This window comes from Aedes aegypti, chromosome 3 (genome assembly GCF_002204515.2).
Source record: "Aedes aegypti strain LVP_AGWG chromosome 3, AaegL5.0 Primary Assembly, whole genome shotgun sequence".
In the NCBI taxonomy this organism is placed as follows: Eukaryota; Metazoa; Arthropoda; class Insecta; order Diptera; family Culicidae; genus Aedes; species Aedes aegypti.
The window spans coordinates 137,591,881-137,835,673 of NC_035109.1; the positions used below are offsets into that span (position 1 = coordinate 137,591,881).

Consider the following 243,793-nt stretch of genomic DNA (forward strand, 5'->3'; position numbering starts at 1 on the left):
ACCTCCCTATTTTGAAATAATTTGATAACCTAATTGTGTGTAACTACCGAGATTGTCGGTAGCTCTCATCCTAGTGATGTTCACATTCGAAAACTCAATAGAACTGCGAAACCACGATGAAGTGGCTCTTGATTACTGGCTTGGGTTGTTGGCTTAGATTTGTTCGTACAGTTTGGTAGCTTTAAGAAAACCTATTAAAGTTGACACGGTGGCCGCATCATTTCCTAGGGCGCTGCGAATACTTCCTGAAATTCCGAATGATCTTCGGGCTGATTCATATTGTGGGCATGCACATATAAAGTGCTCGACAGAGTTCTGAACGCCACAAATAGAGCATATCCGTTTGAAAGGACCACGTCCCGCCATGTTATGCGAAACCCGTGTATGCCCGGTTCTCAAACGGGAGATGACTCGTTGATCGTGGAGAAACGGACAATCGGTCCAATTTTCGGTTGAGATTTTGATTTTCCGTATGTGTGGAGCGTAGGACTGAGCCCATTCAGCACCCCATACGGTCTTGAAGGTTTTCGAAATCCATCTTTTAACGTCATCGAAGGGAACCGTTTCATCGAAACGCGGAGAAGAATGGCCAGTACCGGCAAGGTTATCGGCAGCTACATTTCCGGGTATCCCACAATGTCCGGGGATCCATGCGTAGGTTGTGTTCGGCAAAGCATTTTCCAGGGTCCCCTGAATCCATGGATGTGTAGGCCTTTCGGATTGCAAGGCAGCAACAACGCTTGCTGAATCTGTAAGGATTACTACTGGCCGGTCGGATGGTATGGTGGCTGCTGTGAAAATAGCAGCGGCTTCCGCGGAGAAAACGGAGCATATAGGAGGTAGACTGAGGCTTAGTGAAATTTCGGGGGCCGAGACTCCCAGGCCGACGCCGAGATTGGAGAGTGACCCATCGGTGTAGCGTTTTTCGTGTCTAGGATACTTGGTATGTAGCCAGTCGAGGACGGTAGCCCTAAGGATCGATGAATTATCTCCTGCGCGAAACTGATTTGCGATCGTGTTGTCAATGTTTGGTTTCGATGAGTGCCAACAAATGTCTCCGTACCAATGAGCCTTGGCCACTGGGGGGAGCTCCACGTTGGCGGCCGTCCGAAGGATTCTGCACCCTTCAGATAAGATAAAGATCCTGTCGTCTCCAGATGTTTTTTCGGTAATAGCAGCAGCTTTTCTGCAGACAGTCGTGTAAATGAAAAAGCGGAAGGGGAGAAGACCTGCTTCAACGCAGCTTGAGTCCGCCGGAGTTGATGGGAGTAATCCTGATATTATACGTATGTACCCGTGGTATACAGGAGCGAGAGTGGTAATGAGTCGGTCTAACGCTATGCAAGTGAGTTCTAACCCGTATGTTAGCCTGCTATCAATTATGGCTTGCGCAACCCGGAAGCGTACCGCCCGATTGTTGGTTCTGTGGGGTCGTGAGATCGTCCGGATTATATTGAGGCGGGTTTGACAACTCTGCTTCACTGAGTCAAAGTGATGCCGGAAGGTGAGCCCATGGTCAACAGTGACTCCAAGCACCTTGACGGTTTTTTTGTTAGGAATAACTGCCCCGTTAACCACTATTGGGACGGGGTTTCGGTGGTTAGATGGGCACACGTGACATCTAACGCTTTTCGATGCAGACAGCTCGAAGCCAACTGCAGAAGCCCACTTGTATACCGCGTTGACAGCTGCTTGGGTTTTGATTCTGACACGAACTGGTGTTTTCCCGCAAACGACAAGCAGAATATCGTCAGCGTATACAAATACGTATATGCCACCGGGAAGGTAACTAAATACTCCGTTCATTGCCACCAGAAATAAGGTGACGACTATCACAGAGCCCTGTGGAACGCCGGTCTCTTCCCGATATGATTCTGATAGGAAGTCGCCAACAAGGACTCGGAAAGAACGCTTTTGCAGAAAATTCTGAACGAAACGCATGATGTGCCCCGATAAATTCCATTGGGCTAGTTGACGGAGCACTAATGGACCCCATGTCCGGTTGAACGCCTTCGATAGATCCAGGGAAATGATCTCGGTGTGCAAGCCGCTGGAGTAAGCCGTTTGTAGGACATCGCCGAGTTGGGAAAAATAGGTTGAAGTCCCGTGCCCTGCTCTAAAAGCATGTTGTCTATGATCCAAGAGGTCGTGAGATTCCAGGAACTGTTTCAGTCGACGGTTAACCATCCGCTCCATCACCTTTGACATACAGCACGTAAGTGCAACTGGTCGGAATTTTGATGGGCCACGGGAGTCACTGTTGGTTTTCGGTATGGGGACAATCAAGCTTTCGCTCCATTCTGACGGAAAAGTGTCCGTGAGCCATATTTTGTTGATGAGATCTAGGAGTTGTTGTTTGCCGGAGGGAGGGAGATTTTTAATGAGAGGATAACCGATCCCATCTGGGCCAGCAGATTTGCCGGTGCTACATTTGATTGCGAAAATTAGCTCACTGAGAGTGAATGGATTGTTGATTGGCGCGTTATCATCATCATCAGGAACGGAAAAATCGGCCACAGAACTGAGACTTGGTTGAATACGGCGCTTAAAGAAATCGCTGTAGCTATCGATGGCTGCTAGCTTTGCAAAATATACACCTAAAGCCGTTGCTACTGCTGGAGGATCCGCTACATCGGAGCCTTCAATTTGAAGTGTTAGTGGTGTTGATTTACGCTTGCCACTGAGAGCATTTATTTTGCTCCAGAGGTCAAAGGAAGTTTGTGTTGGATTCATGCTGTCCAAGAAATTTTCCCAGCTGGCACGCTTGGCATCTGCAATTATCCTTTTACATTCCAGATGTCGCTGCCGATATAGGATCAGTGCATTCTCCTTGTTGGGGTGGCCAATGGGAATACGTTTAACCGCCCGTAGGGCTTTCCTCCGAGATTTAACTGCTTTCCTGGTGTCATCCGTCCACCAGTGTAGAGCCTTCCTGCCCGGACGATTACTTGTGCGAGGTATGGATGATTCTGCTGCATTGTGGATCACTTTGGCCAGATCGGTCAAATTGGTGGGTGCATGATTCCGGGAAAGATCGCAAAAACTTTGAGTGTACTCGTTCCAGTTAGCCTTCTCGTAGATCCATCTAGGACGACGGGCCAAAGCCGGCGAAGAGGCGCTGGTGCTCATACGAATGGGATAGTGATCACTGCCGTACATATCGGAGACAATACCCCACTGTAAGCGGTTGACGAAGGAGCGACTTACAGCGGCCACGTCGATGGCTGAGGAGGTATGTCCGTTGAAAAAGGTATTTGCACCGTTGTTAAGGACAATGAGGTCATGTTCCTCGAAAATATTTTGTAAGGAAATTCCTCTGGTGTCGGAACGCTGCCCACCCCAAATACGGTGATGAGCGTTCATGTCGCCAACAAGAAGGGTAGGTCCGGGTGTCGCATCGAGGATTCGATCAATCCGTTCACGGAGGTTAGGAAGGGTTCCGCAAGGGAGATAGATGTTCAAAACGGAAATCCTGATAGGCCCGATGAGGCGTATTCCGACAGCGGGTAGGTCCGAGTCGAGCCTGAGGATCTCAAAAGGGATGGACGTCAATACACCCAGAGCGACTGAGTGTCTCAAGTTGTTACCACGGTACATAGTCCAACGATATTGGCCACGAAGCGAGCGGTTGAGTTGCTCGACCGATACCCTGTTCACTTCCTGCAGAGCTAGGCACCACGGTGGAGAATCATGGACTAGAAGTTCGAGGTTTGCGAGGTTATTGTAGAAACCAATCATGTTCCATTGAAGCAGAAAGGTTATCGGTTTTGGTAGAGTTGGCGTGGGAAAAGAAGTCCGGGAAATGGATGAGCTTCCGCTGAGGTTTGGAGACGTTTGCCGTAGAAAGGATCTGTCGCCCAAGTTGAGGTGCTGAGAAAGAGCTGCCGCTGAAACATCGGTAGCCAAAGTTGTGACCGCTGTGCTTAAATCAGGGGTACCCCGGATTGAATGTTGAGGTAAGGATAAATTGGTGTCCAAGCTGGGAATTCCGGAAAGCCTGGTGGTCAAACCGAAGGAGGTGATGGAGGATGCCGTGCTGGCACCAGTAGGGCTGGTAACGGAGAGGGACTTGCCACCGGGATTGGAGTACCCGGAGAGCCCAGACGGAGTATCTAACGGCTGGGACTGATTGTCTAAAATTAATGTTCCGGAAAGTCCTGACGATGGCATTGAAGGAGCAGTCGGTGATAGTGATGTTTCGTCGCAATTTGGGTAGCGTTGCTTGTGATGTCTAACAGAGAGTGCAGGTACTGCAGAGTTAGGCGTGCTGAGAGTACCGGAAAAACCATTGACAGAGTGGGACTTACCACCCGGGTTGGAGTGCCCGGGGTGCCCAGGCTGCTTCACGAAGAAGCCGACAGGGATGCTGGAGGGTAATAAGGCTTCAGAGCTGCTGGTCTTGGATGCTTTGGTATTCGTTTGGAGTACGAGGACTTGACTTCCCACGTTGTCCATTGGGGTAGAGGGTAGAGCCCGACGCGTCCCGATTACTTGCAAACCTTCACCTCCCACGTCGTCCAGGGAAATAGGCTCAGAGGCTTGATTTCCCTCTTCCAGGTCTTCTCCCAACGCCAAAGGTTGTCCGCCAGTTCCGGAGTGGGAGACGACCGCACTGACGGGGCTCTGGCTGCCGGGAGTTTTAGCTGGGCAACGAACAGAAGGAAACAGGAGCTCTTCGTCCATTTCTCCTTCAAGACGTCGGAGTCGACCCAACGATTCCGGTTGGGGTAGAGCGTCCGGTACGTTGGCGCCCCGACTGTCAAGAGAGGTGAGAGGACTGATACGTTGGGCATGATGCCGGAGTCGGTCCGGCGATGCTGGTTGGTGTAAGACTTCCAGTTCGCCGGCGCCCCGACAGTCAGAAGCCATGAAATCGATGTTGGGCTGTAGACTGCTATTTACGGTATCAGGAAGGAAGGCACTTCTGGGGGTGTCAGGTTTGGGGGGTTGGGGTGGCGGTGAGAAGATAGAGAAAAGGTTGATGGACTTACCGCTTCTTAGGAATGGTCCCAAGACCTTCGGAAGCCTTCTTTTTCGTCTTTTTTTGTTGTTGGAACAACGATTCCGTTCGGGAGACGGCACTGATTGGACGTTTCACTGAAGGTGTGACTGGTTCGCTGTTTATCTCACTTCCACTCGGAAGAGAGGTTCTGCTGCGTGACGGTTTTGGTGTTTGGGGTGAAACTATGGTTTTCATTGGATGAGGTGAATAAAATTCAACATTAACGCTGCGGTCAGAGGAGGCTGTGTCGGAATCTGAGAGTACATTTTGGCCGGTATGGCCAGAGTATGTATTGATGAGCCCTTCGAGTGCGATTTCGATACATACAGTGAGTGAAATGTTTCACATCGAAAACCAGTATAGAATGGAATGATAGAAAGGTACACATATACACACACTTCGATAGAGAACGAACGTCGAGAGTATGTGGGAGAACGTAGACCCACAACTGCCACTACTCCAAGCCACACGAATCGGAAGAAGACGAAGGCTGACCGCGAGTTGATCGAAAAGGTCTGTGTTAAGGTTCGGAGCCGGTGTGATAGCAACGAACAGATGATTCTGTTGGATATTGTTAGCACGATCGGATGTGCTTTTCGAAGAGTGGTGAATTGTGCAGTAAATAATTTAAAATGTGGGTAGTGCGATTTGAAGGATTGGCGGAAGGTTACGACAGCACATAAGGCAGGGCTGGGAAAAAATCTGAAATTCACTCTACAGTAGCCAAACAAAGCCAATCGCAGTCAGCGAAGCCAGTGAAACTCATGCCTATCGCTGCTGTAGGCAAAGAGCCTTGAAAATTGCAAAACACCCGTTGCTAGGGGCAACCCAGAACTACCGTAGAAAAATGTTCTACAGTCGACTCTCCACATCTCGATGTTCTACATCTCGATATCTCTCCGTATGTCGATGATTTCATAAGTCCCTTCAGTCTGCATACATTTTCAGTCTCCATACCTCGATATCCTCCTTATCTCGATATCTCCATATCTCGATATGTTTCTGTTGATTTTTCGTTCTCAATTTTCACTCCGTATGTCAATATGACCAATATCGAAGGTTACTAGACCAAAGTTTTGGGATTCAAAACAAATTAGGAGCGCAAACTGACGTTTGTTTGTGTATTATTTTCTTGGCAACGGAGTGTTTTTCAATCTAGTATTCTTTAAAAATTTGTTCTTCGTCTCGATCTCTCCCTATCTCGATGGTCCCTTCGATATCGAGATGTGGAGAGGTGACTGTATTTCCCGCTGCATTTCCCGCATTTACCGTTTTGATTCATATTACGGACACTTAAGGCCTCAGTGAAGTATGACCCAGCTTAGACCGTACAAAATAAATCATTCTGTTTGATTTTTTAGCGTTATCGAGCGTCGGAAGCCCTTAACTTTCGTATGGTGGGTAAAGAATATGCGTCCGCAACTTGAATAATTTTAAATAAATCAAAACGTGCGGCCTTTTCACGATTCTTATTCCGGACGCTCCCTCACTTTTGCCTCATATTCCGGACGCTTTGATTTGAATTACGGACAGCTCATGATAATCATTAATTGAACAGTCAAATCATCAATTGAAATCGTTCAACCACTTAAGAGACGTCTAAGGTATTTGGGCATTATAAATTTGCAATGATATCTATGGAAAACACCTAATAAAACGAGCATCGAAAATGAGAACTTTTGGACGTCGAAAATTGAAACATTTCGTGTGAAATGTTTCCCATACAAACGAGAGTGTCCGGAATTTGAAGCTGTCCGTAATATGAATCAAAACGGTAGAGCCTTCAATGACACTAACGATTTAGAAAAATCATGCACCCAACATAGGCTACTTGATGACATTCACGTTTTTGAACTACTATACTGGGAAAGCCACGTGATTTTCGCGAAATTCAAGCCTACTACTATTACCATTCCCAGCACTGACATAAGGTAATATAGCAAAATCTAGAATTCCGTGCAAAGTGTACTGCCATACATGCAAACTTGGTTACCTTTAAGACTATGTTAGATGCTCTAAAATCGAAGCTCACATCTGTTACCAACGTGGCAACGACGGCCGATTGCTGGACAAAATTCAGACGAAGCTACCTTGGGATGACAGTGCACTGGATCGATGAATCAACGATGCAAAGAAACTCAGCCGCTATAGCTCTCAGAAGGATTTTCGGAAGGCACACTGCCGAAGCCCTAGTGGAGGCCATCGAGACTTCAACATAACCGGGAAAGTAAGACGATGTACCACAGACAGCGCTGCAAATCTGAAGACAGCTTCCAAGGACTTTGCGAAGAACCCAATGAACGGTAATGTTTTGCTTGTAGATTTCTGCTCTATTATAGACTGTGACTGAACTAAGCTTGCATCACCGTTATGAACTTTTGAGCTTTTTTCTGAATTGACTGCAGATCTCAACTTATCATTTATGAATTCCATTTTAACGTATTTTGTCAGACGAATTCGATGAAGATGGACCATAATATGAAGAAGATGGAAGCTTGCATGAAGACTTGTCAGTTCTAGATGTTGGCAATTTACTGTCAGACCTGGAGGTGTTCGAAAATGATGCAGCGCTTCCACCTCATCAAAGATGTGCAAGTCACATTTTGAATTTGGTGACTGCTCACGATGGTTCCAAAATGATAAGTGAGAAAAACAGCACCATTTCGAGAATGGAGACAAATGTAGAAAAGAAATTCTAAACCTGGTGGCGTCTGCAGAATAAATCGTCGGCTGTTGCGGAAACTATCAAGTCCGGGTATGGCGTTTACCTCGATACACCCTTTAAAACAAGATGGAATTCTGAACATAATGCTAGACAACAGGTAATATAATTAAACTAATAAAATTGAATCATTCTCAATTTTTCGAGTTTTTATCATGTTCAGTTATATATGAAAAAATTCTTTTTGTATTCCAGATATGCAAGCTATACGACGCTAATGCAGACACATTTGCGGCAGTAATTGAGCGAGCAGAGCTTCCAAGGCTGCTTCCAACCGAGTTGACATATTTACGGGAATACGTGTGGGTATCTCACCCAGTTGCATATGCTTTGAATATTCTTCGAAAAGAAAAGTATGTTCTTTATTTGCTACCCACCGTGTATAGCCTGATCCGTCAGCTAGAATCCCGTAGGAGAATTAATGACAAACCACATAAGTACTGTCTTCCATTACTGAAAGAATTTATTCGTTCAATCAATTCCGAGCGAAGGTTTGGATGCATGATGACCGATCAAGACCTAATTGTAGCCACATCATTGATCCCCTGTTTTAAATTAGACTGGGAAGGATTGAATCAACATTCAGAGAAAGATGAATTACCCGTTTCAAATGTCCCTTAAAACGGCGATTTTTGGCACACTATAGATGTGACTAACTCCGAATCTGAAGATCCGGATGAAGAATCATTGTTTTCCGTTGTTTTTGAACCACACAACTAGTTCCAGAAACTCTACAATTTCGCCTACTGCAGAATCGGTCGAAGAAAAACTTGTACGCTTCCTCGCTTCATCAGAACAAAATATTGAAGATTGTTATGGGGATCAGAATGAAAAACCATACAGACGATTGAAACAGCTGTTCCTGTATTACAACACAGCTCTTCCCTAATGCGCCAGTGTGTAATAGTAGTTTACGGAACAAGATGCAGAATGATGATTTTTACGGCACGAGTCGTAAATTTTTTTTTCCCTTCATGTGCATGATTTTACGCTGAAATTTACAAGGATTTTTCTTTCTGTGTACAAACTAAATTTGGCATTCCTTGTTTAGGGGTTCGTTTTCTAGAAAATCCTATCGAAATTATAAATTTTTGAATTTTGCCCAGACAATCAGAAGTCGCATGAAAGTTCACGTATGAACTTGTTATTTCATACAAATTACATAAATCCCGTAAAACACGGTGGATAAACCCGTAAGTAAGTCGAATCAATCCGTAGCAGCTGTCAAATCCACGTTTTTTATCATAAATTAAGTCGCATAAGCTGTGACTAGTTCGGTTGTAAATTTATATACTAGCATTGAATGCTATTATTCATTACATGATATATGGACGTATATCGTCTCCACTTTTGTACGCGACATCTCATAAGTGAAATTTTGCACATTGTAAGCTTCCAGGTGATTTCGTTATGCGTACATTTTGGCTGGGTAGTTACACGTGGTCCTATCAGTTATCGTCATACCAGCTATTTCAAAACTTTTGTCAAATTTGACTGACAAAAATCGGGTGTTATGGATAAAATCACTAATTGCCAAAAACGGAAAATTTCAAATAAGGCTGACACAAATATTTATTTTCTTTTATGTCAAATACCATTCAACTACTTAAAAAAGTCGAAAACTATGAAAGGAAGAAAAAAAAAATATAATTTTGACTCCCATAAGGTATTTTAAGTTTTTGAGTCACCAAGCCCGGTAAAACGACGATCGAAAATGGTGCAAATAAAAATTCTATTTTATCATAACTCTCTTCCAAATGATAAAAAAAAATCGATGAATTAGCTTTTTTGCGTTCAATTTTATTATTTTATTATTCTTAATCATTTTTAACACGTTGTGGAGGGGCCTTTTTTAGCCGAGTGGTTAGAGTCCGCGGCTACAAAGCAAAGCCATGCTGAAGGTGTCTGGGTTCAATTCCCGGTCGGTCCAGGATCTTTTTGTAATGGAAATTTCCTTGACTTCCCTGGGCATAGAGTATAATCGTACCTGCCACACGATATACGAATGCGAATATGGCAACTGCTATGCGAAAATGGCAACTGCGGATACGTTTCATTACGGAACAATTTGATTTAATGGGTTTCCTAATCTTAATGAACAAATAGTGTGGTATTGTTAGCGTAGCTGACAGATCAATGAACAATACGTTGACAAATGACATCAAGTCAATTTTTACAAAAATGCATAGGACTGATTTGCGGTTCACGGTCAAATTACTACACCAGTAAACCTGATAATTTGACAAACTTCAAATATTTAACTTAGAATGGCGTTGTATACATAAATTCATTTAGGGGGGCGATTCTGAAACATATTGGTGTGAAGGGGGCGAAATTCAAAAAAGTTTAGGAAACACTGTTCTATAGTAAAAAGTTTGGATTTTTATGATTTAACAAACCTCTCAGCTGTTTCTGAAACCACAGCAAAACGTGAACTTTTATTTGGTTTTCCACATTCATGTAATGTTGATAAAATACAATTCGAATACGTGAAAAGCATCTTCAAATTATACGTGTTGGATAAAATAATACACATACAGCCATTCCATGAAACCCTATTTAGGAAATGGTCACCCTAATAAAAAATCCAAAAACACGTGTATCCTAATTTCGGATAAGGAATGAACATTTCAAGGGACGAAAAAAATCATGCTCACTATACTCAATTCACCGACATTTACGCCACCATCAAAATAACCGCACTACCACCAAGATGATTGTACGCATGAAGATGGCACAAAAGTAGATTGGCAAAACAAATAACGATGCCCGTATGTCGTTGGTGTTTTTGATAATCAGAAGCAGAAGAGTGTCAGTTTTAGAAAATTGAGTATCAATGAGATTCATATTAACTAAAAAATATGCTGCTATACGGATAATGAACGATCCGATGCATGTATTGGATTATAATGACGCGTCTTTAGTGTGCCTCGTGCAAAAATTACAATTTCCCGAAGCGGAATGTAAAAAAGTCAAGCTAAGGGATCGTTCAAATATTACGTAACGCAACAGGGGGAGGGAGGGGGTCTAGCATAGTGTTACGGTCCATACAAAAAATTAAAATTTTCCATACAAAAGCTGTTACGTGGGGGGAGGGAGGGGGTCTAAAATTGGTAAATTTTGCGTTACGTAATATTTGAATGAACCCTAATTAGAATGAATATCATTTTTTGTTTCCGATTATCACAAAGCGGTTAAGTAGCAGCAGGTTAAAAGGAAAATGAAAATCTTGGGCAAGCGCTTTGCCAATCTTTGTTGTGTTGTCAAGGTGAGGATAAAAACAAATAAAAATCAACGAAGATTCCACCCAGCAAGTATCAATGCACAGTGGTCCAGGAATCAGTTTTACGCGGAAAGATGCATTTTGAGCTTTAGAATGAAACATTAGACAAAAACGGTCTTCTACAAAGTTGTTTGTATTAGTTAAGCCCTTTGTTTGGTGTTATTGAAAATTAGGGTGGACCACACTTTCATAGAAATTGTGTAACTAACTTTCTTATTTGTAGAAATTCTATTATACATGCTTCAGCAGAGTTATAGACCATTCAATTTCAAGCAACTTTGCCAAAAAAAGTTTTTTGTATCTCTTAAATTGACCGATTTAGAGCTTTTTTCCTGCAGTGACATAGGGTGGTCCGAACAAAACTGGTTTTCTGGCTCTAGAGTTTTCAATTCAAATTTCTCATCAAAGTAGTCTATAGAACACTTTTAGAGCTTTGAAAAATGCGTAATTTGGTGAGTGAAGAAACTCGCTATCTTCTTCCGTTTAGGAGTTATTGTTGTTTTTCTCTCGAAAACATGCCTACTTTGATTGTGAATATCTCTGATTGGGGCAAACATAAAAAATATCTTTTTACGGCATTCAAAAGACAAAATAAAATTGTATATTATATCAAAAAATTACAGATGTGTTATTTTTGTAACTTTAATAAAATGCCTTGAAAAACAAAGGATTTTAAGCAGAAAAACTTGAATAACTTTTGAACTAAAATAGATATCATCAATATTTTTGCATGAAAATTTGCGTTTTGTTAAGTTCTAAAAGTCGTTCATAGACGGCTTTGACGAGAAATCTGAAATAAGAAAGATAGGGCTTTAAAACTATTTTGAAGATTTTCATTGTATGTATTTCTTTATTATTTTGCATTTTGAGCATGAAAATGAAATTTTAGACAAAAAAGATCTTCTACAAAATTGTTTCTCAAAATGTAAGCTTTCATACTGTGTCATTTGAAACTAGGGTGGTCCACAATATCACATATATCATATAATCAACTTTTTTATTTGCAAAAATACTGGTATATGCTCTTAGGCAAAGCGGTAGAACTTGAAATTTTGATCAACTTCGCCAAAAAAAGTTTTTCTGTAGCTCAAAATTTGACCAATCTAGAGCATTTTTTCCTAATCATCGCAGGGTGGTCCAACAAAAATAAGTTTTTCGACTCTTGTTTTTTTTAATATTAATTTCTCGTCAAAGTCGTCTATGAACGACTTTTAGAACTTAACAAAACGCAAATTTTCATGCAAAAAGATTGCTGATATCTATTTTAGTTCAAAAGTTATTAAAGTTTTTGTGCTAAAAAATATTTGACTTTCAAGTCGTTTTATTAAAGTTACAAAAATAACACATCTGTAATTTTTTGATATAATATTCAATTTTATTTTGTCTTTCGAACGCTGTCAAAAGATATTTTTTATGTTTGCCCCAATCAGAGATATTCACAATCAAAGTAGGCATGTTTTTGAGAGAAAAACAACAATAACTCCTAAACGAAAGGAGATAGCGAGTTTCTTCACTCACCAAATTACGCATTTTTCAAAGTTCTAAAAGTGTTTCATAGACTACTTTGATGAGAAATTTGAATTGAAAACTCTAGAGCCAGAAAACCAGTTTTGTTCGGACCACCCTATGTCACCGTAGGAAAAAAGCTCTAAATCGGTCAATTTAAGAGATACAAAAAAACTTTTTTTGGCAAAGTTGCTTGAAATTGAATGGTCTACAACTTTGCTGAAGCATGTATAATATAATTTCTACAAACAAGAAAGTTAGTCACACAATTTCTATGAAAGTGTGGTCCACCCTAATTTTCAATAACACCAAACAAAGGGCTTAACTAATACAAACAACTTTGTAGAAGACCGTTTTTGTCTAATGTTTCATTCTAAAGCTCAAAATGCATCTTTCCGCGTAAAACTGATTCCTGGACCATAGTGCAATGTAGGCGAGGGTAGATTGAGTATGGATCTATGCACGAGTTCACTATTTGACGTTTGAGCGGTGCCGTGTTATTTACGTGACCATGGCAACGAGTAAATTCGGCACCGCTTAAACGTCAAATTAGTGAACTCGTGCATTGATCCATTTTCGTCCCTGGAATGAAATAGCAAATTTTCATGGATTTCCTTGACCCACTAGATCGGTTTTTCATGGAATGGCTGCACTATTTTAAGATATTTCAGAAACATAAAACTACTCGTAGTTGGAATGAAAAGTAGATAATTGATAAGGCGTTGATTTGAGTATATCGCCTTGATTTTGATACAAATTTTCCACCTGATAGTATTGGAGACAACAGTGTATTCCAAAAGATGAAACACCTCGCTTTTTTATTGGCGAAATATTACACAGTTGTGGTATAGAGGTATAGATGAAGATATAATATATTGACTTAGATATCGACATAAATCTTATGAACAGTACATTTTTTACAAGTAAGGAAAACCTAAGTGCTGATGAAAGGATTTGTACAACAAAGTATATCAAAAATGATAATAACCACTTATCAGCTGTTGTGTTGTTATTATGATTGCAGCATGATTCAAAAGAAGAGTCTATTTAAAAAATAAGGCAATTCTGTCTGCTGATAATGTTGGCATCTATTATGTCAATATGCACTTACAGATCATAATCCGAAAAAAGCATATGACTTAAATAATACAAAATTTCCAATTAAAACATAATCAAGTGAAAGCCAAATGTAAATGCAATTACATCAGAATGTGTCGATAGAATAGCATTTTATTTAAAGAAGGGTAAATTTCTTATGCAATCGCCAATACGCCAAACTTGATTATAACAATGTTGAACATCATAAACAATATATAAAAGTGAACATTTATCTTATGAAAGTCCTAAAATTAACGAGCATTAATTGAGCATTAAGAAAAAGGAATGAGTCAAACAAGAGCTGTTCACAATCCCACTATTTGTTAGCCTATGATTTGTTCAAATATACCGGAGTAAAATGACCGAAGACCAAATTTGCGACGGTTCGGACCTAGTATTTAATTCACAGTGATTTATATGCAGTTCTATCGACACGTTATCAACGGCCGCCCCTTCAAAGGTATCAGCATCGCATTTGTTGACGTCGATTGCAGCAATCTCTCTGCTATCGCACAAATGGCTTGTGATTGGTATAGGTACAGGTTGTTACATACTCCCGCTCTCATATTTTATCACTTTTGGATACAAGCAATATTAGCAAGTTGTGGTCCGAATCGCCCGACGTCGGCTTAGTACCATGGGCGTAACCAAGGGGGGATGATACTTTGCTGTTAAACCTTCTGGATGGCGAAATAATAGGTTTTAAAACTATCCATGATGAAAAGAACAATGATTACAATAATACAGCAGGTCAGCCTATTTGTTTGATCTTTTTCAAATGTTTTTAACAGCATCCATAATAGCATGATAATAATAAATCTTCGAGCTGTTTAGTGGAATATTTATAAATACACTATAACCTCAATTTACGAACTAGATCGGGGGTGCTTAAATTGAGGTGGTGCGTAAATTGAATTAGTGCGTAAAACGAGGGAGCTTAGTTCGTAAAACGAGGTTTTGCCGTTTGGAGTCTACTTGTATGAAATTAGTTTATATTATTAAGAAAAAAATATGCTCTTTTAGCACCCTTTAACATACTATTGATACATTGGGTTCTAAATCAGGCTAGAATGCAAGTGCAAGTTAAGGTCTTCCAAGAACTCTTTGGAGTTTGGGCATATGATTCTACATGAGTTAACGGAGTTGATCTATCATTTCTATTTAGAAGAATGTCTCACAATACTGGACCCTAGAAGATTGTTAAATTTTTAAGAAGCGTTTGTATTGTCAGATCCAAGTTTTGGTAATTAAGTGAGTACAACAGTTGTTCTAGTTCATCCAAAAACTTCCTGGAATATATACCTGCAATGTACTGGCATATTTAGTGATCATTTTATGTTTTTTTTTATATGGCACAGGCCCTTATCTATTCATAGTAGTAAAATGAGTATTTTTATAATTTGTGCGGATGTTCTAGGTCCTCCAAGGACTCCATTGAATATAAGTCTTGGGATCTACGACCGTAATAAGAGATTAGAGGTTAGTTTTCAAATACTCCACAGGCCCCTAACCATTCTTGTGAGTAAACAGTGTATTGTATTAATTTGTGTGGATGTCCTAGCTCCTCCAAGATCTATATCGAATATAGGTCTGAGGTTCTACAAGCGTAACCAATTATCAATAGATGCTTTTTTGATATGGCACAGGCCCTTATCTATATGTAGCTGTAAAATGAGTATTGTTATAATTTGTACCGATATCCTAGGTCCTCCAAAGACTTCATTGAATATAGGCCATTGAATCTACAAACGTGATCAATGATCTATAGGTAGTTTTTTTTTTTAATTTGGCACAGTCTCTTAACCATTCATTGAGGTCAACGGAATATTTTATTGATTTATACGGATGTTTTTGGTGCTCCAAGGACTCCATTCAATAAAAGCCTTTGGATCTACGGCAATAATAAGTGTTTAGAAGATATTTTTCAAATACTCCAAAGGCCCCTTGCCATTCCTGTGGATAAACGGTATATTGTATGAATTTGTGTGGATGTCCTTGGTCCTCTAAGATCTCTATCGAATATGGGCATTAGGATATACAAGCGTAACCAATCATCAATTGATAGTTCTCCAATATTGCAAAGGCCTCTTACTAACAAACGAAGTGTTGTATTGAGTTGTGTCGATGTTTTTGTACTTCCAAGGATTCCACGATATATAGGCCTGAGTATCTACAAACTTAAGTAGTTGTACATTGATGATACTTATTTGTAGCATAAAATCTAAACTCTTAAAGCTAAGTAGCCCGTCATTCGTTTTGGTATCCATGTTGATTTTGCAGATTGCAAATTCAAAGCGGTAAAACTCAGTCATCTTAAGTAATATTGATTCATAAAAGTATCACTACTTGCGCTCTGGGAGGGAGAAACCAATACAAAATTTCTGTACGTCATAGTGAGCCAAGATTCCGCTGTCACGAACTGTCACTGTGAGCCCAGGTCTCAAACATTGGACTAACATGGAAAAAGCGCGTAACTGATTAAAACACATTTTCGTATTTCTTCAAAAGTGATGAAAATCGAATAAAAATCAATTCATGCACATAATGCAAGTAATGTCACGTGAGCACCATTTAATCTGATTGAACATAAAGCATTGAAAAACGCATCGTTCTACTTTTTCCAATGAAAATGAATATTTAGTGCATAGAAAACTGTGGCCCTTTTTTCATGTTTGTCAGGAAAGATCGAAGGTGCACAACAAAAGGAAACTACCGATTTTCTCGAAGCCTGCCTTGATTGTTGTTGGCATACTGGAGTTATCTTGCAGTTCAAAATAACGTTGTCTTATATTTCGTGTGTAGTATCGGTGCCTCCCTCCCAGCTTGCGCTTACATACAGAAAGAATGCTGATACACTTTCAGCAATGTCAGTGCAAAACCAAGTGATTTTCTTTAATTCGCAATCAATCGATGCTCAGTACAAATTTCAATGACGGCCTACTTCGCCGTAATATAAGCAATTGAATCAATGTACTGATCTGTACTGATGTTCATGAATTTACTTCGTTAAACAAGTGACGTCAATTGAATTTGCGTAAACACAGACTTCGTTGATTGAGGTTTTGGTGAATTTAATTTAAAAATGGTGTCAGACATCGATTTTCGTCAACAATATCCTACAAACGTAGGTCGCCATCTTGGATTCCAAAATGGCGTCGGACATCAATTTTCGTCATCCCCTCATCGTGCCCGTTCCGAAAATACCCATATTGCATGGGTTTCCAACGATTTACCCATACGAGAGGTCGCCATCTTGGATTCCAAAATTCAGTGTCGTGTACTCAACTCGAGTTTAGTACACGAGGAAGTTAAGTTAATTGAATTTACGTAAAAAAGATTTCGTAAATTGAGGTTTTAATGTACTGGTTATGTGGAAATGTGTGTTTGAGTTATTTCGAAGATTTATTCCAAGAGTTACTCCAAACATTTAACTGATTTTTTCGAAAACATTTCGATTTTTTTCAGGGAACTTTTTTTAAGGGAACGTCCACAAATGACGTAGCATTTTAGGGGGAGGGGGAAGTCTACGATTTTGTGACGAACCATGTATTAGGCATGGGAAATTCGTAGTCGATGGGGAAGGGGGGTGTCAAAGGCCAAAAGGTTCTAAGTCATTTATGGAAGCTGCCAAAGAATTCTTTCAGAAAATTTCCCATAAACTCCTTAAATAGCTTTTATGTAAAAATTGGTCGGTGTTCAGACAGATCGGACTAGATGAAATATTTGGCCAAACAACTCTTCAAATCTGGAAAGAATCATGCCAAAAAATAACACAAAATGAGATTTTTGAATTGAATACCGCTAGCGTCTCACCATAGTAGCATGTCCGGAAGATCTTGAAACTATTGCGAACCATGCTACATATCCAAAGCCCTGATAAAGGTGGATGGTTGTGATGGCTATGATCGTTGTCATCATGTAAAGAACAAATGGACAATGCGGTATCGTGTCAGCACCGATGAGGCAGCCACTCTAGCACGATGTAGTTAACGCAATCCTCATTGGGTGATCTATCGAAGGCTCTCCACCACACAAAAGTAAAGCAAATGGATTGATTTTACGACAACAGAACCGGTATCGAATAGAAGACAACGATTGGCTCGTGAACTGCGGAATATCGGTGTGAACGTGGCAACTATTCAGGGAATACGCTGGCCTAAAACAGGAGAATGTGAATGCCAAGCGGTGGATCCCATTGACAACACTTAAATTTAAATACTGCATCTACTACAGCGATCATCTACAGGCGACAGAGCAGAACGTGGAATTGGCCATAGTGATTGGGAAGCAGATGAAGTGAGTTATTTGGTGGAAACCGGTGAGCAACTGAATCTGGATGTTTAGAAGGAAGGGTAAGTTGTTTAACTACAGCCTGATCAGCATATATGCGCCAACGAACGATAGGCCCGATGACATGACTGATAAGTTCTATGAGTGCCTAGATAATGCCTACGGAGACCACGTGCTGGTTGATAGGCGACATTTACCAGATTCATTGATGTCAGGACCTTTCGAGGCCATAATAACGACTTGGATCAGAGTCACGCGTTCCAGAACTAACAGTTGAGAAGGATCAACATTTCTGGAGATGTCAACAGCCTGTGGGGAACTGTCCACGAAGCTGTGACAAGTGGTTGGCACTGATCAACGACGAAGATGAAACGACTGGTTCGATGAAGAAGCCGTATGCTTGTGGCTGGTATCTGACAGAACAGAAAGCGGTACAGGGCAGCAAGAGCCGAAGAAAAGCGAATCCACCGCAATAAGGAAAGGCAACACGATAAAAGTGTGGCAGCTGAAGTTCAAGATAGCATGAACCGGAACGATATGTGGAGATTTTAATGGCTCAATGGCGCGGTATAATACCGTACCAATGCCCGCCATGTGCAATGATCGAGAAGGAAATTTTCTGACCGATAAGACGGCGGTGGCTGCCAGGTAGAAGGAACACTTTCAGCAATTTTTGAACGGTGAAAATGGAAATATAGCGAGAAACAGGCTGAACACTGATGACGACGGCCAAACTGTGGACACAACGACCATGGAAGAGGTTAACAAGGCTATCCGCGGGCTGAAGAACTGTAAGGCTGCTGGGAAGGACGAGATCCCGGTCAAGCTTCTCCAACACGGAAGTAAGCAGCTTTACTAGTTCTGAAGGTATGGAAGGACGAAGAAATGCTCACCGGTTGGTTGGATGACCGCATACGCCCAATCTACAACAAAGAGCCCTGACTGGAGTGTGCCAATTACAGAGGAATTACCCTGCTGAATTCGGCGTACAAAACACAGTCGCGCATACTGTTTAACAGACTGAAATTGCCCGAGGAATTCGTGAGGGCCGCTCGACATCGGACCAGATGTTTACCTTGCGAATGATCCTAGATATATTCCTGGAGTATAACTTGCAGACTCATCATCTGTTCATTGATTTCAAGGCGGCGTACGATTCAGTGAAAAGAAATGAGCTGTGGCAGATAATGTTTGAACATGGTTTTCCGGCGAAACTAATCAGGCTGATACGTGCTACGTTGGATGGTTCAAAATCAAGTGTTCAGATTGCAGACGAGGTGTCTACCTCGTTAGATGGATTGATGCAGGAAGAAGTACTTTCGAAATTGCTGTTCAACATTGCACTGGAGGGTGCTATTAGGAGATCTGGCGTGCACTATCAATATACGGTCGCACATGCTGCTTGGCTTTGCGGACGATATAGAGCTTGTTGGAATCGATCGCAGGTCAGTAGAAGAGGCCTTCGTGCCTCTGAATAGGGAGATAGCGAGGATTTGAAGATGATACCGCAGATTCTACTGATCCTTAGTAGCGTCTGTTGGTTCCCTGTGTAATGCAGCCCACAGACGCTCAGACGGTTTGACCAACATTGACTCCGCCCCCAAGTTGGTCAAACCGACTTATGTTGATACAACCGTTTGACCGACTGTCAAAGTAGGTTGCAGCAACACGATATTTCTTCGCATGTTTTTAGACTTGTCAATATGTGATTATAATTTTTTCGAATGTTGTGGCTGTGAGGGAGAATCTTTTCGCGATTTTCTGGCAATAATCGCAGTAAAGAAGAAAGGAATAATCAACATTTAAGTACCGTCAAACGGGGCTACTTTTGATTCCGGGGGCTACTTTGGACACTCACGTTTTAGATTTATTTGCAGCATAAATATTAATCTGAGCCATTTTGTGTCTTCAGCACTTTTATTAACCATTATATGCTCTACAATCAGGCATAATTTATTTTTGGAACAACACTAACAATAACAGGATAAACAAGAAAAAATATCAAAGAATTCCGAACACATATTCACAAGGCACAAAACACTTGGTATGTAAACATTGTTCGAATTTTTCACATATCGTGGAAAGTTGTTGGGAACGTCACAAAACTATCAAATCGTCATGTTCTATAGAAATTTGTGATTATTTTGTGTTGAAAATATTTGTTTTACACTAATAATTGATCAAAGGTCTTAATTTCACGACTTTTATTTTATTTTAAAGTGTTGATTCGTATATTTTACAACACAAAAAAGTAACCCAATAATTCAGATAAGTTAATAGTCATAAAACACATATTTTAATACGTATAAATAGTAAACTCATGACATATTCCTTAAGAAAAAAAAAACAAATCGGTCATATTTTATATAAGTCCGCAACACAAAGCAATTCCACCCTACATCTGCTAAACATAAACTACTCTTACGCTACCTCAAAACTATTGAAAACCAACATACGTTTAACAAAAGTGAAATTTAAATTGTTTACGAAGGATTATCCTTGTACTTCATGCATTTCACTTCAAATAAAAATTACTTTAAGTTACAGGAATTAGAGAGATCCTTCTACATAACATTCATATATCATTAAAAAACAGAACGAATGGTAATTATTGTTAATCAGACCTTAAAAATCGTCGTAGTACTTGGTAGTTACAGCATTCGTTTATATTCACTTAAACAATCAAGCACTCGTAGCTGACAGTTTCATTTAACAGTAAGTAAACTTGAAATTTCATACTGGAAATCAAAAACTATGAATAGCATGTTCTACTGGAAAGTGTTATACTGGTACGTGTATTTTTTCGTGCTTTATAATGTTCTTAGTTATGTTTATCAACGAAAAATGCCTAAGAACATCATGATAGACGATAATCTATGGAACCAGTTGAAATTTTATGCGAAAATAACCATTTTATTGTCAAATCGTATTGCTTTTTGAAAGTGTCCAAAGTAGCCCCTTTTTTGTTTTGAAGGACACATATTTTTCACTATTCAAGCATTTTTTTTAGTTCTTGCTTTATTTGCTTTATATTTTGCACATTTGTTACATACATATACAACTTAAATATATGCAAAAATTATCGAAATCTATCCATAATGCTTAGAGCTAAAAATCCTTAAAGTTGAGGTTTGTGAAAATAATGTCAAAAGAAGCCCCGTTTAACGGTACCGGAAGAAATAAATATTTAAAAGGAATTCCAGTTATAATTCGTACGAAATATTCCAGCAAAATTTAGAAATCATGACGGGTCTCTTTCGGGAAGTATTCTGAGCAGCAGCAGTTGATATGGGAATGGCCGAGGGATTTTTTTTTTTCAACATTCTATCCAGAATCTTTAAGTCGTTTCCTCTAGTTATTCTGCTTTGAAAAATGCTCCAAAGATTCATTTAAGAATTCCTCCAGCGAAAGTTCAAGCATTTCTATACAGATACCACCCACAATTTATTCAAGGATTCATCAAGTTCCTCCAGGGATTCCACCATCAATTCCTCCATGAATTCTATCAGAAAGCCTTCAAAGATTTCAAGGGAAATACTGCGAAAAAATCATCAAAACTTGATCAGCAGGAATTCCTTTAGAGATTCCACTTGAAATTTTTTGAGAGGATCCCCCAGGATATCTTTCGGTATTCCTCTAGAGAGAATCTTCAATAAATTCTTTTTAAACTCCACCAGTGTTTCCTCCAAAGATTTTTCCTTGTATTTTTGAAGGGACCCTACGAGACATTCGTCCTGGGATTTCTGCAGGAATTACTTCAATAATCTAATATAAATTTCTCCGAAGATTCCTAATGGAAATTATCCATCAATTCCATTCAGTATTTCTTGAAGGATTTTTTCCAAGGAATCTACCAGGAATTACCTTAGAGAATCCTTCAGAAACTCCTTCAGGGATTGCTTTAAAAGTTCTTCCAGAAATATACTAAGGAATCTCTCCAGGAAACTCTCTAGTAATTAATCTATAGTTCTTTGGTGATACCTCCAAGAATTTATAGAAATATATCTCCATGGATTTTTTTTCAGAAATGAAAAAAAAATCTTTTAGAACTACTTTAAGGATTCATCCTGAGGCATTTAGGGAAATGTGTTGTTTGAAACTCTGAGTAAATATCAGTTAACTCCCTGGAGGAATTCAAGATAATCCTGAAGCACAATCCTAAAAACACCTTTGAAGTATTTTATTATTGATTTACTGGTGAAACTCTGGTAGATTTTTCTGGTGGTAATTCTAGCGAAACTCTGGTGATATTCCCAGTGTTAACGCTAGAAGAACTCCTTGTGAAATTCCTTAAAAAAATTCTCTCGCGAAAAATTACTAGTGGAATCTTTATGAGAAATTGTGATCAAATCGCATAGGAGTCAAGTCTAGTACACGACACTGAAGACGGCCTTACAGTTGAGGTCGAAATACGCGTATCTGTCAAAGGATACAAACTCTAGTGGAATTAAATGGTATCGTACTAAATTCGGTTTTTTCATCTACTTATAGGAAATAAGTTATTGGATAATTGGAGTTCATCTTGGTGGCATCCACGAAGGAACCTCCCAAAGAAATTCCTGAAGGAATTCCTGTTTTGAATCTCAGGAGGAATTCCTGATTCCAGTGGCTCGGATGATATATTGGTAGATTATCAAATTACAGGTAAAACTATTATAATAAATTTCTGGTAATATCGCTGGAGGGTTCCTGAAAACCCCCACGAATCCCTGGAGTTATTTCACGAGAAGTTCCTTGAAAAATCCGGAGAAATTCCTTGAGGATTTCCGGGATTGATTCCTTAAGGAAATCCGGGAGGAGCCCCATGATGAATTCCGCGAAGAATCCTTTGAGAAATTCCGGAAGGAATCTCTTGAGTAATACCGGTAATGGAATACTTATAAGAAATTTCTGATAAAATCCCTGGAGGAAATCCTGATAATCTTCGAAAATTGTTGGAGATTTTGCTGAAGGAATTATTCCATTCTTATTTTCTAGAAGTTCGGGTAGTATCTCCTAATAAATTTCGAAAAGAATTCATAATAAATTAACCCAGAATAACCCTAGAGGGATTCCTGAAGAAACCTGTAGAAGAATTCCTGATAGAATCCCTGACAGAAATCCTTGGGAACTCCTATTGAAAGACTCAGGGGAACTCCTGATACTTCCTATAGAAACTCTTGATAGAATCCCAGAAGTAATCCCAGGTGGAATGTCTAAAAAAATGCTTATGAAACCCCTGAAGGAACTCTTCTTGGATTCCCCAGAAGAACTCCTGATGTAATTTCCAGAAGTGATCCTGATGTTATCCCTAGAAGAAACTTCTGATGTAATCCCTCGAGGAACTCCTGATGGAATCTCTAAGGGAACTCCTGTTAAAATTTCCTGAAGGAATATCTGACGGAATCCGGAGGAATTCCTGATGGAACCCTTGTACGAGTTCCTAAAGATATTCTTGCAGGAACTCCAGATGAAATCATTGGAGGAACTCCTGATGAAATCCCTTGAAGAATTCCCTATGGAATCACTATAGGAACTCCCGATGAAATCCCTGGAGGAATTCTTGATAAAATTCCTGATGAAACTCCTGATAGAATGCTTAGAGACATTCCTCATGATATCCCTAAAAAATCCTGATTGAATTCTTAGGTGACCTCCTGATATAAGCTCAGGAGGAAGTCCTAATAGAATCTTGGAAGAAATGCCAGCTGAAATCTCTGAAGGAACTCTTGGTGGAATTTCTGGAGAAACTTCTGATGAAATCCTCAGAAGAACTCTAATGGTAGCCCTAAAGGTACTTCTAATAGATTCCCTATTGGAATTCCTGATAGAATCCCTGGAGGAACTGGAATGGAATCCTTGGAGGAATATAAAGATATTGTTGGAGGATATATAGAGGAACTCCTGATAGAATCTATTGAGGAATTTCGGGTGAAATCTCAGAAGAAACTTTTTATGGCATCCCTGGAGGAACTCCTGATGAAATCCTTGGAGGAAAATCTAAATATATTGTTGAAGGAGTTCCTGATGGAATCAATGGAGGAATTTCTGAAGAAATTCATAGAATAACTAGTGATGGAATCTCTAGAGAAACCCCTGATAGAATCTCTGGAAGGAATTCCAGGCGGAAACTCTGAAGGAACTGCTGATGGAATCGCTGGAGAAACTTCTAATGGAATTGCTAGAGGTATTTCTGATGGAATCTCTGAAGAAGTTCAAGTTACTATCGCTGAAGGAATTCCTTATGGATCCCTGGAAGAATTTTTGATGGAACTCCTGTAAGAATCCTTAGAAGAATTCCTTATGATATCCCTAGAAGGAGTTCTGATAAAATTCCTCAAGGAATTCCTGATAAAATCTCTGGAGGAATTCCTGACTGAATCTTTGGAGGCAATCCAGGTGGAATCTCTGAAAGAACTCTGGAGGAACTCCTGATGCAATCCCCAGAAGAACTCTAATGGATGCTCTAAGGTATTCCAGATAGTATCCCTATAGGAACTCCTGATGGAATCCTTGGAAGAACTCCTATCTATAGATATTCTTGAAGGAACTCCTAATCATTGAAGGGACTCCTGATAAAATCCCTGGAAGAATTCATGATAAGTTTCCGGTTAGAACTCCTGATAGAATCCCTAGAGTAACTCCTGATATTTGTAGAAGAAACATTGATGGGATTCCTCGAGGAACATCTGATTTAATCTCTTTAAGAATTCCAGGTGAAATTTCAGAAGGAACTCTTGATGGAATCCCTGGAGGATTAAAACGCATTTTGACTTTCCATTACTGATGAAATCTCCAGAAGCCCTAAAGGTACTCCCGATAGAATCACTACAGGAGCTCCTGATTAAATCCCTGGGGGAACTCCTGAAACAATTTGTAGAGATATTCTTGAAGGAACTCTGGATGGAATCATTGGAGGAATTTCTGTTCAAATCCCGAGGAGAACTCCTGATGGAATCCCTAGAGCAACGACGGACGAGTCCATAGAGGAATTCCAGGTGGAATCTTTGAAATATCTCCTGATAGAATCGCAGGAGAAACTTCTGATGAAATCTCTAGTTGAGTTCCATGAAATCTCTAGTTGAGTTCCATCCCTGAAAAAACACCTGATTGAATCTCTGGAGGAATTTCAGATGGATTCCCTGAAGAATTCCTGATGGAATCCCTAGACGAACATCTGATGAAACCCCCAGAAGAATTCTTGCTGGAATTCCTAGAGGAACTTCCGATGGAATCCTGAGAAAAACTTCCGATGGAATCCCTAGAGCTAGTCCTGATAATAACCCTGAAGGAACTGCTGAATGAAACCTTCGTGAAATTTATGACTGAATCTTTAGAAGTTCTCCTGATGGAATGTCTGGATGAAATCGTGTTTAATTCCCTAGAATAACTCCTGATTCTAGAGGCGTTCCTTAGTCATGTGTTCAGAGTTCGCGGCTACAAAGCAAAACCTTGCTGAAGGTTTCTGGTTTAAATTACCGGTCCAGGATCTTTTCGTAATTCAAATTTCCTTGACTTCCCTGGGCATAGAGTATCATCGTACCTGCCACCTGAATGCGAAAATGACAACTTTGGCAAAGAAAGCTCTCAGTTAAAAACTGTGGAAATGCATATTGAACTCTAAGCTGAAAAGCAGGCTCTGTCCCAGTGAGGACGTAACGCCAAGAAGAAGAAGAACTCCTGATTCTCAGAGGAATCACTGATGGAATCCCTGTAGGAACTCCTGATAGAATCCCATGAGGAACTCCAGGTGAACTTTCGGAAGGAATTTATAAAGGAATTCTTACATGAATTTGTTGTTAAATCACTGGTCAAAATGTTGATTAAATTTCTGGAAGAACACCTTGTGGAATCATGAGGCAGTTTTGGAAGAATTCCTAAAGATGTTACAGAGAAATTCCTGGTAAAATTCCTGATGGAATCCTTGTAGTTCAAATCCAGATACAAATCATGGTTTGATTTTTTGAATCACCGGTGAAACTGCCGATGGATTCATTGAATATTTTTCTGGAGAAATTGGTTGAGGAATAATTAAAGAATCCTTGGTGAATTTGCTAAAGATAATGTTTAGAGATAGTTGAAAACGATAATGAAATATATAGAAACAACTCAAGAGCGTGCATTTGATAGAAAAAGTTGAAGTTTAGCGTGACATAATTTGTGTACCATCCCTTTTGAAGTTTCGATGATGACGATGATTACGATGACGGAGCGTTGATCGTTAACATAATTATAGTATAATTACATTCTCTTCGACATCTACATCATAAAACTGGATAAAAATAAGTATGAAATAAATTTCACGTGAGCTGGTTTTCGCTTCAAATCGGTTCCAAACGCAAGATTATCAATAGGGTGATTTTTTTGCAAAAAAATAAAATATTTAAATCACTAGTAAGGCAAACAATTACCTTTAAACTCTAATATGTTGCTTATCTTGACAGATAGGCCTATTTCATCTGCGACTTACTTCCTCAGTATCGAGTGCTGTCAAGATAAGCAAAATATTAGAGTTTAAAGGTATTTGCTCGCATTACTAGTGATTTAGGTATTTAAAGTTAAAGGTTAAGGTTAAAGTTCAATTAGTAGTTTTAAACATACTCTAATAATGCCTCCCCTAAATTTAATAAAAAAAAGTGTAATGGGGCGATATTCAAAACAGAAAAGGCAATAGATGGCTCTTTTTCAGTGGTTGTAAAAACGAAATCCTGAAGCAAAGAAAGCACAATGGAACATGAGCTAAACACAAAAAGTTATGTATTCACATTAGGCATGATATCTAATCACTACTTTTTCGATCCAATTTCCTAATTGATTGTAATTCACGTTTTTCATTATATTCCATGCGTTTTGACTGTTCTCGACTACCAGTCTTCCATGCGCTTTTTTGGAAGTTTGGGAAATTTGAGAATCCAGCGTAGTGCGATCAGTGAGTGGAATACAAACATCAGTGTCGCCGCTCGGCGGCCAGAAAGAGAAACTGAATGTTCGAAAGGTTGTTTTCTGATACATGATACTCAAGAGGCAAAAAAAGTACATTAAGGTGATTATAGAACGAAGCTACACCTCCAATTTTTAAGAGCACAAGACTTGAGAACCAAACAGCGCTGTGCGTTGAAAATTTATCCCATTGATCACCACCAGCAAGCAAGTACTTTGATTGATTTTCAAAGCGAACTGTTGTCAGATACTCCAGTCTTGTGCACTTGAAAATTCGAAGTTTGGCTTCCTTTTACAATCACCTTAAGCAATAATCAGTTCGATCTTACCGATTATTAATGCAACTTTCATAAAAATCCAACCAATCAGTCAGTTTTACATTCAAGCTTTTAAGCAAAAATAGCTGGATACGTAATGTACTGAAGCAAATATGGAAGACAATAGTCATTCACGCTCACCAACATTCAATTATCAATCGATTTATTTCATTTTACAAAAATATAGTCACAATAAATCGAAATTTTTTTTTCTTGAAAATTGGTAAATAGAAATACATATATTAAGACAAGCAATGATAAAATCGACACACACAATTTAAGCGAATTTTTATTATTACTTGTATTTACAATTAGCAGAATTTTAAATGCTACCAAAATTTTCGAACGGGTTAAATTACTAACTCATCAACTTGATTTTACTATTTTGCACGGTAATATCTAATCGACTCATGTAGAAAATATAGTTAGCTCTAAAATGTTCATCCCGTTAAACTCAATATTGTTTTCTATTATCTAATGTAGTAAAATATGTTCCGTTATTAGCAGGATGTTAACTTCATAGCTGAGAAGAATTTGGAATTTTCAAAATAAGCATAATTTTGAATTGATATAATTATTCCGATTCTGCTGAGCTGATTGACTTTTTACAATCAAAGCAATCTGTTTGAGTATTCTTCAAGTAACACTGTTTAACTTCTTTCGGCTTGGGCCCGAGATGAACTAGCCTAAAATTCTCGAAATAATGAAAAAAAAAAAAAAATCAAGCGGAACAAAATATGCTTTTCGAATGTACTCTTGTGCAACTCAAACTGTTAAGGAGATGCTGGTTTGTATTGTTTTCAACAAGAGCAAGCAATGTTGCTTCAACGTTTAGTGCAGCGGCTAACTATCTCACCTTGTCTCCTCAGTCAGCCATAGTTTTTAACTGTTCTCAGAAAACATGAAAAAAATTCTACTTACAGATGTATTCGTTTTTTTTCCTATTCCAGACTGAAAATTCACTCCACAATCACTTTCCAAACACTGACTTTCACCCGCGGTGTCGGAAGACCAAACGATACAAACACATTTTCCTGTGGAAACTCCCGCTTGCTAACAAATCCAGGCTCTCGAGGAACACGAAAATAAGTTTTAAATTCTGGCAGGATCGCCAAATGTAGAGTTCAGAATCGTTGTTTGCAAGATGGAGCCCCACGAAGAACCTTTCATTCCATTCTGACGTTACTATAGGAGTGAGGCGTCGAAGTTGTGCCATGCCTACTAGATCGTTTGATGTCCGATCCGATGCTACATTCTCGGAGTTCTTTCAACAGGTTTTTGATTATCAGTCATCATAACAGGGTTGGAAGACAAGATCTATGACAATGTTCATTCAGACACACACTTTTGTCGCTGGCGCCAATTGTTGGCGTTTAAGAACGAAATAATTAGTCGTTACCCTATTTTGATATGTAAAAAATAGTTGAACTGAGCAAATTTTACTGAAATATCGGACTACAGAATGAAAATAAAAATATTTCATTACTAACGCGAATGTGTTGGTGAGCTAATTTTCGAGAATCCAGTACTTGTGTATTGAAGTACGTTGCCGTTGAATAACTTTGCTGAAGACTGCAAGACTTGCAAACCAGAAGGATTTCGAGATTTTGGGGGATGATTCAATATTCAACATTATACCCATGCAACCAAAAGTTCGAATTAAAGGGCATGTTTTGACTTAAGCAGGTCTCTTTTTAAGTAATTAATCGAACTACAGCTCACACAAAGTTCATTTGATTAGAAATGAAAAACAAAAAGAATAAAGTTTACCATAAATAGGGATAAAGTTCGATACGAAGTTGTTCTGAGCTTTCTAGTTGCTGATAAGTTCAGGAGTGTTTTTTTTTTCGAGAATGTAGTTCTCACTGAGCTCTCAGTGATATACCCAGGTAACATTGATAGCTGAATAACAGTTTATTCAGCTGAAAAGAGGCTGTAAAAATAATATTTTAGCTGAAAAAGCTGTTGTTTAGCCACCAATGTTACTTACAATGTTACGTAGTTTAATTGGAAATTAAAATCTATTAAGAGTGAACTTTTGAGTTCACTGCTTAAGAAAAAAACCGAACTGCTGAAAAACTTATTCATACAGACTCAAGTCAAAAAAGTATACAAACTTACTTTATCGATCCTACGTGTTTTGCAGGCAAAATTCTACACGTTTCGCTCTAAACCAACTCGATTTTTCACTTTTAGAACGTTTAATTTCCGGATTTTCAACTTTCGCAACCTAACCACTACTTTCGCCATCCCGCTGTATGGAGAGACAAAGTGACTTAACCACGAATCAAAACAAAACACTACTTGAGTCGATTTTACACTGGTAGAAAAACGTCACAAGTTATTGAATAAAACGGCTTATAATTTTGTCATAAAATTCTTGTGTGAAATAATAGGAAGTCCATAGTTTTTGAACGCGAGCTCATTGTATGCAAAATTTAAACAATGTACACGTCGAAAGAATGTTCAAAAGGTGATTTATTTTAAAACAGTTTTAGAAGACAGGTTGTGATTCTTCTGAATTAATTTTCTCCAAACCGTATGGAAGTTACTTACGTCGATTTGAAAAAGTAATCGAGAACTATTGGTTGCTTGGGTACTATTGCAAAAATATGAACTTGGTTTCCTATTGTAGACTTGATCCAGATATGATCAATTTCCCTACACTTATTAGAAAAAAAATAGTTCAGAATCATGATCGACACTAATTGCAATTAAAACTGATTTTTTGATACTTCACTTGATATTTTGTCCGATAATAATTTGTCTCGATCATCTCCAAAAACGTTGAACCGTTAACATTTCTTTGAATTTGATAGCACTCTCCTTTTTTTTTTTAATTTTGGCAGTAAAGTTTAACTAACTATTTTCATCTTGTAAGCAGACATTATCAACCTTTAATTGGTCATACACAGTTTGAAGCTTTCCAATTTCGGTGGATTGGACCTGAGACGAGACTCGCGAAGACGTTCTTCTTTTTCTGTGATTGCTGAGTATTTTTCTTATTTCACTTTGTGTTTATACCAATTATGCGCAAGCAGTTCAAATCCTCACATGAACCTCTCAGCAAAAAATGATTGAGTTTGCATCACATCGAATCATAAATAGCCGTTTGAGTGAAATTTCATGCCAGCAAACGTAGCAGACATTAGAAATAATTAACCTTCTGCTTAGATTTATAAGCAACTTTGGAAAAAACTGCTCCGCTGACAGAGGTTTTCAATAGCAATTTACTTTGTACACAATACTTTTCACTTTTTCAGCCATAAAAACGGTGGGCTGCATTTGACGTTTCGTGAGAGGGGAATCTGGGCTGCATATGACGTTGATATTTTTCCTCTTCGCGAGTCTCTCTCAGGATTGGACCACCCCCACTCCCTGATGGAAATCCTGGTTACGCCCATGCTAAGTACAACGCTGGTAGAGAGTGGCTCCAAACACACTGCATGCATGTTATGAACGATGACGACGACGACCATGCTCTTCGATGATTCGGTCTGTTGGTTGGGTGGTTTCTGAGAGTTGGCTAGCGAAGAAATAATTGCGAGCACAGCAGTTCGCCACCAAGCTTCGAGCGACAAAGAAGAGCTCTACTAGAAACTCCGCGCGAAACAAACAAAGAGTCGGGTATACATGCAAATAGTCTAGAATCGCAGCTCGGTTATAGTTACTTGTGCAATTAGATTGGACTGAGACCGTGTGACTACAGTTAGGGAAAATTTTATGTGATTTATTGGGGGAAAAGTGCCCATTTCGCGAGTGACATCGAGAAGGTCATCTACGGCGAATTTTTCCAATCGTCCTTCGATTTTCATGCAAATTCTAACCTCTCACGTACGCACGATTGCTGCTGTAAAGACACGGTGCGGTGGTGTCCTTCTTTGACACTTGAAAGGAAAATCCTAGCACCTTTTTGCCTGGGGGGTTGAAAGAGAGAGAGAGTAGTGAAAAGCGCATGATTATGTGTGTGTCATACTGGGCGAGTATGCGTGAAAGTGCAACAGTGTAGAGGTTCGTGCGTGAACGTGTGGACGTGAGTTCGTGAACTTTTCACTGACAGTTTCCAAGGCAGCGAAGCGTGTATCGTAAATACGGAGAACATCTGCGTGAGTGGGACAATTTCCATGTTTTCGGGCGAAAACTGCTTTCCCAAATAGACCGTAGTGAGAAGGCGTAAATTGCGGTAGATTTCAGTTAATTAATTAATCAATTAAAGCGTTTGGTGCCGTGCGATAGAAGATATCCACAAACGTCTCTGCAGCCTTAGGAAACAGCACAAGTGGCTATAATTGTTGTACTCTTCGAAGTGAATGTTGCCTCGCAATAGATAACGCAAGCAAACGAAGCAGTCAGTCACCAGCCGTTGCTGCTGTTATGTGTGTCTAGAAATTCTGGTTTAGTTTGCTCGAGTATTCGACATTTGCACATGTATTGCGGCTATCAGGCGGAAGAATAACAAATTCAATAAGTGTGCTCCATTAGCAGCTGAGGGAACAAAAAGAACCATTCGTGACAATGTTAATTTTGTTTGCGAAGAAATGTCAACGTCAAGATTACTATCTAAAATTCCATTGTTGAAAAAAGGAGAATAGCAATACCAAAATGTGAAGTAAAACTCAAATTCGTGATTATACACGATGATCTTATTTTTTTATCGGTCTTCAAAACGTGAGGAGAACTCAACTCAACTAAGAAACAACAATTTTGAAAATAAAATGTCTCAATTGGACCTTGGCTCTAAGACCTTTTGGAAAATATCTAAACCTCAGAAGCCGATTCCGGCATTATAAGAGAGAAACGAATGATCATTAACTAATTGCGAAAACGCTCAAAACTTACTATGCAGTTTGAAAGCGTGCACAATTTTAGTTTAGGGCTCACAAGTCTAATTGAAAATTATATCAATAATTATAAAGCATTCTTAATCAAGAGAACCTTTTCGAAATTCCTGGGAGAATGATTTGGAATGAGTGAGAACCGTTATTAAAAAAATATATATGGAAGCCCCTGGCGATGATGGAATTTGTCTAAATCCTCATCATGAAACATTCAGAGAGTAGCTCATCATATTTGGTTGAAATATTCAACAAATGTTTTCAGTTGGCAAATTTTGCTGCCAAATAGAAAAATGACAAGATTATATTAATTTAAAACCGGACAAATGTCCTGCAGACGTTTCTAGCAATCGTCCGGTCAGTTTGCTTTCCTGCATCAGTAAACTTTTTGAAAAGGTCATTTTGAACAGAATAATGGTCAGCAACGAAGAAAATTCAAATTTTGCCAATGAACAGTTCGGATTCAACCAAAGAACATTCGACCACTCGTAAAAAAAAATAATTCGTTACAGCAAATCTGAAGTTTATTGAATTGGTCTTGCTTTCCAAAACATAGAAAAAGCATTCGACAGTGTTTGGCATGAAGGCTTGATTGTAGAATAAAAAAAAAGCTTTTATTTTCCAACATACATTGTTTGAATAATCCAAAGGGTTGTGCTACTTTTCCCCGAATATCGGTTCCCCGAATGTCATTTTCCCGAACGCCAGTTTCCCGAATATCCCGTTTCCTCGAATAGCCCACTTCCTCGAAACGTATTTGGCACTCATATATGACATAACTGAATACATTCCAGGGGGTGAATGTACTAGTCATCTGATATGTGATTGTCTGACATTTCCCCGAAAACCATTGACCTGAATCCAACTTCCTCGAATGACGTTTCCCCGAATGAACTATTTCCCCTAAAACTATTTTCCCGAATGTACCATTTCCCCGAAAAAATCGTAATGAAATTGATATACTGAAAGCTGCCAAAAAGTATTGAACGAGCTAGCTGATGTAAGATTAGATAAAAATTGATTAATTTGTTGTTAAATTCATGTGTTTAATGTAACACATGTTCAAAATAATGTGCCACGTGCATTTGACTCAAAGTCACTTAGATTTTTTTGTGATAGCCTGATGAAAAAAGCGAGCACATCGTAGGCAGTTTCGTTGGAAGCGGTATCTTTTGAGTATAGAAATTTGGCTTATGGACATTTGGCCTAATGAACATTTGGCTTAGTATTGCCTTCTTAGAATAATAGGCTGTTCTTTATATTTAACTGTTCCAATATTTAGTAACACTAAGCTAATAAAATTTCAATTTGAATTTTCCCTTCTTTTAATAATAGTCTGTTCTTTCGCATTGTTTCGCAATATTACGCAAAGGTGCCTTATTCGGCCAAACGTTCTCATGCCGCCATATGTCCACTAGGCTAAAGGTGATTTCATTATACTTAGTGACAGTAGCTACAGTGAGTCCATTGATCCTTAGAATCTATTGTATCCTGCAATACATAATTAAACCTCGAGTGTTCCTTCTAGAGACTTTCAAAAGACAACAAGCTTCTTTATTGATTTTCCGACATTCAATATCAGTTTTTCATGTCTTGGATAGAAACAATTTTGCAGAATGTCAATTTTTTCCGAAAAGTTCCTAAATGGGTCATCTAATCGAGAACGTCAAATACAGTGATCATGTTAGTAATGAATGCTAGGAATGCTAATAATCACTAATTAAATAGAAAATGCGTATTTGAAAAAAAATCCTAATTAAGAGTAGATCGAAACTATTGAAAATGTTGAAGTATTTATATCTTTAGTAATCGATTTTACAATTACATTTGAAGTAATAGCTATTATATGCTAGAACCAGAACAAATCTGATTAAAGTTTCAGAATTCTGTAAATTTTTATTTATATATTTAACTATAAAAGAAGGTCAAATTTCTGATGAAATTGGTAACAGCTGCAATCAGAACGCAGCTAAACTTCAAAGAACTGTTTACCATTTTTGATAAGAAGGCGAGACTAGGTTTAAAATTATCAACTATTTTGTTACCGTTGATTATTAGACCAGTAATATAAAGAAGAACAACCTATGTTCTAAAGAAGGAATATTTATAAAATTGAAAATAAGCTTTTTTTACGTTATCAATCGTAGTTCAAAAAATAAAATAGCCATCTGCTTATGTAAGTGTGTTCGTTTTTTTCATCAGGCTATCACAAAAAAAAATCTAAGTTTTCATGCAGGGAAGATCTCTTTTGGGTCACGTCTTTGAATCCTGCAAACTGTTTTCAACCAGTTAAATTTTATTTCATAATTCTGCCGTTTCCCGTTCAGCCAGATGTCATTGAGATAAATGATGTTCGGACAAACGACATTAAACATCCAGATATATTCATCTCTCGAATATTCTTTCAAAACCTAATTTCTAAATTTTATGCATTTTTATTACGGTTTTTAGCGTATTCAAATTTTTAAAACCGAACTACATTTTTTAACATATTGTTGAAAGCAAACCTGCGAGTAAAAACTGTCATCGATTTCCAATCCGAATATCCCATCATTTTCGATTCAAAACATGCGTAAGAAAATCTTTTGTTTGAAGCGATTATCAAACTTGCTGAATATAGTCTATTTCACCAATTAAGGGTATCTGGGGTAATATTCACCAACGAGTTTATGGGTTGATGAAAACAATTTTCCCAATCACTTTGCAAATAGCCGAAGAGACCACCTTGGGTCGTTTTGCCTCAAGGGTACATATTACCCCAGATTCCCTCATTACAAAAAAAAAATTAAAAATGTCTTTGGAAAAAGACTTCGGGGAAACAGTTCATTCAGGGAAATGGTTTTCGGGAGAAAATCCTTCGGGAGATAATCCTTCGGGAAAAAATCATTCGGGAAATGGTTTTCGAGGAAATGCCGGACAATCCTGATATGCACCCTTCTTACGAGTTTAATAGTCGAGAATGACTAAATAGCTCCTTCTTATGGTTGCTTACCATTCTTTCTAATTCACCATCCTGCCACTGATAAAGCACCTATTTGAACTGCAACTCTTTTCGGGGAAATGGGTCATTCTGGGAAATGGTATTCGGGAAAATGGCATTCGGGGAGCCGGGGCATTCGGGGAACTGGCGTTCGAGAACCGAGATTCAGGGAAAAGTAGCACAATCAATCTAAAGATATATGTCATATCATACACTGCAGGTTAAAATAATATTATACAATAAGTAGATGAAAAAACGAATTTAGTACTAAGTGTGTAATTCTATTGTTAGAAAATGACAGAAATAAAATAAAAAAGTTTTAATTGTTTAAAAAAAAAATAAGTCAATAACGAGAATCGAACCGAGACATGACCAAACCACCACAATGGACCTGACGCCCCTACCGTTGAGGCTATTTTTACACTTAAAGAAAGGGGTGATGGAAGCTCAACTGGTTATACGTCTTCTCAGCTCATCTGAATGGACTTGGTGTTTTTCAAATTGCTTCTGCGTCTAAGCAGAAAAACATGACGTCACAGTTAATGGCGTATAGTAACGACAAACTTACTCGTTCATGTTGAATGTTCTTCATGCAATAAAACAAAAATTATGTACTGATATCATAACAACCTATGATATAATTCTGTTATAATGATGAATGTAGCTAAAATTCTGTTCCAGTTATTTATTTATTTATTTTAACATTAAATTTTGAAAGAGGGAAAAATCACTTTGAGTGATTTCTTTTTGAAATCTTTCTCAAAGAGGCACAAAACCTCTTTATCTTTTCAAGAAACGTTAAAAATCAAACTCAAAACTAGAGGCTCACACGGCAACAGACCATAACAGAGCCATAATCGTGGAATATGATCATCAATCCGATATTAAGTGAAGAGTATCATCAAAAGTCGGCGAGGGAGAGGGTCCATCAGAATCGAATCATTCTTGACATCTGAAAACAAATGTATAAAAACAACAACAAGTATCAAACAAAATATGAGATCTCTTTTAGAAACTCAAATAAAATTTTCAATACGGGATAGCATTTAGTACCAAGTATGTCACGAACAGAGATGGGAATAGGATGATTCAAATTTACTATGTTGTTGATTAATTTTTTCCTCGATAAAATGAATTTGCGACATTGAAATACAATATTTATTTATTTATTGTCGCCGTCTCGAATTGTTACATTCCACAGACTGTTTCTTAAGCTAAAAAACCTTAAGCCTATTCTTAAAGACATACTTAGACACATTAAAATCAAACAACGCACTCACACAATTGAACAAACGAAAACATAGAATGACACCATCGCCCTTTGTCGCTAGAGTTCCAACAAATTTGCCAATCCAAAAGAGATTTTACATTCAGTTTTGGATAATATTCAAATGGTAATATGTGACGATTGTAGGTTATTCCAATTCTGTTCCAGTTATATCAAGATTGTAACAAGATTTGTTATTACTTTTTGTAACATGATGTGTTATAACATGAATTTTAACACGTTCTGATATGATCTTGTTATGAAACATTGGTAAAATAATAAGAACAATAATCATATCTAAATTTCATCAACGGGAGATATTTATAACTCAATATAATATATTTGTGATATAATTTTGATATGATCTGCTATTTGGGTACTCAAGATTACGTAAGATAATGCGACAAGTAGATTTTTCAATACCACATCCGAGTTGTTTTACTATATTTTTCCTCCAATTGAAAGCTAAAATCCTGTCTCACACTTTGCAATACAACCTTGGATGGTTAAATACTGTACATAACGAACATAATCATGATACAAATTTGCGCAACTCAAGTATCATTTGAAATGGGCCGAAACATTTTACTCTAAAGCTTACAATGAGCGGTCAGAGATAGCAAAAAAATATTGTAACCCAATTTAAGTTTGCAACGAAAAAATAAATTTCAGGAACCTATTTAAAATTAAAAAATTGGCATAGATTTCTTGTAGGTCGAAAATTAATGCTTTTCCCAAATCGAAGACAAATCCAAAGAGTTTCATACTGGCTAAGATATAGTGATTTGGTTGATATGGCATGAGTAAATTTTACGATGCATATTGTTACAAAATGGATGAATCAATTTAAAATTCTGGGCAGTTCGGGACTACCGCAAAACATTATTTCCCGGAAATCTCTGGCGGATTTTCCAGCAACTTTTATAGAGTTTCTTCCGAGAGTGCCCTCAGGTATACTTCGAACAATTCCTTTAATGAGGTTTCTCCAGATAGCTAAAATAATCTCCAAGAGGATGTCTGAAAAAAACCCTCATGGAAACTCCTGTAGGAATCTTATACGAAAATATAGAAGAACAGTTGAAATTGATGTTTGAATGTTTTTTAAGGAATGGTTTTTAAGAAATTCTATAGAGGCGAATCTGAAGAATATGCTAAACCAAGAATTTGTTGAGAAATGGTTGCACGAGAGTCCCTTTATCATCCTCTGCTAAAGTTCTAAAGTTGTTTTTCATGTCAGTAAAATAAAACGCTAACCTCCAATGGTAAATAAGCGAGAAAAATTGGTTTTATCATCGCTCTATCTTTGGGGCTCTCGCTCACTGCCGTTAATTATAATTATCAAGCTTGTTACAACTTGCGAAACATTGTCGATTTGTGTAATCGTAACAAAAATGACATTTTTACGTGTGTCAAGCAGTGTTGATAGACTCACACTCAAAATGTCAATCAATACGTTCTCCCGTAAGAGAAAACTCAATAGAAATCTGCTTCGCAAATCTCACGCTTGAGATTTTGATGCAAAATCAACTCAATCAACTCAAACCGTAAAAGATGATTCAGTCGCAAAATCTTTCAAAAACTCGTGAAACCCGAATGTTGTTGTTTACGTTAGAAAGGACTATTATTATTTTTCCAGACTAACAAGAAATTATTGCCGTGTGTGAGTAAATTTTGTAAATACGAGAAAATGAGTCAAAAAGGTGAGCCAACTCATCCATGATTTTTTGACTGCTGAGTTGCTTTATTGACAACTCACGTATGAAAAATCTCAAGCGTGAGTTGTGAGAAATTGAGTTTTTCACAACACTGGTCTCAAGAATCAAATTATGTGTCTCTAGTAGATTTGGAGTTGCTGAATCTGATGCCGTTCTCACAAATGTTCCAACACGTCACAATTTTTAGCTACAGGTCGCGAAAGTTGTATTAAAGACTGGTTTCATTGATGTTTACATAAAATTTAAACAATGATTTATCAAAAAATATTATGATCTAATCTACCAATAGAACTTTAATTTTCACTTCAGATATAATTTGATTGAAATTGCACGATTAAATTGAGGTTAAATCGCGTTTTTCAACATGCTTGCAGTCTTCATACTACATTCTTCGTTTCTCTTATATGGCAAAATACAATACTTTTCTAAACCAACAAAAAATAACGTTTGAGCATCGGAACTATTAAAAACTTTGTTGACAAGTATTGTTTTACACATGCAGAATGAGTTCTGAGGCAAGTTAGGGAAATAAAGTGCCCTACAACGTGGAAAACTTGCATGCAAGTTGGCTAAAATAGTAAAATTTAGTATTTTCAACAACCAATATCTTAAAAACTAGACGTGCTATGATATTTCTGTAAATGGCAATGGATTCAGCAACCCTAAATTAAGTAAATAGCGGTATTTTTGTGCTTGAGACAAAATCGTGTTCCGCAGTGTTATGGACCGATACAGATGTGATCATTTTCTTCGCTTGCTTCATGCTTCAAAATCGAATTACAGCGAATTATGCAATGCCTTGACTCACGTCAAGTTCTGTTGTTGGTATCGTTATGCACTTTGATGGCACGGTCGCCATATAAAGATCCCATATAAAAAAAATCGAATATTATGATGCGTATAAAATTACTTTCGAGCGGGTTTTTCGTAGAAAAGTCACGCATGCTAGTAAATGGTGCCCCGTGAAATAATATAACTTTAGTTTTCTCCCATATTGAGCTGGGCCAGTCTAATGGTGAACAATGGATACAAAGATGTTTGATAAATACTATCCCCAGTCATAATACTCAACCATACATCGGTATTAGATTTTTCTTTGCAGTCATTTTTAGTGTAGCTTCAGGAAGAATATCGTACGCGTTATAATTTGGAAGCTTCCAACGCACAGTGTGTTTAGGTGTATTCTTCGCTCGCTTAGAATTCGAACCCGACCCGACCGAGAAGAAGAAAGGTCATCCGTTTACAAAGCAGAATCAGTTACGCCTTCCACGGAAAGGATTGAATAAGGCAAAGAAAACAAAAAAATACAGTGAACACGGTACTTTCGAGTTTGAAAGTGAGGAACAACAGCGACTACATCAATAACCAATAAGCCCCAGGGTCAGGATGTGCGGATTCGGAGTTTTCTAGCATTGCTCAACTGTGATATAAATTAGGTAAGTGGCTAACCTAGGAAGTAACCTGTTGATATTTTTTGAAAAGGTTGACTGACAAAATGTCAAATGGTTTATCATTAAGAGGACGAATCGTTGAAAGGGCGAAACGTCCAAAGGAGCATTATTCCAAAAAATGTGAAAAAATGCAGTGGTGCTACAAAAATAATTAAATCATATTTATATTTTTGTTCCAAATGCATTTGACTCTTTTTTTATACTGTCTATATCAAAAGATATTTTTCCTATATACAAATGCAAATTGGTTAAGTTGAAGAGCATTGGATTCACAGTAACGAATCGATCTGTAGCTGCATGATTTCGATGCTACAACACAATCGAAACCATTGTCCAGATATTTCCAGATACAATTCATTTTATTTACCCGTTACTGGTCGAACCATTTGTAGGCAAAGCATACTACCACTTGTATTGTAAAAGCAGCAAAACGTACAAGTGATAAATAAACCCAACTGCAACCGTTGTTTGGATGCAGAAACGGAAAACACACAAAACCAACCAGCTACATGTTTGAAATGCACCGGTTAAGTGAAGGTCGAATGTTTAATAAATATATTGGCCGAACCATCCGTACAGTGGCCGCACTCCAGGCAAATGTTGGCCAAATGGGCAAATCTAATTCAAATAGTACAAAAATTCTAACTCGTTGATAAAACATCATCTGACAGTTCACACGATGTAAAACATTGAAGTATAAACTAATTAACTCATTACGCGTGGTAATGATGGATAAATTATTAGTGAAATTATAAAAAAAATCCACGTGCTCAGGTGGGATTCGAGCCCACGATTCTTGTATGCTAGACGCGTGCTTTACCAACTGAGCTACCGAATCACGTGGTGACCCAATAACTCCGAAGGTTACAAGTTTCGGATCGTGATTTGAATTTGAAACCTTCTAAGTTATTTGGTCACTTAGTGGATCGATAGCTCAGTTGGCAAAGCACTCGTCTAGCATAGAAGAGTCGTGGGCTCGAATCCCACATGAGCACGTGGTTTTTTTTTCATAATTTATCCATTTTTACCACGCGTAATGAGTTAGTTAATTTCAAAACTATGCGGATTGGATTACCGAAAAGATAAATAGATGTGTCAATACATCGAAGTATACACTTATCGATTTATAATAATAATAATTTTGTGACTTTGCTATTTAATGTCTCAAAAAAGATCAGTGAAACATTTTTTTGACCAGTGTCCAGCTTTGGGCCACTGTGCATATGAACCATTTGTATGAGCTTTATTGTTTAAAACCAACCTAGTCAAGAAGATGTTGTTTTGGTGGTGTTTCAAACGATAGTTGAGCTCACACCAGCACAGACTGCCTGAATAGTGAATGTAAACGACAAAACGGAAATCATTGAACCAAGAGTGATCGGATTGCTGGTGTAGCTAGTTTGAATTTTAATACATCGAACAGCTGCTAGCCCAGTATACTAGCTTAAACAGCCGCTATGGTGGTCACGTGCGACTGAGCGCGTAATTAGTCTAGTTTGTGCCGATTGTTTTGTTTATTGATGGAAAGTTAAGAGTTTGTTTGGAACGCTGGGAGAAGTGCCTCCTCTTAGTTTGTCATATATCTAAATATATTAATAAATGGCAGCCAAACTAACAAGCGTTTTAAAAATGAAACACTTCGTGGTTAAGGTAAAGATGAATCGAAGCCAAACTTCAAATTTTCAAGAGCACGGATCTGAAGAACCAAACATCCGTTTAAGCTGAAAACTTAATCGATTGGTCTGTGGTATCGTGCGCGTTATAATTTGGAAATAGTTTGGAAATTATTTACAGGTGTTGAATTCGGCAATAGTTATAGAAATGTACAACTCGTGCTGTAAAACTCAGAATCCTGCAACGTGTTACGTGAGCTACTATTAAGTATGGACTAAGTCTACATTTGGCAGAAATATGTTTTTTTTTCTGACTAGAAAATATCTTTGGCGTTTGACCCATTAATTGATTACGACATTATTGAGTTTTTCTTTTGGGTATTTGGACCAACATAGGAGCGCTCCCGAGTCCAACACAGTGGGGTTGCCATGTCCCACAGTGCTTCGTCCCTTGGACAAAAGTCAAAAAATCAACTTTCATATTCGGAAGAATCAAGTAGGCCATGATGTTGACATATATTTTGAGCGTGTAATACAGATACTAGAAAGTCCGTGCGCTTATCAAAACAAACCAAAACACCAGGTGTTGACAAGTTGTTTTAACGTTATTTATTATTTATTATTTTTGTGTCAATCCAATCCCTTTTTAATTCGCTTTATTTCCATACTAATCACATTTTCAAAGTGAAAGTCGTTAAGGATCGTGTTGAAACAAGTAAGTAGGAGCCATTCCGTTCAATTTTCTGTGATATATTTTAAGAATTGTAGAAGAAGATGCTTCTGAACAATAGGCTCTTTAATACACAAGAAAATTAAAAGTCCTATCTTCTTCTAGCCCATACAAAAAAGTACCTCAAAGTACCTTTCTGAAATCCACTTTAAAATAAAATTTGAAGTATTTTTCAAATTCTGAAAGTGATTCCAGCTGCATATGTTTGCCGATTGTATGTCATTTTATGATTTTTAAGTTATGCTGCCACAATCATCAATAAAGATTGTTTCAAGCAATGGTATTCTGCCAATCCACGTATTCGAAAAAATCATGTTGTGGATTTCATGTACGGTTGTTATAGCACTGATTCTTTCTCCCAGATATTTGAAAACAAGTTAAATACGTTTAGCAAATGTTATTGTTGCAAAATACACCAAAAATAAGGTAAATATAGAAGATCATATGATGTTTTTGTGAAGCAAAACTCCGACTGATTAGCAAAGCCAGTTTTGCTTCCGCGCCAAGTTTTCCTATTCGGCTGTAAAGGCTGGCATGGGAAGGCCTTTCATACCGTTCAAAGAATGTTCAAGAAAAACATATACAGTACTGGACAGAATAAAGTACGCATTGGCCGTTTTCCCATACAAAATGGTCAAGTTTGGAGATCTGAATCTCAGCTTTTAGTGTTCCGATTGATCTGAAATTTTCACCACAGCCTAGATATAACATAGATTTCACTCAATTAAAATATCACTGCATTTGAAACACAATCTTTTAAATTATTAAAAATCTCTCAATTTGCAAAAAATTGCAAAATTTAATTTTGAAAATATTTTGAAAACAATCAGTTTTACCGATAAATTATGTTCTGCAAATTTGTGTGTCTTATCAAATTGTACAGTTTTGCAGAAGGACATATTGCTCTAAATATTTTCATTAAAAAATTATTTTTACTTTAAAATTTTGTCATTTGCGATTAAAATTGGAGATTTGCGATAACTTAAAAGTTCGTTAATGAAAAACCATGAATTTCTAGCCTAGCAAATTTGAGGTTACTTTCAAGCTGCGGTGAAAATTTCAGGTCAATCGGACAACTAGAAACCGAGATATAAGACTCCAAACTTGATCATTTTGTATGGAAAAACGGCCAATGCGTACTTTATTCTGTCCAGTACTGTATATATCTTATCAACAATAATGAACCTGAAGAGCTCGCGTTCGTAGCCTATGCATCAAAATGTTTCTAATAATCATCAAACAGAAACCCACGACATTTCAACTATCTTTGTAGAAAAGAAGATAATGATTCGATTGATATGTTTTTGGATGATTAATAGCTGGTAAATAAATTGTATTGGTAATAAAAATAAATTTTATATAACCTTTTTTATTGGGTTTGATTTTAGTCGTTGGAATAATCCGTGCTTTAATATGTTTATAAAAATTTGGTTTTTGAGACACTTTTACATTTACGCATACCACATACATCGATTATGCAAACGACTCAAGTACGTTTACATGCGTTTTATTTTAAACATTTATTTAAAATCGAGCACTGTTCTATGGTGTCAAATGTGAAACGTGACGTATAAGCCACTTATGCCATTTCTTATGTAATATGTGTCATTCATGCCAATAATGAATTTTTTGTGTATAACGACTTTCTCCTCAACTTCGTAGGGCAATACCGCATTAAACATCCAGTTCTGACTTTTGTCCCCAAGAGCCATACGTTCGAAGCACTGTGTGTCCTGGCTGCGACATGAATGTGATGCATTATTCATGTCATACTCTCAGCATAACTCTGAACTCTGCTCTGACTTTGTCGACACATTACTGCTGTGTAGAAATGCATTGTCGTTGAAAAAAGAAAAATGAAAGCACTGCAGTCAGTACTGCTGCTGCGGTGAATTATTAATCTGATCTAGTATCTATTGCTCACTATAAAAAAATGCCATTGCAGCGTAGATTTTTTTTAACATTTCATCAATATGTTCCATCTTCAACTTTTCTCCCATATTTTATGTAACGTCTTGAACATTTACAAAACATGAAATACTATCAGTCAACACTCTAGTAAAAGTCAGTTTCACTCCAAAATCAACTTTAGCTACCGCTCACTCGACTCGACTGACCGTAAAGCATAACGGTTGCCGGTGGCGCCAAAATTCTATTCCGTCTGACTGGCGACATTTTACCACAGTTAGTCCTTGTGCGTGTTGACGACGATGATGATTGTTACGAAATGGGACTTTAATGCTTCCCTATCTCCAGTGGGCAGTGATGATCCACCGACTTCACATTAGAGAATTGAGCTTTATATTAATCGCTTATTCCATGAGAACTGCTAGAGAAGTGATAAGGATTTTAAATCAAAGAGACAAGTTTCATGAAAAAATTACTTCAGTGGCTATCGAAACGTCTGAAAAACCTTTCATTGAAGAAAGTAAATGTTTTTGTTTGGCAAAGCCAAATGTAACCAGGGGAATATTAGGGCAAGCCAGGAGGACTTCTTCTGGAGAAACCAGGAAAATTTTAGGACAAGCCTGGAGGACTTCTTCTGGAGAAGCCCGGAGGACTTCTTCTGGAGAAGCCCGGAGGACTTCTTCTGGAGAAGCCCGGAGGACTTCTTCTGGAGAAGCCCGGAGGACTTCTTCTGGAGAAGCCCGGAGGACTTCTTCTGGAGAAGCCCGGAGGACTTCCTCTGGAGAAGCCTGGAGGAATTCCTCTGGAGAAGCCTGGAGGAATTCCTCTGGAGAAGCCCGGAGGACTACTTCTGGAGAAGCCCGGAGGACTTCTTCTGGAGAAGCCCGGAGGACTTCCTCTGCAGAAGCCCGGAGAAATTCCTCTGGAGAAGCCCGGAAGACTTCCTCTGGAGAAGCCCGGAGGACTTCCTCTGGAGAAGCCCGGAGGACTTCCTCTGGAGAAGCCTGGAGGAGTTCCTCTGGAGAAGCCTGGAGGAATTCCTCTGGAGAAGCCCGGAGGACTTCTTCTGGAGAAGCCCGGAGGACTTCTTCTGGAGAAGCCCGGAGGACTTCTTCTGGAGAAGCCCGGAGGACTTCTTCTGGAGAAGCCCGGAGGACTTCTTCTGGAGAAGCCCGGAGGACTTCTTCTGGAGAAGCCCGGAGGACTTCTTCTGGAGAAGCCCGGAGGACTTCTTCTGGAGAAGCCCGGAGGACTTCTTCTGGAGAAGCCCGGAGGACTTCTTTTGGAGAAGCCCGGAGGACTTCTTCTGGAGAAGCCAGGAGGACTTCTCCTAGAGAAGCCCGGAGGACTTCCTCTGGAGAAGCCCGGAGGACTACTTCTGGAGAAGCCCGGAGGACTTCTTCTGGAGAAGCCCGGAGGACTTCTTCTGGAGAAGCCCGGAGGACTTCTTCTGGAGAAGCCCAGAGGACTTCTTCTGGAGAAGCTCGGAGGACTTCTTCTAGAGAAGCTCGGAGGACTTCTTCTGAAGAAGCCCGGAGGACTTCTTCTGGAGAAGCCCGGAGGACTAGCTCTGGAGAAGCCCGGAGCACTAGCTCTGGAGAAGCCCGGAGGACTTCTTTTGGAGAAGCCCGGAGGACTTCTTCTGGAGAAGCCCGGAGGACTTCTTCTGGAGAAGCCCGGAGGACTTCTTCTGGAGAAGCCCGGAGGACTTCTTCTGGAGAAGCCCGGAGGACTTCTTCTGGAGAAGCCCGGAGGACTTCTTCTGGAGAAGCCCGGAGGACTTCTTCTGGAGAAGCCCGGAGGACTTCTTCTGGAGAAGCCCGGAGGACTTCTTCTGGAGAAGCCCGGAGGACTTCTTCTGGAGAAGCCCAGAGGACTTCCTCTGGAGAAGCCTGGAGGAATTCCTCTGGAGAAGCCCGGAGGAATTCCTCTGGAGAAGCCCGGAGGACTACTTCTGGAGAAGCCCGGAGGACTTCTTCTGGAGAAGCCCGGAGGACTTCCTCTGCAGAAGCCCGGAGAAATTCCTCTGGAGAAGCCCGGAAGACTTCCTCTGGAGAAGCCCGGAGGACTTCCTCTGGAGAAGCCCGGAGGACTTCCTCTGGAGAAGCCCGGAGGACTTCCTCTGGAGAAGCCTGGAGGAGTTCCTCTGGAGAAGCCTGGAGGAATTCCTCTGGAGAAGCCCGGAGGACTTCTTCTGGAGAAGCCCGGAGGACTTCTTCTGGAGAAGCCCTGAGGACTTCTTCTGAAGAAGCCCGGAGGACTTCTTCTGAAGAAGCCCGGAGGACTTCTTCTGAAGAAGCCCGGAGGACTTCTTCTGAAGAAGCCCGGAGGACTTCTTCTGGAGAAGCTCGGAGGACTTCTTCTAGAGAAGCTCGGAGGACTTCTTCTAGAGAAGCTCGGAGGACTTCTTCTGCAGAAGCCCGTAGGACTTCTTCTGGAGGAGCCCGTAGGACTTTTTTCTCTGGAGAATCCCAGAGGACTTTTTCTCTGGAGAATCCCAGAGGACTTTTTTCTCTGGAGAAGCCCAGAGGACTTTTTCTGTAGAAGCCCGGAGGACGCTGGACTGGGAGTTTTGTGAGTTCTGTTTGATCTTTCGACCTTGACACTTGCTTTTGCCGGGGCGAGCGATGAGGGCAGGATCAAACATGTCGCGCGTTGGTCTAGTAAGTGAAAAAGTGGCGTGATCGGTGAGTTCGGTTGGAGTAACTGAAAAAGTGCCGCGATCGGTTAGTTCTGTTTGATCTTTCGACCTTGACACTTGCTTTTGCCGGGGCGAGCGACGAGGGCAGGATCAAACATGTCGCGCGTCGGTCTCGTAAGTGAAAAAGTGGCGTGATCGATGAGTTCGGTTGAAGAAAGTAAAAAAGTGCCGCGATCGGTTAGTTCTGTTTGATCTTTCGACCTTGACACTTGCTTTTGCCGGGGTGAGCGACGAGGGCAGGATCAAACATGTCGCGCGTTGGTCTGGTAAGTGAAAAAGTGGCGTGATCGGTGAGTTCGGTTGGAGTAACTGAAAAAGTGCCGCGATCGGTTAGTTCTGTTTGATCCTTCGACCTTGACGCTTGCTCCTGGGCAGTGCGTCAAGAAAGCCCGAACAGTTTTTTTTTTATTCTTTTTGGGTCGCGCGCTTATTTTTTTTTTTCCTGAGTGCTTTTTTATAGCCGAGCAAACGAGTGAAGCCGAAAGTGGATTGTGGCTGTTCAGTCAAGGATAACGGATCAATTGGTGAGCTCGTTTCATGCTACTATTTCTAATCTATAAAATATGTATGACTGCACATTCAATCGTTACAATGGTGGGATGTAAATATGATTTTTCAACAAACTATGGATGGTTCGTCACTGTGAGTGTCGACACAAACTCTGATTCATGATTTATTTATGTTTAACATTTTTTTTCGGAACACCTCTTATATACCTTTATTTTTGTAATTAAAAAACTTTGAATGGTTCGACACTACAAGTGTAGACTTGCGAAAGGTTCACTTTATTCAACAAACTTTGGATGGTTCGCCACTGTAAGTGTCGGCATAAGAATAAGAGTGTTCTATGATGTCCCAACCAATCGAGTTTTTTGTTTCTTTTCAAATGAGTAAAATATAATAACACATGCTTTCGTCCTGACAGCTGTAGGAATGTTACATTTAGGTATTTGTTCAACAAACTTTGAATGGTTCGTCACCTCAAGTGTCGGCATAATTTTCCTCTACATAGAAATTGTTCATATCAAATGAAAATATTATATTTACGTATAAGCATGTATATATCTCACAAATCATTGTTTATCATGGTCTAATCGCTTATCAAAGTGAATCCTATGACCCAACGATCCTCCCCATTAACAAACATCCCTCCCAGTAACCTTTGTGGAGATGCAGAGGCAAACACGGTCTCCAAAAAGCAAAGGTTACACACTAACATTCCTTCCCCCAATCCCACCTGACTGCAAGGACGTGGCCGGCGCCGTTATTGACCCTGTATAAATAGAGGCACTGAATTATGCACACTGAAGAAGATTATGGCCAATCCCAGCCGAACTTCTAGTTGATTCTTTGTGCATTTTCACTGACTTCGGTCAATCACGGAATAGCAACCATTGATATGTGTAGTCAGTCTAAGCTAAGCTAAGCTAAGCTAAGAAGCCCGGAGGACGCTGGACTGGACAGGCCCTTGTTAAGAAACCTGTAAAGACACCTCCTGCAGAAATTCTTGTGATCCTCCGATTTGGTAACGATGTTTACAATTCTTGCATTGCAGCAATCGAGAAAGAGTACCAGAATCTACAAGAAATCTACCAATGTGGCTTCACTCCTACTAGGGTCGTTTCAGGATTTGTGTTGTATATTCTTATTTAAATATTTACTTTCCAGAAAACCTTGTTATCTACTATACTAACGAGTCGCTGTAAAGCCTTTAAATAATATAAATAAGGTACCGTGGGGTAAGTGGATACAGAAAAATCAATAGTCAACTTCATTGTTATGTACAGCTAACGTTAATAATGTAATTCAAACGTTTTTCTGTGGATGACAAATGAGGGACTAATATGCTTCAAATCGTCAATTATTTTGATTTTTCTGATTGTTATGTATTGAGTATGAGGGACTTGAAAATTTGGGGCAAATGATTCACTTTCCCCACCATGGTGGGGTAAGTGGATCACCAATAAAAAAAATCTATTCTCAAAACAAATGAGGTGTAATTATGAATAGAAAGAATGATATTACTCTCGTTCTTGTTATTAGTGTAAGTTATATTACATTTTGATACTTTTTAAATTAAAAAGTATCTTTATGTTATCAAAATATTATAAAAAAATATATATACACTAATTCACACTAAAAAAATATTGTAGCTAGAGGAATTTGGAGAAAATTCATCTATTTTATTATCATAAATTATACAGACGTATTGCAGGATTATTCCTAATGATGCTTATAATTTAAAAATATTAGTTACATTTACTTTTGTTTAACAAACTGAAATCTTTTTATTCTATTCGTGAATATAATTGTACCATCCGTCTAGAACAATTTATATCGTCAAATAAGGTACCATAATATGCTTTCAATTGGAAAATTTGTTTATTTTGCTCTTTCGCAATTCAGCTTAGATGAACCACGAAAAGTTTTGTTTGAATTTTGAAATATTCATTATCTTATATTTTTTGATACCAGAAAGATTGAAAACACTTTTAGGTGGATTAATTCTAATTTTCTATGGAATTTTAACAAATTTAAGCTAGGAATGAAAAACGCTTAAGGAAAACGACATTTCAGCATAAACAAACTTATTCAAATTCGCATGAGCAGTCTGCTAATATGCCATATTAATGCTTGATCCACTTATCCCATCCCATTAAAAAGTAGGGGGAAGTGTATCATGTCCATCATATCTGTATTAATTTATGAAAATCACATATTTTCCATTGTGATTCACTCAATTAGTGCTAAAACGCTCACCATGTGTTGAAAAAACTAATAGTATTCGATTTTAGACAGAGATACAATGGATTTTTGATTGATAGTAAACAATTTTGAAATTAATTGATTTTTGCAGCTAACAAGTGTGCTTGTGTTAGTGTATGTGTTTTACCAGTTTTGCAATAGCATTAGTGTGGACGTAAGAATATAACTTAAAACGAAGCAATGGTGCGAAAACATTTAACATTTTCAAGTATTTATGCTTAATATGGGCAAATGATCCACTTACCCCACTGATACACTTCCCCAACTGTACCTTAATGCTAATCTTTGAGAATTACGAGTGACTCCTTTTGGATAAGTCATGAAAAAATGTGGGGGACTTTTATGAAGAAGCTTCTTTTGGACAGTTTTGAATTCTTCTTTTGAAGAAGCTCAACTTTCTTTTTTAGGAAACTGGGAAAGGTTCTTTATCGAAGCATTATAGACCAATGAAGAATTACATTTAGGAGAATTTAGAGAAAACCATAAAACTTCTTTTGAAGTAACTGTGGAGATTTTGCAAAGATTACCCGAAGTTTTATTTTTAGAAAGACTAGATAATTTTATCTAGAGAAAAAGAAAACTAGTTTGGATAAAGGCAGAGGTATCTTTTATCCAAGCATTCGAAAAGCCTAGAGTAGTTCAAAGGTCTTGTTTTGGTATAGCATAAGGAACTATTTTGGAGAAAACCCCAGGGTTTTTTTTTATTTTGTGATAGATTGTGAGGAAACCAAAAAAAAAAATGTGAAAAATCTTGGGATTACTGTAAATCTCATGAAAGCATCTTTTGGAAAATCCTGCAAAATTTCTTTAGCAGAAGCTCGAAGTACTTCAAGAAAATTTTTCGAGGTGATGCTTTTGTGCTGTTTTGATGACTTAATTTGAAGAACTTCATTGAACTTTATCTAAAATTAACGAGGAACTTCTTCTGGAGAATAATGGCAGAACACAATGGAGAGTTAATGGTTCTTGGTTGTTTGGAAATTTGTTTTGCAGAAACCTAGGAACTTCTACTGATTAACATTCTGGAACTTCACGATGAGAGGGGTTCCAATAAATTGATCAGATGAAGTTAAGTATCTAGGGCTCATGCTAGATAAGAATTTAACTTTCAAAAATCACATTGAAGGCATTCAAGCCAAATGTAACATATATGTAAAATGTATCTATCCCCATATTCATAGAAAATAACCAGACGTCCGCGGGACAGCGCAATTTTCAAGATGATATGACTGCGTCATATCTAATTGTTTGACTGAACTGAGCATTCAGGTCATGATTTAGGCATGAACTTCTGGCCATCTTTAGAACTGATCGGTTGGACCTCTCCTATTGCACCTGATGCAGCTCTGGCGGTTTAAAGGGCAAAATTCGTGGTAATTTTCTGAGTAGCCAGAACAGTGGGACTTCAAAAGAAACCTTAAAACAATTCGAGAAACATCATTCGACGCAGTTTCTAGGTATTCTTCGAGTTCGTCTGGTTCAATTGAGGGAAGGTCGAATTGCGTACGGGGTTGCGATCAATAGCATTCACCGGGGAGCAATTTATCAACTGTGGTTGGAAAACGTGTCCCGAAGAACTAGGTACAGACTAGGCCTCTGCCAAATGGAACTCGCCAAGCTCGCAAAGTTGTTTTCCGCCTCAGTCGATGACACGTGGGAAGCATGTTTTGCCCAACTTGTGTCGTCGTTTGTCACACTGGAATTTGATAAATGAGCTTGATGGGGTTCCAGCTTCTAGGTAGTGGAAAAGTGCTGCACAATCTTAACCGCCCCCATCACGAAAGAAGACGGCTGGGAAGGCTCCATTGTATGGGGGTTGGCTCTGATACGTTCAGATTCGCATTTTTTCGGATTATTATGTTGGTATGGAATGAGAAGGATTGGAACGGTTAGACATTATTTTTTATGCTATGTGTTGAGAGCAATGAACCTTGTATGAAGAGTTGAGATTTTTGTGCGTGCAGGGCAAGATTTTCCGAAATCTACCCACATTTCTTAGAGTTACTCATCCTCAAAGTTAAAGAATGTTGAAATAATGTCAAAAGAAGCCCTTGTCTGATTGTAAATACAAGGAAAGGAGGAAAATCACAAACTTATTGCAACCCTTCCATTGATCCCCTTGCACTGATAGACATATCTTTGGTTTGCTCTAATTGATGGACTATTTTCCCCATCAGACGACCCATTTGCAAGGGGACATGCAATTAATATGGTTGTGGTTTTCCTGGTGGTTTCCAAAAGCTTTCACATCATCCCATTTTCCTGGAAAGTAAGGACATCCTGTTATCGTAACGTTACAAGCTAACTCTTTTCGTGGTAGATATAGTTTCTGTTGCCCCTTTTCCATCAGATGCAAGGTCAACAAAGCTTGGCTACCGTTCTTTGATCATCGAACAGATATGCATGGGATCGAGAGGTATATAACTACCGATACATTTGGTTGTTGGTTGGAAACGGCTGCCATGACTTCTAGGATTGTCAGTCGGTGATTGGTGTGGGCTATACTACTATTGTACAGGATGCAAATTCACAAGCACAACAACACGTGTATCGTTTCAACAACGCTGCTGGTGAGTGGAAACAACGTTTTTGATAAATATATCTCGGAAGCCACACGTGTGCTATGTTGATTGTCCGACATTTCCCCGAAAACCATTTCCCCGAATGATTTCTTCCCGAAGGATTTTCTCCCGAAAACCATTTTCCCGAATGAACTGTTTCCCCGAATGTACCGTTTCCCCGAAATCTTTTCCATAGAATTTTTCATTGTCCGACAATTCCCCGAAAACTATTTCCCCGAATGATTTCTTCCTGAAGGATTTTCTCCCGAAAACCATTTTCCCGAATGAACTGTTTCCCCGAATGTACCGTTTCCCCGAAAGCTTTTTCCAAATACATTTTTTATTTCTTTAAAAAAATATCGGTGAAGGTAGCATCCACAAATTACGTAACGCTCTAGGGGGAGGGAGGAGTAGGCTCAAACGTTACGGCTCACACAAAAATTTGAAATTTTTCATACAAAAAGCGTTACGGATAGGGGGAGGGGTTCATAAATTTCCAATTTAGGCGTTACTTAATAAATGGACGCTGCCTAAGACTATATTCAGCAAACTTGATAATTGCTTTAAACGAATGATTCTATTATGAATGATTTGAATCGAAAAACTAAAGATGAGATATTTGGAGTGAAAATCGATGACAGTTTTTACTAAAAATATGTTAAAAAAATTAAGTTCGGTTTTCAAATTTTATTATGCTTAGAATCGTAAAAAAAAATACATAAAATGTTTTGAAAGAACGTTCATGAGATGAACAAATCTGATGCTAAATGTTGTTTTTTCGAACATAATTCATCTTAATGACATCTAGCTGAACGGGCAAAGGCAGAATAATGATATAAAGTTTGACTGGTTGAGAACAGTTTGCAGGATTCAAAGACGTGACCCTAATTAGATCTTCACTGCATGAAAACTTAGAAAGAATGAATGAGTCACTAAGGTCGTTTTCGTTTTTAGGAACTGGGTCAGTGATCAACACATAAACAAACCAACGTCAAGCAAATTGTAGCTCGGTCGAACCTTAATCGGGTTGGAGTTGTAATTGTGAGTCAGAGCGACCAGTTCCAAGTGTCGCCAGTTCCAACCAGTCCAGCACACCGTGTCCAGGCTATCATTCGATCATTATTTTCGCGTTAGTAGATTGTGTTTCTTAAAAAATAAGCAGATGTTTTTTTTTAATTACAACTAAGAACGTTAAAGGCTTGTTTTCAATTTTATAAAAATCTCTTCTTTAGAATATGGGTTGTTTTTTTATATTACTGGTCTAATAATCATTGGCATCAAAATAGTTGATAATTTTAAAACTCTCACCTTCTTATCATCAAACTTTAATCAGACTTTTTTCTGGTAATTACAGGCTACTTGTTCAAATGTTATTGTGAGAACGAATACTACAGATTCTAATATTTTGAGCCAACATTTTCAATGCATTTGATCTACTTAATTAAGACTTAACTACTTAACTACTTAACTTAATTAGGAGTTTTTTTTCTTAAAAAGGCAATTTGTTTCTGTTTAATTAGTGATAATTAGCATTTTTAGTATTCATTACTAACATGTTCTCTGTATTTAACGTTTTCGACTAGATGACCCATCAGGAACGATTTGGAAAAAATGACTTTCGAGAAAATCGTTTCAATCCAAGACATAAAAAAGATTTTTGTCGGGAAAACTAATATTGATTGTCAGGGGGAGAAGAAAGACTAGAAGGGAGACTCAAAGTTTAATTATGTAGTGCAAGATATAATAGATTCTAAGGATCAATGGTTTCACTGTAGCTAGTCACTAAGTGTAATGAAATTACATTTAACCTAGTGGACATATGGCACGAAGACGTTTGACCAAATAAGGAATCTTTGCGTAATAATGTGAAACAATGTGAAAGAACAGGCTATTATTAAAAAAAGGGAAATTTAAGATTATCAGCTAAGAGTCACTGAATAATGGAACAGTATAAATATAAAGAACAGCCTATTATTCTAAGAAGGCAAAACTAAGCCGAATGTTCATTCGTTCAAATGTTCATAAGCCAAATATCTATACTCCAAAAATACCGCTTAAAATGAAACTGCCTATCATGTGCTCGCTTTCATCAGGGCATCACAAAAATTAATCTAAGGGCTCATTCCCAAATTACATAACGCTGAAGGGAGTGGGTGGGTGTCCCAAGGTTGTTATAGGTCATACAAAAATTGTAGAATATTCATACAAAAAGTGTTACGAGGAGGTGGGTGGGTATCCAACATGTCCTTTTTTAGCGTTATGAAATTTATGAACAAACACTAAGTTGTTTTGAGCTAACTAAATTCAAAGCTCGTGGCACATTATTTTGAACATCTGTAACTTTAATCACATGGATTTTTATAACAAATTAATCAATTTTCGTCTAATCTTACATCGGCTAATACGTTAAATACTTTTTGGCAGCAGGAACATGGATAGCTTTCAGTATGTCATTTATATTACGATTTTTTCGGGGAAATGGTACATTCTCAATAATTATCGGGGAAATAGTTCATTCGGGAAAACGTCATTCGAGGAAATTGCATTCGGGGAAATGTCGAACAATCTGCTATGTTTTAGCTCGATACGGGGATTAGGGCGATTACAATTTTAAAAATTTTGAGGATTCAATCTCCCATATGTTTCTTACCATTCTTACCATAAAAATAGTGTTCTGTGAAATTTTCAGCTTTCTAGGTGATGATTTAAAGGTGACCCAAAGACAATGTATAGGTTTATATGGAAATTACTATGGAGAATATTTGAGATATGTACCAAATACGATAGTACTGTAATGTAAGTACAAATATATTATCCCATAGTAAAAACTCATTCTTCAAAACATAATAAAGAAATTTGCTAAAGAGAGAAATTCAATCCGACGGATAGCAGAAGAGATATTCATGAGTTTGTTTGCTTAATATGGGGTTATAGCCTTGCAAAGATGTACAAAAATTCCAAACAAAATTAGCTCAAAAGGAATTTATTTCTGTAGTAACATCCTTCATTAAGGTTTGAAGAATGAGTTTTCACTATTGGATCATAAGCTTGTACTTACATTACAGTTCTATCGTGTTTGGAACATTTTTTTTTCCAAATTTCTCCTTAGTAATTCCCATATAAACCTACATTGTCTTTGGGCTACCTTTAAATCTCCACCTAGAAAGCTGAAAATTTCTCAGAACACTAGTTTTATGGTAGGGATAGTAAGTAGCATATGGGAGATTGAATTTTCAAACATTTTTAAAATTTGAACCACCTTAATGGGGATGAATTTATAAGTTTTCATTTATTTTTGTAAATTTTTATTAGTATTATTTTAAACATTGATTCCTTTTCAAAAAAGTTTATTGATATTATTATGTCATTACTCCAGTCGAATATTATATGATTAAAAGTATGACAATAACTAACTGGGTTCAAAGCTTACTAGAGTCGGTTAAGGCCAAATCAATCTAAGAAGGGTTTCTAGAAAAGAAAGTACATCTAGGCTTATCAGGGTGTTTAACCTTTACGTTACCGGCCTCCGACAAGGCATTTTCATTTACTGACATGTTCTCCCGAATTCATTAAGATTGAGACGTCGCACGGTATGTTTTGGACATGAAACGGAAATGTCCCCAAACTGGCCCTGGCGGAACCGGCTACCATGTTCCGGAACGGTTCACTTGTTCGAATTATGTTGAAATGATGACAATAGACCATTATCTTATATTTACATAAAAAAAATCAGTGTTGTAACTGCAATAAATAAAAAATTGATCACATTTCCCTAATTTGGCACCCTCGTGACCCTAATATAATCCGGAATATCTCCGGCATAGTTCTGAATCCAGCATTCTCCCTTTATGACAAATAACTGAAACCTTTTTAAAGTAAACTGACTGTGGTTTCAAAAAAATCGAATGGGAATTGACGAAAGGGCAGCTGTTTGAAAATTCCTTGTCGGAGGCCGGTAACGTAAAGGTTAAGTAAGAAAAACTTTAAAGTGCATTTATCAAATAAGGTCCAGCAGGTGATATTGCTTTGAGAATTGTTGATGTTTAACATTATATTTTTTTTTTGTTGGGGGATTGAAACTACTGCGTCCATTATTTAGAACTATTGTAGTATGTCCCAGTTTACTGTACATGTCACGCTAGCCGAACACCATTGACGATCAGCTGCTTACCATGACACGTTCCCAATCAGGTATGGGTTTATGAAACCAATCACCTTTCTTGGATCAGCAGACCAGATCTCACTGGGCTGTAAATAGCCGCTATCGAGAAACTTTGATCTGCGCCTGTATAATGCACCACAACTGCAAAGCAGATGTTCCGAGGTTTCACTTTCAATATTACAAAAGCGACAAATATCTTTCTGAACCTGGCCAATGTTCTTCAAATGATATTTGCTCGAACAGTGCCCAGTTACTAGGCCAGTGTATGTACAAGGAGCCCTCTTGTTGAGCTCTACAATCTTTTTAGTTTTATTTGCGTTTGGAGTTATAAATCTTTTAGACTGGGAACACTTTTTGACATCCATCCAGTTGGTCATCACCTTTTGTTCTTCCCAGCACTTAAGTTCCATTTTTACTGCACAGTTTGGTATACCACAGAATGGTTCCGGGCCAACAAACTGTGAATTTGAGCCCCGTTTTGCAAGATCATCTGCCTTTCTATTCCCTTCAATGCCACAGTGTCCTGGAACCCAGTACAAATTTACCAATTTTGATTCACACAACTGTCGCAACGAGAGAATACATTCCCAGACGAGTTTTGATGTACATTTATATGCACTTAATGCGTTTAGAGCTGCTTGACTATCAGAGAAAATACATATATTTGCATATCTGTATTTTCTTTTCAGACAGACATTTACACATTCAAGTATTGCAAAAATCTCAGCTTGAAACACTGTTGGCCAATGTCCCATTGCAACTGAAATATTTACTCCGGGTCCAAAGATCCCAGCCCCTGTATTTGTTCCAATTTTTGAGCCGTCAGTAAAGAATATGATTGAACCTTCACGAACCGTGGGACCTCCGACATCCCAACTTGTACGCGTCATTTCGCTAACCTTGTAGAAAAAATCATTGTTGTCCTCAGGTCTCATCCAGTTTCCGTTCATACTCATCACCGGTCCTCTTTTAAAGTGTAGCAAAATGCTCAAGTGGCCAATAAGATCACCTGGCAAAACATTTTTGGACCTCTTAAGCCTTAGAGAAGCGGAAGCTTCTAATTGCACATATTCGTGCAAAGGCATTATAGTTTACAATTTAAAGAAAAAAGACTTATTGTTAGTAAATTCCCGCAAGTCAGTTTGAATCACATATTATTTTTGTCCAGTGCATTGAAAAGGTAAAAAGGCATCTATGAAAGTATATTTACCAAAGTGTGTTTTAATTGAAACACCCAAAGTTTCAATAACTTCGGTTTCAAATGACGAAAAAAGTTGTTTTTTACGCCATTAAATGATGATAGAAACTTCACCATATGCTCCATCCTGGCGATCATTTCTGTAAACAAAATAATCTTTTGGTTTTGGATCCATGTTTCAGATAAGTTTCAGTAATAACTATATGTATATGTATGTTATTAGCTGTTAGAAAATTAAACAGCTCGTCTTTTATAGCATTGAAAGAATGAACAGTCCGATATAAAAGTTTTCTTATTTCCATATCACGGCGATTTACCTTCATTCTTGGAACGGATAAGTTTCAAAATAATAGAAAGTCAAAGTTTTCCAATTAGTACTGATGACACACAAGATACAAATCACCAAGGTCTACAATTCGCTGCTAAAAAACTGGACACAAATTTTCCAGAGAGAGAGTATAGAGTTCGCGTGGCACTCGTGGGGACGCTTCCTTTTGATCGATTACACAAGAAGAAAGACCCCCCACAACCCCCCAATTCGGCCACGTTCGAAAGCATATGTATGGTAGTACAACTGCTGTTGGTTGCACCATCAACAAACGTAGCAAAAAGCGACCTTAACCTTGTCCGCCAAGCCGGTAAAGCTGATGTGGGAATAGTTGGTGTGGCATCGCACAAATGTGCATTTTCCCTACAATTTCAGTGTACACGAGTGCAACAGCGCAGTACTGGTACCATAGGCTTGTTGTTTTCCCATTTAACAATTTTACGACTCTTTTGCTGCATGGACGGCAGCAGGCACGTGTACAGGATTGAGCATATAACGCCAGCGGTTTTCAGATCGTGCTCCCCGGAGCACTTGGCTTGACAAATGCTCCGCGACACAAATTGCTACAATTTTCTTATCTTTTTGTTTAAGAATACACTGTAATGTAGTCAAAATTGCACACTAAATACTTTGAATCTTAAGGTGACACATCTCGGAATCCAAACATGGCAGGTACAATGGCCGGCTTGTGCCCCTACTCACGATTTCAAAGGCACTAGTCTATTGAAATAATGAACGTATAAGGTCAATCTTCTTATTTTAAGCTTTCTGCTAGTGCACAAAGCTAAAATAGGAATTGCACTGTAGTTTGATGCCTCTTTCGCGAGATTTGTGCCTTCAAAGTTTTGGTACATTATTGAATTATGATTCCAAGCTGTTTCACCTTAACGGAAACCTGTTAAGGTGAAGATAAATCGAAGCCATAGCTCAAATTTTCAGGAGCACGGATCTGGAGAACCAAACATCCATTTGAGCTGAAAACCTAATCGATTGGTCACCACCAGCTAGGAACAGTCTCAAACGTGAGATTTGCGAAACAGTTCTCTAATGAGTCTGCTCTCACGGGAGAGCGTATAGATTGAGATTTGAGTGTGAGTCTATCAACACTGCTTTGTCATATGGTAAAATTGACAACATTGAGAGTTGGTGTCTTGCATTGGTTTTCTGAGATGATTTCATGACGTTCAAGTAGCCGTAGCTTTGTGTCAAATTTACATGTGTTCCTTGACCGCGGCACCTACCCGTAAACTACTTCCGGAACCAGGTTCCGGCTTTCGTCCCATGCAAGAAAATAAACCAAATGATGTATTTTAGCCTTGGTCCGATTCATAATGTCTAAAAAGAGGATTAAACTTATTGTTTGACATTGGTTTCGTTGTTAAATTTTTAAAATATGTGACTAGGGAACACTGATTTCCGGTTGAAAAACATGTCCAGACCTGAACTTCCAGTTTGAAAAACCCACTCGATCATGATGAAAACCGCATTTTGATAAACTTATTTGTTTCTGAATTCCAGTCGATTGAAAATAAAAGGTCTGTCCTGGGGCTTTGAGGGTTAAGCTTCTACTGGTAGAAGTACGTAAACCAGTAGAATAACTGCATATTTGGAGGACTTTGAAAAAAAAAAACATACCGAGGAATGGCCACGACGGTTCCTCTGATCGTGTTAGATTTATGAATTGTTGCTTTGTTATTTTGGTATTCTCACCAAATCGTACGGATAGAACGTGAAAATTATGTATGAGCCATTTCCTAAGCATGTTGACACACAACAATTTTGGACAAATCCACTTATGTTTGAATGTTTAAGAATAAAGCGTGATGTATGTATGACGCTGGACATTAATGGTGTAGACATGGAACATCTCGTGGCGTGGACATAGATTAATCATGACGTAGACATGGAAAAATCTATTAATATCTCGTATCACCCCTCTAGTTACAAACAATTTGCATGGATTATAAAATTTTGGCGGCCCGCCTTTTCTAGTCGTAAGAGAAAAGCATTAATTTTTGACATACAAGAATTCTGTGAAAATTTTCGGATTTTCATACAAAGGCTGAAATTGTATGAATAGGTCGGAAATTAGTGCTTTTCTCCTAATCTTAATATCAGAACAGCCTAGCCAAACTATACTAAACGATGAAGTGTTACTACTATTGATCTCATTTCTTCAAATTTTGTTTTAGTTTCCAATGGTATGGTGTTCCCCATGTATAGATTTTACCCCATGTATAGGTTTTTGGCCCCATGTATAGATGTTTGGCCCTACGGTGCCTAAAATGATAAAATAAGAATCAATTACTGTGATGAGAATTTAATAAGCTGGTAGAAATGGTACCTAAATGATATGAAAACTGAGAAAATTTTTGACAATTCAAACAATCTGAAATCACAATCCACTAAGATTAAACCATAAAATCTGTAGGCAAGATATGTCAAAATAAAATCACCCCCACCGTTTTATAGGAAGCGTAAAAAACGGGATAAGAAAATTATAATTTTTTTTAAACATTTTTTCAATTTGAACCGTTCTAATGACAGATATTAGGCGATATGCAATCATCTTGTTTAGAAACTTTGTGATATCAGAGGTATATGATGGCTTCGCACAGATAGCCGTAGCGGTAAACGCGCATCTATAAAGCAAGACCAAGCTGGGGGCAGGCCCGGATTTGGGGGAGGGGTGCCGAGGGGGGCAAATGCCCCGGGCCTCCGATCAAGGGGCCCCCCTGTGAATCGAAAAAAAAAACTGAAAGACAGTTCGATAAATTATTTCTACATTATCGATTATTAATCAAAAATGCATCAGATATATTAATTTATAGTGAGCAGTAATTTTCATACGATTTCCATCTGTATTTTTCAGTTTCAATGAAAATTTTTCCGTTCGCCAATAAAAACCATCCAGGTTAGCGTTATCGTAGCAACGGTATAGTTTGTAGATTGGATATTAGCAACATACATATTTTGTTTGATAATTTCATCCAGAACGCTTCCAGAAACAAGGCTGGGGAAAAACCTTAATTCAATGAAAACCATCAAAATTAGATCAAAAACTTTAAAAATCTTCTCGGGTTAATATACAGCAAGTGACAGCCTTCTGGATCAGTATTGTAAAATTACAGTGCTCTATGTTCTGGAATGATCCTGTAAAATCAAAGATACTCGGTAATTCATACATTTTATGGATTTTACTGTCAGAGTACTAAAACTACTATTTTATCAAACATATCTGAAATTCTACCACACAGAAAAAAATATGTAAATTTCAATGTGATGTAAACTGAAGTCTACTGTAAAAATAAATCAAATTCGTGTGTTGTTACAGCATCATGTAAATTTAAATGAATATACATTCAATTTTCAACTCCAAATGGTGGAATATAACATGATCGTGTAAATTTAAAGTGGATTCAATTGAAAAGTAATGGATTGGTCGTTGAAATTTACGTTTATTTTGATGCTCCAAAAATGTGCATGAAAATAAACTTAAATTTACAACATATTTTTAGCTGTGCAGAAATTTGATGTTTCCATATTCTACTGTTACTCTTTTCCGTATGTGCCTGATTTGTTAAATTTTGTATCAATATTTTCTTGGTTTTGTTAAAATATTGCAATTTTTACTAAAAGTTTAAAATTTACCATAGTTTTGACTGAAAACTACAGAATTCAAATACAATTATATTTTACCCGATTCCTAAATTACTAGGCCCAGTGGATAAATTATCAAGGTTATTTTGCTATGGTCTTTGCAAACTTTACGCGAGGGCTATTTACAAGACTATAGCACCATCTGCAAGTTGTCTAAACAAGCATAGTTCTTCCAAACTGTTGTCAATATCTCGAACAGTAATAATAAAGTAAGAGACTAAGACATGAAACTTGGGGAAAGCTTATGTAGCTAGTTCTGGAAGTTGCTATTTGACCGCGAGTGAAGCTCATGTGCTTGTCAGAAAGCAATAGCTCCTTGTACTCAAGGACTAGTTTAATTTTTGATTGAAGCAAAGCTTGTTAATCGTTTGTTGCATTACCGTTACGCAAAACAAATTGAGCATTTAAAAGATTATAGTTTTATCCAATCACGATATGACCATTTTTTTCTTACAATAAAGGTAGGGAATCATAAATTTTCCCACGATATAATACCATAGCTAACCGTTTCGCTTATTTGTTCAATAACGAATGACTTCATTGAATAAAATTGAAAAAATATTATTTCATTTTTTATCGTTATCCAAATCTTGATGATCATATTGTCTTGATTTCAACAGGAACGATTTTTGATTTGATTGAGTAGTTTATACATAGAATTATTGTTCGTAACATTCACAAAGTTATGTGGTTATAGTAAAATTCGAGTTATATTACAATTTTTTGAAATTTTCCGGATATTTTATTTCCGTATTACTTAGCATTTCCCAATCATTTTGTACCAAGGGCCCCCTCAAGAGTTCAGACCCGGGCCCACCGAGGCCCAAATGCGACACTGGCTGGGGGTCTTGGGTTTGAATCCCACCGGTCGAGGACCTTTTAGTAAAAGCAGTTTTCTCGACTTTCCAGGGCATATAGTACACTCGGACGTGCCACACGATATACACATGCAAAAAATGGTCAAAAATGAAAAAAAAAGCTCTCAGTTAATATTTGTGGAAGTGCTCATAAGAAAACTAAGCTCTGTCCCAGTAGGGACGTAATGTCAAAAAGATTAAGAAGATGATCGATTTGCGCAATAAAATTTCCGGATTTCAAATTGGATCTTTATAATATACAGGTTTAATATAGAAAAGTGCTTCGTGCGCCAAAATATCTGAAAACCCCTTATATAACCAATTCGATGCCATAAGGCTATGCATATCTACTGGGAAAATGTTGCTTCTGACGGTTTTTGTGTCGGGATGGTCTGCGGGTCGTATGGTGTTTCTATTTTGATGTACGAAACCGTCAGCGGGCTTGTCGTTTCTGGCCAGGACATAAATCTAGCAATATAGGTAGCTATGCCATACCTAGCATTGATTGATTGTGTTGGCTTGCTGTTGATGGTTTGTTGCCCCTTGGAAATGTGGTGTTGGATATCGAAGCTTACAAAGTTGCAGGAAAAGATTCACAATTTTATTGCTTTAATCAAACTAAACGATAAGAATATTCTCACAAGGCTATCCGGCATTATTTTAACATGCCCTGGCCATTGTTACTTTACAGCTTTAGAAAAGACGAAATAAAGACCTACTTATTCCTTGCCCAAAATTTTATGGCACATAAACTGCCCATAACTGCATATTTGTAACATTCGACAAAAGTAGGCATTGAGTAAATGGAGTACCAAGTGTGCATTTGTTAGTACGGAAAGAAATTAAAATTTCAAACAATTACCGAGAATTCAAAAATACTTATATGAAGCTGAAATTTTGTACAGCTCATATCGCATATTGGGCGAATAGACAGAAAATAAATCTGACAGAAAATTCATTACAACTAAATAACAAGGCCCATGCATAATCTCAATGTGATTGTCACGCGGTTACATTTAGCAATGTGACAAAACAACTTGGTATTTTTTTCGAATTTTCTAGAACAATTTCGCAAATATTATTAAGTTAGTCGAAAAAATTGATGATTTGATGGCGTTCCACGGTATTAACTCGAAATCGTCAAAAATGTCGAATGCGATAAATATGCAGTTATAGGTAGTAAAGTAGTAGAGCAAAATCTAGAATGCCTTGAAAAGTTGTACAGCGATCTGTCGAAGTTGGGTACATTTTGCACTATCAAGGGACCAAATATAATACTAGAAGTGGTACCCATTCTGAACCCGATCTTCTTCTTCTTCTTCTCCTTGGCATTAACGTCCTCACTGGGACAGAGCCTGCTTCTCAGCTTAGTGTTCGTATGAGTACTTCCACTGTTATTAACTGAGAGTTTTCTTTGCTAAATTGTCATTTTTGCATTCGTGTACCGTGTGCCAGATACGATTATACCATTATACTCTATGCCCAGAGAAGTCAAGGAAATTTCCATAACGAAAAGATCCTGGACCGACCAGGAATTGAACCCAGGCACCTTCAGCATGGCTTTTCTTTGTAGCCGCGGACTCTAACCACTGGGCTAAAGAAGGCCCCCAACCTGAACCCGATTACTATGTCTCTAATCGTCTCTGGCTTTAGTCTCATTTAGGATACTGTGGTCGCCACAGAGTTGCCCTAGCTCATAATTTGTTTATTTGCCGCTACGCATCTCCAAAGATGAGATTGAATCAGAGCTTCTCAGCCGGTGGTCCAAGAACCCCTAGGGGGTCGTAACGACTTATCAGGGAGTTTGCGAATCCATTGTAAATAAGTATCGTTTTTCTTGATTGATGAAAAAATGTGAGTACCGAGTACCTCCGTTGGTTTGACCACATTTAATATGAACACTTTTTAATTTGTACCCCGCTAATTTGCACATCGTTCAGATTAAAACGTGTTCAAACGTCATTCAGCTCATGGAACGGATTGCAGAATCAAAACAAAACAGAGAAAGAGGTAACCAGAAACACGGTTCTAGGGTAACTAGATGTTCAAATTTAAAATGAACCCCGATGGTTTGCATAAGGTACCATTCAAATTAGCGGGGATGCACAGTAATCTCATACCTCGCTTTTTTACAAGAGGTGGGGTTTGATATATCAGACATATTCAAAAAAAAAAAAAATGACTTACGGGAACTTGTAAGTTGTCCAGTTTTGTTCTTTTCTTGGTTGCGAAGCTTAGCTTTTAATTATTGATGCAAACGTTGAACCCAATAAGTTTTAGAAAACTACAACTTACATTGTGTAAATCCATAATCAGTTTACTAATTCGACAAGTTCATATCAACTCAATCAACGATACCGTAGAATCGATTACTTCAGATCGTAACAGATTACATATAACTCAAATTCCATTTTGATGGAATAATCATATTTGCGATCTAACAAGCACATTAAGTTGGTTATTTTTTCAATATCCGGTTTGTACTGCATAGCATATGTCACTATATTTCTTCAAGCTAAAAATATCCTTTCTACTGATACAAGTAAGTACTTCTTGCTAAAAGCTTCTGTATAGTTTGCTATAACACACGTGTCGAATGCGTAACAGAACACTATATGTGTTTGCTACGTAATTACTTTAGTCTTCTACGCTATCCACATACGTATTTATTGTGCTTACCGAAAAAAAATCAATCCAATCAATTACCATCGTAAATACTTTTCGTTCGAATGCTACAAAATCGGAAGAAGATGTTTATGATATTGTGAATTTGTTTCTTACAGTAACCACTATTTCAATGGATATATAATCATAGACGATGCTATTCTAATCAATAACAGTAGTATTATCATTTTATCAGAAGCGTTAAACGTGAGTTAAACCTAGAATTGTATTTTATTTTGATAGTATAATATTACCCGTACAAATATAACAACAATTCCCATACGGAAGGGCACCAAATTTAATTAGCTCCCCCTAGGTGGCGTGGGGGGATGATGATGTAATTTTCCATATCTGCAACGTCAAGTTAGTACTCCTTAGGTCAGTACACAGTACGGAACGCAAAATTCCCATTAATAGGAATCGTCGTAAATCCTACTAGTATTAATGTAATGAACGCTAGGTAATAACTTCAACTCCGTCGGATTGTTAGACGGAGTTGATTTTCTCATAGGCAGAGGCGAAGTCCATTGATTGCCTGCATTTAAAAAACATAATCACTGTATAATTCCGTTTTTAACTATTCTCAATAAAAAATACAATCTATGTTCTGATTCAAACTAATTTATCACTTGAAAACCCAATCATATTTCACGGTTTAAAACAAAATCTTTGAAAAAATAAATTTCAGTTTGGGACTTAAAAAATTTGAAGTTATAAAAACTTTTTTCCCTAAAATATGCCCGATTTGCAATGTATGGACGACTTTTAGTAAATTTAATTACGAAACTTTTTGCTTAAGGATGATCAAAATTTGAAATGGCCGTTTTCTTTAAATCGACTTTAAAGTTTTGAATATTTTTTTTTTCAGTGTAGAAAATGTGTTTTTATTTTTTCAATATTTTTTTCTTAAACTTCAGGGAATTTCACGACAGTCCCCCATACAACACTTTTTTGTAGGTCTTATCGTTTTCGAGTTATACGGGTTTATAAAAAAAGTAAAATAAAAGGGTCACCTTTCCAAATTTTAGTCTAGATCGATTTTGAAAAAACAAAGTATGTAAAGTATCTTAGTTTCACATAGTCTTCACACCCAGAAAGTTTCATTGAATTCTGAAGGGGTACTGCCAATCCCTTTGTCGAGTTGGCGTGAAATCCGTCAGTAGCGCAATAAATGTTCATATTATTGTTGTAATGGGATGTAACGACCATTTACTTAATGAGAAAACTGATTTCATCGCAGTAACCATCGGCATGGCAGTGAAAAATAATTCCTCCGCTATTGGTACCGTGGTGAATCAAAATCCGGACGGTACCAATATCCGGACACTCTGATAGAATATATGATTAAACTATTAAATTAAATACATATGTGGTAAATTTCATACATAATATTCACTTTTAATTTTGCTGATCATTTTACCATTAGTCGTAATCTAGTTACCATTGCCTAAACATTAATAATAACCAAAACAAAAAAATCGCTCCTGTTGCAAGGGGATTTTCTGCAGTTTGAATCATTTTCGGTAGGAGTTGCGACGAACGTGCCTTAACATTCAGTTGTGTTTTTGTGTTAAGTTTATGTGTTTAAATTGCATTACTCTTAAAATATTTTGAGATTAACAGTGAAATAAACGTTTGTTTGTGTATTCGGAAGCACTACAGTCGTGAAATTCGTATAAATATGCAAAAGACGGTGTAAACGAGACTGTCCGGAATCGTCGACAAGTGGTTTGAAATCCGGACATAATTCTAGAGCACGGCATTTTACTTCTAAGAGTGGATATTAGGAGGGTAAATCTAAAAGAAAACTCACAAACATTATCAGTGAATGCTATCAGTGATTAAAATGCCGTGATGGGGTGAATGTACCACAAATTTACAATAATTTCGTTATCATAAACATCATTGATCAAAGGCATGCATGTAGTGCTTATAAATGTGACATACGATTAAACGCAGATAAATTTTTCACGAATTTTGTTGCAATATTCCATACTGCAAAAGTGGTGTCCGGATTTTGATTCACAAGTGTCCGGCTTTATAGACAGGTAATGTTTCTGGTGTCCGGATTTAAGGACACGACAAGTCTAATTGTTTCGATGATTTTCATGTTATTATCATAACTTTCAACATAAAATTTACTTTTCTTGCCGAGTTCTAGTATAAAACTATATGTAGCGAAAATGAACTCACATATTTTTCGATGGAAAATGGTATAAAACTGAGTTTGAATATGTGCCCCAGCTTAAGCGTCCGGGTATTGATGCACCACGGTACACTGTTCCTTTAGTTGAGGTAAATTTTTAATTTGCGTTCCTATAGTTGCGGTATTCGTTGTTTTCTTATGGGATCCTCCACTATAAGAACACTACCGCAACTTTTGGTACAAGTTAGAAAAGTTTAAGCAGTTTAGGTGGTATTTTATCAATTTTTAAGCAATTTGAATGATGTTTTCGGCTGTTTCATGTAACAATAAGCCAATACATCGATCGGTGGTGTTGGATCTGCAGCTAATCCAATAAAATCAGTGTAAATGGCACTACCGCAACTATAGGAACACCCACAACTAATGGATCAATTGAAATATATCGATGGTTGCAGTTTAGTGAAAAACTGATTCAGAAGCCAGTAATGAACGCAAGACAACTGAATAATTGTAATTATAATTTACTTATTAGTTGATCATTTTAATTACTATTGATTATCGCAGTTTAAAGAGATATGTGGGAAAGTTTTAATGATAATAGAAAATAAATAAAAACGGTAGACTTTCTGATACTGGAAAGTTAATGAATAAGATATTTATCGCATGAATCTTATGACTTTTATGGATATTGTGCTCTACAAGAAAAATCCACTGTATGCGATTATCTTAAACTGTCGACATACCGTCACAGTGATTATAAAAATTATCAAATGATTCAGGTTTAGAAAATTTGGAACATTCGCTTCCTTGAAGAACGAAAAATTCCAAGCTTACAGTCACCCCACAGTTATGGATAGCACACAGATATGGATCAGAATTGAATTTAACAGAGAATATATCGTCAAATAGAGTTGCAATTACGCAGAACACATTTTACCTACGTAAACCACAAATCTGTACAGCATCGCAGTCAATTATAATATGCTGAAGCATATTTTTTCCATCAGAAGGAAATAAAATAAGCACGGTATTCCCAGAAGCGTTGATTCATAACTTTGGGGCATTGAAAACCATACCACAGTTATGAATCAAAGATAAGACCACAGACAAACAGACGTAACACTGACGAAATTTCCATCGACCACTCGTTTAACAATCATTTCAAATTCGCTATGTTACAAATCTCACAACCAGAGGTGCGCGCATCGTTTTTTTTCGCGTTTGACGTTTCACACTAGCGCCATCTGCCGGCCTTGTTGCACGAAACACCTTTTCGTGCAACATACTTACTTACTTATTTGGCTTTACATCAATTATCTTGATAAAGCCTCGCCAACAATAATTCGCCAATTCACTCGGTTCATGGCCGCTTCTCTCCATCCTCGACTGTGACCCACGCTCTCCAGGTCCTGGTGCACCTGGTCAGTCCACCTAGCTCGCTGCGCCCCACGCCCTCTTGTTCCGACCGGATTCGTAGCGAACACCATCTTTACAGGGTTGTTGTCCGGCATTCTTGCAACATGCCCTGCCCAGCGTATCCTTCCAGCTTTAGCTACCTTCACGATACTGGGTTCGCCACACGCCGTTCTCCTGTACGCCGCCGAAGATCGTCCTTAGCACTCGGCGTTCGAAAACCCCAAGAGCTTGCAAGTCCTCCTCGAGCATAGTCCACGCCTCATGCCCGTAGAGGACTTCCGGTCTTATGAGCGTTTTGTACATCGTACATTTGGTGCGGGGGTGAATCTTTCTTGACCGCAGTTTCTTCTGGAGCCCATAGTAGGCACGACTTCCGCTGATGATGCGCCTTCGTATTTCCCGACTAACATTGTTGTCAGCCGTCAACAAGGATCCGAGGTAGACGAACTCGTCCACCACCTCGAAGGTATCTCCGTCTATCGTAACACTGCTTCCTAGGCGGGTCCTGTCGCGCTCAGTTCCGCCAACCAGCATGTACTTTGTTTTCGACGCATTCACCATTAGCCCGACTCTTGTTGCTTCGCGTTTTAGGCGGGTGAACAAATCTGCCACCGTTTCAAATTTTCTCCCAATAATATCCATGTCGTCCGCGAAGCAAACAAATTGTCTGGATCTCGTGAAAATCGTGCCTCGACTGTTAAGTCCGGCTCTCCGCATAACACCTTCAAGCGCAATATTGAACAACTGGCACAAAAGTCCATCGCCCTGTCGTAGTCCCCGCCGAGACTCGAACGAACTGGAGCAGGGACGAAAATACTCAAACTACCCTCGCCTACATTGATACTTGCTGGGTAGAATCTTCGTTGATTTTTATTTGTTTTTATCCTCACCCTGACAACACAACAAAGATTGGCAAAACGCAGGCTGCAGGATTGTCAGTTTCCTTTTAACCTGCTGATACTCAACCGCTCTGTGATAATCGGAAACAAAAAATGATATTCATTCTATCCAGCTTGACTTTTTTACATCCCGCTTCGGGAAGTTGTAATTTTTGCACGACGCACACTAAAGACTCGTCAATATCATCGATTCCGTGCATCGGATCGTTAGTTACCCGTATAGCAGCATATTTTTTAATTAATTTGAACCTCATTGATAATCAATTTTCTAAAACTGACACTCTTCTGCTTCTGATAATCAAAAACACCAACGACATACGGGCATCGTTGTTTGTTTTGTTCATCTACTTTTGTGTCATCTTCATTGGTGCAATCATATTGGTGGTAGTGCGGTTACTTTGATAATGGCATAAATGTCAGTGAACTGAGTATGGACCGATGCACGAGTTCACTAATTTGACGTTTGAGCGGTGCCGAATTCACTCGTTACCATGGTCACGTAAATAACACGGCACCGCTCAAACGCCAAAGAATGAACGCGTACATTGGTCCATAGTGAGCATGATTTTTTTCGTCCCTGAACTGGAGTGTTCGCCCGAGATCTTCACGCAGTTTTGCACACCGTCCATCGTTGCTCTGATCAATCTTGTGAGCTTCCCGGAAAAGCTGTTCTCGTCCATGATTTTCCATAGCTCTACGCGGTCGATACTATCGTATGCCGCCTTGAAATCGATGAACAAATGATGCGTAGGGACCTGGTACTCACGGCATTTCTGGAGGATTTGCCGCACGGAAAAGATCTGGTCCGTTGTCGAGCGGCCGTCGATGATACCTGCTTGATAACTTCCCACGAACTCGTTTGCTATAGGTGATAGACGACGGAAGAGAATCTGGGATAGCACTTTGTAGGCGGCGTTTATGATGGTGATTGCACGATAATTTTCACACTCCAGTTTATCGCCCTTTTTGTAAATAGGGCATATAACGCCTTGCTTCCACTCCTCCGGTAGTTGTTCCGTTTCCCAGATTCTGACTATCAGCCGATGCAGACAAGCGGCCAACCTGCCCGGGCCCATCTTGATGAGTTCGGCTCCGATACCATCCTTGCCAGCGGCCTTGTTGTTCTTGAGCTGATGAATGGCATCCTTAACTTCCCCCATCGTGGGAGCTGGTTAGTTTCCGCTGTCCGCTGTGCTGACGTAGCCATCGCCTTCGTTGTCCTGACCTTCTGTGCCTGTGTTCTCTGCGCCATTCAGGTGTTCATCGTAGTGCTGCTTCCACCTTTCGATCACCTCGCGTCCGTCCGTCAAGATGCTCCCATCCTTATCCCGGCACATCTCAGCTCGCGGCACGAAGCCTTTGCGGGATATGTTGAGCTTCTGATAGAACTTCCGCGTTTCTTGAGAACGGTACACTGCCCATAACTGCATATTTGTAACATTCGACAAAAGTAGGCACTGAGTAAATGGAATACCAAGTGTGTATTTCATTGCAGTATGGGAGGAAACTAAAATTTCAAAAAATTACCAAGAACTCAAAAGTGCTTATTTGAGGCTGATATTTTGTACAACTCATATCATATACTAGGTGAATAGTCAGAAAATAATTCTAATAGAAATTTCATTGCTATTACATTACGAGGCACATTAATAATCTCAATGTGACTGTTATGCGGTTATAATTACCAATGTGACAAAACAACTTGGTATTTTTTTCGAATTTTCTAGAACAATCTCACAGATTTCATTAAGTTGATCGAAAGTATTTATCATTAGATGACTCTTCATGGTATTAACTCCATTTTGTCAAAAATGTCGAATGTGTTATGCAGTTATGGGCAGTACAGCAACTCCATCTCTTGGCATTCCACCTCTTCCAGGCGGCGCTTCTTGTCCCGGAATAGGCGGGTTTGCTGTTTCCGCTTCAGTCTGTATCGTTCCACTTTTGCCGCGTACCATGCTGCAGCATTGCAGCCCGCGCTGCATTCTTCTCCTCTAAAATCTCCTGGCACTCCTCGTCGAACCAATCGTTTCTTGAGCTTCGTTCCACATATCCGACAATGCTTTCGGCAGCGTCGTTAATGGCTGCTTTGACTGTCCTCCAGCAGTCCTCAAGAGGGGCCCTATCGAGCTCGCCCTCATCCGGCAACGCTGCCTCAAGATGCTGCGCGTACGCATTGGCGACATCTGGTTGTTTCAGCAGCTCAAGATTGTACCGGGGCGGGCGTCGGTACCGTACATCATTGATGACGGATAGTTTTGGGCGCAGTTTCACCATCACCAGGTAGTGGTCGGAGTCAATGTTAGCGCCACGATAGGTTCTGACGTCGGTTATGTCGGAGAAGTGTCGTCCATCGATCAAAACGTGGTCGATTTGCGATTCTGTCTGCTGAGGTGATCTCCAGGTGTACCGATACGGGAGGCTGTGCTGGAAATAGGTGCTACGAATGGCCATATTCTTGGAGGCGGCAAAATCTATCAGTCGTAGGCCGTTCTCGTTCGTCAGCCGGTGGGCGCTGAACTTTCCAATCGTCGGTCTGAACTCCTCCTCCTGGCCAACCTGAGCGTTCAAATCTCCTATGATGATCTTGAGGTCGTGGCATACGACCAAAGTTCCCACCGGGGGTTGGTTACCCGACCTTTCCCAAGGTTACTCGTACCCCGGCCAGCACCACGAGGAGGTAGGGATAGGAGTTGCTGGGAAAGAGGCTAAGGACCGCACAATGGGGTCTATTTTATTCCTGCAGGTACGCGAGGTACCATGCCCAGCCATTTTCGTGCAACATGCTCACCAGATGATGATGGTGTAAACTGGGCGATGGATTTTGAAGAAATTTGTTCTAAGTGTTACGTCTGTTTGTCTGTGATAAGACGATTCCAAAACAAACGCCATAACGTATGCTTTCATTAATACACCATTCGTTTACCTCGCGGATAAATTGCGTTTGTAGCGTTCTGATCCATAATATGAGTCGATTTGATTCATAATAGGGATCCTTCTCTTCTACTGATCCACATCTGTGGGATGGACAACGTTTGAAATTTTCATAAAAAACGAAACTTTTTCGTAAATAATCGTGAGTTTTGAGGTGTATTCTCGTAAACAACTATATTATGCAGTGCCTGGAAGGTAATTTCGGTTTGTACAGCGTCATCATGACTTTCAATCATATTTTGTTCTGGAAAATGACCCTTAGTTGATCCATAACTGTGGGGTGACTGTACTTGAATTTAGACGTTGCGTTTAAATTGCGCGCATATTATCTGCGCGTTATCGTCGCCGCTGGATGTGGATTTAAAATGAGCGCCGCAATATGCAAGTGCAGAATAATTTAGATATACATAGACCAAACTCGGTGTAGAAAGAAAATAAAACGATGTGGATTTTAATTGTCACGTTTACTTTACTACATACACGGATGCAGTAAATGGTGTAAAGTGTTTTTTTATAAAAAAAAGCATCAAACATATCAGAATAGATAGAGTGCTTGACTTAAATTACCAAAACCGAAATATTACTTCGTCCAGTTTGTCTGAACATCGACCATATTTGCTTTAAATCAAAATAAATGTTAACATTTTCGTTACATACTTTTATAGAAATTTTAAATTTTGGTAAATTTTTGGTACACTTATGATAAGATGCAGATCAAAATCTCACACAGTAAAGCGGTTATATAAAACAAAAATATAAGTTACTCATCATGGGGGGTGATTTAAAAATATGTTGTTCTCAAAGGACCGAAAGTCAAAGAAGTTTGAGAAACACTGATATTGGAGAAGACAGGGTAAGACGGACCACCTTCAATTTAAAATAAAAATGGCGGTTATATTGAAAGTTCACCAAGCATTTAACTTAAACACAAAATTTTTGTTATTCCGAAGTATTATGAGTGATATTTACATCAATGTTTTCATAACAAATATCAAGAACAATGTTATTGTTCATGGATATTGAATTTGATCGAAATTTAACAGATGGGAAATTTTTTGTGTAAACATAACAAATTACCCGTCCATGCATTAACAGAAATGTGAAATATGCTGCAAAGAAACACAATATGAATTGTAAGTATTTAGCTTTAAAATGAGGCTCTGATTGTGAAAATTTCGCAAGTGGGATAAAACTGACCACTATTGGTGGGGTAAAATCGCCATCCCCACCCAGACAACCAAAAATCGCATGAATGTTCACGTTACAACTCGTTTATTCATACTAATTACATCAAACTCGCTAAACACCGTGGATAAACTCGTCAGATTGATGAGTTTCCTCGCATAAAACAATTTTTTTCTGAGTTCATTTATACATTTTGTTTCGTCCCGTACAAAGTAAGTCGGATCAATCCGCAGCAGCTGTCAAATCATCATTTGTTATCATAAGTTAAGTCGCATAATATTGCAGGTTAGTTCGGTAGAATATTTATACACTCGCATTATATGTTATTATTCATCACATAATATATGCACGCATATCGCCTCCACTTTTGTACGTAGAAGGCCGTTTCGTAACATCTTATAAGTGAAATTTTGCACATATAGAGCCTCCAGGTGATTTCGTTATACGTACATTTTGGTTGTCTGGGCAATTTATACCAAATAAAATGTCTAAATCATTTTAAATGTTGTAACCAGGTTGCACATCGTCAATCAAGTGAAATGAAAACAATTTTGGTAAAAATGCATGCCAATACAACATATTTGGCATAACATTGGTGTCTCAAGGTTAATAGATGTAAATTCAGGCTTTAAGAATCAATCAATCGAAAAAATGATTCAACATCTCGGTTTAACAATGTAGAATTCATAAAACATCATACCTTGAAGAATAACGCGTGCTTTTTTGTATGATACGCTAGACAAGGATATTGTTTTTCGATCTACAGTGTTAAAATTTCCCAAAAGCTTTAGTATTGGACTTGTATAACCGAAAAAGAACGAGAGAGGAGAGAATCTCTCATTGTTACATAGGTCCTTAAGTAAAGTTCAGAGAGATTTTGTCTCAAGACTTATAGCGTTAGCGTTAGCGTAGTTACGGTATACTTCGTAGATTGGATACTAGCAACATTCATGTGTAATTTGATAATTTTACCCAGACTGCTTTCAGGAACAAGGCTGGGGAGTAAACCTTGGCCCAATCTTGGACAATATTACCAAAAGTATGGATATTGCTATTCCCGGCCACGCCCATCTTTACCGTAACTTGGGATAGGGGAAGGAAATGTTGATGAAGCACTTACTTACTGAGAGGCCACCGATTCAGCGACACCCTCATAAGTGCTACGGAGGAGGAGAATGGGAAAGGTTTGAGGATTCGCTTGAAAAGCTAGCGATAGACAAAGGGCATTTGTGGTTAAGTGTTGTAAATTTATTCTTTTGAATGCCGGCAATCAAAAGAGAACCTTTTTTTTACTGGATTTATTATTAGGCACTTGTTATGATGATTCGGGTGTTTTTTTTCTGCTCAGAAGTAAATACAAAGCAGAACCAATCCCTCTAGGGTCATTGGATCGTAAAAAAAAATCCAATAAAAAAAATGAAAAACAAAATAGAAAAAAAAGCAAAACGCAATTAAAACACTTTTTAATATACGAATAATACTCGGCCAAGCAATCGTATCGCACTATCAGCAAGCTATCATCAGGGCGGAATGCGCGAACCGAACAAAAATGTTTATCTCCGAAGATTGGCGAAAAAAAAAGTTCCCGTAACGAAAACACGCAGCAAGTTCCGTCAAAGCAAACTCGTCAAAAGGCAATTATCGATCCGATACCTATCAAAACGCGATTTATAAAATAATGGAACAAACTCACCGGATTGTTTCATTAAAACATGTGCCATCTGTAACCTCCGAATGGAAAAATGTGTTCCGGCCCGAGTACCACGGCATCCAAAATCAAGCTGGACTGGATCACGGCACCCGAAACACAATTCAAATCACTATTTATTGTTTTATATGACACTTCTTTTCACTAAAAATTTTGATAATAAATCTACAACAATTAAATACAATGAATAGGCAGAAAAAGACATTTTTGACGGCAGCGAAAACTTTTCAGAGATTTTGTCTCAAGACTTATTACAGACAAAAATAAATTTCTTTAGCGAAGCTTCAAAGCTCCGTCAAGGAAGAGAGGTCCCGCGATCTATTCCAGTTTGAGCAGAGAATCCGCTCGGAATACTCAATAAGCAAATACACTTGTTGATCGCTCATTCTCTGTTCAAACTTACTCTTTTTATTGAACTGTAACAACTGCAGCAACAAGGATCTCACTCACGCGGTGCTCCACGCTAGAGCTGCAGAAATCTATCAAACAAGCATGTGCAATCGGATCCCGTTCCATATTGGCTGATTGAGATATGTCGTCTAAGTCGGCTACTACCGGTATTACCGGAGCTTGATAGGAACAGCTTCTCTCAATCTCTGGCTGTGTTGCTCTAATTCAGCTGATAGTGCTCCTCCTTGGCAGGTTATATAGGTCTCTATCGATCGGATCATATTTTGTGGCACGAACGGAACCGCAAGCGAACAAACGAACGAGTGAACACTGTGGGCCAGGAATCGAAATTTCGCGACGAAAGTTCAAAAACTGTTCAAAATATGAAACATCTTCTTTTTCTTATTCTTGGCTCATGAATATAGAATGCTTCTCAGCTTAGTGTTCTTATGGGCACTTCCACAGTTATTAACTGAGAGCTTTCTTTGCCAAAGTTGCCATTTTCGCATTCTAATATCGTATGGCAGGTACGATAATACTCTATGCCCAGAAAAAGTCATTTCCCATTTGATCATTGTGTGACCTGTTAAAATCTGGCTGAATTGAACTGAATTGAAGGCATTTTATTTTTGAAATTTGTAGAAATATCAATCTTCTGGCATCCCTGCTGTGTTGATAAGCTGTGCATTCTTCGTGTCATCTGTTTTATTTATATCATCGCTGATTTCAATTCCCGCCACCAATTTACGCTGCATCAGAACGTCCGCAATCAAGCAATCTCTAAGCCCCACGAATAATTTGCATCATTCAGATAGGTAGGATTAGTGAATTTCATGTTATTCCGAGTCGGCTAGAGTGTGGTTTGAGTACTTCGCCACCCGCCATTGCCCAATACCAAAACAAATCTCCCACCTCGCCGCTCTCCACCTGTACTGCTTGAGCAATCACCGTGTGCCGTGCTTAGCATCAAAACAAAAACAATACGCATCAACCTTCATCAGTTTCCATCCGATTCGAGCTCCCAACAACTATCATTACGCAAACCCTGAAAACGTCATACACGCATCCAATTGTATCCGTCAAGCCAATACACTGTACCTGCTGCTGCTTATCTTCTCAATCCGCAATCCGAAATCCCCGCCAGAGCCACGTCAAGAGCCTCAACCGTTTTCCATTCCGTATCGCTGCAAGTTCATCTTCTCCGCTTCATCATCGTTCAAGCCAGGTAAACAATCCACAATTCGTCGGCTGTTGTGTGAGTAGAGCGATTATAGAGAACACACATTTTCGCATCTGTCACTGCCAGTGTTGCCAGTATTCTCGACTTTTTTGGAGTAACGCTTGAGTGACGCTCGTGTAGTCAAACGACCGATTTGAATCGACCGTTGTTTTCACGATGGAAATCTGCAACAGTTGCGCTGTCATTATGAATACATCGGAAGTGGCATGCGGCGGTTTTTGCAAAGCAACATTCCATTACAAGTGCGCCAAAATATCGGAATCGTTTTACAAAGAAATTTGCGGAAACTCGGCCGTTTTTTGGATGTGCAAGGGATGTTGCGATATGATGAAGAACTCTCGATTCAAAAATGCAATGATATCGACAAACGCCGCTACTTTGGAACTCAAAGACGCTTATCAAAAAGTCGTCGAGGATCTCAAAACTGAGATAAAGGATAGTTTGATCGCCGAGCTGAAGCAAGAAATCCAAGGTGGTTTCAACAAATTGTCCCCTGCTGTGCTTTCACCAGTTCCACGTCATTTCCAGTTCAGGGGTCGCAACACTCCTAAGCGCATCCGTGACGAAGACGCCTCTGAACCTACGGAACAACCAACAAAAATCTTCTGCGGTACCAGCCAGTCAGCAAGCAACGCACTGGAAGCTAGATCTGACGAAAACTTCTGGGTGTATTTAACTAAAATATCACCTGAAGTCTCGGAGAACGACGTGCTCAATCTAGCTAAGGAGCGCCTGCAGACTGAAGATGTAGTAGTAAGATCCCTGGTTCCTAGAGGTAAGCCGCTATCAATGTTGTCGTTTGTGTCCTTTAAGGTAGGGGTCCACAACGATTACAAATCGAAAGCAATGGATCCAGCAACATGGCCTAAGGGAATACAGTTTCGTGAGTTTGTTGACAACGATTCCAATTCTCGACATTTTTGGAAACCTCCGCAACGCATCGATCCAGGAGCAACCTCTTCGATTCAATCGCAGCAACTGTCGAGTCATTCAGTCCAAGAGCCACTTCCAACGTAGATGAATCGCGCAGCCACCTCAAGTACCCCTCCAACTTCTCTTCAACCTTCCTGACAGTCTACTATCAGAACGTTAGAGGCATCCAAACAAAAACGCAAGAACTACTCTTGAATTTATGCTCTTGTGACTATGACATCGTAGTACTCACCGAAACTTGGCTACGCCCAGATATTTCTAATGACGAATTCGCCTCAAGCTACAACGTATTTCGATGCGATCGGAGCTCGGCTACTAGCAGCCTTCAACGTGGTGGAGGAGTGCTAATTGCAGTTAAGGCGGAATTGAATTGCAGATCGGTGGCACTAGAAAACTGCGAATCCCTCGAACAAGCCGTCGTTCAGATCAAGCTTCAAAAGTTTTCAGTTTACGTTTGTGGAATTTATCTACGACCAAACTCGCAGCCCGCGCTTTATTACTCACATTCCATGGCAGTGCAACAATTATGTGAACGAACTGCGAGTGCCGACAAGGTTATCGTCATGGGAGACTACAATCTTCCCCAGTTGATCTGGCAGAACGACGAAGATATTGACGGTCTACTGCCTTGTAATGCTTCATCCGAACAAGAAATCGCCTTGGTCGAAACAATGGTTGCTTCAGGACTGCGTCAGATCAATTGCCTACGAAACTTGAACGGCCGCTTACTGGACCTTGTTTTTGTCAATGAAGCAAGGGACATTGAGGTAATCGAACCACCGTCACCGCTCCTCAAAATTGATTATCACCATAATCCGCTGGTTCTTCGTATGGACTTAAACGATGCTCGTATGCAGTTTGCCGAGGATTCGAGCCAACAGCGTGACTTCGATTTTCAACGCTGTGATTTTGCGGAGTTGAACGATGCTATTTCAGCCATTGACTGGGAGATAGCGTTTGACGGTAGGGGCACCGACGAGACGGTATGTATTTTTTACGACATTCTGTACGGAATTTTGGACGAGCACGTCCCTCGTAGACGACGCACGCGTTGTTCTTACAAACATCCTTGGTGGACATCCGAGCTGCAACATCTTCGCAATGTTGTTCGCAAATCTCGAAGACGTTATTTTGGAGCGCGAACTGATGAAAATCGAAACAATTTACGTCTTATCGAAACCAGTTATAATGAGTGTCAAACTGCTGCATTTCGAAGCTACGTCGCTCGTTTGGAGACGACCGCTAAGCACGATCCCACAGCCTTTTGGAATTTTATTCGAAATCGCAAACACTCAACTCGATTTCCTGCTGAAATGACTTACAAAAAAACTATCGCTAGCTGCCCTAAAGATGTTGCTAATATGTTTGCCGACTGCTTTAAGAACGTGTACAGTTCGAATCCACCAACGTTTTCATCGGACAACCTCAGAAATTGCCCAACTTACGATCTGAATCTCGCGCCTTTTGATATTTCGCGGCAAGATGTATATTCAGCTTTGAAAAATCTGGACGTAACCAAAGGAGCTGGTACTGACAATTTGCCGCCGTTAGTGTTAAAAGAATGTGCAGAATCGTTGCAAATGCCGCTGGAGATTATCTATAATAAGTCGCTTCGTAATAGCACTTTTCCGTCGATATGGAAGAAAGCCTCAATCACTCCTATCTTCAAAGCTGGTTCTTCTCATGCTGTCGAAAACTACCGTGGCGTTTCAATTTTATGCTCCGTAGCTAAAGTTTTTGAAGGTTTAGTACACAATGTTCTCTACGCTGCATCTACCCCAATAATTTCGGAACTCCAGCACGGCTTCGTCAAAAAGCGATCAACGACAACTAACCTTATGATGTTCACTAACTTCCTATCGACAGAAATCGAAAAAAGGAGCCAAGTAGATGCCATATACTTCGATTTCTCCAAAGCGTTCGACAAAGTGCCACACGAACTAGCAATAGCGAAGCTAAGACACTTGGGCTTTCCGGATTGGATAACGGAGTGGTTGCGATCGTATCTGACGCAACGCGTAGCATTCGTCAACATTAATGGCACACACTCTAGCGTTTTCCCTATTGCTTCTGGTGTTCCTCAGGGAAGCGTTCTGGGGCCACTGATTTTCATATTGTTTATAAACGACCTGTGCTTCCGACTGAAATCGGGAAAGCTGTTCTACGCTGACGATTTAAAAATATACAGAACTATAGCATCTCATCTGGATTGCTGTGCGCTACAAGCAGATATAAAGGAACTCGAGCTGTGGTGCATGGAAAACGGCATGGAGTTGAACATCAAAAAGTGTAAGTCCGTTGTATTTTCCCGTCGACAATCGTGCATCGAATTTGGATATTCGATTGGATCAGAACCATTGGAACGCGTAGAGTCAATCCGAGACTTAGGTGTTATTCTGGACAGTAAACTGCGGTTTAATGAACACGTCAATGCTACAACTGCGAAGGCGTTTGCAGCCTTAGGATTTGTTCGACGAAATGCTAGCTGCTTCAAGGACATCTATGCTCTCAAGGCGTTATATTGCTCGCTTGTTCGTAGTATTTTGGAGTATGCTGTATGTGTATGGTCTCCACAACATACTACCCACATTATCCGGATTGAAAAGGTCCAGCGTAGCTTCATCCGCTTCGCTCTTCGGCAGCTGCCATGGTCGGATCCGTTTAACTTGCCTGATTACACGTCACGCTGTAGACTCATTGCTTTGCAAACACTTTCTTCGAGACGCAGTAACCTACAAAGGCTTTTTATGTTTGACTTGATCAGAGGAAATCTTGACTGTCCATCGCTCCTGCAAAATGTTTCGTTCTACGCACCAAACCGACATCTGCGACAACGTGATTTGCTGCTCATCAGACGGCATAGAACTTCCTATGGTTTCAACAATCCGTTATGTGTATGTTCTCGATTATTGAATAGTGTGAGTGACTTGTTTGACTTTAATGTATCCAAATCTGTGTTTAAAAGTAGAATTAGAGTTTTAGAATAAGAGACAGTCTGAGGAATCGTACTAGATTCAAGACAGTGAATAAATAAATAAATACATTTGTTTGAATTTCCTAACAATTGTTCATCCATCTTTGTTATGGACCCCAATGAATCCCTGCCAGATATGGAGAAGAGAAATGGATCAATTGTGAGCGTGGTCAAATTGATGTTACTACCTTTCGCTGAGCGGAACCATCGTGATAATCGTTCCTCCAACTGAATTTTTTGGCAAGAAGGACTCGCCTGTCTTGAGCGCTCGCGACATAGGTATTTTGGGGTTTGTTCGAACACGCAGAGCAAATCAAATGGTCCAAGTAGCATCCCAAAAAGTGTACCGTCGTCTCTTTGGAAAATCATAGGACATGTTCCACATCCAGTGAATCAAGATCATACCATCGGGTTGCAGACTGTGGCAACATTCCCAACACATATTCAAGTGATCTAGCTATCAATGTGCAGCGGAGGTAGCGTAATCAAGACTTAAGGAGAACATCAAGAAACAAGTCTTCAAACGGCAGAAATGAGGATATCCTGTCATTTGATCAATTTTCCAGGGCTGCAAACACGTGCAGCACTTCCACTAATGTACCAACGTTACCGGAATGAACAAAAATCCCTCAATCATCGGATCACCTTAAAACCTACAGTCAAGTGCTTCTGATTATCACATTTGGTAAGCACCAGTAACAACATCAGAATTTAATTTATATTAAATTAAATTAAATTAAATTAAATTAAATTAAATTAAATTAAATTAAATTAAATTAAATTAAATTAAATTAAATTAAATTATATTCCGCAGTACTAAGTTACCATTTTAGTGAACTGAATTGATTAAGCAACAAGATTAGATTCTTACGATGAATAAATACTACAATAGTATATTTCAAGGGCGGCGGTATATGTTCACGTCGTTTTCCCAGTATCAATAGAAAATCTTTTGATTAAGTTGAACTTCCAAGTGAATAGATTTAGCATGTGACAAATGTGAAATAATAGCTTTAATAATAATACCAAGGATTCACCTTGGTACGTGATGCGATTCATGTAGCATCAAGTAAAAATAAAATATCTATCAGTGCGTCGACAATTTTAATGTCGAACTATTCAAAGAAGTAATTGCGACAAATTAATAAAAGAATATGTAAGCGTAGCTAATTTTTTATGAAACAGGAATAAGGGCTTATGCCGACACTTATAGTGACGAACCATCCATAGTTTGTTTAACAAATAAATGAAACATTGTTATGATACAAATTTGTGTTTTCACTAGCATGAAACGAGCTCACCAGTTGGTAAGCCATCCTCAACGGAAGTCACAAATTCGGCATCAACACGCAGAAGCTGGGAACCGAAACAAACAATTTGCAAAAATCAGGAATCTTGAAACTAGTTGCTAGTATTCAGCACATTTGCTCGATTCTTGAAATCCTCCAAAATTTTCTCTCTAAAACAAGGCAAACTGTCAGACGCAGAAAAAACAGCTTTTTGCTTGCTGGCCTATTCAAGGCCTCATCGTTTTCCCCCCAGACAACCAGAAGTCGCATGAAAATTCACGTAATAACTCGTTTATTCATACAAATTACATCAAACCCGCAACACACAGTGGGTAAAATCGACAGATTGATGAGTTTCCTCGCACAAAACGCTGTTTTCCTGAGTTCATTTGTATATTTTGTTTCGTCTCGTACACTCGTACAAAGTAAGTCGAATCAGTCCGTAGCAGCTGTCAAATCAACATTTGTTATCATAAATTAAGTCGCTTAAAATCACAGGTTAGTTCTAAAGAAAATTTATACACTCACATTGTATGTTATTGTTCATCACATAATATATGCACGTATATCGCCTCCACTTTTGTGCGTAGAAGGCCTTTTCGCAACATCTTATAAGTGAAATTTTGCACATACAAAGCCTCCAGGTGATTTTGTTATACGTACATTTTGGTTGTCTGGGCCATGGTTTTTACTCAAAATTAAATTCCATTCAATTCTGCAATCTGAAAATATGTGTAGCAACCTCGGAAGCTAGCTACCAGAAGCTAAATAGTAAATGCTATTTTAATTCATATCAATGCGTTGTTCGTACTATGTTCGAAAGGTGTAGTAAAATAAAATGACACAAACATATTCCATATGTAGCATTTACTACCGAGAATGTAGTAAACTCAACTTTACTACATTTTATTCATACTGCTCAGTGACATAAGGTCAATTTTCAATATACCGTCAAGCCACCATTCACCGTGCATTTAAAAAAAATCTGCCCTTAAAAAAATAAATTTTTTTTAATAAATCTTCGAGCTGTTTAGTAGAATACCTATAAGTAGATGAAAAAACCGAATTTAGTACTATACCATTTAATTCCACTAAAGTTTGTATCCTTTGACAGATACGCGTATTTCGACTTCAACTATAAGGCCGTCTTCAGTGTCGTGTACTAGACTCGACGTCGAGTTTAAAAATCCCAAAAATTGCCTTACGTAATAAATGGACCGCCCCTTAATGTTGAAAAAAAAGCATTAAAACTTTGCAACTAGACAAATTGATCTTTTCATGAAAATAATTACTCGTTTATTCTTTTTATTTCATTATGCTTTTCTATTTTATCAAATAAGGTTGATAGTGATGAAAAATGCCACTGTTTTTCATTTAAATTTAGTGGGTTTCATCAAATTCAACGCACATTTCGGGAATCCTGGGATTCTCGGGATGCCAGAAATAAAATCCCGGGAAACGGGAAATCCCGAAATTTGTCAAATCCCGGGATCTTTCGTCCTGGGATGTTCCGGGATGGACACTCTAGTGCAATTATATGTACCATAATTCAGGGAAAAATCTAAAATCAGTGATGCATTACAAAAGATAACTCAAAAACTATGTTTACAAATATCATGTTAAGATCGCCTTGTACCGTTCTATGTCACCATTCACCGTGCACGATGGTGTACCATTTACTGTGCGTATAGTTTTCATCATGATTTAATTTTGTATCTTGAAAAAACGTTGTATGCGGAGCAGATTCAAAACGTTGTTGGTGGAGGTATTCAAATCTTATTTCACAATAAAGGCCATATAAAGTTGAAAAAATGACTAAACCACTATTTTTTCATCAAAATCGTTATAGGAGGTTCATTGGCGTAGCTAGGATTTTTTTCTGGAGGGGGCCTAGGGGGGGCCTAGAAAATACTTGTTTCACAGAAGTAATGTCGGTCATAGAGTTTTCAATCCCGGGAAAAATTCCTGGGAAATGAAATTTCCCGGGATTCCCGTTTCCTGGGAAATGATTTTCATTTCCCGGGAAGCTCTGTTTCAAGCAAGAATTGAGCATCTATATTCAAGTACACTATCGCACAATTTACTTTTCATATCATACCAACAAATGTCATTACTAGATTACTAATTATATTTTGATGTTTATTGGTGTTTTTTCGTAATCGAATAGTTATTAATTAACGACGATATGTTTTTCCAAGAAAGTTCATATGCAATACATTATGAAGGAACATTCGAGAGATTTATTCAACGATTTGAGTAGGTTTATAGACATTTTCTGATTTCTTTATTTTTGTTGCTTTCTATACGAGCTCGGACCTTGTTGATCCATCTCGCTGACGGTTTCTATTAAATGTAACAGTCACAATGTTTAACGAAAAACTCTAGTTGGTTTTTATTATAGTGTTCGAAATGATTGATTAAGTGGTCTATTTTATTAGTCGAGTCGATCAAAAACGACTCGACTGGAGTCACTGTCGACCAAAAAATTCGCTCGACACGACTCTGTCACTCGAATTATTCGGAAGTTGTCCACTCTATGTGACAGGATTAATATGATAGTCGATGGATGACTTCTGAAATATGCATGCCTTCTGTGTTCGACAGTTACTGCAGACGAGTTACATAAAATGGTTCGATTTACAAAGTAGATCCTAAATGTTGGCAATTTATTTGAATTAAGGATAATTTGTCTAGCATGACCTGATGAAGGCTTCCACTATCAAAAAACGAAGCCAAGAGATATTTTTGGAGAAACATAAATAAATTACTCTCAAATAAGAGAGACAATCGTGCCAATTTACTGTTCTAAAATATAATATACATTAAATATAAAAAAATTCGAAGAACTCCATGAAATTAGCTTAATTTACAGGTTTTTAAGGATTTCCCGGGATCCCGGAAATTCTCGGGAAATGACAATTTACAACGAATGTCTTTTGTGGTACTTCCACGAACTATTCAGGTATTCAACCAATTCCTTCTTGGAGAAGAAATTGCTTCCTCAATTATTTTCGTACTTTTTAGTGCTTTCTCCAAGAATTCCTTTACTGGTTTCCACTGAGCTCATCCTGGGATTCTCACGAAAAATCATTCCTAGAACTTATTGATCACCAGAAAATAAGCTAAAAAATAAAAAAAAGCACTTGAAGAATTTCTCCAGAAAATGCATTATAAAATCTTTTAATAAATTCTCCTGGAAGGCCCTCTACATACTCATTACATATAAATTCCAATTGTTAATTAAAAGTATCCTCCAGTTGTCCATTAAAAATTTGATTAGGATGTTCAGGAATAACTGAGAATTTCATCAAAAAATAGTTCGAAAAATTCTATAACTCTCACTAAAAATGTCTTCAAGATCAACAAACAAGGATTCATTCCACGAATTCTTCAGATAGTTCATCAACAGTTATTCCCACTTTGCTTTCGAAGTTCTTCCTAAATGTCTCTGCAGGATTAATAAAAAAACCGCAGTAAAAATTATTCGGACTTCCTGGAAAACAATCAAATGATTATTCCAGGTGTTGCTCTAAGAATTCCTCGTAATATTTCACAAGAATTTCATGAGCAATTGTAAAAAAAAGTGGAGAAAATTTTATTCATGATTTTTTAGAGAAGTTCTCCGTATTTGTATCTGCATTATTTTCACAGATATTTTTTAGAGTCCCTAAGATTCTTCCAAAAAATTCACCAGAGATTCATCTGAACGTATTGCAGACATTTTTTTTTGTTTAAACCGCACTAACGATGCTTTTCGGAATTTTTGAAGAAATTTTTCATCAGATTTACTAATATTTTGCAATTTAATCTTGAACTTTTTAAAAATTTCTCTAGAAATTCCATCCATGCAGGTTCTAGAATTAACTCTTATTTTTTTTGGTAATGGTAATCTCAGGATTTTTCCATGAATAAAATTTAAAAAATATCAATTCTCAATTGTTTGGTTCAAAAACAACTCCGGGAATATCACAATATTTTTAGGGATTGCTCTACATATTCCCCTACAAATCACTTCATATCAGATTTCTAGAGAAACACATACAAAAAAAGGTTCGAAAATACTTTGTTGGTAATCTTTTGAATAAACATTATTCGGAAAAAATACAGAATTCCTGTCGTAAAATTCAATAATTGACAATGTACCTCATAGAATAGTTAAGTGGTCCTTGTAGGATTTACTACAAAAAATCTTGTTTTTTTCTTCGTCTCTTATAATAGAAAATTATTGGTGTATTTACTGAAAGCATTTGTAATTTAAATCTTAGATAAAATTTTGTATCAACTCCGAAGTTTTATGATACTCTGGTGAACATATTGATTAAATGTAGATTTTTTCCTACGTTCAGAATTTCAAAACAAACTTTTTTGAAGGGTCTATTATTCTGTAATACTGTAAGAGTTTAACGCGAAAACATTACCAGTATGTTTTTAGATCATAACCGTACGTATAAAAACTCAAAACTCCTATAATTCACCTTTTTTTATATTATTTAAAATATTGCATTGTTTTTTTTTGAGTATGGACAGATTTTTGTACGAAGTTCCTCAACGCGTCATGCGAAGGAAGGAGAATCAAAAGCAGGTTGAAAGTTTGAAGCAGGTAAAGCGATAGATGGTTAATGGTAAAATGAAAGTCAAGTGATTATTTATCTTATTTCTAGAGGTAAATTACAGGATAGTTAAAACCTCTCTAATTAATTTTCAAATAAAATAAATTTCTCAAGAAGTTGCATCAGAATCTTCTTTAGAAATTATTCTGAAAAATATCCTTCCTTGACTGCGAGCCTATAGAAATTCCGCCCTAGTGGATTCTGCTAATAATTGATAATATTATTTCCAAAGAAGTGTTTTAAGGAAGATCAATACAAATTTCTTTACTCTTCTACTTCTCAGTTATTTTGCTACATATTTCTCTACAGATTCCTGAACCGCTATGGTAATTTCGGAAGCAAAACTTTTTCTGGGATTTTCAACAAATTTCCTCTGAAGAATTCGCAGGCAAGCGACATATAAAAACCTTTTTTTTCAATTCTAGATTAATCCGAGGATTTGAAGAGAAATTTCTCGAAAAAGAAAACAAAGAAAATTGTTTGACGCATTTTTTATGTATTTTGGAAATACTTGTTAAGGAATTTTATGAATTTATGGAAAAATTTGTAATACAATTTATAGAAAAATATTTGAAGGGATTCACAAAAGAATTTTTAGTAGAACAATCAGCAAAATATCTCAGTATTAGATTTGACAGAATCAACTTTTTGAGGAATTATGAGAAAAAAACTGAACTTGTGAAAGATTTAGTAACATTTTTTTAGGTAAATCCGGGAACATATTCCGAAATCAATTTGCTAATGAAAAATAGACAAACAACCCGAGGAGGAAAGAATAACTCGCAATAACTTATGCATACCATATTTTGGTATCATACCATAATTCGGTATTGTTCAGTTTTCAATTCCTCGTTTTGGTATTATAAAGGTATTTAAAAAAAAAAGTTTCAATCAATTAAAAATAAGTACTTCATTTTGGTATTAGAAAAGTATTGAGGACTGCTGGAGGTGAACTATTATTGAAAATCAATCACTCAAGTATTATTTAGGTATTACTATACCTGATCGCATTATCAGCTTACATTTGTAGAATATGCAGAAGGTATTATTTGAGGTATTTTACTTCTTATGCAGGGCTCATTCATACCTCATTCAGGTTGTAAGTATTGAAAATTATCTGGTATGGAATAACTCCATTTTGTTATTCAGTAGTTATTTTCTTCTGCTCGGTAAGGAATGAATGTCAACAAGGAGGAATTCACTATGAAAATATGAACAAGTCCCACAATATTATTTGATTTATTTACAAGACATTTTCAAAAGTTCTGAAGCCAACCTTCAATATTCTTTGAAGGATTTGATTATACTAAAATTCTGTAAAGAATATCGAAGTTATTTAAAAAATTCTACAAATATGTTGGAAATTAATTAAATTAAAATTTATGAAGTAATGAGTTTTTTCGGAAAAACATAGTTTAAGCGATAATTGTGTTACATTTTTTCACGTCAACGTCGCTTACGCCAAAATTCCATGAAAGTTATATCTTAATTTTCAACAAAAATTTCCGCTATGTATTGTCTTAGAAATTCCTTTAGAAATTCTGTCTATATTTTTCATTTTTTTTTCGGACACTATACGAGTTGGAGTTAATGTATGGATTTCTTTAGTGAATTCTCAATACCGGACACCTCGAGGAGGGTATCCTCCAAAAACAAAATAAATCAGAATGCAGGGAACATGCTGCTTTATGCTGAAACAGTATTAATTTGATTTGGAACGAATTTTGGGAATCGAATTTCCAGGATATTGACGCTTTTATTGTCGAAAAATTGCGCTTATCGCATACAACAAAAAGTTATTTCTAACAGTAGCCATTCGACCGACAGCAACGGTTAAGCTATCGGTTATTGCGCGACTCACCGAAGTCATAACCACCACGCTGCTGCTATGTGAGACAAGCAAGGTTTCCTCACTTCAGTTGTTCAACATAAGAAAACGTAACTTTTGAAGAGATTTTTGTCAATAACCATGACTCTTGTTATTGACAAAAATCTCTTCAGTAGTTACATTGATTCAGAAGATTCTGCTACGTGTTAATTTGTTGAGTTTTTTATTATCATCAAAAATTATAGGGGGGCCTGAATGATTCTGGAGGGGGCCAGGCCCCCCTGCCCCCCCTGTTCCTACGCCAATGAGGAGGTTTGACTGTGCTGTCCAAACCATTCCATATTTGTTCAGAAACTAAATATGAAGTAGTTAAATCACGAAATAAGAATAAATCCAATATTACCCAATAATTTCAAGCCTTTTATACTAAAGCACAGTAATAGGAACCATAAATATGAAAAAGGGTCCATTCACCGTGCATTTGTGTTTCGCCTGAAGCACAATAAAAAAATCTTATTTGCATATAATCTCATGGTTCATACGATGAAATACGTCCTAGGGATGGTACACAAATTATGTCACGCTAAATTTCGACTTTTTTGACCCCCCCCTTTGTCACGTTTTTTGTATGAGTCCTTCGATAATTTTGTAAGGCTTGTCACGCTTGGCTTGACCCCCTCACCCCCCTTGGAGCGTGACGTAATTTGTGCATGACCCCCTACTAGAAGTATCTATAGCGAACACTTGTTAAAGTTAGGAAAAAAATGATACTCTAACGTACAACAAAAATTGAATTTTTGGTGTTTCTACTAAGAGTGCTAAAAATCCCATTGTTAAACAGAGTTCACATGAATTTGACTACATAAACTAGGTTTTTCATTTTCGTGTGACAAGAACTTCTTCATTACATCAGTTTTATCTTATTTTGCTGACAAAAGCATTATTTGTGAAAATTGTATGAATATTCAGTAGGAATTTGTATACGTGCACGGTGAATGAAGGCCACACGGTGACTGGTGACTTAACCAGATCGCACTCGATTATCTGGAGACTCGATTATTCGGCGACTGCTCAAAAAAATTGTTTTCTTCTCAAGACCCTTAATGTTCTTAGAAATAATTTCTGGCTACGCCACTGCATAAAAGAAATAACGAAAAGAGATAATATTTAAGTTATTTTTTCGCAGATTTTAATTTTACTTTTAGTAATTCGATTATCCGGATTGAAAAAAATCGATACTCCGGATAATGGAATCCGACCTGTATTTGAAACGAATAGCCCTTCCAAACATCTAATTGAATGTGCCAGCTGGTAAAGCAACCGATTGAGTTGAAATTTCGAGAGAGCTTTTATCTTACCTTAAGGCTCAAATATCTAGCGGGTGCCCCGGTTGAGTTTAACAACTTTGTTTTGTTTAACCCCTCTACCGGCAGCTTCAGTTTTTACCGCAAAATTCAAAATCAAATCGTTATAACTTTTTTGTTTTACAATATTTTTGCACCGTTTTTTCACAAGTTCTCAAAAAACTCTTCTAGTTTTAGGATCTGTGTCGATGTTGATCATTGGTCATCTGGTTTTGAAGATATTCCAAAATTCCTTGGGGGACCGACATTTTCCATATAAAATGTCTTTGGCGGCCATTTTGTTTTTGGTCAATTTGAAAAAATGGTGCTAAAATATTGAAAAACAAAAAAGTTATAACGATTTGAATATTTATTTTGCGGAAAAAATGAAGCTGCCGGTAGAGGGGTTAAGGGCCGGACTAATATTGGAGCTTGTATTACTTTTAGGGTGATATTTGTTTATTTCAGATGTGCTTGGAATTTTGTCACGAAACTCTGATTTCTGGCCCATAGTGCAGTCAGTGTGCGCGCGCTGATTCTACTCAGTTACCGGCGCTCGCTGCATGTTGGGAAGTGGCTAGTCTCAACCGAGAAGCCTATCGACGCAGTTCGGTTCGGGCGCACTTGTTGTGGTCATCAACGTCGCCATCGGTCGGTGCTGCTCGCAACTGCAGAACAAAGAACGTGCGGGCCCTTTTCTTCGCGAGAATCGTCACTTGGACGGACAGTGCTTAGTCGTACTGCTTAATCCAGATCTTCCGGTTCCCGATGACTACGCCGACCGCTTGGCTCTGTCTATGACTAGGTTCTTTTGTACCCGGCGCGCGCTCGGTTTTGCGATTGTGATTCTGCGGTTTGCGGTGATCTTGTGAGGATAGAGTTGTCAGAACGATCAAATGCGTTCGTTGGCTTAGCCACGCGATTTAAGTTATGGTTATTGAAAGGTGCATTACCGAATAATTATTGGTTCGTGGAGGTATCGGGATTGTGCAAAGAAGAACGGTCCTGACAAGCAAGTTCTGTTTTTATAGCAAGTGATATTATTAGAATTCTCCAGGAGCCCTAAGAAGTGTGATTCAGTGTAACAGTGCGACGGTGGCAGAACAACGTGTTCAGTTGATTCAAATTCAATCGTGTGTAAATTCTGCGCATATCAGTCGAACGCCTTATCAAGAAAATTGATAGTTGGTACGAAATTGGGACTAACAAAATATTTTGCTCGTGTAAACGTGGTGGACCTGAAGATGTGGGATTCCAATGTGTAAGTAACATTGTCTTTTAGTCATTCGATTGGATTGATTGATGTGGATTGATTTCATCGATTGGGATTTAGTTGAAGAACGAACATTGAAGAAGAAGTATTGCGATGTTCAATACAACCCACAGTTGAATAAGATTTATTTCTGGGATGTAGTATCCATTGCTGTAATTACGGATTACACATTCGGATAGATTAGTAGTGAATGATTTATTTTTCAAATTTCCGCTGATTTATTAGTGGAAATGGTGGAAAAAAATTACAGAGGCGGTATAATGACGGTGTTCCGTGCCTTTTACCGAGAAAAACGAGTTTTAAGGCCGCACGGGACGTCATCATAATCACCCTATCCATTTGAAGAAGCAAATCTCAAGAACCACTCCATATATCGATGCGAAAAATATATCACTATGATTCTGTATATGTAGTGCACAACCCAATACATTTTCAGCTTCATCGGTTCACTAAAACTTGATATTTGCTCCCACAAAGGTTTGATGATAATTATTAGAGTGAGACAAAAGATAGGGATAATAACACGGTCTTCCGTGTCACCCTAATGAAGGTGAATATCGTTATGATATGATGTCAAATCCAATATCTTTAGATTTCTTTTGAATGGGTTATAGGCTGACCATACGTACCGTATTTCACGGGACAGTACCGTTTTCACCACTTTGACGAGCTGTCCCGTCGTTTAATTGAAAATGCTTAAATTGTCCCGTATTTTCGGAAATGAGGATATTTCCCACAATATAATAACACAGCAGTAAGCTAAACAGTTTCAAATTATTTTTGCGAGTTTTTATCATATTCATCAACTATTCTTGTGGTTTACAGTTTCTCTGACCGAGTAAAACTTGATTTGTAGTCAACAAATTCCTTGATTAATGTTTTACTTTTTTAATGCTCTAGTGAAGAACTTACCAATTAAGTCAAAATAAGTACCGTAATCCGGGGGCAAATTGATCACTGGGGTGAATTTGATCAGGTTGGTAGCAAATTGCATTTCCTTTCAAGGATGCTTAATACTCCGTTGCCATCACAGACATTCCATATTTTCTAGTTTATAGATGTTCAATTATGGTGTTAAACTATTTCATTTTCATTTAGGTCAGTTTTGCATAGACATATTCACAGTTTTTGAAGGTGTTAGCAATACTGTTGGAAATATCGGCACTAAACAATCCGCTGGTGCTAAGCCTGCATGTAATCTTTGAGTGTTGAAAATGTTGTGTTAGCTTCAATGTGAACTACTGAACTCATTTTTGAAATCGTTCAGCATAACAAAAATAGTTTTTTGCTCGTAAAACCGCTTTTTGTTGCATAAAGTGCTTATTTCAAGGGAAATTGCATACATTTAGGCGTATTATGCAGATTTACAAAGTTTAATTTTGCAATAAAATGATGATATACACAAGTTGTAGCAATTTTGACATCATTTTCAGATTCAGGAGACCCAAATTTAGAAGATAGGGAAATTTTACTTTCTAAAATATGCTTTATTATAAAGTGATCAATTTCGCCCCAATGTGCCATTTTCAATTTTTTGATTTAAAACTAATTTTATGGAATATTAAATTTTATTTCATGAAAAATCGATTACATAAACTGATAGAGATCAATGAGGTACTGATTTTACCGAAAAAAATTGACATTTTTTTAATTCCAAAAGAAATTATGACGGAAAGTTGTGAAAAAGTGAACAATTTGCCCCCGGATTACGGTATTAATAATACTTCGAAAACTATTTCACTCTCACATCAATGCAAATTTTTTACTAATTTTCCAATACATGGATCTTATTTGATCAGTTTTCATATACCTAAGACCTAAAATAAACAAAATACTAAGAAATAAATTTGAAATATTTTAATGAAAATTGTAAATATTCTGAAATCTGGCCTAAATTCAAGGCTGACTTCTAAAACTTTGGAAAATTTATGTTTTACGTAAGTCCAGCGATGAAATCTATTTTCAATCTTCATCCAATTTTTCCACTTCTCACGATCACAAGCTTTTACTATAAACATATAGTAGAGAAGCTTCAACTGCTGTAGGTTTTCCATTTTTGCTATCACATCGATTTTTTTGGTTTTTGTGTTCAGTTTGGATTACTAAGATCCCAGTAATATTACAGTGGAATTTTGGGATTTTAAAAATTATTGTGAGATTTATAACACTTTCTTGGATATCTATCTATATAAGTTAAAATGGAATGGTGTTTTTAAATCACGAGTTAGCTTGAGAACTAGTCATTAGATTTGCGTAATATTTCCACTGTTGCATTTGTCCAGGATTCCGACGTGTTCGTGCGTAGAAGAAGTTTATGAAAGTCTAAAGAATGGTCATCATTTTGTATGGAAAATTGAATGCCAATTTTGAAAATCTACTTGATGAGAAGACTAAGTTTGTTGGGACCACTAATCAACATTATATTTGGAAATTAAGGTTGTATTCTCGATTTTATGATAGGATTATTGCAATTCTAATAATATCTCTGGATTTTTTCCAGGAATGAATATTATACAACAGTGGCTGGATACTTAAGAAATTCAAAGATAGTTTGTGGAATTTGGATACAAATTTCAAGATTTCAATCAGATTTTTGGGTTTGTTGAAGTAAAAGAAGCTTGCATTTATGGGATTCCAAATCCCAGAACTCCTATGGGAGAGTCTTTGGGATTACTTTTACAAATTCCGAAGATTGCTGCAGATATTCAAAGGCTCATTCAAGAATCCCAAAAGATCCGTTTGGTTTGTCCAAGGTTCCACCGAAATCCAAAGATTTAGGAAGATTGACATCGAAATTAGTTTGCATAACTTGCAACGAATTGCGATGTTGAACACGAAGTTGTCTGAACCAGCCTGGATTAACTTTTCATTTTTGTTTAAAATTAACTAAAGGTTTGTAATTAGGATTCGGAAATCAATTTCAAAATAGTTCCAGAGCTAAAAAATCTCAACACCCTCAAAAAACCAGCTTTAACTCATGATTGATTACCATAACAAGAGCATTAAATAATTTTACTAACATCAAATTTTTTTTTTGTAAGTTTCAAATAGCTTAAAGTTGTAATAAATTTTCCTAAAACTTTCAGAAAGATCACTGTTTTCGCCTTGTTAAAAATTGTCCCGTTTTTGTTCCTCGTTTGTCCCGTTTTTATCCTTTATGGTTATGGTCAGCCTAATGGGTTACAATCTGGATATATTTTCGGAAAGACAATTTTCCAAAAATTTTTGTTTTGCTCACGTTTTTTCATGACACGTTTTTTCATGACACATTTTTCACATAGTGCAGGTAAAATGAACATTTGCATTGAGTTCTGCTAACGATAAAATTATGTGAAAATTTAGCCATTTCAGACTAAAGAATTCGAGTCGCTCGCTGTTATCTATAGCAGCGATGTTGTGCGATAGAACTAAACAAATTCATCGTTTTTCTATCAAAAACAAGATGATATGCTTAAGGTGTTCATTTTACCACCCGTTCCCCTGACATTGTGCACAGTAATATTATATTTTCATAGTTGTATGAAAAATCCTTCTAATTCTTTCAAATATTCTGTTGAGATTTTCCCATTTTATTTGTTTTTGCTGGAGATTCATATAGAGATTGTATGATAGATTTCTAACCCGTAACGCGGGTGGAACTCCTTATCGATGTGCTTCACGGGGTAAGATCTACCATATTGTACTCTTGTTTTAGCTGTTCTTTTTAATATTGTTAGTATTTGTCGGAAGAGTATAAGAGAGTAACAAGCCACCGAGACCCACATATTTGTCCTAAACGATGAAAAGGTTGAAGCGGAAAAATGACTCAACCAGCATCTGAGGCTGGTTTCAATTCATGAGACAAGTCCTTTTCAAGTTAAAGTGCTTTTTGTTGATATGTAGGAGGAAAGCGATTCCGATTAATAGAGTACCAGACCTCCTACCTTCCATAATAAAAGCAATAATTTGATACGCTAGAGTACTGATGCAGTACTGATGCAGCCGAATCTGATTAAGGGGTGCACTCCTAAGAGTTTAATGGTGACAAACAAAGACAGAAGCTGCGATCCCCTTTGAAGTTCTACAAACCGTGGGCCTCTAAAAATGAATGTTTACAAAATCAAATTTTATGTAAAGATATCATAATGAGTCAACAGATTTCCTCTCTTGGTAGGCATATCCAAAAGTCACGTCTGTAAGTCACCACAGATAATACAAGAATTTACATGTGAGTCTTTGAAAACGTTTCGAAATCCCACTAAGAATCTATCCAGGAGTCTACAAAACATCTCTCAAAATCTTATAGAAGCTTTTAATCATATTTAGATAGGTGTGTTTAGACTCCTGGCATCTTATTTAGGATTCTACCAAAATCAAACAAACATCATGCATACACTCAGGCAAATGGACTATCGATAAACATAGGAACCCCTTATGAAAATTCGCCACAGAAATCGGATTGAAATTTATAAATTTGCTTTATGAAACCAGAATTTGAAAACAAAAAACGTTTTTGCGGCAACCTGGAACCTTGCGATCGATAGGCCCGAGCGAACACCACGCGCCTATCGACGCCTTGATGTGGAGTGATGCTAAAACGATACATAAAGCTTTCGTATTGCAATAATCGTTCCACCTTTCATAAGGCAAAATGTATGAAATTCGATAGTCCAGTTCGCTGCGTGTAAGGTCATTGGGATGATTCCAACTCCCGCCAGTATTTGATCAAAGATATTTAAAGGAGTTCATTAAATATTCCCTACTAAAGGATCATCAAAGGTGTAAGTTATGAGAGACTTCCCCTAGGATTTACCCAGAATATTCAAAGTTCGCCAAGAAATTTCTCTTAAAATTAGTAGGATGTTCACCAAACATCACTTATGTAAGCGATACATTGAACAGTTTAAGAATTTTGTCAATGGGTTTTTATTGGCCGACCAACTGTCATCGGAAGCATTCGTTGAGTTAGGCACTCTTGGAAACCTTGTCAGATATCCTTCAAGTTATTTTTTCAAGAATCATTACCATTAGAAATATTTTTTTCAGTATTCGTGTAGTTAGAGTAAGTTATAAAAGAGTTCTTCTACTTTTATCTTCTTCTTCTTCTTGGCATTAGGTTTTCACTGGGACAGAGCCTGCTTCTCAGCTTAGTTTTCAATGAGCACTTCCACAGTTATTATCTAAGAGCTTTCTTTGCCAAAGTAGCCATTTTTCGCATTCGTATATTGTGTGCCAGGTATGATAATACTTAATGCCCAGGAGTGTCAAGGAAATTTCCATTACGAAAAGATGCTGGACCGACCGGGAATCGAACCCAGATACCTTCGGCATGGCTTTGCTTTGTAGCCGCGGACTCTAACCAATCCACAGTGGGACGGATTGAGGTTTTAGGAGGAAAGATGGAACTAACGCCTTCAATTGCGATTTTACGTAAAAATGATGTTCTACAAAGTTGTTTCTAATATAAAAACAATTTTTTTGGTCGGAACGAAAATTAGGGTGGCCCTATGTTAAAAAAGATAACCATCAAAACGTTTTTAATTTACGGAATATTGATGTAGTTTGTTCTACAAAGTTGAAGATCGAAAAATTTCAAGCTGATTTGATAAAAAAAGTTTTTTCCCAGCTCAAAAATTGACCGTTTTAGAGCATTTTTCGCTATTGATGTAGGGTGGCCCATCAACAATTGTTTTTTTTGTGTTTAATTTGTATTATTTCAAGTTTCTTAGTAAAATTGTCTTCCCATTACTTTCAAGACAAATTGCAACGCAAACATAAAAGATATAGCTAATGGAAACAAATAGATACAAGAGTCTTTTCGTAATAAAAATTTAATTTACTTCCTTGGACATAAAGTATCATCGATACTAATACATACGATATACGAATACAAAATGAAAAATATGGCAAAGAAAGCTCTCAGTTAATAACTGTGGAAGTGCTCCTAACAACAATAACCTGAGAAGTATGATCTGTTCCAGTAGGGAAACGAAGCCAAAAAAAAAAAGAATATTGATACAATTTTTTTCTGATGAAAAGTTAAAGACTTTTTGATAACCAAAAAAAAACATGTTTATATGTTTGTATAGTTGGGAAAACAAAATGAATTGTGTTGACATGATGATAGTGGTTGTCAGCTTAAAAATATGAATAATCGTATTATACTTCGGCGGATCTGTTTGCTAATGATATGACTGGTTCATATATTGATAACCGTTACTAACAGATTTTTGAAGGTACTCCCAAATTTACTATAATATTCAATTTTCAGGCATGGCTATCTCTAAATTATAGCATTAATTAATCAAAACATCCAAACATGATCAAACAATGCATATAGTTATTCTTCTTAATCTAGCCTTGAAAGTCAGCGTCATAATCAGAAATCGTACTCTAGTAATATACCGTTCCAGATACGATATATCTCCTACGGTGGACAAATTACTAGTAATTTGTCGGTGGACAAATTACTAGTAATTGAGCATTCGTTACTTCCAATCAGAATGTTTCCCAAAGAGCCCGGCAAATCCCAGAACAGAAGTATTCGGAAGTTTGGGATGAGCCATGTCAGGAAATTCAACCGTGGGGTAAATTTAGAAGATATTTTCAAAAAACATTTCTCCTTATTTATATTGCTGAGCTCCTTTGACTCTTTTCGGAAGAATATGAGAATTTGAAATAAGTTAGTTTTTTATTCCGATTTTAAGCCGAAAGATAATAATTGTCATGCAAAAAAAAAATAAAATCTTTTTTTTGCCCCAACTACATTTACATGTAAAAAAACGTTTGTTTTTCATGAAAAATGTTTAAAACTATTCACCGACAAAATTGTATAGGCCTTAAAATATACGTCTCAATCGTCTAAAGATGAAGGAATGACAACTTTGATGAGATTTCTAAAATTAAAAAAACAATATAACACAAAAACCTATTTTTGAAGGGCCACCCTATATCAATAGCGAAAAATGCTCTAAAACGGTAAATTTTTGAGCTATGAAAAAACTTTTTTTTATCAAATTAGCATAAAATTCTCCGATCTTCAACTTTGTAGAACAAGCTATGTCAATATTCCTTAAAATAAAAAAGTTTTAATGATTATCTTTTTTTACATAGGGCCACCCTAATTTTCGTTCCGACCAAAAAAATTGTTTTTATATTAGAAACAACTTTGTAGAACATCATTTTTACGTAAAATCGCAATTGAAGGCGTGAGTTCCATCTTTCCTCCTAAAACCCTGTCCCCAAGGTCGAAATACGCGTATGTGTACGCAAACTCCATCGGTTCCAGGTCATTCAACCGAATGCTTTTTGGTCGAATGTCGTTTGGCTGAATACCGTTTAGCCGAAAGGGTCGATTGGCCTGATTGAGCTAATTGACAGAATGTAGTTTTAACGAAAATAAATAAAAGGATTCTCCGACATTACCCGGAAAATCATTACCCGGAATGCAATTAACCGGAAGACCATTACCCGGAAAACCATTTACCGGAAAACCATTACCCGGAAGGATCATTTACCGGAAAATTATATCTCCACTTCTCGACTTTTTTCATTAACGTCCTTTAAACCGTTTTATGGTCATTCATGTCAGTATGTTGACTTAAAAATATTTAAAATGATCACAAAGTATAAAGTTCTTAGTTCAAAATACATAAGTACCAGAGAGTAGTCTAAGATATCTTAATACTGGATCATGTCAATATGCAGCATCTTCATATATTTGCAATTCATAAATGATTCACCCTTCTTTTAAAAATAAGCTGTTCTTTCAACTTATCTTTTCAGCTTGTCTTAATTTGGCTACAACTATGTAACTTTACGTTTAATATTCGACCGTCGATTCTCCAAGCGTCCAAATGTTAATAAATAAGCAATAATTAGAATTTTTAACATTTTTGGCCGAGTGTCAAGTCGCCGAATGCCGTTTCCGCAAACGTCAATCAATCAATTTTAAATCCCCTGTATATTCCTTTTTCTAGAATGACCCATTTAGGATCATCTGATATTCACCCTTCTTTATTTGGTTGGCGGTTCTTTCGAGTTCCACCGATCTCGGCATTTTTGGCCAAATGTTTGTAGTCGAAAATGGCCAAATACCTTATTATTTTGATTGCTTATTGTTCTTTCTTGTTTATTACACTGGCATTGAATTCGAGGTACCGACATTCAGAGTTATGACATTCGGAGAAAAATAGCATAATTAATCAAATTCATAGGAAAAGTAGATCTATTGAGGTTCCAAAGATGGACGTTACAATGGCGAATAGTGTCCCTACTCACAATCACCAAGGCACTCTTAGTTTTCGACTTGATTTTTTAGCTTTCCCCAAACCATAAAGCTGACATGAGAATTGAACTGTTGTATGTTGCTTCCCTTGCAAGATAAGTGTTTTTTCTATATATTGATACAATATCAAAATTTGATTTTGATCTGTTTCAACGTAAAGGAATAAGAAAACCATGATAACTCCAAACATGTTTAAATGCTGAGATGTTTCATTTACTCAATTGAACCTACCTTATTTGTAATGCTTTTTTCGATTTATAGTGATGGTACCTTCCAAGTGGTCTCGGATATAAAAGAAAATTAATAATTCTTTTCATTCTTTCTATCCTCGCCTGTAATATTTAGTTTTATAGCCTAAATTTGAAGACATAGTTTTCCGATCTATATCAGGCGATTCTTTTCTAATTAGGTCGCCAATAAAATTACATTTTCAATCAAATATTGCTATCGTGATATTCGTTCACAGTTTAAATCTTACGTTGCGGCAAAGTGAAGTTATTCAGAAAGATCAAGCTGAGGTTGGTAGAATTGAATACCGCCCGTTTAAAATTATTTCTGAATGACATATTTGACAACGTTTCAGAGTTAGAGTACTTACATACTTGTCAAACTATGAACGAATGCAAAAATGGTCGTTTGACATAGGCTCTCAGTTATTAACTGTAGAAATGCTCCTAGAACAGCTGAGAAGCAGATTTTGTCCCAGTTGAGCCGTAACGCCGGCAAGAAGAGCAACATATTTAGTACATAGCTGTTTGGAGATGTCTTTTGAAATAGTGTTTATGGAAACCGAGGGAGTCGAGAATGTCCATGGTTAGCGTGACATAATTTGTGCTGCGCATCAATGAAAAGGTCGTCGAAAATGGAAGATTGGGCTTCCCAACTAACAATTTTAGCGCTATAAGCCAAGATTATTTGCTTTGTGCTGTATAACAGTTGAATTGAAGCAGCGAACGCAGCAAAAAATGAAAACTGTCAAAAATAGAACAATTAGCGTTAATACAGCTGTAACGCAAACGTTTCGCAGCTACAAATCTTAGCTGAATAAATTTCGTCAGTTATCGCTTTTGCTGCTTTCACTAAGCTGTAACTCAACAACGTAAAAGATAGCAACCTAATGATGTGGAATAAAACTCGCCATCATCAATCCGGCTGCTTCTTTACAATATGATTTATCATGCTGCTAAATATATATTTAAGAAGCGCTTTGTCGTTAGTTATACAGCGAGCATAAAGCAGTATGCTGTAAAACAACAACTTGTGGCGCATCTACTCAGCTTGTTGGATGTAAACATTGCGTTTAACGTTTCGCACCCTTTTACAGCCTGATGAAGTGGTGTAAGCACGGCTATGACATCTTTTACGATCATTATAAAATATTGTGTGAACCGTTTTCGATGTAGAACACAACGGTGTGTTTTCTTTGCTTTTCGATACAGACTGTGGTGGCAACAAGGACAGCGTCGAGACTTGTGGATGCAGAGATCGTGAGTTCGATTCCAAGCGGTGGCAGGTAACGTTGGGAACATTAAATTCAGATACTTATGATATGAATTCCGGAAGCTGTGAAACAGCTTGAAAATAATATTTAATCGATAATACAGCGAAGCTGTATAATAATTATTCAACAGTTGCGAAATGGTTGAGAAAGCGCCTTCCGAAGATGTTACACAGCTACTTGTCGTATAACTGTCGAGATAGAGCAATGATCCGTATGAATAAGAGCTGCCAACACAGCTTAAATGTAGCTGAGTAGATTCGCCAGATTTGTTGGTAAAAGGATCGCATGAAAGCTTTCGTTCGTATGTACAGCGCCTTTACTCAGCATAAAGCCGTATAAAGAAGGCCTAGAGAATGTTTACATTTGCACTAAATGTTAGCTGGGTTTCCGGGTAATGGTGTATTCCGGTGAATGGTACATTCCGGTAAATGTTTTTTTCCGGGTAATGGTACATTCCGGTAAATGGTCTTCCGGTAAATTGCATTCCGGGTGGTCTTCCGTGTAATGGTATAGAATCAAATAAAAGCAGTTAACTAAAGTATGTATATAATCAATTAGTTCCGTAGCCACATAGCAAAAAATGTATGCTCAACTTTTTTGAACCGCGGGCCGAATTCCACAAAAAACATAGCGTGACGGGCCAAAACATTTCAAATTCTTTTGAAAAAAAAAACGAAATGATTGTTTTTAAGCACAATACTAAGAATTCCATAAGAATTCTACTCAGTATTTAATTATGATCTTGTGAAGGAGTTGTATTCAAGACTATGTCAGTTTTTAGTTCAAGAATCGTTGAACATCCTAAACTAAATTTCATATAAGAATCGTGTTAAAGATGTTATAAGAATCGTACTCAGAATTTTCTCAAAATCGCACCCATCAGTGTTGATACACTCACACTCAAATCTCAATCAATACGCTCTCCCGTCAAATTCGCAAATCTTACGCTTGAGATTTTTATGCAAAATCACTCAATCAACTCAAACCGTAAAAAATGATTCAGTCGGATTCAGTAGGCATTGAGAAAATGGGCTGTGAAGTTTCCAAACTCGTTTCCTATTTAGAAATATATATAGAAATATAGACATTACTAGAAATTTTTATATATTTTCATATAATTTTTATTTTGAGTTTTATATTTTTTCTGAAAAGTTGAAATTTTAAGCTTTCATTCCATAAAACATTGGAAATCGGTTGAGCTGTTCAAAAATTAAGATTTTTTTAAAATAAAAAAAAAATACTCCGCTGAGACCTATAGTGTGTGCCGATAAAAATGAGAACAGCAATAGCCCCTTTGTTCCCGAGGCCTTCAAAACACAAAAAAAACGGAAATTTTTTTATTGTTTTTCATTTAAAGAAACATTTTTTTTCATAAAAGGTCAATATCTTTAGCTTTCAATTCATCCACGAAAATTAAAAATCGGTCGAACGGTTTCATAATAAAAAAAAATTGCAAGGTCGCGAATTTTTTGGTCACCCTAATCAAAAAATCCAAAAACAGGTGTTTTCGGATAAGGCATACAATGGCAAATTGTCACGGAATTCGGTGACCCACTAGATCGGTTTGTTCAAAAAATTCCAGATGATTGGATCATGTTCAAATCTAATTGAATTTTTCACAATTTGCTTTTCATTACGATATCTTTACGAGAAAAAAAAATAAAGATGATAAAAAAACAGTTCAGTGCGGAGATCCGTGGTGGGACCGATATGCGATTATTTTTCATTATGGGACAATTGGACTGGCTGTTGTTTTTTTTTCTATTTTTTCTGAACAAATCATATTATCTTATTAGTGCAGCTGAAAGAGTATTGGAAGATATGTTGAAAACTGAACTCAACTCAATTTTGACGAAAATGCAGATGGGACTGACTTGCGATTCACGGCAGTATAGCACCATCTGCAAGTTGTCTAAGCATGCATAGTTCTTTTAAACTGTTGTCAATACCAGTAACCTTAAAATTATAAAGTCAGGAACTTAGACATAAGCCATGGGAATGCTCATGTTTCTATTTTCTTAATTTGTCTGCTGACCGCAGAGTGAAGCTCATGTGTTTTTCGGATAGCAATTGCTTTTTGTCCACAAAAACTAGTTGGATATCTGATGAAAGCAACGGTAGACAATCGTTTGTTCCTTTACCGTTACGAAAATCAAATTAAGTATTTTAAAGCATATTTTTCAATCCAATCGATTTGCTCATTGCTTCAATGACAACTGTCGTTTAAGTTGATTAAATGAAAATTTTTGCAACAAAATTGAAAAAAAAAGAATCAAATAAAAGAATAATAGGGTAGGTGTACCAATTATGGATGCAATATGTCAACAGTATGGATAAAAATTAAATTTTAACCGCGTTTCTAAAACGTAAGCATGACTTGTTGATGTTAATTACTAGTTTGAAGCCTTGCGAAACAGTTGAATTAAACAGTTTTAGTACTAAATTAACTTAAAGCTTCTAAAAATTGGTTTTAAAAAGCGTTGTCTTTGTACCAATTATGGCAATAGCGTTCCTATCATTCGACATAAAAGTGTACCAATTATGGACTATCGAGTATTCCCAAGTAACACAACATGTCTCATATAAATCACAATGACTTCAATATGACTAATGAGAATGTTTTGTTTCATAGCGAAAAAACTGGAATTTATACTTATATATGACTGGAAAAGCGCAGAAGGTGGAGCTTGTGCAACATATTTTTGTTGTCAAAATTATGTATCATATGGGCTTAGGTATACATAATTATGTATTATACTTTGTCCAACAAACCATTAACGCAACAAAATACTGAGAACATTTGGTAGTGGAAATGCATTGGATGGTCGACAATGAAAAATATAATAGTGCAAACATTGACAAGCCTTCATTTTTGATTGCATAACTGTTATTGATTGATAACTGTTATTTAACACTAAATTAATATGCGAATCAAAAATTATGGTGAAATATGCACTTTTACTTCGAAAAAAACAATTCGCCCTTATAAATCGTTCAATATACATCAAGCCAAGTAAATATTTCCAAAAAGGAATCATCACCTTTTGCAAATTAGTTCATTATTTTGTTTTCTACTTATACACTGAATTTTTACTGAACTATTATTACTTTTTTTTCAAAGCTTCAGAACAAAAATCTCATCGTTATGGTAAATATTCAAAATTAAATTCAAAAATAAAAGATGGTCCCCTTAGACACACTGCATGACGAGTGTTTTGGGAAAAGACAAAAATTCATTGCCAATAATTTGCCATTGTTTCACTCAAGGCAGTGAAAAGTTTTCAGGGACAACTAGTGTGATCATAAATTTACGGTGTGATATAAGTTTGATAAATCACTTGACTATGACAGCATAAATGAAAGTTGTAGCATGGAATTTGCTTCTCAAATCTCACGAACCGTTGTTGATTTGTACCTGAAATAAAATAGTCTAATCAGGTTATTACCAAAAACTATTCCGGCAAACTTTATGTTACAATTTTGTGGACGGAAAACTCCTATACCAAATGACTATGAAGTGTTTTCTAAGTATTTATATTTTTTTCCTACAATTTTTCACAAAAACACGTAAGCCCTGCATGAACACAACTGTAAGCGAGTAAGGTAATTCCATTGAACCGTTTTGTACTAAACAGTGGCAAATAACCACCATACTCTATTCATTCATATGAATTGATAAATCGGCATTTAGAGCATACCTTAAAAATAATAATTTACTCAAAACATTTGCTTAAAAGTATTCAGTGAACACCATATGGCGAATTTCTTAGCCGGTAGTGTATCATCCATGCTATCAAAAGTAAATGTCACTTTTGTTGCATTTGTTTTATAGACAACTAGAAAAACTTATATTTGACTGAAAATAAACATAATTTGTTTATTCAGAACATGTTCAAAAAGAATGTATATTATGACATACATGTAACATGAATATGACATATTAAGACTGTTTATTTGTCGTACATGTCTAAACAACCGAAATAAGACATATAACCAAACACATGTTTTGATAAACATAAGAAGACAAATATAAAACATAATATGGTTGAAACATAGTAAACATAATTAGAACATTTTCAGCAAAATGGTAGATTTGTATTGCAAAACAAATTATATGCCTTAGTGGAACATCTCCATTCAAGTTCAATATTGAAAGGTTTAACAAAACAAAATAGCGACTTACGTGAGACATGACATGTTTCAAAAACTTTCTAGCAATCTTTGTAGGGCAAACTGTATATTTTTAAATTTGGATTTATGTTTTCGGTGTTACTTGGGTTTAATAGACACCGACACGTTAATGCTTCCAGTGGACTTTTTAGTCCTTTGAAGGAAGCACCACACTAGACAACGGACTAGCATGCAACGCCCAGTGGCACAGTCGGGAAACATTCCTCACGAAAAGTTTTCCGACCTGCAGCGGGAATCGAACCCACACTCCTTAACACGATGCGGCTAAATGCCTGGTGGCTCTAACCGCACGGCTACGAAGCCCACTAATTTGCACGAAATGAAGTCAAACGCCATCCAGAGAGAATGACAATGCAACGCTAATAACTAATGAAGTGATTGCTTATAAATGTTTCCAACAAATTTGTGTTAAATAGATGTTAAATCAATTTATTGCAATGGGTTCATTGGAAGAAAATGAATTTCCGAATAGGAGCCAAAATGTAGCCCTATATGATTGAAAACGATTCAGTCAAAATTTAATCTCATCATCTATTATGTACGACTCACGAAGTCAAATTCAAATAATGATACAATTTCTGAAGTTTTCGGGATATTTTATTATCATAATAAATAGGGTAGAAGCACCAGTTTTGGCCATACGCCAGTTGTAGCCATAGTGGATTATACATCGTTTTACATAACCAATCAGCATGAAACCTTTTGTGTTCAGTAGATCACATTCACATGATAGAGCTACATTCATTTACTCGTCCAAACTGATTCAAAACATAAGAAAAACAATTCATTTTCCTCATAATTTTAACTCCCATACACCTAATTTAACCAGGGCACTCCTTATTTGGCCACTCTCATGAGAAATCAATGCGATTGGCCAATTTGGGAACCGATGTTAAATATCTGTCCGAAACTGGTTCCGTTGGCCTATATTGACCAACGGGATTTTCAAAGCGAAAAACTGGTTTTGGCTCAGTTTTGATATTTTACACACATAATATGGATTGAAAGCTTGCATTTGACATATTTGTAGCATAAATACGGCTTCCCATTTAATTTTTATTGACATTTACTCTTAGGCTGTCCAAAACCGGTGCTTTTACCCTACTAAAATTTCCCATGCTTAGCGGTCCCCCTTATTTTGTACCAAGGGCCCCCATCAAGAGATCTGACCCGGGCCCTAAAAGCTTAAATCCGGCTCTGTACTCACCATCTTTAGCATTATAAAATTCGTTTATGGGTCTCAGCTTTGACCAAAATTAATAAGTCGATTTTATCTTTCTCTTGGAGCGACGGAAGTGACGTCAGTGAGATCATATAAATTTACGAACTAAATAGTTAATCAGTCATTGGGTCGTACTTATAAATCGTACACATCAGCGTTGCAGAAATCTGATTAAATTTCAATTTGTAATTCGGTCGAACGGAGTTTGTCAAAACTACCCTTTTAGCTAAAAGGCATTCGGCCAAATGGCCGGATACCATCGCAATCAAATAAGTGGAATTCCGACGATGTTTTGAAGCACTCAATTCATGACGCCATGTTACCGGAGGAGTTCAGATTCACAAAAATCCTGGAATACATCTTGAGATTTGTAAAAAAAAATTGACATGGTACCTCTTCCGCAAAGAATCATAGAAGAGTTACAAAACCTTGGTTTTTGATCTAATCATCATTGCCTACGACCATGTGGGTCATTGTCACAAAGATTAGGTTAATGGTAAACTGAATTATCAAAATTGGAGGCTGCCAGTAGATAGAGGTCATTTCATGTGTCAGACCAACCTTGGCTGATAAGTTTCAGAAGAGATGAGTGAAACTCATCGAACTGTACTATAAAGCTCAAGATTAATTTTCATGTGAATTAGTTTTACCCACTTCTCTCCGATTCATATAGAGATCATAAGTATGTGGGAGAACAAGACAGTACAGGTAATATATTTTGTAGCTGACATTAATTTAACCCTTGTTTGGTAAACTGTGGCAAAGAAGAAAGTCAGTGTATGATTTTGGGTGGAATATTTCATATGCTAGGCTGAGAAAAGGACTCTGCTCTATTTGAAACTGAGAAATACCTAGAAGAATAAAAGGGACAAGAAAAAGTTCAACGTATTTTGACCCAATAATTACTTGATTTCAGACATTTTTTCTGTTATATAAATTCATACAATTATTGGATTTAAGTACATAAAGATGACCAATTTCATATTAAGACGTTTGGCATGAAGCAGTTTTATATAAGAACAATAATTTTTTATAATATATGTTATGTGTGCGCTAGTTAAAAAACTAAAAATGATAAGATCAAGAACATTGGTTCACCTTTTACTTCGAAATGGTTGTGACGGATTGCTTGTCGATGACACCTTTCAGTTTACAAATAAATGTTAACCGACCATTTCCATTCCACCTGAACCACAGTGCACAACATGTGATTTTGTTGTCGTTATTTTTACATCACATTTCAAATTTCGAATGACCGGTCGAAGACACTCTTATACGTTGCTGATGGATGGTGCGTTTTTTCCTCTGTCTTGTTCATTTTGCACTATATTTTGCACAAAAGGTTGACGCCAACATCGGCGGAGATTTGTTTGCAAACAAACCAGAGTGCGCGGCCACACACAGGCACAGTGGGATCGCTTGAATGTCGGATAAAAATAGACAATAATCGTATCGCGACGTGCCAAACGGCTGAATTTCGTGAATGTTTCTGTTTTTGTTTTCTTTCTTGGTGCAATTATGTGTGAAAAAGGGGGATCCCGAGAAGAGGTGAATAACAAATTTAGCAATTTTAGTTCAACCATTATTCTGATATTCAATATCACATCATACCAGAGTTTGTAAGTGGTATGTTATTCTTGAAAACATCGGCAAAATATGCTATCTTGGTAAAATTAGTTATTTCAGATAAATATACATAAACATAACATAAAATATCATTAGAATAAAAAAACATGCTATTGTTGCTTATCAAAAATAAAGACAAACGTAAATTGCACGGCCATTTTACCCTCATCTCGATTCAAACGTGAAGTGCTGATTCAGTCATGATTTTGAAATCCATATCTCAATAATAACTTATTTTGTTATTACCTTTTGTCTTTATTTTGTTGTTGGCTCGTTATTAAAATGACAAAATGTGTTTGTTTTTTTACGGTGAGTGGCATTGATGATTTTTGTTTTATTCCAACTATTATTACTAACGAACAAGTAACAAATTTTTACATTCAAACATTCTTTTCCGATGGTATAATTGGATATCCATTTGCAATTCTCCTCCACCCGGGACGGTGTTGTTTCGAAATGATTGTGCTGTTGGCGTGTAATTTTTGAAAAATTAATTTCGTCCGAAAAAGTGCAATTCTAGAAAGATAAAGCCATGGTTGGTCATGAAAACGTTGGCCGGCATCGAAATCGAAATCGGACGGCGGCGGCGGCCAGACCCAACTCAGTTGAGCGCGAACGGTTGTAGACATTGGAAGCTGTGCTCCACTGCGAGGGCCTTTGTTGTTTGGCGTGTTGCGTCATAGTAAATCCGCGCGCGAGTGCCGCCGGTATCGATAGTGATTTGTTTGTTATTTAATTTTTATCCGTTTTCTGTGCGATAAAGAAACTTCTGTTATGGTAAATAATCAGTAATTGTTACATAGTGTCCTAAAATTGATATCTAATGGATAGAATATTCATGATTTTGTAAAAGTGATTTTTATCATGTGACACTTTGTGTAACTAAGAAGAATTTCTCAATCGATGAAGAGATGCGGAACTTTTTGAAACATTTTGATTTAATAAAATAAATGAAATCAAATTGAATCATATCAAAATATATTTATTTTTATTATTTTAGTTAAAAATATTCTCAAACGATACGAAGTTGAGCCAGCTTCGGGCTGCAAATATCGTTAATAATGATAATAATAATAATAATAATAATACAAATAATTCTTCTTAGGAGCCTTCCTTAGCCGAGTGGTTAGAGTCCGCGGCTACAAAGCAAAGCCATGCTGAAGGTGTCTGGGTTCGATTCCCGTTCGGTCCAGGATCTTTTCGTAAAAGGAAATTTCCTTGACTTTCCTGGCCTTAAGTATCATCGTACCTGCAACACGATATACGTATGCGAAAATGGCAATTTAGGCAAAGAAAGCTCTCAGTTAATAACTGTGGAAGTGCTTTTAGAACATTACGCTGAGTAGCCGGGTCTGTCTCAGTGGGGACGTTAATGCCAAGAAGAAAAACTCTTAAACGTTTGCTTTTTATTCTTAATTATTTTATTGTGGAACACTGCATTAATATACATACAAGCTACATGTGTATTTTGGCCTGACTCGTTCTCTTTGTCATGTAGGATTTTTGATAGCCGAACCACCTGATATTTGGGATGGACAAGGATTTTTGCAAAGAATATTGATGTAAATTTCGAGCACAAAAGGTAATATGTACCAATAGCCGCATAGCTAAGAACAAATATTCGTATAAAATCGAAAAATAATGCTAGCGTCATTATTTTTTCATCACCTGAAAGATTTTTATCTAGGTTTTGTGGGAAAAACATGAAAACTACGAAAACTCGTATGTTTGTATTTATTATGGCTTGTGCCACTATAGGGACACATGTGCCTATAGTAGCACTATTCCTAATTTCTGTTCCTATTGTAGCACAAGAATCACGGTGTTGGATTAATTCAAATCAAAACAATATTTTTACAAAACTTTTATAATTGTCCTATAATATGTGGATCAAAAGCTTTCGTTCGATGTAAAACAAGTTCTTAATTCTTTATTATTTCGTATAATAAAAAATAGTTTTTATCAGTGGTGCTACTATAGGAACAATAGGTTTACTATAGGCGCAAGGGAGCTAAGCTAAGCTAATTATTTCGATCATTTTATGAACAAAATCAAGCTATGTATCAATGGTACTTATATAAATAGCTTCTGACCTTCATGTCAAAAAATATTTGCGAACTATAGGGGACTGTCTACTAAGGGAACACCGATCCTAATTCATTTGAAAAACTTAAACACATAGGATCAGTGTATCAGGAGCCGATCAGCTGTGATTCACTGTATTCTATTTTACACGAATACATTTCCTTAGCTGATCGGCTACTGAAGTGTTACCTCGATATAACGTAATCGATATCGTACTATCGAAGCAAAATATTTTGTTTTGTTTCAACGTCTCTTTCAATTGGATCAGCCGAATTAAAAAATAAAATTTCCAAGAAATCCTAAAAAATCTGAATGACCCATAAAAAACCTGAAGAATTTTCTAATGGAATTGCTAAAGGAATCCTTAAGACGGGAAACCGTTAAGTCAAAACTTATCAAATGTTTATCGGAACTCTTGGAGGAATCTCTGAAATCACTTTGGAAAAAAATGGAATCCCTGGAACCATTTCCGATGTTTTTAAAGATGAATATCAGGAGGGAATTTCTGGGGCAACCCCGTCGCAATTATTTCAAGAGTACCTAGTACAATATATCAGGATATTCCTGGAGCAATTTCTGGTATAACCCATGAATCCTTATAGGTATTTAAATTTACTCCATGGAGAAATTATTGGATGAATCTCTCGAAGCACTCTAGGAATTATTCCAGTTAATATCTGCAAAAGAATCGCATATTAAATTATTGGAGAACTCCCCGACTAGAGGCTTGTAACACAAATATAATAAAATTTTATCAGAATATGATATGGATATCATATTATGATATAATTTTGTTAGGCTCCGTTATCCATAGAACATAATAAAACGGAAATATAACATAATGTGTTTTACTTCCCTTTAAGATATATTTTTGTTCATTTTTAACAACTTTATAACAAAATAAATAGATAGTTATGCATTTCAATAATATACAATATTATCGTTTATCGAACAGTATTATAATTTTGATACTTTGTATCAAACATTATAACTTGGTTTGATATGTTTTTGATATAATTAAAACACATTTTGTTATGTTTATGTTACTATTCATACACTTTTTGTTATAATTTTAGTTATTTTAACAACATCCTGCATCAAGTTTGTAACAACCTATGTTTGAAAAAAACTTATAACATAATAATATATGCTGATATAATTTTGTTATGTACCCTTAGTCGGGTCTTTTGAATAATAACTGAGGTAATTTCAAGAACACACACAGATCTATTCTGAGTTTGATCTAGTATTTTTGAATTTTCGAAAAGTATTAATCAATAATTATTAACTCCTACACGAATGCACAATTTAGGTGGAGATTGTCGAAAGTAAATCAATCATTCAATCAATCAATAATTATTGAACTTTTTATAGAAACTTCGAGTGAGTAACAGACTTTGTTCCCGTGCGCTCCCACGGGAATGTCAAAAAGATAAAAATAATTTTCATAGAAATGAACAGTAGTGAAAAAATATTGGTTTTAACATTGAGCCAATTGCAAAATAGCAAGATCACTCGAAACAGAACTATACAGACTTCGTTTTGGTTGGTTTTTTTATATATAGGAATGTTTTTTCAGTTTATAATAAAACCTGAAAAAATGAATGGAAGCAAAAAAATAGTTACGTTGTATTGAGGTGAAAATTACGTTATATAGAGTTACGTTATAAAGAGGTTACGTTATATCGAGGAATAACTATAATCGAAGATTTCAGCAATCATATATTCTTATTTTGAGCACTGCTGATAAATATAAGATAAATATAGGCGTGATCCTCGATGAGTTTGATCCACTATTTAAACACTTGGTCTTTCAAAGTTAGTATTTGTTTCTTTGGCTTGTTTGAAGCTCTTGTCAAATAAAGATATAAACATATTATACGACCATATTAAATTTGTCCGCTATATTAGATTTCACTGGAAATCCTGAATTTGCACACACTTAAATTATTTTACGGATTCCTGTGAAATCTCAACAGCCGAACAGTTCGTGAAATAATTTTACGGAGTACGGTAAATTTTTACAGTATTCGGTAAAAACCACCGTAATCCGTTAAATTCCGACGAAATACGGTGTTTTATTTCACCGAACTGTTCAGCTGTTGAGATTACGGTGAACTTCACCGCAGTGTGTTTAGTGTGCATAGTGTTTTCAAACACAGATTTTGAAAGTTTGTTTTTTTTTTAAATATATGCAAATGTGTGTTTTTTCAATATAGTTATGTGGAATTTTTCATTTGGTACTGATTGACCATCAATAGCATTTCATAATAACAAATATATGAACCAATCCAAGATTGTATGTGAGATATTGGATATTTTGGGTTTGTTTTATTTCATATCGTGTTGGTCCATAGTTCACGTTCACGTAGTTTGAAGAAAAACTGTTATTTCAAATATAGTACAATTAACCCTGTTTAGGGGATTTTTTTTTGTGAAAATTCAGTTTGTATTTATCTGCAAATACAAGTTTACCTTTCGAACGCATGCATATTGATACCGTTTTGATTCATATTACGGACACTTAAGGCCCCTGTGAAGTATAACCGATTGAAAAGCATATAAATTGAAACATATTTTATGATACCTGTGCGTTATCAGACTTTTGAAACACTCAACTTCCGAACGGTGGGCGAAGATTCGGATTCCAAAGCTTGAATCACCTAAAATAAATAGAAATTAATGATCTTTCCATGATTCTTATTCCGGACACAACCTCACTTTTGCTTCATTTTACGGACACCTTGCTTCAAAATCCGGACAACTCACGAAAAGAAGAACTTTAATAGTTAAATTATAAATAAACTCTCGCATTCGTTAAAACAACGTCAAAACAAGTTGCGCATTGTAAATTTTCATGGATTGCTATTTGAAATTCATATTAAAACGCGCCTGAAAGTTGGGAACTTTCAAACATGATATTTTGAAACATTTCAATTGAAACCTTTCCCATACAAAGTAAAGTGTCCGGAATTAGAAGCTGTCCGGAATTTGAATCAAAACGGTACCTCTCTACATCTCGTTGCTATTCGCCTTCACGCACCGATCCAGGCAACCATTGCGTCGATGTACCGTTTTGATTAATATTACGGACCCTTAAGGTCTCAGTGAAGTAAAACTCATCATAAAGCATATAAAATAAATCGTTTTGTAAGATTCCTCCACGTTCTCGAGCCTTCGAAACACTTAACTTTCGAACGGTGGGTGAAGATTTTGATTTGGCAACAGGAATAATTTAAAATAAATTGAAATGTGTGGACTTTCCATGATTCTTATTCCGGACGCTTCCTCACTTCTGCCTCATATTGCGGACACTTTGATTCGATTTCCGGACAGCTCTTGGAAATCATTAATAAAAAATTCAAATCATTAATTGCAATCGTCAAACCACTAGAGACGTCTTTTGCAGTTGGGCATTATAAATTTGCATAGTTATCTAAAGGAAAAGCCCCGAAAGTAAGAACTTTTGAACACCAAAAATTGAAACATTTCGTGTGAAATGTTTCCTATACAAAGTAGAGTGTCCGGAATTAAAAGCTGTTCGTTATATAAATCAAAGCGGTACATTCACCGAGTTCAGTTCAGTGCCACACTGCACTGGCTGAATTATTTGACCAGCTGGAAGGTCCGATTTTGCTTCTGAAAGACTTCAACGCTCACCACATCGCATGGGGATCGCACAAATCAAGCGCACTTGGGCGATTCATAACCGAAACAACCCTGACGAAGCAAATGGTGATCTTGAATGATGGTTCACCTACTCGCATCGACCCGGCTTGGAGCAACATTTCGGCAATCGATCTTACCATCTGTTCGGAGAGTCTGGCTCGGAGGTTCACCTGGCGAACCTTACAGACACGCACAACGGCGATCACTTCCCGATTACGGTGTCCATACCTGAGTGGTCAAATCAGCAAACAACTCGACTATAATGGCTGTAGCTTATTGGAAGTCATATGAACGGATAACAGCAGAAACTATCCGCCCAGAGGCCGAGTGGGATGAAGGAAGCTTCACCGAAATAATTATTGCAGCAGCGACTAAGTTCATCCCACGAACTAGTGTCCGAATCCGACCGAAAGCGGTACCGTGGTTGTGGCCCGAGGTAAAGTCGGCAATTCGTCAACGACAAAAGTTTCTTCGGTCGCTCCGACGTCTACAGCAGGTCAACCCAGATCCACCCGAAGCGTTGGCGGAATTCCAAACAACAAGAGCTGCGGCACGAAAGGCGATTAAAGATGTGAAGGAGCAATCGTGGGAAAGCTTTGTAGGGAAAATCTCACCGCATAGCACAACGATCGAACTGTGGCGCACGGTTGACACGCTGCGGGAAAATCGGCAAAAACACCCAGTTGCTCTCAAACGGCCAAACGGATTCATGGACAACCCCGAAGAAGTAGCGGAAGAACTGGCGACGTACTACAGCGAAAGATCGGTGACGTCTAGTTACCCTCTATCGTTTCAGACAGCGAAAATGACAGCTGAGAGAGTGTCCATAGATGTTTCGCCTTATACCAGCGACGTGTACAACACTGATATAACCATAGCCGAACTTCTGTGCGCTCTCGATTAAGGGCGAGATGCCTCGACACGTACCGATATGATAGAGTATCCGCTGCTTCAACGGATCCCTATATCCGTGAAAATTATTCTGATTGAGCTCCTCAACATAATCTGGCACAGTGCTGAATTTTCTTCCAGCTGGCGAAATGCTTTTGATCGTTCCCATCCCGAAAACGACTTTCAAGATTACATGCCTGCTGCCTTTCGTACAATCTCCTTAACTAGTTACAGGGTAAAACTTCTTGAGCGAATTGTCAACCGTCGCTCCATCAGCGAATTGGAATCGAGTGGGCGCCTTGACAAGCGTCATCACGCTTTCCGTGCAGGGCATGGCACCGATACATACTTTACCGAACTAGAAAGATCATTACCAACAGTCGATGAGCACTGCTTGGTAGCGTCCCTGGACCTATCGAAAGCGTACGATATGGTATCCTACGAACACTCAAGTCGTGGCGCATACGAGGTCGCTGCTCTTGAAGCGAACGTTCCAAGTCTCAGTAGGTAGACATATGTCTCATAAACACGAGCTAGAAAACGGAGTGCCACAAGAACACAGAACCTTGTGGCACTCCGTTTTCAAGCTCGTGTTTGTGCAGGCTTGGGAACTGTGACCACAACTTACCACAGCTCATTGATTCTGCCAGCCAACCAAAACACAAAGCTTGTGGAAAGAAAAAGTTAAAACTACGCCGAAAACTACAGGCTGCTGTGAAGGCTGTAGATAACTGGGCGAAGAGTGTCGGTGAAATCGCACATCTTTTACTACAGTCCAAATGCGCGCCAAGAGCAGTACCGAGGACCAACCGTCTAAAAGTTCTTGGCATTACCCTGATCGAACGTTGACGTTCAAGCCTCCCTGCCAAGTAGTGAAAAAAGCATGTGAATCCCGATTACGGATCCTCCAAATGATTAAATCTAAACTTCCTCGGGGCAATCGATCAACCCTCCTACAAGTTGGGTCAGCCTTTGTCAAGGCGAAATTGACCTATGGCATAGGACTGTTAAGTCGAGGAGGACCAGCAACTTTACAGATCTTCGCCTCGGCGTACAACAAGATGGTCCGGTTTTGTGACTAGTCCGATAAACGCGGTCATGACTGAATCTGGTACATTCCCTTTTGAACAATTGGCACCACAATCTACAGCGCGAATGACCATTCGAATAGCGTCGAAAAGTCGAAACAACATCAATCTACCGCTGACCCAATGAACGTCAAATCGTATACTGGAACTCACAGGAGCAGCTCTTCCTGATATTGATCCTGGTACCTACTTCCTACCTGAACAATGCAGCGCCTTGTTGGCACTTTCACTCCCTAATATAGACAGAGAAATGGTGTTTCTCACATATTCTGCGAGCTGTCTACAGGTCCTGGAGACAGCTAAATCTAAGCACCCGTGGATCCAAGAAATAGAAAAAGTAGCGAGGACCAAACCGGTGCTATTCTGCTGGATTCCTGGTCATGCAGGCATCAGTGGAAATAACGAAGCCGACCGCCTAGCCAACGATGCTAGAAGACAGCCGGTTATTGACTTGCAAGTGAGGACGCACTACGAGCCGTTAAACAAACAATTCGTCCCAGCCCAGCCTGCCGTATTTAATACGCTTAACATTATCCATTTCTCTATAGACTTGGTATAACTCGTGATTCATGCGACGCCGCCAGATGCCATTGTCCAATTTACCGCCTAGTATTGCTCGCAGCATTTTGCGTTCAAATACCCCAAAAGCTCTCCAGTCAACCTCCTTCAACGACCAAGATTCGTGGCCGTACATAGTTACCGGAAGAATTAGAGTCTTGTACAACGCGAGTTTGGTCTTCTTCTGTAAGCTGCGGAACTTTAGCTGGTGACGAAGTCCGTAAAAAGCCCGACTCGCAGCTGCCTTTTTACCTCGCGGGTAACATCATTATCGCAAGTCACTAGAGTTCCAAGGTACACAAATTCTTCAACTATGGGCCTACGGTGTCTACCAGCGACCATGTACTTTGTCTTTGTGGTATTAATAATGGGCCCAATTTGCGTTGTCTCTCTTTTAAAAGGCACGTATACCTCATCCACGGCTCGGCGATCAATCCCTATTATGTTGATGTCGTCCGCAAAACTAAGGAGCATATACGAACGTGTGATAATAGTACCATTCCTATGCACGCAAGCTCTCCTTTTTGCTCCTTCTAACGCTATGTTGAACAATAGGTTTGAAAGGGCATCGCCCTGCTTCAATTCGCCTAAGGTTTCGAAGGATGTTGAAATCTCATTCGCAACCCGTATAATCGGTCTAATCAGCTTCGTCGGAAAACCACGTTCCATCATTGTTTCCCACAACTCGTTTCTTTTCAATGAATCGTACGCCGCCTTGAAATCAATGAACAGATGATGAGTCTGCAAGTTGTAGTCCCGGAAAACCAGCTTGGTGTTCGCCTTCGAAGGACTCTTCAAGCGGTCTCAATTTGTTGAACAGAATCTTTGGAAGACCAAGCTGAGGGACGTGGGTTCGAATCACACCGGTCGAGGATCTTTTCGGGTTGGAAATTTTCTCGACTTCCCAGGGCATAGAGTATCTTCGTACCTGCCACACGATATACGCATGCAAAAATGGTCATTGGCATAGTAAGCTCTCAGTTAATAACTGTGGAAGTGCTCATAAGAACACTAAGCTGAGAAGCAGGCTTTGTCCCAGTGGGGACGTAACGCCAGAAAGAAGAAGAATCTTTGGAAAAAAATTTAAAGGAATCTCCGGAGGAATTTTTACAAGAGCAGAATGAATCTCTGAAGAAGTTTCTGAGGGAATCCATGGAAGATTACTCTGAGTATTACTTAGAGTAATTCACGTTGCGATTTTACAAAAGGTATTCCAGGAAAAATCCCCCGGAAAATTCGTGAAGTAAAGAACCCATGGAGGAATTTCTGATGGAATCTCTGGAGAATCACCTGATGGCATATCTTGAGCAATCCTTAGAGGAACCTATAGAGGCCTAAAGAGAACTATCTAGGGAAATCCCTGCATGTATTTTTGGAGGAATTTATGGAGGAATTTCTGATGAAACATCTGAAGTAATTCATGAAGCGATTGTTCTAGTGTAACTTCTGGAGAATGTCTTGGAGACATCTCTGCAAGGATTATTACGATGGTAAAAATATAACGTTCAATAGCAGGTTAGCCTTGAATGACTAGGTTTTATTTTAACTTTTCACTCATTAAAATATCGCAAACTGCATCAGACATATCTTTTGGAAACACATTTTCTATTTTACATATTTTATGAAAAACTGTCATCGTCCAAAATTTCTCATTTCATTGGAAGATGGGCATTTGTAGGTAATAGTTTAGTATAATTTTTATTGAGATTGTTTTCATGTGATTTCTTTTTCTTCAGAAGTTTGTTTATGTTAGCCTTTTGCGATTATATCGCGAATGAAAAAATATCTCATAATAAGATAAGCTGTTGTTACCTATTTTTGTGGAGCTGTGTTAGCTGTATTATAGTTCGTTGAACAGTGGACTATTGCTGCAGTTTCCGAAGAACTATTCAGTGGTTGGTCTATGTCCTAAGGACATAGTTGAAGAGCATGATTACGTACTACGATGAAAACCATATGGTAAATATGTTCACTATAACTAAAAGATAGAATGTAAGCAATGTCATAACAACAACTCAGTTTCACATAGTATCAGTAAACTGCCATAAGCGACATAAACGCCATTGGAAATCTAAATTTGCTATGTTATCTAGCATGTATAATGCAGAAGTTCCCATTATCTGTTATTAAACGAAATGACGTAACAACGTAAATATGCTAAAAACTACAGTGGCACTTGCGTCAACCATTTGAACATGGGAAATAAACTGAAAGTCAACCACATAAGGATAATAAACCAAAACAAAGGCTTTCAACAAACCCACAGCATTCCAAATCTCATGCATAAATTACAATCATAACCAGCTGACTCCTCTTCTGAAAAGTATTATTAATTATCTCCTGGCTATGCAAATTTCAGTTGCATTATACATACACACATTGAATACAACTGCCGCAGCAGTGGATATGCAATGTGCACTACAAAGCCAACATGCATGTCATCCGGTACAAACTGCCCTACCACCCGGGTAGAGGTGAATAATAAAATATGAACAAATTATGCAATCATATCAAGTTTAATCATTATTATAGACGGGGTTGGTAGTCTAATGGTAACCGCTTCTGCTTCGTAAGCTGAAGGTTATGGGTTCAATCCCAGACCCGTCCCTTTTCTCGTACTTTGTAGTTGTATCTTTCACTTGCTTCTATTTTCCACTCATAATCTATCACAGTTGATAGCATTTGCTAGAACTAGAGATGGACAAAACAAGCGTACAAGAATAATTGATTATTTTGTTATTCGATTATGTCTATATGTGTGATTGAATTGTAGTTGTAAAGGCAACATAAGCTATTCTTGTGCTTTTATGCCATACAAACATTGTTAGTTTAACTCTCATTTCAAACAATTAAATAACAAATTTTGACAATATAACATTCTATAATAATGGCAGAATTTGAAACTCATTTACTATCTCTTCTACCCGGGTCCTGACCGCACAATTTCTATTACTATGTTCCGGATGCCAACGAAACTTCCGGAACAGTGTCGCAAACGGGCCTCCGGTTGTATACGTAATGCCCACTCTCTGCATTGTTGCATTGGATATGTAGTGCGGGTACTACGAAAAAAAAGCAAACCACTACTGTATCGTGGAACTGGTGGATAAACGATTCCGAATATTCACACAGCTTGACCTTGACCTCACACACATTGTCCGGCATACTAATTGTGGGTCCTGGAACGTGCTTCTAGGTTTCGTTGATCTGACTTGTGGAACATTTTTTTCTTGAATCGGAAATGTCCGTGCGATGTTTCAGTTTCATGCCTTACGATGTTTGTATTTTCTTAATGTTTTTGCAATCATTTCGTTTACTAGCAATAAACGTAACAGTGGTTTACCATCACTTGAGAGACTTTTCAAGACGACCTGGCACAAACGTTCACTTTTATCGTCATAAGTGATTCAATTTGTCTCTTCCCTTCAAAATTCTTGAGAGGTAGTTCGCGATATTTATGGGTTTCCGATATAAAGCGAAAGTCTCTTTTTTTGCCTTTAGGAAAGTAAACTTGATTCACCTAATGGAGCCCAAAATCTCCTGTCTAAATCCAGCAAATTCGAAAAATCCAACCATCATTGGCGGAATCATTTGCTTTCTCACTTAAATCGAAGGGCCTGGGCTAGAGGCTGCTAGCCGCATGCTGTGCAGAGCACCATTCTTGTCAAAAATGAAGTTACTCTCATGTTCAATATAATGTGAACCATCTTTATGTGAAACACTTTAATTTGGGAGTTTCCCATCCGGACAAAGCGATGCGCCACGCTCCTCAATTGTTTCCTGAATCTGACATCATTTCAATCCGAGCCGACGACGTCAAACACAAGAAGGGTTCAATTATCTTTATAAAACAGCGCCCAACAACGTACCTAGAGGGTCTTGTCCCGGGAATCCCGGGACAAAAATCCCGGGAAATCCCGGGATCTAAAAAATCCCGAATCCCGGGATATTTTTGAAAATCCCGGGATTTCCCGAAATAGCATGTTGAACTGGAAAATATTATTTTATTATTTCCAAATAATGGCACAAAACAAGCAGCATGTTTTTCTGGTGACTGTTGATAATGTATTTTAGTTATTGCAGGTTACTCAATAAGCGTTATTATTGAGGTTTAAGGCCACTTATGCTTGAACTTTTTTTTCTTGTATGTTAGTAACGTTATTTTCAATAAACTATCGCAGGGTTCTCTACGGTGCGTTTCATTTGCAACAAATACTGTGGTGGATGAATTTTTCATCATATTGAAATTTTATCGGTGCCATTTTATCTTCCCGTAATAGTTTTAGTTTGCCCGGTATACCGTACACTTTTTCAGGACCTGTGGCTGTCTATCCAATAATTTAAAAGCATGAAGACTCCATATGACACAACAATGTAAAAAGTTGCATAATGATACGAGGAGATTTTAAAAGATATGGTAAAATTTGAGAGTGATTGCCCAGTAAACACGTGATCGTAAATAATAGGATATAAGAGTGCAAATGTGGAGGCGATATACGTACATTTTGCATGCAGTCTAATGGCGCATGTGCGTATATCGCCTCCACATTTGTACTTATATGCGCTATCGTATAGGGCTCTGTACAAAAATCTATCTCTCTCTCTTTCACTCTACCTTGAATTTTGTAAACAACAAGGCCAGTAAACGTCAAAATCCCATACAAAATCAAAACAGTGCATAGGCCTATACGAGTTTGTGTTTACTGGGTGGTATCACCTATACCTATACATTTTGCATCGCGATTAATTTTCGTTTCAAATTAACTATAATAAATGCCCATTGACTTCAACTGAAGATAACTGAAATATTGATGAACGAAATCTAAGACAGCATATTTTTGTCTATTATAATTCAACTTAACCTTTAAAACAGTTTCGGTTATTATGAACCTGCTCTATAAAATTAAACATAGCTTTAATACCCGCTCCGGCCGTTCTATAGTCGTTTTGAAAGTATTTGATTTTTGTCCCGGGATCCCGGGAAATCCCGGGATTTTTGAAAATAAAATCCCGAATCCCGGGATTTTTTCGAGTCCGGGAAACAAGACCCTCTAAACGTACCACATGTCATCCAATGTGCGCATTTGAACGGATTATAATATTCTCACCTACCAATAACGCAACTGATAACGGCGTCTCCTGCCACACGCGGCTTTATTTCACTTACAAACTATACATGTGCATAACATATGGAGGTACAGTGCTGTTCGGAATAATAGCAGCGTATTTCGATTTTTATTCAAAATGCTCTCCTTTAAACAATTGAGTTGAAATGTTCTCCCCAGAGCTACAAAAATGTTCAATTTTGCAACCACAAAATTTCAAGTTTTTCTCAGCCCCTGCCGGATGGTGAAATACTACGTAAAATCGCTCAAAATTATAGCAGTTTTCGATTTTTAAACGTTTGTTCTAAAAATATTTTAAAAGACAGTGTTTGTCGTCTAATGGCTACCACTACTGCCTCATAAGCATAAGGTCATGGGTTCAATCCCAGGCCCGTCCCTTTCCGCGTACCTTGTAGTTGTATCTTTCACTTGCTTTTATCTTCCGCTCTTAATCTATCACAGTTGATTTATTCATTCATAGCATTTGCTAGAACCAGAGACGAAAAAAACGTTTCCCTACGCTTCCATCCTTCTATCATTATAACACGCCTTTCATTACGCCTGATACATGAGCCTCTATACGTGCCATAAATTCTTTCTTTCGTTTGACTTCTACCAAGGTGGATTCACTTCACTACTCTGGCTACAGAGTACAATGCACACACCTTGACTTCTACTGTGCGCCGTGTGTTGGTGTTGTCTCGCTCTCTCTCACGGGCAACTTGAAAACACGCTGTTTGCCGTGTCAAACGTTGTATAATAACATATATAGCCTGCTAACCAAACAGCAAGCCTCTCTGCCGTCAAATTATCACCCCTACAACTTCCAGCATGAAGTGACGCAGATGCAGGGATATATCCGACCTACTGTGGATTGGTTTTAAATGCATCATCATTTCCTCCCCCTTCCCCTTACTGGTCTGCATTCTGACGTGGCAAGCGTCATTGTTGCCTAAAATAGAAGATCACCTAGCCATATACACTGAGGGTGTCTGTTAGTCCCAAGCAGTCATCTGGTTGGTTCCTTGTGTGAGTGTAGTTGATCTGTCGGTACAGGAGTAGCAACCACGGGTAGTCAATCAAGCTCAAGCTCAAGCTGTTTATTCCACATTTTTTTTTTTTTTAATGTACGTTTGCTAATGTTTCTGAAAATGCAGCTCTTCGACAGCCCGTTATTTCTCCAAAACCTGCTCTGAGGGCTGTCTAAGTGCTGCACCTTCAGAAATTGTTTGTTTTACATGGATCATTTTGCAGCTGTTAATCCTAATCAGAGGTCTTTTGTTGAGTACTTTTTTAATTTCGCTAGATGTATGTTTCACTTCCTGGCGGTTGTTCAGAAAAAAATGTGATTACAATGTTGAAGATATTAAGACACATTTCACGCACATCTGCGCTTAGATATCAAAATTTTAAACTCTGAAATATTTTCGAAGCTATGCTGAATATGAAAGACAATGTATTTAATAGGGTCCTAAAGCCCTTTCCCAATTTTAGTGCCAAACGCTTGTGTTTAGGCCAAAAACACACGTTTACTCAATTTTTTGATGTTTTTCGTTTGTGTGAGTCCAATTTTTTTATGTTTTTGTAGATTTTGTCACACCCCTTGGCTTAAACTCAAATTTTTGGGTGTATTTTGTTTTCTGTGTCCCTTCCGAAATGTCAGATAGGAACAACCCCAGTGCTAAAACTAAAACCTCTGTGGTGTTTTTGTCGACTAACCGAACGTCAAACATGATCTTTTATTTATTCTTCTTTGCCTTCAACTCAGTGGTTGCACAGACTGTAGCTTAAATTAATTATCTTATTCTACTTTTAAATGTCGTCTTTGTTATATTAAAATCGAACTTGTCATGCACTTCATTAAAATATCTACAGCAGCTATGGAGAGGATTATTATGACCGTAAAGCGTACGATGCGTTGGTAGATAAAATAACGTATTTTGTCGTAGACGACGAACCGGAGCATAGAAATTCATATGTCGAAGAAGATTTGCGCAGTCGATGTTTCCTGTCAGTAAGTAGAAGCAGAAGATTCGTTGTGCCATAACTCTTCTCGACGCTAACGTGTCCAATCCTATTAGCCTGCAACGGTGATCGTAGGGAGGTAATCTGATGGGATCATTCCACGGTAATCGACGCAAAACATAACGCAAAAAAGATCGCTGCACCCGTTCGATTCTGTCAGCTTGAACTTGATGATACGGTGCCCAGACTTGTACGGCGTACTCCAACACACTGCGAACTACTGCACAGTAGATCAATTTCATCGCATAAACATCCCGAAACGATTTTGTGATCCTTCGTACGAATCCTAGTAATGCAAACGCTTTCGACGTAGTAGTAGCAATATGCTCATTAAAGTTCATCCTGCTATCGACAATCACTCCGAGATCTTTAATAGAACTGACACGTTCAAGTGTTTGAGATGCCATTTCGTAATTTTGTTGCATCGGGGAACGTGAGCGTGAAAATGAAATACATTTACATTTGTCTGCATTTACTTCCATTCCGTTGGCGTGGCACCACTTCACGATCGTATCCAAATCTCGTTGTATAATACAACAGTCAATACGGGATAGTATCGCTCGGAAGATTTTCAGGTCATCGGCGAAAAACAATTGTTCTGATTGGATTAGACCACACAGATCGGCAGTGAACAAAATGAAAAGCAGCGGTCCCAGATGACTTCCCTGAGGAACACCCGAAGGTATCCTGAAACGGGATGACTTAATACCATCAATTTTGACGAAAGCCCAGCGTGCAGTCAAATATGAGTGTAACCAAGATGTTGCCCACTCGGGGAGGCCCATTTTTTGCAGCTTTGCAATAAGTAATCCGTGAGGTACTCTATCGAAAGCCTTTGCAAAATCGATATATACGGCATCGACTTGACGATTTTTTTCCATTTTGGTTTTAACACTGGTTACGAACGTCATAAGATTCGTCGTTGTAGATCTGTTTTTGACAAAACCGTGCTGTACCTCCGGAATGACTGGCAAAACGGCTCGATACAAGGCCTCATGGAAGAAGCATTCGAGAATCTTGGAAAAACAGCTCAGTATTGAAATACCACGGTAATTTTCAGCATTCGTTAGGTTGCCCGATTTGTGAATTGGAGTAATAGACGCTTCTTTCCATAAAGCAGGAAAAACGCGATTCGTCAGCGATCGATTAAAGAGAATTGATAAGGGTAAGGCAAGCGATTCGGCGCACTGCTTAATAAACAGCGGTGGAATTTCATCGGGACCTGGACCTTTAGTGGTATCCAAGTCAGATAAACGCTGGTAAACTTCGTCTACAGTTACCTCCATGGGTGGCATACGCAAATCATACGACAAAACACCATCGAGCACCTCGTGAGTAACTTGAGTCGAATTTTCGTTAAAAACACTTTTGAAAAATGCGGCTAAAAGATTGGCTGAGTCTGTTGCGGAACTAGCATGCTCATTCTGGAAAGATATCTCACGAGTCACACTATTTGGTTTGCGTTGATTTTTCACAAACTTCCAAAATGACGAAGGATCGCTTTTCGCTTTGTGTTCCAAGCCAGATATATACTCACGGAAAGCTGTACGACGCATGGATGAATACTCCCGTTCCATTGACTGAAGTGTAATCCAGTTCTCTTCGGATCTATGTTTAAAATACCTTTTACGGATTTTGCGTAGCCTATTTCGAAAGTGTCGAAGATCGTCGTTCCACCACGGTTGATTGAAGCTGCGAGCTACTTGGTTGTTTTTGCGAGGCACATGTTCACGGATGATGTCGTAGATTAGATTGTAAAACTCGATGACTGCGTCGTCCACAGAGTTTTCATTCAGAGTTACATTCCAGTTGATGGCGGTTATACTCCTACAGACAGCACTGACGTCATAATGACGAAAATCGAGTCGGATGTCGTAATAATCCGTATCGTCATTTTTCAACGGTAGGTGAAAATTTAGGAGGATCGGCTTGTGGTGCTGGTCAACTTTTAACAGAGGAGTAGGCGGCTCCAATACTTCCACACTATGAGCATCATTTACAAACGCCAAATCGAGTAAACGACCGTTCTGATTGAGAACGTTCAGCACTTGAAAGAGTCCGACTGAAAGCACTGATTCCGTCAACGTATCTCTGATTCAGAAGATGCATTTGTCGGTAGGTACGCGTTGATTTCGTCATCATAACTCCAAATGAGATGCGGTAGATTGTAGTCGCCCAACAAAACTATGGTGTCGTTGATCGATGCTTTCTCGCAAACCTCTCGAATGCAGGAAGCATGTTGGTCATAGATTGACGAATCGGAGTTGGGACTAATGTAGATACAGCAAACATAGACCGATTTTGATGGAAGCTTAATACGTACTGCAACTTGCTCAAGGCCGAACCCCTGACCGAATGAAACTATTTCGCATCGATGGTGCTTCTTAACAGCTATCATGACGCCACCCCCTCGTTGAAGATTGCTTGTCGAGGCGTTCCGATCACACCGATACAAATTGTATGCAGAGGACAGCTCTGAATTGGCAATACCTGGATGCAACCAAGTTTCCGTAAAAGCCAGTACCTCATAATCGCAGTCACTTAATTGTACAAACAGATCGCTCGTCTTTGTTCTTAGACCACGCACATTTTGGTAATACACAAGAAAGGAGGACAGGACAGACGACGTACGTGGTGGTTCGGTATCGGAATTCAGCATTAACCCATGCTCGGTTGCTGGGGGTCTGGTATGATGATCGTTTGTGGAACCGTAATCACGGGAACAGCTGTTGGTCTCCAAAAACCCTGGCGTGTTAGGCTATGATCTTCAAACTCACGAAAACGAATTCCTCTGGGCCAGGTATCAGCAGACATTGCCTTTTCCCTCAAATCAGCAGAGACTCCAACTTTGAAAGAGACAAACGATAACGTTCGAAGATCTCTATTCTTTGGAATCAGCTTCACTACTTTTAGGTCGTTCGTCGCTAGGCTCTCCTGCACCATGTGACGTACCTGATCCTCTTCGACGTCGGGTTGAATACCAGACAAATACAACCAAAACTCTGGTGCTGCACTCGTGGAATTAATTGCCAGGGAATCAACCTCTTTTTCATTGGCCGCATTTACGGATTTATGGAAACGTGATTTCGACAAAATGTTGCAGCAAGCAAAACACATCCAGACGAGATGATTATTTGTGTCGATCAAGCGCTGGGTTTCATCCGTCATTCCAGAGCATTTCTTACAGAAAAGGCTTGAGCAGAAACCCATGCATTTCACTGGCGTGCCGGTAAATTCATTTGCACACTGCTCACAAACTGAAAGCATTTTTTGCGGCAAAGAATTTGAGTCACCCTAATATCGGAAAGAGTTACGATGCTCAAAAACTAGATGGCGCAGCGAATAGTTGGAAGACAGCAAACGGCGATTTGTCAGCGGTGACAGTGACAGCAGAACGGTAGCGAGACAGCAACAATGGAGCAGCAACGATACAAAAACAATTCCACTCGACTTACTCTGATGGCGCACGGATTGGTGGCGAAAGATGGTCCAATGATGAAATGGGATGGTTCCTGAGGATGAATCTATGCTGGTGGGTTTGGGATTGTTGAAATGATGACACAGGGCAGTACACGGCAGTATATTACATGCTCTGGGGGATTTTACAGATTGGCAATTGCGGTTTGTTTTGGTTTGGTTATGCGGAACGGATGCAGCGGTGCGAGCGAGTAGGACGATGTGATTGATTCAGCGAGCGATATGTTAACAGCAACGGGTACAGGTGGAGAGCGGCGAGGTGGGAAAGTTTTTGTGGCGGCAATGGCGGAGGAGGTAAACTATTTCCACTCTCAAGCCTGCTCGGATTTTAACTTGAAATCACGATCCTACCTGACCAGATATAGTGGGAATTGCAGATGCTGGTGATGAGTCGTCGTACTTGGAACTCGATTTTCGGTGAAATATGAATTGCGGTGGCGGTAGCAGGTGAAAATACGGGAAATGATCGGAGCAACAAAAACAACAACGCAAGCGACTAGAACAGTGGTTCTCAATATATCTTAAGTGTAAAAGTTCATTTATGGACCTAATTTTTAAATTGAAGTTTAAATATGATATAGCCGTTATTTGAGCTAGAAAAATGGCTAAAGTAGTTGCAGTAACATGCTTTTTCGTATTATTGAATAAAACCAAGATTTCATTTAACATTACAGGACCCTATTGCATAAAAAAATATAAATTTGATTGAAAATACCGTAAAAAGTATACCTGAAAAGTTATATAAAGTTGATGTTATATATTGGTGAGAAATTGAGCAACATTTTTATTAAAGTCCTATATCATAGATAATGATTGAAGTGTCATATGACTGTCTGATACGTTTAATAGAAGGGTATTTGATGACATTGTTTGGTTCAATTGTTTAACACGAATTATTGCTCGTTTGCAAACGTGCCTAAACGACTGACGCCGCTAACCGCATGGCCACGATGATTTGGGTCACTTTTATAATCGAGACCTAAACCAGAGTAATTTTATCAGCTTTGTGTAAAAAAAGAAAGAAGAAACACATACATGCATCTCAATGAAACGCGGAGGGTTTCAGAGGAATGGCGCCAACGTTCAAAGCTCTTACAACTATTTTCCTTCAATAAAAGCTTAAACAATCGATTGCAGAATTGCTAGGAACGAGCGCTTTGAACATTGTAGGTTCATCCTGGCATTTTAGCATAGCATAGCATTGCATAGACTGCCTGTACATGTCAAAGGTTGCTACTCCATGATAGATTGGAACTGGTAAGAATTGCAACGATCCAAAAGAATAAGGGATGGGATTTCCACTTACTCTCGAAGTGAAATTTTAGCAGATATAATATTATTCGTGTTAGCGTTAGCGTAGTTACGGTATACTTTGTAGATTGGATACTAGAAATATTCATGTGTTATTTGGTAATCTCATTCAGATAGCTTGAACCGCTTGACCCAATCTTGAACAATATTGACAAAAGCATGAATATTGCTATTCCTGGCCACGCCTATCTTTACCGTCACTTGTAATAGGGGAAGGAAATGTTGATGTAGCACTTAGGGATGGTACACAAATTATGTCACGCTAAATTTCAATTTTTTGACCCCCCCCCCTTTGTCACATTTTTTGTATGAGCCATCCGAAAATTTGATAAGGCTTGTTACGCTTGGCTTGACCCCCTCTCCTCCCTTGGAGCGTGACGTAATTTGTGCATGACACCTTATTTAAGGAGAGGCCACCGACTCAGCGACGCCCACATAAGTGCTACGGAGGTGGGAGTTGTGCATTTCCGTGTTATAGGAAAAGGGATCGGCCAGGATATTTATGCAGTAATGTTACTTCACAGACAAACAGACGTCAGACTCTCATCATTGTTCATCAACCACCTTTTTGACGGTCGATTCAAATATATGGTAGGTGTCAATCCACCGCCCGCAGCGCTCGCATCGGTTTTGCTCATGTTTGACGTTTACACACTATCGCCACCTGTTGGTCTGTCGGTCAAACACAGTGATTTTAGCATTGGGCGTACATGGCCTCGCGACTATAATTTTGATCACGATTTGTTCAAATTGTGTCGTGTGGTTGTTTGTGGTTACTTGCTCGTGTGCGCACTGTCAAGTCCGAAAACAGAGAGGGACTACACGGAGAAATATTTTTACCTATTTTTTTGAGTTTACTTTACCCAAAATTAAGTATATCGATTATAGTTTCAACCCAAAATCTCTCGGTTTTCTCTTTCTCCCACACGAATGTTGTCAAAAATAGAGAGAGCTTCATCTACCCAATGGGGGTTCTTTGGCCCAATAAGGCAAATTTGGGTAAATGCAACTTTTCTTATGTTTAGGTCGAAAGAACTCAATTATGCGTTAAATCAACCCAAAATTGAGTATATTTTTGGGGACCTTGGAAATTTATCCAAAATTGAGTTATTGGGCTCAACTACGGAATTGTGTTGAAACAACCCAAAATTGAGTTGAATTTCGTCTCCGTATATGGTTCGATGTTGGTCGCAGCTTTCTTATGCGATATTTGAAAATCTGTTGGTCAAGGTTACCTTGTGCGTTGACCACGCTCGAAGCTTGCGATCGATAAAGAAGAAGTCTGTATATTCGGCGGGCTACACACAATCAAACGATCAATGTAAATGCATGCTACACAGGAGTTGGGCGGGTTATCAGGATGCGCCCGAAAAGCTGGCGATGGACCGTGGGTAATTGTTGTTTACTTTTTTTTCGAATTTAATCTTTTAAATGCCGGCATTCAATAAGAAGACATTGGATTTTGGTTTGTTGTTTTTACTACTCGCATATAAATCTGTATTGTTATTTAGTTGGGTTTAATTAGCTGCTCAATAGTAATTAACTAGCAGTACCAATTCCTCCAGGGTTATCGGAACAAACAAACTAATAAAAAATAAATAAATAAGATGACTCGAAGATACGACATAAAAATACAACTTATGACTACATTTTACGAATCAATAAAGTGGGAGAGTTATTTTCTGCTCAGCTTTTTACAAGAAAAATCGATCAAGATTGATAATGAAAAAACAAATTCAAAAATAAGTAAAAAAATCATTGTTTGATAAAAAAAAACGTGCCTTAAAAATTTACTGTAAAAAATCATGTTAAAAATCCCACCTTTTAAAAAAATATGCCAAATGTTAAGTGTGTTTGTGTCTTTGTGTGTGTGCATACTTTTAAATATATATTTCTACTTTTATCGTATCATCTTGTTTTGAACTCTGTTTCTTTGCTGCTTTTCATTTTTTTTGTATATAGAGACTTTACCCAGATGGGCCATTCGTCTCTTGTTGCTTTTCAATCATCGCGGGGATGTCCACTATTACTGTTCACTGGCGCTTCATTATTCTACGTAACTCTGCGATTCATTAGAGGTTTTTTCCCCGATGTATTTCAATTAAAAGAGCCGTTTGTTACTTTTATCACCTTTCACATTTTCACAAAACTCAAAGCAATAATATGATTATGCCTGAAACATTTAACATTTTCTATTTTTACCACTGTCGCGTTCTTTCTCGCAAAAATATTTTTTTATCTAACCATCAAACCATCTGAAACAGATTTTTTTTCCAAATTTCCACTAATATTATTGATTTTTGGAATAATGCCGACACTTGTAGTGAAGAACCATACATAGTTTGTTTGAAATTTACAAAAGAGCATTGCTGTGCATTTTTGTCTCGAGATGAAAAGTTTTTGGTAGATGTTTTGAAAAATAGTCTGGTAATCCATTCTCAACGAATATCTTTTTGCACTCACACAGTGCAAACAGCAAAACTATTCGGCATCCCGAAAGCGAACCGTCTTGCTTGGGCTTTCCAAAACACTGTAAGTTCAGGCTGGCATTTTACAGGTTAAAATGTATTCACAGTTATGCCTAATCAGACACAAGATTAGATTTTAATAACTTTTCTGTGCGACAGAATTCCAGGATATTCAGATCACCATTTTGAGACCATAAACGTCCTTGACAGTTTTGATAAAAACATTATCCTCAAAATATTATATGGTTATATTTAAATATTATTGGCCCAATATCAGGTTCAACTACACCCCTGTGCGTCAAAATTCCGTATTCTTCAGACCACCATTAGTAAATCCTACACATTTACACCCTAAATGCAGACCCCAGACAACCAGAAATCGCATGAAAGTTCACGTTACAACTCGTTTATTCATACTACAGTTAACTCTCCCTTAGTCGATATTCCGTATCTCGATATCGAGTTAGAGAACCATAGTAAAAGTTGGGTTCCATGGCTAACTCGATGGTTCCTTGGATCGCAGTTGCATTGGCTTTGTGTTCTGTAACTCGATACCTCCCTAACTCGATGGCCCCTTCAATATTGAGTTAGGGAGAGTTGACTGTAATTACATCAACCCGCAAAACACCGTGGATAAACTCGTCAGGTCGATGAGTTTCCTCGCATAAAGCACTTCTTTTCTGAGTTCAGTGTACATTTTGTTTCGTCCCGTACACTCGTACAAAGTAAGTCGAATCAATCCGTAGCAGCTATCAAATCAATATTTGTTATCATAAGTCGCATGAGATCACAAATTAGTTCGGTAGAATATTTATACACTCGCATGTATGTTATTGTTCATCACATAATATATGCACGCATATCGTACGTAGAAGGCCTTTTCGCGACATCTTATAAGTGAAATTTTGCACATACAAAGCCTCGTTATACGTACATTTTGGTTGTCTGGGACCTCAATTGAGCTCAGCAACGTAGTCGAAAACATTATCTCCAAAAAAGTCCAAATTTAATCCAAAAACTAGCTGCAATTATCTTACTGTACAACAGCTCTACAGATTTTTTGGTCCACCATTAGGAAATTATTATGGTTTTCCACAAATTTCTGTAACACTTCATTGAAATCTTGAAATACTTCATTGAAATCTTTGAATGATTTTGCCCAATTATCAGATCCACTAACTACACTGTGTTGTTGTATTTCGGCTAGTTGTGACAACCATAAACGTTTACTTGGCAACTTCGCCAAAAGCATACTTTTCAAAGTGCATCGTTAAAAGATTTACATGATTTTATATTACTATCGAATTCAATCACTTTACAATGAGCCAAAATTCAAAACTATTCGTTCCGCCATCCGGATGATCTGATAAAGCTATATCGCACAACGATTCTGTCGGTTCTTGAATACGGTATTTTTTTGCTTCCAATCCGCCGCAAAAACACACATTCTGAAGCTCCAGCGTATTTAGTATCGCTGTCTTCGGATTGCTTAAGGCTGTATGAACTCGACTCAACAGCTTAGAGGTATTAGCAGGAATTATGTCTTTATCAGATCGGTTCGTGGAAATGTCGTTAAGGTTCCTCATCCGCTGTGAAGTGTTAAACCCGTTGGTAATTGAACATTTTGAGAAGCTAATCGAACGAAATCCTCAAACAAGATTTATGACATTGTACTACGCGTACATGACTCTGGAGGTTAACCCTTCTTTGAATCTTTCCAATCATGGTTGCTTCCCTGACTTCTCAAGCTCCGCTGTAGTTTTTGATCTGACCATGAAGCAAGATATCCGTGGAATACCAGATCTGCTTCGTTCGGAGCAAATACCAAAAATTTTTGCAAGCAAGTTCGGTCACGTCAGCTGCGATAGGTTTTTCACAGACGGGTCAAAAACAAATGATTCCACTGGATTTGGTGTATATAACGAGTTTCATAGCACCGCATATAAACTTCAGAACCCTTGCTCCGTGTATGTCGCAGAATTAACGGCTATACATTACGCATTAGAGCGAAGTGCCTCTCTTGCCTCTGATCAATATTTCATTTTTATGGATAGCCTTAGCTCCATAGAGGCTATTCGTTCAATGAGGCCGGTAAAGCACTCTCCGTATTTCCTCGTTGAAATACGATCTACATTGAGTGCTGTATCGAATGAATCATATACTATCACCTTGGCCTGGGTCCCTTCGCATTGCTCGATTCCAGGCAATGAGAAAGCGGACTCGCTTGCCAAAGTGGGCGCTATGGAAGGCGATATTTATGATCGACAAATCGCCTTCAATGATTTTTTTCAATGGCTTGTCAACATGCATTGGTCAGCTGGCAACAAAAGATGGATGCCGGAGAATTGGGCAGGTGGTTACATTCCATTCTCCCGCGGGTATCGAAGAAGCCATGGTTCAAGGGGTTGGACTTAGGCCGTGACTTTATTAAGGTAATGTTTCGTCTTATGTCCAATCACTACTCTCTAGGCTCTCACTTCTATCGAATAGGGCTCACAGATAGTAATCATTGCAGCTGCGGTGCAGGTTACCAAGATATCAACCACGTAGTTTGGGAATGCCCCGAATACGGTTTTGCCCCTGATTTCTGTGCATTCCTCAGGGCCCAAGGAAAACCAGAAAAGGAAGACATTAGGGATGTGTTGGGTAAACTTGACTTTGTGTACATGAAGCTTATGTACAATTTTTTAAAACAAGCTAACATTCTTGTTTAACTCCCCTTTCTTGTCAGTCCACTTGTCCACTTTGTGTCCCCTCGAAACCCGTATTTTTGTATCGTTACAGGTTGTCATTGTCCACTAGAGTGATGCAAATTTTGAAAATTTTGCCCCCCAATGCTTAAACGACTTATATTATGGTAAATAGTATCCTCCCAAAGTTTGAAATGAATCGGATGAAATTTGACTGTGCACAGGCCATTTGAAGTTTATATGGAGATTACTATGGAAAACGCCATCCTTTTGTGTTCAGCCCTCTATCTCTTCGTCATGATGTTTTATGGAAAAGTGAACACAATCTTCTCATGGTAAATACTTTCAGCTACAACTTTGCCGAAGACCACATTTTGATTGGACGTCAGGATAAATTGCTATTCATAATCATAAACTGGGTAAGCATTTTGCATGCTGAACCAACTACCCAGCAGGCAACAGTGGTGCTCCTGGTGGGTAGAATAGATCAAAGTAATCCAGGCTACTATGTTCTACAGCAAAAAAGCAGTGTTGCTCTTAAAGTAATTGAATGATCATCTCAGCATGGTTTAGACTTTGTAATCAATAATAACAAATTATCCTTACGTCTTCGGCAAAGTTGTAGCTGGGAAGATTTCACATGAGTAGAGTTTGTTCACTTTTCTATAGATTATTATTTCGAGTAGTTAGAGGACTGAACATAAAAGCTTTGTCTTTTTCATAGTAATTTCCATATAAACTTAAAATGGCGTGTGCACAACCAAATTTCATCCAAATCGCTTCAAATTTTGGGAGAATGATTTTTATCATAATTGACACCGTTTAAGGTGATTATAGAACGAGGCCACACCTCAAGTTTTCAAGAGCACAAGACTTTAGAACCAAACAGCGCTCCGCATAGAAAATCTATCCCATTGGTCACCACCAGCTAGCAAGCAATTGGATTGGTTTTCAACGCGATCTAATGTCATATACTCTCGTCTTGTGCACTTGAAAATTCGAAGTTTGGCTTCGTTTTATAATCACCTTAAGCATAGGGGAGCAAAAATTTCAAAATTTGCATCAGTCTATTGTCCACTCAACGTTCGACCAGCAGGGGATTTGTTTTATTATCGTACAAATTGGGCCGAAGGGTCTCAGATTTTCATGAAACTTTTTCCACAGGCAGGGCTCATGGATATATGAATAAAAAAATTGAGAAAAATTCAGGGTCGCCTATTTTTCCGGAAAACTCAGGTGGAAATTTTTTGTTTTCCCTTGACACTACTTACTTTGAAAAATCATAACTCAAGAATGAAGCATCGTAGAAACAAAGTTTTTATATGAAAATTTAAGCAAATTTTCTCAAAAATCCAAAAAAAATATGAACTGGAAAAAGTTTTCCACAAAATGTTCCACCGTTGGGAAAATTCGTAAAGAAAAGCCGGAAAAACTATGCCCGAACTCGTGGAAAATTTTCAAAAAAATATTTTCGAGAAGGTTATTTTATAAGCTTTAATCACTGAAATTTTTGGAATGCACTTTTTTTTCGTTTTTGAGTTATGGCCAATTTTGTGAAAAATGACCATATTAGCCTTTTCTTTGAAAACAAATCTTTGCATTTTTTACAAAATTGACCATAGATCAGGAACTAAAGAAAAGTACATCCTAAAAGTTACCAGAATTGAAGTTTATAAAGTTTCTTTCTAAAAAATATTTTTTTTTTAAATTTCCGCGAGTTCGGGCATAGATTTTCCAGCTTTTCTTTATGAATTTCCCCAACAGTGGAAAATTTTGTGGAAAACTTTTTCCAGTTCATATTTTTTTGGATTTCTGAGAAAATTTGCTTAAATTTTCATACAAAAACTTTGTTTCTACAATGTTTCGTTCTTGAGTTATGATTTTTCAAAGAAAAGTCTTATATGACACATCTGGACATTTTTCACAAAATTGGCCATAGCTCAAAAACGAAAAAAAAAGTGCATTCCAAAAATTTCAGTGATTAAGGCTTATAAAATTACCTTCTCGAAAATATTTTTTTGAAAATTTTCCACGAGTTCGGGCATAGTTTTCCGGCTTTTCTTTACGAATTTTCCTAACGGTGGAAAATTTTGTGGAAAACTTTTTCCAGTTCATATTTTTTTTTTTTGAGAAAATTTGCTTAAATTTTCATATAAAAACTTTGTTTCTACGATGCTTCGTTCTTGAGTTATGATTTTTTAAAGTAAGTAGTGTCATGGGAAAACAAAAAATTTCCACCTGAGTTTTCCGGAAAAATAGGCGACCCTGAATTTTTCTCAATTTTTTTTTTATTCATATATCCATGAGCCCTGCCTGTGGAAAAAGTTTCATGAAAATCTGAGACCCTTCGGCCCAAACCCGTACGGTAATAAAAAAAAATCCCCAGCAGCAAAGCAAACACGTCACATCTTAAAGCTGCTGAATGTAAATAAAATCGAAAGAATTCGGCTCCGTAATGCCTAATGGCGCATGAAACGTTTAGTTAATTAAAAAAACACAAAAATCTAACATTACACAGAAAGCACACTCAATAAATTTTGTCTTAATCTATTTCTACTTAAGCCAAATTCAGGCAACAAAAACACGACATATACTTTTCACGGGATCAAAAATTGAACATTATGTATGAAAATCGGTATGCGTTGGTATTATTGCGAACAGCACTGTATATGAGTACAACAATGGTTGACAAAAGGTGTAATGCAACTGCCGCCAATGATGGTTCACAGAATGATGAATAACCATTCTATCTGTCTGTCTGTCGCATCTATGGTAATGACATGAATTTGCTTCAAACTATGACTTTGGCGGATGATGCTGGTAAAGATTGTTTGCGAATTTCAGATCAAGTCTTAGCTAAGATTGATACTGGAACAAGCTATGATGAACATACGCTGATAAGTTCTGATTTTATCATTATTCATATACGCCCTGGGCGAGTTCACCACTAAACTGATAAGTTCTATTTATCAAACTTGTTGACCTGTTTCTGCATACAGTTGTTGGTTCTATGTACGGTACTCGTTTAACCAGAAATGGGAAAATCAATTAAAAACAAACAGAAAATCGCTCTCCCTCGCTGACAGGTATCCTGCTACAATCGGACGGGGTTAAGCAAATTCGAAGAACCAAAATCAATTTGAATCAATTCCACTGTATTTCAGCGGTAGATGGACGGAAATGGTTGGCAGCATCAATCCGTAGTTTCGGCGGAAGACTATCTGGTAAATTGAGTGTATTTGCACACTGCAATCGATACCGACGTGGGGCTGAAACAAACCAAATGATGACGAATAATGGAGGTGATCACCTCCGTTTTCTATTTGCCCATCGCCATTTGAAATATTTGATTTAGAAATTATACTCTTGAATGGATAAGTAAACATTTGGGTATGATTGCGAGAGATGTATTCGTTTTTATCCATCAGGATAAAACACTGGATTTCTAAGCAGTTAGGATAAAATACTGGATTTCTGAGCAGTTGCTATTATTCTGGTCATTGAGAAGAAATTGTACGGTAATAATGGTAATCAATTCTGATGCTCATGTCCATGTCTAAGAATAACTGAATTCAGAATATATTCAATACATGATAAGTATCTGCAAATAATGCGCAGTCTGTATATCTTATTTGAAATGTTATAAAAATAGATTCCTTGATATACTTGTTCTAATATCAGTCATTTTTGTCTCTTTCTAGGTACGTATTGATCTAAGCTAACCAATTGCTTATAATGATTTGCATAGAGAGACGGTCACTTGAAATCTTATGGTGAGTTATAAATACAGCGCTAACGGAACCTCAGTATTTGACAGGTATCCTCTTAAGGGGGGCAGGGTGGTTGGTTGGAATCCAGGGTTCGGGAGAATCCTGTTCAGAATTCGGGGGAATCCTGTTCAGGATTCCGAGAGAATCCTGTTCAGGATTCCGAGAGAATCCTGTTTAGTATTCCTAGGGAATCTTGTTTAGGATTCCTAGGGAATCCTGTTCAGGATTCTGATTGATGCTGTTCAGGATTCCAAGAGCATCCTGTTTAGGATTCCGAGAGAATCCTGTTCAGGACTCCGAGAGATTCATGATCATGATTCCGAGAAAATCCTGGTCAAGATTCCGAAAGAATCATGTTCACGATTCATATAGAATCCTGTTCCGAATTCTTAAAAAATACTGGTCAGGACTCCGAAAGAATCCTGTTCAGGATTCCGAGACAATCCTGCTCAGGATTCCGAGAGAATCCTACGCAGGATTCCGAGAGAATCCTGCTCAGGAATCCGAGAGAATCCTGCTCAGGATTCCGAGAGAATCCTGCTCAGGATTCCGAGAGAATTCTACGCAGAATTCCGAGAGAATCCTGCTCAGGATTCCGAGAGAATCCTGCTCAGGATTCCGAGAGAATCCTGCTCAGGATTTCGAGAGAATCCTGCTCAGGATCCCGAGAGAATGCTGCTCAGAGATTTCGAGAGAATCCTGCTCAGGGATTCCGAGAGAATCCTGCTCAGGATTCCGAGAGAATCCTGCGCAGGATTCCGAGAGAATCCTGCTCAGGATTCCGAGAGCATCCTGCTCAGGATTCCGAGAGAATCCTGCTCAGGATTCCGAGAGAGTCCTGCCTAGGATTCCGAGAGAATCCTGCTCATGATTCCGAGAGAATCCTGTTCATGATTCCGAGAGAATCCTGCTCCGGATTCCGAGAGCATCCTGCTCAGGATTCCGAGAGAATCCTGCTCAGGATTCCGAGAGAGTCCTGCCTAGGATTCCGAGAGAATCCTGCTCATGATTCCGAGAGAATCCTGTTCAAGATTCCGAGAGTATCCTGCTCAGGATTCCAAGGGAATCCTACTCAGGATTCTGAGAGAATCCTGCTCAGGATTCCAAGAGAATTCAGTTCAGGATTCCAAGAGAATTCAGTTCAGGATTCCAAGAGAATCCTGTTCTGGATTTCGAGAGTATCCTGTTCATGATTCCGAGAGAATCCTGCTCAGGATTCCGAGAAAATATTGCTCAGGATTCTGAGAGAATCCTGCTCAGGATCCCGAAAGAATTCTGTTCAGGATTCCGAGAGAATCCTGCTCAAGATTCCGAGAGAATTCTGCTCAGGATTCCGAGAGCATACTGTTCAGGATTCCGAGAGAATACTGTTCTGAATTCCGAGAGAATCCTGCTGAGGATTCTGAAGAATACTGCTCACGATTTCGAGAGAATCCTGCTCAAGATTCCGAGAGACTCCTACTCAGAATTCCGAGAGCATCCTGCTCATGGTTCCGAGAGAATCCTGCTTAGGATTCCGAGAGAATCCTGCTCAGGATTCCGAGAGAATCCTGCTCAGGATTCTGAGAGAATCCTGCTCAGGATTTCGAGAGAATCCTGCTCAGGATCCCGAGAGAATGCTGCTCAGAGATTTCGAGAGAATCCTGCTCAGGGATTCCGAGAGAATCCTGCTCAGGATTCCGAGAGAATCCTGCGCAGGATTCCGAGAGAATCCTGCTCAGGATTCCGAGAGCATCCTGCTCAGGATTCCGAGAGAATCCTGCGCAGGATTCCGAGAGAATCCTGCTCAGGATTCCGAGAGCATCCTGCTCAGGATTCCGAGAGAATCCTGCTCATGATTCCGAGAGAATCCTGTTCATGATTCCGAGAGAATCCTGCTCCGGATTCCGAGAGCATCCTGCTCAGGATTCCGAGAGAATCCTGCTCAGGATTCCGAGAGAGTCCTGCCTAGGATTCCGAGAGAATCCTGCTCATGATTCCGAGAGAATCCTGCTCAGGATTCCGAGAGAATCCTGCTCAGGATTTCGAGAGAATCCTGCTCAGGATCCCGAGAGAATGCTGCTCAGAGATTTCGAGAGAATCCTGCTCAGGGATTCCGAGAGAATCCTGCTCAGGATTCCGAGAGAATCCTGCGCAGGATTCCGAGAGAATCCTGCTCAGGATTCCGAGAGCATCCTGCTCAGGATTCCGAGAGAATCCTGCGCAGGATTCCGAGAGAATCCTGCTCAGGATTCCGAGAGCATCCTGCTCAGGATTCCGAGAGAATCCTGCTCATGATTCCGAGAGAATCCTGTTCATGATTCCGAGAGAATCCTGCTCCGGATTCCGAGAGCATCCTGCTCAGGATTCCGAGAGAATCCTGCTCAGGATTCCGAGAGAGTCCTGCCTAGGATTCCGAGAGAATCCTGCTCATGATTCCGAGAGAATCCTGTTCAAGATTCCGAGAGTATCCTGCTCAGGATTCCAAGGGAATCCTACTCAGGATTCTGAGAGAATCCTGCTCAGGATTCCAAGAGAATTCAGTTCAGGATTCCAAGAGAATCCAGTTCAGGATTCCAAGAGAATCCTGTTCTGGATTTCGAGAGTATCCTGTTCATGATTCCGAGAGAATCCTGCTCAGGATTCCGAGAAAATATTGCTCAGGATTCTGAGAGAATCCTGCTCAGGATCCCGAAAGAATTCTGTTCAGGATTCCGAGAGAATCCTGCTCAAGATTCCGAGAGAATTCTGCTCAGGATTCCGAGAGCATACTGTTCAGGATTCCGAGAGAATACTGTTCTGAATTCCGAGAGAATCCTGCTGAGGATTCTGAAGAATACTGCTCACGATTTCGAGAGAATCCTGCTCAAGATTCCGAGAGACTCCTACTCAGAATTCCGAGAGCATCCTGCTCATGGTTCCGAGAGAATCCTGCTTAGGATTCCGAGAGAATCCTGCCCAGGATTCCGAGAGAACTCTGCTCAGGATTCCTAGAGAATCCTGCTCAGGATTCCGAGAGGATAATGTTCAGGATTCCGAGAGAATACGGTTCAGAACTCCGAAAGAATCCTGCTCAGAATTCCAAGAGAATCCTGTTCAGGATTCCGAGGAAATCCTACTCAGAATTCCGAGAGAATCCTACTCAGGATTCCGAGAGAATCTGGCTCAGGATTCCGAGAGAATCCTGCTCAGGATTCCGAGAGAGTCCTGCTCAGGATTCCGAGAAAATCCTGTTCAGGATTCCGAGAAAATCCTGTTCAGGATTCCGAGAAAATCCTGTTCAGGATTCCGAGAGAGTCCTGTTCAGGATTCCAAGAGAACCCTGTTCAGAATTCCTAGAGAATCCTGCTCACAATTCCGAGAGAATCCTGCTCACAATTCCGAGAAAACTCTGCTCAGAATTCCGAGAGAATCCTGCTCACAATTCCAAGAGAATCCTGTTCAGGATTTCGAGAGAATCCTGCTCAGGATTCCGAGGGAATCCCGTTCAGGATTCCGAGAGAATCCCGTTCAGGATTCCGAGAGAATCCTGCTCAGGATTCCGAGAGAATACTGCTCAGGATTCCAAGAGAAATCTGCTCAGGATTCCAAGAGAATCCTGTTCAGGATTCCGAAAGAATCCTGTTCAGTATTCCTACAGAATCCTGCTCAGGATTCCGAGATAATCCTACTCAGGATTCTGAGAGAATGCTGCTCAGATTTCGTATTACCTCACTTATAATGCAATTTGTGAGAACCACAAAAGTGTGCGTCGGAATAGATTAGAGATCATGTTCACAGCATCCATAACCTGGCCAATTACACGGTTATTATGAGTTGGATACGACAAGTAATAGACTGGGTCGTACACGGAGCTGTCTGTTCTAAAATACGATTAGCTCTTGTCAGACTGGCTGAATGGACATGTGTGAAACGACAATCATTAGCCTGATGAAATTATTCACGAGGGTTTTTTGAGCTTAACACGTTGATTCAATACAGCTTTCGAACCGGCTTCCATATTCTGCAACTATCTGACTTGAAATAAGAGGTACATTTTTGCCATAAACGATGAGAACAATAACGAACTCGTCAGTGAACTCCTTATACAACTAGTCAAATTAAACTTAAAGAGCATAATTATCATTCTTGAAGCATTTTCGTCTTGCTCCGAGTGCGTCTTAACCTAAAAATGACTCCGTAAGCCAGCATCACGATTCCCATCGCAAAATGCGATGCTTTGCTTGCGTCATTCTAATTAGATTCCGTTTGCAAGCGGTGATGAGCACTTAGTGCTCCGATGGGCCTCCCGACACGATAAGATTCCTGACCCAGTTCTGATCGGCAACCCACGCAAGTAAAATTTTCCCACACCACCATGAGGCTAAAACTCGGTATCCGCTAACCACTTGTCAACCGGAGAGTTTGTCCAAATTTTTGTGTCATTTTTTTGCTGGCATTCAATGCTCTGGCAGCGGGGTTTGTTATCTTGGTGAGCGAAATCAGAAAGACAGGTAAAACCATGAGATCCAACTAAGGTCCCGGAGACAATCTTTGCTTGTATGATGAGAAAATCTGTGTGAAAAAAAGAGAGGGTGAGAGGGCAATCGTTGCATCCATTATGTATTCAAGCAAACTGCCCTGTGGATGATATCAGATGAATCTCGAAATTCGCAATTATGATAAAATGGTCCACATTATTTTTTTCTATAGCATTTTTGCATGCCCATATTAGGTGTCTTGAGATAAAATTTAATGCAAATTTTATAGTTTTTCATTTATAATTAGAGTTCACAAGCTGTTGTCCACTTGCACCACTAATTAATTCCTCTACCGGTAGTTCCATATTTTACCGCAATAAAACCTCAAACCTCGAAAGGTATTTGGTTTCTCGATATTTTTGCACCATTATTTCACAAGTTTTTAAAAAAACTCTTCTAGTTTTTGAATCTGTGTCAATATTGTTCATTGGTCAACTGGATCCAGAGATATTCCGAAATTCCTTGGGGGACCGACGAAACTGTAATCCACGTAAATATCTCAGGCCAAAGATGTTTTTTCGTATTCGGATATTCACTTTCCGAAACAATACAATAATGAGAGTATGTTGTGGAAAAATGAAGCAATTTTGTGCAGCCGTCTTTGAGTAATGAGCATCCATGTGTCTGGTACTACACTGGTCAAATAAAGATCTTAAAAACTTCAAAAACATCATATTGTAATTTTCATCCTAGAATACTTAACCGATTTGTTTGATTTTTCAGATTAGCTCCTTATTACCTAGCTTTGTGTAGACCACATTTTATTTTTGTGATAAATTGACGTAAATCAAAATGGCCGCCAAAGACATTGTATATGGAAAATGTCGGTCTATATGGAATATCGTAATATCTTCAAAACCGGATCACCAATGACAGATATCGACATAGATTCTTTAACTAGAAGAGTTTTTTGATAAATTTTGAAAAAATGGTGAAAAAATATCGAGAAACAAAAAAGTTGTCAGGGTTTGAATATTTTTTTCGGTAAAAAATGAAGCTGCCGGTAGAGGGGATAAGGCTTTTGGACATTACCCCGAATGATTCATTACGCATAATGACCCATTACCCTGAACTCCATCACCCAGAATGCATATTATTGATCAAGTCCTTACAGTCAGTTGGGATGAAGAAGGAATGTTGTTGATTATACACATTGTTATAGAGAGACCGGGAATACCTCTGCAATCGAACAGTCACCATGGGAAGGGTGTTTATTAGTGAGCGAGGCAAACGATCTGGGAATCACCTTTGGTCGGTTATGCGATCCATGGATAAGGAGAAATAATAATACTCTTACCTAAAACTAGTTTTGACTTTTTGTTTCGGGATGAAAAGATATTGGTAAAAGATTAAAAGAAGTACGTCGACATTCATTATGTCGAACTATTCAAAGATTACTTTTAGTAGTGGCGAAAAAAGACAGAATTGTTTATATTAATAGTATATAAAACAAGAATTAGTGTTTATGTCGACACTTATAGTGGCGAACCATCCATTGTTTGTTTGAAAATAACACAAACGTAAGACTGACACTATAAAAATGTGTTGTTATAAGCATGGAGCGAGCTCACCAGTTAGCAATCCATCATCATGCAGCAATTGATCTTGATTCCGTCGCTCACGGTGTACAATATTAAGAAGGTGATATATTCCGGAAACGACGTCATTCCTATCCTACCAGAGCAAATTTTTAAACATAAATTATCTAGTGGTCCGGATGGATACATGGAATGACGGGTAATGGGTCATTCTGGGAAATGAGATTCGGGTTAATTACGTTCGGGGTGATGCAGTTTAGGAATGTTTCAAAGAGTCCCAATTAAATATTATATTAATTGAACTAATGAATTTAACTAGATAAATGAGTTTACTTGTTCAAGGTTATGAAAAGTTTCCTAATCCTGTATTTTGTCATCTACTGTACTGTATTTATCTCTATTTTACCAGCATAAAGTTATCCAAATGCTACTTAAATTGCAACCTGGAAGGAGCGTTCAACGTAGGAGGCAAGTTTCTCTCTGAATCCTGGCCAAAATTTTTCCAGAATCCCTGAAAATCTACACCCAGAACCCTCGACAAGAAACAAGAATCCAAGAAAAGATTTTTCTAGTATCCCAGAAAACATTTTTTCCAGAATCCTAAACAAGATCCTTCCTGAATCCTAAGCAAGATTTTCACAGAATGCATGAAAAGATTTTTCCAGAACCCGGGACAAAATTATCTTAGAATCCTGGTTCTGAACAATATTCTTATAGAATTCTGCATAAAATACTTCCAGAATCTTGTACAAGATACTAGATAATCCAGGATCTCTACAGAATTCTGGTCAAGACTCTTCTAGAATCCCGACCAAGAATCCTGAATTGCATTGTGTTGAAATCCTGAACATGATTCGTGGTAATTACACCCGGGGTGATGGAATTCAGTGATATTCCATAGAGTTCTAATAAAATATTATTTTAATTGAATATGATTAGATGAGTGAATTTACTTGTTCAAGATATCATTTACTATTCCATATCATTGATCTCTATTCTAGCAGCAGAAAGGTGCCCAAATATTTCTCAAATTTCAACCTGGAAAGTCCGTTCCGCAGCATTCTGGACAAAATTCTTACTTCAATACAATATACTTCCAGAATCCCCGACAAGATCCAAGATCCCGCGACACGATTCTTCCAGAATACTAGATTTTTACATAATCCGGCACATTTTTTTTTCTAGAACTAAAGGCATAAAGAATCCTGGGGAACTATGTTTCAGAGTCCTGGAGAAGATTGTCTAGAATTAGGGGGCAAGATTCTTCCTAACTCTTGCACCAGCTTTTCCCAGTTTTTATGAGAAGATTTTCCCAAAATCTGGGACATGATTGTTTTGCATGATTCTTAAAGAAAGCTGTGCAAGATTTTTCGACAATTAGAATTTTCAATAATATTCTCCTGGAATGCAGATCTAGAATGCTGAATCATGTTCAAGCAAAATACTGTACAATATTGTTCGAGAATCGTAGACAAAACTCTTCGAGAATTCTGAAAAAAAAAACTTCTAGAATCACGATCGGGTTTCTTTGAGAATGCTGAAAAACATTCTTTCAAAATCCTGAACAAGAATCTTCCAAGATTTTGGACGGATTTTTTCCGGATTCTTTCGGAACCCTAGATGAGACTCTTTCAGAATCTTGATTAAAATGACAAAGTGCCTTCGGAACCCTGGGCAAGTTGTTCTCTGAACCTTGACAAGATTCCTACGGTTAGTATCTTGGACAACACTCTTCCTGAATCCTGGAAAAGTTACTACCAGAATGCTGGAAAAATTCTGATAAAGATTCTTTCAAATCATGGATGAGATTTTTCCAGAATCGATAAAGAGATTCTTTCAGAATCCTAGAACATTTTACCCGAATCATGAACAAGATTCTTAATGTATTCTGGATAGGATTCTTTTAAAATTCTAGAATGATCTTCTCAAAATCTTGGTCGAGGTTCTTCCAAAATACTGGAAAATATATCGGAATTCTGGATGCTACTGTGCAGAATCATGTACAAGATTCTTCCAGAATCCTTGACAAAGTATTCTTCAAGAATCTTAGACAAGGATATTCCAGAATCCCGTAAAAAAATCTTTCAAAATCCTGGACAAGATTCTCCCAGAATCCGGGACAAGATTGATCGTTGAATCATGAACAATATTATCTCAGATTGCGGAACAAGATTCTCTCAGAATCTTGGACACAATTCTCTCAGAATCCTGGATAAAACTGTTCCAGGATCTGACCAAAAATCTTCCAGAATCATAAAACAAATTATTTCAGAAGTCTGGACAACATTCTCTAGAACCCTGGACACTATTTTTCCACAACTCTAACAAACATTCTTCTAGAGTCCTGGATGAGATTATATAAGAATTCGAGGAATGGTATTTCTCAAAACTATGGACAACAACAACAATAGCAAGACCCCTCCAGAATTTTGAACAAGATTCTTCTAGAATCCAGGCCGGGATTCTGGAATGCTGAATAATCTTCCCCAAGATTCCTCCAGAGTCCTGGACTGGATCCTCCTAAAATCGTGGACAAAGTTTCCAGAATCCTAAAAAAGGTTCTCTTTGAATCTGGAACACAATGCTGAAAAATATTTTAGCGAAATTCGGTACAATATTGTTCCAGAATCCTAGACAAAGTTCCTCCAGAGTTGTGGAAAAAATACTTCTGATTTCCGAACAAGATTTTCTCAGAATCTTGGACGCAATTCTTTCAGAATCCTGGATAAAGCTGTTTCAGAATCTGGCCAAGAATCTTCAAGAATCCTGAACAAAATTTATTCAGTACCCTGAAGAAGATTCTCTAGAATATCCGACAAGATTCTCCTAGAATCCTCCTAAAATCTTGGACAGGATTTCCAGAATTCTGAAAAAGATTCTCATTGAATCATAGACAATGTTTTTCCAGTATCCTGGACAACATTCTTTCAGAATCATAGAAGAGATATTTTCAGTATCTAGGACACTATTTTTCCACTATTCTTGCAAACTTTCTTCTAGAGTCCTGGATGAGATTCTCCCATAATTCAAGGAATGATGTTTCCTTAAATTCTGGACCGGATTTTTTCAAATTTTTGGACAATATTCTCTCACAAGGTACCAGGTTCTTAGAGAATCATGGATACTAATCTTTCAGAATCCTAGAGATGATTTGTCCAGGAATTCTTGACAAGGTCTTGGATTCTGAAAATAAAAATCTCCCTAACACAATTTTTTGAGAATTCTGTGCAAGATTATTATTTGTGACAGGTTTTTACAAAATGCTAAAATAAACTTGTAGAACCCTGGACTGAATTTTTCCGAATCCTAGTACAGATAATTCCAGAATCCTAAACACTATTTTCACAGCATCGCTGAAATTTTTTTCCAGGCTCCTGTAGCTTCTACCGAGAAAGGATTGTTTGAGAAGCCTGCATCATATTTTCCCAGAATCCATGACAAAATTCTTAGAGAATCCTGGACAAGATTTTATCAGAATGGTCTCAAAATCAAGATCTTACTGCTTGAAGAGTTCCAAACAAAGATGTTTAAAAAAATTGGAGCATATTAAAACAAAATTATGGACAAGATTTTTTCAGAGCCCGAGTTCCTCACAGAAGTCATGAAAAAATTCTTTTAGAATCCCGTGCCATATTCTCTCAGAATTTCTGGTCAATATGCTTCTAGAATCCAGGGCAAAATACTCATAGAATCTTGGTTGGGAATCTCCGAGATTGTTAAATAACATTCTCGTAGAATCCTGAGCAAGATTCGTTTAGAATTCAATAAAAGATTCTTTTAAAATCCTATAAAAATATATTCTCGTAACCGGGATAAGATTCATTCAGAATGCTGAACAAGATTCACCCAAACATTTGAAAGGTATTCTGGATTGTTAAGTCGTTGAATCCGCAATCCTAGTAAAATATATTTCTAGAATCCTGGATAATATTTTCCCAGATTTCAATAAAGGGTTGTTTTAAAAGTCTACATTGCAATTCCCCAGAATCCTGAACAAGTTTCTTAGAGAATCCTGGGCAAGATTCTATCAGAATGGTCTCGAAATCCAGGACCAACTTCTTAAAAAATTCTGGACAACAATATTTAAAAACCTTGAAAAATATGAATCCAGAGTTATGGACAAGATTTTTCCCGAGTCATGGACAAGTTTCTCCCAGAAGTCGAATGGTCTGGAATCTCCGAGATTCATAAATAGCATTGTAGTAGAATCCTTAATAAAGTTCGTCCAGATTCTGTAAAAGATTTTCCTAAGTTCCTAGAAAAATATCTTCTTGTAACGTGTTTTATGTTTTACTGTGATTGTTTTTTTTAGGTTTACTGCTATTAGTTTCTCGGATTGAAAGTACAACAAGATAGGTGTTGTTTGGTCGATAGTCGACGATAAAAGAGAGCGAGCCCAGCTCGCTGTGTTTATTTTATTCTCTGCTTATCACTACTACATGTATATAATATAATCTGATTGTGACATACACTCCCGTGCAAAAGTTTGGGTTCACCCCTTCAAAAACATACAAAAGTGTTCTGTCCATATCTCTGTGATTACACGTCCAATTGAAACTCTTTAAGCCGCATTCGAAAGGCAAAGAGCTATTCTTACTTCGTATGTGTTTTTCAAAAAACATTTTTTGAATTTTGTATACTAATTTTTTACTTAAAGTTGTGACATTTTTCAAAAAACACACTGAAAAAACATAGCTAATTTCCTCAGCATTGGGTCGACCAAAATTTCAAATCAAAGTGTCATTAGAATCGTAATCTTATATTCTTTGAAGAGACCCCACGAAATTTTGGCGGAAAAATCTGAAAAGTATTCAAAATCAATGAAACAGTCAGTCGAGTCATCGTGCAAAAGTTTGGGTTCACCCCTCAGTATGATGCAAATCGTGCAAAAGTTTGGGTTCACCTGAGCCGCACGCACATCATTTTTGTCAATATCTCTGCCATTTTTCAACCGATTTTAATAGTTTAAAGCTTTATTGAGCGCAAACAATGGCGTGTACATGATTGGTTTGAGATTTCACTGATTTAAGTCAGTTTAGGTGAACCCAAACTTTTGCACGATACACCATACTGAGGGGTGAACCCAAACTTTTGCACGATGACTTGACTGACTGTTTCATTGATTTTGAATACTTTTCAGATTTTTCCGCCAAAATTTTGTGGCGTTTCTTCAAAGAATATAAGATTACGATTCTAATGACACTTTGATTGAAAATTTTGGTCGACCTATTCCTGAGGAAATTAAATATGATTTTACAGTGTGTTTTTTGAAAAATGTCACAACTTTAAGTAAAAATTTAGTATACAAAGTTCAAAGAATGTTTTTGGAAAAATACATACGAAGTAAGAATAACTCTTTGCCTTTCGAATGCGACTAAGAGAGTTTTAATTGGACGTGTAATCGCAGAGATATGGACAGAACACTTTTGCATGTTTTTTAGGGGGTGAACCCAAATTTATGCACGGGAGTGTATATCACAGTTCTTCCCCCTTAGGAACGGTTTTTGAATTAAAATTATACGTTATTACATGCTTCGTTACAACAAATTGATTTTAATCATTAACTTCTTTTATGCAAGTTATATTCACAATGAATACTCATCTAGCTATTAAGGTGAAACATCTCGGAATCCAAAGATGGCCGGCACAATGGCCGACTTCTCCCCCTACTCACGTTTTTAAAGGCACAAAACTAGAGAAATAGTTGGCAAACGTTCCTGATCTTCTTATTTTAAGCTTTCTGCTAGTGCACAAAGCCAAAATAAAAAGTTCACTGTTGTTGGATGCTTTCTTCGCGAGATTTGTGCCTTTGAAGTTTCAGTGCAATCTTAAGAGTTGATTCCAAACTGTGTCACCTTAATCTATCGATAATATGAATTCGTCTCAATTGAGAACGTGGATTTAAATAGCACAGTTTCATTATGGATTTCCACCTTTGTTCACCATTTGGCTTATTCGAATACACTTCGTATTCCGTACCGACATCATCGCAATCACAAAAACATTCCAGTCCTTGGCCATCGCCGTATACGCCATATTCATTTCTGTCGTAGGTCGTAATAATATCAGCAATATGATCAACACTCCTCCATGGTCGTAGTCGGAACATCATGCCGTCGAAACTCATCGAAATTGGTCAAACGACCACAAATAAACTCAGCAAACGTCGCTCTATATAAAAATAAACAAAAATACTTTCTTAATTGTAACCCTTAGATAAATTCATCTACACATGTTTAATTTAAAAAATAACGTCAATGCAGTCTATATTATTTGTATGTAGCCTTCGCCCATTGTTATGTTGTCTTTCTGCACAGCACGATGAATTGACAATTTTATCACGGATACACTTTTCATATATGAAACTTAAAACATTTGTTCTCAAATCAAATCGCTTATCACGCTCGTCATAAATTTGAAAATACTCAACCTTCCAAACTGCCGCAAGTTTCAGCAACCAATGTTGAACAATGAAAACGATTCTATATCTACCTACTTATTGTTTTCCCCCACCGAAAGGAATTGTCGTTGCAGTTTGCAATGACCAAATGCTGCTGCGAGTAGATTGAAATTAAACAGTGATTTAACTCCACAGGAAGATGACAAAAGCCCAATTCACTTAGATTTTCACATGAAATTTTGCACGCGCAAAACACTGTTTTAACTCGTCGCCACTTTTATGTTTTACTGTGATTGTTCTTTTTAGGTTTACTGCTATTAGTTTCTCGGATTGAAAGTACAACAAGATAGGTGTTGTTTGGTCGATAGTCGACGATAAAAGAGAGCGAGCCTAGCTCGCTGTGTTTATTTTATTCTCTGCTTATCACTACTACATGTATATAATATAATCTGATTGTGACATATATCACAACGTGGATAAGATTCTTCCAGAATCCTGAACAAAATGCTTCTAGAATACTGAATAAGATTCTCCCAGAAGTTTGAAAGGTACTTCCAGAATCCTGGACACTATTTTGACAGAATTCTTGGAAAGATTTTTCCAGATACCTAGACAAGCTTTTTCAGAATCCAAGAAGAGATTACTCTTAAGTTTAGATTACATATTCTCAGACCAAGTTTCTTAGAGAATCCTGAATAAGATTTTTTCAAAATTTGATCAGTATCCTGGGCGAACTTTTTTATGAACTTGGGACAACAATGTTTAAAATTCTTAGAGATTATTACTCAACAGCTTCTTCTTCTTCTTTCTGGCGTTACGTCCCTACTTGGACAGAGCCTGCTACTCAGCTTAGTGTTCTTATGAGCACTTCCACAGTTATTACCTGAGAGCTTACTTTGCCAATTACCATTTTTGCATGTGTATATCGTGTGGCAGGTACGAAGATACTCTATGCCCTGGGAAGTCGAGAAAATTTTCAACCCGAAAGGATCCTCGACCGGTGGGATTTGAACCCACGACCCTCAGCTTGGTCATGCTGAATAGCTGCGCGTTTTACCGCTACGGCTATCTGGGCCCCTCATTATTACTCAACAGCTATGGACTAGATTTTCTTAGAACTCTGAACAAGCTTCTCCCACAGTTTAAAAAAAGATTCTTCCAGAATCCAGGAACCTGGTCAAGGTTCTCCAAAATTCTAGAACACTGAATTAAATTCTCCCAGAGTTCTGGTAAAGATTCTTCAAGAATCCTGGACAAGGTGCTTTTGGTTTCCTGGACAATATTCTTCCTGTATGTTGGGCAACATTTTTCCTCAATTTTTGAAAATATATTTTCTGAATCCTCAAAACTACTTTTCCAAAATTCTGGAAAAAAAATCTCTGGATTAATTGTACATCTTCTCTGAAAATATTGTTCCGGAATCCTATATCCGGTTAATATATTTATAGAACCCTCGACATGATTTTTTTCAGAATTCAAGACAAGATTATCACACAAGTTTGAAGGTTCAAAAAAAAAAAAAATCTTGAACAACAATATTTCTTAAACATGCAGAAGATGTGTCCAGAACTATGGACAACTTTCTTCCAGAACCCTGGGTAAGCTTCTTCCAGAATTCAAGCAAAGATTATTTTAGAATCTTGCCCAAAATTCTCTTAGAATCCTGGTCAACGATTTGCCAGACATTTAAAAATTCTTCCAGGATTCTGACTATTATTCTCTTAGAACCCTGTGCAAGATTTTTTCAGAACCCTGGACAAGATTCTCCAGAATCTTTGATAAGATTCTCCTAGAATTCTAGACTGGGTTCTCTTAGAATCCTGGACTGGAATCTCTTCGAATTCTGGGCTGGTTTCTTCAGAAATCATGGAAAAAATTCTTCTATAATCTTGAACAATGTTCTTTTTGAATCCAGGACAAGATTTTTTCCAATATCCTGGATACATTGTTATAGAATGCTAGAAAAGATACTTTCAAAATCCTGGACATTACTTTCCCATAATTCTAGCAAAAATTCTTTCAGAATTCTAGCAAACATTCCTCCAGAATCCTGAATTTGCCCAGAATCCTGGACGGTATTCTCCCAGAATTCAAGAAAAAGATTTTTCTAGAATCTTAAATATTTTTTTCTAAAATGCTGGATAAGATTTTCTGAAAATTATGGACAACATTCTATACCAGATACAAGGTTCTTAGAGAATCCTAAAGGTAATTTGTCCAGCAATCTGCAGAAGGTATTTTTTGAATCCTGAAAAAAGCTTCCAAAACCCTCGACAAAAAAGTTTAGAAAATCCTGTGCAAGAAACATGTAAAAGATTTTTCCTAAACCCTGGAAATTTTTCCTAGATACCTGCAATAAATATTTTCAAACTTCTAGTAGAAATAGTTCCAAATTTCTTGACACTATTTTTACAGGTTGTGCTACTTTTCCCCGAATGTCAGTTCCCCGAATGTCGTTTCCCCGAACGCCAGTTCCCCGAATTCCGGTTCCCCGAATATCCAGTTTCCCCGAATATCCCACTTCCCCGAAAATATTTTGGCACTCATATTTGTCATATCTTCCTACATGTTAGGGTGGTGAACGTACTGGTCATCTGTTATGCACCCTACTTTATTTGATTGGCGGTTCTTACGAGTTTCACCGTCCTCAACATTTTTGGCAACATGTATATAGCTGAGAATGACCATATACCACCTTCTTTTCACTGCTTATCGTTCTTCCTAATTCGCCATCCTGCCACTGAAAACTATTCTAGCACCTATTTGAACTGCAGCCACTTTTCGGGGAAACGGGTCATTCGGGGAAATGGCATTCGGGGAAACGGGTCATTCGGGGAACTGGCGTTCGGGGAACCGACATTCGGGGAAACGACATTCGGGGAAAAGTAGCACAATCATTTTTATAGTACCGCTGAAAATATTTTTGCATTTTCATGGTCAAGGCTAACGTCATTTCTGAAAAAAATCTTCTAGATTCCTGGTCAATATACTTCCTGAATCCTGTGCATGATTATTTCAGATTCATAGACAAGATTCTACCAGAATCCAGGACAATACACTACAAGAATTTTATTGGGGATATCTAAGATTGTTGAATAATATTATCTTAGAATCCTAATTATAAGAGAATATTATTCTGGACTGGGTTCTTCCAGAATCTGGGCAAAACATATGGTATATGCCATATCCTGGTCAAGGTGCTCTTTGTTTCCTGGATCTTTGTGATCGTTGTATCTTGTACAAAATTCTTCCACAATCTCGGAAAATATTTTTTTCTGGATTCTGCACACTATTTTCCAGAATTCTGAAAAGGATTCTCTCTGTATCCAAGTAAATATTGTTCCATAATCCTAGATAACATGTTTCTTACACCCTGAACTAGATTCTTAGAGAATCCTGGTCATTAATCTTTCATAATTATAGACAAGTACCTCTCACAAGGTTGAAGGCTGAAAGAGAATTCTGAATAACACTATTCCATGATCCTAGAAAAGATTGAGATTCGTACACAATTATGAACCATGGAAATCTTCTCATAGAACTGAAGAAACGGTTCTTACAGAATAATGGACAAGATAGTATCAGAACCCCGATCAACTGTTTTCCCAAAATTTTGAAGAATCTTAAAGGGTGTACGGAATCGAATTTTGACAAACACAAACATTCGTCAACATTTATTTTATTTATTTGAAGTCAAGCATTTTGTAGGCCATTCTAAATTACATTGTGTTCTTAATATCTATTTGATTATATACTATAAATTTGTTGAGTATACTCGATTCATAATACATTCCTCAGTTACTATTGTTTTGTATATCAAAAAAGTATTTTTTCAGTTTTGTTCGAGACATGTTAACATCAATCATTTCACAATGCTGATTATATATAGTCATCATCTGATTCAACGGACTAAATTTAGCGTAGTTCGTGCGATGATGACCTACTGTGAACAAGTAACGATTGCGCAAGTGACGAGTTGGAGTATAAAAATTCAGTTTTGAAAGTATATCAGCAGAATCAATGCGCTGTGAAACAATATCGTTAACAAAAGAAACCATAGCATAATCACGACGCACTTTCAGTGATTTCATATTGATAAGCATGCATCGTGATTCATATGATGGTAGAGGAAGTACTGACCAGCCTAAATTACGTAGTGCGTATAATAAAAACTGCTTTTGTATCGATTCTATACGTTCTTCATGTTTTTTTGTGTAAGGTGACCAAACAATACTACAATATTCTAATATTGATCTTACATATGCAACATAAAGTATTTTTAATATGTAAGGATCACGGAAGTGTTGGCCAAATCGTTTTATGAAATTGAGCATATTTCCTGCTCTATGAATTATTGCATTATAGTGATCTACAAATGATAGTTTTGAGTCTAAGATAACTCCTAAGTCTCTTATTTTATCACATTTTTTTACATGTTCGTTTCCTAAAACAATAGACATATTTGGTGTGGTTCGTTTTCTGCTATAACTTATGAGGTTACATTTTTTTATATTCAATTCCAATAAACTTTTGCAGCACCACGTGTAGAAAATCTGTATCTCATTCTTAAAAACATTGTGATCGTCATCATTCTTTATTTCTAAAAATAGCTTCATGTCGTCAGCATATATAAGGACCCTCAGTTTGTTTAGAATATAAGAAACGTCATTAACATATAAAATAAAAAGAAGAGGGCCTAAGTGTGAGCCTTGAGGTACTCCAGATGTAACATGTATTGGATTTGATCTTTTCCCATTGAATTTTACTATTTGCTGACGGTCGTTTAAATAGGACTTGATCCACTTTAGGAGACTCATTTCGATTCCCATTTTTTCAAGCTTGAAAGTCAACATTGGAATGTCAAGTTTATCAAATGCTTTACTAAAGTCAGTGTAAAGAGCTTCTACGAAGTAACCTTTATCCATTGCACTCAGTGAGTAACTTACAAATTCCAGAAGGTTCGTAGTGGTCGAACGACCTTTGAAAAAGCCGTGTTGAGCGTTTGTTATACGATTTTTTATTTGGGCAAACATATTTTTGTTTACAATTGACTCGAAAAGTTTTGGAATACATGACATAATAGCAATACCGCGATAATTTCGAATGTCCGATTTCTTACCTGATTTATATATAGGTATAAGGAATGATTTTTTCCATACCTTTGGAAATTGACCAGTTTGAAGAGACATATTGAATAACCAAAATAATGGAGTTGTGAGTTCAGTTGCTAAGTTTTTAATGAATCCGGGTGGAATTTCATCTGACCCTGATCCTTTAGTGGCGTCCAAATTTTTAAGACCAAACAAAATGTCTTGAACATTTATAGAATTAACGCCAACATCACTCGGAAAGTCAGCAAAATGTGAAAAGTAAGAATAATCTCGATCGTTTTCCGAAAATGTTGAATAATTTTCTTGAAAAAATTTTGCGAAAAGATTGCAAATATCTTCAGAATTATTTCCTACTTTTTCATCCAAAGTCATTGTTGATGGAAAGTTGCACGATTTGAGTTTAGTTTTAACGTAATTGAAAAAATTCTTTGGACATGACTTTATTTCATTTTCAGTTTTTATGTTGTACTCGGTAAGTGCTGTAGAAATGGCTAAATTGAGTTGGTCGCAAATAACCAAATATTTTTCTAAATCGTCTGGTTTTTTATATCTTCTGTAAACTTTGTGAGCTTTTTGTTTTCGATTTTTCAAATTTATGATTTGCTTGTTGAACCAAATTGGATTTTTTGAGTTGTGATTCCTTCGTCTCTTCTTAACAGGTACTTCCTCCCTAATGGTTTCCCACAATGAATTGTAAAAGATTTCTATTGCACATTCAATATTATTTTGATTTCTCAAAACAGATTGCCAATTTGCGTTATCTAATTTTAATCTAATATTAATATAATTGGCTCTACTATAATCGAAAATATTCTCATACACATATTCGTGAGGAGTATGATAAATATGCATAAACATAGAATATTCTATTGCCGTGTGAAACGCTTCATTTTTCCATAATGGTGAAATTGACTCACTTACACAGAAATCTTCATGCATATTTGTCAATAAAAAATCTAGGTAACAGTTTTGTTTATTTTTTACGTGATTTATTTGATTAAGGCCTAAGGATGCAGTTTTGTCAAAAATAAATTGCAAAGTTTCATTATCGCCAACAACAGGGAGTAGAATACTCTCGTTTTCAAAATCAGGGATGAAATCTGCATTACGTTGATTGAAATCGCCATAAATATGCACCTTGTTTTCGGGAGGAAGTTGAGTTATGATTTCTTCTGCTATCAGGAAAAAACTCTCGTATGTTGACTTACAAGCCTGATCTTGGGGAAAGTAAACTGATACAAAAATATGAGTTTCATTACCAATATTTGATTTAACCCACACATGCTCAAATTCTTTAAATTTAGGTGAATCAATGATTTCAGAACTGAAATTTGATGATATTGCAACGACGACTCCTCCGCCCGATCTTCTTTGTGTCAAAAGTAAGTCACGATCATTGCGAAATACGTTGTAATTGCTACCAAAAATTTCTTCACTTTTCACATCATCATTCCAACTTGTTTCTGTACCCAATATGATTGAGTACGATGAACTTAATATATTTTTATGAATTTCATTAATTTTAAAAGCACTTTTCATGCGAATAAAGTTCTGACAATAGATTAAAATTTCAGTTGGGTGTGTTTCAGAAGAAATTATTGGTAGTTCGTTATTTAAGTCTGTTAAACCATATGGTGAATTGTCATTATTATTTGTTACCAAGTGCTGATTAGCTTCACCGGGTTGAATTGAATTATTTTCTGCCTCTGAGGGGTCCATCAATTCCGTAGAAAACACGAATGCCGGCATGCACCGCATGCTTCACAAGATCCACCAGTTGAAGATCCTTCCGTCGTCCAGTTCGGGGGTGGTACTGCAACGGACTGCCGGGGCGCCTCCCTCGCCGGATATGGGTTTAAAATTTCTCCTCTTTTAAACTGCATGGTTGGTCGATAATTTGTTGGCGGTCTAGAGAAATGATGTTTCGCTGCCGCAAGAAGCTCTCTGTCAGGAGGAAGTTGATGACTCCTTTCGTGGTTATTGTTGAAGGCGAAATTTCCGTGATTGTTATTCTGTTGTTTGCTTACTTTGTGATGAATTTTGGATGGGACATTATTACGGCAATGGTGATTAATGTTCACGTTGTTGTTGTTAATGTTGTTCTTATTACAATTTTTGTTAGCGTTCCTGATTCTCCGCTTTCTACGCTTTTTTGCTTTATCGGCCATATTTTGCTGCCTTTTGTGAAAGCTTTGGCGCATGTCATATTGCGTCCAATCGGCCTTCCAAACTTTTCTGTTTCCAATTAGTCGCCATCCTGATACCTCAGCAATTTTATTATTCAATTCGGCTTCCAAACTTGGATATTCTATTGATGGTGGAGCCGACGTATTTTTGTTTGTCAATATATTTGCGGACAAAGACTTTAATTCATCGAGGATGTCCAGCCCCAACATTGGATTTGAATTCATCGCGCAACTTGCCGCTGTGTCAATTGATAATTGACTTAAATGGCTAATTTCGTCGTTTATGTTGCGCAGGTCAGTAGATATATCGGATGTCACCGTTTTTAGCGTGGAGTACATATTTTCAGTAGTTGCCGTTATTGCGGTATCAAGAAGACCGGTAATATGATTCTTGATGGCAACGACACACAGTGCTTCGAACGTATGGCACTTGGGGACAAAAGTCATAACGGGATGTTTTATGCGGTTTTGCCCTACGATGTTGAGGAGGATCTCGTTATACACAAAAAAAACTCATTATTGGCATAAATGACACATATTACATCAGTAATGGCATGAGTGGCTTATACGTCAAATTTTACATATGACACCATAGAACAGTGCTCGCTTGGAAGAAATGTTCAAAATAAAAATGCATGAAAAAGTACTTGAGTCGTTCGCATGAACGATGTATGTGACATGCGTAACCATAAAAGTGTCTCAATAACCAACTTTTTATAAAAATATTGAAGTACGGATTATTCCAATGAATAAAATGAAATCCAATAAAAAAGGTTAAATAAAGTTTCTTTTCATTAGCAACACAATTCATTTACGAGCTATTAATCATCCGAGAACTGAATTATTGCTAAAAAGAAAATTGAAATGTCGTTTGACCAGATGGTTTTATTTTCTTTTATTTCGATCATTTTCAACGGAACGTCGCAATGGTTCCGGTCAGCAAACTTTCATCCGATTTTCTGAAAATGTTTGTGTCCTGAACTTCCATCGAAGCCCCACTTGCAAACCAGTTTAACAGCAGTAGAAGCTTCCAACGAGATATCCTTCATGATACTGGATGCAGTACAATTCATGAGCTGTTGCAGATAGACTATAGCAGCTGTTTCTGATGCAGAAATCGGTTTCGAAATTATTTTCTGTTTCTCTTGCTTTAGGGCATATAGGCTAGGAATCAAGTTCGGATGTAATTCGTCCAAAGTAGTTCGAAGCAAATTGTACTTTCGTTTCGACACATCTAAATCAATATTCGAAGCTAATGCCTGTGCTGCACTAATGACCTGTACTTGATCCCCACTTGAAGAATTTGATAAATTGTCAGCGAATGCGAGCTCTTTGTTGATAAGATCTGCAACACGTCCCTTTTTAGTTTTTCTTGAACATTCATTGAACGGTTTGTGAGGCCCCATGTCAGCCTTTGCAGCCGAGCTGGAAATATCTGCATCGTCAGTTTCCTGATTGCGCGGAAGCTGAACTGGTTTTGCTAACCAGTCGGAGTTTTGCTTCACGAAAATTTTGTATGATCTTCCACATTTAGCCCACTTTTGGTTTATTTTGCAAAATAAAATTTGCAAAACGTCTTTAGCTCGTTCTCAAATATCTTGGAGAAAGAATCAGAGCCATAACTGTACATGAAATTCAGAACATGATTTTTTCGATTGGGTGGAGCGACAGAAAACTACTGCTCGAAACAATCTTTATTGATGGTTGTGGCAGCATATCCTAAAAATCATAAGATGACATACAATTGGCAAACAAATGCAGCTGGAATCACTTCCAGAATCTAAAAAATACTTCAAATTTTATTTTTAAGTGAATTTTAGAAAGGTACTTTGAGGTACTTTTTTGTATCAGCAAAAAGAAGATAAGTGTTTTAATTTTCTTCTGTATTAAAATACATGTAGTTCAGAAGCATCTTTTTCAACAATTGTTAAAATATATCACAGAAAATTGAATGGAATGACTCCTACTTACTTGTTTCAATACGGTCCATAACAATTTTCATTTTGAAAATATAATAAGGATGGGAATAAAGCGAATTGTAGAGGGACTGGATTGACACGAAAACAATGAATAACATAGAACGATGAAACAACTTGTCAACACGTGGTGTTTTGGTTTGTTTTGAAAACTGCACGAACTTTCTTATATCTGTTCTACACGCTCAAAACATATGTTAACATCATGGCCTACTTGATTCGGTCGAATATGAAAGTTGATTTTTTTACTTTTGTCCAAGGGACGAAGCACTGTGCGACACTCCCAGCCAAGCTGCTGTTTTTATTTATTGCTGCCAGCTCATTTCTTACGCTAGTAAGCAAAATCTCCATACCTTCGATAGCTTCGTGGACAACATTGGGTTTTTCTTGATGAAGCGAGAGTCTGTGCATCACTTCCGTATTGACATTCAGCTGTTTTTCGAGAACTTTTTGTTGCTCCAATAGTCCGTTAAAATCTAATTTCGCCTGAATTAGCTCTTGACAGGATTCACAGCATGGTAGTACGTAAGAGTTAACGTCCACTACCTTCCTGTCTCTCCTCCGCAGTGAACCCCTCTGCACGGTGACACCAATGCAGTTTGCATGGAACTTCCGCGGGCAGCCTACACATGACCACAAGACCGAGTCGACAGAAGTGTCGCAAGCACAAATTTCGCAACTCATTACGCGTGACAAAAAAAAACTGATTCGATTATAAATAATATCGCGCACGGCACCTGTAGCTACTAAAAGCTGATGTAATAAAAATTTAATCACAAATGAAAACGCGCACAGGTGGGCTGGAGCAATTAACAAACGCGTCCGAACTGGTTGACGACTTAAAAACGATGCACGTTCAGCTAATCATCCTCAAACTTTCAGGGAGTAAAATAAAACATGTTATGAATATTCTCCCATGTTTGTTTTATTCAAATTTCATTCCATATTCCATATCTTGAACTTTTTTCTTCACCCTACTTATAAGGTCCTTTGCATGGCAGTCCATTTTTTTTCATATCTTCCTCCGATTTCATTTCCTTACGATCCTTGTACCACTCTAAATCCTTTTTCGAGTAATGGCACGAAGCCAAATCTGGCCAGAAAATCGTAGGACCATCGTGGTGTGACCTCAGAAGAGGAAGTAGTCGCTTTTGGAGGCATTCCTTTAGGTAGACCTACCCATTGGCCGTTCCAGTTGTCACGAATGGGGTGCTCCGCATTTGCTTGCAAATCATTTTTTTTTTTTTTTGCAAACTTTAACATCTTCTGCTTTTCAACGTCCTCAGATATATTGAATTCATGATGAGCAGTGAAAAACTGGAACCTCGGAAGCTGACGGAAGTCTGCTTTTACATATTCACGTCTCATCATTCATAACGTGGCAATGTGGTATCGTCAACATCTGCGTGTAGAGCTTCCGTGCACGTGTTTTACCTACCGTATTCTGCCGTTTATCGCGATTGAGCGCCTTTTGGACTTTGTACGTATGTAGTCCTTCATGTTTTTTCGCATCTTGCACGAAAGTTTTGGATGGATTCAGTTTCTTCGCCACATCTCGAACTGATCCGTTGGGATTCCTTTTGAAAGCTTGAACTACCCGTTTGTGATCCTTAACACTGTAGGGAGATCCATTTTTGCCACTTACGATTGATGGTCAAACGTTCCTTGTACCGATTTAAAACACGAGGCACCGTAGAATGCTCCATTTCCAACTTTCTGCTGATGGCACGATGAGATAGATCCGAGTTCTCGAGGTACGAGCTCAAAGTTTCTTTACGCCGCTGCTGTTTTTCCGACTTCATCTTTACAACGACTGCACATCTGCTTGTGAAACTTACACAGCGTCAACAAATACACATTGAACTAATTACACCCAAAATTTCAATAGAAAATACCCATCGCGTAAAAAGTTACAGCCATTTAAAAGTGGTGCAATTTGATTCCGTACACCCTTTAGAGCTCTGGAATCAGAATTTTCTTTTAGAAGTTTCTTTTAGCATCTTTGACTAGATTCTTACAGAATCCTAAGCGAGATATTCCAGAATCATGCTAAGAATTTTCACAGAACCCTGAAGGGAATGCTTCCAGTATCATAGGGAGATTTTGACGGAAGAGACGCATGAGCCATGGGCAATAGTTTGGTGACCACTGGCTTGACATTGCAAATATCGTAAAAGAATCTCATCTAAACGTGGATAATTTTTTGTTGCAATTACCATGGTGTTCTTCGAACATTCGTTGGCTCATAGGGACTGAATTGTGGAAATAATTCGCAAGCTATCCATGATGCATTACGATAAACAAACCTTTTCCCGCAATGCATTGTCGTGCCATATCTGAACTACTGAAAATCTACGTGTCGTCGTTAGGAAATGCATCATCGAGCGATATTAAATAAACAAACCTTGAGTAGAATATCCGCACATCCGGAAGCTGGCGCAGCATAACAAGAACCGCAAAACGAGCTTAACCCCTCTACCGGCAGCTTCATTTTTAACCGCCAAAAAACTACTTTTTTCACGATAACTTTTTTGTTTCTATTTTTTCACAAGATCGTAAGAAACTCTTCTAGTTTGAGAATCCGTGTCGATATTAACAATTGGTGATCTAGTTTTGAAGATATTTCGATGTTCCTTGGGGGATCGACGTTCTTCATGTAGAATGTCTTTGGCGGCTATTTTGTTTTGGATAATTTATCAAAAAATATACTTACATATATATCATTCCGAGGAGTGAATATCCGAATACGATAAAAATTATGTAGCCTGAAATAATTACGTGGGTTTTGGCTACGCGTCGGTCCCCCAAGGAATTTTGGAGTATCTCCGGATCCAGATGACCAATGATCAATATCGACCCATATTCTAAAACTAGAAGAGTTTTTGAGAGCTTGGGGTGCTAAAATATTGAGAAAAAAAGTTATCGCGATTTGAATATTTTTTTAGCGGTAAAAAATGAAGCTGTCGGTAGAGGGGTTAACTGGCACAGAAGCATGGCATTCTAAGGCATGCGGGATTTGAAAACGAAAAACCCCAAACAAAACAATATCCTTGCCCGAGTTCGTTCGTCGTTGGCAGTAGCTCAGAATGGCTTATTTTTTCTACTTCCTGCCACGGTGATAGTGGACCTGAACAGAGTATAATTACAAAACCGTAACAATTTAAAATTAATAGAGGACGGTGCCGTTGGGGAATTGCCGACCATTTCGAGTATGTTGAAACTGCTATTGCCAAATGAATTGTAATTCCTTTCAAATGTTATTTATTATGCGAGCATACATCATCAAGCTTTTAGGATTTTTGGCTATTAAAAAAAAAACAGATTTTTTTTTTCTAGAAAGGGGCCTTGAGCCAGGATCGAATCGTGAGATATTTTTTTTCAAAATTTTTGTTTCTCAATTCAGAAGAAAGGTTTTTTTTTACAGAATTTGTCAGAAACCAACAGGATCGAGAGTACGTTGAATTTATTTTCTGCTCACATTTTTATGACAGATGAAGGACTTATGATCGATTTCTATAATGACAGGAGTCAGAATCCAGTCCATTCAAAAATACTGTCTACGATTGCCGTAACCTTTTGCTCCCTCACTTGAATCGGGGAGCCTGGGATAAAGGCTACAATTGTAATCAAAAGCCACAAATCTCCACTGATATTTGATATCTGTTTCTACTTCAAAATTTGCCCTCTTTTGGTCTATTACGGTATTGTGTCATTCGAGTAGATTTAAAAAATACTTCAATCGGCTGGGGGGCTTGTAGTCGTCATCATTATCGCCTACATACTTTGCCCAACAATGTCAGAAGGCATTTAGGTGTCTCCTACACCTGTCCTTTTCTTACCATTCTCTAGCTCATACATAATATGTATGCATCTAGCTAGTTTTAAGCATGTGCCAAGAAATCCCTCAAATCCCAATCGCACAAATGGAAAACTTTTCACTACACTGTACACCGGTGCGGGTTGGTGTGCCGTGTAGGGAAACGATACGGCAAATATAACAACTAAATATCAACGTCTTAGCTGCCACCTGAGAGCTGCCACCGTTGTTGGCACCGGCTTCGAAGTCAATAGAAGCGTTAACTTAACCCTTCGTCTGTCTGATGTTCGATCCAGCGACTTTCAAATTCAAATTCAAACGACGAACAAATTCGATAATTTATACGCTTATGAATTATGGTAGAAAGTCCACCTCATGATTCATTCAGTCGATGAAAAAAAAAAAGGTTGGATCACTGGTGAGGTTGGATCCAGGTTTAAATATGTTTAATTAATAACTGCTATATGTATGCCATCAGCTGTTAGAAAATTAAACAGCTCGTATTCTCTATCATTAAAAGCAGGGTTGGGAGAAAATCTGAAATTCATTCTACCGTAGCCAAACAAAACCAATCGCAGTCAGCGAAGCCAGTGAAACTCACGCCTACCGCTGCTGTAGGCAAAGAGCCTTGAAAATCGCAAAACACCCGTTGCTAAGGGCAACCCAACATTACTGTAGAAAAATGTTCTATTTCCCGCTGCATTTCCCGCATTTAGAGCCTTCAATGACACTAACGATTTCGCAAATTCATGCACCCAACACAGGCTACTTGATGAGATTCACGTTTTTGAACTACTGTACTAGGAAAGCCACGTGATTTTCGCGAAATTCAAGCCTACTACTATTACCTGGGAGGGAGGCACCAATACTACACACGAAATTGGATACAATTGTTTTTCAAATTGCAAGATAACTCCAGTTTGCAAACGACAATCAAGCTTAGTGAAAATCGCTTTTCATTTGTTGTGTGCCTTCGATCTTTCTGGACATACATTGAAAAAGGGCCACAGTTTTCTATGCGTTTAATTTTCAGTTTTAATGAAAACAGTAAAAAAAGCCTCATTCTAATACGTTACATTCAATAAGAATAAACGTTGCTCTCGTGACGTTACTTTTGAATGTGCATGAATTGATTCTAATTCAATTTTTGCTACTTTTGATGAAATACAAAAATATGCTTTGGCTAATTACGCGCTTTTACCATGTTTGTCCATTGTTTAAGATCCGGGCTCACAGTGACAGTTCATGACAGCAAAATCTCGGCTCACTGTGACGTAGAGAAATTTTGTATTGGTTTCTCCCTCCCAGACTATTACCATTCCCATCACTAAAAGAACGATCATTCTCATTAAAAAAAAAAAAAAATTATTTGGATCCATTAAAACATAATCCGATAAAAATTGTGTTAGTGGATTTTACACCAAATTGAACTGCTTCAAGCATTGTGGTGGCTTTGAACATTGCTTCAATCATTTGATTCAATTGTTCAAAATCAGAGGCAGACATTTCACTAGAAGTAGGTTTATTTTCTATCCGTTAATTAAGAGACGGCGTAGAAGCTTCCTGCGGTGGAAGGGGGTTTTCCATATGATTTGAAACTATTAGAACGATTATCGTTCGGACCAGAGGAGGAGTTGTAACTGCCTGCTACAATATCGGCATACGAGTGTGCTTAGGTAGATCCATTCGAAATTAAAAGATTTGAAAGGCTGCCCAACGGAAAAAAATTAGCTTGTATATGAGCATGATTATAATCCTCCTGTGCCAACCGGGGGGGTTGAAATGAGCCAGTAATTAGCTACCCAACATTGATTCAACATGGCGTCCAGTGTCTTTGTTTTGATTCTTTTTAGACTGACAGAACATATGATTTTTTGGGTAGGAGACATCAATTATACCTCACTGATGCGTAAAACATTCAACAAAGTGTTGAGAAGAGGAAAAGCGTCATCAAATTCGTCGATTCAACGCAATATATTTAATTGCCAGAAATTAGCGCTAGCAGCACATGAGCCGTATACTCGAAAATCAGGAGCAAGTTAGGGCAAACTGATCAGAAAGTGGGTATCAAAACACGAAGTACCAAAAACGATGTGAGGAAGAGCCGAAATGTTTGCAGGATGGCAGCCGTGTCAGTCCTCTGGTGCCGACAAGGGGTCCTTCACCAGAACAGCGCTACCTGACCGATGACAACATAGATGACAAATGACGTTACCGATAAATGACAGACGGAGTTCAACAAAAAATATCCTTCGTCATCTAGGCTTTGTAAAAGTGTTAAATTTCCTAAAACTATTTTCTTAAAAATCTTTTGAATTCGCTATAATTATAAGTAGAATCTTAATATTATTGTGTCGTTGTGGACAAACGAGTTGTACTTTTTATATAGGATTATTGGTCAATACGGTATATGCCACACTAGGAAATCGTGATATAATCTTGCTAATATCTAAGTAACGGTTAACAAATTTGTGAGTTTATATTACATTTATTACATACAGAACTTTAATAATTGTAGCTTGAAGCTAAACAACCCTAACTTCTGCGTCTGCTGTCTCGAGTTGGTGCACCCTTACCCCACAATCTTCCAAGAATGAATGGAACATCGGGGTTCCCAAAAACCCGACGCCCCTCCAGTCATGCGACCGTCCTGATACGGCAGAGAGCGAGATGGTCCAGTGCAGTGTCTGTAGAAGTGTCTGAGTTGAAGCTCGTCGCAGAAGAGCAGCGGCTGCAAGAAGAAGCACTACATGAGCAGGAGGACATAAGAAGACGGCACACAGTGGGACGAATATGAAAAATGACGGTCAAAACCTCTTAGAGGCATTTTAGCCCAAGGGTATCTTCGGAACATATTTTCAGAACAGCACCCCGAGTAATAATGAAAAATAATTTTCAGGTAAAATTAAATAGAAAACCCGAACAAAAATTTTTTTTTTCGAGAATTTTTTTTTCGGGTTGATTACTTCAGCAAAGTTTTAGAACTTTTTATTTTGAACAACAATGCTTAATATACTTAATATTTTTGACGTCGTTTTCACTGTGAAATATTGATATTTATTTTTTTTTACCTTAAAATCAGTTTTTTGAGTATTGCCATGCTTACAATGCAATTTATGAACATGATATGTTCTACAACATTGAAGATATTACAAAAATACATAAGTTTTCCGAACACATCGAAGCTCTACAACCATCACATTTGAAGATGTAACGGTTTTTAAGTGAAATTTATACTATTTTTGACCATTTTTCTAGGTATGTTTCTCTTGAATCGGCACTTTTCGGCAGCCATACTTAGTACAATTCAAAGCCCTATTATATCAGCTAAAGTCCCATGGCAACAGATCAATCGGGTCTCACAGGGCTCATTGATTTCAACCACTTTTTGAGAAACTAAGTATTTTAACCTCAATTCGTTTTTTGACCTTCCCTAGGCCCATAGTGCAATCAATGTACTTGATATATTCTGCTTTTTTATCACTAAAATAAAAAAAATCTAGCATTACTAGTGTACAAGCAAACCATCGAAAGATTTAATTATTTATTAGGAAAATTTATACTTTTATCAGACAAATTTTTAAGTAGATTTCTTCTGTATTGGCAATTTGCGGCACGTTTACTTCCATCTTTAGTTACTACAACTTAAGGCTTAATATGTGAGAGCAACTGGTCCTAACAAGAAAACTACTCATTATTAGCTGTTTACAATAAAAAACATTTTCACCTGTCCCTAATGATTTCACTCACTGTGATTAAAGTTGGATTATCATCGTCAACCAATGGCTACTACGATTTCGTGCAAAATTGAAAAAAAACCTGTTGTGTGACACACGTGTTGTTTGCAGTTCGTTTGTGATAATTCAAAAAATGGTAGGATATAAACAAATACGGCGTTTCGAGTTGTTCAAGATATGGGTAGAGAAAATTTCCTCACCGCACTCCAGTACGCTGAATCGTGTATGTGATTATGTACACAAAAAAGCAGGTAATTTATTTAAGCATAACATATATAAAAAACACAGCACATATGTGACAATTTGTTCGCACACGCAGGGAATCTTTCGGCTGATGAAGGCAAACATCTCCGAAAGGAAATGACTAGACTGTGCTCGAATTTTGAAAAACGTTGGGCTCAAGCTCACAGAACCAAAAAAACATTTGAATTGAAAAACAAAAACTGGCTTTCCAGTCTCGTTTTTTCGCCGGATGGTCCATCGAATTTTGGTGGAAGGCCTAGAAAGCCCTTCATGGATCTTAATAAACAAAATAAGAGACGCAGAGTTGCATGTTTGAGAGAGTTGGGGACACCTCAAGAGCTAGCACTTGCCGCTGAAATGAACGCTCGAGAGGAGGGTTTTGCAGATGCGGCGAAAGTCTTGCAAGAGACTATGCAGACAACTCCTACCCGTGCGTCCAAAGTTCATCAGGCTTGGAAATCTGAGCAAATAATTCAAAAGCACCGTAAGTTGAGCGAAGATGAAGGTTTATCCCTTTTCATTGACGGGGACTTTAGTAAAGATCAGTGGATTCTGCTTCGAACAACAACTGCACGGTGTAATGCGCCCCAAATCTACCCTAGTTACAATAGGCTAGTAGATGCTCGTAAAAAGTGTATGCCCGACAAAAGCCTGATGAAAATCAGCGAAGTTTCAGCAGAAGTTCAGCTGCAGGCTCTACTGGACCAAACTACTGAACGTATACTATTACTCAGTGGGTTGGAAGAGTTTCCTCCTTCAGAGGACCTCGATCTTCTTGTAAAATGGGGCTTCGATGGATCTTCTGATTATTCGAATTACAAGCAAAGATATAGCGATGAAGATGGTGACGATAGTTCCATATTCATCACATCAATGGTTCCGTTGCAACTTCGTTTGCGAAACGATGCTGGAAAAATCATATGGATTAATCGTATGCCTTCGTCTACAAGAGTCTGCAGACCAATACGGATCCAATTTAAGAAGGAAACCACAGCATTGTCATTGCAAGAAAAGGCGTACATAGACGCGCAAATCGCGAATCTGATTCCAAAGGAGACCTCCAGTTTCAAGGTGTACTATTCGATGATATGTTCCATGGTCGATGGAAAGGTATGCAGCGCATTAACTGGAACGTCGTCTCAAAATTGTTGTATCTGCCAAGCCTCTCCCAAAGAATTCAATAAGCTTCAAACAGTAAAATTAAGATCCGTTGAAACCTCTACGTTTGAATTTGGTGTTTCGCCGTTGCATTGTCGAATAAGGTTAGTACTGGATAGTTATGATGCTCATTTTTTTAAATATTTAAATATTTAAATTTACTTCAACTAGGTTTATGCAGTGCCTTCTGAACATTGCATATAAACTAGACATACAGCGTTGGAGAGCAACAACTCCTGAAATGAAAGAAAAAGTGTCAGCTAAGAAAAAGTTTATTCAGAACGGCTTCAAACGCAAGCTTGGTTTGATCATCGATGTTCCAAAGCATGGTTCAGGATCCAGCAACGACGGAAACACCGCACGCCGTTTCTTTGAAACACCGGCGATTACTGCAGAAATTACTGGATTGGACCAAAAACTTGTTGAAAAATTCTCCGCTATTCTAAATGTTCTTGCCTCAGGGCGAAAAATCAATATTGCTGCATTCAGAGCATACTGCTCCGAAACCGCAAAATACTATGTAGAAAAGTACAAATGGTATTATATGCCACAATCCGTGCATCGGATATTGATCCACGGAGCAGATATCGTTGCTGCTGCTCCTGTTCCCGTTGGATGTCTTTCGGAAGAACCCCAGGAGTGTCGGAACAAGGACCTCAGACGATTTAGAGAAAAACGAGCCCGGAAATGCTCAAGGTAAAAAAATACAATTGTATGGAATAAAGTTACAAAAATTTAATTTATCATCAGGAAAGCTAACACCGAGGACGTGTTGATCCGGATGCTTATGACTTCCGATCCTTTTATCACTAGTTTGAGACGACCTACAAAGAAAAAAACAATGGAGATGTCACGAGAAGCATCTAAGTTGCTGATCGACGTATCGGACGATCAACATTCGGATAGTGAATCTGATACTAGCGTATATGGTGATGAGATTTGATTATATGTAATAAACACTGAAAATTCATTGATTGAACGTTATATCCAGCCGTATTATCAAACATAAATTAATGAGTTCGATTAACTGGATATTTGTAAATCAAAGACAAATCTTGATTGAACTGATGTGCCCTTTTAGATACACTCCTCCTTGTATGTAAGGCCTCAAATTGCTAATAAGAATGGAAGTATACCAAGAATATTTGCCGAAAAATACCGATACCGGCGAAACTTATATAAAAAGCATTAAATGATTGTATAAATTATGCAAAAATTCAGTATATGTTTTGGTGGGATGTATTTTTTTATTTTTGAGAGATTTCAAAATAAACCACGCCGATTGATTGCACTATGGGCCTAGGGAAGGTCAAAAATGAATTGAAGTTAAAATACTTAGTTTCTCAAAAAGTGGTTGAAACCAATAAGCCCTGCGAGACCCGATTGATCTGTTGCCATGGGACTTTAGCTGATATAATAAGGCATTGAATTGTACTAAGTATGGCTGCCGAAAAGTGCCGATTCAAGAGAAACATACCTAGAAAAATGGTCAAAAATGGTATAAATTTCACTTAAAAATCGTTACATCTTCAAATATGATGGTTGTAGAGCTTCGATGTGTTCGGAAAACTTATGTATTTTTGTAATATCTTCAATGTTGTAGAACATATCATGTTCATAAATTGCATTGTAAGCATGGCAATACTCAAAAAACTGATTTTAAGGTAAAAAAATTAAATATCAATATTTCACAGTGAAAACGACATCAAAAATATTAAGTATATTAAGCATTGTTGTTCAAAATAAAAAGTTCTAAAACTTTGCTTAAGTGATTAACCCGAAAAAAATAAAATTTCAAAAAAAAAATTTTTGTTCGGGTTTTCTATTTAATTTTACCTGAAAATTATTTTTCATTATTACTCGGGGTACTGTTCTGAAAAAATGCTCCGAAGATACCCTTGGGCTAAAATGCCTCTAAGAGGTTTTGACCGTCATTTTTCATGTTCGTCCCACTGTGCGGCAGCTAGCCGAAGAGGAACGTCGTCTGTTGGAAAAAACGGCGTCTAGCGGAGGAGGAAAGCAGAATGCGCGAACGGAAATTACAGGAAGAGGTGGAGCTAAAGCGAATGAAGATGCAAATCAGGAAGGAGTCGCTTGAAAAACGGCAGGCCCTTATCCGAGAGGCGGCGTCGACGAGTAGCAGGAGCAGTTCAATTCAGGATTCGAACGAAAGGGTGAACAAGTGGCTGAATTTTCAAAACAATGTTGGAGGATCTAAAAGAGCTCTGGAGGACGATGGCGATGTGGATCAACAACCTGTCGATCATGATCCACTAAGAGATCTCGTAGACTCAGAACTTCCCCGTCTTTCGAACCCGCCGGCTCAAGTGACGCAAAATGCTCTGACGCGCTCGTTACCCACTCCTCCACCGGTCCACACTTTCACTCAAGTGCAAATCGCCGCCCGACAGGTTCTGGAAGAGGACCTTCCCATTTTCGATGGGAATCACAGGAGACTGGGCGATCTTTATTAGCAATTTCGAGCAGTCCACTGCCGCTTGTGTATACTCAGATGCTGAAAATCTGGTCTGGCTTCAACGATCTTTGAAGGGAAAGGCGCTGGAGTCGGTTCGTAGTCGACTGCTCTTGCCCGCTAGTGTACCGCACGTCATTAAGACCCTGCCTATTCTCTACGGTAGACCAGATCTCATCATCCGGTCGCTGATAACGAAGATACGCCAGGTTTCCGCATCTCGATCTTTTAGAAACGCCGATATAATTTGGTCTTTCGGTGCAAAATCTGGTCGACCATCTAAAAGCAGACAGCCAGCTAAACCACCTTTCGAATCCGGCATTGATGCAGAAACTTATAGAGAAACTCCCTGATTCCATGCGGATTGACTGGGCAATCTACAAAAACAAAAAACCTTCCGACGACCCTTGAAACATTTGGGGACTTTATGGCCAGACTGGTAACGGTGGCAAGTGAGGTGTCTTTCGATCTTCCGGGAGAACGGACAACAGCGAGAAACGACAAACAAAAATCCATAGGAACCGGTAATATTTACGCACACTCTGGTGAACGAATCCCTTTTTCGGCGATCGAAGGATCAGCATCGGGGACTACTTCTGCAGCGAACTGTGAGTCGAATTTTCATTCCTCCGTGAAGATCAGCAAGTCGTGTGCAGCGTGCAGTCGAAGCGGACATTGTGTGGCAGAATGGCATCAGATCCAATGTGCGTCGTTGGATGAACGCTGAAAACTCAGCCAGCTAAAAGGTTTTTGTCGAACGTGTCTGAATAGCCATGGTAAATGGCCATGTCGCTCCTGGAATGGATGTGGATGATGATGGATGTAGACAGAAGCATAACACTCTTCTACACACTGCCGCTCCGGAAAACGTAGGAATGTCAGCAATCCACGTGCTGTCGGAGGATCTGAAATGGCCGCTTTTTCCGATTGTACCCGTCGTTAAAGGTCAGCTGGAGCCACTAACACTCCAATGAACCGGACACGTGAAACGGAAAGAAGCGCAATTATACCGTGTTCAGGTTGAAATCGCTGGCAAGGATTTTGCCAACCGACACAAGTTAGTGGATGCTCGTACGGTGAATCGACTTGTCCTACCTTCACAATCTTTAAAATACGGAGAACTGGCTCAGCGGTTCCCTTATCTTCGTGGTCTCCCACTGGAACACTACGAACTCGTCCAACCAAAGTTGATAATAGGGCTCGACAATCTTAGGTTGTGCGTTCCGTTGAAGCTGCGAGAAGGAGGACCCAATCAGTGCTAAATGTAGATTAGGGTGCAGCACCAACGGTTGCATATCCGGTCAGTCGTCTCAAACAGCAAACGTTAGTTTCCACGTCGGAGAAATATCGGACTACTGCACCCTGGAGACTGCAGACGTTTCTGCAAGTCAGACTCTACAATAGGCGGAAGATAAGCGCGCCAATCAGCTTTTGAGGGACACAACAGGTCGGGTGTCCGCTGGATCTGGGTACGAAACCGGATTACTTTGGAGAACAGACAGTCCAAGCTTTCCTGAAAGCTACCCCATGGCTGTACGTCGGTTCTAACGGAAGCTGCAGAAGGAGCTACAATTAGAGCGACGAGTGCGAGAACAGATCGTGGAGTACGAGTGTAAAGGATACCCAAGTAACCAGTAAGCACGATAATGCGGCACGGTAACAGCATTATATGCGCATATAGGGTAATCATTTGATGCATGTCAGTTTTATAAACGCATATAATGCTATTATAATGCCAGAAAAGGCGAAATAGCGTGCCATTATAGTGCCAAGATATAACCGTGCTTCTCTGCACCACTAATGCTGATATGAGACCACGTGAGAACGTCAGTTGTTTTCGCCAGGTTTTTAGGGCGAATATTTTGTGCTTTCGCGTACGCAGCCAGAGAGCTTTCGCGTATGCGGCCATGCAACTGGTACATGAGGTAAATAAATGAATGAATGAAAACGGAAACCTCTAATAGTATGCAAAAAATGTTATAAAATGATACAGATAGTACTTCTCCGTATCAGACATATTCGTTTTGGTAGTTTTCATCCTTCTGAGGACTTGCAATTGCCACATTTTGATCCTCGTTTTATGATGATGAAATTCCTCATTTTGCGTCTCGAACCTGCGACACCCGTATTGTTGAGTTGTTGTCCTGTTCCTTTGCTCCTACGGCCACATAAGATGAATAGTATTGGAAAGAAAAGTGACCAATTTAAACCATCACTTTTCCCCGTCATAAAATCTGCAATTGTAGTAGTGAGAAGATTTATGTTTGACTCCCTCTTACAACTATATGCAAACACAAAGCACGTGGTATATCTGTCAAAACACTGGATGGCATTTAAACATGCCCTGTATTCGAATATAAAGCCAATATAGTGCTTATTTTATGCCTGTAGGCATCAGGCTTAGAAGCATTAATGATGCTGTAATAGGGTTTCTATGCAGCAGAAGTACTGTTATAAGGTCTGTAAGCATTTGTGGTGCTATTACAATGCATGTACGCATCTATGATGCTGATTAAGGGCTTATTATTAGTGCTTATGGTTACTTGGGTATGCTCACAAAGCAAGTCTGACCGAACTTACTTCCGTTCCAGCTGACCAAGTATGGTACCTTCCGCTGGGTGTCGTTACGAATCCCAGGAAACCCGGAAAGGTGCGACTGATATGGGATGCGGCGGCAAGTCAACAATACTTCCTTTAATTGCAAGCTACTCAAGGGTCCAGACTTGCTGGCCCCGCTTCCGCAAGTTCTTCGCCAGTTTCGCCAGTTTCCAGTCGCGGTGTGTTGAGATATGATGGAAATGTTCCATCAGATAAAGATCCGCACACTCGACAATCAATCTCAACGGTTTCTGTTCCGTGACGACCCGTCAGATCCACCCAGGGTAAACGTGATGGATGTCGCCACATTTGGTTCGACTTGTTCTCCAGCCTCTGCACAGTATATAAAGAACCTGAACGCGGAGGAGTTCTCCAACGAATATTCTCAAGCGGTAGCAGCTATTGAGAACAAGCACTAAGTAGATGACTACCTAGACAGCTTCAAGACAGTCCAGGAGGCTATCGAGGTCGTCAACGAGGTAAAGCAAGTACACTCTATGGCTGGTTTTACGCTGCGTCACTTCTTGTCCAACGAAGCTGATGTTCTCAGGGGAATCGGTGCATTTTGTGAAGTACAATCGAAGAACCTGGACCTAGAGCGAGGAGAAAAAATGGAGTTTGTTCTGGGCATGAAGTGGATTCCATCTGAGGATGTCTTCGTATACATGTTCATGATAGAAGACATGCAGTCTATACTCATCGAAGATCACATCCCCACCAAGCGAGAAATTACTAGGGTTGTGATGAGCTTTTTCGACCCTCTTAGGTTCATCGCCTTCTTGCTCGTACATGGAAAGATCCTGCTGAAAGAGATTTGGGCTAAAGGATCGGAGTAGGATCAACATATACCGGAGGATATCAATGAGCGGTGGCAGCAGTGGTCGAAACTATTCAATCAGTTGAGCCAAATTCGCATTCCTCGGTGCTATTTCCGTTCCCCTTTCCCCGCAAGCCTGAATGATCTTCAAGTTAATTTATTTGTCGACGCCAGCGAGTCAGCATAGGCCTACGCAGTGTACTTCCGCCTGGAGACAGCCGATGACACGCAGGTGACGCTTGTCGGCGCCAAGACCAAAGTAGCTCCGTTGAAAACACTCTCGATCCCAAGACTTGAGTTAAAAGCAGCCGTTCTTGGTGTTCGTCTGCTAGACACTATTCAGAGTCAACATGAGTTCCTGATCTGCCGTCGCTTTTGCTGGAGTGACTCGGGTACAGTGCTTACGTGGAATCGCTCCCATGACCATAGACGTTTCCACAAATTTGTTGCCATTCGCGTTGATGAAAGAGCAACAGCAGTAGAGGTGGGTGCCGACGAAGCTCAACGTTGCAGATTTAGCCACCAAGTGGGGAACAAATCCGCAGTTAACCTTGGACAGCCCTTGGTACAAGGGACAAAGCTTCATCCACGACTTGGAAGAGAACTGGCCGCAGCAACGATCGATTACTTCAACAAACGAAGAGCTACGACCTGCACATTTCCACTTCGTTCATTTTGATCCGATTGTAGACTTCGATCGGTTCAGCAGTTGGACCAAGCTCCATCGTTCAGCAGCAAACGTGCTTCTTTTCTTCGAAAAAAAACGCCGAAGAAGCAAGGAATTCCACTGCAGCTTGGCATTCTCGACAGTTGCGAACTTCAACGAGCCGAAGAAATGCTGTGGAAACTAGCACAGGTCGAGACGTACTCTGATGAAATCGCCGTTCCAAAAAAAAAACCTAAAGGCCCACCGGATCGTCGTTATTTCGTGGTGGAAAAGTCCAGCGATATCTACTCTAAATGGCCTTTCATAGACGAGAGAGAAATCCTGCGGAGTCGTGGTCGAATTGGTGCTGCTCCTTACGTAGCGAAGGAAGCGAAGTTTCCTGTAATTCTTCCAAAGCAGCATGCGATCACCATTCTGATTGTAAACTGGTTCCACCGCCGTTTCCGGCACGCAAACCGTCAAACTGTTGTTAACGAAATCCGCCAACGTTTCGATGTCCCAACGCTGAGATGATTGGTGGATAGAGTTACTAAAAACTGTGTAGTGTGTCGCATCGCAAAGGCTGCCCCGAGGCCACCCGCGATGTCTCCGCTTCCTGAGATGCGTCTGGCAGCATTCAACCAACCGTTCACTTTCACTGGATTGGACTATTTTGGCTCAGACCTCGTAAAGTCAGGATGAAGTAACGTGAAGCGGTGGGTGGCCCTCTTAACCTGCCTGACCACCAGAGCAATTCACCTAGAATTGGTGCATTCTTTGAGCACGGAGTCGTGTATTCTGGCCGTTGAACGCTTTGTCTCTCGCCGCAGTTTACCGAGGGAATTTTGGACAGACAATGCAACATGTTTCCAGGGAACCAGCAATGAATTGAAGAAACTCAACGAGGCAGCAGAGAAGGCAATAACGGAAAAGTTCACCACAGCGCAGACTACGCCCTCTACGCCGCACTGGGGTGGAGCATGAGACTTGTGCGCTCGGTCAAGGTTGCAATCGGAACAATAATGGATGGGCTACGTAGACCAGATGACGAAACGTTGGAAACAATTCTATAAGAGGCGGAGGCAATGATTAACTCAAGATCTCTGACCTACGTTCCATTAGAGACTGCGGATCAAGAAGCCTTGACGCCCAACCATTTTTTATTGGGCAATTCGTCCGGCTTGAAATTCTTTCCTACGGAGATCATGGACACTCGTTCAACACTTCGTAGCAGTTGAAAACTAGCCAGATATATCACCAATTAATTCTGGAATCGGTGGTTGAAGAAATATATGTCAGTCTTCACGCGCAGATGTAAGTGGTTCCAGGACGTCAAGGACATAGGGGTAGGAGACCTGGTCGTAGTGGCTGAGGGAAAAGCAAAGAATCAATGGATTCGGGGACCAATCGAAGAAGTTTACCCCGGACGAGATGGTAGAGTACGGCAAGCTCTGGTACGAACATCAACAGGAGTCATGCGACAGCTGTCAAACTAGCTGTTCTAGATGTCTTGGATGAACGTAAACCTCTCCCTGGAGTTCTGGAAGTTGCAGATCCTCACCAAGGTTTACGGGTGGGGGTATGTGCCGACAAGACCCCTCGTTTAGACAACCTGCACCAGAACAGCGCTACCTGACCGATGACAACATAGATAACAAATGACGTTACCGATAAATGACAGACGGCTATTGCGAGTTCAACCAAAATATCCTTCGTCATCTAGGCTTTGTGAAAGTGTTAAATTTCCTAACAATATTCTCTTAAGAATCTTTTGAATTCGCGATAATTATTAAGCAGAAACAAGCATTATCTCTGAATTTGTTCGTAAGTAGAATCTCAATATTATTCCGTCGTTGTGAACAAACGAGTTGTACTTTTTGTATGGGATTATTGGTCAAGACGGTATATGCCACGCTAGGAAATCGTGATCCAATCTTGTCAATTTTTAAGTAACGGTCACCAAATTTGTGAGTTTATATTACATTTATTACATTCAGAACTCTAATAAATTCCATTATTGTAGCTTGAAGCTAAACAACCCTAGCTTCTACGTTTGGTGTCTCGAGTTGGTGCACCTTAACCCCACACCACCTGATGGGTTTGATTCATAACCAAGCGATCGTTAACTGAAAAATAAGCGTTGTTTGAAATTCTGCCAAAGGGATTCCGGGAACGAAAAACATTACCGTTCATCTGCCTGGTACGAGCCTCGACGATTCGCTTACGTGAAAGGCAATCCCAAAAGTTAGACTTATGATTGCAACCGCAATTAGCGCATACAAACTTTTATGTATCTTCCTTCACAGGACAGAAGTCCTTAGCGTGATAAGAACCTTCGCAAATCATGAATTTAGCATTAATACGGCAATGTTTAGTACCATGACCCCAGTTTTGACACCGACGGCACTGAGTGGGGTTCTGAAAAATTCCTCCAGGTTTCTGGAATTGTTTCCATGCAGGGCTGTGCATTTTCGAAAGCATTTTGTGAAACACGAAGGCTTGGTTGTGTCGTCTCGATGGTGACGAACAACTGCGTCGCTTCGTTTTTCGTTCCACACTCATTCGTTTCGTTATCCGAATTGAAAGCAACGAACAAGAAAGGTGAAATGAAAGAGTAAGAATTTCGTATCATTTAATTTCATTGAAATCTATCAAAATGTTTCAAATTGCATTTTACCTATTTCCTGCAGTGTAATTATGTAAATTGTTGAGTAATTAACTAAGATAAAGAAACTATGCGGGCCACCACATCGTTCATTTGAATTAATCTGCTCCTAAAGTTAGGGACTACCGATTGAAAGACCAGCTCGCTGCGGTGAGGCTCCGATTTATGACGCGCGACTCACAAGCAGCACGAAAGAGATGAAAGACTACGCTTGCTGCAATGAAAGGAAAGGTTCGTCGGATTGAAACGAAACAGTAGAGTTTCAATTGAAAGGCAAGCTTGAGTCAGTCAGTTGGGGACTGAAAATGCTTTCAATGAAATGAAAATGTACGGCCCTGTTTCCATGTAACTCGAACATGGAACATAAGTCTTGCTTCATCTAAAGCTTTAATATTATTTTTAAATGATTTTCTCGAGAAAGCCCTTTCCCAAGAATTGGGTTCTCTTTTTCATAATGATTACTTGGACTGGAAAAAAATCAAAGTAAATCATTTATTTCATTGTTGATCTCTTCAGGTGACTCATAGTCACTTGAGAGACCTTTCAAGACGACCTCGAACAAGCGTTAAGTTTTGTCGTAAAAAAATTGTGCTTCTTCTCTTCAAGATGTTTGAGACAGTCTCCTTTCTTTGCGATTTGGAAGGAGACCTTGATTCCCCTAATGGAGTTCAAGATCTCCTGCCTAAATCCTCCAAATTCGGAACAACTGACCACGATTAGCGGTACCATTTGTTTCCTCTCTTGAATCAAAGAACCTGAGATAGAGGGCTGGGGTACTTCGATTTGATGTTCAGAAAATTTGTCAAACCATGGAACTGATTGCTCAGATCCCTTAAACCTGAAGGATTCTGTGCAAATGTTAACAGTAGCTTCTGTGGGTCCGAATGAACAAATTAATATAGATGATTAATTTTTAAAATGTGAGATGAAAAGTTTTACGTCACGTCGTAAGACTTGCTGCCATACACTGTCCCCACTAGCCAAACAGTGGGTCACACTATAAATTTCTCATAAGAACACTGCGCACCGCACCCGCACACCTCCCATTTCCGCGCTGCTAGTGCCCTCTTCGAGAGAACGTAATATTTTCATTATGATTCAATTCAGGGCGGCCTATTGTGAGTCAATCGAGAGCAGGCGATATTGCGCGTTTCTGGCACAATTTGCTGCCGTCGGTGCAAAAATCATCATCAAGCTTGGGATACCCACCTAATTGGATTAGAATGCGGCTGCATGGGAGAAGGGATGTGGTGTGTCTTGGCGGAATGAATAGGCCTGTCTATAGTAGAATAAGGTACCGCACCATTCATCTCTAGACTGCTGCTTCCGCTAAGGCCTTTCGGGAGCAAATGGGTTGACCTTCCGACGAGTTCGTTTATATAATTTGTTTTTGCAGTGGTGTGATTTGAACTTTGAAAACTATTCATAGCGGGGGTGATTATGTGGATATGATCATGTAAGTGGTTTGTGCTATAGTGTCACTGCATTCTTCACTGTTTTGATCGAAAAGGGTGGGTTAAAACTTCAACCTTGCTTCTGAGGATCAAAAATCAAGCTTTTACGACTAATTTAAAAGCCTGAATAATCAATAAACTTAATCTTGCATGAATTCTATTTAAGTGGGGCATTCTAAGCCGGAATCGATGGTCGATGGATTCCGTCGAAGTTTTGAGTCCAACCACTGAGTAAGGTTATGCAAGACCTCTATACAGAACAGAACATATAAAAGGACTATCTAGAACCATTATTCCTCTCTGACATTCCACAACCTTATGCGTGATTACGAATGCTATTAATTTAGCTATCCAATTCATTTAATAACGGTTAAGGCTCTCATTCGTCCTGCCAGTCTATTGCATCTACATATAAACCGAAGGCCCCAAATCAGGACAGGCAATCTACATTCTGTTTTATCGCAGATAACTCGGGGGAAACTGGCTGGCAGTGGCTTTGTATGTGATTTATTAAAACCATAAACCGTCCAGTGTGCTGGAGTAAATTTACTGTCGGAAATTGCGTAGGAGTAGACGGGATGTAATACACTCCTAAGGAAACTGTTAATTATAAATTATTTGGAAAACTATTTCGATGCTTAATACGGTTCTCATTTACTAAATTAGAAAAGATTCCACAAAATTAAAAATTTTCATATTGTTGATGTCACAGTATCTTATTTCAGTTAATATCCCAATATCTGTTTGTCGCCAACGGTACATTTTATAACTATTTCTCTTACCTACGAACAAACCACACTTCTGTCCCCATTAGCTTAAGCGCCTGGAAACCGGTTTGCGATAGACTAGGTGCGATGTGATAACGTTGTGAAAGTTATGTTCCGTATCCTATATTTAGTCATACTAACCGAGTTATCGTTGTCACTATTCAAAATGGTACATGACACGATGGAAAATCGACAGGCGGTGTTATGATAACATGGACCATTATTGCAGAGACTTGTGGACGATTCTTTTATGCAGCCACACGAAATTGGAGAAATCGAGTTAAACAAGTACAGTGGTCACACTATTATGGGTCACCCACTAACATGGGTCATTTCCATTTGAATTGCATGTGGAACAGAGTGACTAATAATCATGACTAGGTGACCCATAATAGTGTGGGCAGTGTAAATTGTATCAATTGCAAAAGAAATATGGTGGAAGCTGGTAGTGATGCCTGATATCGAAAAGATATTCCTCGTTTATTGCAGATTTGTGCCTTTGCTACCAACCATCTTACGGTGTTTTTCTTCGGGGTAGCGCCATATAGCACTTAACACATGTAGCAGAAGTAGCCTAGGCAAACTACTTCTTCTATCCGACTTAAGGTGAAGCGGCGTGTAAGTCAAAGAATCATTAGAATCATCATTGATGTAATAGTAGTAGTGTCGCCTTTCCATGTATATTTTCAAAACAAACAAACAAAATATATAACATTTGTGTTAAGCATATTTTTATGTAAATACATGGGAAATTTAGTAGATTGACGAGTATTGGAAATCAAAATCAACTCTTCAATCGTACATATCAAAAGAAAACATTACAATTTTATGAAGGGCAACGAAATTTCTCTGTTTTTAATTGGATTTATCGCATATTTTTGTTATGCATCGGTACGGTTTATGTTTGCAAGGGATGAGACGGTGTTGCCAGATGATTGGTGACAGATTTTTCTAGCAATTGTTATATGCTTGTTTTCAGAACATTTGCTGCATATCATAAAAACTTATCATTTTGCAAATAGTTTTCCATCACAAGATCACTGATTTAATAAAATTTTAATGATTTTTTGTGATCAATTCACATTAAATGCTATGATTTTACAGATAGCAACTCTGACATCACTGCGCTCAACGATCGCAATGATTGTGCACACACGATAGACGCGTCCCGACGCACCCCGACGCATCGCACTGTGGAGCTTTTCAATTATTTTGGGTGGTTCAAATTGATAAACTCTTGGTATGATTTTATGCTTCGTAGAGATGGTTTTTGTAATTTGAGAGAATCGAAAAACAAACAACGTATGAATTTCAAGTTTCTATGCTTTGCCCAACCTATCCGCACTGAAAATTGATATAACAGAAAAAAAGTTGGATATTTTAGACTATAAACACAGGCATGTCTCAGTGTGTGGTGGCGGCGTCGATTCGCAGCAAGTGAAAACCACCGCCATAATAGTTTTGAGTGTTGCGGTTGATAAAACTTTATAAATATTTGATTCCCGTTTGAAATGTGTTCCTTTAAGAGAAGTGAATGAAAGATTTGTTAAGTGGAAGTGTAGTGAACGCAATATGAAATCCAAAACACAAATGTTTGCTGCAGAATTACAATCTGTCACCAATCACCTGGCAACACCGTCATCCCTTGCAAACATAAACCGTACCGATGCATAACAAAAATATGCGATAAATCCAATTAAAACCAGAGAAATTTCGTTGACCTTCATTAAATTGTAATGTTTTCTTTTGATATGTGCGATTGAAGAGTTGATTTTGATTTCCAATACTCGTCAATCTACTAAATTTCCCATGTGTTTACATAAAAATATGCTTAACACAAATGTTATATTTTTTGTTTGTTTGTTTTAAAAATATACATGGAAAGGCGACACTACTACAATTACATCGATGATGGTTCTAATGATTCTTTGACTTACACGCCGCTTCACCTTAAGCAATGTTACAAGGGACCAGCCTCGGCAGGGTTAATCCAGGGTCGGCGCGCTATAGGCACTACAAGGTAGCGAAGCTAAGCTTGTTATCAATCATTATACCAAGATGCCTAAGGGATCGCTTGGAATTATGGTGCAATCACCTACCGAGATAAGTGCCCGTTGCTCGGACTTGCGGTTGTTGACCACCACCACCTCAGTCTTGTGATGGGCCAGTCCCAGTTTCCTAGACCTCATCTCTTGATCGATTGCCACCTCAGTTGTCTGGACGATCGACTGGATAGCGTCCAGAGTAGATTTACGTTTCTTGAACCCTAACTGGTTGTTAGACATGCCGTCCGCACCTTCCGTATAGCCTGTTGAGGACCAAACTCTCCAATAACTTGCCCGTCGTATCCAGTAGACAGATAGGTCTATACGTCGATTGTCACCTAGTGGTTTCCCCACCTTTGGTAGTTCTGAACAAGTCCGGATCCATTTTGACTGCCGCTCTAAGGACAACATTAACCCTTAAAAGCCCGAGACGAACCTTGAATTTTTAAACAACCACAATTCGGAGACTAGTAGATCAATTAATTTGAAATAAATTTCGATTGGTCTTATAATTCTTGGGTGAGACATCCCCCCTGACCCCTCCCCCTTCTCTTGGCATCGGAAAAAAGCGTAGACAGGAGTGGTCCAAAAGTGGTTTCAAACGGATATCTCAACATCCAAATGAGCTAGAAGGTTGGTGTCTTCAGCAAAGTTATTCAGCATATCAAGGACTATCTGAGGATCATGAGTCTGATTGAGAATTTTTCCGCTAGGTGGTGCTAGTGACAAATTTTCTTCAATTGTATGTATTTCAAGATTCTCAACAGCTAGAAGGTTGGTGTCTTCGGCAAAGCCATTCATCAGATTGAAGCTGGTTTCCTCGGCAAGGCTGTTCAGCATAGAAGGTAAGCACTTCCACTTCCTCCAGTGTTTCGCCTTTTACTGTTAGACAGCAAAGCCGACGATCTCGACGCCCATGGGTAACTCCAGTGATAGGACCCCGTCGTACATCCCATTCCACATCGTCTTTATCAAGACCAAAGAGTTGTTGGAAATAATTTCTTCCGATGTTGAGCTATCACCCATCGAGGCCACCTTCAACCGAAGGTTCCGCCATTCCCTCCAATGGTCTAGGAAAGACCAGTCGTAACTATGGCGCAGAAACGATTTCCTCTTCGTCTTTGCTTCGATGTCTTCTCGGCCATCTCCAAGACCGTTCGAATTGCGTCTACCGTCGACTTTCCCTTCCGGAATCTGAACTGCCTTTCTGATAGCCCGATCTCGCTCTCCGTACATTTAGCCCAGTGTATCCAGCAAACATATAGGCCTGTATGATGATTGATTACCGGGTAATTTTCCTGGCTTCGGTAGCAGCACCAGATTCTGGATCTTCCATATATCTGAGAAGTGACCTTCGCCTAAACATTTCTGCATCACCTTCCGGAACATATATGGGTACGCTAGGATCACCGTTTTATGTGCCACATTCGGTATTCCATCCGGTCCGGGGGTCCCTTGTAGATTACTATTTTTTTTTAAATAATACCACAAACCTTTGAGAAACTTCGCATGCAGTTGCTGTTAGATGAAATAAGCCCACAATTTATCCATTAGTGGGTTTATTCCATCTCAAGACTTGTCAATGATCTAACGCTACTCCCGATGCGGCGCATTTCTACGGGCCGATGGACACTCAACATTCGAGGCACAAAAGGAAAGTGGAAGAGGCGAATGGTCGAAAGGAGATTACTCGCGGGTGAGGGGCGATTCCGGAGGAGCCGAGGAGAAAGAGTTAGTTAGTCTTGAACTGTGAAATAGGACACAGCTAAGAAAAACCGCAAAGTCCAGAGAAAGTGGTCGGTGAGAACTGGTGAAAGCTAGTACGCCAACGAGAGTCCGGCGAAGGTTAAACCGGAGTATTCAACTTTAATTCCACCGGCTAGTCCCCGCCAGTGAAGACCACCGCCGACAGAGTATTGTTCGATACCTGACCAGTCGATCAGAAGTGGCCATCAGCGTAGGCGATAGAAGTCTCCGGATAATTGTGCCACCATGTGCATCTATAGCAGGGCCACGAACATTCAAACCAAAATTCCGACGGCCAACCGGGGATATCCAGCCAACCAAGACCGTCGCCTATAACCGTTTTGATCGGCCCATCGCCAGTCTATTAGAAGTGGCCATCAGCGTAGGTGATCGCCGGCAGAGAGCTCCGGATAATCGTCCCAGCACGTGTGCACAGTGCTGAATTATGAACGAGGATTAAGTAAGGTTTCGGCACGGGTCAAGCGAACCTTCTCCATCTGGCAGAAGCCCCGAGACGTACGCCTGCCACATGGCCCACCCTGTTCGCAGTGCTGCAAAACCGTCCAGGTGTCCATCTTCCGAAGATTGTTGGACCGTTTTATCACCCGTAGTCAACATAATCCACGGAAGTTGCCCGATTGCCAGCTCACGAAGCTAATAGTCACCGAGCCATCCAGCAGCCCAAGGTATGTAGTGTAAGCACCCTCTTCCCTCTGTCCTGCCTACTTTGGGCTCCACCTACAAAGTGCCTTTGTCTTCCACTGCCGGTCGCCAATTGTGTTCCTCTGCACTGCCGCAGTGTTCTGGTGGCCAATCCTGTAGCGTATCGCCAATTTTGAAGCGGATAACTATGATTGTACTCTTCGCTTACCCTCCAGTTCATGTTGCCCGCCAGTGATGGGCTACAAAATGTTAGGTCGATGATCGACTCCCGTTCGTCTTTCCGGAATGTGCTAACGGTGCTTTTGTTGCACAATGGTACGACTAGCTTTGCTAGAGCCTCCAGTAGGTTGTAACCTCTGGCATTGGTTACCCTGCTACCCCACTCCACGGCCCATGTATTGAAGTCACCTCCAAGCAGCATTTCGACCAACTAGCTCGTCGGTGAACTCCTCCAACATCCGACAGCTGCAAAAGTAGATTCCGTTGATTTTGGAGATTACGAGCCCCGCGTTTGAGCTGGCAATCACTTCCTGGATAGGAAACCTACCCGTAATTCGTATCGCCGCTACCCGTCACTCATTGATTGGTACTCGAAACGGTTCAGCTATTATCGCAACGTCGCACTTAGTTTCTGTTGTCGACTAACACAACAGTTGCTGTGCGCTGTCACAGTGATGCCACAAACACTCCATAAATTCCCTGCCATTCTGGCAACACTCTACTCACCTGTACATCATACCGATGTATACACGCATAGAGCATACCTGAAACAAAACAACAAAACATTAGTTATTAGTTAATCATTGTCTGACAGTTCCAGAAGATTCAATCTATCAATTGTATAACAGTTACCTTTCAACACATTATTGTATACAGGGTGTCCACAAATTATCCGAACAGCAAAATATTGGAAAGATGATCTCGCATTGAAAACAATGAGAAATCAATGTCCATGTACCTTTTACAATATATCTATATGTTAACACAAAATACAACTTTAAAAAAAAATAGAAATAATTGCTTGTTATTGAGATAGGCAAATTTAAATTTTTCGGAGACGTTTTTCCTGAGGGCCGCTAGTCATACTGGAGATGTGTTATCCCTAAAACCTAAAAGAGATGAATACAAATGTCCTTTTATTATTTGAAGTAATCTACTGAGTAGTGGCTTCAAGTTAGACTGGAAATAGAAAATTGTACGGTTCAATTCCAGTGAGTTGTATGGACATTTCTGTTCCGTCATAAAGCTCGGAAAACAGCTCCCTTTAAGACACCTCAATAAATTTGGGTTGGTTGTGCAATTATTTGAAATCGGAAATGTGTCAAACTTACTTCTTAAAAATATAATAAGCCAATGTTTAAAACCATGCAAGAAAATTGAATTTATTATGCTTGATTGTATAGAGCCATGTCTTCAAAGTTTGTACGGATAATTTGCGGACACCCTGTACAGTCAGGTCTCCTATTAGACACATGGTTGGGGGGCGTAATAGGAATCTACGTTGTAGGAGACCCAGGGCTTATGGGATTTCATCACTTTGGGGGTGTCGTTGAATATCTCGTATGCCAAAAGAGATAGTACAGTACTGTCTTCGGCGAAGTTTCAGTACTAAGTACGATCTACCTTTAGGAGTTGAAGATCATCCTTTTAGTTGAGAACTTGGCCGGTAGGGGCGCTTTTTCTGATTTGCACTATATGAACCATGAAGGATAAGAATGCAAAATTTTGTAACATATGATATCTCTGAATCCTGATGTTTTGGAAGGTTAGTGTCTTCGGCAAAGTTGCTCAGTAGCTCAAGGGCTGACATGTGGTGGTCATTCTAATACGGAATTACGCCACCAGGCGGCGCTAGTGGGCATGGAATTTTTGTTTTGCGCTTAGCTCAGTTGCCTGACCACTTAGAAAGATGGCGTCTTCGGCAAAGTTGCTCAGTATCACAAGGGCTAACATTATTTGAGCCGAAAGTTTCAAAATTTTGCCACTAGGCGGCGCTAGTGAGCAAGGAATTTTTATTTCGTGGATAGCTCAGTAGTCTGACCACATAGAAAGTTGGCGTCTTCGGCAAAGTTGCTCAGTATCACAAGGGCTAACATTATGTGAGCCGAAAGTCTCGAAATTTTGCCACGATGCGGCGCTAGTGAGCAAAGAATTTTTGTTTTGCGCATAGCTCAGTAGCCTGACCACTTAGAAAGATGGTGTCTTTGGCAAAGTTGCTCAGTATCACAAGGGCTAACATTATTTGAGCCGAAAGTTTCGAAATTTTGCCACTAGGCGGCGCTAGTGAGCAAGGAATTTTTATTTCGTGAATAGCTCAGTAGTCTGACCACTTAGAAAGATGGCGTCTTCGGCAAAGTTGCTCAGTATCACAAGGGCTAACATTATTTGAGCAAAAAGTTTCAAAATTTTGCCACTAGGCGGCGCTAGTGAGCCAAGAATTTTTGTTTTGCGCATGGCTCAGTAGCCTGACCACTTAGAAAGATGGCGTCTTTGGCAAAGTTGCTTAGTATCACAAGGGCTAACATTATTTGAGCCGAAAGTTTCGAAATTTTGCCACTAGGCGGCGCTAGTGAGCAAGGAATTTTTATTTCGTGGATAGCTCAGTAGTCTGACCACTTAGAAAGTTGGCGTCTTCGGCAAAGTTGCTCAGTATCACAAGGGCTTACACTATTTGAGCAAAAAGTTTCAAAATTTTGCCACTAGGCGGCGCTAGTGAGCGCAGAATTTTTGTTTTGCGGATAGCTCAGTAGCCTGACCAAAGTTGTTCAATATGACACTAGGCTATCGATTTTCCTCGCATTGTCACGTTTAAGTCAAAGTGCCTGGAGAAAAATATGTACATTAATTTTACAATCGGATTCAAGTATGGCTAGTATCCTAGTATTTTCGATGGACTGGGAGAATTTTTGATTAATAATTTGATATAAGAATGAGTGAGGATCCGTTTACTACTCAAATATGTGATCGTTAGCTTTTCATAGGAACCAGAGAAAAAAATATGTATGTTTATTTTTATTTCGTCATTGCATGAACTTCATTTCTTGAACATTTTCCAAGGTATGGATTGGATAGAAATGAAGTTAGGTTGGAATGTCAGTCATTACTAATAAATTGGGAAATCCATTCGCTAACAATCCTAATGAGATAACTATGGCTGGCCTTATCTCTTTAGTTACACGACACTCTTGTTTGAATATTTTTAAAATATAAACCTTCTTCTTCATAACGATAATTCAATCTTATAAAATAAAACTTTTTCTCCCGATTTCTACGTATATATAAAATCTCGAAACTTTCGGCTCAAATAATGTTAGCCCTTGTGATACTGAGCAACTTTGCCGAAGACGCCATCGTTCTAAGTGGTCGGGCTACTGAGCTAAGCGCAAAACAAAAATTCTTTGCTCACTAGCGCCGCCTAGTGGCAAAATTTCGAAACTTTCGGCTCAAATAATGTTAGCCCTTGTGATACTGAGCAACTTTGCCGAAGACGCCATCGTTCTAAGTGGTCGGGCTACTGAGCTAAGCGCAAAACAAAAATTCTTTGCTCACTAGCGCCGCCTAGTGGCAAAATTTCGAAACTTTCGGTTCAAATAATGTTAGCCCTTGTGATACTGAGCAACTTTGCCGAAGACGCCATCTTTCTAAGTGGTCGGGCTACTGAGCTATGCGCAAAACAAAAATTCTTTGCTCACTAGCGCCACCTAGTGGCAAAATTTCGATTTTTTTTGCTCAAATAATGTTAGCCCTTGTGATACTGAGCAACTTTGCCGAAGACGCCATCTTTCTAAGTGGTCAGGCTACTGAGCTATGCGCAAAACAAAAATTCTTTGCTCACTAGCGCCGCCTAGTGGCAAAATTTCAAAACTTTCGGCTCAAATAATGTTAGCCCTTGTGATACTGAGCAACTTTGTCGAAGACGCCATCTTTATAAGTGGTCAGGCTACTGAGCTATCCACGAAACAAAAATTCTTTGCTCACTAGCGCCGCCTAGTGGCAAAATTTCGAAACTTTTTGCTCAAATAATGTTAGGCCTTGTGATACTGAGCAACTTTGCCGAAGACGCCATCGTTCTAAGTGGTCAGGCTACTGAGCTATGCGCAAAACAAAAACTCTTTGCTCACTAGCGCCGCCTAGTGGCAAAATTTCAAAACTTTCGGCTCAAATAATGTTAGACCTTGTGATACAGAGCAACTTTGCCGAAGACGCCATCTTTCTAAGTAGTCAGACAACTGAGCTATGCGCAAAACAAAAATTCCATGCCCACTAGCGCCGCCTGGTGGCGTAATTCCGTATTAGAATGACCACCACATGTCAGCCCTTGAGCTACTGAGCAACTTTGCCGAAGACACCAACCTTCTAAAACATCAGGATTCAGAGATATCATATGTTACAAAATTTTGCATTCTTATCCCTCATGGTTCATATAGTGCAAATCAGAAAAAGCGCCCCTACCGGCCAAGTTCTCAACTAAAAGGATGATCTTCAACTCCTAAAGGTAGATCGTACTTAGTACTGAAACTTCGCCGAAGACAGTACTGTACTATCTCTTTTGGCATACGAGATATTCAACGACACCCCCAAAGTGATAAAATCCCATAAGCCCTGGGTCTCCTATAACGTTCTGGTGTGTCTTATAGGAGTGAGCGTAATAGGAGTGCACGTTATAGGAATGCGTTTAATAGGAGACCCGACTGTACAACAATACACTTCTGGAAAATTCTATACAAGTTCAATAGGAAAGAGCGGAGTATAAATGTGACACCACACGCTAAACGTGTCACGCTCAGAAATGAGTGCCACAAAATCAGCCTCTCTTCATGCAGCACAGATTCTGTGCAAAGGAGGCTGTACACAGTTTTGAGCAAACGGTGGTAAACAAACCGAATGAGTGAAATGCGCACAGAGGAGGAATGCTTGGAATGCGGAATTCGCTTCCATGTTTGTTTTGCTTCTGAAAACATTAAAAAAACATTCCAATTTTCAAGTTTTCAGAGATTTTTTCATTCGAATAGCCGAAGCGGAAGCAAATGGGGAAAAAACTTTCACATTTGCGACCATCTTCCGGCTTTTCGCCTGAAAAAATCACAGAAAACTCCCCATCTTTCCAACGGCCAACTGTTTGCTGCTGCGCGGGAGAGATTGGCAGTTCCATTTCCATCGATCCCCGCACAGCCGAAGGCCAACACATCGGCTGCACACAGCATGAGTGCGACTTACACAGAATTTTCACTCAGCCAGAGAGTCCTGCATTGGTTGCCTCATTCTGTGTAGTTTTTACACATGCGCTGCGTTGAACAGGCTTAGCGTGCATTACGTTGTACAAAGGGTTTATTCCAAGGGGGCATCAAAAGACGATTTCTCCGTAGCTTACAACAAAAACACGTTGAAGATAGTTTCTCCTTTTATTTAGTGGCTTACACAATTGATTACTCATTTACTTGCGTATTTCTAGGAATCGTGTAATGTTTAAGCAATAACACACTAAAATCAATTCCGTCATTATGCGCCTTACCCAGCTTAAACTCACGTTAATGAGTAGTTATAAGCTAACGTGTACAACCCAAAATTGTCAGATTTCCCAAAAGTGTCAGATTCCCAAAAATGTCATAATCATGTTGGCCACGGTGCATCAATATGTGGTTGACAAGCTTGGAGGGCCCGTGGTTTATTCACAAATGTCATAACGCCAAAAATGGCCATTTTCGACACCCACCCACCCCCTCGTAACGCGTTTTATATGAATAGTTTACAAATTTTATATGAGCCGTAACACCACGACGACACCCACCCACCCCCTTTAGCGTTATGAAATTTGTGAATGGACCCAAACCAGTTAGAAATAAACCGTGAATTCGAACACATCTCTTTCGTATAATTATTCCCTACCGGATCGTATCCGCGAGAACAAGACTGAAAGCCATGGCCATAACCTAAATCTTAACAAGTATGGCATCCCTTTTCGACCACTCACGCTGCGGGCGTCTCTTCGCAAATGAGTCAACACGCTGGATATTTGCCATGTGATAGTTTAGTCGGCAGATAATGCAACTCTGTTTTGACAGATTTGTTGAATTCTCCGCCACCATTGAAGATGGCTCATTGACGTACAATTTTGTTTGACGACAAAAATCCAATCCATTCCAGAATTGTTTGTGCTGAGTTGCCATTCAAGATTTGATCCGAAGCTTCACCACTTCGAAATAGTAACAGTTGTCTCAGTACCAATGAATTTATGCGATGCTCCATTGCGAGCTAACTCATCATCTAGTGCATATCAAGCAAAGTAAGAAGGTGCAGGTACCCATTCAAGGTTTACAGAGTTTACCGAAAGCAGTTCGTCAATTCGAGTTCAACATGCGATAACTGGACTTGGCCTTGAGTTGGTCGAAGCATGAGTTGACCAGACGTATATGACTTTAACCATTATGTGATGTTGAAGTGCTTATTGCACTTCACATATAAGGGCAAATATTTCCGCCAGGATAACGGTGCAGTGTCGACCAAATGAGTAAAACTTGACTTTCCTGGACATAGAGCATCATCGCACCTGCTACACGATATATGAATGCGAAATGGCAACTTTGGCAAAGAAAGCTCACAGTTTAAAACTGTGGAAGTGGTCTTAAAACTCTAAGCTGATAAGCAGAATCTCTCCCATTGGGAACATATTTCCAAGAAGAAGAAGAAGAATATCGACAAGCTGGTGCTGGTATGTATTCTCGTGAGCTAGGAGTGAACCAGTTTTTTATTACGAATATATCCTGGACCAACCGTGAATCGAACCCAGATACTTTAGCATGGCTTTGCTTGATAGCCGTGGAATTCACGACGAGGCTAAGGAAGGCCCCAAATTTCCGACTGATTATGAATGTGCCAAAAAGAAAGGCTCCCCTAGGAATCAATTTTGGAAATTAATAAACAATTTAATTTGAGCAAAACTCAAAAAATGGAGCTCTGGCAGCAATTACCATGTATCCCCGCAAAAAACTTCTGGAACCTGATTTCCGTGCACGTGCTTTAGCAAATGTACAATCAAACTGATAACAGCCTGTCGTGCCGGCGCCCCGTAGACATCCTTATGATGGGAATGGAGCAAGGTTCTCTATCTCCGGCGTGTTCCAGTTTCGTACTGCAGCAAACCATCTTGACTCCAACGAAATCATAGTTCATCAACCTATGATCCAGCGAATTCTAAATCAATTCTTCAAGGCCTCTCCGCGCGAGAGGCGTATTCTCTTCCTGGACCACATCGCTGCATAATTATGGAAGAAAAAAAGTTGGTTGACGTAACGCTCCGCACTATGCTCACTGTTACCGAGCACTTCACGTCAACGCCACCGGTGTGAGCTGTTCTCGAATGTACAAAGTGTGCTCTTATCACCGTAATGGTGGTGGGACTGACTCCTCTGCCTGCTCCTTATCTACGACTCATTCTCGTATGTCTCCCAAGTCGTAAGTAGGAAGTTATTTGCTGTAACGATTTTTTTGTATTGTGTGATAGATGAGCAGCATGTCTGTCGAACAAAGTGAGCTTTCGCGGGCAGTAACTGTCTACAAAAGATTATTTTACCTTTTGTTTGGTTGAAGAGCGAATCGCGTGCCTTGCTCCGTGCCTGCTGGTGGGTGTTGTAGGCCTAGTTGGTGTAGGTTATTATCCGATAACGTGATATCGCTGGAGATAACATTCAATTTGACGTTATACTATGGGGGTAAATAACTGATGGAATTAGTAACAAAATGATTTGTGTTATCTATCATAGCTGTATTGATGGTATTCGGCGAACAATTAATTTACAATTCATATGGCAGCAGTAGTTCCCAATCAGCCTGGATTGCGTGATTTAAGGTGATTATAGAACAAAGCCAGACGTCAAAATTTCAAGAGCACAAGACTTGAGAACCAAACAGCGCCCCGCGTTGAAAATTTATCCCATTGGTCACCACCAGCAGGCAAGCCGTTTGATTGATTTTCAACGCGAACTGTTGTCAGATTCTCCAGTCTTGTGCTCTTGAAAATTCGTTTTATAATCACCTTAATGAATTCACGTGAACATGTTCCTTGCGCATTTGGGTAATTTTTGGCTAATCGACACATTGGAGATGGTACAATTTTGTACAGAAATGACATGTAAATCTGAAATTTTCTGGCTGTTTCTAATTTTTGAAAACGAAAATATCGATACTAAATGATACTTAAGGCGACCTATAGAAACGGAGCTATAAAAAAAGTTACACATTATGGGTGGGGTGGTTGAAAAGGATCAATGACTTTGAAACGCTGTTACAAACCCATAATGAAGCAAATTCCTATTTGCTCAAATTTAAGACATAAGACACTAGAATGGACCATGTACATAGTTTTGTTAGTTTGGCTATTCTGAAGTACATGGTCGCTGGTAGACACCGTGGGCCCATAGGTGATGTTGGTGGTGAGGTGGTAATAGGTGGTGATAGTTTTGAAGTAGTTGAAGAATTTGTGTACCTTGGAACTCTAGTGACTTGCGATAATGATGTTACCCGCGAGGTAAAAAGGCGTATTGCAGCTGCGAGTCGGGCTTTTTACGGACTTCGTAACCAGCTAAAGTCCCGCAGCTTACAAACGAAGATCAAACGCGCGTTGTACAAGACTCTAATGCTTCCGGTAGCACTGTACGGCCACGAATCTTAGACGTTGAAAGAGGTCGACCGGAGAGCTTTTGGGGTGTTTGAACGTAAAGTGCCGCGAAAAATACTCGGCGGTAAATTGGACAATGGCATATGGCGGCGCATGAATCAGGAGTTATACCAAGTCTACAATGAAATGGATATTGTTACGCGTATAAAACACGGCAGGCTGCGGTGGGCTGGGCATGTCGCTCGCATGTCGGAGGAACCTAAAGTTAAACTAATATTCAGCAGAGAACCATGGAGAGGCTGTCGCCTCCGTGGAAGGCCGCGCACCAGATGGCTTTTTGCAGTTGAAGAGGATTTAAGGTCGCCTAACGTTCAGGGCGACTGAAAAAGAATTGGCCCAGGACCGGGTCCAATGGAAAAGGCTTCTTCATTCGTCGTAGATTCAACGCAATAGCAAGGAACTGTTGTTCATCAAGTATCAAGTAAGTATCTCTACAAATTCAGGTGAGAATTCCTGATGAATGGCTATATAGATTTCTCCAGAGATTTCGTTAGTGTTTCATCCAATAATTTTTAACCGGGTTGCTCCTAGAATTGTATCAAGGTTTTTCTACATGAATATCTGCTGTCATTGTCTCGGCGGTTTTCAGATCGTGCTCTCAGAACATCTGGCGATCTTAAAAAAAAAACTAGAAATAAAACTCAGTCAGTTGCTCGAACTGCTTTGCTAAATTAAAAACAGAAGTTAAAAAATCTTAACGGGAAGATATTCTGCTGCTTACAATACTATTGGTTTTCAACTGTTAATCGACTGTTTGGAATCTGTGCAAGTACAAAAAAGTGTCTTTAGCTTTGTCTTCAATCGAATGTAAATGCTTTGGATCTAAAGTTATATACTGAAAAATAATGAAAAAAGGGCCTCAACATTAAATTATTTTTGCCGCATTCGGACTACACCGTGCGAGCATTTTTCTGCCATAGAGGAAGTTTTCTCTACATTGTGGCACGTTCATTGATTTGGGACTCAAAAAAAAAATCACTTCCTTAAAAGGTCCAAAATACGGCCGTTACCCCATTAAAAGAGGAAAACCAAACGCAATTCCATGCCTATGGCGAATTGTCACAATCTTATCCTGATTCTCATTGGTTTCAAAATAAAATCAAAATAATTAAAATATAATCAACACAAATCCTAATTCACGACATCGTTGGAATTGTGAGATCGATTTACGCGTGTAAAAAATTAAGTCATGATATCAACCGGAGTCATGGTCATGAACAGGTGCTCCGTGCAACCATTTAATTTAAAAAAGTGCTCCGCGAGCCAGAGGGTCTGAAAACCCTTTGTATTTGGAATACTTTCTTGAATTGCTTGGTTTTGAGCAGCTTATCCGCTAGGGATTCATCTAGTAAATTTTCTGGGGATTCTTTGACCGCTCGTGGACCAATGGGCAATAATATGAAACCCTACAAATGCACCGAAATTAATTCTCAAAGAAATTCAAGAGTTAATCATGTAGGCATGTGCCTACATTGCCTGAAGGTAGGCAGTTAATTTAGGACCTAATTAATTTGTGTCAATATCTGTTTGAGTATTTTAATGCTTTCCGGTCCCAGACATCAAATTGTTAAATACGAAGGAGACCAGAAATTCTCCAGCAATTCCTGAAGAAATACCAAAAAAAATCGTTACGCTGGAAAAATACTGCTTAGAGTGTTCGATTCCCGACCATTTGCCTTGTCCCGGGATTCGCATAGCATGCATAAGCATAGCATTGACTGACTGTAAAGGACATATCTAAAATAATTTCAAAAGAAGCCCATATGCGAAAGTATAGGAGGATTGGACTATTCCATCGACGAAATTTTTATTTTTTGCACTTGTTATCTATTTTTCATACTAAAACTCATGAAAATCACGTTTTTCGGCGCATTTCAGCCCATACAAAATGTATGGAAAAAATAGATAGAATATTTTAAAACTTTCCAATTATGAAAATATAGACCAAATACTGATATCTAGCGAGAAAAAAATCCGATGTACATTCGATTTTTATAATCGGCTGGTTCAGACATAGCGTGCGCTTCCTTACTTTTGCTTCATATTCCGGACACTTTGATTATTATTCCGGGCAGGTCATGAAAATCATACACAGAAAATCAGTCGACGTAATTTTCGGCTATGTATAAAAATCGGAAGTAAATGTGTTCGACCACATCCATTTTACAACAATATTCTGCTCAAAATGTAATCGTATTCGATCGACGTAAAGGATAAGAAATTTATTTCAAGTATTAACACACAATCTGTAGCAGATTGAACTCACTTTCATCGGGTTTGTCAGCTTCAGCATTCAACCGAGAGGTGTTGCACGTGACTTTCACTCACTAGATCAGAGTTTGAATCCTGATCAAATTATTGCATCTTTTATGTTAATTTTTCAACCAGGCTCTATCAATTGCTAGATCCCGATTTTTAGCAATCGTCGTCTGTTTTTGTACGTAAAAAAGAAGTGATTATACACCATATTTGCGACGGGACTGATGTGGAGCTAAAATGAGGTGATATTAGGGGATTTTTTTTTATTATCGGACAATTTGGGCCGGAGGTTCTCCGATTTGCATGAAATTTTCACCAGAGGTAGAGCTCATGGATACATGACCAAAAGTGAAATTCAAAAAATATATAGTGGCCTATTTTCCCGGAAAACTCTAGATGAATTTTCACGATTTTCCTATATACCTAAAACTTTGAAAATTCATATCTCCTGAACTATGCATCGTAGAACAAAAGTTTTTTAATGAAATCGAAAGGAAATTTTCTCAGCAATCTATTAAAAATATGAAAAGAAAAACATTTCTTGGAAAATTTTTCACCATGGAGAAAATTGTCGGAAAAATAGCGAAAAAACTATCGTCTGTATCATGAAAAATTTTCAAAAAAATAATTTTTGTTTCATCAATCCATACTCTAACTTTCGTCCATAGACGCCAAAGTGGTATCTTTTACCGTTTAGGCGACAGAACTGAAAAACCGATGACCACCCGCACGCTTCCCATAGAAAAATGTGTTCTATTGTGGGCCTCATAACCGTGCGCTAACGGCGGCAGTAATTCACACGCATTGTAAGTGTAACGCAGTAAACCATTCTTTCCTTTCCAATCAGAAGAAGCTTTTCGTCACTCGGAGCACTCTTCTTTGGTCTGTTGGGTGTTTTGTATGTCCTTTATTCGTAACCTTTACTATTGAGACCAACAGCTTTAATTGAAAACGATCCTAACATTTAATAATATAGGTAATAGGAACTGACCCTCAGCAAGCATGGGAAAATTCACTCACTCACTCGAACGCCACCGATGAAAAATAGCAAAAAATCTGCTGCTATTGAACATTAAGTGGTAGCTGAACCGTCCTAGGCGGAGTGTAGCATGAAAGCGTCGAAACCGATTGTGTAAAAGCGACAATCGGAAGGAACGCGAAGAGAAGTGAATACCAATACACTTGTATCTGCGAGGCACGAGTTAATGCACTTAGCATCCATTCGCCGAATGCATTGAACTGACTGAGAGGATTCCTACTCACTGAATCATTCCGTGGTGTGGACTGCCAGTCAGTGAACGCTCATCAGCACTCAAACCCGAATGCCATTCGAACGGAATCAGAATTCCTGGACAAACATTTCAAAAGAGCACATCGACATTGGTAAACATTGGCTTTGCAAGCCGCTGTTGAACCCAATTCAACTCGATCACGCTCACCAATACCACTATCAGGAAGAGCTAACACCAATCTTTCTGATAGTGGGGTTAGTTTGCGTGGGCGGGCTAAAAAGGGCTCAACAGCAACGTTTCTGAAAAAAGGCTCAAGACCTCTTGGGCCCTTTTCAAATGTTTGTCCTTTGTCCGAATTTTGGTATTGCATTCGACTGATCAGATGTCGTTTTTTATTTCGCTTAGTGCTCGCCGAAGAAGCAGAATGGGCACTGGAAATTGAAACGTTCGGCTTGGTTAAAAAATGGCTTTCTCGCTCCCGACTGTGCGTGGAAGCGAGTGAGGGAAACACAATAACTGAGTGAGTGTTTCCCATGCTTGACCCTCAGTATCATATAGTTGCCAAGCAAAAAGGATATTTATGCATACAAAAAGTGCTGTTTGTAATTTTCTTGCTTTTTTTAAATTTTGTTCAATTTATCAAATGATTAAATAATTAACTAAAAGCGCGCGAATAAATTTTCAGTTTTGTGTTCTATACAAAGTGATATATTTGATATAAATTCTGATTGTTCCTTGGAAGAATATAGTATAGTATTTGCATGTATATAATATCAATCAACTGTATTACATTCAGGGACGCTATCTGTGGTACTCTCCACTTTGTATAGTGGCCGGTCAGGCCGAGACTGAATTTCTTATTAACTTCCGGAAGCTAATTGTTCACATCCGTACACTACACTTCTTGCGACTCTTCTAATTCTTCGTTCATTGATTGTCTCTTCACATTCAGATCCAAACAATAACACTCTAAATATAAACTATGTGACATGCTTGAATATCAACCTAAATATCAAGATGCACGCTTATCTGTTAGAAGTCATCAGGATACCACATCTCCCTTTTTCTACGAAATGAAATGTTTATTATCACCTTTCCGTTTAAATGGAATAACACAGTTTAGTGTCAGCTAAAGTTTTACGTCTGAACAGTTCATATCAAACCTATCAACACACGGGCCAAATTTAGTTGACTACCTTCCTCCAAAATAAACTCTCAAGAAGTCCCGATGACGTCAAGTTCGATCTAATGCAAATAATTTGAAGTAATAAGCAATCGCGCTTATTCTCCACCGATACAACTAAGTTTGTTATCGATTCTGTCACTACTTTTTTTTCTATCTTTGTACATCAACTGTAGTATGTTTCTAAACTCAATTTTCCACGGAAACTCCTACGCTTTTAACTTAGAGCATTCTTTGACAGCAGGCTATTAATTTTGGATTCTGGGAATGTACCTAACGGTACTAATTTTGTCTACTGTTTATAATAATTTATTAATGCGTCTCCGAATATCAATTCGTGCTTTTCTCTAATCTTCTCATCTCCATGTTTTTTCAACAATCTATGAATATAGATTTCAGTAAATTCAGTATTCAGTTTTTTTTAAGCACATTGAAAATTATCGTTATGTCGATGAATGTAATGACGTTTCTATCCAGCGACTGCTTACCCGACGCAGATTTTGATCACTTTCCTCACTAATACTTCAGGAAACATGTTCATTCACCACATGTATCGTCGGTAAAAATGTCTACTTCCATGATGCATTAACACAACCGATCAATGATAAATGTCGAGCACGTCAAATATGAGGAATACCAACCACTCCTGTTACTGCCGTAATATTTCCTTGTTGCCGTGTCTGGCGCAGAATCAAAAAGATAGGAATAAAACTTTGGGATTTACGCGCAATAACAGGTCTTCGTTTACCTTTTTCTATATTTCAAACTCGGTGAGCAGGCTCTTATAGACCAATTGCTTATGTAGTAGAGCAATAATGACAAAATTTCCTTTGTTTGCTGTGAAACCTGTCACAACATTTCTTCTGTTTGCTGTGAGAAAGTAAAAATAAACAGAATTTCTGATAAATATGCACTTCTTTGTTTGACTGACGTTGACTGGTAGCTCAAATGATGTCGAACAAACATTCTGAGGAAACTGACCTGTGTAAAATAGATCTTGTGTTTGTATTCATGGCACTTTGCCTCTTATAGGCCAAGCTCGTAATATTCCGTATCCGATATTTGCTTGGAAAATCGCTTTCATTATCTTCGGGCCATTTCAGCTCATCAAAAACTTTGTTTTTTATTTTTTGGAAAAGTACTTGCAAAACTACATAATTTATTATACTTTTAAGTAGTTTAATTCTCCTATGGTAATCCAAATAGAAACTTCCTTCTCTTTCAATTTCAATTAAAGATGAATTATTTTACACTATCTACTTCACTTTAAGTTTCTCCAGTTCCTAACGTTTTACTTTTTTCATGCTTATGTTATGCACAAACATCTTTAGTCCCAAATTTCTGACACGCAAACATCACTGTATATCCTTAAACTTTCGCCAAGTAGTGTCATGAACACTTGCGTAAATTTCCTGATAAAAAATAATATATTTTATATCCTGATATAAAATATTATTATTTTGCAATCAATAACTTTGAATGGATATTGGTGAAATGCGCGTATACGTATACAGCACTCGAAGCAGAAACCACTACGACCAAATTTATAGAACCACTTCTTCCGAAAACCAAATACGTTAAGTTTATAACCAATTCCTGTCGTTCTGTTCACTGGCACACCCAGCACGTTACAGGCACATTAAGCAAGTTCCAATCGTTATGCATTATTTTATTCTTTATCTTTTATTATTCAGAAGAAGTATTATAGTTCGCTTTAAATAACAAGCTACCTGATCCATTGCCTTTGAAGCCGTAAAACACCGTAAACACCGCTTTTACAAATTATCGATAGTATTTTAGCTTTCATATTGTAGATTTACTTATTCAACGTTCAACACGCTCCTGTCAGCCTTTTTCCTTTTTTTCATTTTCACAGTTTTTTAATTTGCTCGTTTCTTCTCATTTGCCATTTCACAATGTTCATTTTGGCAAATACATTTGCTCTTTCCGTAAATCACGAAACGGTTCAAATTAGTCAGCTCTAGGTTTGCAAGGCAATCTGACACCCTGCCCTCATGGCTAAGAAGAAACCTAGTTTAATTTTGACATCCTCCTAGGCACCATCCAACAGCCTTCTCATATCTCTGGTTCATTTATACCATAATATCAAACTTTTGGTTCACTGTGCATTGGGAAATTTAACTTTCCGAGTCACGCAGTTTCAGTCCCTCAATACCATTTTGTTTCATAAATTCGAACAGATTCTAATCTGCTTTTGAACTAGTACTTTTAGTGTTGTACGCTCTCCAGGAGCTGCGTAGTGCATTGCATCAGTCGCTTCGATTATTAACGGTCTCAGGGACCAGCATGTGTTTGATCGCTCTCCGGGAGCATCACTGTGCCATCTGCACCTGTCTATTTAATAGACTACGGTCTCCGGGACCACCTTTTTTAATCGCTCTCCGGGAGCACTGCTGTGCCTTCTGCACCAGCCATTTCATTTGTTTACGGTCTCCGGGACCAAATTTTGTTAAATCGCTCTCCGGGAGCAGTTTTTTTTTTGCATCAGTTACCCTCAATCCACTCAATCCCATTCATATTCCTCCAACATTTTGTCTGAATTCATTGTTGCAGCATTAATGAAAACAAAACATCCACTTACCACCGCTTTTGTTTTAACAAACCATTTCGGTAACTGTTTGAGATATCCCATCCTCGTGGCCACTGTGGTACTCTCCACTTTGTATAGTGGCCGGTCAGGCCGAGACTGAATTTCTTATTAACTTCCGGAAGCTAATTGTTCACATCCGTACACTACACTTCTTGCGACTCTTCTAATTCTTCGTTCATTGATTGTCTCTTCACATTCAGATCCAAACAATAACACTCTAAATATAAACTATGTGACATGCTTGAATATCAACCTAAATATCAAGATGCACGCTTATCTGTTAGAAGTCATCAGGATACCACACTATCTATTGTTCCATATTCCACTGCCAGTCAGCGTGCAGCCTCTACAGTTGGCGCCAACCCAACAGCGCGCCAAGCTGTATTGAGAAGCGTACGCGCGTAATGAATAATTATTGTATGTTTTGTCTGGCCGCATCGTGCGCTCATATAAGGCGTACCCATTGAATTTGTAAGAATGTAGTTTCTTTCGTTTCTCCACCGAGTAGGCATGCTGCCTCTCAGTGGTAATAAATTTGTTAAAGTGAAGCCGTTCGCTTGATTTGCCGTCCGTTGTATCGTAAGAGACACAACGTAGGAAAGACGTCCTGGCCGAAACAACATATTAACAATATATTCATAAGTTTCCAAAGAAAGTGGATCTTGAGATTTGATTCTTCAAACGTTACCATAATGATTGATTGTAACAAGAACTTCCCGTGCGGATTTCATAGAGGCTGTTAGCTTTAATACTAAATAACGTTGCTGATGAAGGGCACACAAAACACCCAACTGACCAATGGAGAGTGGTCCGATTGACGAAAAGGTTCTTCTGACTGGAAAGGAAAGGACGGTTTACTGTGTTAGGTACACTTACAATGCGTGTAAATTACTGCCGCCGTTAGCGCACGGTTATGAGGCCCACAATAGAACACATTTTTCTATGGGAAGCGTGCGGGTGGTCATCGGTTTTTCAGTTCTGTCGCCTAAACGGTAAAAGATACCACTTTGGCGTCTATGGACGAAAGGTAGAGTATGAATTGATGAAACAAAAATTATTTTTTTGAAAATTTTTCATGATACAGACGATAGTTTTATCGCTATTTTTCCGACCATTTTCCCCATGGTGAAAAATTTTCCGAGAAATGTTTTTCTTTTTATATTTTTAATAGATTGCTGAGCAAATTTCCTTTCGATTTCATTAAAAAATTTTTGTTCTACGATGCATAGTTCAGGAGATATGAATTTTCAAAGTTTGAGGTATATAGAGAAATCGTGAAAATTCATCTAGAGTTTTCCGGGAAAATAGGCCACTATAATTTTTTTGAATTTCACTTTTGGTCATGTATCCACGAGCTCTACCTCTGGTGAAAATTTCATGCAAATCGGAGAACCTCCGGCCCAAACCTGTCCGATAATAAAAAAAAATGCCCATTACAATTTGCTGTGTAAATAGAAAAGTCAAATCATCAATAGAAATTGTCAAACCACTAAAGAGACATCTAACAACAAAAAATGAAACGTTCTGTGTGAAATGTCAAACTTTTGCATCTCTTTTGTTATCTTCTAAAAATGGTTCTATCGATTGCTAGACCCAGATTTCCAGCAGCCGTCGGTTGGTTTTGTGGATTTAAAAGATGTAATTGTACACCATATTTGCGACAAGACTGATGTGCTGCTAAAATTACGTGATATTACGATTTTTTTACGGTAATAGGGTTTCGTTCTACTTCGTCGTAAGCGCTATTATTCGTCGTATCAAACTTAAAATGTTCCACTACGGCGGATATTCCAACTTACCTGCAACATAGATTCATTTTCCAAGTGTATTTTTGTGAAAGCTGTCATGGTTTTTACACTTGTACACCAGAAATACAATAAAACTACTGTATTTCGTTAAATAACTTCAGTTTAATTATCCACTTTGCACTTTTTCACCGAATTCGCATGGACGAACACGATTTGAGAGAAATGCTTAACGATCGACACCAGTCACACCAATTTATGATAAAAGTTCCTTCCCGCCCCCTGTGTGACATACTTTGCCAGGCACTTATTTTCACTATAGAAAACCTTCGTACTTCTTCACTGAAGGATTGCATTCCGATCAAACGCCGTAAAAGCTCTATAATTCACGAAATTTTATGAAATTTCCTCACCGACCGCGAAAAATTGAAAATGTAAACAAAGTTCAATCCGTCGTACTGAGAAAAATAAAGCTTATGCGCATCAACGTGTGCGCGATGCTAGACGTAAAAATATGGTTCCTTTGATTGTGTGGTTTTCGCTGCACTGTGAGCAAATGCCATAATAATTATTGTACGGTGAAAAGGAATAGTGTTCATATGTTTGGGCTGAATTTTGATGACGAACAATCAATTTTAAGGGAAATTAGTATATTCCATCATGCTGAAGGAATGGAGGGAGATGCCCATAGATCTATATATTCTAGTAAAACATTTTATTATAGCGTTGATATGTTGTGTTTTAACCACTCAATATATCAAGCGTGTGCTAGAATAATTATGTGTCAACCTACCATGTGTAGTATTTTTCTCAATGCACAAAGAAGGTAAACCTGAATCACATACAGAGAACACTTTCAAAACTTCTTCTTTTATTTATTTTTCTTGGCATTACGTCCTCACAGGGACAGAGCCTCCCTTAGTCGAGTGGTTAAAGTCCTATGGCTATAAAGCAAAGCCATGCTGAAGGTGTCTGGGTTCGATACCCGGTCGGTCCAGGATCTTTTTGTAATGGAAATTTTCGTGACTTCCTTGGGCATAGAGTATCATCGTACCCGCCACACGATATATGAATGCGAAAATGGCAACCTTGACAAAGAAAGCTCACAGTTAATAACTGTGGAAATGCTCATAAGCACTAAAAAACTACGTCACAATAATGCATGTTTTGTAGAATCTGTGATATACATAATGGAAAATAAAATATTAATTTTCATTGTGTTCCCTCAAATTAGTCACTTCATTCTTTTGAATAACCTATTGCAATGGAAAGAGATCTATTATGTACGATATCAGCAATAGCCTCAAGCACGTTTCGTTCCACTTTTCGCAAAAATGAATACAATTTATGATACAAATTCCCGCCAAATACATAAACCAATTCGGGATGAGAGTTATGCCTTGCCATAAAACCCCTCGGCTCATCCTTCATCCTGGTTTCCCCTTCTCGCGTCCTACAACGACATCATTTTGCAGCTCCAGTTGCACTTTTCCCGGTCCCATCTTCTGCCTGACATCAACCGACAGAACATTTTGGCCCCACCGTGGCAGTGCAACACAGCAAAAAATAAATTTATATTGGCTAGCGTAATTTATGGCTACATTCAGGCAAATGGTCTATCGAAATACATAGGAAACCCTTATGAAAATTGTTCACAAGAAATAGGATTAAATTTCATAAATTTGCATTAAGAAGCCAAAAATTGAAGCCAAAAAAATGTTTTCTAGTCAACCTGGAATCGAACCAATAACCTTACAATCGATTGGCCTATGTAATGCTAAAGCTTCTTAAATCGATTCTATTGATTGCTAGACTCCGATTTTCAGAAGTTACAGGCTGGTTTTTCACATTAAAATTATATAATTGTACACCACATTTGCGATGGGAATAATATGCAGCCAATATGACGGGATATTAAAATTTATTCTTTACTGTGCAGAGAGCTGCATTTCGGATCGGATGCTCCATTGTGGCGGGTCAGCCCTTGTCTTGAGCCTGCTGGTAAGTATAGAAACATCCCGAGAGCGAAAATAGGCCAAATAAATATTGTATGTCCTTCCGCGCGCGCTCTTCTATAGGACTGAACTTGGGGCAGTGCTGTTCGGTGTGTACCTTGGAAAAGCCTTCTTCTTGGCAGTGGCACATACCTTTCTAGGCAGTCGAGGCTCGAGAGTCCTTTTGTAATGCACTCGCTGTAAAAATGGACGCCTTCGGTTCTATGTGCAGTGATGATCGTAGGGCGGCGAAAAGGGGGTTAAAAGTGTTGTAAATGTTCTTAACAACTACCGGAAAACTAAACATTACATATATTTTGCAATTGGATTAAATTGACAAATTAATGTGAAATTTGTGGAAAAGTTTCATGTCTTCTCGGTGAGAATCGAACTCACGACTCCCTGTTCACTAGATAGGGCGCGTTACCCCTACGTCACGAGAGGACTAATGGACGCAGAAGTTAACCTGAATTCGATTTCAGCTCAATAATCACGTGGTCCTCTTTCGCAAAGAGCACCTCTTTCGGAATAATTAGATGCCCATTTTGATTATTTTGATATAACTTTTTTATTTTCAGTTTTAGTGAATGTGGTCTTGAGAGGTCTTGAGAAGAGTTGCACGGTTAGTAATTACTAATGATACATATTTTTTTGCTGAGCTTGTAATTCTTGTGATTTTGAAGTTTTAATCAAATTTAAGTGAAAAATTTAGAAATCTTTAGATGCCCATAACTCATGGAGTTGGTTTATTTTTTTTCATCAAGCGGCATTTAAAATGCCATAGGCAATAGGCAACTTATGCTGCAAAAACTGTGAGAACGTAATTTTTGTAAATTGAGAAAATTTACTTCAAAAAATACACTTAAAGAACTTGAAATTCACCTGTAATTCACAAGGTTTTAAAGTTAAAGGCTTGCTGCCTTCAGCAATGTTGTAGAATTTAACTAGATCTACAACTTCTCTGAAGACATCGAATGAAATCCTGGGATCCACACTGAGATCCCATGACCCACACTGATACACTACGATCCTCACTACAGTCCGAAGGGTGGCGTTTTGGCAATCCCAAAAAAATAACTCATGATTAACGGACAGTTCCAATCCCACACAGTTAAAAATAATGAAGATTACACGTCATGTAAACATAACGTCATGTAAATTTAAGTCTGAAATCATGTAAAAATGTGTTATATGTCATGTAAGCACACAGAATCTTGTTGGATTACATGACATATAATTGAAGTTTACATGGCATATCATGTAAATATCCATGGTATTCCACGCTCCAATTATGTGCATTATATGTCTCAGAAACTTACACGTTTCGTTCGAACTGTGCAGGACTCACACTAGATACCCAGGATTGTAGGATCCACACTCAATCCTATGATCTACGCTACAATCGAATAATTCACACTGGAACACTAGGATCCATACTAAAATACAGTAATTCCACACTGGAATCCCAGTATCCACATTTATACTGAAATACTGGGATCCCAGGTTTCAAACTGGAATCTCAGCATCCACTATGGAACATCCACACTGAAGGAACAATTCTGAAATTGCAGGATCCATACTAAAATACCAAGATTCACACTGGAACACGAGAGTCCACACTGGAACCCCAGAATCCACCGTGGAATTCCAGTATTTACACTGAAATTCCAGAATCCACACTGTAGTTCCAGGATCCATACTGAAATCTTAGAATCCTTACTCGAATATGAGTTTCCACACTGGAATCCAAGGATCTACACTGAAATTCCAGGGTCCATATTGAATTCCCAGGATGCACTCTGGAATACCAGGTTTTATACTGGAACACGAGGATTCACACTGCAATCCAACCTGAAATATCACGGAGAATTTACCGACTACTTAGCAGTAGTTCGAAGCAATGTGATACACAAGGACTACAAAGGGGATTAGGGATTCAGAATCCAGTGTACACACCGAAATCGAGCAACAACGCTGCTCAAGGAGGGCAACAACCTGAAAACACGAGGTTGACGGAGGTGAAGAAAGAGGTCGAAGAACTCATCCATTTCTCCAAGGACAGGTACAATGTGCATAGCACGATCAAGAGCAAGCTGACGAGCATCAAATCCTCTGTCAACGCTGCCATAAACGAACAGAAAGCGCTGAAGAGAGCAGAGCTTGCCGAAAAGGCACTGAAAAAGGTTACGGAGCAAGCAGCGGCCGACAAGCTTAAGACCCCGAATGTACGAGGTGACAAACAACGATATCGAGATGTAAAGAAGCGACTGTATCTGGGCGACATAAATACGAGTAAGAAGCTGCTCAAGCAATACAGCCTTGGAGAGTAGCCCATGGCAATCGGTCTGAGGAAGTCGTACGACGGCACACTGTCGATTCTGCTACCAGTTGACAAACGGGTGGAGAAATGCAAGATGAGAATTGGCTGGTCGATATGCCCACTGAGACTCGTCACACGAGCAGATAGGCCACCGATGTGATGCTTCACGTGCATGGACTTCGGACACCCGGCGACGAGCTGTAAAGGTCCTGACAGAACCGAACTGTGTAGGAAATGTGGAGAAAGAGGTCGACCAAGGTGATTGCTCTGCTCACCGGAGGAAGAAAACACTCAGCAGCTTCAATTGCCGTGCGTACCAAAAGGCGATGGCAGCCCGCCAGTAACGTAGGTATCGCAGATAAACCTGAGTCACTGCGACACAGCACAGCAACTGTTGTGGCAGTCGACAACAGAAAGTGCGACGTTGCGATAATAGTTGAACCGTATCGAGTACCACTCAATAATGCCAATTGGGTGGAGGATAGCGGCGATACTAGTGACGGGTAGGTTTCCTATCCAGGAAGTGGTTGCCTGTTCAAACGTGGGGTTCATAATCGCCAAAATCAACGGAATTCACTTTTGCAGCTGCTACGCGCCTCCAAAACGAACGCGCGAAGAATTTAGTCGGATGTTGGAGAAGTTGACCGACGAGCTAGGAAACCAGTGCTGATTTGAGGTGATTTTAATGCATGGGCCGTGAAGTGGGGTAGCAGGGTAACCAAACATTTTGTAACATTTTGTAGCCCATCACTGGTGGGCAACATGAACTGGAGGGTATGCGAAGAGTACACTCATAACGATCACCAGGCAATACGCTACAGGAATGGCCAGCGGAACACTGCGGCAGTGCAGAGGAACACAATTGGCGACTGGCAGTGGAAGATGAAGGATGTCGACAAAGATAAGATTTCTTCATTGTGGCACTTCGCACCGACAGCGATGTCCTGAACTTGGATGCGATTGGACTGACAACAGCGATGGCAAGGGCAAACGCCGAAGATTGTCAGGTCTCCAATGACGAGCTTGTAGTACCGCCGAAAGCATTGAAGGTGAAAAAGGCCCCCAGACCGGATGTTATACCGAATGAGCACTCATAGCGGTGATCCTAGCGTACCCGGATATGTTCCGGAAGGTGATGCAGGAATGCCTGGACGAAGGTCACTTCCCAGTACGGAGAGCGAGAACGGGCCATCATATAGACAGTTCGGATTCCGGAAGGGAAAGCCGACCATAGACGCAATTCGGACGGTCCTGTTAGCGCCAGTTGGGAGTTAATCGGCACAGCGCTGCATAGAATGCAGGTTCCTGACCATCTGTGTCGGATTCTGCAGAGCTCCTTCGAGAATCGGGTGTTGGTGTATGCAACCGACGCCGGCTGAAAGGAGTTGGGAGTAACGGTTGGAGTTCCGCAAAAGTCCATACTGGTTCCGACGCTGTGGAATGGGATGTACGACGAGGTCATATCACTGGAGTTACCAATGGGCGTCGAGACCGTCGACTTGCTGATAACGTCGTTCTAACAGTAATACGCGAAACGCTGGAGGAAGTAGAAGACACGGAGGCAATGGGCACGACTGAAAACTGGATGAATGGAGTCATGCTGGAGATAGCTCACCACCAAACGGAGGAGCTACTAGTCAGCAATCGCAAAGTGGTTCAACACGCTAAGATTGCTGCGTGATGATAGTCGATCGGCTAAACTTGAACAGCCACGTTGACTATGCATGTGAGAAGGCGACAAAAGTGACCAACGCACTTACAAGGATCATGCTGAACGCGCATGACCCGAGAAGCAGTAGGAGACGTCTTCTGGCTATCGTATCATTGTCAATACTGGGATACTGAGCTCTGACATGGGGTGCAGTACTGCAAATAAGCGCAATCGGAACATGCTCAACAGCACGTAGCATTCGCATATATAACAATATCGTCGAAGGCAGTATGTGTAATCACCGGGATGTTTCTAATTTGCATCATCCTGGGAAAAGACATCGAGTGCTATCAGCGGAGAGGCATTTGACAGGTGAGGAAATTGGCGAGGATTGGGCTTGCTGGTGAAGGAAGCGAGAAGGGAAGAAGAGGATGAACGACGGAAGGAGACAGAGAAGCGGAAGCATTCTGCTCAATATGCAAGAGCAAACCACTTGCAGACTGTGCAGAGTGCAAGAGCACAGAGCGGGAAAGAAATAGAAGTGCAGATGCACACTTATATCTCAAGATCCACACTGAAATCCTACGATCCATACTACATTCCCAGAAATCCTACGATTGTAGTATAGAATCCCAGGATTCACATTGTAATCAAGATATCTATTATCCATTGAAATGCCACGATTTTTACTGGAGTTCCAGGATCCACACTAGAATCCTTGTATCAACATTCGAATTTCAAGTTCCACACTGAAATTCTGTGATCCACATTACAAACCCAGAATCCAAACTGAAATCCTCTTATCAACAGTAAAGTTCCAAGATCCACAATGGATCCTCATTGAAATACCAAAATTCACACTAAAATGCTACGATCCATTACAACAATCCTAGAATCCATACTGAAATCAAAAGATTTACACTTAAATACCAGGATCCACATTTGAGACTACACTACTAAAATTTTAGGATCTGCACTGGAATCCCAGGAGCGACACCGAAATTCTGCGATCCACACTGAAATCCTACGATCACTACTATCCCAGGATCCACACTGGAATACCATGATCCATTCTGAAACCTCAGAATTCACACTGGAATCCCGGAATCCACACTGGAATACCATGATTTATTTTAAAACCTCGGAATTCAGATGGCATTCCACAGAATCCATACTGGCTTCCAGGATTCATTCTACAATGTTTCAGGAATCTCTGATTTGGAAACCACACTGTAACATAAGACGAGCGTGGTTATGCCAACAAGAGCTGCTGACAAAACAGCCCAAAATATATAAAATATTTTATGCTCACAGCGCAACCTAGACTGTCCTTAAGCTTTTTCACAAAAGATTGTTGCAACAATCTTGTTCCGTAACAACAGTTTGTCATAACTTGAACGGCATATGGCAATGATCGCACAACGCGTGCGTAGTGATTTTCAATGCTGCCATCTCTCATACACAGTACGAGCGGTAGAATGGACATCGAAACACAAAAAAACATCGAGACACACAAAAAATTGGAATTGTCTGACACGATGACATTTTCATATATCATAAATTTAGCATAGATTTCAGAACTATCCGGTCATTAACAACAGGAATAGTTCAAACCTTCTTCTTATGTCGAATATAATGCACATACAATGAAAGCACCTCTCATTACGAAAAAAAGATAGAAATAAACAAAACCTTACCGTTTTCTGACAACGCCATCGTGGACAACTGCATTCATTTGACATTTTTCTGCCATACGTTCGTTTGACCGTTCTTGTTGTAAATGCTGAAGGCGAAGGATGTCGAATGTGAACGAAAACGTGTCGACTATCGTGATTGCTTACAACAATGAATTGAACCAATCGTGCCAAGATTATGATTCGACTCCCTACACATTTTTCTTGCAAGATTGTACGCAAGGATTCCGGATTTTCTGAAGTTATTTAACTCCTGAATAAGTACCACTAACGCCTCTGATACACGACATTCTTTGAAGGTGCAAGGATGCGTCATTGTGTACTTGACTGCACATACACTAACGAGAACAAACTACCGCACTGGAGTGCTATCTTACAAAAAATAGGAACGGAAAAACATGTCACTGCTTTTCCTGAGAGGGGGTGGTGTGGTTTTCTGTGACACGATAAGCATCTTTTTCGCACCACCGGAGGGTATGAATGGCATTGTGAGGTGCTTTTAATAGACGGTCTCTCATGAACAGCGTTGCCTGACAGTTTAGCTTCGGTTTCAATGATGATGACGATGATGATGATGCCGATGGATATCAATTGAAAACGTAAACAGTCTCAACCAATATCGTTGATTGCGATAATTAAACAATTGATCTCGAAAGACGCATCTCTCGTTTGGATGGAACGGGCATGACTCGATTGGATTCGATTGCGAAGGCGGAAGATCCGTGTTGCAATGTCCAACTCGCATTCGAATTGTCAATTGAATAATTTGATCATTTTTCTAGTGACCTGTATGTCAACGTTTGTTTATTCTATTATTCTCTCTAGATGATTGTATCTGACCCTTTCTCGTAATATTTTATCTCTTGCAGATTCATTGCATTGTTGCGGGTAAAAATCGGATAAAACCGCATGGACGCCTTTTCCACGAAACGTAATCAGCATTACACTACTGGTGACTTCCACTCGCCAGTCCCATATTCTAAACAGACGCAGAGGAAACGGAACGGGATCTCCAGACAGGAGGTGAGTGAGAATTGTTGTTGTTGGATCATACAAAAGCATAACGAAATGAATCCATACAAAACAAATTTGTAACTATGGTAGAATAGGCAAACAGAAAGACAAACATACAAGAACAGAAGGAAATAAACGAAAAGCAGCAAGAAAACAGGTATAACAGACGATAAACAGACAGAAAGAAAACAGGCATAAATCAATCGGAAAACAAACAAACAAGAAGTTGTCACTGATAAGACATGTAACTTTTTCGCAAATTCATCTCAATTAGTATATATATTCCAATTGCTTTAGGTAAACATAATTACTAGATAATTTGGTAGTTGTAAAAAAGGGACAGTAAATATACATAAAACAGATAAAAGACAAATATCAAACATACAGAAAACAGAGAAGAAGAAGATAGAAAAAAGATAGAAAACAGACAAGAAACAAAAAGACTACATACAGAAAATAGACAGCAAACAAAAAAGAAAACAGGCAGAAAACCAACGAAAAACAGTCTGAAAATCAACAGAAACAGACGGAACATAAAAAAGCAAATTAAAAAAAAAATTCCTGGAAACAAACAGAAAATAAACAGAAAACAGACAGAAAATAAACAGAAGGAAACAGGCAGAAACTAAAAAGGAAAAAGAAATAGTCAGAAAACGGGCAGAGAACAGACGGAAAACAGACATAAATCATAAAGAAAAAAGACAGGAAACGAACAAAAAATGAATAAATAGAGAGCATACATAAAACAGGCAGACAATAAACAGAAACAAAAAATACAAAAAAGAGATATAAATTGATATAAAAAGACAGAAAAAAAACGGACACCACACAGAAAACAGACGGAAAATAGAAAAAAAGAAATGAGAAAACACACAGAAAATATAGAGAACAAACAGAGACCAAACAGAAAACAGATGGAAACAGGCATGTACTCGTTCACAAATAGAAAACGGAACAGAAAACAGACAGAAGAGAGACAGAAAATGGAACAGATTTTTGATCTGATAGAATAGTCTGAGCAGACAGAGCTGAGAGATGGAAAACAGATGGTTAACAGACATAAAATAGACAGAAGAAAGACAGAGCAGACAGAGTAGACACCCGAGGAGGAACAAATAACTCCCTAATAACTTTTGCATACCAAATTTTGGTATCATACCAAAATTAGGTATTGTTTAGTTGTCAATACCTCAATTTGGTATTATACTGGTATTGAAAAAAAATTTTAAAACAATTAAAAATACTTCATTGAGGTATTAGACAGCTATTGAGGTCTGCTGGAGGTATTGAACTACTATTGAAAAATTTCACTTTTATACGAAAATCCATCACGTATTATTTAGGTATTACAATACCTGATCTAATTATCAGCTTGATATTTGTAGAATATGCAGAAGGTATTATTTGAGGTATTTTACCTCTTATGCAGGGCTCATTCATACCTCATTCAGGTTGTGAGTATTGGAAATTATCTGGTATGGAATACCTCAATTTGGTATTCAGTAGTTATTTTCTTCTGCTCGGGCAGAGCAGACAGATAAGACAGAGCATACAGAGCATACAGAGCACTCAGGGCATGCAGAGCAGACAGAGCAAACAGAGCGGACAGAGCTGGAAGAGCAGACATAGCAGACAGAGCAGACAGAGTAGACCCAGACAACCAGAAGTCGCATAACAGTTTACGAACAAAGTCGTTTATTTATACAAATTGCATCACACCCACACTACATGGTGAATGAAATCGTTTGATTGTTGGGTTTCCTCGCATAAAACGTTATTTTATGAGTTCATATGTACATTTTGTTTCCTCCCGTATACTCGTACAAAGTTAGTCGGATCAATCCGTAGCAGCTGTCAAATAAAGTTTGTTATCATAAATTAAGTCGCATAAGAGTACAGATTAGTTCGCAATAAAATCGATACACTCGCATTGCATGCTATTTTTCATCATATAAAAATGCACGTATATCGCCTCCACTTTTGTACGTATAAGGCCTTTTCGCACCATCTTATACGTGAAACTTTTCACATATAAGCATCGCATAATGCAAAAGGTGATTCCGTTATACGTACATTTTGGTTGTGTGGGGACAGAGCATATAGAACAGACAGAACAGACAGAGCAGACAGACAGCAGACAGAACAGACAGAGCAGACAGACTGAACAGACAAAACAGAAAACTAAAAAAAAATAAAACAGACAGAAAACGGAACAGACTTTTAATCTGGTAGAATAGTCTGAGCAGACAGAGCTGACAGACGGGAAACAGATGGTTAACAGACATAAAATAAACAGGAAAAAGACAGACCAGACAGAACAAACGACGCAGACAGAGCAGATAGATAAGAAAGAGCTGACAAAGCAGACAGTGCAGATAGAGCAGGCAGAGTAGACAGAACAGACTGAGCAGACGGAGCAGACCGAACAGACAGAACAAGCAGAACAGACATAACAGAGCAAAACAGACTGAACAGACATAACAGAAAACATACAGAGCAGACAGAGTAGACAGAGCTGACAGATAAGACAGAGACAGAGCACACAGAGCAGACAGAACAGACAGTGCAGACATAACAGACAGAACAGATAGAGCTGACATAGCAGACATAGCAGACATAGCAGACAGAACAGACTGAGAAGACAGAGCAAACAGAGCAGACAGAGCAGACATAGTAGGCAGAGCAGACAGAGCAAACAAAGTAGACATAAGGACTGTTCATTTTATAAAGTGGACACATTGTTTATGCTATATCTTTTTTTTATTAATTGATAAAATCGTAATCGGTTCTCTGTGCATTGTTCAATTATTATCCAACAATGTTAAGAAAATATAAAAACTTACAAAATGATTTTGGTTGAAGAACTAAATAGTTTACACCATCCTTTTATTCTCAGCAAAAAAGTAAAGTAATTAGCGTGTTAAAATTCGGTTTAGATTAATAAAGAAACTATATTTGTATGAAATAGAGCAAAATCTTGAGTTTTAACTGCATTTTTAGGTACACAATTTTCTCTTTATGGTAGTTTCATTAAAAAATGCCATACTTTTAAAATCATATACGCATATTTATCGATCTAGTGCAAATTGTAGGCATTTATCCTCGAATATTTTGATATGTAATCTCAGAATAAGATACTCTGAAAATAATACATGAAAAATAAATTCGATTTAATAAAAGCAGTGTTCTCATTTTGATGATTGTCATTGTGCTTTGAGTGGTCTTCTGAAAATAAAGTATTTGTTTTTCTATTGTGCTTAAAATATGACGTGGGGACTAAATCAGCAACTCTATGGAGGCGTAAGTTATTTTTCATATTAATACCACAGACAAACAGACGTAACACTGACGAAATTTCCATCGACCACTCATTTAATGATCATTTCAAATTCGCTATGTTACAAATCTCACTACCAGAGGCGCGCGCATCGTTTTTCTTCGCGTTTGACGTTTCACACTACCGCCATCTGCCGGTCTTGTTGCACGAAACACCTTTTCGTGTAACATGCTCACTAGATGCTGATGGTGTAAACTGGGCGATGGATTTTGAAGATATTTGTTCTAAGTGTTACGTATGTTTGTCTGTGTTAATACTTTATTATTACTTCAGTCTGGACGAGCTTTAATCCTTTTAGTTCTAATCATATCAGTTCTATTTAAATTTGAAATATTTTTCTTTAAAAAAATCGATAAAAAATGATTTTATGATTTCTGGAAAACTGTTTCTCCAAAAATAACTTGATATGTTTTAGCAAGCTTCTAATCGATTATGCTTTCGACGAACATGCCTTTTTTGGAAATAAAAAATATAGATTGTCGAATTTTTCAGCCAATTTTCAATAATCCTTGATTTTGATAACCTCCAAAAATCGACCGTTCTAAACGTTGTGACTTATTAGTGTGAACTTTAATTATTTTGGTATCTTTTTTATTACCACAATATTGTACAGTATTAGTCGAACGATGTACAGAAAACCGTTTGCGATTTCATTGATAGATTAAAGAGATATTGCACGTACAAGGTGTCCACTTTATAAAATGAACAGTCCTTAGCAGACATAGCAGACAGAACATACATAGAAGACAGAGTAGACAGAGTAGACGGAGCAAGCAGAGAAGACAGAGCAGACAGAGTAGACAGAGTAGACAGGACAGACAGATAAGACAGAGCATACAGAGCGCTCAGGGCAGGCAGAGCAGACAGAGCAAACAGAGTATAGACCAGTGATGCTCAGGCTCATTTTTCTATCGTCTGTATTTCTGATCGAAGATAGTTATCCGAATAGATCTGTGTGCTATTCATGATAACTTTAGGGGTTGTACAGCCTCCTGATGAAAAATTGTACCAATTTTGTCACATTCAGGAGATCCAGACGACACGTGCGGCCCACGGGCCGCTTTTTGGCCACCACGGGTATAGACAGAGCTGAAAGGGCAGACAGAGCATACAGAACCGACAGAACAGACAGAGCAGGCTCAACAGACAAATAATTAGACAAATATAATAACTAGATCAGTACTAGTTTTATTTGATGTATGTATGAATCAAAAACCTTCTAACCGTCCCTTATCTTTCTTCCAATAGGTTTTCCGCATGCTAGCCCCTCAACTAGACCCATTATCCAGGCGTAGTAATCGCCGTAATCTCGAACAATGGATATCGTTAGAGTCTCCAAAAATATTAATATCAACGACAGTGCCGGTATCGGCCAACAGCAACCGCAGCCCCAGCAGCAGCAGCAGCAGTCCCCTAAGACCAGCAATGGTCACGCTAAAATCAAGGACCACAACAGCAATGGCACCAGGAACGGCTTGAACCACCAGTCAACGAACAACGGCCAGAGCAATCAGTTCACCTCTACATCGACACCGAAGCAATCGCCCAGTGGCCAGCTGGCTACGCTCGGTTCTGCCGTGTCTTCATCCGGAGGGTCATTTGGCGGATCGGACGGGCTGCACCAGACGTCCAGTGATTCCGGCAATAGCTCCTGCGTCAGTGGAAGTGCCGCGACGGATGATCCAGAGACAAAGAATAATAGCTTTGCAAGTGTTGCTAGTGATGAAGTCACGAAGGGTACACAAGTGATCGCGACGGGGGCAAATGATGGTGTAGATGAAAGTGTTGTGGGAAGTGAAAGGGAATCGCTTTTGAGAGGGAACATTTATGTGAATAAGATTTACGACGACGGTCGCGAACGCGATGACGAAGGCATAGAGTGCGATCGGTTGAAGAAATTGACGGCACGGGATGCACGAGGTAGCTCAACGGAAACCGATGAAAATGCTGAAGATGTGAAACCTTTGCTGAAAGTGAAAGTGGAAAGTGAAAAACGTAAACCAAAAAGTATTGTAAAGAGTCCTTCGAATTTGAGCTTTGGAAAGGAATTGAACGGTGGTGTTCAGAAGCAACGGCTTAATTTACAGTTTCAGCTGCCGGTAGAAACCGTGATCGACGATCGACCGGCAGTTCACCACGTGCAGTTTAGTAAGCAGGATAACGGATACTGTTGTCGGGGAGCCGAGCAGGATCTTGGCAATGGAAGCAACAACAATAACAATATTAATGGCAGTAAGCAGCCGATTTGCTCCAGTCCAGTGGGCAGTATAGTATCCCAGGAGTCTGGTTCCGGGTCGAGCACGTCTTCCTCTTCGAATGAGAACAGTTCGTTAGGTGGATATGCTGAAGCTCGGCCACCTGATGGCGGATGGGGTTGGGTAGTGTGCTTTGCTTCATTTATGGTGAATTTGATTGCTGATGGAGTGACGTTCAGCTTTGGCGTGCTTTATGTGGAGCTGTTGAATTATTTTGGTGAAGGCAAAGGTGAGTACGTGATTATCTGTTTCTTAGTCTTCTTATTTCTTTCTTTCTTGTTTTGAGGGATTCCCATGTAACAATTTTTGTCGTAAGAAAAGTTTCACAGAGCTGTTTCATTCAACTGTTAGTTGCTTATTGATTGATTCAGTTAAAATAAAACTATGGATTTTTTTTTTCAAGGGGATAATCTGCAAACAGACCCCTGAGAAGGTAACCTCAGGGCATGTGGAGATGCCGTATCAACGAAGACCCACTAAAATCCTTTCATGCACAATTCTCGCTGAATTACTTAAGTGGTATACAGAGTACACGGACATTACCCTTGGCCTCAGACCTCTATCTCCCCTGAACGACATTGCGGTATTTCTTCAGAAAGGGGCCAAAACATATAGGGTAAAAGCACCGGTTTCGGCCAGCCTAAGAGAAAATGTCAATAAATATTGAATGGGAAGCCGTATTTATACTACAACAATGTCAAATGCAAGCTTTCAATCTACAGTGAAACCTCCATGAGTCGATATTGAAGGACTCATGGAAATATCGAGTCATGGTACAGCAATCCTTTGGATAGCTGCTTCTAGGGACCATCGTAGTAACCATGAAATTTTGTTTTTAGTATGGTTCCATGAGTCGATATCGAGTCATGGAACATCGACTCATGGAGGTATCACTGTATATTATGCGTGAAAAATATCAAAACTGAGCTAAAACCATTTTTTTGTTTTGAAAATTCCGTTGGTCAATATAGGCCAACGGAACCAGTTTTGGCCAAAGATTTAACTTCAATTCCTAAATTGGTCAATTGCATTCATTTCTCATGAGAGTGGCCAAATTAAGAGTGCCCTGGTCAAATTAGGTGTATGGGAATTGAAACTATAAGGAAAATGAATTGTTTTTCTTATGTTTTCAATCAATTTGGATGAGTAAATGAATGTAGCTCTATCATATGAATGTGATCTACTGAACACAGAAGGTTTCATGCTGTTTGGCTATGTAAAACGGTGTATAATCCACTATGACTACAACTGGCGTATGGCCAAAACCGGTGCTTCTACCCTAGCACTTAACACATGTAGCAGAACAGGCCTAGGCAAACTGCTTCTCCCAACCGTATTATTTAAGACCCTTTCGCTCAGATATGGAGAATCAATTTTTTTAAGGCATTCTGTGCTCGTGGCCACTACTGTGCCGGAATCATTTGATCTGTAGCTTCTTTACCGATACATATCTATTTTTAACTTATCTATATTTACATCTACTTTTCACTCTCTCCTACTCTTTTACTCTCACACGGAGCAGGTAGGAGAGAGCTCTACTGTTAGTGAGGCTAGCTGCCTGCGAAGAGGGTCAGTTTGTCTCAGTCACCATCTGATACTGACGGAGGATGGATGTGCTCCCCAAAGCACGATCCTCCGTGAGGCGTCTTCTGGTGGCTGGACGGGTTTTTTTTTTGTGGAGGGGCTGGGAATTGAACCCATGACCTTCCGCATATGAAGCGAAAGCGTAACCTCAAGGCTACAGACCCCCCTATAGAATCTAACAACAACCATTTTATTACCGTAATATAGTACTTGTTTATTCAATGACCTTACCTCGGCTGCTAAACAGTACTAACATTATCACTAGACTTTATGTACAATGTTTGTTCAACATTAAATCCACCAAACGATCATCCAGAACTGCTTGTTAAGCGTTTGTTTAAGGCTCAAGAATCCATCATTCAATCATCAGCATCCATCGAAAACTAAAAACCAGTTTTTTCGCTCAAATTTAAAGAAATCGTCGAGACAATCTATCATCGCATTACAGATAGTGAATGCAATGATAGATTTTCATGAACATTGCTTTTATTTTGGGCAAAAAAACTGGTTTTGAAAAATTGTTAAACGATGATGGTTATTTTCCTCTTAACAGTATTACATGACGTGTTATTTTTAAATTGCCGAAGAAAAGATGAAGATGCCAGTACTACCACGATTATTCAAATAGTAGCCTTTGTTCAGCATTAGCTCAACAAACGCACTTCCTGAGCAGATTCTGTTTTAAATTTTGATTCAATTGAACTGGGCATACAGTCAACTCTCCCTTACTCGATATTGAAGGGACCATCGAGTTAGGGAGTAGTTAGTTAGTTTAGTATGGTTCTCTAACTCGATATCGAGATACGGAATATCGAGTAAGGGAGAGGTAAATGTATTTATTTATACAATTAAATGTATACACACTACATAAAGAGGTTTGTTCGATGTTTCTTCAACATTTATTTCATTAGACATTTGTATTTTTTTTGTACAATTTATTAGATAAGTACCTAGGAGTTTGATGCATTATTACTAATTTTAATTTAATTAAACATTGTTGTGATGTCGAGGCTCGATTTCAGGATCTTCCGATTTACAGTCGCATGCATCTCCACTGCCTCAACCAAGGTTAAACACATCAGCAGGTTGAAAGCAGTATTTAAATATACAATAAGATAATCGAACTGGTTATCGTACATATGAGCAATTCTCGCTGAAACCAGGCTGCCACCGGCACACATCGTTAGAATTCCATTTATGTTCAATTTATGTCATTGATTACTAGTATATGTCTATACTGGCAATATTTGGTGCATAAAGTCAATTATGACCTTAACCACGTCTATACAATTATCTAAAGGCCGAAATTTTGAATTTGAAATTTTTAATAATTATCCAAGAATTTTATCAATGTTACCTTGGATTACGGCATTGTTGCTAAACTCAAACTCAAATCTCAATCAATACGCTCTCCCGTGAGAGCAAACTCATTAGAGATCTGCTTCGCAAATCTCACGCTTGAGATTTTGATGCCAAATCACTCTATCAACTCAAACAGTTAAAAATGATTCAGTCGCAAAATCCGTCTTAAACTCATGAAACCCGAATGCTGTTGTTTACGACAGAAAGGATTACTATAATTTTACCAGACAAACAAGAAAGAAATTATTGCTGTGTGTGAGTAAACTGTGTAAATACGAGACAATGAGTTAAAAATATGAGCCAACTCATCCATGATTTTTTGACTGCTGAGTTGCGTGATGGACAACTCACGCATGAAAAATATCAAGTGTGAGTTATGCGAAATTGAGTTTTTCACAACACTGGATTATGGTACATAGAAAATGGAAGTAAAAAATAATGTTTATTTTAACAAAATCATAAAAATAAGTCCTTAAGTTAAAATAAAACATGAAACCAGTCGATTTTTTTTCGATTTTAGCTTTTTCCCGATTTTGTCGACCCTAAATGCAGCATAGGGCTGATAAAATCGGGACATTACTGTACTTCTTTCTTTTCTGGCGTTACGTCCCCACTGGGACAGAGCCTGCTTCTCAGCTTAGTGTTCTTATGAGCGCTTCCACAGTTATTAACTGAGAGCTTACTATGCCAATGACCATTTTTGCATGCGTATATCGTGTGGCAGGTACGAAGATACTCTATGCCCTGGGAAGTCGAGAAAATTTCCAACCCGAAAAGATCCTCGACCGGTGGGATTCGAACCCACGACCCTCAGCTTGGTCTTGCTGAATAGCTGCGCGTTTACCGCTACGGCTATTTGGGCCCCTTTAAAATTAACATTACTGTACTACAAAGCGTATTTTTGAATCCCTTAATAAAAGAGAGTTGATATTAATTTGTTTTTGGAGTTTATATTTCAATGTACAATGTACGTGTAAAATTACAACGTTCATTTTATCTATAAACCTACCAAAGTGGAGGCTATATGCGTACTTGGCACGACTTTTTCAGACTTTCTGCGATCAGAAATACGATGCCACAAATTTTTGGATGAAAATGAAAAAAAGTCTTCAGCAAGTCTCGAACGTGGGATCTCTAGATTAGGAATTGGACACCTTACCACTGCACTACCAAGGATTTCATAGAAGTCGAGAGATTATTTGCCAACATCAATGCATGTTTCATGTACAGTGACACATACTTTTTTATTCTTTGAGGCATATCGTCAGCAGATACCAAGTTTGGGTGGCAATTTTTGCTAAGTTATTGCGATTTCATACGATGCTTTCTGGGTTGATATTTGATCTGTCAGTTTATACAACACAGATTGTCGTTTATGAATCGTAGTGGGGATTTATATACAACTTATGTTGACATTGATAACGCTTGATTTGGCATCTTGTGCGAATCTGATTCTTGACGTACGAATATGTGATTTTGGTTACACATTCTTATACGATACGTGGTTCACTGGGATTCAAGGTTTCTATAGTGACAGGTTTACTGATCTAAGCAGTCAGTGGGTGCGCGGTGTGGTTAGCTGCGGGGAAGGTGGAAGTGACAGCTGGCGAGTTGTCTAGCTGGCGGGTTTGTATACACTGTTTTTCACTCTACCGTTTCTATGGGGTTGTTAGGGAATGTGTACTCCAACAAACATAAACATAGTGAAGTGAAAATTTTGTCCAGCATTGATGAGCTGTTTTGTCGCGAATCAAATCTCCGTCGTCAATGTAGTATTCCGGTGTTTCGAAGAAAAGTAGATTACTTGAAAAGTAGGTGGTAATGCATGTTAATGTGGAAATTTCAAATAGTTCTGCGGGTGAGAGCCGCCCACCAACGAAAGAGAGAATGTGCCACGGTGTCCCGTCGGTTGTGTTCTTGTAACTGTAACTCGTAAGTTAATAGTCATTCTTCTATCAGTGCATTAGCTAGTAAACGAAATTCAGATACTTTGCCGCGTATACCACACATATATGTGTGTAAAAGAAACATTTTACACCTACGTTGTCACGCCATGCACCTGATATTCAAACAGCCAAAACAAACTCGCTAGCTGTCACTTGGCATTTCAAAATGGCGGAATGGGAAATCTGACACATTGGACTACCTCCCTTCTAGACACCTTGGGGGGGAGTTAGTTTGCGGACGTCCAGAACCGTAGTTCTATCCAAAACAGTGGGGCTCTGCTGTCCTTCTCCGCACGACACACTTCGCCACTTCACCACCTTTGCACTGCTTGAGCTCAGTCAAATGAACCTGATCGGTTGATGGTTGCTCAGTTAGCGAAGTGATGCTTCTTAGGTCACTCTCCTTAGACGTTCGGTCTATGACCCAGACATTTCATGATACATACTATCTCTTAGACGATCCATATTGGTTTTATGTCTCACTATCCGTTTTGGCAACCAATCTTATCCTGTTCGTCGCTCTGGTGGTGGGTATTGGAAACTGCCTTAATGAAGTTAATGGTGGATGATGGCATACCCAAGAAACATTTGCCTATTTTATAATCATTTATTAAGCAATTTTTCACAACTACATACTGAATAGTTCCTTTATTATATTACTTTGCAGCTGCTTCGCACACATTGTTCAAGCAAATCTGGCGATATTATTAGGCTACTTATCATTTAGTGTTGATTTAACAACACTAATTTAACAAACAACATTTTTGCAATTTAATTCAGCATGATGTTTAACAACATTTCAATTATTTCCATGTTTAGCCTTCGTTCACACAAATTTGGCGAAGTTATAAGGCGTTGTATATTGACTTTATACTACAACTTCAAAATCGCTTCATAAGCATTTATATTAGCTTTTATTCAACTGCCACAAAATAAATTCAGAACAAATAAATGACCAAAATTCGCTAACACTGTATGAATCAAATGCAGTGTATACATTTACAATGAATTAATTTCCACTTTTAATAATTACCTGGTTACTGGATTCAAACTCGAGACCTTACCATTGTTAGCAGTATATCTTGCAATCTGCGCCATCCTTGAATTCATATCTCAGCCTTCCAGTGCCCAATATAAACCTCTTGTAGCTGAAAATTGATCATGCTTGAGCTTCTATTCAACAAAGTCTAATCAACACGTGCTATGCTGATCAACAACTGAACAAGCGCATTACTACTGCTGCTGTTCAGTACTGATGCAAGCTGAATTCAGTCGGCTATTTATAGCGCACAGTGAGAAAATTTATGTCAATAATGGTCAAAAATAAAGTTTATTCCAAAGTAAAACCAGTCTGAAATTATTAATCGAATTTCATAATAAGTTCTTACTTGCTAAAACTTTAATTTAATTGTTCATCTAACTATACCAAAAATTATTTATTTCATGTATAATATATTTATTAGGGTAATATTTTAATTATTTGTCGTACTTTTTCTATCTATTAAGCATTATAGAAATATAAAATATATCTCGATCGTTTGTATGTTAAATGTGCTCTTTTTGTTTAACAAAATAATCCTGTAACAGAAGACTGATTCAAAATATTTTCTAAACATAATTGAATAATCGTATTGAGAAAGCATCAGTTATGATTGTATCCAATATGTCTTTATATTTTAGTAAGTTAGTTAAAAATTCGCCAAGGGCGAGAAGCCACTCAAATATAAATAAATAATTATAATATTAGTAAGTTGAACATTTCAATACATTAGGAATACCACGCAATTTTTAGATATTTTGACCATATTTCGAAAATTTTGCTATGGTGTGACCTCTTTTGTAAGGCTTATTTGTTGCTGTACAATGTGTCTATTAATCGTTATTTTGGCCTTCTTTGGATTAACTGCTTGGATGATATATCTTTGTTGTATTAGGATTTTATAAAATACCTATTCAGCTTTTAATCATGTTCATGTCAAGCATGGAAACAGCTGTAGCGCGAAGCAACTAAAACGTTAGTTCGTCTTCTGTACATCTGTTTACACAATTATAGTTGTTTGGTGGAATATTGTCTCTTTAATAGACGGAAAAATGACTTGTTCAACTCATTAGTAAAACAATATTGACAAGTCGACAGAGGTTCTTTGGAAAAGTTTAATAAGTATCAATTCTACTATTATTCATTCCAGTGAAAAATGTTGAACATGGATCTTAAATTTGGATCTTAATAGCATCTTCTCAGCTCTTTGTAGGGCATTTTTTCAGCTGTTACTATTTTTAACAATAATTAAATATGTATGTATCTTTCTAATCCAAAGTAATTCGAACTTTACCCTCGTTGATCCATAGTCGCCTATATGTCTTAGATTTGATAAACATTTGGAATATTCGAAAATAACGTAATATGTTTTGCTTGAATAAAAACATACTCATATACCATTATTCGCATTGTTTTTAAGTTCTAATAATCATGCTGGTTAACATTTTTAGTATTAGACACTGAAACTTTTGTACGATTTGTTGTTAATCAAATGTTCAATATTCTACTGAAAAGATGGCTACAACCTATGGAAGCTTTTAATTAGTGAATTGTTAAACTTCTTATGTGTAGTAGAACAAAAGCTACTATATTTGCATTTTCAGAGTTTATTCAGCTCTTACTCAAACCGCAAACTTCAAGTGGAATAACAGTTTTTTTTATGCGGAAATTCATTTTATTTAATTAATGATTCAACTAAAAATTTGTTCAGCTATGGTTGCTGCCATGCAGCTTGTATTAAACACGTAAGTATCTTAAAAGCTACCAGTTTCGTGGGTAGTATGGTGAACTGTTCTACTATGGCCTAACTGCCCAAGGAACAATTGGTAGCTTTTAAGATACTTACGTGCTTAATACAAGCTGCATAGCAACAACCATTGCTGAACAAATTTTTAGTTGAATCATTAATTGAATAAAATTAATTTCCGCTTATAAAAAAGCTGTTATTTCACTTGCAGTTTGTGTTTTGAATAAGAGCTGAATAAACCTCCGAAAATGCAAATATAGTAGCTTTTGTTCTACAACACATAAGAAGTTTAACAATTGACTGATTAAAAGCTTCTATAGGTTGTATCCATCATTTTAGTTGAATATTGAACATTTGATTAACAACAAATCGTACAAAAGTTTCAGTGTCTAATACTTAAAATGTTGACCAGCATAATTAGTTAAACTTATAAACAATGCGAATAACAGTATATGAGTATGCTCTTATTCAAGCAAAACATATTATGTCTTTTTATGTTATTTTCAAATGTTTCAAATGTTTTTCAAATCAAATCCAAGACGTGTATGCGATGGATGGATTAACGTAATGGACGTAATGGCGACGTAATGGATCAACGAGGGTAAAGTTCGAATCACAACATTTTTAACGATAATCGAAGTCATCATAACATTTCAATGAATCATAACATTTTTAATGATAATCGAAGTATAAATAATAATTTAACAATAGTTACATAAAAGTGGTTACCCAACTTACAGTCCAGTGTCACAAATAAACATATACATAGTTAATTATTGTTGAATAATGGTGACAGCTGAAAAAATGCCCTACAAAATGCTGAGAAGATGGTATTTAGATCCAAATTTAAATCAATGTTCAACATTTTTCATTGGAATGAATAATAGTAGAATCAACACTTATTAAACTTCTCCAAAGAATCTCTGCCGACTTGTCAAGATTGTTTTACTAATGAGTTGAACAAGTAATTTTTCCTTCTATTAAAGAGCCAATATTCCACCAAACAAATATAATTGTGTAAACAGATGTACAGGAGACGAACTAACGTTTTGGTTGCTTCGCACTTCAGCTGTTTCCATGTTTAACAGGAACATGATTAAAAGCTGAATAGGTATTTTATAAACTCCTAATACAACATAGATATATCATCCGAGCAGGTCATCCAAAGAAGTCCAAAATAACGATTACTAAACACATTGTTCAGCAACAAAGAAGCCTTACAAAAGAGGCCACACTGTAGCCAAATTTTTAAAAAATGGACAAAATATCTAAAAATTGCGTTGTTTTCCTAATGTATTGGAATGTTCAACTAACTAATATTATTATTGTATATCTTTATTTGAGTGGCTTTTCGCCCTTGGCGAATTCGTCACTAACTTACTAATATATAAAAACATGTTGGATACAATAATAACTGATGCTTTCTCAATACAATATTCAATTATGTTTAGAAAATATTTTGAATCAGTCTTCTGACAAAGGATTATTGATTGAAATATATTTTATATTTGTATAATGTTTAATAGTTGGAAAAAGTACGGCAAATAATTAAAATATTAACCTAGTAGAAATATTATACATTTTATAAATGAATTTTGGTATAGTTAGATGAACAATTCAATTAAAGTTTTAACAAGTTAAAACTTATTATGAAATTCGATTAATCATTTCATACTGTTTTTACTTTGTGAATAAACTTTATTTTTGACCAGCATTGAAATAAATTTTCTCACTGTGCGCTATAAATAGCCAACTGAGTTCAGCTCACATCAGTACTGAACAGCAGCCGAAGTACTGCGCTTATTCAGTTGTTGATCAGCATAGCACGTGTTGGTTAGTTATTGTTGAATAGAAGCTCAAGCGTGATCAATAATCAGCTACAAGAGGTTTATATTGGGCACTGGAAGGCTGATATATGAATTCAAGGATGGCGCAGATGGCAAGGTATACCGCTGACGATGGGAAGGTCTCGAGTTTAAATCCAGTATTCAGGTAATTATTGAAAGTGTTGTTATTAATTCATGGTAAGGTATACACTGCATTTGATGTATACAGTGTTAGCTATTTTTAGTCATTTATTTGTTTTAATCAATTTTGTGGCAGTTGAATAAAAGCTGAGATGAATGCTTATAAAGCGATTTTGAAGTTGTAGAATAAAGTCAATATACAACGACACGCTTTATATCTTCTCCAAATTTGTGTGAACAACGCCTGAACAAAGGCTTCGCTTGGAAATAATTAAAATGTTGTTAAACATGATGCTGAATTAAACTGCAATAATGTAGTTTGTTAAACTAACGTTGTTAAATCATCAATCCTTATTAAGCTAACTGAAACCTGAATAAACATCATTACAATATATGATTACAGTCACTAAATAATAAGAAGCTTAATAATTTCGCCAGATTTGCTTGAACAATGTGTGCGTAGCAGCTGCAAAGTAATACAATAAAGCAACTATTCAGTATGTAGTTGTGAAAAATTGCTTAATAAATGATTATAAAATAGGCAAATGTTTCTTGGGTGACGGATAATACTGTGAAACAAATACTACCTGCACTATATTTTCACATAAATTCACGATCTATTTACAAACAAAATCTCAAAAACACTCTACTATGCACTACGAACACTTACAGCTTCTTGCTCGACTAAGACACCAGGCTCCCAAACACTTTAAACGCATGACCGTTCACCGACTTTCTGTTCAAAATATCCGATGCCCAGTCAGTTTCTGCATAACCGATCAAAGTTTCCTCATCATAGGTTTGCTTGAACCCCAAATATTTTAACTTCCTTCCCTTCAGATAACGTTCCACTCTTTTCAAACATTCCCAGTGTGATGGTGAAGGTTTCTGTTAAAAACGTCCAAGGAAACTAACCGTAAAACACAGGTCCGGTCTGGTACACAGCATTACATACATGATGGTGCCCAGCAGTTCAATACGGTTAATTTGTAGTTTCTCCATCTACATGCAGCAATTGACTTCTCCAGCGGTTAACATAATTCACTCGGTCCAAAAATTGTGACACTTGAGCCGTATGGTCCCCACGTGCTCTGGCCCGCTCTAGTGTCATAATTCTTGTACACAGTGAATTCAATTCATCGGTGGATCAGTTAATAGTCGTTTTTCAAGGGGTGTTTAACTGGATTACAATCCAACATTTGGAAACGATTGAACATCTTTTCACTTTTTGATACTTGCGGTAACGTATTCTGCGTCTGTCCTCGTTATACTCTACATAGTGAAAACAGACATTAACTGCTTCTTGAGTTTCAAGATTGTCATTTTCTTCCTACCAGCGATCAGCAGGTCGTCTCATTTCCTAGTAGAATTGTTGTGTATAAACAATAGTCGTGCATTGATCGTTTGAATACCAGTTCCAACAGCTTCTGGTTGAAATTCTCGTTGCATCGACACCGTCTGAAATTACCATGAAAATCGTTTCCTTCATTTCTCCATGCAGAAAAGCTGTTTTCACGTCCATTTGATGGAAATAAAAAGCTTCACCTTCTCAATGTTAACGAATGGCAACAAACTTACCGGTAGCAATTGGGTCCTAAAATTTTTAATAAAATCTTGTTTTTATTCAATAACACGAAAGAGCATCTTACTGCAATTACTTCAGCAATTTTTCCCGCTCAAATAAGGGCTACATCATGTTTAAACTTTAATTTAAAAATTGGGTCCATAAATGAACCTTAACACTTAAGATCATGTTTGACGTTCGCTTAGTCGACAAAACACCACAGGGGTTTCAGTTTTAACACTGGGGTTGTTCCTATCTGACATTTCGGAAGGGACATGGAAAACAAAATACACCCAAAATTTGAGTTTAAGCCAAGGGGTGTGACAAAATCTTTGAACAAGTTTTTTTGGGCTCAAACCAACGGAAAACATTAGAAAATTGAGTAAACCTGTGTTTTTGGCATAATCTTAAGCGTTTGGCACTTAAATTGGGACAGGGCTTTAGGACCCTATTGGGGACATAACCAATCATTACCATTTCGCGACTCTTAGGATCCAGCTTGTTCCTTTTATGCGCAGGTATCCATGTACTACTTTTAAATCCGAAGATCCGTAATTTGGTTGGGGTTTAACCATAGCTCCGCCAAAGATACACCACCTGGCAAGGCTGATGATGATGTAGGGGTACGATTCAGATTATATACGCACGCCAGGGTAGCTTCAGAGCATACGTGTTTCGGTACCAGTGATCGATGAGGACTGAACGAATTCTCTCCACAAGTGTTCGGTTGAACCGGTCAGCAACACAATTTTTTTCTAATCGGTTGAAAAATACTCCCGTCTTTGATCCACCGTTATCCGCGAAATCACTGGTTCCTGCATTCCTTTCTATTCACCATTCCGGGTCATCGTTTCAAGTCCTTGTTGGCTAATATAGCCTTACCGGCGATGCCACCGTTTTCCGGTATCGACATCACAAAAATCCTGTAGAGACAACTCATCTCTGAAAAGTTGCCTTTTAGGAATCCAGTTGCCAGCACGCTTCAGTTTTTCTTCAAAACTTCCGTATATCCAGAGAATACCACATTGATTCCTGCTTTTCTTGATCAACATTAAGTTTTCCCTCAGGTCTGGCACGACTAGAACATTCTTGAAGTTAAACGGTATTCCTCGATCACTAATTGCATTGATTTTTCCGATCGTAAAAATCGATTATCATAAACAGTTTGTCTAGAAATCCTTTGAAAGTTTTTTTTTGTGGAAATATCTGGAATATTCCTTTAAAAACCTCTAATAAACACTTCGATTTTGCTAAAGATATTCAAGGATATTCTTCCAATAATTCCTGAAAACTATGAAGGAATTCTTTTAGAAAACTTTAGAGGAATATTTATAGACGAGTTTCTGGAAGGTTCTGTAGAAAAATTCTCAAAATAAATAACTGGTATAGTTCCTTGAGTTTTTTTCTATAAATTCTGGGAGCAAATTTCTGGAGTGATTACTGAAAGAATCGTTAGAGTGGAAAAAATCTTTGAGTATGGGCAGGAATTTGGAAGAATCTTCGCAAGAATTGAACAAAAAAATGTTGCAGAACATTCTGGAGGAGGCCTTAGAGGAATTCATTTCAGAATTTTAAAAATAATGAATGAAACAATCCTTTTTACAAAACCGTATGAATAACATCTAAAAGTACCAAATTTATAATAACAATCGAATTAAAAAACGATCAAATTATATTACTGAAAATAAATTATTCAAATTATTGTTTATACAAATGGTTACGAAGTTATAACAAAATAGCCATTTGTCTGCTTACTTGGAAAAAAAATTGCATGTTCAGAAAATGTTTTTCATTATTTCTCTGCTGCAAGACTTCCTTGAACTTTGAAAAAGATAAATTCGCAAGGTTAACGATAACGCCCATACTCGCAAGGTAAGCGTCACTGCCATTTTCAGCATATGTTCGTTGTTTGAATGACGATGTATTGAAAAAACGTCGAAAAGACTTAAAGTTCGAAAGATCATTGTCAAAAGAAGGTCTAAAACAATTTACCAGATATGAATTTTTTCCTTCTTTACCCTCTTTTCATCTGGATCTTTTGTCTCTCGACCTTTTGTATTTTCGACCTTATGGCATAGATTCACGTCAACCTTGCGAACATGGACAGTTCAATTGAATTACAATTGCTTCCTAGTCTAACTTTCGATGCTCGAATCTCTCAAAACTTCACCCTCGGAGCTAAAATAAATAATAGTACCCCATAACGCTTTGCATCGATTCAATACAAAACTTCACCCTCGGAGCTAAAATAAATAATAGTACCCCATAACGCTTTGCATCGATTCAATACAAAAAAAAACTTAATTTCATATATTTTCTTTGTTTTCTCTATTGCAGGTAAAACCGCCTGGGTTGGATCGCTTTTCATGGCTATGCCTCTGCTCTCTGGGCCGGTAGCCTCATTCCTCACGGACCGGTACGGATGTCGGAACGTCACTATCGTGGGTTCCATTTTGGCGTCCGCAGGTTTTGCCATATCTGCCTACGCGGAAACGATCGAAATGCTATATCTAACGTTTGGAGTGCTAGCCGGCTTTGGGTTGAGTCTGTGCTACGTGGCCGCCGTGGTTATTGTGGCGTACTACTTCGACAAGAAGCGATCATTCGCGACTGGGCTGTCCGTTTGCGGTAGTGGCATCGGAACGTGTATTTTCGCCAAAGTGACGCAGATTCTTCTGGACGAGTACGGGTGGCGCGGGACGACGCTCATTTTGGCGGGTATTTTCCTCAACATGTGTCTTTGTGGCCTTCTGATGCGGGATCTCGAGTGGACGACGCACAAATCGAAACTCAAGCGGAAACAGAAGGAAGCCGACTCGTACTCTGTGAGCAACAGTACGAATACGGGAACGACAAGCAATCTGAACGCGGTCGACGCTTCAGCTGGTGGGGGTCTTGGAGGGGGAGGAGCTAGCGAGAATGTTCAGCAGGGAGCCAAAGGAGAACAGCTTATGGATCCAAATGATCCAAGGTTGTTCAGCTCGTTGATAACTCTTCCGACCTTCATAAAGAATGGGGAAAAAGTTCCCTACGAAGTATTAGAATTACTCTACAAGCATCGAAATGTGCACGAGCATGTTTTGCAAAATTATCCTAATCTGCTACATTCTCGTAGCTTCAGTGAACCTCTAGCACCTAAGAGCAATGAACTTTCCCCGGAGAAGTCTGGCAATCCCGACCAAGTAGTATCTCCAAGCTCCCAGGAACACCGCCAGCTCGATCTTCCGCCAGGCGACGACGTCGAGCATAACCATCATCCCTTCCTGCGTCGAACGCACAGTCACAGAACAACTGGCTTGCGGACACCAACGACCGCCTATCTGAAGGATCTCCGAATGCATCGACATTCCTTGACCTACCGAGGAGCGATGCTGAACATCCAGCGCTATAGGCTACGGGCTTCATCCTGTCCGGACATCTACCGTAACTCGATGACGACGATCGCCAAAGAAAAGACCGCCTGGTATCAGGGAATAGATGAGTTCAAAACACTGCTGGTCAGTATTTTGGACCTGTCATATTTCCGTGATATCCGTTTCCTGCTGTTTGCGATCTCGAACTTTTTGCTGTACACGTGGTACGATGTGCCGTACGTTTACCTGACGGACAACGCCACGGAGATGGGCTTCACGCCGTCGCAATCGTCGATGCTGATTTCCATAATCGGTATCGTTAACATGGTCGGAGAGGTAAGTTTGTGTTGCGGGAAGCAACTGACTGAAGTAGGAAATTCGTGCAAACTTCGATAAAGGTTATGTGTTTGGAGATCTCGTGTAGATTTTGCGTTAAAAAATTGATAACTTAGGAGTAAAAATATGCGAGATCTCGGAACAAGTTTGTGCTAGTTTTCTATAGAGGTAATATATGTTGTACAGTCTTCACAAAGGTTGGAATATCAAAGGTTTGGCTGACATAGATTCTTTTTCAACATTCAGAAGAAATTTAATTCATTGGATAGACATTTAAATATGATACTTTCAGACGCCTAAAATCGTAAAATCATTTCCAGAAAAAATCTACATACGGACTCGCACGAAAAAGTATTGTACACTCATTTGTACTCTTTTATTTTATTTTTAATATTTTTTATTCTTGAAAAGAATTGAATCAACTCAATACAGAAACATTCATGATACGATCCTACATTCCTTAATCCTGACTCTTGTGGTATTAAATTGCTCATCGTACGTTCGTGCTGTGCGTACATGAATTCTTTCTGCACTCGGAAGTTTTTGAAATTGCATAAAGCAATTAAACAGTACTTCTCAGTGCTACAAGAATAGTACCTTTCAGTGTTACAAAAGCAGTACTTTTCTGTACTATTTTTTCTACTATTGATCCCTTTTCTATCCTTATTTGGAATCGTGCCTTCGGTTTTTTGTTGAATAGCGAAAGCTAGCGGTGGTAAACCTTCTTGGACACCGTCTTGGAAAAAAAAAACTCTCAGGAGGACACTACTTCATTCGTTTATTCAAGGATTCACTATTTTGACGTTTGAGCGGAGCTGAATTCACCCGTTCCCATGGTAACATAAATAACACGGCACCGCTAAAACGTCAAAGAATGAACGCGTGCATTGCTCCATGGACCTGTGCACGAGTTCACTTTATGAAGTTTGAGCGGTGCCGTGTTATTTACGTGACCATGGCAACGAGTGAATTCGGCACCGCTCAAATGTCAAATTAGTGAACTCGTGCATTGGTCCATAGTTGCAATCACGAGCAAAAGGAAGGGAGTCTCTAAATTCACCACTTACTTCCAAAAACTGTCACTTCTTCTTCTTCTTCTTAGCTCGTCTTCACTGCGCAAAAGCCTGCTTCTCGGCTCAGTGATCAATGAGCACTTTAACAGTTTCATTTTCATATGCCTTATGGCAGGCAGGCATGGGAAACACTCACTCGATTGCTGCGTTCTCCTTGCTCACTTCCACACGCAATCAAGAGCGAGGTTGCCGTTTCTCCTACCAGGCTGAGTGTTTCAATTTCCAACACGCTTTCTAATTCTTCGCCAAGCAACACGTTTAACAAAAACGGGAACAGAATGATTCACTATCGACTCCGTGTGCCGAAGGCATCCGATTGCAGTAGCGAATGATTATTCACATTCCGATTCCGCAGGAGTGGCATTCGTATTTGAGTGCTGATGAGCGCTCACTGAATGGATATACACCCGACGGAATGATTCAGTGAACGCGAAATCCATACATTCAGTTGGATGCATTCAGTGATTGAATGGTGAACGCGTTCTTACCCGTCTTATAGTTAAGAGCGGATTGGTTCTCTCTCCGCTCTGTGAGTCTTTTGATTTTCGGGTAAATTCAATCGTTTGCAATACGTCGGGATAGTGCTCACCCTAGTAACGTTCGGCTGCCACTGAACATTCGGTGCCAGCGGATACTATGCTATTTTTTTTTATCGGGAGCGTTCGGGTGAGTGAATTTTCCCATGTTTGGTGGCAGGTACGATAATACTCTATGCCCAGGGAAGCCAAGAAAATTTCCATTACGAAAAGATCCTGGACCGACCGGGAACTGGACCCAGACACCTTCATCATGGATTTGCTTTGTACCCGCGGACTCCAGCCACTTGGTTAAGGATGGTCTGTCACTAAAAGTGGCAAAAAATGAAATAAAAGATGATTCTCCGGAATGCTCGCTTTCTCCCAAGGGTGGAATGTTTAATGTTGATGATTGCATCGATATGAGCAATCAGTTCGATGCTTAGACAAATTTTCCGAACGTTTTGCTGGAAACTCATACCCGACCAGACGGAAGAAACAAGATTGTAACAGAATGTTTTCCCCTGATATGATTTATTTATATCACCAGTTGTTATGAAACATGTACCGTTAGTGGTTAAAATAACAAAAATTCTAACAAAATTTGCACCAAATCAAACTAAAATATAACAAACCCTGTTATAATTATAACAAAATTATTACAGAATGTGTTGCAAGGATGTTACAAAATAACAAAAGTATTGCAAACTGTGTTACTGTTTTTTACATCGGATGTTGTTTGCAACAAACTTATAAATGCGATGTCAAAAATATAACAAATGTTGTTATAAGTGTGTTACTGAAAATATAACAAGTTGTGAATAAAGCGATATTGATAACAAAATTATATCAAGTTCTGTTATTTTTAACTGCTTCTGATAGGAATGTGTTATAGTCTTGTTATGTGGTTCTGGTCGGGTAAACATCGCGAACTTCTTCTCAAACATCTTGTGAGAAGAAGCACATTTTGTTTACTTATGACGACAAAACTGAACGTTTGTTTTTATCCGGGGACTTCCACCAGGAGTGTCTCTAATGATTTGCATCAGGAATTTCTCCACGGAATGTCGTCCAGGAATTCCTTCAGAAATTTGCTCCAGGCATTTCTCCGTGGATTATTTCTAGAAATTTCCTCCGGAGATTTTTTTCCAAGAACTTATCCGGATATTTCCTCCATGAATTCTTCAGAGATTTCCAATAGCAATTACTCCGGGGATTTCGTCCAGGAAATCCTCTGAGGATTTTGTAGACATGAATTTTTCATTAAGAAACTTCTCCTAGGATTTTCTCCAAAAAAATACTGATCAGAAATTTCTGCGAAGATTTCCTTCAGAAGTTCCTCCTAGAATTTCCTCCAGGAGTTTTCCCGGGGTTTACTCCAGAAATTCCTCCGGGGATTTTCTCCAGGGATTCCTTCGGGGATACCCCCAAGAACTTCTCCGAAAATTTTCTCTAGGAATTTCTCAGAGGATTTCCAATATCAATTCCTCCAGAGTTTTCATTCGGATATTCTTCCGGAGATTTCCTCCGGGTAGTTTAAGAAATTTCTCCGATGATTTCATCCAGGGAATCCCATGAACCCAGGAATTTATCTAGAGATTTGCATCAGGAATTTCGTCCAGGAAATCCTTTGAGAATTTCTTCAAGGATTTCCTCCAGAAATTCCTCCGGGGATTTCCTCCTGGAATTTTTCAATTTCAGGAACTATGAAATTCCTCCAGGAATTGTCACCAGAAACTTCTTCAGGGATTGTTTCAAGAACTCATCCGGGGATTTCAACCAGGAATTTTTCTGGGGATTTGCACCATGAATTTCTCCGGAGATTTCCTGCAGAAATTCCCACGGGAATTCACCACAGGAATTCCTCCGGGAATTCATTCCAGGAAATCCTCCGGCGATTCTTTCGAAGATATTTACCAAGAATTCCTCTAGCGATTTCGTCCAGAAATTCTTCCGGGGTTTTACTCCAGAGAATTTCTCCAGAAATTCCACTTAATTGCCGATTCTACCCCATTACCCCGAATGCCATTTCTCCGAATTCCATCACCCCGAATTCCAATACCCCGCATGTACCATTACCCCGAATTCCATCACCCGAATGCTATATCCCCGAATTTAAAATTATCTTGACATGATGACATTGATGACATTCCCCCATGATATTGGAATTCGGGGTAATGTCATTCGGGGTGATGGATCGTTCGGGGTTTTGGAACTCAGGGTAATGGCATTCGGGTTAATGGCGTTCGGGGTAATGGGATTCGCGGTAATGGGGTAGAATCCACTTAGGAATTCCCTTCGAGATTTCCACCAAGAATTTCTCCAGAAATTCCTTCGGAGATTTCCTTCTGGAACCTTTCATGGTATTTCCACCAGGAAACATCCTTACAGGGATTTCTTACAAAAATTCTCCGGGATTCTCTCCAGGAATTCCACCGGGAATTTGCTCCATGAATTTATCTGGGAATACATTTCAGGAATCTGATTACATCCAGGATTTCCGCTGCGGATTTTCCCCAGAAATTTCTGCTGGGATTTCTTACAGTAATTCCTCCGGAGATATGCAGTCCATCCGGAGATTTTCTCCGGTGATTTGTTTTCCAAAAAATCCTCGGGTGATTTCGTCCGGAAATACTTCAATGAATTTCTTTAGAGTCTCTTCAGGAATTTCTTTGGAGTTTCTCTAGAAATTCCTCCGCAGTTCCTTCACGAATTCTTTCAGAATTTTTGCCAGGAATTCCTTCTGAGCCAACCGGGATTTTCTTCAGAGTTCCAGTTTTTTTTTCTGAAAAAATATTCCTCCGGCAATTTTTTCAGAGTCACTAATGGAATTTCTTTGAGAGTTCTCCAAGATTTTTTTTCAGAGTTCTTTATGGAATTTCTTTGAACTTTCTCTGGAAATGCCATCAGATTTCCTTCGGGAATTCTTTTGGAGCTGGGATTTTTTTTAGATTTCCTCCAGGATTTTTTCCAAGGTTTCTCCAGGAATTCTGCAGAGTTCTAGTAATACCTTGGAAATCCTCTGGATTACCACTAGGAATTTTTCACGAGTTACTTTGAAAATTCCCTACATTTCCTCCAGAGTTCCTCAGAAAAATTTTCAAGAGTTTCTCCGGGAATTTCCCCTAGACTTCCTCCGGAAATTCTTACACAGTTCCTCGTGTAATTTCTCTGGAGTTCCTCTAGGATTTTTCCTCAATTCATCAATAAATTCTTCCTGGTTTCCTCTGAATTTTATCCAGCAATTCCTTGGAACTTCTTCTGGATTTCCACCAGGAATTCTTACAGAGTTCTTCCAGAAATTGCTCTGGAGTTCCTCAAGTGGTTGCTCTGGATTTCATTCAGTAATTCCTGGAAAGTTCTTCCGGAATTCTATCGGGAATTCCTTCGAATATCCTCCATCGTATCTCCGGGAATTTTTCCTGAGTTCCTCAAGCAATAACCCCGGAGTTCTTCCAGAAACGCCTCCGGATTTTTTTAAACATGAATCGGGAGTTTCTACTGGAAAGCTTTCGGAGTTCCTCCAAGAATTGCTCCAGAGTTCCTCCAGGAATTCCTTTGGAGTTTCTCTAGGATTTTGTCCAACTTTCCTCCAGGAATTCCTTCAAAATTCCTACGGAAATTCCTTCAAAATTCCTACGGAAATTCCTTCAAAATTCCTACGGAAATTCCTCCAAGAATTTCTTCGGAATCCCTCCAAGATTTGCTTTGGTATTTCTTCGGGAATTCCTAAGGAGTTTCTCCAACAATTCTTTCGAAGTTTTTTCAATAATTCCTTCAGAGTTCCTCTAGAAATTTCTCCAAGAATTCTTTCAAAACTTTTGCCTGAAATTCCTTCGAGGCCCCACCGGTAATTTCTTTGGATTTCCTCCATAGATCCCGCAGGAATTCGGGATGCCCTCCAAATTTCTCCGGAGTTTCTCTGAAAATAATTTGCTGGAGAAACGCAAATCTTTCGGAGTTCCCCCAGAAAATCATTCGGAGTTGCCACTGGATTTTTTTAAGAGGTCCTCCAAGAATTTTTTTAGCGTTCCACATGGATTTTGTTTGGAGTTCCTCCGGGAGTTCTTTCATATATCCTCCGAGAATTCCTTCCAAATTTCCCTATACACCCGATTTTTTTTCACGGATTTTTTTACACGGCCGTGCAAAAAAAGTTTCCATACATTTTTTTTCGCCAAAACCTTATTTTTGCATGAAACGTCGAGAAATGGTGTAACTTTTTTGCACGGTTTTTGAAATTTTGAACTGAAAATTTTTTTTGCACGGTACGCATCCCCCGTGCAAAAAAGAATCGGGTGTAGTTCATTCAGGAATTTTATCGGATTGTCTCCATGAATGCTTCAGAGTTCCTCCAGTAATTCATCAGAAATACTCCGAAGTTAAGAACTAGCCCTCGTGTGTTAAAATACACTCAAATAAAGAAAGAAAAAAAAAAAAAAAAAAAATACTCCGAAGTTAAGCCTGATTTGCTGCTGAACAAGAATCGCTAAAGAAATTTCTCGCCGATTCCTTGCAGAAATTTTCTACAGCGACTCCCGTTTGAACTGACAGTTCTTTTCAACTGCGTACTGCGATCAGAAAAAAGTGCTTCCTTGATCGATTCCTTGCAGGAATTTCCCATGCATCAAGATAGGCCAAGAAATTACTTGTCAGCAGCGAATCAGGCTTTACTCCGAGAATTGTCTTGATCCTCCAAGAAATCCTCCAGAGTTCTTCCGGTAATTTCTCAAGGGTCCTAGAATATCTTCGGAATTTCTTCAGAGTTCCTCCAGCAATTCCTTGGAAGTTCAACTGGGAATTGCTCCGAAGTTTGCTCCGCATCAGCAGCTATTCCACTTATCAGAAAATATCAGCTGTAAAATCCTAGCTTCCGTCAAGAAACTTTAGATTTTTGCTGATTCAATACTATTTGTTTATAAATTATATTAAGCTGTTCGGTAATCCAATCCGAATGGTTATTAAAATATTTAACTCATTACGAGTGGTAAAGATGGACAAATTTTGGGTGAAGTTATGAAAAAATCCACGTGCTCGGCTGGGATTTGAACCCAGGACTCTTGTATGCTAGACGAGCGCTTTACCAACTAAGCTACCGAGCCACTTGGTGACCCAATAACTGAGTTGGTTACAAAATTAGGATTTAGATAGATGGATATGGGTTATGAAAAGGGTCTGCGTGGTCTGTGGGGATTTGACCTTTTCCATTATTTTAAGCATCAGTGACGACAGACTTATCGGTTTGTCTTTTTTTCCCCCCATCGGGATAAAGCCAACTCTAAGACTAAGACTAGACTCTAACAACTAAGACTAGACTGACCTTAAAAATTTCTATCATGGGAGGAATAAGCGTTTGCTCCTCTTTCTGGATAAGCGCTGGGAAATTTCCATCTATGCCAGCAGATTTAAATGGCTCAAAGGATCTCACTGCCCTTTCCACCTTTGCTCGCGTAAAGGCTTCTTTGGCAACCTTCAATGACAGGAGCTTTTGTTGACCAGAGACGCCATTAGCGTTCACGCTCGCTTCAGGGATTGAATCAGGGAAGTAAGTCCTCAGCATTTCACTCAGTGTTTCTGTGGGATCCACAGTGAGCGAACCGTCAGTCTTTCGGAGAGTTCCCAGACCATTGGAGTGGCCTTTCGATAGAGTGGCAGCTACGGAAGTCTTCTCAATGCTTTCACACATGAGGACCCATGATTTCCGCTAAGCTAGCCTTATTTCCTTGTTGTAGTCTGTCAGAGCCTTTCGGTATAGGCTCCAATCAGTAGAGCGTTTGGCACGGTTGAACTCCCTCCGTCCAGTTTTCCTAAGCATTTCAAGACGGTTGTTCCACCAAGGAACATCTCTGCTCGACCTAACAGTTTTAGTCGGACAGCTTTCTTGATATACATTAAGAATTTTGGTTTTTATAGAGTCAGAAGCCATTTCTAACTCTAGTACTGTTTTGATATTAGGATTTATGATGTAGTCTTCGGATCGGACAGTGGCAGAATAGGTTTACCAATTAGTCTTCTTAGGATCTTTAAACGATTTTGCAATAGTTAGACCCCCTTCCCATTCAAAGACTATGTATTTGTGTTTCATCAGAAACATGCCAGTTTGTTATTTTGTGGGAGATGGACTGACTACATAAAGTCAGATTCAGCACTTCCTGTCGTATGGCGTTTTCATATGTAGGCTTGTCACCTGTATTACATATGTCAATGTTTTTTGAGGATAGAAACTGTAAAAGGTACTCACCTCGAGGATTTATATTTGTACTTCCCCATACAGTGTGATGTGCATTCGCGTCACATCCGATGACAAGGGGAATGTTTTTTGTTTCACAATAGGAGGTTAGCGCAGCACTATATGGAGGAGGAACATCTTTCGCGTCGCCTGGGAAATACGCCGAGACCATGACGATATGAGCTTAAGCTCCTAGCGGTAGGAACATCCAACCTGACTGCTACGATGTCGCGTTTAATTAATTCTGTAATTGGAAAGCATTTAGTGTTATTGCGTAATAGAATGCTGCTCTTGGAGAGAGCTGGCTGTCATCATATACCAACGCATGTGCGTTTACATGAATACCCTGTATTCGAGATTGATTGACCCATGGCTCCTGGATAAAAGCCACAGTGAACAGTTCTTTTGTGAATCTCCGGCAAAGCACATCCGTTGCACTTCGAGTATGATGGAGATTCACTTAAATGATCTTAGTCATATTTAGGTGTGCCGCAGTTTCCAGGACGGCGGTCGTCCTTTTTTGGATGCTGCGGATCGTCTTTTATTTGGCTTGCATGATGTTTCGGGTGTTCGTGTTTGTCAATCTTCTTCCCTAGGCCAGCCTTTTTTGTCTCTGTAGTCGAATTCAATCTTTTACCAGATCCACTGCTCTTAAATGGCAATGCCACTGCTAGAGCTAGGAGTTTGGATGGAGCTTGAATCTTTAGAGATAGGCAGACTGGCCTTTTTAATGGGGTTTGATTGTGGGTTTTTGCTAGAGGCTGCCTTAGATTTCTCTTGGGGTAGCCTGTTAGTTGAATTTTCGTTCGACTGTGTGGTTATGCCCTTTCTTTTTCTCAGCTGTATTTCGCCAAATCGATAGTTGAGGATAAAGTTGGATTTTGTTAGGTTCTCCATAGACGGCACCAACCGTAAAAATCCACTCGACATGGATATCGTTTGGTGTGCTTCTTTGGAGAATACGCCAACTAGAGGTTGTGATGTCGTTTTGGCTCTCGATGAGCGTTTTAATGCGCTCATCACAGTATTTCGCACTTTGGGGAAAGAACGCATGAATTGGTTCTGGACGATTTAAAGATAATGTGTGGATTTTAGGCAATTTGCAAATTTTTCCGTGTGTTTATACATGGGTCGAACTTTTGCCCTACTATGGGCCAAAAATTGTCTCCAAACATTTATGCAAAAACTAATACATCTCAAAACATCCTTACGATAGGCCTAGAAACGCCCTTACATAAAATATTGAAAAATATTTTATCTTCATTTGATTCCATACAACGAAAGTTTGACCGAAAATTACAATATTCACGTCGAAAAACAACAAATAGCCATAACTTTTTCAAATCTCAATCAATTGTTGTAATTTTCGGAGTGAAAGTCTCTTACTTAATTAGAATTCGAATCACCATGACATTTATGAGTTTTGTTTTGAATTGAGCTAGAAATCTTAAAAAAAACACTGGCCCCACTTTACTCTATCGAGATACGAAATATCGAGTAATGATAGTTGACTGTATTACGCTTTTAGAACAATTATTTTAAAGCTATCCATGTTTTAAAAAAAGTAGTCTATTGCCATTTGATCTAGATAGAACTTGAGCAGTTAATGCGGAGAGCATTGAAATATGTAACATCATTTCAATATATTGGCCTTATTTGAAGGACCATTTTTGCTGAATATCTAAACCTATCTGCCCCGTTGTGAAACCGAAAAGGTTAGAAACTACAGGACAGCAAAAAGTACGTATTGGTCTTTTTTATATAAAATTGGTTAGTTATGAAGCCTGTGAATTTTCAACATTTCAATTTATTTCCGCGCTGCGGTAAAAATGCAGGTCAATTGGATCACGCTTAGATTAAAGCCTCTAAACTTAAACATGTTGTGTAAAAAACGACCAACGCGTTCTTCATTCAAACCAGTACTGTAAATAATACCGATGACTCATACTCTCTGCAGAATCACGAGATAAAACTAGTTAAAAATGCAACTTTCTGACCAACTTTGCCGAACACGAGATATTTTTTTTATCTTGTCAGAATCATGAGATAGAACTATTTGAGAATAGTGAATTGTAGAGACGAAATTTTGAAATAAACTGTTAAGTTATCCAACATCCTGAACTCTTTGATAACCAGAGTTTCGCTACATATATTTACCTGTATTTCATAACCTAAACGTTAAAATACAATATTCAGCTGAATGTTACAATACTTTTTCAAGTGAGTTCGTAGTTATGACGGGTAGTGTAGCCACTTCCATTTTTATTATATTAGAAGTTCTTTAAAGTTTGAACGTACACATTTCACGGCATTCATTGAGCCTTTCTGAAGAACTTTCTGCAAACTTCTGTCTATCTGTCCATCTATCTAAGTGCTTGCATAGATTATAAGAGTTACAAAAAATTGGATTGTATATTTTATAAATTGGGTATACAAAGGCGTATGTAATGTATTTGATAACAAAATATTTTTTAAAAACTACTAACGCTTGTTAGCTGCTATCTATATCCTGTTTATCATTCAATAGTGAAAGCAATGTCATTAAAATCATCGAACTGAAAAATCGAATCCATCATGGCATATGAGCTTCATAAAGGCTTGATTAAATTAATTCTCTATTTTAGCACTCTTTTCATTCACCCACTAATTACTTATATTCATTCACACATTTGTGTTCCCCGCAGATCGTCCTTGGCTGGATGGGCGACCGGAAGTCCGTGAATGCCAACTTCACGTACGCCGTTTGTATGGGACTATGCGGATTGGTAACCGCACTGGTACCATTGTTTACCGATTACACGGTAATATTTTCGCAAGCACTCAGAATTTTTCCTTGATCCCCGAGTAATCCCATTCTACTTTTAGGCACTATCCTGTTTGGCTGGTGCATTTGGGTTGTTCATCGCCGCCAATTACTCCCTCACAAGTATTATCCTCGTTGAGTTGATCACGCTGGAACGGTTCACCAATGCGTACGGGCTGCTGCTTCTGGTGCAGGGTGTGGCCAATCTCGTCGGACCGCCATTGGCCGGTAAGTTGGATCGACATATCGACAAACTTCCAAAATTTATAACACAAATTTTCTTCCTAGGTTGGATCTCGGATATTATGGAGAGCTACAATCTGTCCTTCTATTTGGCGGGTATGTTCATAGCGTTATCGGGGCTGCTGCTGCTGATTTTGCCCGCCATCGGCAAGTACAAAAAGTACAACCAAAGACGCGTATCGAAGGAGAAGGGTGGAGGTTTCGACGGTTATGGAATGAATAATCTGACGGTAAGTACCTACACAAATCATTGCATAGTTTAAGATTATATTTTTTTAAATGAATAATATAAAATCAATAATTAAAAGTAAAGTTACCATTAATTAAACTTGCTGTTAATTTAAAATTTGTTTTTCATTTACTTCAACTCGAGAAGTATGTGTTCTCTTCAGTGAGTTGTTCGTAAATTCGAACAATTCCAAATTATTTTGTCTAACTCAACGTGTACTTCATTTATGAGTTTGTTCGTTTCTCATTCTTAATGAATCATTTTGATAATAGAAATAATAGACCATAGAAGAATAATGTCGCTGGTGTTCCCAATGTTCTCGCTCAAAAACATGTTGGGTACATAAGTGTCAAACTGCATACATTTTCGCGTTGACATTTATAGCCCCGCCTATCTCCGCCAGCAAAAGATGTTCCTACTGCGACGCCAGCGACATTCTTCTTCTATGGTTTATTACTTCTATTATTTTGATAGACCATGCCGCATTCAGCAGTCATCTACGTGTGAACTAACGAACTTTCCCTCCTACGTTCCATTTCAGCTGACAACGGCTGGTACCAAAACGAACGGCGCTGCAGTGCTTCTAACGGCCGATTGCTTCGCACAGGAAAAGCTCATCAAGGAGGGCGCCAGCGTTTAAAGCTCCGTCGGCGTGTGGTGAATTGACTCCACCATCTAGCACCGTAAGACGAATTTGGATTCACATGAGTGATTATCACGCCACTATTATTCTCCGACACAGCAGCATATAAAGCTTCACCCGTAGTTTTAGGTTCAACAGTTGAATGTGATCAATCGAGTTAAACTCAGGCCATATGTTTTGTTTTTTCGTTTAACGGCGAGAATGTGTTAACCACTTGATTTTGTTTCGGTTTTACGTGACTTTTTTCGGTTTTGACAAGCTATAAATTCTACATGTGCGATTGGGCCTGACTGTTTCCCTAAATCGTTTTAAAGCGTTTCCACTAGAAAATCGATCCCATTTATAGAAACAAAAAATAAACTTTGGATAGTAAAAAACAATCTAGTATTTAAGGCGTTTGATCGAATCGCGCTGATCGTGGCACACAATACATCTGGATTTAGGATGACTACCGATATCTTCCCTATTTTACGCCACCAACTGCATCGTACAGTACCAATCATTCTAAATGACAAACCATTGAGGGCTCCAGCTTTAGAGCCATCTTTTGCGGAATTTGTTTCGAAACTAGAATAAAATTGTAGGAAATTCCTAAGAAAAACACGTCTTTAGTTACTGTTTGGTGTTTATGATCTATCTAAGCACATCAGGCGCATCAAAGACATCAAAAGAAGTAATTCATCGCTATTAATCGTACAACAAAAAACCCATATCCATTTTCGATAACTGAATTCAGCATTTCCAGCTCAAAACGATAATGAAAGTGACATTTTCAGACCGAATGTAATAGCTGTAATCTAATCTAATGAATATTTTCTATCGATGTTTTGCTGATTTTCCTTCAAAAAGCCCTATATAGTTTTTGTTTTCTCGTTGATGAAAAGACGGATTGAAATCATGTGTACCCGCAGTAACATTGAGTTGGCGAAATTCGAATGATTACCTACCCTAATAAGTTTGTTCATGAGCATGATTGAAAGTTTCCCCGAGAAGGATTAATCAAGGTGTTGTTGATCAAAGAATTAGAATTGTTGGTGATTTTGCTTACAGAATTACAGATACGATAAACGTTCCCATTCATCTCCCTGGTACGACCGAAGGGAAATCCGAAGTTCATCTTTTGCAACTCGAATAGATGTTGGCAGCACCCTCTCGGATTTCAACGATACGTTCTAGATGTGTAGACTTGGCTAACTTAGCCACTTTGCATATTAGGTTTTTCCAAAATTTATCTGGATTATCTTTTGAAAAGAGCCAAACTTTTTTTTTCAAAATAAAGTAATCCAGAAATGCCAACACCTACAAGTGTTGTATGGATGGCTTGTAGATAATTTTCTAAATTCTTGAATGAAATACTGAAAAAAAAAACAACTCATTTGAAGCCTACCTGAAAAAATAAAAATTATAAGTCGATTTTAAAAATATGGTCATTTTTTATTTTGATGAAATTTTGTCTCAAGATAGCAGGGCTGGTAGCGGTCAGCCAGCAGAATAATAATGACTTCAGTGACCAAAATGATCAAAATAGTACCAAAAAGTGACTTCAAAACTATAAAAATGATTATACAGTCGCCTCTCCACATCTCGATATCGAAGGGACCATCGAGATAGGGAGAGATCGAGACATAGAACGAATTTTTAATGAAAACTAGATTGAAAATCACTCCGTTACTAGGAAAAGTGAAAACAAAAAGAACGTCATTTCGTCTTTGCAAATTGTTTTGAATCCGTGAAATCTAGTCTAGTACACACTCAATCACGATTTGCTTGTTCGGTAATTTTTTATACTGGGTACGAATTGTAAATCATAAAAAATACCGAACTTTCAGCTTTTTGATTGAAAACTTCTGAGGTTCAGTAATAATTTTTACTTTTTACTGAACTACGGTTGCTGTCAGACCCAATTTTCCAGCATTACCGAACAGGCCGAAAAGTCAGTAAAAACAATTACTGACTATTCAGTAGTTGATGTTTTTTACTGACTTGTCGTCAAAATAATATCAAAACA

The 243,793-nt window shown here is 38.6% G+C and overlaps 1 protein-coding gene across 10 annotated transcripts; it reads left to right on the forward strand.

Moving 5' to 3' along the window:
* The first annotated feature begins 30,653 nt into the window (after window positions 1-30,653).
* LOC5567273 lies at window positions 30,654-242,529 on the forward strand. Of its 10 annotated transcripts, none has more exons than XM_021851837.1 (9): window positions 30,654-30,764; window positions 39,023-39,370; window positions 209,416-209,569; window positions 214,146-215,381; window positions 228,699-230,050; window positions 240,552-240,668; window positions 240,733-240,898; window positions 240,959-241,143; window positions 241,684-242,529. In XM_021851837.1, the coding sequence occupies exons 4-9, from the start codon at window positions 214,214-214,216 to the stop codon at window positions 241,780-241,782; spliced, it is 3,087 nt and encodes a 1,028-aa protein (XP_021707529.1). In that variant the 5' UTR covers window positions 30,654-30,764; window positions 39,023-39,370; window positions 209,416-209,569; window positions 214,146-214,213; the 3' UTR covers window positions 241,783-242,529. The 10 variants fall into 10 exon arrangements, with proteins under 10 accessions (XP_021707529.1, XP_021707530.1, XP_021707533.1 ...); XM_021851838.1 differs by having other exon boundaries at window positions 30,683-30,759; XM_021851841.1 differs by having other exon boundaries at window positions 30,686-30,764; window positions 39,037-39,370.
* Window positions 242,530-243,793: the final 1,264 nt, after the last annotated feature.

Excerpts from the sequence above, each read along its gene's own strand:
- LOC5567273 (XM_021851837.1), top strand. The coding sequence starts at position 214,214 with ATGGATATCGTTAGAGTCTCCAAAAATATTAATATCAACGACAGTGCC. Across the intron at positions 230,051-240,551 it reads TCGTTAACATGGTCGGAGAG|ATCGTCCTTGGCTGGATGGG; the intron begins GTAAGTTTGTGT and ends TGTTCCCCGCAG. Across the intron at positions 240,669-240,732 it reads CATTGTTTACCGATTACACG|GCACTATCCTGTTTGGCTGG; the intron begins GTAATATTTTCG and ends TTCTACTTTTAG.